Source organism: Sminthopsis crassicaudata, chromosome 1 (assembly GCF_048593235.1).
Source record: "Sminthopsis crassicaudata isolate SCR6 chromosome 1, ASM4859323v1, whole genome shotgun sequence".
Taxonomy (NCBI): domain Eukaryota; kingdom Metazoa; phylum Chordata; class Mammalia; order Dasyuromorphia; family Dasyuridae; genus Sminthopsis; species Sminthopsis crassicaudata.
The window spans coordinates 697,220,317-697,471,018 of NC_133617.1; the positions used below are offsets into that span (position 1 = coordinate 697,220,317).

General features: G+C 37.9%; 1 protein-coding gene across 6 annotated transcripts; it reads left to right on the forward strand.

Annotated features, from left to right (window-relative positions):
- The first annotated feature begins 61,118 nt into the window (after nt 1-61,118).
- MGLL (monoglyceride lipase) lies at nt 61,119-241,009 on the forward strand. 6 transcript variants are annotated; one of them, XM_074283763.1, is made up of 9 exons: nt 61,119-61,322; nt 64,459-64,600; nt 93,826-93,970; nt 142,607-142,713; nt 205,199-205,335; nt 206,794-206,904; nt 220,497-220,586; nt 237,270-237,485; nt 239,924-241,009. In XM_074283763.1, exons 2-9 carry the CDS (start codon nt 64,579-64,581, stop codon nt 240,047-240,049), a joined length of 954 nt encoding a protein of 317 aa, XP_074139864.1. In that variant the 5' UTR covers nt 61,119-61,322; nt 64,459-64,578; the 3' UTR covers nt 240,050-241,009. The 6 variants fall into 6 exon arrangements, with proteins under 6 accessions (XP_074139864.1, XP_074139866.1, XP_074139869.1 ...); XM_074283768.1 differs by lacking the exons at nt 61,119-61,322; nt 64,459-64,600 and adding exons at nt 92,008-92,226; nt 216,783-216,860 and having other exon boundaries at nt 239,924-240,052; XM_074283762.1 differs by lacking the exons at nt 61,119-61,322; nt 64,459-64,600 and adding exons at nt 92,861-93,290; nt 216,783-216,860 and having other exon boundaries at nt 239,924-240,052.
- The last annotated feature ends 9,693 nt before the right edge of the window (nt 241,010-250,702 follow it).

Here is a 250,702-nt window from a genome sequence, read left to right on the forward strand (position 1 = left end):
GGGAGGGGCAGATGCCCTTTGGGTTTGCTTGTGGCTCCAGGGCATAGGTGAGCTTCACAATTGCAGTTTATCCAAAACACTTGAGGATCTTTGCTATGAAGCAATAGTGTGGCAGGCTTGTGACAGATCCAAGTTGTGAGTTTTATTGGAAAAGGCTGTTGGATTTGGTCAAGAGGTATACAGATAGCTAGCTATACAGAGTGATGGTAGCTTCAGTAGCATATTACAGGTATTTTTATGTTAAATTGTTTTTAATTAATAACAAATTATTTTTCTCCTTCATTGGAAAAAAAAAAGAAAACTCTAATAAGTATGTATAGTTAAGCAAAACAAATTCTTGCATTGGCCATGTCCAAAATATGTCTCATTTTGCATCTTGAGACCATTCTTTCTTTTTTTTTTTTTTCAGGAGGTAGGAAATATATTTCATCATCAGTCCCCTGGAAATGTGATTGGTCACTGCATTTATTAGAGTCTTTTAAAATTTTTGTTCTTTATGTGAAGTGATGCAAAGAAAAAGGAGTATAACGAGGAGAACATCGTAAAGAACAGCAGCATTGTGGGATGATCAATTATGATTGACTTAATTCTTCTCAGCAATACAATAATCCAAGAAAATTACAAAACACTCATGATGGAAAATACATGCATCAGTTTATTCAAATCTTCTTAGGTATTTCTGAAATTATCTGTTTTCTCATTTTTTATATCACAGTAGTAATCCATTATATGCATATACCATAAATTGTTGAGCTACTCCCCAGCTGATGAGTACCCCTTTGTTTCCAGTTCTTTGTCATCACAAAAAAGCAGCTATTAATGTTTTTGGTTCATGTGAATTCTTTCCCTCTTTTTTTTATTTTTTTGGGGTAGAATTATGTGAGTATATGGCAGATTGTAGATTAAGCACTGGGTAGACAAGAGATGGGAATTATAGAGACCATAAGATTGAGGAATTTTAATAGTGAAAGAAGGATGCTGGTTAGAAGCAAGGTAGCTGGAAGCACAATGTCTTGTATATAGTAGATTCTCAGCCATAACCTCATAATCATTTTGTTTATTCTATTTGTATTTGCTACACTTGAAAAATTTTGGAAGAAGTTAGGAATTCCATGAAATAGTTGGTAGGAAAGTCCTTTTAAAATTATAAAACACTATGTCAAAGAAGGGTTATTACTATTATTATTTGGGGGCCATATTTGGAATTTTACTGGCATGGGGAATTTTTAGGGAAGAAATTGCAGATCTGTCCCTGCTCTTTATATTCTAATCTGAGAGGACTATTCTCCAAATGTGAAACCCTTGGCTTCCTAAGGACCTTTCATGGGATCCTTAAGGTTAAAACTATTTTCATAATACTGACATATTATTTGCTTTTTAAAATGTCTTCCTTTTCCAGCTACATGTTTGTGTGAAACAAGATTTTCTTCCTATATTTCAACCCAAACACCATCATGACAGAATGAAGGTTGAAGCAGACTTGAAAATTCAGCTGTCTTTGAGAAAGCCTGTTTTCCTGAATCCAACTTACTGGTTGACAAGCCAGACATTAAAGAGATTTGCAAAAATATGTAAAACAACACCATTCTTCTCACTATTTTTTTTGTTTCAAAAAATAGTTATTTTCCTCCAAATTATGTTAACATACAGTAGGCTTAAATTATTTTAAGTGAATTAATTTGTTATAAAATATTTGTTTTAATTTGTTATTGTTGTTTAGTCATTTCAATCATGTCTGATTCTTTGTGATCCTATTTAAGATTTTCTTGTCAAAGATGCTGGAGTGGTTTGCCATTTACTTCTCCAGCTTATCTTACAGAGGAGGAAACTGAAGCAAACAAGGTTAAGTGACCAGGGTCATGCATCTAATAAGTGCTTGAATCAAAATTTGAATCAAAGACTTTATCTATCCATTATTGTGTCACTTAGCTGCCCTAATTTCTATTACAGTAAATATTAATAAATAAATATAATTTATATAAAAAAAAGTTATTTAGGGTCCTCAATTTTTGAGTGGTCCTGAGAGGGGAGATAGGCTACTAGTAAATTATTAGCTGTGTGAGCCTGAACAAGTCACAAGTCCAATTGCTCCCCTCCCCCCAAAATAAGTGATACTGAGATCCACTGTCTTAGAGAGTTGCTTGAACAGGTCACATAACCAGTATTGTTTCAAAAGCAGGACCTAATGCAGGTTTTTCTGACTCCAAAGTGGGCCCTCCATCTATTCTGCCATGTTGTTTTTCCGTTATAATACTCATGAAAAGGAGTATATCAAATAGAAAACTAAAGGTTAATGTCCTTACTATATTTAGCATAGACCAGGCATTTATTATTGTTACCAAAGGGACCTCTCTCCACTCTACTCCCCTTTAACCCACACAGACATTCCTAAAGATTTCTGTAATAGGATAGGAAAGCATCTGTTGCTGCCAGTTGATGCTTTGTCCTTAGTTGAAGCATGAGAATTAATTAGATGTCTTTTGGAAGTTCAGGCCACTGAGATCCTTTGATAGAAAATACAGCAATGAGTTTAAAATGGGGATTCAAACTCACTTTCTCTGAAATTTTAGTTTTCTATCCTTCAAGTCAGCTATGCTTTTTTCACTTTTGTGAAGACAAGTCATGTTAATATATCATAAAGTTATATGGAATATTATATGAAATATAAATACATGATATTAAATTTATGATTTCAGAGGTCACATAGATTTAAATCAGTCAACAAGATTATTAAGTACTTACTATGTTCAAGGCTCTGTGCTAACTTCTGGGATTCAAAGAAAGACAAAATCATGGTTCCTGTCTTCAATGAGCTCCCATTGTAGTATGGGAGGCAATAAGTAAATAAGTTTTATGAGATCCATGCAAAATCTATATAAATAGAAGGGAGGTAATTGTAGAAAGAAGGTGGGGAGAGGGAGACTGGAAAATACCTGCTGCAGAAAATGGGATCTGAAGGAAGCCAGGAGTCAGATGAAGAGGGAAGGTGTTGTAGTCATGGGTGCCAGCCAGACAAAGAAAGACATGGAAATGGGAGTGTTGTGTGTGAGAGAGAGCAAGAAGTCCAGTGCAAATTAATTACAGAATGCATGAAATAGAGCAAAGTATAAGTCAGTTTGTGGAGATTTTTAAAATCCAAACAGAAGATTTCCTATTTGATCCTGGAGATGTAGAGAGCTACTGGAATTCAATAAATAGGCAGGTTAGATCTGTGAGTTAAGAAAATCACTTAGGCTGAGTGGAGAAGGATGGATTGAAGTGGGGAAAGACCTGAGGCAGAGAAAACATCAAAAAGCTTTATCAGCAGTCACTGACTCAAGTCCAAGAGAACTTTCCGTTTATAATCCTTTTGACAGTTTCTGGAGGAGGACTTTTTCATTTATCTCTAGAACATTCAGAAAAACAGCTTCAGAAACACCAGTGTTTCTATTCTCTGTGCCCAATGCTGCTCTCAAAGTAGTGAAAACAGGTGACAGGATAGTTATTTTTTTTCCTGTTTCTTATAGTCAGACACAATAGCAATTCATAAGTGTATGCTTATAGACCATATACATGTGCACATACCATATATAGATGCATTGTTAAATTTAAAATTTGGCAGCCAGCTGAAAATAGCACATTCATAACTTTTGGTTACATTGACCTTATATCTGCAAACTAATAGTTTGTTTATTGAAGAAATATACACTTAGAGCTTATAAGGAGAATGTTCTGTTATTTTTATTGCTATGCTATTTCATGAAATACTTTTGCTTTGAACTGTGTGTTCTTTGACTAAACAGTTAAAATAAACACATCAATGGAGAGAATTCTAAGGAAAAAAAAAGAATATATATGTATGCATTCATGTGGTGATTTGGCCCTCTTTTTTCAAAACATTCTCACCATTAATCTCTTATGACCTTCTTGGCTCATTCCCCAAACTTTTCTTTCTTATATTCTCTATATTGATATTCTCCTTTCCCATCTTTCCATGTCTCCATTTGCAAGTAAAGGATTCAGTATCATATTTGATTAGAAGGATTGAGGCCAGTAACTAAAAAGACTTCCCCCCAGGCTTCCCTTTGTTATTTCGACATAATTTTGTTACTTATTCAATCCTTTCATCCTTTCCTTCAGTCTCAGAGGAAGAGATATCACTGAATCCTAGAATCATAAATTATTGTTGAATAATCTGGGCCAGGGCTTCTTAAACTTTTCCCACTCAGACCCCGTTTCATCTGAGAAATTTTTACACAATCCCAGATATGCAGACATATAAATTAGGTATACCAATCAAACATTTACAGATTATATAAATCATAAAGAAATTTATTTTAAAACAATTCTTTGCTCTCTATATAACTTTACCATTTATTTAACATGAAAGCAAATGTGCATACTAAAGAGATGTATATGCTTGGTTATTTTTACATAAAGAATTAAATCTTGGTGGAATATTTAATACTTTTTATTGGTGTTAAATTTTTTACAACCCTTACTTTGTTACATGACTCCATATAGGACCCTGTGTGGGTCATATGGGACCCATAGTTTAAGAAGTTTTTCATCTAGGCTGGATGAATAAATCCCTTCTATAGTATCCTGGAAAAGTGACCGTCCAATCTTTACTTAACCCATGCAATGATGGGAAACCCACCTCCTTGTTAGGCAAACCAAAGCATTTTTGGATAATAGAAATTGTTATTTTGGAGTGCCTCAGAAGGAGGGAAAAACCTATTTTCTGTCCTTTGGTTATAATTCTCTCCTGTCACCAAGTAGAATATGTTATCCTCTAAGTATCTTCTCTTGACTATACAGCTCTAAAAACTTGAACCAATCTTCTGTAACTGATTTTCTTTTAGCCCTTCCACTATTCTAACCACTGGCAATATCCCAGTTTTTCAGTATCCCTCTGAAAATCTACAATTCAAAACTGGACACAGTACTCCAGAGGAGATGAAAAGAAAATTTCTGAGGATCATGGTTGGATATGGTAAAAAAGAGGCTGCTCATACTTTTAGTAAAAGAGCTTTTTTTTAAAATATAGCATGATAAGATTATAAACTAGATTGTATCAGGTTAATTCAGGAGGGAAAAAACCTTATTGACCTAACCATCTATTTGCAAGACACTGTGTATGGGAATGAATAGATAGCCAATGGACTAATTTAGGAGAAGCCACAGAGTTGACAAGTTAAAAGAATGAGAGAAAGGTTAAAGAAAGAGATGGAAAAAAAGATAGAGGGAGAACAGTGTCAAATGGATGATTAGAAAAAAAAGACATTTGAACATATTTGGAAATGGAAGAGATGGAATTCCTTGGCTATAGAGTCAAAAGAAATTTGAGAGGAAGGAAGGGGTATTTGTGAAATTGAAGCTCTAAATGATTCAACATCTTTCTTATCAACTTCAGGGGTGTCAAGGGTGGGTAAACCAAGGACAGCAAGATTATGGAGGACCCAAACTGAAAGAAGGCAAAAGAAAACTACTCTAATTTTCTTATTTTATAGCTAAAAAAAAAGCTGAAATCCATCAAGAGGCAAATGAGTTGCTCAAGAACACACAGGAAGCTGATCCAGGGTTTAAACTCATGTCCTCTAGTTTCAAATCCAGTGTTCTTTCCACTATGCTGCAGACCTTCTCTATTTGGTCACAGCATTGCATAACCTCAATGGGAAAGGAATTCATTTAGCCTAACCTGTCCCTGACCAAGAATCCCTACACCAGCATCTGATTACTATCGCTGTGATCTTTGCCAACTCACTTAATTTTCAACACCTTCATTTTCCTCATGCAAAATGAGAAGAGGTTGGACTCTATTTGCCTTCCAACTTTACTTTTTAAAATCTGTTCCAACAAGTAATACTCTATAATCCAGGGAAACCGGCTTCTTTGGTGTTCCTCCCACACTACAGTCCATCCCCTTAACCCTAAATGCTTTCCTTCCTCATCTCCAGCCCTAGGCATCCTTCAAGTCGCAGTTTACAGTCACACCTCTGCATGAAACTTTTCAATCCCTCTTAAAACTGGTATTTTTCTTCTGTGATTATCTTCAAATTATTCTCTACATATGTTGTCTAGTCATAGTTGTTTGCATGCTGCTTCCTGCTGTAGACTGTGAGTTCCTTGAGAGCAGGAATTTTTTTGGGGGGGGGGGCGGCAAGGGGAATTTATTTGTTTTTTTGCCCTTCTTTCTAGCCTCAGTGCCTGGCTCACTGTGGGGGCTTAATAAATGCTTAACGACTTGTTTTGACTTGAATAGTTCCAGTGAAGATGAACTCACCTCCTAGGATGGTACATGAAGAGAGCCAACACTTCTAAGGGAAAGGTTTTGCCATCTACTTTCTCATTCTCATCTGGGCAAGTAAGCAATAGCCACAGGAAGTGCCTCCAGACCCAACTCGTCTGGGTTCACCTTTATGCCTGGCCCATTACTCTCCTGGACAGATCAAAATTCAAATCAGCCTTTCACCACCTTCCATTCACTGTGTCTGGTTCAAGTTTCTGCCTGGATACCTTCAGTGATGGGAGTATGTTGTCATGAGATAACTTCTTGCATTATTAAGAGCCTGAGCTCTTTGTTAAAAAGCTTTTCTTTGTATCGAGCCAAAACCAAGCTGGAGTCTTGTGACCTGTCATTATGGCTGTTGAATTTTCAGTAATACAGAACAGTATTAGATGTACAACAGCTAGGTCTCCAAACACTTGCTTTTGAATTAATGGAGGAAGGAAACATTGAAGGCAAGGTCAGACATAGCTAACGCATGCTTGGAGTCCATTCATGTCATGCCAGCTCACGTCTGTATCTGATGAAGGACATCAGTGACCCAAATTGAGCATTCACTGCTCAGTGCCAAGAATAGGGCATATGATCTTCTGGGGCAGAGACTTTAAGCAGATTTTAGTTCTAGGAGACAGAGTTTTCCCAAAATAATGAGTACTGAAGAATGGCTACAATATCTGAACAAAGGTTTCCTTCTTTCTTTCCTTGTTTCTTCCTTTTCCCTTCTTCCCTCTTTGCCTCTCATTTCTTCCTCTCTCCCTCTCTTTTTCTTCCTTCCTTCCTTCCTTCCTTCCTTCCTTCCTTCCTTCCTTCCTTCCTTCCTTCCTTCCTTCCTTCCTTCCTTCCTTCCTTCCTTCCTTCCTTCCTTCCTTCCTTCCTTCCTTCCTTCCTTCCTTCCTTCCTTCCTTTTCTCTTTCTTGTTCTTCTATTCTTTCTTCCTTCCTTCCTTCCCTTCTCTAAGAAAAGTAAAAGATGGAAGGAAGAAAAGGATTCTCATTAATTGAAAACAAAATCTAATTAAAATAAAGGATAGTCACATTGAAATTAATGCTTGGACTGTTTTTATATAGAGAAAGAACTGTTGGCCAAACACTGATCTGTCCACACACCCACATGTTCATTCATAGTCAATGGCCATCATCATTCACATCACCCAGTGCCTCAGCACTGGGCATGGCACAGAGCTGGAAGGGATGAAGGAAGGAAGGAATTATTGAAAATCAGGTCAGCAGCATTCTTCCTACTGAGCTTAGAAAAGGCAGTATGGGATGGAATTGAGAGCTAGTTTTGGAGTCAGGAAGCCCTGGGTAAAAACCCAGGTATGATAAATACCAGCTGTGTATCCTTGAATAAAGCACTTAATCTCTCAATGCCCCAGGCTGTTCTCTAAGACTGCAGGTTGTTGAGCAGTTGTTGATCTGCATTTGGGAGAGGGATTTTCCTTACCATTTCACACTGTAATTGTGAGCTATTGCACCAGTGAAATTACAAGTCCTTTTCAAAAACCACGTGTGTGTGTGTGTGTGTGTGTGTGTGTGTGTGTGTGTGTGTGTGTGTGAGAGAGAGAGAGAGAGAGAGAGAGAGAGAGAGAGAGAGAGAGCAAGACAGATTATTATAGCATAATAGAAAGATTACCATTCTGGGAGCCAGAATACCTGTGTTCAAATCCTAAAATGTGTCACCTTGGACTGATTTCTAGGTGTAACCATTGAACTGTGATCTGGGTTTTACCCCAGGGAGCCAAAATGCAGAGTTGACTGATAGTATTAGTGCTGCTTCTGTGGACATAAACAACTAAGTTTAGGAAAGATATTTTGTTAAAACAGGAAATGAAATTCCATGGAAAAGTGTCATCCTGGTCCTGCTTTTTCTCCACAATTCCTCCCTGTCTCATGGAAACCATAGCCCTGGAGTCTTTGAGTTCTCACCATGGGGCAGTGTCCTGAGGAGAATTCTTCCTGTAAGATCTCATATTTTGAGGTTAAATATATTTCTCAATTCTCAAGTGAATTTCTATTAAAATTCAGGTTGAGGGCTTTTCTCATGGCATTTGCTTCAGGTACTAGAATTTTAAGCCATGGCTTTGTCTTTGAGCCTCAGTTTCCTTACCTATAAAATTAAGAATTGAGCAGTTAAAGCAATTTAAATAAAAGTAAAAGCTGACTTCCCAGGGATTCAGCATGATAACCATACATTACTGAAATTATGGTTATTTACTCAGTCCAGAGGAAAAAATATCCTCAATTCTTTTGATTATAGAGACAAGTTGTCTTGCAGCTAGAACTGTGGCTCAGTATAGACTTTTTCAGTTTTAAATTAACTGGGCCTTCAGGGATAAATTGTCACTCAGGTGGTCTGTTGAGACTAAAAAGATTGCACAAAAATAGCTTCTCACTTGCTTTGGATTTCTTCCTCTTAGAATTTAAAAATTCAAAAACTATCACACTTCCTTATGATATGAATAATTTTTTTTTTGTAGTTAACTCTGGAGGCAGTATGTTGAGGTGGAAAGAGTGCTGGATTTGAAATTAAAGAAAATTGGGTTCAAATCCTTCCTCTGGCAATTTGTGTGGCTTTGGCCAAGTAGCTCAATCTCTTTGGGCCTTGGTTTCCTCATCTGTAAAAATGACAAGGCTCAACAAAATGGCTTTAAATTTCCTTCTAGCTTAAATCTGTGATCCTATGATCTCATTTCCCCATCTAAGTTACAAATTCCTTGAAGAAAGGGACTGTTTCTTACCATTTTAAAAAAATTGCCCACAGGCAATTAACTTCAGTTTCCAGGAAAAGTACATTTAGTAATGACATGCAGCAGGATACTGCTCTTGGAATTGGGAAGATCTGGATTCAAATCTTACCTCAGATATTGACTGTGTGATCCTAGAAAAAGCACTTCATTTTTCTGTGCCTCAGTTTCCTGATCTATAAAGTGAAGGATTGGACTTAGTGGTCTCTAACATCCCACCCAGGTCTAAATTCAGGATCCAATTTCCCCAATGGCTTTCATTATCAGGATATCTGCAAACCAATCTTTTTTCAGACTACTGCCTTATTTACTTAAGTGGATGCTAGGGTTCCAAGTTTATTCCTCATTGTTACATTTAAAATAGTGAATACAGGAAACAAGGAATTATATCAGTGAAGAAATTAGACAAGAGGAAGAGGCTAATTAAACAAAAGGAAGAAAGAAAAATAAATATGGGAGGCAATGTCTGAATGATTAGATTACAGAAAATGTCTTGGTCATTTTCATTGACTTTAGCATATCAAATATATTCTTACAGTACAGTTTCCCATTTGTTATAAGTAATTCTCTGAGTGGTGAAGATGTCATGTTCATATAAACATCTGCCTGAGCCTGAAGCCACAGAGAGGAAGAAGTATAATTTCAATGATAAGTTAGCAAGTATTTAATATGCACTCGATGCCAGACTCTGTCTTAATTGCTGAGGACACAAAGAGAGGAAAAAAATGGTTCCTGGTCTCAGGGAACTCATAAGTTAATGGGAGAGACAGCATGAAAATAATGGTATTATTTTCTTAGCCTGTACCTTGGTTTCATGCATTTATAGACTGCTATAAAGGATTTTAGAGCTCATTGAGATGCCCCCCTTCATGTTATAGAGGAGGAAATGTAGGGTGAAAGGATCAAATGACTAGCATTAAAGTAAGAATTGGAACCCAAATTCTTTAATTAAAAGTCAAGTTTTTACACCCTTTTTACAATACCCTTTAAAGTACCCTTTTTATGATCAAAGAACTGTCTCAATCTATTCTTTTAGTGTGTCTCAGTCACATTTTCCCATAGAAACAAGACTTGGCTGTACTCAAGCTTGTCCACAAAAGCCCATTTAACCCATATAAGGTAGTTGAAATTGTATTAAGATCCTGTTATTACATTGTTGGTGGAGTTGTGAAGTGATCCAACCATTCTAGAAAGCAATTTGGAACTATTCCCAAAGGGCTATCACACTGTGCATCCTCTGTGATCCAGCAGTGTCTCTACTGGGTCTGTAGCCCAAAGAGATCTTAAAGGAGGTAAAGGGACCCACATGTGCAAAAATGTTTGTGGCAGCCCTTTTTTGTAGTGGCAGGAAACAGGAAACTGAGTGGATGCCCATCAATTGGAGAATGGCTGAATAAGTTATGATATTTGAATGTTATGGAATATTATTGTTCTGTAAGAAATGATCAGCAGGATGATTTTAGAAAGGCCTGAGGAGACTTACAAGAACTGATGCTGAGTGAAGTGAGCAGAACCAAGAGAACATTGTACACAGCAACAAGAAGATTATATGATAATCAACTGTGATGGACTTGGCTCGATTTTCAACAATGAAGTAATTCAAGGCAATTCCAATAGACTTTGATAGAAAATGTCAATTACATCCAGAGAGAGAGAACTACGGAGACTGAATGTGGATCAAAGCAGAATATTTTTACTTTTGTTGTTGTTGTTGTTTGTTTGTTTGCTTGCTTGTTTTTTTCTCATGATTTTTTCCCCTTTTGATCTGATTTTTCTTGTACAACATATAAAATAGGGGAATATGTTTAAAAGAATTGCACATATTTAACTATATCATATTGCTTGCTGTTTGGGGGAGGGGAAGAGGTAAGAGAGGAGGGAAAAGAATTTGGAACATAAAATTTTGCAAAAATGAATATTGAAAAAAATAAGATACTATATAAAAAAAGAATCCTGTCATTATTCAGTGCTATTTTTGCAGCGGTACCATTGAGACTTTCAGTATGACAGAGTGGGTAAAGAGCTGGCCTGATTATCACAGATCAGGAAGGCCTGGCTCATACCTTTCTGACATGTACAGGTTATGTGACTTAAGGTCCAACATCTTAGCACCCCAGATAACCCTTTAAAACTGGAAATTGTTGATCTGAATTGGCAAGAGGCATTTTCTATATTCTATTAACAAGTTTTTTTAAGGTATCTACTATATGCCAGGTGCTATGAATATAAAAATGAAATAACCAGTCTCAGGAGACTTAACATCCTCCTGGAGAAGACAACAGGGACAATAAAACTATGTATAGGCTAAGTAGAACAGAGAGAGAGGCACCAGCATTTGGAGGGATCAGGGCAATCTTTGTAATGAAAATGGGCTCCTCTGGATTAAAGTGAGGTGTCCTATGAGGTGAAGGGGAAGGTAAAGTGCATTGTAGATATTTGGGATCAATCAGTGCAAAACTCAGAGATTTATTATGGGAGGAAGAGAGAGAAGGCCAGTTCATCTGGATTGCAGAAGGAGATATAATAAGGCTGGAAAGGTAACCAGTACTGAAAGGTTTCAGCAGTCAAGCAGAAGACTTTGTATTTATCCTAGAGATGACAGAGAGCCCCTTAGAGCTTATTAAGTAGTACAGTAACATGGCAAGGTCTTCACTGAAGAAAAACGGCTTTGACAGGTATATGGAGAACAGATTGGGCAGGAAGATTGAATTAGGCAGTCATTACAGTAATCTGGGTGAGAAGTGATGAAAGCCTAAAGTAAGGTTGTGGCTGGTGAAGATACAGAAGAAGTCAGATGGAGCTGATAGCAGAGCTGTGTTGGAGGCAGAAAATGGTAAGATCAGGTGTTTGATTAAACATATGGGGAAAGAGAGATTGAGGAGTCAGGAATAAAAATTATGAACCTGGGAGACTGGAAGAATGGGGGCATCTTTGATAGAAATAGGAAACTTGGGAGAGATGTGGATTTGTAAGGTGAGGTAAACCAATGAATTTTGTCCTGGGCAAGTGGAGTTTAGATGTCTCTACGGCATCTAGTTTGAAATGTCCAAAAGGCGGTTGATGAAGTGGGGTGGAAAATAAGAATTGGGACTGGGGCTTGATATGGGGATTGTCTAATTAGACTTATGGGAGTGGATGGTTATCAAGAAATTGAAGAGATAGACAGACATAGATACAGAGAGAGAGGCAGAAAGACAGAGACAGAGAGATACAGAGATAGAGAGACTGAGAGAGACAGAGGGAAAGAGACAGAGAGACAGAGATATACAGAGACAGAGAGAAAGCAAGAGACAGTGAGAGAGACACACAAGACAGACACATAGAGAGACAAAGAGAGACAGAGAAAGAGAGAGTGAGAAATAGAGCAAGAGAAGAGAGCCCAGTACAGAGCTTTGGAGAATATTCCTAGTTAAAGGGACAGAACATGGATGATGAGCTAGCAAAAGAAACTAAAAAGGGAGCAGTCAAAAAAACCAGAGAGAGCAACATCATGAAAACCTTAGGAAGCTATGGTATCAAGGAGGAAAAGCAGTCAACTCTGTCACATTCAGTGGAGAAGTCAAGAAAGATGAAGATTGTGTAAACACCAACAGCTATGATAATTAAGAGATCATTGGCAATTTTGGGGAGAAATTTCAGTTGCGTGATGAAGTCGGATACCAGAACGCTAAAGTTTGAAGAGCGAGTGAGAAGAAAGTAAATCGAGACAATGAGCCCAGACAGCTTTTGGTAGTAGTTTAAAGAGAAGAGGAGGAGAGAGATTGGAAGGTATCTTGAGATGAGAGCTCAGTGAGAGTTTCTTATAGTCTAGGTGAGATTGGCACAGAGCCTGAAGATTAGCGAGAGATGGATTGTTGAGGGATGACTGGGGGAGAAGGAGGTGCTTCCTCTCTGACATTGCTCTATCTGCCCGGAATCTGCAATCCCTCCATTTCTCCCTTCCCCCCAACTTTCTTAAACCTCTTCTTCACATTAGTATAATTTCTAAGTCCTTCCTCCCTCATTATCAACCCTCAGTTTTATGTCCTTTGTACTGATTTCCCTTTCCTACCTCTCAACCTCAACTCTATATTAAACCAATTGCTGTCTGCAAGATGAATGCTTACAGTGTGCGGGGCATTGAACTGTAGCAAGCCCTGGGAATACAAATATAAGCCAGGCAATCCCTGCCACCTAGGAGCTTACATTCTAATGGAGAAGACCACGCATAAAGGAAATTGGAATAGAGGAGGAGGGATGGGAACAGACTGTAGGGTCCAGAGATGATGGCTGGGTAGCGAGGTGGAACCCAGATTCCAGATTAAAAAAGGCAAAAGGTCATCTAAATTCTAGGGAAGTTTTAGGGGTGGAGTCTCTGTCTCTCTAGCCTTCTCTCTCTCTCTCTCTCTCTCTCTCTCTCTCTCTCTCTCTCTCTCTCTCTCTCTCTCTCTCTCTCTTCTCTATCTCTTTATTTCTGTCTTTGTGTCTCTGTCTCTCTCTCTTTCTCTCTGTCTCTTCTTGTCTTTCTCTTTCTTTCTGTGTCTTTTTGTCTTTCTCTCCTATTCTGTCTCTGTCTCTTTTTGTGTCTCTCGGGCTCTCTCTCTCTTTCTATTTCTCTGTCTGTCTCTGTCTGTCTCTTTTTTTGTCTTTGTCTCTATTTCTTTCTCTGTCTCTATTTCTCTCCCCCTTTCTCTTTCTGTCTCTTTCTCTTTTCTTTCTGCCTCTATTTTTTTATCCAATTACCACTCATCTCTTACTAACCCTTAAGCCCAGATCTCTTCCTACCATTCGCCTTTTCTGCTCCCACTCACAGGCTATTCAATGGAGCAAGAAGTTATATAACCATGCCGGCTGGGCACACTGCAAATCTGTGTATCTAAACTTACCTCTAGCAAGACAATCCTTTTATTCCTCCCTATCTCTCTCCTATCTTACTGCTTATTGTTATTGCCCATGTTGACTATGACATCTGGTTGGTGATCCATGATATACAAATGAGCTGGATTTGAGGGAGGGAGGGCTGTGCAAAGTCACCAGTTTTACTTTATCCTCCAGAGCCATGTGGGCAAAGTTATAGATCAGGATGACTAGAGATGGCTCTGGAACATTTTCTTTATACTTCCCACACTTCCTCCTATCCCCTTTCTCTCAGCTAAGGCATAATCTCTTACTTCACATAAATAGATGGTGAGTATTTGGTAACCATAGATGAATTGGAATATGCTCAGTCTCTACGGGGTACTGTTGAAGGGCAATAGGCCCATTAAGTCAATCAGCTAACCAAAAAGTATTTCTTAAGCACACCCACTATGAGCCAAGTATTGTTAAGTCCTTGGGATACTAGGAAAGTAAAAAACAATCCCTATCCTCATGGAGTTTACATTCTAATGGGGGAAACTAGGGGAAAAAGCTGATATATATGCAAAGTACAGAGAAAACAAACTCAGGAAAGGCCCAGGCAGTTGGGGAATTGGGAAAGTGTAGAGGTAAGGAGGGGGAAAATTCCAGGCGTGAGGAACAGCCAGTACAAGGGCAGATGGCGTGTGCTGTGTGGGGAGGAGCAAGTGAGCCAACGAATCTGGATTGTAGAATTCCTCATTGGTAAGTATGGAAGGGCAGAAAGGGACCAGACTATGAGAAGTTTCAGATACCAAAATGGATTTTTACATTTGATCCTGGAGGTAATAGGGAGCTACCCCATAGCTCAAGAATGAGGTAATGTGGTCAGATTTTCACTGTAGGAAAATCACTTTGGCATAGATTGGAATGCAGAGATATTCTGTTCCTCCTGGCAATGTTGTGGAATGGAGGCAAGGAGGAGTAGACCCCTGGGTCTGAAAGGGTGGTAGGATTTGATCACATGCTCTTCTGCAGGGAAGTGTTGGGAAATGCTTAAGGTTAGAAATTTAGGCCTATGTGGACATCAAATCTGGTCTCCCCTCCCTTTCTTCCCCCCATTCCCCCCAACTCTAATTACTAGGACTATATTTAAATTATGGGCTAATCTGAGAACCTAAAGTTGGTTCATCAAGGAATGCTTAACCCCCTCTTTAGTCTCCTATTTATCAAACTCCTTTATCTTGAATCAGCTGTCAAGATCACAGGGATGAAGAATCCTCCCCAAAGTATCTCACTAGAAACAAGGAAATGGAATATTTCAATGCCAATTTTTTCCCTTCTAGACTTGGTCTTTTTGAGTATTAGAAAGGGTTCCTCTCTCCTACTTAGCCCTGCTTCACGAGTTCCTCATTGGTTAGTAATCTTTCCCACTTGTACTCAAAATAAGTGGATCTAAGTTCCTGCCTGAGAGGAAATGTGGAGGGGCGGGGGAGTGATTAAGAAGAATATATATAGTGCATACTTTTTGCTAGGTATTTCACCTAATGCTTTTTACAAATAATATATCATTAGATCCTCACCATAACTCTGGGAGGTAGGTTCTATTATTAACTACATTTTACAGTTGAGAAAACTGAGGCAACAAGATTAAGTAACTTGCCACCTGACACACAGCTAGTGTCTGAGACCAGATTTGATTTCACGTCACCATTGTGGAACACAAGCTGCCAGAGAAGATGACACTGTGTAAGTCATTTAAACTGTATGCTCCTCAGTTTCCTTATCTGTAAAAAGAGAATCTTGGACTAAATGATCTCCATTGTTCTTTCCAATTACTTACTTTCCAATAACAACATACCTATAAATCTATGTTCCCATGCCCTCGTCTTGGGAAACTAGGAGCCAAAAGAAGCAGGATGGCCAGGGACACAGGTTAAATACTTTTGCTAACCTTGAGGCCCCTGGGCTTGTGTCTACTTTGCCTCTTGGATAATTTCATATTGTTTTTTAAGAGAAAATAAATTCCAAGCTCCTAACAACTGACAAAGAAATGAATGCTCGGAATGTGACCTTGTTGTCTATAAGCTGGGACTGCCCATGTGGAGAAATTTTCTTCTACAAAATGCATAATGTTAAGAAAAGAATTTATTACATGTTATATAAACTCTCACTGCACCAATGTGTGTGTGTGTGTGTGCGTGTGCATGTGTGTGTGTGTGTGTGTGTGTGTGTGTGTGTGTGTGTGTGTGTGTGTGTTTCATGGCTGGCCCTGCTAAAAATGTCCCTGGAAGCAGCAGCCGGTCTGCTAGCTTTGGCACCTGGTGGCTAGCTCAGTCCCATGCCGGGCTGACTAAAAATAGCAGCTCAAGCAGCAACTGAAGCTCCCATATGATACCTCAGAGGCTTAAAAAAAATAACAACAACACTACAGAGTTCTGGAGCTTACCCAAAGTGAACCGTTACTTGGTATTTTGCAACACCCTGCACTGGACCCCATCTTAACCCCTTTGTCAAAAGCAACTAAGCTCATCATCTCCCTTCACCCCCTTTTGCCAAACCCATCCCCCTGCCTCCTGTCTTCCCCATTCATGTGGATGGCTTCATCACCCTCTCAGTCACCCTTATTAGAAAATGTTGCACCATCTTTGATTTTGTCTCTCCCTCACTGGCACCACATCCAATCAGTTGCCAAAGTTCTATAAATCTTATTTCCATGGCATCTCTTGCCTTCCTTCTTATGTCTCCACTTATTTAGTGGCCATTCTGGTTCTGGCCTCATTAACACTTGTCTAGATTATTGCTAATAACTTTTGATTCAATTTGTTAAACATTTATTAAGTCCCTATAATAGGCCAGGAATAAATGGGGCTAGATATTGAGTATACAAAGACAGAAATGAATCAGCAGTCACTGTTCTCAGAGGCATTTTCATTCTACTAAATTCTACTTCTCACTGGTCTTCCTGACTGACGCTTCTTCCTGTTCTTTATACAGATGACAAAATAATCTTGCTAATTCAGAGTTCTGACATTGTTATTCCCCTGTTCAGTGACTTCCAATTGCCTGTAAAATGAAATAAAAACTCAATTTACTTGACATTTAAAGCTATCCACAATCTGATTCCAACTCACTTTCTAACTCTGTTCTACATTACTCCTGTCCAAAAATACTCAAACTGCATAATCCCTAAGCATGACCTCTATGCATTTGCTCAGATCTCCTTCTCTATGTCTGAAATGAATTCCTTCTTTTCTATCTTACTTTTGAAAAATTTCCTACCTTATTCTTCAAGATCAAGTGGACTTTCATCTCTTCCACATTATGATAACAATAGCTAGTATTTATGTAGTGCTTTTAAGATTTACAAAACACTTTATATATATATAAAATCTCATTGGAGTCTCAAGACAACCCTAGAAGACAGATGTTTCATTTAATAGGTTAAATGGCTTAACCAACTCAAAAAGCTAATAAGAAATGTGTCTAAAGCAACTTTTTGAATTCAACTCTTCTTGACTCTACTGTTCCATCTAGATTTTTTTGAGTCCTGAGCTCCTTGAATATTTCTAGTCTTTTACTAGTCTTTTACCAGATTTCTCATTTCCTTATGTAACATTTTTATTGGTTCCTGCCTAACACATCTCCAGTGTCTTGCATATAATAGCTACATAATAATATTTATTAAATTGAATTGAATTGTATTTAGCAGAATCTTTGTGTCATATGCAATTGATGAGATATAAGAAGTCTCAAAGAAAAAGAATACTTTGGAATGAATTCACAGACTTAAACCATCTCCAAGTCAAAGGGCAAAGCAAAGAAGATATCTTTGAGAAAATGTTGATCTAAGTGATAGTTTTCCTTCTAAAATATAAAATAACATGTATGCAATTTAAATTGACCATATGTGACATTTTGGGGTATAAAAGAAAGGGATTAATTTCCTTGTTTTGCTCTAATTTCTTCAAATCTCTCACCCCCTTAAGTTTTTGGCAAACCCACACTCCTAAAATTACCTTGGACTAGAATATTAGATGTTGTCAATATATTTCTTTTTTATAATAGCTTTTTTATTTTCAAAATACATGCAAAGATAATTTTCAACATTCACCTTCACAAAATCTTATATTCCAGATTTTTCTCTCTCCCTTTCTCCCACCCCTCCTCCAGACAGCAAATAATCCAATATATGTTAAACATGTGCAAATCTTCTATCCTTATTTCTACATTTATCATGCTGGACAAGATAAATTGGATCAAAAAGGGAAAAAATGAGAAAGAAAACAAAAAGCAAGCAAACAAGAAAAAGAAAAGTGAAACTACTATATTGTGATCCACACTCAGTTCCCACAGTTCTCTCTCTGGGTACAGATAGCTCTCTCCATCACAAGTCTATTGGAATTGGCCTGAATCACATGTCCATCAGAGTTGATCATCACATAATCTTCTTGTTATTGTGTCATTTCAAACCTCAAAATATTCCAGGGTCAAAAATAATTTGAGAGATGTCATATTAAAATTGTTGTTTCTGTAAAACTCACTCCTTTTGTAATGTGATTTAGGGAAAAATAGCATTCCACATTAGAAACTTACTTTACATGTAAACTAGATAAGTTTTGAGAATTCAAGGGATAGAAGAATGAAGCTGCAATCAGATTAAGATTTAAGATTATGAGAGGTTTATTGGATTATGGTGTTTCAGTAGTAACAGTTATTCATTACAAATAATATCTCATTTTATTCTTTCAGCAATCCTGGAGGTAGGCGCTATTATTATCTATTTAGCAGATGAGGAAACGGGAATCAGAGAATAATTGTATTTACCCAGCTAGCATGAGATTGGATTTGAACTCAGGTCTGTCTGACTTTGGACCTGGCACTCTATCCATTATGCCACCCAGCTATTCCTGAGAAAACCAGCAAAGGCTACAAAAAGACCATTCCCTTAAAGAGATACTTCAAAATCACTGAGAGACCTGAGAGATTGCTTAGTCATAGTCCCTCATTTTAACAATGACTAAACTGGACCGGACAAATTTAGTGATTTGTCTAAGGTTGTGTATGTAGTCAGTAAGAAGCAGAGCCATCAGGACTAACAGCCAGGTCTTCTCATTTCTTGCCCAGCTCTTTATGGAATTTTGCTTCAAATCAGTAAGGATGAACACTGCTTTCTTGTCTTATCAGAGCTTCCCTGAGAGGTTAAGGATGTATGATTGCCTATACTTAAGCCCCCAGGTTACCTCCTCCACCAGGCAATGTCTTCTCCCTCCACCAACACAGGGTGCCAGTTCTGAGAGCCTGTGAAATTCCATTTAATTTAAGCCTAAAAATAGTGTGAAAATCTACTCTTCCAGTCTGGCAAGCCAGCTATTCCCTCTGCTTGAAATTTTGCCTCAAAACAGAGCCTTTTCTGATTAACCCTCCCCTACTCTGATCACTCATTTCTGCTTTTATACATCCATAGCTTTTTATAGAATTTCAGAGTTGGAAAAGACTTCAGGGATCACCTAGTCCAGGATGAATCATCCAAGAAACTCTTCTCCAACATTCTTAATGAGTGGACAGACACCCTCCTTTGGAAGCCCTGCTAACCCACTTCTTCTCACCGCACTTTTGGAGAGCTCTGATTGCTAGAAAGTCAAGACTAAATTTGTTTCTCTGATTTCCATCCACTGCTCATAGTTCTCTGGGGCTAAGCAAAGCAAGCTTAATCTGTCTTCGCCATGACAGTCTGTCTTAGTCTCTTACAGCTGCCTTGGGGTTTAGAGGATTTCACAAAATAGACAGATCAGCCAGTCATGCTAAAAGCAGGAGCACTTCATTATGGCTGCATTTTAGCTCAAACTAGAGAAGCCACTCGATTTCCTCTCCAAATGGTTCTTTGATTTGTAATGTTTTGGTTTTAATCTTTAAACTTGAAAACAGTACTATGCAAATGAGAAAATGGACCAAACACAATGTCCTTCAGTGTTACCTGTCATTGCTCTGCCTATAAACAGGTCTTCTTGGTACATTTATCTGAGAGGCGGTTCTCTTTTAGGTCCTCAGAACAGTCTGTGTTTCTTCTTAATGTTTGTTGTGTTTCTAAAAATCAGTTTTCTTTATATAAATGTTCTTTCTCTACTCCTTTTAGCAACCAAAATGTCCACATGCTGAGGAAACAGCCATTCCAGTCAAAGCCTGGAGAATTATGCAGGTCTCCCAAAGGGAGAAGAACCCTCAGTTGCCAGAAGGGAGGTCCTGAGCTTCAGGTTCAATGATTTTTTCAGGGCAGAGCAGGAAAAAGGGAACCGGTGATAATCTTGTGAGGAATGTGGCTTTGTGATCTTAGCTTTCTGGGCCTTGGTTTTCTTATCTGTAAAATGAGGTGCTTGTTCACTTGTTTCTGAAATATCAGCTTCTTCATAATCCTATTTGAGGTTTTCTTGGCAAACAGACTGGAACGGTTTGTCATTTCCTTTTCCAGCCCATTTTACAAATGAGAAAATTGAGGCAAACAGGGTTAAGTGACTTGCCCAGGGTCACACAGCCAGTCAGTGTCTGAGGTTTCATCTGAATTTAGGGAGATGACTTCAGGTTTAGCTTTTGACCACTGTTTCACCTAACTGTGCCTGTAAAAGGGGGCCAAATATTATTTGGTAAAATGAGGAATAAAGACTTTAAAATACCTCTAAGGTCCTTTACAGCTTCAACACCAAAAAATTCTGAAATTTTTGTCATTCCTTCTATTCTAACATGGGGATATTTGAGTTCTGTCTTCCCTATTAGGGCAATAGAAGCCTAAGGTTTTTCTAGGGGGTTGGGATTTTAATAGGTGTATCTGAGTAGCTTCACAACTCTGGTACCAAACGTAAGAGGAGAAAATGGGAGGGGAGAAAGGTTGCCAGGAAAAAAGTGACTCACCACTACTAATCTTGGTCTATATAGAAATTTTCAAATATAGAGGGTTCTAGAAGACAGGAAGAAGGAGCAAGGAGAGGACATGCATAGAGCTGAGATATCCTGTGAAAAGCCAATCTTATGGATCTCTAAGAGACTTTAAAAACTCGAGTTTTCTCAGACTCCGAAATAGGCTTTCAATTTTTAAGGTAATTAACACATTCTCCCCCAAATCTTCTTAGTCTTAGCATCCCAAATGTTTATCTTTAACCAATGCTATTCTCAATTTCCTTTTTCATTTTTGTTGTCTTCTCTTGCCACCCTCTAGCTTATCAATATCTTCTTTAAAAATTGGTGCCCAATTTTGAATATAGAACTCCAGATGGAGTCCATGTGGGAACCATTATCTCCATTGTTCTGGGCTCAGTATCTCTTATGATCATACCTATACTTACACATTGCTTTGTTATATTTTTGTTTCTGATAAATTTTGCTTCCCCATCCAGATTATGAAAAAGCTTATTCAACACTTAGACTGTGTCTCTATTTCTCTTCACTCTGAAATGATTCCTTTTATGATGCTCTGCATAGAGGAACTCTTCAATAAATATTTATTGAATGAACAAATGAATTCATTGATTTATTGATATCCTGCCACTTGTGATTTTTTCCTAAAGTCAAGGAGTTTGAAATATTATATAAAGGTTTATGAGAAAATTAATCAAATCTCCTGTATGTGAAGTTTATTTAACAATTTGTTAAAAATGCATTTGGTAGTTTATGTTGTAGGATGATCAGCTATGAATGATTTTGCTATTCTCATCAATAAATTGATCCAAGACTATTCTGAAGGACTTATGTTAAAAAATGCTATCCATAACCAGAGAAAGAACTAATAGTGTCTGAATATATATTGAAATACACTTTAAAAAACTTCTTTTTCTTTAGAAGGGAGATTTATTTTCTTTTACAACATGACTTTTATGGAAATGTTTTGTATGACTTGTGCTTTCTTAATGGGGGAGGTGGAGGTGGGGAAGATGGAAGAGAATCAAAGTTTTTGTTTTTGTTTTTTTAAGAGTGAAAATGCTATATTGTGATCCACATTAAGTTCATACAGTCCTCTCTCTGGGTGTCTGTCTTCTCTGGATAGCTCTCTTCATCACAGGATCATTGGAATTGACCTGAATCATCTCAGTGTTGAAAAGAGCCACATCCATCAGAATTGATCATCATCTAATGTTGCTGTTGCCATGTACAATGATTTTCTGGTTCTGCTCATTTTACTCAGCATCAGTTCATATAAATCTTTCCAGGCCTCTCTGAAATCATCCTCATCATTTCTTGCAGAACAATAATATTTCCTTACATTCATATACCATAACTTATTCAGCCATTCTCCAACTGATGGACATCCACTCAGTTTCCAGTTTCTTGCCAAACATTTTTGCACATGTGAGTCCCTTTCCCTTCTTTAAGATCCACTTTAAGAAACACTGCTGGATCAGAGGGTATGGACAGTTTGATGACTTTTTCAACATAGTTCCAAATTGTTCTCCAGAATGGTGGGATCCGTTTGCAACTCTACCAACAATGTATCAGTGCCCCAGTTTCCCCACATCCCCTTCAACATTTCTCATTATCTTTTCCTGTCATCTTAGCCAGTCTGACAGGTATGTAGTGGCTCAGAGTTGTCTTAATTTGTATTTCTCTGATCAATAGTGATATAGAGCACCTTTTCATATGACTAAAAATGATTTTATTTTCTTCATCTGAAAATTGTCTGTTCATATCCTTTGACCATTTATCAATTGGAGAATGGCTTGGATACTTATAAATTTGAGTTAATTCTCTATATATTTTAGAAATGAGGCCTTTATCAGAATCCTTAAATGTAAAAATGTTTTCCTAATTTATTGCTTCCCTTCTAATTTTATCTGCATTAGTTTTGTATGTACAAAACCTTTTTAATTTAATATAATTAAAATTATCTATTTGGTGTTCAATAATGAGTTCCAGTTCTTCTTGGGTCACAAATTCCTTCCTTCCCCATGGATCTGAAAGGTAAACTATGCTATGTTTCTCTAATTTGCTTATAATATCACCCTAAATCATGAACCTATTTTCACCTTATCTTGGTGTTAGGTGTATGTCAATGCCTAGTTTCTGCCATACTAGTTTCCAATTTTTCCACCAGTTTTTGTCAAGTAGTGAGTAGAACTCAAAGTTTTAAAAACAAATGTAAAAAACTTGTTTTGCATTTAGCTGGAAATACATGTATACATATACATGTATATATGTATATACCTATGCATGTATGTAGGTATGTATATTTATTATATGTTTAATATACATATATTTAATATATATTATGTATGTACATATCTATGTATACACACACACAATTAATGCATTTAATTGGTTAGCTAACAGCTTGTGCTGCACATGTATCCTGGAAAATAAGGAGTTTGATGACCATATCATTTTGTTAATTTCTACAAATCCCAGACTTTACTTTATGTCCTCAAGCCCCAGATCCCAACTATTGGCACCCAGTAATAGAAGACTAGGTAAGAAAATAAATAACACCGAATGCTCCAATAATAATTTCACATTTATGTACCACTTTAACTTTTATAAACTGGTTTGCAAAAATGTTCTTGTTTGTTCCTTATAGTCATTTTTAAGGTGGGTAAGCTCAATTATTATTGTCATATCAAGGCATGCATCAGAAGACCATCGCCCGCCACCCTAACTTTTGTCTTGCACTGGACTCTGATGACTATGAGAAAGAGAGTAAGCGTGAAAACTTTTTGCTGTTCTGCCTCACTTAAATCCAATTCAAGTACATGTCAAGACATGGTCTTTGTGATATCATTGATCCTCTTTGAGAGTAAAGGGTGAACAACAACAATATATCAAGAAATGGGTTTAGAGAGTAGAAATAACCACTTGGTAGTCACCCAGCAGAACTGAGATTAGAAACTAGGTCCTTAGATACCCCTTACCTCAGGCTTTCTCTTTCACCACTTGTCTGCTCTTACCATATAGCTCATCTGGAAAAACAAAACAAAACAAAAAAAAACAAAAAACCAGGTGCAACCCACTCGAATACTGCTACTCTCACTGTGCTATAGAGATTGGCCAAGGTGGGTCCTTACCATGTGTCAAGCACTGTATTAAGTGCTAAGCATTAAAAAAAACCCTAAAAACTAAAACCACAACAGAAATATGTTTCTTGTCCTCAAGGAACTCTCCTTGTAATTGTGCATTTTAGAATTTTACAAACACACGCACATACATATATGTATATATAAATATATAGTCACATATACATATGTTTATATATATAAATAATTAGGTGGCAATCTTGAAAAGGAAGTAAGAGTAGGGGGGACCTGGGAGATGGATTTATCAGTTGGGCAGTGCCCGATGGCAGGTACTATGAAGCCATAAGGAGAAAGCTGTTTTGGGAAGAGCTGTTTGTTTTTACAATGTCACTCTTAGACAATAGTGTGGAAGGAAAACGATTGTCTCAGGGAGGAGAATGCCATTAGAAATATGAGAAGAGGAGTCTGGGGAAGGAAAGAGTGAAAGCAGAAATGTCCATGTACAGGTGTGATGGCATTAGAAAGTTGGGGGATTAGAAAGGCAATGGAAGTGTCCAAGTTAATTCATGATCTTTTTAAAAATCCTTTGGAGGGTGAAAAGATCTCACTTTAACCTGCCCCAGTGACCATTCAAAAACCAAATTTGTTGACACATTCATTCTAAAGGCTAAGTGGTTGGCCAACTTTCCTACTGAGGAAACTTAAGAAACTAACTGTGTAAGCAGGATACCTCCTTAAAGCAGACAGAATATTAAGCACTATCTCAGACACTTTTTAATTATTTAGATTAGTAAATAATTGATTTTATGTTTTCCTCAGTGCCTATCATTTTGTGGCATAATAAAATTTTGTTAGCCAGCATGTTAAGAGGATGGGGACTTCCTGAATTAGTTGAAAACTCTAATTAGGTAAGATAATTCTTCAGGTAGTCTTCTTCTTACAGTTCTCCTTGCTGTTTTTCCTAAGATCTACAAATGACCTTTGTAAGCCCTTAATACTATTGCACATCCACCATCTTTTGAAATTCTCTCTTCTCTTGGCTTAGATGACATTTTATCAGCTCTAATTGTCCTGCTGCACCTTTGTTTCCTGTGCTGACTGTCAGTACCACCAGGCTACGATTGTCAGGTATGTACTACAGTTTGACATATTCATACTTGTTCTCCTTATGCCCCTGACCTTCCAGGCCACTGAGGGAATGATCCATCACCTACGCAGCTGCTGCTGTTGTCATCAAGGATTCTACCCATTGCTGGTTATCACTTGTATGTATCTGGTTACACTGACTGACCTCAATTAGTGTGCTGGTGATGACTTTGGACTGTGTTTGTTGTGCAACTGTCTGGCAATAATAAAGGATCTGAAGAACATTATTCCTTTTTTTAAATACAATTTTTTTGTTTTTATGTTAAAACTAATATATGTATACACATTTATATAATGATTGTGCCACACAAGAAAAAAGAGAAACAAAATAAAATGCAAGCCAACAATAAAAAAGAGTGAAAATGCTATGTTGTGAACCATACTCACTTCCCACAGTCCTCTCTCTGGGTGTAGATGGCTCTCTCCATCACTGAACAAGTGGAACTGGTTTGAATCATCTCATTGTTGAAGAGAACCACATCCATCAGAATTAATCATCATATAGTCTTATTGTTGTCGTGTATAAGCAGCTTCTGGTTCTGCTCATTTCACTCAGCATCAGTTCATATCAGTCTCTCCAGGCTTCTCTGAAATCATCCTGCTGGTCGTTTCTTACAGAATAATAATATTCCATAATGTTCATATACCATAATTTATTCAGCCATTCTTCAACTGATGGGCATCCACTCAGTTTCCAGTTCCTTGCCACCACAAAGAAAGCTGCCACAAACATTTTTGCCTCCTTTAAAATCTCTTTGGGATATAATCCCAATAGAAACACTATTGGATCAAAGGATATGGACAGTTTGATAACTTTTTGAGCATAGTTGCAAATTGCTCTCCAGAAGGGTTGGATCTGGAAGAACATTATTCCGGAAGGGAACCATGTCCTCTTCCCTTCTTTTGCATGTTCCACATACCCTGCTCATGGACAAGGGACCTGAGTCAATGTTTCAGTTCAGTTGTCCTGCCTTTGTGCTCTGTTGTGTGGCTTGCTGCGTTCTATGTACCAGTTGACCATGACAGAAGCTCCTCTTCCTTTTCATGACCCCAAACTATGGATATTTCCCAAGACTTCCTTTATCTCTTTACTAGAGATTGGCTGAATTGAGAAGCCTGAATCAGGCTTAATCCTGGAATTTGTCTGAGAATGAATGAGCATGGTTAAGTAATATACTGGATTATTTTGAAGAAAGAAGCAAGAGAGAGGTATGCTTCACTCTGACTTCAATCTATTTCTCCAGATTGATTTCATATTGTTCCTCTTCATCAACACTCTATTTCAGCTAACTGATCTACTTACTGCTCCCTGTACAAGACATTCCATCTTCCACATTTCTGCCTTTGTACAGGCTGTCCTTTATGCCTGAAATATTTTCCCTCTTCACCTCTACCTCAGGGAATCTCTTAACTCCTTTCAAGGCTCAGATCACTGTTATACAACATATTTTTTGACCTTGATTCCCCAGTTATCATTGTTCTCCTTGCCCCTTGATATTATTCTTTGTTTTCTATATGTTCATATTTATCTATCTCTATGCATGTTATTTCTTTCCATTAGCATATAAGCTCCATGAGGGCAGGGGATGCTTCATTTTTAATCTCTTTTTTTCTTCAGAACCTAGAATAGTATATGGGATGTAGAAAGCACTTAATAAATCCTTGTTGGATTTCATTACCGCAAGGCTATGGCAGACAACCAATCATTAAAGTTGAAGGTTAATTCTAAGGGAATCTTGAGGGAATTAAGGGAGAGATAAAAGAGTGGACCAAGAAAAGTTAGAGCCCAAGCCAAGGAGTATCAGGGAAAAGTTCCTCTACAAAGTGGGGAAGCAATTGAGTGACAGAAGGAACAGGCAGAGATATAATTAATGCCAAGATTAAAAAAAGGAAAGAACTAGCAAGACATGATAAGGTACTGCTACTGTGGTACAGAGTACTAGACTTGAAATCCAAAGATCTGGGTTAAAATTCTACCTCTACTCCTTGTGTGTCCTTGGGAACAACACTTTATTTCTCTGGGTCACAATTACCTCATCTCTAAAATGAGTGGGTTAAGCTAGATGACATTTGAATTTCCTTCTTGCTCTAAATTTGTGATTGTGTAATAGATGGATAAGTGCTAGACCCAGATTGTATACATCAGCCAGGATTTCCTTGAAGAGGGAAAGTTGTATCAAAGTGAATCTCCCCATGAAATATCCTGTCTTATTATAGAGTTTAGACTCCATTTATAAAATGCCTTTAACTTTTTCATTTCTAAAGTCTACTGTGTCAGTTCTGGGCCTTTAGGGCACAAGGTTCTATGGAAGATAAGTTTCCCTTCCCTAAATTCTACATAATCCAGTTTCCTAATGTCTGTTATTACCTCTCTGTGGATGACTTACAAAATTTGTATCTCTAATTCTGATCATCTCTTCCAATCTCCATTTTCAGGAAGTTCTCAGGTCAACTATGCTTACTCCCTGGACCCAGTTCAGTTCAGGACTCTCCAGATTTCTCTGCTGTGCTTCAGCTTTTTTATCCTGGAAGATCCAGTTGTTCACGTGGCCCCATTTTCCCAATGGTGAGTTCTTCCTGGGACTTCTATTTTGAGAGAGTTACCAGGTCATCCATGCTTACATCTTCACTCCTTTCCTGGGTCTACTTCTAACAACGGATTCCCATCCTCTTCTGCTCTCTTAGGGAACTTTTCTTTCCCTTACTTTTCAGTGCCTTTTGTAGCTTGTGTTCTACTATTAGAATGTAAACTCCTTGAGATCAAGCACTGCCTTTTAATTTTGTATTCTCTATACTTTGCATATGCTTTACTATTGAAATCTATGTGGATGATTCTTAAACGTATGTCTGTCTAATCTATTCTTATTCTTGAACTCTTGTTCCCTATTTCTCTTTATTGGATATTTTCTCCTACTTGCTCTGTCATCACCTTAAATACAGTATGTCCCAAACTGAACTTAACATTTCCCTTCTCCATGCTAAATCCTGTTTCCAAAATTTCCTTTGTCCATAGATATGGCCATTCTTCCAGGCACCCACTTGATGAATCATGTTTCCTTTATTCCCTTTGATCCCCCAAAATCATTGGTCATGTATCCTCAAAAATATCTCTTATGGTCACCCTTCCTCCCCATTGCCCTTGCCACAACTCCAGTCCAAAGCCTCATCATCTGGTTACAACAACTTCCTAAATACTTGCATCACTCATTCTCTTTCTACCTACAATTCATTCTGCATATAATTATCAGGTTCATCTCTTAATACTAATGATATCATGCAGGGAGGAGACACAGTGCAATAAAGTGTAATGAGACAAGTATAGTACACAGTAAATGCATAATGAATGCTGATTAAAAGTTTTCCACCTAAGATCTGAGTGTTTATGAAATTTGTGATAGACCTTAGAAAAAGATTAATTTTTCCCTTCCCAAACTGGTAAACACCACCATTCTAGAGACATTAGAAAAGCTCTAATTATTTAAGTTGATTTAATCTAACTTGATTAATGATCTGAAGATGTTTAATGGGGCTCTCAGAAATGCCTAACTGATAGATCTTATGCTGCATTTTTGCTAGACTATTGAAACAAAACAGCTAATAGGATATAAGAGTTAATATACTTTCAGGACATAAGGAGAAAATGACTCATTTATACTAACACCAAATTTAGGCACCCATTATAACTGAGGTCTTAGATAATGTTAACAGTTTATTTGCATCTCTGCTTTTTAATATATACTTTTCTCAAACACTTAGCACTATGGCTAAATTTTTTCATGGGCTTACTTATCTCTACTGGGGATTTTGAAATTATTTATATTTTTAAGCATATAAAAAAATCCGAGGCAAGTAAAACAAACCAACCAGTTTATAGTCTCTGATCAAGAGCAATTTAATTTCCAGTTCTCAAAGCAACTTAAGTTTCTTCAAAGCAATCTTTTAAAGCACTCTTGCAATTTCTTCTTAGAAATCATTAGAACACAAACTCCTATGGCTTGTAAATTTTGCATCATTCATTCCTACATTAATCAAATAAGTGTTCTCAATTCCACTTACAAAGAAAGTCACAGGTTGTACAAAAGAACAACAATCAACAAATTCATGAATCTGTATCTTATTTATCCTTTGATGACAGATCATCAATAGTTAACTTTCAGAACATGAAAGTATTTTCTGAGCCTGGATCCCTATTGTGAAATGCAAGTGTGAAATTCAAACATGCTAGTGGATTCATTTATTATATTCCCTAATGGTCAAATATTTTGCCCAAAGAAATGGTCAACTTTGACCATAGACATTTACAAAGGACATTGATTCATGCATTTTTTAGATAAACAAAAATTTTGGTAACAAATCCTATTATTATTTGAGGATACTCCTTCTTTAATTAAGAAAATATTTACTTGAAGCAAATATATGGAGTTTCCTGCAGACATGGATTCCCATTAAAATAAATGGGAGGGGAAGAGAGAATAGAACTATGAATTTCAAAGGATTTTTAGTCTAAATATGTTTAAGCTGTCCCAGAAAATTTTAATGTCTTATATAAGGGTCTACAGGTAATTGGAGGCAAGGCTAATTAGAAACCAGATCTGATTCTTTGTTCAGGATATTTTCTACCACAATGTAGTTCCTCTTAAGAGAGATTAAGGTTTTGTTTTTTTTTCTCTGTTATCTGCCAAGATTAGTCTAAAATATATTTCATTTTAGGGAATATGCATCAATGTAACACATGCAAAATGATAAAAGTAAAATGTCTAGAATATGATATATCTCTGAGAGGTATCTTATGGAAGTGATTTTATTTAGAATTCATATATATATATATGTATATGTATATGTATATATATATATATATATTTTTTTTTTACAAATAAAAGCTGCCTGCTTCTTGCCTCAGACTTTCCCTCATCATCATGGTATCTCTTTGAAAGAAAAGAAAAATTAAGCAGGTAGCTGGGAGACCTAGGCATTTCCCAGAACTGGTTAGATCTCTCTTCCTTCTGCTTTCACCTAAATAAGGTGAGAAATTTCCTAGAAAAGGTAAATTATTTTTCTTTTCCCAAGTAGTTGTTGCCCCATTGGAAGTGGTCCTTTATTCTACATTGAGGATCAAGAACTTGTTGGCATTGCCAGTTATTGGACTGTTTCTATACTTGGGAAAAGTTGGACCACCAGAGGATATTTATGGGCTGGGATATAAGCCCATTATATTTTCTGTCAAGTTCAATAAAATTCAATGTATTTGCTATCTTGTTAAACTGAGTCCTTATATAAAAGTCAAGAACCCTATTTCCTTCCTAAGTATGAACTAGACATGAGTGGGATTCTAATGTTCCTAGAAAGACCCTGGAGATAGTAGAGAATGGTTCTGGGCCATGGGTTATGAATAATTACACAAAGCTACCAAGCAAAAGATATATTTACTGTGAAAACTGGATATGCCAACAGGATCGTGACTTACCCTAGTCAGAACCAATGGGATGGAATTCAGGACTTGTGGTGGGCACAGTGTAAATGAACTCCACTGGCAAATTTGTAGAACCAAGTTCTCTTTTAACAAAGGAAAAAAAAAAAAGTTGAGGGATATGTATTGCAAATTCTACTCCTGACCTTTGCTTTTTACTATAGGAGGCTAGAGATCAAGCAGATAAACATCAATTGGAACTTGAAAATAGGAGAAACTCAGGTCTTACATAGTATTATATACTATTAACATATTTAGGAAGAGAAAGCAGAGGTTTTATGTAGATGAATGTGATGAACAAGATGAATACATGCATAATGAAAATTTCAGATCAGTTTTATCCAGCCTACTTCTTGTTACCATGCTTATTTCTCTTGAGGGAGCTTCCATAGCTCCAGATTTTACTGCTACAATTGAGTTCCTTCTATTTTTTTCCCCACCATGGTTTCTACTAAACACCATCACCCTCCTTCCCTTTTTTAACCACTGCAGCTGTTTTGCGACCTTGTTTTATGCCTGGGAATGTGTCCAGTCAGCTGTGAAGAAACAAAACCCAAGAAACATAAAATTTAACAATTGTATATATTTATTTTAAAATAAATATGCATGCAGGGTTTCTTATGTTAAAAATCAGCTATACACATGTTATAAGGCCAAAGTACTCCAGCATCCAAAATTATGCTTGAGTCTAATGTGCAAACATTAGTGGGCGTGAGTAGATTGAGTAAACTGATAGTGCAGAAACCACATGTGAAGATAAAAAGCCCAACATAGGAAAATTTAATAGCATTAAATTTAACATATTTTTTAAAAAATAAATAAGAAAGTAATTATGTTATAAAAGGATGCATTATGATGTTTTTAAAATATTTGGTGCTATTTTAATAATTCAATTATTCACAACAATATAATCTTTTTTACTAATCAAAATAATTTATTAAATACCTACTATGTGCTAGATACAAAGAAAAAATGAAACTAAGTGTTTTAAAGAAGCTCATAATGTATCAGGGGATGCAACTTGCATTGAAATATACTAAAATATACAAAAAAGAGAATGATTTTTTTTTCAGAGATAATATATAACTGAAGGGATAGACAAAATTGGGGAGGAGAGAGATTAGGAAAAGCTCAATGTAGAGGATGGTATTTGGCTTGAAGGAAACCAGGAATTCTTAAGAGGTGGAAGTGAGGGAGAAGTATTTTCCAGGTATTTGGGTCAGTCAATGCAAAAGTTCAGAGATAGGAAATAGTGTTTTATATAAGAGAACAACCACAGGTCCAATTTGGCTGGATCAGAAAATGCATAAAGGGGAGTAATGAAACTCAAAAAATAATTTGGGGCCAGATTATGATGGACTTTAGATGTCAAACAACCCTTGAGGCAAGAGGGAATTCTTGGAATTTATTGAATGGGGTGATGAAGTGATCAGACCTGTTCTTTAGAAAAATCACTTTGATAGCTGAATGGAGAATGTTTGGAAAGGGGAAAGGAGTGCTGCAGGGAGACCAATTAAGAGATAATTGCAATAGTTCAGGCAAGAGATAAAAAGGGTGCTCTAAGGTGGTGGTTATGAGGATGGAGAGAAATGGTTGCAAGGAAAGCTCTGATGGGAGAAGCAACAAGATATGGTGACCATTTAGATTTGGTGATACTAAGGTTGCATTTGGATAACTTGGAGAATAACAGTACTTTCAGCAAAAATAAGGAAATTCAGAAAAGTGGAAAGAAGATGAGTTCTGTTTGGGACATATTGAATTTGAAATGCCTATGGGAAACCAGAGAAAACAATGTCATGAAATCCAGAGAGGAAAGATTATATGGTAAGAGAAGTTATGCAACCATGACAAATGCTGAAGAGGGCTGAGAAAAGGCCATCACATTTGGTGATTACATTTATAGATAATCTCCTGAAAAATTTAATCGAATTCCAGACAACTTTGCCAAATCATAATCTACTTCTGGAATGCCTTAACTAGTTGTATCATTTATTTTACAGTGGAAAAAGCTGCTCCCAGGGAGAGGTACTGACAATTGATCCTTCAGAAAAAATCAAATAGACAAAAAACTGGTTTTAACGTTACTATTAACAAACCATAATTAGGAAAGTCAATTTTGAGCACCCTCCCCCCTCTATTATATTGTACATTTCAATTCCAAAAATAAATGAATTTTGTATTTCTGTCTCATTTAGATTATTCAAAGCTTTCTTTTGGGGGTGGATAATTAGGAGCAGCAAGCGATAAAAGTATACAACCTACTCAAAGACTGTTGAATTAAAATTTTATTTTTTGCACTGTATTTTTAGTTAACTAAAGATTTTTTTTTCTAGAAGTCATTATCCTCTCTTTTAAGTGATAGATCACTCTCTTCTACTTGTCTTCTTATGATGCTTTCTTATAGTTTGGAAAAGTTCCTGATTTTCAAAGAGCTTGCTAATGTAACAGAATTTACAGAAGCTAGAAAAGCTTCAAGTGTAGAGGGGAAAACACTATTTGTTTGAAGAAGCTTGTCACTAGAGCCTTGACCACCATGTTATTTTTATTCATTCATTTATTTGCTTCTTTGTTTATTTGTTCATTTATTTGTTTCTCTATCCAATTGATGTCCAGTTGTCCTGATCTATATTGTGCCATAGGATCCAGAAAGTTCTGGAGGAACTTTTCACTTAAATCCTACTCACTTGCAAATCATGATATTATCTCCCTGATGTCCTCTTTAGGAACAAAGAAAAAATAACAACCTCTGTAAGTAGGAGTAGGAGCTGCCCCAGTGGGGACCCAACTGGAACTGACCTGATAACACAACTCCTTTTTTCTTCCCCCTTCCCTCTTCCTTTCTCTTCCCTCTTCTCTTCCCTTTCCTCTTCCCTTCTCCTTTCCTCTTCCCTTCCCTTTCCTTTTCCTTTTCCTTTTCTTTCCCTTCCATTCTTCTGCCCACATATTATACCCTTACTTATGGAATGGAAATTTTGGTCACTGAAACTTCCCAGATATCTTGGGGTTTCTGGGCTTGGACCATGCCTTAAACTCAAATTACTCTGGTTCTATTGGTTGAGCAACAATAGGTCCTAGGCCAAGTCCCACTTGGTCATTGTTTCTGTCCTGATTGCCGTAGAGTGAATGTAAAGGTTTCTCTTTTAACCATAAACTTTGAGGTCTTCCCCTCCCAGATGGATAAACACACACACACACACACACACACACACACACACACACACACATTTTGACTAGATAAAAGAAGTCATTCTCTGCTTCATTTTTTATTTACCCTTAATCACTGAATGGATATTACCTCAGTCAAATTGAGACCTGTTAAAGATCTTAGTTTAAAAAGACTCAGACCTCCCACTGCATTCAGGACCATCTTCAGTCATCCTGATTTAGACTTGGCTACTAAATCCAAGTGCTTCTAGAGGAGAAAGTGAAGAAAGTGACCTTGCATAGTCCACCATCACTTAAATCCAATTCACTTGTATATCATGGCATCACCTCCCTGATATCATGATCCTCTTTGAGAATGAAGGACAAAACAATGAATAATTGACACTTCTAAAAATCACTAAAATAACAAGTTATAGAAGAGTTATAATCAGCATCAGTGGAGGGTTACCTATCTTGAGGAAAAAATGCATTTGAAGTATATACCATTTTAAAGATTTTTGAGAAGGAACCTTGATGTGTATATTGGATTGATAATCTATATTTTCTTTTAAAAATGCAGGGGCATATGCCAAAATTTAAACTAATTTTTTTATTAATTAATAAAAACAAATTAATTATTTAACTTAAACTAATATTTCTTTTAAAGATAAAAAATAAATTTCAGCTTAGTAAATTCCTTTTTTTATTTTTTCTACTACTATCCTCTCCCTATAACAAAGAAAAATGAGAAAGCAAAATTGATAAATAGAATAACGCACACAACATTCCACACTATAATCTCCCACCTTGTGACTAAATAAATTATTTCTTTTTTTTTAAAAATTAATGACATCATTTATTTTTACATTTCACAACATAACTCTCCCAGAGAGGTATTCATTATGACAAAAATTTTAAAAATAAGAGAGAGAGAGAAAACCAGTTCACCAAAACTAAACTAGCAAGCATATGTTATTATATGAAGCATTCTATCCCCTTTGTAAAAAGGGAGGAAGGTGCATCTGCTGTCTCTTTTGGAGCCATGCTTAGTCATTAGAATGACTGAGTGACTAGGTTTTTTTTTGGGGGGGGGGTTTGTTCTCTCCATTTACATTATTATAGTCATTGTGTATATTGTTTTGCAATATGTGTATTTTCATCATCTGTTCTCTCGGACCAAGATTAGTCATTGCAATTCATCTGAGTTGTACTGCCTTTTAGTATTGTTTTCATTTATATTTTTGTTCTCATTGTGCACATTCTGCTTCCTTTTATTTCACTCAGTTTCAGTTCATCCAAGTTTCCTCATTAAATTAATATTGCTTAAACTTTGTAAGAGTCAAGAGGTAAAAGTAAGAAAGAGGGTCAGAGAAACATTCAGAGCTGAAAATAAGCTTAGCAATCATGGAATCCAACCCTTTCATTTTATGAATTGGTAACTTGGAGCTATAGAGAGTAATACATGCCCTAGGGCATGTGACTATTAAATGACAGAGCAAGGATTTAACCTCAAGTCTTTGAAATCCATAGCCAATATACTTTTTACATTTATACTCAAATAGAAGGTAGAGATGATATAGAAGAAAAGAGTTAGATATGAAGGAAAAGGGAAGTTAAGCTAGTATAAGTATGATAATTTATGTGGGACCAGGCTCTTTTTCCTCATTTCCCAGAAATACTAAAGACAGCTATGGGATTCTACAGTAAGAGCTAAAAGGGACCTGAGGCCATCTGGTTGAATCTTCTCATGTTACAGATGAGGAAACTGAGATCCCAGAAAGATAAATGACTTTTCTAATGTCATACAAGTACCAAGAAAGCAGAAGAGGAGAAAAAAAGAATGATTTTTTTAAAGGTTGGAAAAAAGAAATTTATAAGATAACTTTATTAACACATAATTAATATATAGTAGTATATTATTAGTTAATTAAATTATACATTATTAATTACATTATTACTATGTATCATATATTTAAAAGCAATAGCAAGTCAATATATGACAGATTTGCAGTTTCATGTGCAATCATCTTTTTTATTATACTATGTTATGGAAATGCTTATTTTATTGCTAAATTAAAAATAAAATAAATAAATGTAGGAAAAAAGGGAGCTATCAACAATGAAATTTATATGCTGCTTTAAAGTTTATAAAAAGCTCGCTGAACTATCTCATTTGAGCTTTCCAGCAACCCATGGGACCCACATAGCACTACTATTTCCATTGGCTATCATGGCATAGGGAGAAAGAATACTGAGACACAGGAGAGCTGGGTCTATTTTTGGCTGTGTTGGAAATTAGCTTTGCAGGCTGTTGGGCAAATCCCTTTCCCTGCTGGGTTAGATCTGTGCTCTGCAAAAAAAAAAAAAAAAAAAAAAAGAGGAGTTGGTCCTCTAGGGATAGGCTTTTAAGTTTATAAGTATCTGTCCTTTCTGCACACAGCAGAGACAGGTCAAATATTTGGAGGTCATCCTCAGTGAGGTGATCTCTGATAAACTTTTTTGTTTTAGATGCAAAAACATTTCTTTAAAAATTACCGATAGCAACAAAAATATCTAGGATGGACGCTGAAGGATTGATGAAGATTTCGATGAGAAAAGTCTGTGGATGGAAGGTCAATACTCACCAGAGCTGCATCAGCAGATTGGAGCTTTGCAGGAAGAGGGGATTCAGCAAAATGCTTTCCCACAATAATCGTGGACTGAGCCTCGAATGACAAACTCTAAATTGCTATGCTGTGAAGTGCAATGTGTCTAGGAGCTGTCCCTCCTCTTGGGGAGGAGATAATAGCCATTCTTCTCTCTGTTATGTGAATGATTGGCTGACAATGAATGAAAAAACATTTATTAAACCAAACTCTATACTGAACATTTGATATATTATATATATATATATATATATATATATACACACACAAAATATATTACATATATATTTATATATTTTTTTCTCTTTCTTTCTTTCTTCCTTCCTTCCTTCATTTCTTTCTTTTTTTCTTTCTTTCTTTCTTCCTTCCTTCCTTCCTTCCTTTCTTCTTTTCTTCCTTTCTTCCTTTTTCTTTCTTTCTTTCTTTTTCCCCATGTGAAGATGCCTTAGGCTTCACTCTGACTATGAAACATCCAGTCCCATATGCCAGAGGAGGCAAATAGGACTAAGAGCATCTCATGTCCTCTAATCAATTTTCAGGGATCCCTTCCAATGCCATAATGATCCATCACTATAATGATGGATCTGTCAGTGAATCATCATATAAAATATTTTCATTGGAAGGAAAAGAATGCGCATAAAGAAAGGAAAAACAATTTAACATCTGTAGTAACAATGACTATCTGCAAGGCTGAATGATGGAGTGCAGACTGAGAGATCTGAGTTCTAATATGGTCAGCTATTAATGAATGGTGTGACTTGGGATAAGTCCCTTAACTTCTTAGGATTTCTATTATAAAATGAGAGGAATGGACTGGCTGCTCACAAATGGTCCTTTTAAATCTGTGGGTCTTTGTTTTATTATTCAACATCCCAAGGAAGGTTCTAATATGAACACATGCCTATGTTTTTGAGTGGTGGGTCTCATCTTAGAGATTATAGAAAAATCTCTTCCAACTCTATCTCTATTATTTGATGAATCTGCTTCCTTTATTATAGAGATAGAAAAATTGAGATCTGTGAGAGAAATGGACTTTTTCAGGGTCATTCTGAAGGGTTACTAACTTGTCTTGGTCATCATCACTATCAAAATATATTAGTTGTTAGGGCTCACTTCCTCTGCCTTCAGATATTGTGTGTGTTTTTCTTTGTTTATATGGTATATCCCTTCATTATAAGGTAAAGGCAGGGATCACTTCTCATTTTATAATTCTATCCTCAAGACTAGCACAGTGCTTTGCAAGTAGTAGGCAGTAGATAAATGTCTATTGGATTGAATTGGATTAACATGGCGCCGTACAGTATTTGAACCCTACCCTACCTAGGTTCTGGGCACCAAGTTTTCATTGAGAATAATTTGGCTCAACGTACCTAATCCTCTGAATATTGCAAGGCAAGCATAAGTGAATAGAAATAAATAGATGTTAAGAATAAAAATGTTCAGCTCTATTTGACACAAAGACAATTCTCCATTAGCAATTATCAGCCTATAAAAAGAATGAGAGCAGAATTAATCTTCTAAACACAATACCCAAACAAGTTAGCTCAAGTATAAATTATGGCCTAGACAAGCATGAAGTATCATGGATGCCCCCATACAAACTGCAATAGAAGTTTCAGGGTTGAATGCATTTTGGCAGTGAGAAAATTTGTCAAATGGGAGTGTGGAAATTTGAAATTCTAAGACTAAAACAACCACAAATACATTTTATTTTACCCTTATGAGGTTGCATCAAGGTTGTGCTATGCAGCTGTTGTCCTATATGAAAGAAAATACAGGCCCCTGGCTGGAAGAAATGGAACATAATTATGTTATGATGAGCTGGGGGAAAAAAGGCAGAGAAAAATTGAAATGCAAAGCATGATGGATGATGTTTTGTCAATTGGAAATTCAGCAATATAGCAAGTCTGGATAATAACTCTCTCTCTCCCTTCTTCCAATTTGGCAAACTGAAGTGCAGAAGCAAACCATATCTTTTTTGCCTTGTATTTATTCTTGGCATAATTATGTCAGGCTTGTAAAGCAGATAACATCGTCATCAATAATGAAAATTAACCGGATAGGTTGTTTTGAGGTACCAAGCTATAATCTCCCTGAGCAGAAATTTCCTGTTGCCTATTTAGATTAGTTGAAGAACTATATAGAATTCTTTCTTAGGTACTTTATTTGAAAGCAAGCCCTTCATCCTTTAATATACTACTTTCAGGTACTGTTTATTTTATTTTAACCAAGTCAATTTAACTGATAGTCAGGAAGGTTCAGTTTAAATCACTAATCAAGAATTTATTACTTATTTCCTGGAACATGTGAATTCTTGTTTGAGTCAATTAAATTCCCTTCAAAAACATGTATTAATATCTGTTCTTATTCGTGTAGATGCAGGTTTTGTTCCAAGGTACCAATTCCCTCAAGAAACAAAGAAGGGCTAAAGAAACTTGTGATTCTTATCAGGGGAAGCTGCCCTCTTTCATATAACCACCCTAAACTTTGGGAATTTTGGACTGACTCCCAACTTCCCAAGTGATGGTTCCAGCCTGGCTCCCTTATGTCCAGCTGCCTTTTGACTGATCCAATCATCCCATTCCAACCTGGCTCCTGGCTTGGTTTTTGTCTGCTCCCTTGGCTTTGATATCCTGTCACCCTCTCCTTGAACTGGCTTCCTCAGTTGCAAACTCAGTTCATTTTGACCTCAGCCCACTCTCCTTCTTCCCTCTGCCTTTGGCATTTGACCAGTGGCCTCTTCTCTCCCACTGCATGATGGTAGGGCTTGACAGAGCAATAAGCATTTTAATTTAGTGATTTATTTTAATTTCTTTTTAGATTATTTCTATTTTCAGGTTAATTCTATAACTAGTTTTTTTTTAAGTGATGATTTGGTTATTTTATTCACTAAAATTAATTGAAATCTATGCTTTTCTCCCTACTCCCTTCCTCTGGACAATTCAATTCAACATGTTTCCTTTACAAGAATAAGAGAAATATTCCATACCCCTACCTTGATAATTACAGAGGGCCAATTGAATCAATAAATCAGAGTCTTGAAATAGGTATGAATATCTCTATTGAATCAATAAATCAAAGGCATTTAACTAAATAGAAACAATCCAGATAATCAAAGGGAGAGGGGGGTATAGTGCTTCAGACTACCGAATGAAATGAAAGGCCATGCAATAAGTATATTGGGATTAGTTTGCAAGATGCAGTCATGTCCTATGAATTTCCTTCTTTCCTTTTTTCTTCCCTCCCTCCCTCTCTTTCACCCACCCACCTTCCCCTCTCTTCCTCCTTCCCTTTTTTCTCCCTCCCTTCCTCCTTCCTTCTCTTTTGTCCTCCCTTCCTTTTCTTTTGTCCTCCCTTCCTTTCACCTTCCCTCTTTACCCCTTCCTTCCTTCCTTCCTTCCTTCCTTCCTTCCTTCCTTCCTTCCTTCCTTCCTTCCTTCCTTCCTTCCTTCCTTCCTTCCTTCCTTCCTTCCTTCCTTCCTTCCTTCCTTCCTTCCTTCCTTCCTTCCTTCCTTCCTTCCTTCCTTCCTTCCTTCCTCCCTCCCTCCCTCCTATTGGAACTCATGATGAGCATGGTGAACACTAATGAGGACTGGCTGCTCACCCAGTCATCTTGAAGAGCAATGACTACAATTCCTCCGTGTCTCTTTTATCTTTTTGTTGAAGATACAAAGATACTTCAAGCTCAAGATGATAGCAATCATTTTCTGAAAGAAACTGGAAAATGAACATCTACAGAAATGTCATAGGAAACCCTCAGATTTTCAGTATGAATTCCATGAACTTGTAACCTATAAGTAAGCTCATAGTCCTCTGGGAGAGTGACTTTGGCTATCAAAACACAAAACTTTTTTGGAGGACGTCTAAGTAGGTATTTCCTTTTCATCTCTGATTTGCACTGTGTGAGCAACTCCCCAAATGTCCATATTTCCTGCTAAGACAGAACTAGGAGATCCTGACCTCTCAAGTTCAAAAATTCACCATGAATGTTATATATATCCATCTTGGGATCACATTTTCATCATCTAAGGGGATTCTCTCTCTCTTATTCATCTCTTCCCACAATGATGGCTGTTTGAACATGACAGTGGGCACATATCCTTGCCTAAATGAACCCAAGATGAAGTCTTTTCCCACCTTGTATCTTTTGCTTGGTGTGCTGGTGACCAAATATCAATTATAAGCAATTTGTTATGAAATATTATATTAATAATGATGATTATATATCAATTAGTTTGTAATGATTATTAAATATTAATCAATTATAACTTTGATGCCATGGTCAAGAGTTTTCATTGGTCAAAAGCTCCTGTGTCTGAGGACTGATTGTCTTGTAGGAAGTAAACTGCAACAACTTCTTAGAGAAGGAAGGATGACCATCAACAGAAGATTATTACAGATGAAAAGACTAAGAAAGCCTAAGCCATGCCCTAGAATAAATGAAGCAAGCATTTTAAAAAAATCAAGTTATAAATGAAACGTGCTCTTTGGAGGAAAGAATCAATTTATATTACCTTCCTGGATAGAATGCAGACTCCTTGAGAGTAGAGCAATCTTTGCATTTGTATCATCAGTGCTTAGCACACTGCATCATACATAATAAGAACTTAATAGAAGTTTGTTGATTGCTTGATTAATCACTGTATTTTGACATAATGCATCTGATCATGTATATTCCTGATGATGATGACCCTGAGTGAATCCCAAGAAGGGAGGAGAGTATAAAATATATTTAATAAGATTTCTACCAAAAATGGCTAAAATAAAGAGAAAAGATTTGACTCTTAAAGGATGTTGAACTATTCCATTTATATGGAATCTCTTAGTTCCTAACAGTACTAGATAAGTGGTATATTTGTTAGTATATTATGATAATAAATTTTTGAGCTATAGTCTTGACAGGGCAAACAGAGAATGTTCAGGAATGATCTTTTCCTTCTTCAGACTTCAGGGTCTAACTAGCAATTTTGACCCCCTGGGCAGAACATTAAGAAATATACTCAGGGCAACCAGCACTAAATGAGCCTTCAAATCGACTTTGTAATTCATGCTGTGAAAATAATACAAGATGTAATTATGCAAATTTAGTTGAGCTAGAAAAGAAACCCTACAGTATTACCCAGAGAGGAAGAGATCCTGGACAGCAATGCAAGGTAGGGAATCAGAGAGTCCACTGAAGTCACCCTATAAAAGGGAGATCTTGGGATACTATCAGATTTCTACTGGGCCAGGCCTTAGGGGAAAGAAGAACCAATTTTTGGTAGCTTCTTTGTTTAATTTTTTTTTTTTTTGCTAATTAGATGTTAAACTCAGTTATTTTTATATTACCAAAGGAATGCAACTGCTGTGAACATGGAAATTTTTTAAGTGCACAATTTTTAAAAATCTTTATTTAAAATTTTTGCATTCTAAATTGTGATGTCCAGAATAAAGCTCTGGTTGCCATACCCTGGCATAGCACTTTGTACCTTTTAGGCATTTATTATGATCTATTTTGGATTAGGGTTATTTCTTTATGTGTCCAAAACTCCATGAGGGCTAAAGCTATATTTTATTTAATCTTTGACATCTCCTCACACCTCCATCAATTACCTAGCATGGTATAGGCACTTAAGCCTAAGTTGAATTTTCTGAAATTATCAGTTACCATATTTAGGATTGATCTATAAATTTAATACCACATACAAAGAAAAACAAAGTGTTTTTTATAGTGCTTCTAATATGGCCAGAATCAGTCAACTCTTTTGAAAGTTGTTTCCAAACAGATATTTCACAAATGTGAAATATCTAGTTGTTAAGGACCATGTCTAGGTGAAGAGGCAGGTCAATTCTCTGAGAGCCTCCACAAGCTGTGAATCATAACATCTGAAGGAGTTGCAAAGCTTTACTGACACAGGTGTTGCTTGTAGATAGGAGAATGAAATAAATTGGAGACAAGAGGGAAGAGGAGAGAGGTCAGACAACGTAATTGCCTCTCAGTCTCTTTGTATCATAATCATCATCCTTCTCTCACATGAAGAGATCCATTCTATGGGTCTGAGTTAGACCACTGACAGGTGACTCCTGTATCACAACATCAAGATCCTTTGCCTTCCAGAATATGGTATTCTAGCCCCTCCGATACTTTATTGATGCTGCGAGATCCTGGGTAATCCTGACTATTGCTCCTTGATACTTGATGTATCACAACATCTAGTGACCAAGCTAGAATAGAACTATATTATCAGCTATTATAAAAATGACAAAATAACTTCTCATATTACTTTTTGAGAGAAAAATTCTTCTAACCACGGGATTTTGTATAATTTGACAGCAGAGTAGCTATTAATAATTTTTAATTTAAAAATCAATTTATGTTTTTAGAAGTTTTTGGTTTAAATGGATTTTGTATTTGAGTACAAAGGCGATTTTAATTTAAGAACAATTAAAGCTTAAGAACATATTAAAACTCAACATGAAATAGAGACTTTAACTTCTAATTACTGATAGAACAAAAATAAGTTCTATCCTGCAAGGTAGATGCTAGTATTAGCTCCATTTATGAGAAAATTGGGACTGAAAAGTAGTGATTTGTTCAAGTATACACAAGTTCCTGAGGTGGGATTTGAACTCTTATCTTCTTGATTCCAAGGCTAGCCCTGTTGATCTAGCTACCTCAAATGCCTAGAATGTGGAATAAACTTCCCCAATGATGTGATTGCCTTCTCTACAACTTCCCACCTCTCTGTGTTCTTTATGCCTCTTATTCCTAGAATACATTCCCCATTTTCCTCATACTTCTTCCCCACCCCTACCCCCCAAATCCAATTCCATTTCTGGTCTCACCTTTGTACCTCCTTCAGTAAACTTTCCCTGGTATCTTTAGACAGAAGTTGTTCTCTCCTTTGGTATATGCATGTTTCCTTAGAAATGACCATGTTTGGAACTGATGATAATGAAGTGAGTAGAGCCAGGAGATGATTGTTCATGGCAACAGCAAGATTATACAGTGATCAATTCTGACAGATATAGTTTTTTTCAATGAGATGATTCAGGCCAGTTCCAATCATCTTGTGATAGAGAGAGTCAGCTGTACCCAGAGGGAGGACTATGGAGTCTGAGTGTGGATCATAACATATTTTCACTCTTTTTGTTGTTGTTGTTTGCTTTTTGTTTTCCTTCTAGGTTGTTTTTTTTTTTCCTTTTTGATCTGATTTTTCTTGTGCAGCATGATAATTGTAGAAATATATACAGAAGAACTGTACATGTTTAACATATATTGGATTACTCTTCTAGGGGAGGGAGTGGAGGAAAAAATTTGGAACACAAGGCTTTGCAGGTGTGAATATTGAAAATTATTTAGAGACTTCCGGCCAAGATGGCGGCGTGGAGGCAGACAGCTGCTTGAGCTCCTCGTTTTCTCTCAGAACTTACTTCATGACAAGCCTCTGACTTAATGCTTGACCCAGAAAGAAATCCACAAATTATCACCAAGAGAAGACATCCTTGAGAGTCGCCAGAAAAGGTCTGTGTTTGTTCGGGGGAGGGTCAATCAGACTGGGCGCAGACTGAGGGCAGGCAGCCAGAGCAAGACAGGCAGCTCACACAGCTCAGACCGGAGGGGGAGGGGTGTGATCTCTGCCGTTTCTGTGAAAGGGCTTTTGCCCCAGTGTGGATGCTCCGTCTTGGCAGCAAGCCAGGAGCGGTGGAGAGGGTGTAAACACTGGAGGTGAAGATTAAAACCCCAGAAAGCCAGCGTCTCTCAGAGCCCGGCCACCCCCAACCCCCACCTGGACTGACTCGGTGCGTTCTCGGAGCCTCAGAGCGCAGACTCAGTACAGTCATTGCTGTTCTGTTAGTGGCTCTCTGCTGCCCTACCCCCAGTCTGTAGAGGAAGCCCATTAATACCATCCAGCCCTATCCCCCGCAAAACAGACCAATTGTTTCTCTTGTCAGTTTGTTTTTTTTGATTCCTACTCTGACAAAATGAACAAAAAATTCAAAAGGGCTCTAACCATTGACAGCTTCTGTGTGGAGAGGGAGCAGACTTCAAATGCTGAAGAGACTAGGAACAGAATGTCCCCAGATGTATCCCCTGGGAGGGATATAAGCTGCTCCTCAATGCAGAAGAGCCTCATAGAGGAAATCAAAAAGGCTCTCACAGGAGAGCTGGAAGAGAAATGGGAAAAGGGGAGGGAGGCTTGGCAAGAGAGCCTGGAGAAGTCATCCCATGCATTCAAAGACAGAATGGATAAAGAAATCAAATCATTGAGAAACAAGATTAGTGAGCTGGAAAAGGTAAACAACTCCAAGGAAAACAGGATTAGAGAGCTGGAAAAAGAAATCAGCTCTCTAAAAAATACAATGGAAAAAAATTCCATAGAAGATAAAAACTCAATTGGACAATTACAAAGAGATATAAAAAAAGTGAGTGAAGAAAATACATCATTGAAAATTAGACTGGAACAAGTAGAAATGAATGACTCAAGGAGAAACCAAGAGGGAGTCAAGCAAAACCAGAGAAATGAGACAATTGAAAAGACTGTCAAGTACCTTACCAGAAAGACAACAGACCTGGAAAACAGATCCAGGAGAGACAATTTGAGAATAATCGGACTCCCTGAAAAATGGGAGGAAAAAAAGAGCTTGGACACCATTTTCGAGGAAATTATCAAAGAGAACTGCCCAGACGTTTTGGAAACAGAGGGTAAAATAGACATTGAGAAAATTCATCGATCACCTACTGAAAGGGACCCTAAAATCAAAACGCCAAGAAATATAGTGGCCAAGTTCAAGAACCATCAGACAAAGGAAAAGATATTGGAAGCTGCTAGAAAAAAACAATTCAGATATGGAGGATCCACAATAAGGATAACACAGGATCTAGCAGCGTCCACATTAAAAGAACGCAGGGCCTGGAACATGATATTCCGAAAGGCTAAGGAACTTGGTATGCAGCCAAGAGTGACTTACCCAGCAAGAATGAGCATCATTTTCCAGGGAAGAAGATGGACATTTAACGAAATAAATGAATTCCATCTATTTTTGATGAAAAAGCCAGACCTACATAAAAGGTTTGATCTTCAAATACAGAACTCAAGAGACTTCTAAAAAAGGTAAAAAGAAATCTTGAGAACTATACTTCTGTCAAAAAAATATGTAAAGAACATATGTACAATTTGTCTTAGAAACTAGAGGTGGAAAGGAGATTATATCATAAAAAAGTATAAAGTGGTGGTACTACATCTCATGAAGAGGCAAAGGTAACCTATTATATCTGAGAGAAAGAAAGGAGGGAGATGAACATAGCGTGTATCAATAGACATATTCGATTTATGGTGAAACTTCTTCCACTTCATTGAAAAGTGAAAGGGAAGGAGTAAGCTAAGGGGAAGGGAATACAGTAATTTCGAGGAAAAGGGATAAAATAAGGGGAGGATCTTTAAGGTGGGGGAGGGATCCTAAAAAGGGAGGGCTGTGAAAAGCAAGTGGTGTTTACCAGTTTAATACTGGATAGGAGGGTAAAAGGGAAGGAAAGGGGAAAAGCATAAGCAGGGGTTAATAGGATGGCAAGCAATATAGAATTAGTCCTTCTAACCATAAATGTGAATGGGGCAAACTGCCTCATAAAGAGGAAGCAGTTAGCAGACTGGATTAAAAGTCAGAATCCTACTATATGTTGTTTACAGGAAACACACCTGAAACAGGATGAGACATTCAAACTAAAAGTAAAAGGGTGGAGCAGAATCTATTATGCTTCAGGCAAAACCAAAAAAGCAGGAGTAGCCATCCTCATCTCAGATCAAGCAAAAACAAAAATTGATCTAATTAAAAGAGATAAGGAAGGGCATTATATCCTGCTAAAGGGAAGCATCAATAGTGAAGCCATATCAATATTAAACATGTATGCACCAAGTGGTGCAGCATCTAAATTCTTAAAAGAGAAATTAAGAGAGCTGCAAGAGGAAATAGATAGCAAAACTATAATAGCGGGAGATCTCAACCTTGCACTATCAGAATTAGATAAATCAAACCACAAAATAAATAAGAAAGAAGTCAAAGAGGTAAATAGAATACTAGAAAAGTTTGATATGATAGATCTTTGGCGAAAGCTAAATGGAGACAGAAAGGAATATACTTTCTTCTCAGCAGTTCATGGAACCTATACAAAAATTGATCATATACTAGGGCATAAAAACCTCAAAATCAAATGCAGTAAGGCAGAAATAGTAAATGCATCCTTTTCAGACCATAATGCAATCAAAATAACATTTAATAAAAAGCCAGGGGAAAATAGACCAAAAAATAATTGGAAACTAAATAATCTTATACTAAAGAATGATTGGGTAAAACAGCAAATCATAGACATAATTAATAACTTCACCCAAGAAAATGACAATAATGAGACATCATACCAAAATGTGTGGGATACAGCCAAAGCAGTAATTAGGGGAAGTTTTATATCTCTACAGGCCTACTTGCATAAAATAGAGAAAGAGAGGGCCAACGAATTGGGTTTACAACTAAAATTGCTAGAAAAGGAACAAATTAAAAACCCCCAGACAAACACAAAACTTGAAATTCAAAAAATAAAAGGTGAGATTAATAAAATTGAAAGTAAAAAAACTATTGAATTAATTAATAAAACTAAGAGTTGGTTTTATGAAAAAACCAACAAAATAGACAAACCCTTAGTAAACCTGATTAAAAAAAGGAAAGAGAAAAAGCAAATTGATAGTCTTGAAAATGAAAAGGGTGAACTCACCACTAATGAAGAGGAAATTAGAACAATAGTTAGGAGCTACTTTGCTCAACTTTATGCCGATAAATTTGATAACTTAAATGAAATGGAAGAATACCTTCAAAAATATAGCTTGCCCAGATTAACAGAGGAAGAAGTAAGTAGTCTAAATAGTCCCATCTCAGAAAAAGAAATAGACCAAGCTATTAACCAACTTCCTAAGAAAAAGTCCCCAGGACCAGATGGATTTACAGGTGAATTCTACCAAACATTTAAAGAACAACTAACTCCAATGCTATGTAAACTATTTGAAAAAATAGGGATTGAAGGAGTCCTACCAAATTCCTTCTATGACACAGACATGGTACTGATACTTAAACCAGGTAGATCGAAAACTGAGAAAGAAAACTATAGACCAATTTCCTTAATGAATATTGATGCTAAAATCTTAAATAAGATATTAGCAAATAGACTTCAGAAAATCATCCCCAGAATAATACACTATGACCAAGTGGGATTTATACCAGGAATGCAGGGCTGGTTTAATATTAGGAAAACTATTAGTATAATTGACCATATTAATAATCAAATTAATAAAAACCATATGATCATCTCAATAGATGCAGAAAAGGCATTTGATAAAATCCAACATCCATTCCTACTAAAAACGCTTGAGAGTATAGGAATAAATGGACTATTCCTTAAAATAATAAGGAGCATATATTTAAAACCTTCAGTAAACATCATATGTAATGGTGATAAACTAGAACCTTTCCCTGTTAGATCAGGAGTGAAACAAGGTTGCCCACTATCACCATTACTATTCAATATAGTACTAGAAACTCTAGCCTTGGCAATAAGAGCCGAGAAAGAGATCCAAGGAATTAGAGTAGGAAATGAAGAAATCAAATTGTCACTTTTCGCAGATGACATGATGGTATACTTAGAGAACCCCAAAGACTCTGCTAAAAAGCTATTAGAAATAATTCAGAATTTTAGCAAAGTCGCAGGATACAAAATAAATCCACATAAATCCTCAGGATTTTTATACATTACCAACACAATCCAACAGCAAGAGATACAAAGAGAAATTCCATTCAAAATAACAGTCGATAGTATCAAATATTTGGGAATATATCTACCAAAGGAGAGTCAGGAATTATATGAGCAAAATTACAAAACACTTGCCACAAAAATAAAGTCAGATTTAAATAATTGGAAAGACATTCAATGTTCTTGGATAGGCCGAGCGAATATAATAAAGATGACAATACTCCCCAAACTAATCTATTTATTTAGTGCTATACCAATCAGACTCCCAAGAAACTATTTTAATGACCTAGAAAAAATAACAACAAAATTCATATGGAAGAATAAAAGGTCGAGAATTGCAAGGGAACTAATGAAAAAAAAGTCAGAGGAAGGTGGTCTAAGTGTACCTGATTTAAAGCTATATTATAAAGCAACAGTCACCAAAACCATTTGGTATTGGCTAAGAAATAGACTAGTTGATCAGTGGCATAGGTTAGGTTCACAGGACAAGATAGTGAATAAAAATAGCAATCTAATCTTTGACAAACCCAAAGATCCCAAATTTTGGGATAAAAATTCATTATTTGACAAAAACTGCTGGGAAAACTGGAAATTAGTATGGCAGAAACTAGGCATGGACCCACATTTAACACCACATACTAAGATTAGATCAAAATGGGTCCAAGATTTAGGCATAAAGAACGAAATCATAAATAAATTGGAGGAACATGGGATGGTTCACCTCTCAGACTTGTGGAGGAGGAAGGAGTTTGTGTCCAAGGGAGAACTAGAGACCATTATTGATCACAAAATAGAACATTTTGATTACACCAAATTAAAAAGTTTCTGCACAAACAAAACTAATGCAAACAAGATTAGAAGGGAAGTAACAAATTGGGAAAAAATTTTTACAGTTAAAGGTTCTGATAAAGGCCTCATCTCCAAAATATACAGAGAATTGACTTTAATCTATAAGAAATCAAGCCATTCTCCAATTGATAAATGGTCAAAGGATATGAACAGACAATTTTCAGATGATGAAATTAAAACTATTTCCACTCATATGAAAGAGTGTTCCAAATCACTATTGATCAGAGAAATGCAAATTAAGACAACTCTGAGGTATCATTACACACCTGTCAGATTGGCTAAGATGACAGGAACAAATAATGATGAATGTTGGAGGGGCTGTGGGAAAACTGGGACACTGATGCATTGTTGGTGGAGTTGTGAAAGAATCCAACCATTCTGGAGAGCAATCTGGAATTATGCCCAAAAAGTTATCAAAATGTGCATACCCTTTGACCCAGCCATACTACTACTGGGCTTATACCCCAAGGAACTACTAGAGAAGGGAAAGGGTCCTGTATGTGCCAAAATGTTTGTGGCAGCCCTTTTCATAGTGGCTAGAAGCTGGAAGATGAATGGATGTCCATCAATTGGAGAATGGTTGGGTAAACTATGGTATATGAATGTTATGGAATATTATTGTTCTATAAGAAATGACCAACTGGAGGAATACGGAGAGGCTTGGAGAGACTTACATCAACTGATGCTGAGTGAAACGAGCAGAACCAGAAGATCATTATACACTTCAACAATGATACTGTACGAGGATGTATGCTGATGGAAGTGGATTTCTTCAACATAGAGAAGAGCTAATCCAATTCCAATTGATTAATGATGGAAAGAACCAGCTACATCCAGAAAAGGAACAATGGGAAATGAATGTAAACTGTTATTTTTACCTTCTGAATCCAATTCTTCCTGTGCAACAAAAAATTCGGTTCTACACACATATATTGTATCTAAATTATACTGTAATATATTTAACATATATAAGACTGCTTGCCATCTGGGGGAGGGGTTTGGGGGAGGAAGGGAAAAAATCTGAATAGAAGTAAGTGCAAGGGATAATGTTATAAAAAATTACCCATGCATATGTATTGTCAAAAAATGTTATAATTATAAAATAAAATAAAAATAAATTTAAAAAAAAAAAAAAAAAAAAAGAAAATTATTTATGCCTATGTTTTGAAAATAAAAAGCTTTAATAAAGAAAAAGAAAAAAATGACTATGTCCTAGAACATTTGGAGAAATTAAAGACAAACTTTTCTTAACCTTCAATGGACTGTAGGTTCCTTGAAGGCAGAGAAGAAGTCAACTTTATCTAGTAACAATAGCTCTCATTTGCAAAATATTTAAGATTTAAGAATAAGTTTAATTAATCAAGATTTAAGTTTTGTGAAATTCTTCTACAAATATTTCATTTGACTCTCACAGCAACCATGGAGCAATTATTATTCCCCTGTTACAAATGAGAAAACTAGGGTAATTTGAAGCAAATTTGTCACATGTAGTTCATAAGTATCTGAGACCATATTTGAACTCGGGGTATTCCTGTTCCAAGTCTAACACTATCTACCTCACTGCTTCTATTTTCTCTTATTGTGCCTTGCATTGATGTTGTGGATGTTTGATAAATATTTCTTGATTCAAATTGAGTTAAATGAGGGAGGTGAAGCTGTATCTGAGAGACCTTTAACTTAATTCATATGATGAGATTTAATTTTTTTGTTTTAATCCTACCATATACCCCAAATTGTAATACATGTGGAGATTAATATTGAAGAACTATTCACAGGCCTATTTTGGGGAGGTAATATCTGAGCTGGGTTCACGTATGTCTCACTTAAAAAAAAAAAGATATGACATTTAAATATGTAATTTTGGGATTTAGAACTGTTAGAGAACTTAAAAGTCACTGAGGTCAACACCCCCATTTTACATATGGGAAAACCAAGGTTCAGATTCATGCATTCACTCACCCAACATCAAAACTATAGTAAACCACAAAGCCAGGATCTGACTAAACCTGATTTGTTGGACTCTGGACTGACTCTATACTTCTTTGCTGTTAAATCCTGCTAATAGCGTGGGTACTCCAAGATGATATGTGAAAGGGATTAACTCCACAGCTATTGAGTGATAAGATAACTTATCATGCTCTCTAAATTAATGCAAAAGGATGATTACAGGGGCTGAAAATGATTTCCAAAAGGGAATTTGGAGTTGAAATGTCATGTCTTTGTATTTGGAACAGGAAGTATTTAGAGCATCAGTCATTTTAGCTTCAGTCTTTGTTCTTAATTCACATAAAAATTACATGGTTTATAGCTAGAGAGTCTTAATCTCCTCTGTGATCCCGGCTGGTCCCCCCCAGCTGCTTATTAGGAAGTTTGAGCTGGTTTTCCTGTAGGCATGTCAAACCCAGCAAGTCCAATGTAGCAATCATTATCTATCTCCCGAAACCACCTCTTCTTCCTTCTAAACACCCAGTTTTGCAACCTCAGTCATCTTTGAGACATCATCTCTTTCATCCCACACAGCTAATCACTCATCCAATCTTGTTAATTTCACCTCTGCAACCTCTCCCATCTGTCACATTCTCTTCACTAACAGAGGTACCACCTCAATCCAAACCTTTATTATTTTTTGCTGGGGCTGTTACAGTAATGTTCTATCTATTTGCTCTGCCTCAAATCTCTTGTCATTCTCCATACTTCTGACAAAGTGATTTTCTTAGATCACAGATCTGACCATATTAGTCCCTAATCAATAATTTCCAGAAGCTGCCTGTTACCTTGAGAATAAAATGTAAATTCCTCTGTTTGACATTTAAATCTCATCATAACCTGACTCCAACTTATTTTTCCAGGTTTGTTAATCATTTATTCCCTTCATGTATTCTTTGGGTCAATCAACTGTCCTCATAGAGGATATTCATTTTGCACTAGGAATATATTTTTTCCTCACCTTGCCTCTTAGAATCCCTACTTTCCTTCAAAAATTCATTTCCTATACTACTTGTTACGAGGTCTTTCTTGATCTTTCCAGATGCTAATAGCTTGAAAGATCTAGGAACCTATGCCTTCTTTCAAAGGGGCAAACCAGAAAAATCCCAGATTAACCCTCAAATTATCTTGTTAACTATTTTGAATTTAATTCTGAGCTCGTCTATTTGCATAAGATTCTCCTCATTGGCAGAGAATGATTCACTCAACCAAGTCTGCATAAGGGATGAAGTTGTTAAAAGCTGGGAGAAGAGAAATCTGGAATCTTTCTGATTTGCTTCTTTGAGAGAAGACATATATGGCTCCAGATTCTCTTTGTTGACAGGTCTCTAAAAGGAGAAAAAGACTCTGGGGAAAAGCTGACCTTAAGAGGAATTGGTGCTTCCATCATGTCCCTATCCTCAATTTACCATACTAGAGACTTCAGGGAATTTTTTCTTGGGTGGTTTCTAGGACTCTCTTGTTTGAGCTGAGATAGCTTGTTCTCAGTGGGAGAGCAGATTCACTCTGCATTGTCTGGTATATTCCCATCTGCAACTTCTCTAATTTCTGTTGGCTATAGGTTTGGATAAACAAGTTTGTTTGCCTTTGTGTATTGTCTTTGTGTAACCAGCATTTAGTAGGAAAAGGAGTCAAGCCTTCGATATATAGCTTGAGGCACTCCTTTCCTCTTAAGTTCACAGCTTGAACCTTACAATTATTTGCCCTAGACTAAATATTTAGGGAGAATGATACATATAATTCTAGTCTGGTAACCTCTCTCAGAAGAAAGCAGAATAATTATTTTCTTAGAGCTAATCTCTTTCTTATCCTCTTGCCAGAAATTTAAATATCCCTGGAGTTCAGTGGGCAGAAAAGTCTTTGGAGATATCTAGTCATACCTTTTAGAGAACCAGACACATGGGGACACATTACCTACATGGGCAATAGACACACATTACAGCTATATTCTTATGGAGAAAATCTGGTCTTATTTTCCTAGGTTTAGGCTAACAACATCATCTCTTAGGCTTCTAGGGGTACCCCAAAGAAGTCAGTATATTTATTCTATAATATTATTCAATCAAACACTTGTTTTGGTGTGTTTCCTCCACTGTTAGACACTAATAATTAGCACTCCATTCCATTTTACCAATTTACATCTATGATTTGTGAAGCAAGTTTACTTTGAAGTTATAACAAGAACAGAAGTTATAAACATTGTACCTCCAAGTATTGGGGGTGTACTCTCCCAAATATCCCTTGGTTCCTGGAGAAATTGGGTTCAGACTTAAAGTAGCTTCTACATAGCATTGGTCTCACCAAGTTCACTTTCAAATGTTATATTCCCAATGAATAGAAGGATGGATGAACAGACAGAAACATTTCTCTTATTTCTAGAGACTGGATAAAGCAAGTTAGTCAGGATATTGCTTCTCACTGTCTAGCTTCTAGCAAATCCTGGCTTGGACTTCAACTCCCTGACCTCTAGTGGAGAGGCATCTGAGCTTTTGAATCTCTCAAAGTTATAGCCCTCTCCAGCCTCTTTTAGATAAAAAAGAACAGGAAAGAATAGACACAAAAGAGATAGAAGCAATGTCAGAACCATGTGTTAGATCCAAAGACAGGTTCTGAGGCCATCCCTCCATCCAGAAACTCAAAGTGACTCATTCTCCCTTTCCATCTCCAGCTGGGAAGGAAAAGAACCAGATGTAGCGAACCATTTTGTACAGTTAGTATTTTTTCGATGGAAAAAGACCAAAGTCTCCCACTACATCCAGAGCCATCTCCTGTCATCTTGGTTTGTATCTGGCCACTGGACCCAGATGGCTCTGGAGGGGAAAGTAAGACTGGTGATTTTGCACAGCCCTCCCTCATTTAAATCCAATTCACTAGCAAGTCATGACATCACTTTGATAATGTCATGATCCTCTTCAAGAATGAAGAATAAACACCTTTTAGATCATCCAAAGTTTGGCTCCTAAACAAATCAAAAACTCCTTTCTGTCACATGGTTAGAACCAATTAACAGAATGTCTGTGCATGATCTAAACAGCTGTGCTATATATGCTCATTAGTTCTGCCTCCCCTTCCGTTTACATACTTATAGTTTACATGTCTTTCCAGTGAAATGAAACCTCCCTGAGGGCAGAGATGATTTGATTTGAGGGGTAGTCTAGTCCCTGTCATGATACCTAGCATATAGGAAGTGATTAATAAATGCATATTGAGTCAAATTAAATTATACCATGCTGCATGTGAAAGGTCAGAGATATGATAAATGGGTATGTTTGCAGAACATAAGAAATCATGAAATCAGATATTCCAGAAATTAGCTCATGCTTATGAAAAACAGCACTCCACATATAATGAACTAAGATGAGATTATCTTTCTTGAAAAATACTTCTGAGAGGCTATTACAGTCCCTAAATTAGACTAGTCCAGCAGTTTTGAGATCTAATATTCAATAAGCACTCATAGGCTGTAAAATCCAATTAAAACCCAACTTTGCTAATTAAGCATTAAAAGCAAATAGTTCTGGAATAAAAAGGATATAAAATAGGACTCCCCTTCCACAGTCACAAGTGTAGAACTCATGAAAGTATTTTGCAAGCTGTTGGAGCTCCCCAAACCCTGCCATACCACCACCAACCTTTAATACTTCTAAAGCTCAGGAAAAGGCTGAGGGAGGGGGAAGCATAGTTAGACCAACTGCTCTTCTCCAATGGTGGCCAAATTCCTGCCACTGAGGCAATGAGAAAATAGTCCTCACTGATATCAGAAAGAGTATTGTGATGGTGTTATAATGAAGTAGAAATATGAAAATCAGAAAAAAAAAAAGCAGAATAGAAAGTTGGGAAGTAAGGAAGAAGAGATTGTTTGGGTGTTTTAAGCATTGTTTAGGGGAGAAGCCATATTGATCAGAAGACAAGAAGATGCTGTTCCACTTGGGAAATATAGCACTATTGCAGAGAAGGATGTATATTATCTCTTAATACAATTTAATCAACATTGCTCTGAATCATACTCACCAAGAAATATTCATTTCTACAGGTAGGACTTAGAAACAAAGCATTACAATTGTTTGTATATTTCTGACCATCTTGTACTGTGTTTCTATATTATATCACTGACTATAAATTAATAAACTGTTTGCTGGTACAAATCAGCTTTATGTGAATTTAGGAAAATATAGGGTTATTTTCCCAGAGCCTGATTACTTTTGATTAAACTATTAAGTTCAAATTCTGGATCCAAGGTGATGCCATCTAAGTTCTGTCACTCATGAGGCACAATCAACCTGATTTCTACTGACTTTACTCTTTTACTTATGGAATTCTTTTTAAAATTAGAGTTTTTAAATGAACAAACATTTATTCTCCCTTCCTTCTAGTGCCTCTTCTATCATTGAAAAGGAAAAAGAGGAAAACAAAATCTTTGCAACAGAAATGCAGTCAAATAAAATAAATTCCTGTATCAGTCGTGTCCAAAAATGTTATGTTACATTCTGCATTTTTAATCCAGAAGATGTAAAACATTCTTCATGATCAGTTCATTGGAATCTTTGTCAGTCATTGTGCTGATTAGAGTTCTTAAGTCTTTCTTCTTTTTCTAAAAGTGTTGTTATTGTATGTTGTTTATTATTGCATATTGCAATTGTTTATTATATAAATTATTTTCCTGGTTCTTCTCTCATCACTCTGTATCAGCTCATAAAAGTCCAAGTCTTGCAATATGCAATTCTTGATGATCTTTACCTTGAGTATTTTAACCCTTATCCAGAAGCTGTACCAATTTCTTCTTGTACATTTACCTTTGTAGAATTACAGACTTAAGAGCTGGAAGAGTTCCCAAGGATCATGTAGTCTACACACTTCTTTTTACATATAAGGAAACTGAGTCCCAGAAAAGTAATTTGCCCATAGGTGGTAAGTTTTAGAGCTACCACTGACACAGTTTCTCTCTTCTTTCTACTGTGCTATAGCTTCCTCTTCAACAGAAATACTAGCTCAAAAATTGGGCACCTGATTAGGAGGACCTGGGTTCAACTTTCATCTCAGATATCGTGTGTGATGCTGGCAAAGTCAGTTAAGTTCCCTGTGACTCTATTTTCTTATCTGGAAGTTGGATTCCTTCTCCTCTGAGAGTCCTTTTAGTTCTCAAACCTATAATCCTATAAGAGGTTGTCATTCAATTCTTGCCCACTTTGCCAGCATCAACACCAGGATTTTATTGTTAGAGTTGAAGTCTATTTGAAGTCAAAGAGAAGATCAAAGTCATCTGGTGTCAGCTCTTAATTTCATAGCCTTCGTCTGTTTACTCTTCTTTTAATCATTTCCCAATCAAGTTGTGTAGTTAAACTTTCTAAATCTGATACAGTCATTGATCAAGACTAAGCCTTTAAGTTACTTAAATGATTCCATCTGTGGGCTGGATCCCATTCTAGGGCTCCCATTCTGGTCAATCCAGTTCAATGCCATTATTCAGCAGCTGTCATGTAAAATCACTGTGACAAATCTTGAAAACACAAAGATGAACAATAATATAGTTCCTCCCTCAGAGAGCAATCACTCTAAGAGGAGTGGATAAGAAATATATGCAAGGGGCAGTTAGGTGGTGCAGTGGTTAGAGCACCAGCCTTGAAATCAGGAGGACCTGAGTTCAAATCTGGTCTCAGACACTTAACACTTCCTAGCTGTGTGACCCTGGGCAAGTCCCTTAACCCCAATTGCCTCAGCAAAAAAAAAAAAAAAAGAAAAAAAAAGAAAAAAGAAATATATGCAAGTGAGCAAAATTCAATGCAGAATGTGATAAAGACAAAGGAGAAAACCAGGCAGTGTACCCTGAGAAATGTGAGAAGGAAGAGATCACTTTTAGCTAATGTGTTCGCAGAAGGCTTCGTGGAAGAAGTCTCATCTGAGTTGCCTTTGAAAAAAGAGAAAGATTTCCACAATTAAACATATAAAGACAGGCAGGGAAAAGGGAAAACAGAGAGCTCTTCAGTTTGCTTGGAACAAATACACGAAAATGAGTCAAGTGGAATAAAGCTCAAAAAGTAGGTTAGGAGCAAGAAGTAGGGGAGGGGCCTTAAATGCCAGGCTTAGGAGTTGGTATTTTATCTTATGGACATTAAAGAGTAAATGAAGATTTTTTTATTTTATTTTTTTTAGCAAGGGAATGACATGGTCAGACACATCAATTAAGGATATTATTTTAGGAGTTATATTTTAAAATTTGATAAAAGTAGAAACTAGAAGTAAGAAAGACCAACTGGGAGGCTATCATATTTGGTCAGAGGTCATGAAAACTTGAATTAGAATGATTGCAATGTAGTAGAGAAAAGGGGATGAATGTAAGAGATATTGCCAAAACAAAATCAACAAGATTAGGGAAATGATTAGATGGAGGGTGGTGTGGGAGAAGACAGGTATAATAAGCATATACACATATATATATATATATATATATATATGTAATATATGTGCCAATTCAAATATATATTAAGTATTTATATGTATATGTATGTATGTCTTAAAAACAAACTTCATAATATAAATCTAGAGTAAATAAACATAAATCAGCTCCCTTTCTTTTCCTTTACAGATATTAAAACATTTGTATTTATTAATGATTTAGTTCACAATAAAAAAGAAAAAATGCCTAAGGAGGTAGGAAACTCATCTTAGGGGTAGGTAGATGGTTCATTGGATAGAGCACCAGGTCCGGAATTAGAAAGATCAGAATCTAAATGAGACCTCAAATATTCCTTAGTTGTGTAATCTCAGGTAAATCACTTTACCCCTGTTTGTTTCAGGTCCTCATCTGTAAAATGGGGACATACTGGAGAAAGAAAGCTAACCATTCTAGTATATTTGTCAAGAAATCCTCTTGGACCAGTCCATGAAGACATAAAGAATTGGACACAACTGACCAACTGAACAATTTGTCTTAGATTAGTTGTCTTAACCTGTGATCTATTTACTTAAAAATACATTTGGATAACTATAGTTCAACATAATTAGCTTTGGAATCTTTTATGTTTTATTTTGTGCATTTAAAAACATTCTGAGAAGGGTTCATGGACTTCACTAAGTTGCCAAAGGTTTCTACCATACACAAAAAGGTGAAGCTCTCCTGCAGTTTGATTTAAGGGATAGAGAGCTGGCCTAAAGCCAAAAATAGACTCGAGTTCATGATGCCGAACAAAGTGAGCAGAACCAGAACATTGTGCACAGTCACAGCAACACTGTGTAGTGATCAACCATGATAGACTTTGCTCTTCTTAGCAATGCAACGAATCAAAAAAAAAGTCCTAACGACTCATGACGGAAAATGCTATCCACGGCTGAATGCAGATGGAAGCATACTATTTTCACTTTTTAAATTTTTTGTGGTCTTTTCTTTTTATTCTGTTTCTTCTTTCACAACATAACTAATGTAGAAATATGTTTCCCTGATTGCACATAGTATAGCCTATATCAGATTGCTTTCTGTTTTGGAGATGGGGGGATGGGAGAGAGCCAGAAAAAATTTGAATCTCAAAAATCTTATAAAAAAGTGAAGGTTGAAAACTATTTTTACATGTAATTGGAAATACTATTAACAGCAACAACAAAAATCAAAGTTCAAGTTCCAATTTTGACATACTGGCTATGAGTCTAGACACATTACTTAATCTCTCAGTACTCTAGGCCAAATATTCAAACTTTCTGAGTGAGAACCAAACCATATTAAAATGAAATTGGGACATAGTTGACAAAATTTAAAAAATATAATAACAGAGATTACATTAATATGTATTTTTCTAAGGCAAAATGCTACCAAAGATCTTTTTATATGGTTGTATTTGAATTTCCATTGTTCTAGACAATTTTCTAAGATGAGATTTCAGAAAAGGTGCTCACCTGCACTGGGAGAGAGAGACTTCTTTTCACAATGAAATCACAAGTCTAGGCCCTTCATTGAACTCATAGATTTTGATCTTGGAAGCTGGGGAGATCATTGATGCTATGAAAGAATGAAAGATGAGGAAAGGAGAAGCAGATTTTGGGAAAGATGATTTTAGTTTTAGATGTGTTGCATTTGAGGCACTAGTGGGATAACCAGACAGAAATATTTATGAGACAGTTAGAAATGTGGAGCTGGAACTGAAGAAAGAGTTTAAGTCTTTGATATGTAGATTTGGAGCATTAACTTGTATTTACCTACAAGATACTATTTTTGTCCACAAGAAGCCTGTGAAGTAAGTAGTTCAAATATTTTGTCCTCATTTTTCAGGTTAAGAAACTGAGGCACTAGGAGATGGTCATTATTTTGTTCTTGAAGACGACATAGCAATCGAGAGCTGATGCTGTGACATGTAGGTAAATTGGATTTAAGTGAGGGAGGGCTGTACAAAGTCATCAGTCTCATTTTCTTCTCCAGCTCCATCTGGGTCTAATAGCCAGATATAAATTAAGACACCTGGAGATGGCTCTGGATGCAGTGGGAGGCTTTTGTGTTTTTAGGCTAAGGTCTTTAACAGATCTCAGTATGAGTGATTCGAGGCCCAATTAATGATTAAGGTGAGATAAGAAAGAAATGAAGCAAAGACAGGCTATATACATATATATATATATATACATATTTTTAGCCAACTCAAAAAATAAAGTAATAAAACTGGGAGAGGAAGAGCCTCAATATTCCTAGACAAAACAGAATTGTGATTCTCTTTCACTCTGAGGCAATCCAAGTCCAAACAAAAAGCAAGTAGACTTGGTCTGAGACCTTTTGTTGGCCAATCAATGACAGAGTGATTTTAGTTTAAAGCATGGTCCTTAAGAAAGAAATCTAGCTCATGAATCTCAATATATGTAGGAAGTGAGAGAGTGTGGCCGAGAGAGACAGACACAAAAAGAGACAGAGACAGACAGAGACAAAGAGACAGAGAGAGAGAGAAAGAGAGAGGCATAGGGAGGGGGAGAGGGGGAAAGAGAGGGAGAGAGCTATTTGGACTTCAAATCTATGACTTTTTTTAACCACCACATGTTGAAATAATTTCATAATCAAAACCATGGGAGTGAACAAAATTAGCTAAGGGGGAAAAGTAATGAGCATAGAAAAGGTATGAGAATATTGAGGAACATTTATATTTAGGGAGTAAAAGAAGTAAGATGAATCAATGAAGTATACCAAAAAGAACTAGAAGAAAAACAGAAGGGGGCAGGGATGAAGACCAAGCAGGTGGGACTAAAAAAGCTGGATTAGACAGGAAGGAAGCGGTTTCACAAAACCTTTAAGAGAAGAGAGTGTCTAGGAGGAAAAAGTAATCAACAGCGTCAAGAAGAATGAAAACTGGAAAAAGATCATTTTATCTGAAAAATAAGGATAAATAAGTTTCCATTGAATAATGAGATCAGAGGCTGAATTTCAGAGGTTTGAGAAGAGAAGTTCAGGTTCTGAGTATAGATGGATGCCTAGTAGGGATATTACTATAAATAGTAAGTACTAATGAAGGAGCCAGTAGATAGAAAAAGATTTAATATTAGAGTCTAGAATTAGAATGGGAACAATCTGCTGGAGAAGAGGAGAGGTTTCTAATGAAATTCTTTTAGACAGCATTTTTCATGCATCTAAAAAAGGGGAGAGGAAACTTCATTGGAATGCATACTAGCCAAGACAGACTATAACCTGGGAATTGGGTCTGGATTTGAATCCTAGCTCTCATAACATATGAATACATACATATTACTTAAGTCCTGTTCCAGCATTTTACAAATGGAGGTAAGAATAATATTTAAGATTATTTAACTTATGGCCTATTGTAAAGAATGTTTAACAGAATGTTGATGAGGCTGACAATAATAACCTGGAAGAATTAAGGCTCTATTCTTGTGTTACCTTGATTCTATCACTTTTTAGAGAGTTTTTTCACTTTTTGCAATGATGGTCATAATAATTCCCTTATGAGAAAATATTGGAGTATGTGATAAATAAAATGAAGGGTTTGAAATAGATCAGAGGTTTTCAACACCCTTTTACTTTCTTAAAAATTAGAGGATCCCACCCAAGGACTTTGTTTATGTAGGGTATATCTGTTGACATTTATATATCTTACTATTCTTATAAAAATAGTCTTGAATTTACAGACCTGCTAAAATTGTCTCAGGGATCCCAAAGAGTTCCTAGACAACACTTTGAGAACCTCTTCCAGTTTTGACATTCCATACTCTAGGCCCCTCCCACCTTGGCCATTCTAGCTCGGACAATCAGTGTTCTAAGGTCCATTCTAGTTCTAACATTCTGTATTCAGAGGCCCCTCCCAGCTCTGTCACTCTGGTCTAGAAAGGCTGGAAATTTGTTGGAAAGGTGCTGTAGGAACCCAAGGTCATGTCTTTTAAAAGATTCGGATCATCCACTTGAAGTTTCCACCTTCTGCGTTGTGGGTCTGTTCTTAATACTGGTTCCTCACTTCACATTTTTCAGGATATTCCTATTCCTCTTAATCTAAGCACCAGACTGCTCCTAAATACTAGGTAAGACTTGGAACAGAGAAGGTCCCTCGCAGGGTTCTCCTTTTGTGAAGTAATTAGTGTCATTGCTGTATTGAAATAGGACTAGGAGGAGATCTCTGCAGCTACAGGCTTTTATGGACCATTGAATAGAAACTCTCTCAGCTCATAAAGGAAATAATACTTATAAAAATAAAGATAGTCAATGGGGAAGCCATTACCTAAATTCAGTTTGAATTTGAATATGGGGAGTTAATAAGAAGTGACTCAGGATTTCAACTGCCTTGAGAGGGTAGAATGTAGGAGCATATTATTTAAAACTATTAGGAATTTGGAATAGAGGAGTACATAAAAAACACTGGCCTGGGAGACAGAGTGCTAAGTTCTAGTTTAGCTAGCTATGTGTGACCTTGACAGAATGGGCATATCTTTTTGAGCCTCAGTTTCCCCATGTGTAAAATGAGCAATTTGAGGAACACTGGGATTGAATCCTCTGTGACCTTAGACAAGACATTTCATTTCTATGGATTTCTGCTTCCATGGGTTACCCAATCTCACCAGTTTCTAATTTTCTAGCCTTCTTTCAAAGTACTCTACAGTACATTATAGAACTTCATCATCACTCTCATCTCAGCAGGTTCTTCTCCCTCCCCTCTTCCCAATTCAATCACTCCTTAATCCTTAAGATTCTACCTACTCCCCCCCCCCAAAAAAAAATTCTACCTCCTCCTTCAAGGCTCACCTTAGGTACCATACCTCCTCTGGGAAGCTTTCCTAGGTTTCCCTAGCAAAAAATATTCTCTTCATGCTATGGAAAGAGTCAGAGGAACCTGGCATTGAATACTGGCTCTGATACTTGCTACCTAGGAGTCTTTGGACAAGTCACTAAATTTCTCCAAATCTCATTTTCCTCATCCGTAAAATGAAGAAGTTATAGTTGGAGACCTCTAAGTATTCTTTTCATTATAAATCTATGTGTTATTCTAAAAAATTTTCCCCTAAGGCAGTTGGGGTTAAGTGGCTTGCCCAGGGTTACCCAGCTGGAGGGTGTTAAGTGATGGAGGTCAAATTTGAACTCAGGCCATCTTGACTTCAGGGCTGGAGCTCTCTCCATTGTGTCACTGAGCTGCCTTGTTAACCTAAATTTTCTTAAGGATGTCTGGATCTCTCCTTTGCCCCCATCATACTCTTACCCTTGCATATATTGTACACCATATGGTTCCTATTATCCAGGTAGGTTTTATATAAATTTTTTGAGGGCAGAAACTTTGACATTAAAAAAATGAAACAAAACCAAAAAATCCAACAACTTTATTTCACCAGTGCTGAACATGGCACCTTTCAAGTAGAAGGAACTGGAATATTTGAACTTAATGAATAAATAAATCAAGATATTTCATTTGAAGATGATTGGCCAATCATTTAAGTCCCTTTCAATTCTAAAGACTATGACCTACTCTAGGAGGATCTCTAAGAGCCTTTCTAGGTGTTCTAGTTAATGATTACATACAGGGCAGAGTAATTTTGTCACAGAGGCCTTTCGGTACTTGGCTTTGGGGACAAACAGTATCTGCCAGGGAGCCTAAGTGGAGCCATTCAGTTCACGTTCTGTGGCAAGTGAGCTGCTATGTTTTGCAGAAGGCTGTCATTTCTGGATGACTTAAAGTGGTCATCCTTGGCAGAGCTCATGCTGTTGTCTGGTCTTTATGGATTGTGAAAATGTCTAGGTCTGCATGGGATAAAAAATGAGCTGCAGCTGGCTTATTGGAAAGACTGAATTGGAAATCCAAGGACTAGGGTTAAATCCTTGCTTTGTCATTTGCTACCTGTTTCTTCGTTTTCATGATGAAAAAAGAAATGCAGTGACTAAATGAGCTGATGGCAACACCAGAATTGGCCCAGAACTCTGACCTGAGTAGGAATTATGGTGCCTGGGGAATATTCAGTTGAATAAGAAAAAGAGGGCACAGGGGCCAGTACACCTTAGTTGGATGTAGTCATTGCAGGAGCAGAAGTTACTCATTCTCCAGAATCCAGCCCTACCCCCCCACGATAGAGCCAGTAATTCCTGACCTCCCTTCCACTCCCTGGAAAGCATAGAAAGAATAGGAAGTAGAAAGTGTATGAGGGGTGGAATCTCAGGAGTGACTCATTAAGGCAGAGAAATGGAGGGTATACCACTTAGCACTATGTCTGGCATATGATGCATACTTAATAGATATTTATTCATTAATTATGGATTGATTGTTTGGGGAAGAAGCCACTTCTTAGAGAGGTATACTTCCTAGATGTTAACATCCTGGAAGAAAGCTCTAGAGATACTGTCCTAGTTATGGATCTGTTCCTAACTCACAAGCCCTTTTCCTTACCCTTCCTCTGATCACCTTTGTCACCAAGTCTATTTATTGATAAAAGCAATTCCTTGTATTGCATCATTGACTTTCCAAAAAAGATTCACTATTTAAATATCCTCTTTCTTGGAAATTCCATTTATTGTGAGGAAAAGTCAGTTTCTTCATGTAAAAATAAAGAACAATAACATGAAAGGTCAATAATTTTTGTTGATAGTTATGGTACAACTAATCAAGGAGTACACAAAGTATAGGCAATGAAATTCACAGCAATGTGAAAGAGACTAACTAGCTGGCCATCTACAGTGAAATGACAAAGTGGATGAAAAGTGCATTTTGTTGAGATGATGAAATACTAGAAAAGTAGCCCATCGGGGGCAGCTAGGTGGCACAGTGGATAGAGCACCAGCTCTGAAGTCAGGAGGACCTGAGTTCAAATGTGACCTCAGATACTTAACACATCCTAGCTGTGGGACCTGGGCAAGTCACTTTACCCTAATTAGCAATTAAAAAAAAAAAAGGAACCCATCAAACGAATCTATCATTTGGATGCCCTTAGTAACATTCATGGTTAGTATGCAAAGACATTAAGGATGATGCAAGTAGGGAGGAAGGATGACTTTTGCAAAGGCTTATTTTTACAGAGAGAGTACACAACAGCTGTTTGCATGTTAGACAAAAGGGGAATGTCAGGAAAGAAATGAAATTATTTTTTCTGTCTGGCTAGGATGGGTAGAAGTTCTGGGATTTTATATAAAGGTATTGCCCAAGTGGTCCCTTCATGAAAGATCTGTTTCTTTTGCTCTTAGCTAATGTTAAAGGGACTCCTTTGAAAATTTTGCTTTGGGCTCGAGAATTGAAGTTGACATTCCTGGCTTGGACAAGTGAACATTCTGAAAGCATATCTGTCAGAGGCAGAAAATGTCCAGATGTCATTGAATCCCAAAAGAAGTGAGTTGATTTTATTACAACTTGAAGCAATGTTTGTTTAACATTCCACTCTCAAGGGATGTACCAGCTGACTTTTATAAAAGAATTCACTTTTTCTTTCAATGCATCAAACGTTTCAAAGGTTTTACTGTATGCAGAGGTACAACACAGGACACCTTTATCTCAGTTCCAAATATTCAGCATAAATATTTTGAACAGTAGAGGGTAAATCAAATGACCTAATATTATGTAAATTTGTTATATAATGAGGGTTGATCAATTTGATAACTTTTGCTCAAAAAATCACTATAAGATTAGAGAATAAGGATCTTTGCCTAAACAGTACTTCCTATAGCTATTCACTTGCAGTATAACACTTTGCTTAGGGGATTCAGGGAATTTCTATGATCGGTTCTAATTAATGGTGGCTCTTTCCAAGGTGAATCATGACAGAGACTCAGAGGAGACACTCTGTTGGAAGAACCATTCTTCCTCCTTGTTCTGTAAAAGCAAACTGTCTTGTCCCATTCTTTTTAGTTATTTGGACTTCCAGACCTGAGTTCCTCAAGAGTAGAAGGGGAATGCCTTCCTTTCCCTCACTCCCTTCTCTAGATCAAAATGTGACCTTGGAGAAGAAGCACATAGCAAATGGCCTGTGCTTATCTAGGTTGACAAACTGTGGCCTGTGGGTCAGATTCAGTCTTCCACCTGTTTTTGTGGCCAGTGAATTAAAAATGATTCTTATGTGTTAAAATAAAGTTTTATTTTATAATACAAAAACCACTCTTAGCTATAAGGCCACACAAAAATAGGTCATGCTGTATCAGATCCTTGCTATGTAGTTTGCTGAACCTTGATCTAGATAAACCTGAAAGGGGAGATCTTGGTCTTCCAAATCCTAGCTACCCTTGTCTGCCTTACTGTTTCCCTTTCTAAGCACAGGTTAGAGACTAAGAAAGGTTTGGTTTTTTTGGTTTTTTGTTTGTTTGTTTTGTTTTTTGTCTCTTTCTCTTTTTGTCCCCCATGCATATTTGAAAGGTCCTAAAGGTAGTGCAGGGAATAGAGCACTGAACCTGGAGTCAGAAAGATCTGAGTTCAAATGTTACCTTAGATATTTAATGAGCCTTGGGTAGTTCACTTAATCCACTGAAAAGGAAACGACTAATCATTCCAGTATCTTTGCCAAGAAAACTCCATATGGGGTCATGAAGAATCTGATGGGACTGAATAACAACAAAGGATTAAAATTTCCTGAGTTTAATCATTTGGGTACAGACCTCCTGGAGTAGTAGTTTCAAAGTGGAAGCTGAGATTTCCAAGGTGGATTTGGCCTGATCCTTAGGGATAATCAGTGGGAGGGTGGGAAGTTGAATAGCGTCCAGTACATTCTTTTGATAAACAAGTCTTGGGTGTGGTTTCTTATACAATCATATCTACTCTTACTGACCCACTCCCCAACCCTCTCTCTCTCCCTTTATAGAGACAGCTCCGGACCTGACTACTTCTGAGTCAGGTTACCACTAATAGATCTGTGTCCCAAAGAGACAAGAAGAAAAAGAAAAAAGGACCTAAATGTATAAAAATACCTATAGTAACTCTTTTAGTAGTACATTGGAATTTAGTAGTAAATTGGAAATTTTCTTTTTCTTTTTTGTCTCTTTGGGACACAGATCTACTAATGGTAATGTTTAATCAAAGGGATGCCTTTTGGGTATAGTTCCAAATTGCTCTACTAAATGATTGGTGCACTTCACCATTGGTGCATTAGTGTTCTAATATTCCCTTCTAACATTTGTCAATTTTTTTTTCCTGTCATATTAGTCAATCTGATAGGTGTGAGATGGTACCTCAGAATTGTTTTAATCTTTATTTCTCTAATCAATAGTGTTTTGGAGCATTTTTTTATATGACTCAACACATTGATTACTTTGTCTGAAAATTACCTATTCATATCCTTTTACCATTTATTAGTTGAGGAGTGACTTTTATTTCTATAAATTTGACTCAGTTCTCTATATAATTGAGAAATGAGGTCTTTATCAGAGAAACTTGCTGTAAAAATTTTTTTTCTATAGTAAGGATTACTATATAATTTTCTTTATCCTATTTCCCCCCCTCTCCTTCATCCTATTCTCTCTCTCCTCTTTCACCCTATCCATTCTCAAAAGCATTTTTAGGCATTCTATTTTAATATAGTATTCTAAGCTTAGATTATTTTCACCTTATAGTTTCAATTTTCCTTCCTCTAAAGAATTATATTTTGGATCATATGGATAAAGAAGAGAAGGCTGGTATAATGGATAGAGACGCTGGTCTACAAGCCAGGAGGACCTTGCCAAGTCCTACTTGGCTGTATCAACCTGGGCAAGTCCCTTAAACACTCAGTGCTTTATTAAGTCTTTGATGATAAATTGCTGAGAATATGTTGACTTGCATATAGAAGGAGTTCCTTTATTTGGGAGTTATCTATGCGAATAAAATCATGGATCCACTCTATCTTCTGATTATGCAATCTGGATTCTGTACTAATGTATTCAAAGCTTTTAATCTTGTCAAGAACTGCAGTTATATTTTATAAAGTAACTGTAAAATACCTATATCTGTATCATGGATTGATAGAAGAAATCACATAATGACTATTGCAGGAGAAAAGAAATGAATAAATCAGAGAAGGCCTCTTTTTGTCTCTTAGACATCTAAGTCACCTTCTATTGCCTCACAGCATGGTAAAGGACACCTGAATAATAAAAAATGTATCTGATGCTTAGGATCATCTCATGTAACCCTTCACAAAGATCCTATGAAATAAGTGCAATGGTTTTTGGTATTTCCATTTTACAGGTGGGAAAAGTGAGACAGAAGGAGGTTAAGTGCTTTGCCCAGAGTCACAGAGCTAGTAAATATTGGAGACAGTGTGAATCTAGTTTGTTCTGACTTGGAGTCCAGCGCTCTATTCCCGGTTCCACAGGGACTTTCTCAAACACTATGCCAGAAAAACACAAGCTCTGGCAGGCCTTCCCAAGTTGGGCAACACTTCAAGAAGAGGCATGGTGACAGACTGTGTGGTTGTCACCTGAGGAGCAGCTTAGCTAAGTTTGCAGTCACTCATCATCCAAGCTGGTGTTGAGTTTTCTTGGCCACAGCAACTCTAGAATACTGTCTTTTAAGATACAGGGCAGGGCGTCTCCACTAACTAAATCTTGGGCCCTTAAAATATGAAAATAAGTAGAGATCCAGACAATGCAATAGCAGGAAGTGAAATGATACCTTCTCTCTGATATTTAGCAAATGGTGTTTTACTCATAGCATGAAGGTTTGAAAATTGGAAAGGAACTTGGAAATCCAACTCCTTCATTTTTTATAACTGGGGAAACTGAAGCCCAGAAAGCTCAAGTAAGACCAGAACAGAAATTTGAACACACATCCTCTGACTTTGAATTCAGTTGTCTTTTCTTGATGCAACACTGTCATCTCCAATTCCCAGAGTTCCTCTCCAGAAGATTCTGGTGATCTCTAAAGTTTCTTTCTTGTAAACATTTAATTTCTGAGGCTTATTCTTCTTTGAGTTCTATGACAATTAATTAAATTAAGTTAACAACTAACTTCTTTTCTTATAAACATTTAAATTTCTTAAGTTTATTCTACTCTGAGTTCTCTGACAATTAATTAAACAAACACCTGCTGTGTGCAGACCAGTCAGAAAGATCTTCATTAAATTCTGGTCTCAGATGCTTATTAGCTGTGTGACCATGGCCAAATCAATTGATCTCTGTTTACCTCAGTTTCCTCATCTATAAAATGGGGATAATAATAGTTCCTACTTTCCACAGTTGTTGTGAGGATCAAATGGTATAGCAATTGTAAATTATTTAGCATAGTCCCTGGCATGTAGCAAATGTTATATAAATATTAGCTATTATTATCATCATTAATTATTATACTATATTCTGGAAGAAGTAATATAGTTTAAACAAGACATAGCCAATAATTATGGCCTTTGTAGAATTCACAGCCTAACTGGGTTGAAGAGTTATAGGATTATAGTAAATGCTAATATGAAGTCTCATGATTTCAAATTCAATTATTCAGGAAATAAAGGAATTATAGTTATTTCCCATAGTTTGGATATGGTAAATGGGAACAGGGGTCATGCAATAAAGGTCCTGTAATTAATCCCAGAAATAACCACAATGATTTCTATGAACAATGTTGAGAATATGCTCACACAAAATGCATCTACCTACAAGCCCAATCTCCTAACTAATTTTACACAAGATCATATCATTTAGATCTGGAAAAGATTTTAGTTTAGAGCCTAACCCTGACATCTTCTGACATTGAGGCCCATAAAAGTCAAATCATTTGCTCAAAGTCACATGTGTGTAAATTGCATATCTAGTTTATTAGTAAGCAATTGTGTCAAAGTGAAGGAAACAAGAGATTTGAGCTGATTATAAGCAGAGACAAACAAGAACACAATAATAGGAAAAGAGTTACGGAAAAAGACTTGACCAAAATACATTTTCAGTGATGACCTATGTACAAGAAGTTGGTAAAGGATGTCATTCAGGAAATGTAGTATCAGAAAAAGGAGGTGCAGGGGTCATGTAAGAAGATCGGAGAATTCAGAGGAAGGTCTGTACACTGTGTAGATACTTTTTTTTACTTGAACATTTTATTTTTTCAGTTATACATAAAAACAATTTTCCACATTTTTTTCTTTAAAATTTTGAATTCCAAATTCTTTTCCTCCCCTTAAAAAGCCAAATTATTTGATATAGATTATACATGTTATAATCTTGCAAAACATATTTCTACGTTAGCCATGTTGCAAAAGCACAGATGAAAAAAAACCCAAAAACAACTTTTTTTAAAAGTATGCTTTGATTGGTCTACAGACTCCATTAGTTCCTTCTCTGAAAGTGGATAGCATTTTTCATCCTAAATCCTTCAGAGTTGTCTTGAATCTTTGTATTGCTGAGAATAGTTAAATCATTCACAGTTGAATATTACTGTTATTAAGTACAATGTTCTCCTGGGTCCGCTTGCTACATTGTGTAGATGCTCTCTGGGCGGGAGTCTGTGTGGACAAGAATAACACAGTATTAGAAGACCTAGATAGATTATGATCTGTACTGATAGAGGGAATATCTAGAGATGAAATTAAAAATCCATTGAAGCGCTGAAATCTATCCTCAAGCATTGCCAGAAGGCCTGGCCTACTTTCGGTCCCCATAAACTTGAGTTCAGGTTGAGAAGATCAAGTTTCAATGATAGTTTATCTAAATGAAAATTGGGATCATCATAAATTTCTAGATGTAGCAATTCAATTGTTCTCCATCCTAATAGAACAATAGAAACAAAGATAGTCTTGGATAAATAAAACACTTAATTGGGACAGAAATTAACAATAAAGCAACAGGGATCGGCTTCAGGCTTGCTTCCGAATGAAAACACTTTCTTTCCTTCTTCCAACAGGTACAGTTTGGCTAATTTGGTCTTTTGCTCCACATAATCATGAATCCACCTGTGGTGACTTCCATTTTCTTGATTTTGTCCAGTCTTTAGTGTAATCTAAATGTCCTCTTTAGTGTAATCTATCTGTATCATTGACTCTCATATCTCATGAGAATCTCTTTCTCCCAAGATTATATGTGTCACAGGCCCAAGCCTTGGGTATTCTTTCCTTGCCTTGCGCAAGTCTTTTTGTTGATATTGAAATATTGAATTTGGGTATGGAAGAGGAACTCATAAAAAGGTTTATTGAATGAATAATCAGGAAAAGAGGGAACATTTATTTGTGGGCAGAAGAGATTTTAGAAATCTTCTAGTCCAAAACCCTCACTTTACAGATGAGGAAACTGAGGTCTAGAGTTATTCAATGATTTGACCAAGGTTACAAATGACAGAGCTGGTATTCAAACTGGTTAATTTTGTTTAGTATTGTCACTATATTACACTACCTTCAAGTCCTCACATGAACTTAACTAATAACTAAAGCATGTTATCTAAAACAAAAACATCCAGCTTTTCCTATTGACAAATGTTTTCAATTTTTTTCCCCAAAGAAACATTAATTGATTACTCCCAGGAAATTGCTTCTTCTCTCAGGCACCATGACTGACTAGTACTACTTATAAACAGCACAAATAGCCCATACTCTGTGCACGCCAGCCTTTTGTTACTAAAATTGACATTATTTTAAGGATGCCTTTTCCCACTTAGCTTTGAATGTTCATCATTTTTAAAAAGGTCTCTTCTTTCTGTCTTACTGGGAAACATTTGCAACCAATATGGGCATACAGTAATTTAATACCTTGAAATTCACTGTTGTCGAATTTATAAGCCAGGAAATTGATTCAATGTGCATTACTGAAAAAACTCGTCCTTCAGAATATTCTGGTCTTTTTGGCTACTTGCCCCAGTGAACATGTTCCCCAGTTAGTTTGTTTCCTGCTGCATTTTGAATTTCTGTTCTTTGCTGCATTTACAGCTCTTCCTCCCTTCAGCCTGGATCCGTCTGCTTTGTATCTAAAAGCCAGCAATTTTCACAAAGTGCCAGGAAACAATCTTAGCAACCAAAGAGATTTGTGAATTTTCCTGCTGCAGAATCCTGAAGAGAGGGTTTGATAGAAACCAAGTGACTTTTCATTTTACTGTGTTCTCTTTAGCTAAGGTCAAAAGGCAAAATAAAAATGACAACTTTAAGCAATTGTACCGGTATAAAAATAACTCTTGCTCCTTGATGCTTACATTTTGAATATTAGAAATTATGTCCCACTCTGTACTTATGAGCATTGCCATATTTAGAAATAAGAATAGCCATAATATCATCTTTGACTCCTTGCCCTAATTTGCCCTGAATATCCAAACCATTGCCAAAACTTATCTTTTCTACTTTTACATCTTTTGTATACATGGTCGCCTCTCCACTCACACAGAAACTTCCCTAATTTAAGCTTTCTCACTTAAACTATTGAGGTAGATATTGAGTTTTCTCCCTACCTTAAAAGTCTCTCTGTATTCTGATTTCCTGAAATATAGGCCTGTCCATCTCAATTCCTTCTTTAGTAAATTACTTATAACCTCTAGTATAAAATATAAAGTCATTATGTGCTTTTATAGCTCTTTACTATCTGGCTCCTTCTACTTTTTTTGTCTTATACTTCACTCCCCTCTATGTACTCTATATCCAGCCTTATATGTGACTTATGTTTTTGTAACTTACATGTAACACTCCATCTCTGAGTTCTGAGCTGGTTGTTCCCCATGTCTAGAATGCTCTTGTTCCTCATTTTGGCCTGGTATCATAGCTGGCTTTCTTCAGGAATCACCCCAAATTCCATCTTCTGCAAGAGGTCTTTTACAAGGCCCTCATCATTTGAACTTTATCTTATGAGGTTACCTTCTTTCTACTTTTTTTGTATCTTACATGTATATATTTATTTACATATCTTCCCACATTAAAATGTAAGCTCCCTGAGGGCAGGAACTTTTTTTTTTTTGGCCACTTTTTGTATCCCTGGTACCTAGATTAGTACCTAGCATAGATCAGATAGTAAGTGCTTTATTAATGTTTGTTGAGTGAACGAGTGAGTGAGTGATTGGAGAATAGACACAGGATCTTCTCTTTGTCTCCTGCCCAAAAGTGACTCTGGCTTGTCTTACTCCACCCCCTAATCCTTCCCACAATTCTCTGTATACACCAAATGATTGGACCAGCACAGAATAGTGGGAAGGGTGATTTTCCAAGCATATTATAATAGAGTATTGTCCAATAGGTAATTAGCCTTACGTGCTCAGTTGTCTGGCCTCAGTACATCAACTCTGAGTTTCAGCCCTTTACATCTTCTGCTTTCTTTTGTTTTAGAATACAGGTGGTCACACTATCCCTGACTTCTCAGGGAGGTGAAAACCCTAAAAAGGAGATGATCACCCCCCCTCCGACCTCTGAGGAAGGGAGGTGAAAGTACTAAAAAGGAGATGATCACGCCCTCCCTTACTTCTCAGGAAGGGAGATGAAAAGCACCAAAGGGAAGTGGGAATTGCTGGTGGGTTTCTGGGCTGAAGGATCTTATTAGAAACAGGTATGCACAAACCCATCAACATGGGAGGTATTACATAAGCACATAGCAATAACATATAGGCTATTAGTGATGACTCTCCCCACAGCCAGTGCAGGCTTAATGTGATATAACAAACATGAATTGTACATGCAAGTAGTGATATAACAAACAATATCAATCAACATGGTGTTGTAAAAGATTTCCAGAAGACTTAGAAGCAGGGTGTCTAAACAACAGTCACACATACTCCTTCTTCAGCAACCAAGAGATAGTCCAAAACCAATCTATTGTCCATTGCTTCAAATGTCAGGAAATCCAATGATTCCTGAGGGTTTTGAAGTCCTACAACAATCTTATCATGTCTCAGAAAATCCAATGATTCCTGAGGGTTTTGAAGTCCTACAACAGTCTTATGTCTCAGAGAATCCAATTATTCCTGAGGATTTTGAAGTCCTACAACAATCTTTTCTTGCCTCAGGGATTGCAATGATTCCTGAAGGTTTTGAAGTCCAACAATTTTTGATGTCCATGAGTCAAACGTCATAACTGCCAGGTTCTTTCAGTGATGGGCACAGTCAGCAATGGAACCACCCAATGTTCTTGGGTCTTCTCCTTAGTTTCAAGGGTCTGCTCTGTCTCTCCAGTGGATGAAGGTGAATACAGCTCATTGGCACCCATCTGATTCCTTCTCCATCTGTGGAGATACAAGCAAACCCCCTCCCCTAACCAATTAACCTATCTGGTCCCTTCCATTCACTACTTTCTGGATCTCTCCATATCACATGGTAATTATCTAAAGATAGTGGAGCTGCTCGTACTGGACACTGCCCTTCCGGTGGGTTATAAAACTTGTCTGCCAGACCCAATGCATCTTTGTCAAAAATCAAGAAGTTAATAGTATAAAGAGCTAGTTTTAGAAGTTCTCTAGGGTTACCTGTGGCTCCCCCTTTCTTTTGTTTTTGGAGGAGTGTCTTAATGTCTCTGTTTCTCCTCTCTGCTATTGCCTATCCTTGAGGATTAAAAGGTATGCCAGTGGTGTGTAAAATCTTATGCTATACACAAAAGTATGTAAAATGTTAGAAGTATTTGCAGGTCCACTGTCTGTTTTGATTGCTTGTGGCACACCCATAATTGTAAATGCTCATATAAGGAATTTAGTGACCACTCGGGCTGTCTCTTTTGCTACTGGTATTGCAAAAGTGAATTCTGAAAAAGTATCTACCACAATATGGATAAAAGACACACAACCAAAAGATTTATACTGGGTCACATCCATTTGCCAAATTTCATTGGGTCTCAAACCATGAGGGTTCTTCCCTGGAAGGAGTGTAGGAGTGTGGAAAGGAAGGCAAGCTGGACAGGCTTTTACTATGCTCTTAGCTTCCTCTCTTGTTATTCCAAATTGTAAACATAAAGCTCAAGCAGCCTGATGATATTTAAAATGATATTCTTGGGCTTCTTGAAATAAAGGAGTATTGGCCAACATAGTCAGAAGGCTATCTGCCTTTGAGTTACCATCAAAAATAGGACCTGGAAGTCCACTATCAGAGTGGACATGCAAAATATAAATCTTACCTGGATGTTTTCTCACTTGCTCTTGAAGTTCCTTAAAGTGCTGATATATATCAGAGGCTACAAATTTTATTTGGGCTGTGGCAATTCTTTGTACCACACCTACTGAATAGGCCGAATAAGATATTATATTTATATCTCCTTGATAATAAGTAAGAGCTAGAATGATTGCATACAATTCATTCTACTGAGTGGATTGGAAAGGAGTTCTGACTATTCTCTTTATAGTTAAGTCACGAGAGTATACAGCACAAATATCATGTTTGGATACATCTGTAAAGATAGCTGGTCCTTTAAGAAGAACTTTAGAAACGTTTTCTTCAAGAATCCATCACCAATTATGTAATAGTTTGGTCATCTTTAATGGAGACCTATGTGTAAAATTTGGAGTCATGGCTAATAAAATTTGCCACTCTGGGATGGTTTCACAGCATACATTAACTTGTGCATTAGTATAAAAGGTGTATATCTTGTCAGGTCTTATCCCAGATAATTGTACTGCTCGCTTAATGGCCTTTAATAAAATTCTAGCCACAAGCACTGGGTAAGGAATAAAGCTTTGTTCTGGTTGTGCTGGGAGGTTCACCCACTCTATCACACTGTCTCCTTGATGAAGGACTACTGTGGGTGCCTCTTGTGAGGCAAAAACTGATATTTCCAAGGGTTTTTGAGTGACTCTTTCAATCACATTGGATAAATCCAGTTCAACTTCTCTCAAAGTCTCTTGAGCTTCTTTTGTAAGATGGTGTGGTGAGTTTTAAGCACTGCCTCCCCTTAAAATGTCATATAAAGGTTGCAATTGATAAGTAGTCAAGCCTAACACTGGATGCATCTATTGGATATCTCCTATCAATTTCTGAAAGTCATTTAAGGTGTTTAGCTTCTCTGTTCTTAAGGAGAGTTTTTGTACTGTAAGCACCTTAGGGTACACTTCATATCCTAAATATTAAAAAGGAGCATGTCTTTGAATTTTTTCTGGAGCTATGTACAATCTGTAGTTCCTTAATGTTTCCATGGTCTTTTGTAGACATGCTTCTAACATTTGTTCCTCAGGTGCACATCCCAATATATCATCCATGTAATGTAATAACATTACTTTTAGAAATGCTTTTCTTACTGGAGTGGGAGCAGCAGCAACATACATTTGACACATAGTAGAGCTGTTTTTCATTCCATGTGGCAAAACTTTCCATTCATATCTTTTATAAGGCTCAGCTAAGTTAACACTGGGCACTGAAAAGGCAAATCTTTTCATATCCTTCTTATCTAGAGGGATAGAATAGAAACAATCCTTAATGTCTATAACTCAAAGAGGCCATTCTCTAGGCAATTGAGTAGGAGATGGGAGTCCAGGTTGAAGAGTTCCCATAGTTTTCATCTGTTCATTTACCTTTCTTAAATCAGTCAACATCCTCCATTTTCCAGATTCCTTTTTTACAACAAATACTGGGGAATTCCAAGGACTTAGAGAAGGTTGTAGGTGTCCTTGGTCAAGTTGCTATATCTAATATCTATATCTAATAAGGCCTGAATTTTATCGCTACCTAAGGGCTACTGTTCTATTCACACTGGTGTATCAGTTTTCCATTGGATAGGAACAGGTGAAAGTGTTGGCAGGCCTTCAACAGCAGCCCTGCCTAAAAAACCGAAATACTCATTTTTAATCCTAATTGTTGTAAAATGTCTCTTCCCCACATATTGATGGGGATTTTTTCAACTATAAAAGGAGTAAAAACTCCTGTTTCACCTTCAAATTTCCATCTCAAAGGGGTAGTACTAACTTCAGCTGCTATTGATCTTCCTACCCCAGACATGTAGGTGTCTGCCTTAATCTTTGGCCAGTGACTGGGCCAGTTGGCACCTCTAATGACTGTACAATCTGCACCTGTGTCTACCAATCCTTCTAATGGTATACCATTTATATAGATAGTGAGCATAGGTCAGCCAGCTGTCACGTTGCTGTCCAGTATACTCCTGGATTTTCTTGCTTGGAGTCAGAATCTGGGTGACTATCATCAGATTCCTTATTAGGGGTCTGTATCAGTAAACCTGATGCTACTACTTCTCCTGTTTGATATGTCACACATTGTCTACCTGTATTAGTGACTGGGATATTATCTACACATTCCCCAGTTTCCCACATCAGTATATGGAGACACTGTTTTGTAAGTACTCTCAGGAGGTGAAATGGTCAAACCTCTTGTGCCTGGAGGCAAGGGATCCATAGACTGGAGAGGAACAGATTTCACTTCTTCAGGGGGTATTTCAGTTGTCCCAGTTGCATACAACTCTATTCTCCCCAATTGTAATCCATATCTCCCATCAGATTGTTTCCTGGCTGATTGGTCATGTCGGGGTATTGAACTTTTAGGCACTCTCTGGGTGTAGCATCAGCTGCCATCATGCCCCAAGCATTTTTCTCTTGGGCTCAGGATCTGGGCCCCTCCTCCCATTTCCTTGAATCAATCTACATTCTGATGCCCAATGGAAGCCTCGGTTGCATTTTGGACATGGGGTATTGGGTCTTGTTTTCCCACTCTGTTTTCTCACTCTGTCTCTATGCCTACATTGAGCTTTCAGATACCCTACTTTACCACATTGAAAGCATTGATGAGTCTCTCTGGAAGCCTCTTGCCAAAAGGACCCTGTCTTCCCATGTTGGGTTCTTGGGAAGTCTGCATCATAGCCTGGCTATAAAAGGTATTTGTGTCCACTGTGGCACAGCATCTTATGGTCTCCTCTAAAGGAGCATCCTTGCATAATCCTAGTATAATCCTTCTAAAAATCTTATTAGCATTTTCTTTAGCAAGTTGCCTTAACATAATTTCTGTTACTGCATTTTTACCAGTAGTTCATATTACAGCTGTCTGCAAATGTCCCACAAATTCAGCAAAGGGTTCATTTGGCCCTTGTGCAATTTTTGTGAAGGCCTCACCCTTGTCGTGTTTACCAGGGAGAAAAGCCCATTCTTTGATAGCAGCAGGAGCAATTTGTTCATATGCTGCTATGGGGTAATTAATTTGTACTGAAATGTCTGCATAAGAATCTACACCTGTTAGTTTGTCATAGGTAATTGGAGTATTAACTCCACTTTGACTATTTTGTTGGGCTTGTATCCTACAGAGCTCACTATATTCAGAAAGCCACAAGAAGTTTTGTCCAGGTTCTAAGCATGTCCTTGCTATAGATTTCCAGTCTTTGTGAGACTTCATAAGCCAAATTCTGTAATAATATCTTAACATAAGCTGATGTAGCCCCATAAGGAGAGCAAGCCTTTTTCAGGTCTTTTGAGGATTTCTATAAGGAGTGTATCTACTACTTTCTTGACCTGAAGAGTTAAACTGTTGAATCACAGGATACATTCCTATTTTCAAATGAGCTAAATCTTGTCCTTCTTCTGTGGCTTTAAGTATTTTGCCTCTGGCCCAAAAGTGACTCTGGCTCATCTTACTCCACCTTCTAATCCTTCCCACAATTCTCTATATACACCAAATGATTGGGCCAGCACAGAATAGTGGGAAGGGCCATTTTCCAAGCATATTCTAATAGAGTACTGTCCAATCGGTAATTAGCTTTAAGTGGTCGTTGTCTGACCTCAGTGCATCAAATCAGAGGTTTAGCCCTTTACATAGGAGCAGGATTTTTGAGCTGTCTTATATTTTATGAGGGCAGAGAGATGGAATTCCCTTTATATCCCCAGCACCTAGTACAGTGTCAGATACATAGTAAGCATTTAGCCAATGTTTATTTACTTGATTTACTTGGAGCTGCATTATAAAAGGTCTGAGACTTTGGAGAGACAAACTACTTTCTCACCACTTTCTTGGTTTTGCTTCCTGAACTCATAACACTTCCTGGCCTGAACCTCTGCCTAGCAACCAATTTTCCTGCTTATAAGAATATAAAATCATAGAATTTCAGATTTAGAATTAGAAGGAACTTTAGAAGTTATCAAATTGAACCTAATAATTTTACAGATAAAGAAATTAAAGCTAAGTGATTTGCCAGAGTCACAAAGCTAGAAAGTGTCTGAAGGAGGATTCAAATTCAGGTCTTCCTGACTCTATCCATAACCAGTCTCAGTCCCTTAGATTATTCTAGAGGCACTCTGGTACCAATAGGGTCTGGATATTTGTTCTACTTCCAACGTGGACTTCTTCCTTCTCAGATGTAGACTATTCTTCCCCTCTCCCTAAATGCCTGAATATATTTAGTCTTGTCTTTGGATGAAATGGGCAAAGGCAAAGACATCCCAATTGGAGAAGGGGATTACTCCCTAATGGGAGCATTTCCAACATTGTGATACTTGGGTAGAGGGGATTTTAAGGTAGCAGAGTCTTCTCATTTCCCTTAGATGAAATCACACAAGGGACTTCAGTTTTGGCAATAAGCACAATGAAAAGCACAAAGCAAGCTCCCAGTAAACTCTCCAAATCATTTAACATTGGGAACTTTCTATTCTCTTCTTCTTGCTAAGGCACCCTGTTAGGTTAATTATGAACTTTTAAGAAATCTATGATATGATTATCTTGAAGGTTTGTATATTCATAGAGAAAACTTAGATTCAAAGATATTTTCAAAGATTTTGTAATATTAAAACAAAAACTTTCTAAATTAGGTCACTTGCTTTTCAGCAAGTTTCATCATTTACCAATGTGCAAAAATTAGCATTCATCAGTTTCTTCTCTAACACTGGTGTCAGGGGGCAAGAATAACACCAGCCTAATAGGCTGTTTGTATAAGCATGAGAAAGCTACATAACTGAATGTCAAGAGAGAACAAGTCTCTCTACAATGCCTTTATAACAAACTATATTTTGCTTTCTGTTCTCAGCACCTTCATTCATGCCTCTTTTCTCTAAGGCATTTTCTTCCTTGTTGAGGATTGATTTATAAAAAGCAATCCCTGATTGTTGTTTTGGGGATCTCAGCTTTGGTTAGCTGCCACTGGAAAATCTTCTCTTTTGGTGGCCCCACAAGAACAATGCTCTTCAATCTGTACTTCAAAGTAGCCTCCCATATTCTATCCTCATCATCCACTGGGTAGACTAATGAGACATCCCGGCACTTTGAAAGCATCACATATTAGTGAAGCATCTTGGAAAAGAAATTTAAGGCATAGGGGATGTAACCTGCAAAGAATCCATCATGCTGGAGAAGAATGCTTGCTAAAAGGATCACAGGCTTTGGAGCTGGAAGAGACCCAAAGGCTCAACTAATCTAACCCTGTCATTTTGCCATATTGAGAAATTAAGGTACAGAGAGGAAAATGACTTGTTCAAAGTCATAGTAAATAGAAAAAACTGGGATCTGAACTCAGGTCCTTTGATACAATTATTTTCTTCTTATATCATTTTAAGGTTTTACTTTATCACATCTCTGTCTGGAGAATTCTTGTTTCCTAAAAACAGTTCATTTGTCAGTTTTATCTATCTTGGTTCCTGACCATTTTGGGGTGTGTGTGTGTGTGTGTGTGTGTGTGTGTGTGTGTATGTATGTATGTTGGTATAGGGGTGGTAATAGGAAACTCATGTCTAGTTCTTATGGTCTATACCACTCAAGGACAATTGGGATGGATTACTCTCTATCATTAACTTTTCTTATATATGTGTGTACATGCACAGACAAGCAGGTTTACATATAGTAAAAATTCATACATGTTCACACACATGTATCTTTGTATTTATACCTGTATATATATACATGTCTCCCAATAAGACAGCTCCTTAAGGGCAGACCATTAATGATCTTGTGCAATGTTTTAAATGAAGGAGGCATTCTGGGAATATTTCATTATTGATAGCCACTACTCAAGGGTAGTGGCTCATTAGAATGATTCCATCTGTTTATTAGACTTTCTTGTTCCGTTGTGTCTCAACATTTGCTCCTGAGTCTTCCCAGGAACAGAAAATTGACTCTTAGAGGGCATCTTATCCAACTCCACCTTAGCCATCATAGTATCATAGATCTGAAGTTGAGAAGAACCTAGCTCGACCTCTTACTTTTTGTAAATGAGGAAATTAGGATTCATAAATATTAAGTGGCTTGCCCAAGGACACCAAGGTAATAAATAATAGAATTGGCTCTTGAATCCATAACCTCTGTTTCTAAGCAGAAAACTCTAATATAAAATGCTGCTTCTCCATATCTGGATAGAGGAAGGGGATGGGATGGACTTAACAGTGTAAAGAGAGAACTTTTATAGGAGACACTATCTCCTATAAAATGTAAATGATATTTAATATTTAATAATAATATTATTTGTACTATCTCCCAGGCTTATGTAAACATGTTCTTATTTAGCTGACTCCTCATATGAGAGCCCCCAAAGGCTCCTTCAGATATATTTTATGCCTGCACTTAGCAATAGGGGGAAGATGGGTAACTGTAGATCATGATCCAAATTTAAAGGTAGCATCAGGTGTTGGTGCCTTTGTTCTAAATGTCAATGTTTGTATTATTGTCTTCCTTAGGGATTTTTAGCATATTGAGTTGGGGACTATATTAAACAACCCTGCAACTCTGGTAACAACAGGGAACAGCAAGCTCTGTCCAGCTCAGTGCTTTTTTCCTGAACTAAGTGTAAGTAATGGGCAATGCCACAGAGCAACAGGAGATTGAGTGGCCCGGAAATATTCTCTGTGGATATAGGACTGCCCTGTGGGTGGGATCCTGTCCATATTGAGACAGCTTCGTAATGGTGACTCTCTTGCTGGTTGGCTGTGTGTGTGACCTCACAGGCCCTTAATAAGCCGACTGCAGACAGCAGTCGCTCTCTTTAACCTGGCTCCCTATCCTGGGGTAGCCAAGCCAAGCTGATGGATAGCTGAGAGGTAAGGAGTTTGGTAGAGAACACGTGGGTCTTCAGACCAGGTGTTCACTAGGGAGCTGACAAGTCAGGGCATTATGTGAGTAGGTATAATAAAGGCTTTTAAGATTACATGTGGCTGTTCTTGAGCATGCTACTGGTTATTAAACTATAGATTCAAGAGATCGTGACCAGAGACCTTTGAAGGCCTCAGAGTTGACACTGCAAAGGTCAGTGGTCAAAGGTATTCTGTTGGGCCTAGGGCAGACTAGTAATTGTAACTGCCAGGAGGGCATATTACAATTAAGAGCCTGAAAGAGAATAGTTGACATTAGTTAAAATAAACTGTGAGGCTAAGAGTTTCAGTATAGGTACTGACCATGAATGTGTAGAAATCAATCTCCCTACTCTTCAATGATGGGAAGACTTATTTAACACTGTTTATCACTGTGGATGATGGCAGGACTTCCTTGGGATACAGTATTGTGTAGTAGTCTTTTATTTCTAAGGTCCTGGTCAATGCAAGGAAAGGGATTATACCATTGAGGCAAGCAATGAAAACTGTACACACATAACTAGAAAATTACCCTTTTGTATAATACTGTTCACCTGAGACTTGATCTTCTTGTTAGAACATGACAACTTGTGAAATAAATACCTAAATCTTTAGAGTGGAATTTTTAATTTTGTTGTTATTATGTCCAACTCTTTGTGATCCCATTTGGAGTTTTCTTGGCAAAGATACTGCAATGGTTTGCCATTTCCTTCTCCAGTTCCTTTTATTGATGAGGAAGCTTGAAGTAAACAGGATTAGTGACTCGTCCAGAGTCACACAGCTAGTAAGTGTCTGGAGACAGATTAGAACTCAGGAAGAATTCTGTCCTCTATACCACTTAGCTGCCCCTAAAAATAAGCACATTTATTAAAAGTAAATTGTCCGCTCCTGTGCATTGCCACCTTACAAGGCTGGTTATCTTGTCCCTTCATTTTATTCCTGAGACTCAAGTTTGGGCTTATAGAACCTTTATAGAAGGAGAAACTAAAGAACTTGATTTAGGCTTTCCTTCCATGTGCCCTTTCTGCTTTTGACTTTTCTAATCCCTGGTCTTCCATGGTAGCACACTGCACTTTTTCTGTTTATTTCTTTTCCTCTCTTCATGGACAGCTCCAACCCTCTAGGTTCCTGGCTTATGTCAACAAGAAAAAAAAAATTAAGTTCCCTTTTTGTTGCTGCTGACCCTTCTTAATGCTGACTGCTAGCTTTTCCCTAGGTTCATTTATCCTATTGAGTGCTCTTCTCTCCTCCCTAGTCAGCTCTATGGCAGGTCTCCCACTTCTTCCTTATAGAGGAAGCCTCCTTTTGACCAATTAGGAATTTATACAGTTGCTTTGTTTAGTAGTACATACAATCGGGTCCATCATTATTTTAGACTCTCTGCTAATTTAGAATCTTGGGATGACAATGTTAAATGAGATCTCAGAGATCATCCAATCTAGAGATCAAGCAACTATGAAAGAGAAGAATAATTTGTGAAGTTTCTGATAGGAGTTATATTCTCATGAATAGAACTCTCAACATTCAATTCTGATGTTGCCTCATGATATGGCAGTGATTCTGGGTTCCTAAAAGTTATATTAGGGAAGAATTGACTTCTCTAGTGTGATTCTAGAAGTAGACTTTCCATTTTCCAAAGATTGACCTAGCTAAAAAAGGAGAAGCAAACCATCAATTCGCTGGCCACTAGTTGATGAATTCCTTGGTCATGACAACCCATGAAACAAATAAAAATACAAAAGGTCCTCACTTCTGTGCAACCCATTTCTGCTTTTTCAGTGATTATGGTAAAATTACAGAAGGAGGCACAAAGGATACTAAGAATCAAAGTGACTGTTTTTTTTTTAACCAGGAATAATATATTTTATACATGTATAATTATATTAAATATATTTTCACATTAATTGTGTTGTGAAAGAAGAATCAGAACAAAAGGGAAAGACCACAAGAAAGAAAAAAAATGAAAATAGTATGCTTAGATCTGCATTCAGAGTTCATAGTTCTTTCTCTGAATGTGGATAATTTCCATTATGAGTTTTTTTGGAATTGTCTTAGATCATTGTACTGGTGAGAAGAGCAAAATCTGCCAAACTTGATCATTGCACAATGTTGTTGTTATTGTGTATACTGTTTTCTTGATTCTATTCACTTCATGCAGCATTAGTTTATGTAAGTCTTTCCAGTTTTGTCTGTAATCAGCTTGTTCATCATATATGCATGTATATATGTATATATATACATATGTATATGTACATGTATATATGTGTATATATATATATATATATATATATATATATAATTATTATCATATAGAACAACAGCATTCCATTATATTGATATACTACAACTTTTTGACCATTCCCAATTGGTGGGAATCCCTTAATTTCCAATTCTTTGCTATCACAATGAGAGCTACTATAAACATTTTTGTACATGTGGGTCCTTTTCCATCTTTTATGATCTCTTTGAGATACAGACTTAGTAGTGGTATTACTGAATCAAAGAGTATGGGTCACTAATAACATTAACAAAGATATTGTTGCTCCAAATGTGAGATCCTTGCCCAATAACCAAGAGAGGAAATAATCCTTGAGGGACTGAATCATATCAGTCTTGACATTCTCACAATAAATGAAACCAAAAAACAAAAGGAAGCTGTAGCTTAAATCAAAGGATAAATCAGGTTCTTCTCAAAAGGCAAATAAAGGAGTTGATAGAATTGTTTTTTCATTCAAGCAAAGATAACAAAAACATTTCAACAGCCATTGGGTCATCTTCTATTACAGGGCATATGGGAATTATTTGCTAAAATGCCACCATGAAAAGAATTGTAGCTTAAAGAGGGATCAAAATCATTATTTAAGATTGATGAAGAGTTAACAAAAGTCTATGAAGAATATATGTTCTCAATTAAATCAGCAGATATTAGGATGAGAGACATCATGATGGTTAGAGAATTGGTTTTAAAGTCACAAGGTTGTTTCAGGTCCTATCTCTGAAACATACAATCTGTGTGACCATTGGTAAGTTATATAACTCTCAATGTTTTATTTGAATTGCAGAATGGTTTCTGATCTACACTGGTTTAAGGAACTCTCTGGGGCCAATGGGAGTTCAGTACACCAATGAAATGATAGATCCTCAACAAAACAAACAAACAAACAAACAAAAAACACTTTGATATATGGTCAATTGAAAATGGTCATTAAGACATTGAAAAAAAACATGTTGTAAATTATGGTTCTGAACAGAATCATTGTATCTAGAATTAGAAGAGAAAGTGTTAATTGGAGATGGGAAGGAGGGAAATTTGCAGCAAATATCTTTGCTAATGATATATTATTTAGGATATATAGAGAACTGATACAGCTATATAAGAATAGGAAAAATTTTCCATTAAATAAATGATTAAAAAAAGAAATATAAGCTAGTAGTAGCCATATAAAAATGTTGCAATCATTAATAAGAGAAATGCAAATTAGAACAACTGTTAGATTTCACAGCACACCCATCAGATTGGCAAAGATGACAAAACACAAAACTGATAATATTGGTGAGACTGGTATACTAATGCACTGTTGGTGGAGCTGGGAATTGGTCCAACTGTTCTGGAAAACAACCAGAATTGTACTTTAAAAAGTCACTCACCCATACATACCATTTGATTATAGCCATACCATTATGAAGCCACTATGAGGAATATGGGAAAAGGAAGGATAAAGGAAGAGAAGAATGATTAAAAAATTGAAAGAACTTGTGGTTCAGGAGGAAGAAAGGAAAGAGTCCAAAGATTTACAGACTACTCAAAAGCATCATGTCTACACTCATGAATATTTTACTCATGAAAAGAATTTGGAGGCATTAAACAGCATCAGAAAAAGTGAAAATGATTACTTTTAATGGAGAGGAAACAATTTCTAATATGAGAATCATCCCTGAATCAGCATATGGTTGGACCACTGACTCTGAGCAAAGATCTAAATAAATATAGTTGGAAGAAAAAATAAAAATGAGAAAAAGATATGGCATACAATTAAATCAACTCCCTTTTTTTCCAGTTGTTTTTCAATTGTGACGCTATTTGAGTTTTTTGGACAAAGATACTAGAGTCATTGCCATTTTCCTCTCCAACTTAATCTTGTGAAAGCTGAGGCAAGCAGGGTTAAGTGTTTTGCCTGGAATAAGTATCTGAGGTCACATTTGAACTTAGGAAAATGAGTCTCCCTGACTTCAGACCTGGCATTTTATCCATTCTGTCACTTAGCTCCTCTAAATCAACTCTAGTCCCATTTATTAAATAAGCTGTTGATGTTGGAAAATGAGAAATGGATAAAGGAAAAGATACCAATACTAATTATAATAGCATATGGAGATTTAACTGAGGAAAATCAATCGCCAAAATGAGGAGACCAAAATAAGTCCAAAAACTAAATTAAGCAGCAAACATTTGGCTTAGTTGCTAAGCAGAATGGTATGGCTGTCAAGGGCAACACTGATTTAGAGTATAAACCCAATTTCAAACATCAGTTTAGAATAGTATTTGAAGATTATAAGCACTACTGTCTTTTAAAAATATATATTGTCTTATAAATTATCAAAAAATGATCAAAGGAAGAAGTTAAAATTTTGTATAGAGATCCAACTGAGCAAAGCCACCCAAAGTTTACTCAAGAAAAATGAAAAATGGGAAAAAAATTACCAAAAAAAATATAACAAACGGGTTTTGTTATTAAAGATAGTGGACAACCATATTTGCAGGTTAACTTTGAAGTCTCAGATATTACTTCTTTTGAAGAAATGGAAATTGTCCAAAAGAAAACAAAAATGAGAAAAGTAGTGTGAATTAGATTAAAGTTATACACAAGATGTCCAACTTGGTCATGATACATTTGTAAGGGTGAATAGGGATATCTGTTGGAAAGAAAGATATCAAAAGTTATGGGGAAAATTGCAGACTTTATCAGAAAGAAAAGAAAAAAAAAGAAAAATGATGTTTGAAAGAATATAAATAACTACTGACACAAAATACCTTCTTTCCCATTTGTAGGGAATTTTACAAAAAATATTTTACACCTACATGAAGAAATCTTTGATGAGGGTATTTGATGGAATCATGCTAGTTTTCTAAGTTCTAATTCAAATCATGCTCATGGTGTCATTGGTTCTCTTTAAGAATTAAGAACAACAACAACAACAGGTTCTTTATGAATACATTTTGGATGGAAAAAACTTAGAAAAATACAGCTAAGGTCTTACTATGCTTATTCTTTAAGTGAATAAAATATTTGGCTTCAATTTTTTTACATGATTCCTTTAGTCTGGTGAAGCCTATGGACCTCTTCTCAGAATAATCTTTTTAAATATATAATTTCAAAACTAATTATAGTGATTCATTTTATATATATGTATATCTACATCATTTATCATTTTAAAAAATCAAGTTTATAGATCCCTGAGTAAGAATTCCAGTCATGAAGAAAAAAAAAAAACTTCCTTAAATTGCCCTCCAACAAGATACCTCTTACCTATATGTTGCCTATAGATCTACAAGATTCCAAGGCTGTGTAATAGACAATTTTGTTGGACTACCTTGTGATTATTAATCTCAGGCAAAGCATAAAATGGGAAAATTTATGCTCTCCAAAAGTGTTTATCATCGTCATGGAGAATATCTGGATCAAAGTCCAAATGGAAGAGTAATTTCCCACAAATTATGAAGTCCTCCAGATGTTTTTCCTTGTGAATGAAATCTTATTGATTACATCAATCTCTGGAATACTGCAGAATCTCCTAAAAAATTCCAAGTCATTTGAGTTTGTCCTACTGATCCTCAAAGAAAAAAAAAAAAAAACCAAGCAAGCATGACATTGTTGGATATAGTTGATCTAGCAGCACCCATATCTTGGAAAGACACTGGATGGACAATGAATTGGATCTAGAATTCAAAAGGAGGCAATCAGACTGATTGCCTTTGGAAACTCATGTGATGCTTTCAATAACCTCAAGCTTTTCACTGAATTAAAGGTTTCAAAAATTTTGATCTCTTTGCTTCTTCATAAATTCATCCATCTGTTAGTTTATTATATTGAAATATACTATAAAAGGCCCAACTTATAGATAATGTTCTTTTGGTGATATAAAATGTTTATATGTAATGGAACATTACACTCTCCAAGGAATGGAATTGGAGGGTCACCTAAATGGCAAAAGAGATATCCTTGGTAGCTCTACAGTGAGGTTCAACACATTACTAACCAAGGATTGTGCAAGTGAATTGGTATTGGACCCGTGGTATGAGCAACCACTGGCCAGCCCTTCAACTCAACTGCCATCAGTGCAGTGGCAAGAAAATTCACCACAAAGGCTTAGTTTGATGTTTATTCCCAATGAAAAATATATGAGAGGGCATGTATGGATTGTCCTAGGTGATAGGGCATGGATGGGTTGCAACCTACATCACTGGAGGGAGTACTTGCATCACTGAAATTACAAATCCATCCAAATATCAAAGTAAAATGAAGTCAGTCATACCTTGTACTGCCAATCTCACAGTATGGTTGTGAGAAAATTCATTGGAAAGCTTGAAAATGCTAGAGAAATTGGAGTTGTTGCTGTTATTACTAAAGATACATACTGTTTTTTCTTTGCTCAATTATTCAGCCCTTTGTTTTAATTTACCTACATAAGTATAAGCCTTTATTAGTCCTAAAATGGCCCTAATTTGATGCTTAAGTAGTCTGCTCCCAGAGGATTTTTAAAAATTTTAACTCAAAGCAAAATGTGATGATTATAAACCAACAATTTTACCTGCTAACCCAGTGAGCCTGTTGTGGTCCATTTTCATCCCCTATTTAAACAATATTTTCTAAAATGTTGATGTATGTACCGTAACTTACATTTAAGTTCGCTATAGAACACGTTTGTCAGTGAAAGAATCTCTTTCTCACTAGCAGGTAATTATTAGCCTTTCTCTTCCTCATGTAGGATTCGTATTATTGTGATTCATCCTAGTTGCTAATTACCTGACATTTTTGACATGCCAAATTTATCTAAAGAAGGTAAGATTTAGGCTGGAACTCTTCTTAGGTTTTACATTATTTAAAGTGATTTCACAATATGTGCGTGGTTGTCACACACAATGGTAAAAATTTACTTTGAATCATAGAGTGTCAGGTCTGGAATGGATCTAAGAACAAAGAATGTCAGAGCTGGAAGGACCTGAGAACTGGGAGTGTCAGAGTTAGAAGAGATCATAGAACAGAGAATGTCAAAGTTGGAAATGAACTTAGGAAAGAGAATATCAGAGCTTGGAGAGATTAATTTAGAACCTAGAATATAAAGCTGGACAAGACCTTAACAGGTGAATTGTAAGAGCTGGAAGAACTACTAAAATACAGACCATTATAACTGGAAGGAATATTAAAACATGTAATATGAGAACTGGAATGAACCTTAGAACTTTGGATGTGAGAGGTGAAAAAGACATCTCTTAAAAGACTCAATTTCTTCATTGGGAGGTGGAATTATGTGATGGAAGGTGTGTTAAACTTGAGATCTGGAAACTACAGTTAAAATGCTGCCACATGGAGCAGCTAAATGGATAAAGTTTCATTCTTGGAGTCAGGAGGACCTGAATTCAAATTCAGCTTTAGACATTTACTAACTATGTGATCCTGGACAAGTCACTTAAATCTGATTGCCTCCAAAAAAGAAGAGAAAAGAAATCTCGCCTCACATAATTAGAAATTAGACTTTGGATTCATTCCTTAAGCGCTTGGAGTCTCTTCATCTGTTTAAAAAAAAAAAAAAAAAGAAAGAAAGAAAAGAAAAAAGAAAAAAAAAAAGACAAAAGGAATAACAATACTCAAACTAGCTATCACACAGAATGGCTATGAAGAAAGCATTTTGCAAACCTTAAAGGACTATATAAATGTCCATGAATAACAAGAAAGAAAATGAGACCCACACAGAGAACAGACTTCTTGTATTTAATGCAGTTAATCAGTAGTCAAGCTGGATGGCATATTTCCTGCCTCTTAGGCGTCTATACTATTTCTCTGTTTTTTTAAAAGCTTTCTGTTTCTAATAGTCTAATCTCACCAATGTAAGTTCTCCAGGGACTATGTTAATAAAAGATTCATAATTCACAAATAACTACAGAGAACCAATTACTTTCTCCTCATCTTTGGTATATGGGGATTGTCGCTAAAGTACCTTTGGCTATTGTCTAGGCTCTAGAGACTTGTTTATACTGTTCAGTTGGAATTATAGATTCATAGCTCACTAGAATGAGAAAGGACCTTAGAGATCATCTAACCTAATTCTTTTTGGGGGAAGAAATCAAGGCCCACTGAAGGCAAGTGGTTTAAGTCCCATGTTCGAAGAGCAAATCACAGGGACCACATTTAGGTCTTTTTACTTCTAGTCCCAATGCTTTTGTGATAGGAACATTTTGGTACTTTGATATATTGGTGTTTTTTCATAAGCAGAGAAAATCCTAGAGAATTAAGGTCATTATCTAGAAAATTTAGAGAGGAAAACCTGCTTTTTGGAGTTGACACATGTTGATTAATTTATATTCTCATTCTTTGGACAAAGGAGAATACCTTCTACAAAGTGTTCTTACCTCTCAAGGTTATTAAGTACCTTGCAAATTTATTTATTTATTTAGCAAATTTAGTTGCATTTTTGTGTTTTTTTCAGCCCTCACATGTATCTTAAGATCTTAATAATTACACTTTATTTTTCTGAGAACATCACTCTTTTACCTCATTCTAATGAGATTGTGGGACTATAGATTTAGAAGCAGAAAAGACCATAAAAATCATCTTATCTAATCTTTTCCATTTACAAATTAGGCCATTGTGGCCCTTGGAAGTTTCCCTTTACTCAGTCTCAGACTTCCCAATCCAGTGCCTGCACTTTCATGGTGCTGACATTTCTCCCCTTCATTTTATGGGCAGTTTAAAAAAAGAGCAAAACACTAAACATGAGAATGATTCACCTAATTTAATACAGAGTCTTGTTGGGAAACCCAGGAAACTCAATCTCTTGATATTCAAGCTCCTTCTCTGTCTACCAGACTATATTATTGTCTTGTCTACTTTGATTTAAGAATTTTAATCACTCTAGAAAACTTCATCATGTGCTTAATTACTGTCTTTTCTGAGATCCCACTTTTAGATAGATCATTTAGAGTTTCCTTTTGAAAATATCAAGTAAAATCCTGCTAATTAAAAATTGTTAGAGCTAGAAGGGATATTAGAATGTAGCATATCAAGGCTTGACGAGACTTTAGAACCCAAAATGTCAGTTTTGGAAGGGACCTAAGAATCATAGAATGTCAGAGCTGAAAAGGGCCATCGAATATGGAATATAGAACTATGAAGGATCTTAAAACAGGAAGGCTGGGAGAAGCTTTGAAGCATAGCATGTTAGATCTGGATGAGGCTTTAGACCCTAGAATAATCAGAGCTGCAAGACACTCTAGCATATTAGCATTAGGAAGGACCAGGGAACACAGAATATCAGAGCTGGATGGGAGACCAGAACATGGATTGTCAGATTTGAAAGGAACATAGAACACAATATCAGGACTGGAAAAGACCTTAAAAAAGTGGAATGTTTAAAACTACCTTAGAACATAGAATGTCGAGGATGAAAAAGAGTGTGAAATGTCAGAGGTGGAAGGGATTCAAAAACTTGGATCAGATTTGAAAGAGTAGAATATAGAATGTCTTAAGAGACCTTAGAACATAAAATGTTCTAGCTGGGTACGACTTTAGGAAATGGAACATTAACTCTGGAGGGCGCTTTAGAAGATGATAGGTGAAGTTGAGTAGAAAATGCCAGGGCTGTGAGACATCTTAAAACCCGGAATTTGTGGTCACAAGGGTTCTGAGGTCGTTTTCCACTGGGAGTGGTTGGAGCTTCAATCATTTAGACCAACTCCTTCTTTTAACAAAGGAGGAAAATTAGAATTCAAGAGATAAAGGTACTTGCCCGTGGCCGTACAGGAAGCCAGAAGCAGGACTGGGCCCAGACCCTAAGTCTATGCTGAGGTAGAATTGGCTTTTACAGAGCTTAAGTTTTTAAGGGCTTAAAAACCAAATCTCGCTTCTTCTTGTACAGTAGAAAGGGGAAACTGAGAAATGGGGCCATCTTTTCTATGATGTCAGGAGTTTCTTGTTTTAAGTTGTTAATAAGAGTAAACCTCTCACTGTCCTGACCGTACCTCTTGCCCAGTTCCCCGAATTCCTAGCCCCCTGATGCTTTCCTCGGCCTGGGCGGTTGGACTGAGGGCGGGAATCCCCTCCTGTGCTTTCTGCGTCCCCCTCAGCACCAGGAGGGATGCAAGGGGCTGAGGCTTTTGTATCTTTGTAGGGATGGCTCAGCCGCCTCCACCCTTTCTCCCTGGGATTGGTCGGCCCCGGTGCTTATTAAATTATGTTTTAGTTCCATGTATGTGTGTCTTAAGACACCAAGAGGGTCCAAGCTTAATTAAGAGAACCGCGGAATCCTCAGCTATTAATTAGCGAGTGACTCACATGGGCATTGTCCCCAGCCAGCAGGGAGCTTGCTTGAGCCCGGAGGAGCCGGGCACCCGAGCTGGGATGGAGCTGCCGCAGCCCGAGCCCCGGCTTCCCGATCGCGGCGGATCTGAGCAGGCTTGGCTCCCGGACAGAACGTGGGTACGGCGGGCGGAGTGGCCGCCCCTACTCCCGTGGGGAGCCCCGCTTCCCCCGCTTGCCCGCCAGCCGCCCCGGGCCGGCCCCGGCTCGCTACAGGTTCGGAGTCATCCCCACCCACTTCCCCCGGGCCGGCCCCAAAGTGCCTGCCTCCTCCGTCCGCTGCGGGCCAAGCCTGGGCTTCTGGCCGCAGAGCGCCTTGGCCCTGCCCTCGCCCTAGAATAAAGTAGCGGCCGCAGACAGCGCCTCCCCTCAATGCACGCGAGCTAGCGAGCGCAGCAGCCGCCGCCGCAGCAGCAGCCCGGAGGAGCGGCGAGCAGAGCCCAGCCCGCGAGCGCCCCTGCCTCAGCCCGAGCCCAGCCTGCCCGCCCAGCGGAGGAGGAGGAGGCCCCCGGCCCCGGCGGCAGCAGCAGCCGCAGCGTCAGCCCAGCAGCAGCGCGCCCGGCCGCCCAGCCACGGGTAAACTCCCCTCTCCGCGGCTCGGCAGCGCCCGTGCCCGGCACCGGGCGCCTCCTCTCTCCTCCTTCTTCTCCGACACCGCATTGCATTAAACCCTGGCTGCAGCTAAGCGCGGCAGCCTGCTGCATCTGACGCCTTAGTCCCTGTTGCCTGTCGAGCCAAGCAGTAGCTTTCTGTCCTCCTTTCCGCCCTCTCCCCTTGCCCTCTCGCGCTCAGCCGGGTGTCCCTGCGTGCAACCAAATGAACTTGGCCTCTGGACTCCGGGCACGCTCATGTCTCCCCACTGCCGAGAGACTGGGTGAATTCTTGGCTTTGCCCTACTTCATCTCCCCCCCCCCCCTTTTTGAATTTTCGGGATGACAGCCACAGAAGCCACTTTTATTCCCTCTGTATCAGACACAGGAAAGAGCTAAAGTTTGCAGAGCAACCTGCAAAGAGAACTTTCTTCCAGGGGCAAGAAAGCCGTGGTGTGTGTGTGTGTGTGTGTGTGTGTGTGTGTGTGTGTGTGTGTGTGTGTATGTATACACACAAGGCTGGAGCAGGAAAAAAGCTTAGTTCTCCCGAGTGGCTGCTCTCTGCCCCTCCCTTTTCGAACCAGGGAATTTGTTGAGATAAAGTGATGAGATGAACAAGTAGTAGGAGAGGGGATAGAGAGAAGAGAAAGAGTGGGGAAAAAGAAGTGGGGAGCGAGAAGGGGAATAAAGGAAGGGAGAGGGGAAAACGAGAAGAGAGGGAGAGCAGAAAGTGGCAAGGGGAGGGGAGAGAGAGAGAGAGAGAGAGAGAGAGAGAGAGAGAGAGAGAGAGAGAGAGAGAGAGAGAGAGAGAGAGAGAGAGACTGTCACAGGGAGCTGAGCTTGGAGCAGGCTCTAAGGCGTACACTCCAAGAAACAGAAAGGCATGATTTGGGGGTGGGGTGGGGGGAGGGGGGCTGGAGGGAGCGCTAAATATTTGGTTGGGTGTTACCGTGTGACAGCAGTGATGGGGGAAAGCTTTTTCTTTGCTCGGATCTGATTTCCTGGTGCTGTCTTCTCTCTGGAATGCAAAACCTCACACGATGGAAACAGGTTTGTCATCCTAGCTCGTGTGTGTGTCGGATGGTAGAAATGATAATAACAGTATCGTTCACCTCATTATTTTGTCCCTTTGCTGTTCTTTAGATTTTTTTTTTTTTTAAGAGAGATGAATCTTGAGATGCAGCTGGGTCCTTGCATCCATAGCGGTGCCTATAATTGCCACTTGATTACAGCTAAAATACCCTTTAAGATTAAGTTTCCTGAAATGATTTAAAAATAAACACAGATGGGAAGGGGGGGGGGAAGCTGTAATGAAGCCCTTGGACTTTTTTTTGTGGAAAATTTAAATAAAGTGAATATTATCTTTTAAAAAATGTGTCCTCTATCTTAGCAGTTGGAGGGGACCATCATCTCTCCCCCCCACCCCATCTTTGAAATGGAGTGACGTGTTTTTGTTTTTTTAAACTGGTTTCCTTAAAATGCTGCTGACTTTGAATCTCTGTAGACAGGACCCTTTCCCCTTGCTTATGAGCATTTTGGTAATATCTCTTCATTTAGGCGTGCCTTTTTTTCCCCCCCTTTCAAGGTCCTGAAGAGGCTGCCAAAATGCCTGAGGAAAGTTCTCCTAGGCGGACACCCCAGAATGTCCCTTATGAGAGCCTTCCCCATCTGGTCAATGCAGATGGGCAGTATCTCTTCTGCAGATATTGGAAGCCCAAAGAGATGCCAAGGTGAGTGTTTCTAAGTGATATGTTTGGACTGTGTAGAAATAAGAGCCATTGGTCTTCTCCATTTTCACTTCTAGTTCCATTTAATTTTTGGAGACACCCAGAGGCTTAGAGGATAAGGAGTTGTACACATTTGTTTTGGGGTGGTTTAAAGTTATCTGAATTCAGTGATACTTCCTATTCTTAGACATGGAATAAATGTAAAAAGTAATATTTGATGAGGTTTTTTAAATTTATGAAATAAAAGTCTATTTTCACTATAACAACAAGAATACAAATTCTATCATCTGGCAATTAAAAAAAAATATTCCACATGTTCATGAGTTTTTTTTTTTTTGTACTTGAGTGGGTTTCCTGCCACATATTGACATTAATTTAAAATCAAATCCCTTGATTAGATGTAATCACTTAATCAGATAAGGAGATAGGAAGGCTTTCTCCTCTTCTTAATCCTTTTCCTATATTGCTTTCTTTGATTTTGTGGTTGAGGAAGCATAAATATGTTATTTGTGAGGGGAAACTGCCTAGTTTTTATTTCCTCCTTGTTCAAATTAGCTCAACTACTTTTTGCCTTTTCTGTCAAAGATAAATCTTACCATAAGAAATGGGCATTCCTCTCTAGATGAAAAGGCAGCTGGCGTGTTATTTGTCTCTTCTAAAGGCAAACAGGAAAAAACTCTGTTTATGTTGTGCAAGGCAAAAATAATTTATGAGGTTGATTATTTAAAGGACAAGGGGAAAGTGAAAATTTCCTCTCTGATGGACTCATTACCTGTCCTAGTGTTGTCAAACTGCCTCTAAATGTCCCCTTCCCCAATTTCTGTTTCTTGAGTTGACTTCTGCTTATACCCTTCAGCATTACTGATAGCATTGCAATAAATTTTCCTCTGGTTCTTCTCTGTATTTAGGTGTATGTAAACTCAGGTTCAGTGAACAGCATTTATCGTTCTTCTAGAGGTGTGGCCTTTTAAGACAGTTTTTCAGTTTGAGACCACCTGTTCAAGAATGGCTATTTTTGTCTCTATAAATGTCTTCCAAAAATCGAGGAATAGCCTGGCATCCTTTCTACCCCAATCCTGGCACTAGCCTTAAAATTTCACTCGAAAGAAGATTGTGTGTGTGAGTGAGTGTGTGTGTGTGTGTGTGTGTGTGTGTGTGTGTGTGTGTGTGTGTGTATGAAACAAAGTTGTCAGGGATTATAATGCTAATTAATTATTAATTGTTCACTAGATTGTAGTTCCACTAGATTGGAGATTAGAGAATTAAAAGTCCTCGTTTTGGTGTCTGTACAAATTAGTAATACGCCAGTGAGTTCTTTGATCCACAAATGAAAGGATGGTAAAGAAATGAAAGGGAAAGTTTTTCATCTCTTGGTTGCAAACTCTCAGAACTTTGTTGGCTAGGAAGTTAATTGAGAGGGACAGTGCTCTGGTTTGAGGACAATAACATAAACAGGAGCAGCATTATTCAATCATAAGTATGTTGGATTGATGGTATGACAGTAGGTCAAGGGTGGTTAGTAATGGGCACAATTGGTCTTGTTGCAACACAAGGAGTTGTTGGGTTATGTTAAGTTCTTGGAAAATCAGTGAACATAGTTGAGAAATTAATAGGATTTGGAGCAGGAAGGAAAGTTAGAAGCTAGTTTATTCTCCTCATTTAAGAGATAAAGAAATTAAAGCTCAGTGGGGAAAATGATGTGCCTAGAGTAATACAAATAGTAAACAGCAAAGCCAGGAGAATTCAGACCTAGATCACAGGGCCAAAGGACTGAGATGTGGAGAAAATGTTAGAGGTGGTCTAGTCCAACACCTTTATTTTACAGATGAAGAATATGAAAGGAAAAGAGGGATATAATCTGCTGAAGCTCACCCACGTTTGTAAGTGGCAGTTTCACTTACAGATCAAGAGACTCTCTCTTGTTCTCTTCTGATCTGTCCATAGCTCTTTCTACCATTCCTTGCTGAATGCTTTATTTCTTTCTATGTCTCTGGAGAGACTGGTGAAACATATACAAACACCTTCTCAGAATCATGTTTTAAATACATAAAATAGAACATGCAGAATTACAAAGAAAACCAATCATATTGAAAGTAGTTATCAAAAAAATTTTTTTAAGTTCAGAGACTAAAGATTCAAAACTTCTGAGATTTCTAGAGTGTCCAGATGCACTGAATCTTCATTTCTTCCATTCTTCATTTCAGTTCTCCTGTGTGGCTATTGCTTCAGGGGATCAGTCTGGAGTCTGTACTCTTAATAAACTTTCATTATGTTCCTACTATGCACACAGCCTTATGCTGAGAGGGATAGAAAGATCAACAATAAAAAAGATAGTGATGGTGATGGTGATGATAGGGACTGAACTTTTAATTTTAATGGCATAAAAAACTAGCAGTTGAGAAAATTCCCTCTACCAATGGAGGTCAGTATCTTTCAGGTTTAGCTGGTGGGTTGGAGCACTGAGAAACATTTCCCTAGGGTCACATCGTGCCAAAGGTTGAACTCAGGTTTCACTGAATTACTCCTGGATGCTTCTATGATTATGATGGGATGGAGATGATGACATCAGTAACAATAAGAATAGCCAACCCTGATATAGTGCTTTAGAGCATACAAAAAGCTATATGTACATGATCTTACTTCAGTATTAGGCAAACCTGGTAAATAGTAATAAGTATTATTAAACCTGTTTTTACAAATAAGAAAAACAAAGCTCAGAAATAAACACAACTTATAGTAGTGCAGCTAGTATGTTAGGATATTAATTCAGGTCTCTTCTAACTTCAAGTTCAGTGCTTCTTCCGTAATACCATGCTATGAATTATGACAAGATATGGTCTTTGCCCTCAAGTAGTTTACAATCTAGTTTGGGCTCTGAACTTTGTAGAGAAATAAATATAATAACTGACTAGAACATATTAGGTGCCTAACAGAGGAACAAAGTGTTATATATGATGGTCATCAGGGAGAACTGACTTCTAGGTGAAGAAATAAGGGAAAGGCCTCATGGAAATGGAAGTTTTTGTGTCATACCTTAAAAGGATGAGCAGACTCTGAAGAGATAAAGACTGTAAGAAGAAACAGAGGAAAAAATGCTCTCTAGGTAGACAGAAGGGTAGCCAAGCGGTGCAGTGGATAGGGTGTTGTGTTTGGAGTCAGGAAGGCCCAAGTTCAAATTTGAACTCAGACACTAGCTATGTGACCCTGAGCAAGTCACTTATTCCTGTTTGCCTCGGTTTCCCCATTTGTAAATGAGATGGAGAAGGAAATACTATACCACTCCAGGATCTTAAAAACAACAACAACAACAACAACAACAAACAAACAAACCCAAAGGAGGTGGTGAAGAGTTGGACACAACTGAAAAATGACTCAATAGCAACAACCAAAAGGTAGGTAGTACAGCATGAACAAAAGTGTAGAGACTGAAAAACTTTATTGGCTGATTGGTATCCTTCATTCTCTAAGAAGACCAGTCACCATACTGGGTCAACATACAGTGTATCTGACTGACTGATCAGACCCATATAATCTCAGAAGGCTCCATCACAGGTTCAGCACAAATAGGCCACATGAATGCTTCTAAATTTGCACATCTCACATTTCTTTTGCGCTCAGAAGAAAAATTTGCTAATACCTCGAGGGAGGGTGTAAAGCCTAGTTTCACTTTAATACTGGGTGAAGAAATAGTTGAGAAAATTTCTTGTTTATACCAAGAAGATAAATTCTTTGAATATAGTATTTTGGTCAAAGGGACTTAGTTCTTTATTTGTTCAGGAATTCTTCCATACTTGGGGTCCTGTGTATACTTTGCACTGACTAGGGATATAGAAGCACTGACAAAAATGGAGGGAAAAGAGGCATCATGGTAGCAGGCTATTGAATAGTGCTGATTGCATGTATTTTACTCCAAAGAAGACTAGTGGGTAAGCCAAGTGGGTGGGAAGTGGGAAGGATAAACAAGGGGGACTGAAAAAATTTCTCAGCTGAAAAATCTCTTTCCTTCATGTATCACTGAATTGATATGCTTTTGCTTAACAAATTTCTTCCTGGGGGTGCACATCCCTGTCTACTCCCTATCCACCTGGAGAATTGATCCTATCCTTAATCCTCATCACCTACTTGGGACTTAAGTATAGATCTCTAATATAATGGTCCCATGGTGTCCTAGTCTGCCTTTAGTATCAGTAGAGTAGATATCCCCAAATGGGGTATAGATCTGGTTTGTATCCTACAAAATTCAATTTGTCTGGTTCAGTGTAGTTTCCTTAATTCAGGTGAATCCAAGTTCTTTGAATTTAGATCTCCCAGTTTAGTCCAAAACTTTACTAATCAGCCTCTTCTATTCTTCCCACACATTGGGAGAAAGAGGAAGGAGGAAAAAGAGGAATTCTAAAGCTATATGCCATTGGAGGAAAAGTAGGTCAGATAGCATCTCTCATTCTCTCTTCCTTTTGTCTCTCTATTATGGATACTTACAAATTCCTAGAAATCTCTAGAATTTATCTTCCTCAAATATCTATTTTTAAAGTTTTAAAAATCATAAATGTAATAACAAAATAAAATGGAACAAGTAAATAAATCAACAAAAAGATTAAAATTACATTTAAAATGACATTCTAAACCTTTTACATTTTGATAACAGAAAAAAGTATGTTTACCAATGCAGTAATAATTTTATTTGCTTTGCATCTCTTTTTGAATTTTTTTCCCATTTGTATTCTTGAAAAAGCTTCATGTCATTGGTGTGAGATAAAGACCTTTGCATTCAGAGTTAGAAGAAATATTTCAGCTATGAGACTAATTTTGCTCTTTGAGGCTCAATTTTTTCATCTCTAAAATGAGGATAATACTACTTACACTAACTACTTGATAAGGGTGCTCTGAGGAAAATGCCTTGTGAATCTGAAATCAATAAATGTGAGTTACATATAGTGTGGGGGAGGGGGTAAATTTATCAGGACACTATTGATCCATTGATTATCTCCACCCTCCAATGATGTAATTGCAGAAGTAAAGGGGCTAGTCTCAGAAAGAACAAGATGTTAAGGTCTTGAATGAAGTGGAAAGGAGCTTATTATTAATTTAATAGAACAAAGTATGTCTTCTTTGAGCTTGACTGACTGAATTACATTACTGTTGGCTATTGGCTCTAAAATATCAATCACATCTCTGATGACCCTTTGAAACATTAAAGCAAAGGACAGCTTTAAGGAGTGTGACCTCTGGCAGCCATGAAGGAAACCAGTTATGGAAGAAGAACCCAACTCTTGAGAGTGCTGCATACTGTCTTCCTCTTCTCTTGTGCCTTTAGCAGAGAGGAACAGTAGAATTAAAGCCAGGGAGAGCTTGGTAGGGCTGGACCCTAGGTGACAGAGCATAGACAGCTAGAGATTCAAGACACAATTAGCTGTGGAAGTTGTGAATGGATTTATATGGAAAGGAAAAGGTCCAGATGAGCAAAATCCCCAGGAAGGAAATGGCCCACAGGGCCCCACAAGAAAAGACAGGTCATTGGGCTCCATAGATTAGGGATAAGGTACTTGATGTCTCTATCCCTTCATCTTTTTATTTAGTAAGGCAATTGATGTTAAGTGACTTGCCCAGAGTCATACAGCTAGTAAATGCTAAGTGTCTAAGGTTGAATTTGAACTCAGGGCTTCCTGACTCCAGGATTGATGCTCTATCCCCTGAGCCAACTAGCTGCTCCATTGTGTGATTTATATAAGTCTTTCCCAAGTTCAGGGGGGAAATGTTCTGTACCTATTTTTCTTACTAGTCATTTCACTAAATGCCTTTGCTTTGAATTAATTGTGTCCTAACCCCTTACTATTAAAGGTAAGCAGAACAGTATAATTTAGGAGTTCAGACCACAGAGTATCTTTAACATCTCTGGGGGACCTAACCTGCAAGTGCCTATTGGGAGTTCCCTCAATGAGGGTGATACTCATTCATATGCATACATATTACACACACAGACACACATACAAATTATATATATACATATATATATATATACATACATACACATACATGTGTTTATACACATTGATTTGTAGTCATGTTTTGCTAATTTTGTTTTCATTATTATGTTTTTTCCATTTAAAAAATTAATTTTATTTTTAAATTACACAATAATGATCCATTTCATTGATAAACCACAGTTTATTCAGGCATTCTTCAGTCAATGATTATATAATTTCCTCCCAATTGTATGCAATTGTGCTTCATACCCGCTATGAATGTTTTAGCCCAGGATTGATGGGATTTCCCCCCTTTTAATAGCTTCCTTAGGACATCAGTCCTGGTAATAGGATTACTGGGTCAAAGCTCATGATCACAATTGAAACTCCTTTTGCATCTTGCCTGGTCACTCTCCAAAAATATTATATCAATTCATCATTTCATCAACAGCATCACAGCTTGTTTTTGACAGTTTTTCTTTCATCATTTTAAATTATCTGTATCAATTTGGTGAGTTTAAATAAGGCAGTACCTGAGAGTTGTTTCAATGTGCTCTTTTTTGATTATTAGGGAGTGTGAACAATCTTTCAATGACAAATTCCTATGTGATTTTTTTTCTTTGAGAATTGTCTGATCCATTGATATACTTTGATTATTTATCTTCTGGGAAATGGATCTTGTCCATATAAATTTGTATCAGATTCTTAGAGTTGGAATATCAGATTTGTATCCAAAGCATTTACCATAAACTAGTTCCTTAGATTTTTTTTCCTTTTTTTTTTTTTTTTTGGATAGATGACTTTTTTGCTCATTCAATCATTCATTATAAAACATCTATTCAACACTTATTGTATATACTCTATTATGATAAGCCTGAAAGGAATGATGAATTTAAATAAAATATAATCTAGAAACATAGTTTGTGAGAAGACACAAACATATAACTATAAAATACAATATTCAATGATATGTATTTTAGAGGTTCAAAACAGAGATCTGAGAGAACCAATTGTTATTAACTGGAAGAATTAAGGAAGACTTCCTGGAGAAAGTGGCATGTGAATTGAATCTTAAAAAAGGATAAGAACTTTTAATAGGAAAAGGAGTAGAGGTATAGGAGGGCATGGGCTTAGAAGATGAAATTTGATTGTTAGAGAGATGCTGTCTGCATATGTGTATATATAATATGTCTCTGTTGTGTGTGTTGATTCTAGAGAAATGGAAATGGAACCACTAGGACCTGGTAAATGACATGAGAAGTGAGGGAGAGTCAAAAGCAAGTTTCCAAAGATGGGAAACTGGGTAAATAATGGGGGTTGAAGTCAGAAACAGGAGTAAGGAGAAAGACAAAGAGCTCAAATTTGACCATGTTGAATAGAGGTCTCCCTTGAGGACAGAGAGTGTTGTGTTTTTGTCTATGTATCTATAAGGCTCAGCACAATACCTAGCACATAATCAGTACTGGAGAAATGCTTGTTGAATTGGATTGAGTTATTAGTGAGACTTCCAATGGAAGGATTCCAGAATTCCAAGTTGGTCTAGTGAAATTGGTTAGAGTCAGGTCTGAAATTCAAAATATAGCATAAGACTAGAGATATGGGTTCAGGAGACATCTGTATAGAAGTGATAGTGAAAGCTGTGGGAGTAGATGAGATTTCTAGGGAAGGGAATATAGAGAGAAGAAGGTCAAGGACAGACCCTTGGGTAATACACATATGTTCAAAAAATCCTTTATTTTTATATAATCCTATCCATCTGTTTTGTCTCTAGTAATTTCTTCCATTTGTGCAAGGGATAAAAAATTTTCTCTCCTGTTCAATTAAGATTAATGTTTCTCTTTCTCTAAATTTTAGTGGGTTTTTTTTTAAGAAAAAAAATTTAAATCATTGATCCACTTAAATTTAATTCAACAGACATTTACTAAATACATAACACATGCGAGCCGATGTCTTTGATGCTGGTAATTCAAAATTAAAAAATGATATTCTCCTCTCAGAGAACTTACATTCTAATTGGGTAGGATGGTGGCAGAAAAAATATATATACATATACACACATGTATGTCTCTCTCTATATTTATATATAGGTATATATGTAAGTACAAAATAATTTCAAGAGGGAAAGGGCCCTAAACAATTGGGAAAGAGATTAGGGAAGGTTCGTGTAGGAGGTACCTGAATGAACCTTAAAGAAAAATCACTTGAGATACCTGCTTTGGTACCCATTTTATCTGATATTAATTAATTCTCACATAGTGATTAGCCTTTAGAAGGCATCTAGTCTGAGTGGTTTGCTCCCCAACTAGGTGGCAAGCCATATGAACATGGGATCCACATCTTCACGTCGAGTACTCTCCCTTATTAAGCTACCTAGTGTTTTGGCAGATTATCTCACAGTAACAGAGTGTTGCAGGCTGCCCTCAGATATAGCTGTTGGACTTGTTCAACCAGTTTTGTGGAAACCAGCAACTGGCTTTAAAAAACAGACAGCCTGCTCTGGGCCTGGCCCTGGGGAGGAAGGGAGGGCATTTCATGGTCAGGAAAGAACACTCCACTATATGACAGTGAAGTTGTGTCAGTGTGTCAAGCCAGAGGTTACCCTTCTCCCTGCCTTCTCAGCCATTCTGGCCGGCCACATCAAGGCAGGTCTACGCTTGTCCTGTGCTTTCCTTCTCCTGACTGATGTCCTGGTAATGAGCTATCAGTGTCTGTAAACAACAATGACATCAGGGAGAGGACTGAATAGTCAGCTTCAGGTGCAAGATAGATTTGTGCCTGACCCAGTCAGGCAATTATTTTACTAAAACTCTCACACTTTAGAGTAAGGCTCACTTCATCAGAGCAAAGAGCCCTCATCACTCACGTTATACTAAAAGCAGGAAACAAAAAGCACACTTGAAATCAGAAAGATGCTCACATTTTTTTTTTCCTTTCTCCTGAAAGAGGGCAAGCCCAGGATTGGATCAGAATGATGACTGGTCCATTATCAGCTCTCCCGCTCTGCTCAGTGCTTGCAATTTGCTTAATTGCCATGTTTCTCCATTTTGCCATCAGTAGAAGAGGCTTGACATGGTAGCTTAACAGCTTCAGTCTGATCTCTGGCGCTAGAATGGAAATTTAACATTGTATCTCAGGTCACTCAAGTACCATTTAGCGATTTTCAGTTCATTTTACTGAGTAGTAACTTATACTCTGTCCTTCCCTTGCTTTGTGGTGTTAGTCCTCTGACACAGAGTGGGACAAATGAGGCTGGCAGGAGTCAGAAGGGAGGGTAAGAGAGGAGCAAAAAGAGCCAGGGGATGCAGTTAGTGTCTGAATAGGACAAATCAGGAACCCTGAAGACCAGAATGGGACTAGAGAGAGGCAGTGTGGGATTCAAACTTACCCTTCCAGGTAAGAAATGCAAATATTCTTGCTCCCATTTTAAAGATAAGGGAATCTTGATTCATTGGCTTGAAGGATTAATCAGACAGTTACGAAGTGTCAGAGGTGGGGTTTGAGCTCAGGTTTCCTGGTGTTTACTTTTGCTGGAGGAGTGAAAATGTTTTTCTTCAATCAATTGATGTTCTGGTGACAAACTATCAGTGTTTGTAAACAAGAATGATTCAGGGATGGGGAAAAAAAAAAAAAAACTTAAATAGCTGCAGCCAGCTTTCCTCCCTAAGTCCTAAAGAGGAGAAATTCAGCATGGAGATCAGCCGGTCAATTTTTGGAGTTCTATTGAGTAAATGTTCCAGGGCACTAAATTAATTAGCTAATTGATTGATTCTTTCAGCAAATATTTGAGAGGCAGCAATGTGGTGCAATGGGAAGAGTTCTTGAATTTGGGCTCAGGTGACCAAGTCTAACATCTTAGAGCTGTGTGACCTTCACCTTGAGCAAAAGCTTTAAATTCTCTGGGTCTCAGATTCCTTACCTTCCTACTGGGAATTCTGACACATTGGCTGGCTATCTCACAGTGATGTAGAGAGAAGCAAATGGTGTAAAGTGGCTGTGGCTATATGTATAGCAGTGGTTCTTAAACTTTCAATACCTTTATACTATTAAAAATTATTGAGGAATTGTCCAAAGAGTTTTTGTTTATGTATTTATAGATATTTATCATAATAGAAATAAAAACTAATTTTTAATTTTTAGACCCTCTGAAACAGTTTCAGAGATCCTCTGAACCACACTTTGAGAACCACTGTTGCATAGACATGTAAGGGGTAGGGATCGGGCCTGTGATTTCATGAGCAAAGAGAATTTCTATTGAAGAAGCTTCCTCTACCAAGTGCAGATTTCATACCTTATGAGTATGAATTCATACCTCTATCCATTATGACAACCTGCTTCTCTTTAAGCAGTTCTTATCACTAAGTATCTATTATGTGGAGAAGCCTATTCTCAATACTGAGGGAAATACACAGATGAACAAAACAGTCCCTGTACTCTAGAAGAATGCAATTATCCAAATAGGGCATAAATTTAAATTATGCCAAGAAGATTTACTCTTTCCTACTCTTAGATGGACCACAGAAAGAGATGTTCTTTAAGGGCCCAGAAGATAATGGATTTTGCTATACTTGTGTCTTAAAAAGATAAAAATACATTACTGATCCTTAGGCTTATGCAGAAGGAGATTAAGAATTTTATATGTCCACCCTAAATATGTCTTTACTATCCTGTTGAAGGGGCTGACACTAGAGAAACAAGTAATATTTTGCCTTTAAAAAAAAATCTCTAAATCAGTATGTGAAATTATTATTGGGAGCTCATTTATATAAAATTCCAGGTGTAGATATATATCAATTCATTCCAAATGACTCACTTTTCCCAATGGGAGTTTATAATCAAATGTCGTGGTGATTTTCAAAGAAATAGAATCATTTTTTTCTGTTTTGTTTTACCTCTCCCACTAAGAAGTAGTGAATTCTCTCTCCTTTTCCCTTCCCTTTGACTCCAAAGCCTTTGTCACCCACTTAGCATTTAATTTCTTACTACCTGTGACATTTCAGGTATTAGTTAACTTTTCAAGTTTTATTTCTACAGCTAGGCAGTAAGCCCTTTGAGGTCAGCCACTGAGCCCAGAACCTCTACATGTATCTTATGTGGCAGATATTCAAATGGTCATTAACCATGGAAGGAATGAAGAAATGAAATGTATGCAAATGCAAATGGAGAAAGGAAAGGATTCTTTCTTTTTTCTTCCAGGATTAAAGGTAACAATCCTTCTGTCCTTTGCTTAGTCAGAGTTCATTAGGAGGGTTGTTTTGCAGTTTTGGATACTGTAGGGTAAGAAGAATATTGATGACCTGGAGGGCTTCCAGAGAAGAGCAACTAAGGACAGTCAAGGGCCTTGAATTCATGCCATAGGAAGGTTGGTTGAAAGAACTAAGGGTATTTAGCCTTGAGAAGAGAAGACTCAGGAAGTGGAAATGTAACAATAGCTGTCTTCAAGCCTTTGAAGAGCTATCCCATGGTAAAGGGATCACAATTAAAATGATCTCAGAAGGCAGAACCAGGAGCAGTGTGTGGAATCTGCAAAATGACACATTTAGACTTCATGTCAGCGACAATTTTTTAAAAATGACATTCCCAAAATGGAAGGAGCTACTTCAGGAAGTCATAGATACTCCTCATTGGAGGTCTTCAAGAAGAGGCCAGACTTGGGGATGTCATAGTCAGGATTTCTTTTGTGTATGGGTTGGACTCAGACAGTTGAAGTCCTTTCCAACTCTGCCATTCTATCATTCTATGTGACATAAAAACTGTAAAAATAGTTGGTTTATTTTCTCAACTCTGACTCAGAAGAATTATATAGTAACTTTGCCCAATCTCTCTTAGAGATCACAGGGATTCTTGGGTTCTCTCCCCTCAGCCCCTCAGATTCCTCCTTTAGTTGCCAGAAAACCTACATCCCTATCCTCTGGGAATTGTGTTGTCCAGAGAAACAGTCCCATTTCTTTCTGTTCACCATTGGTTAGTGACCATTCCCTTTAGCTGATAACTAACTGGAAGATCCTGAGGACAAAAATACTTCCATTACTTTCTCTCCTTCCCTTTCCAAATGGTAATATTATTTAATACTTAAACCACAATGCTAGAATACTGTGTGTGTATCTGTATGTGTATGTGTGGTGGGGAGTTGGCAGTTGGGCGGTGGGGAACTGGCAGTGTGCTTACAGCACAGCATGACCAGACATAATTTTATTTGAAACAACAAAAACTAGATGCTAGCAAAGTAAACAAGTCATCTTTTTTTCATGAACGTAATACAGAAATCATGTTTAGCATTCAGCCTTGACACTCAGATATTGTCAGAGCATTAAGTACCAGATTTTCCTTAGGACTAAGAGCCCTTGACTTATTCGGCTTCTTAATTGAGATAATAACTTGTAAAACTGGAAGGTTATGCTGACTTAAGAAAGAATGAGAAATGGACATTTATATTAATATGCCAATTACAGAAGTGACACATATCTTTTCATCCGGAGATCAGTGCTGAGCTTTCCTTCTTTGGACCTTATCAGTTTTTGTTTCTCTCTTATAAAATTCTGGCTTTGGGGTATTAATTATTTTGTTCTTAAGGCTATAGAATTTGACCAAAAGGGACTTTGGAGGCAATTGAGTCCAATCTTTCATTTTACAGATGAGCAAACTGAGGTACAACTCCAAATCTCATGCCTTCCTGCCCTAGCTTCTCTTTGTATGGCACATCTCCCCTATTAGAAGAGGGAAAGATGATTTTTTTCATTTTTGTCTTTCCCCAACAATACATGTATACTTCAATTCTCTCCAGGTTCTACAATTTTTTTTTGGCATAGGTGGTACTTCTATGCTTCTTTAGATAACCCCCATGATTCATTGTCCATCCCCTAATGGACTAACACTTGTTGATGAACCTCTCCAAACTTATGCGTTTGTCCTTGGATGTCAGGCCAAGCTGTTCATCTCTGTCCTTGAACTTGAGACCCTTCCTACTTGGTGGCACCTGCCGTCTACTCCCACTAGTTCAACCTTCAAGAGCTCAGCCACTATGAAGTTATTAGGAGAGAACATTATAAGCACCTATTCAAAATGCTTGTTGAGTTGATATCCAAATGTCCCGATTTCTTCTCATGGTATTTCTAAATGTTTCTCTCCCCCACGCACAACTCTTTAGGATGCTTCTGGTGCTAATACTTTCCTTGTAACAGGACAACAGCCTGCTTTTTAAATGGGGGCATGTCTTCACACATTTTTTTTCCTTTTTTTTTTAATAAGAATCATTAAATGACAGAGGCTCTTTGATGGGAGAAGGACTGCTGCCATCACTGCAGTAGATGTTTGCGACAGTTTTATTGGTGTGATAATTTCTTCCAGTTACCATAAGAATGTTCTGCAGATACAAATCTGTCTTTGTTTTGCAATGGAGCCTAAGGGGAAATAATAGCAAAATAAGCCTATTTAGTGAATAGCAACTGTTGTTGCCAATTTTCTGTTTATCAGTTGACTCTTACCTTGTAAGTCTTGATCCTAGTCCCAGATTCACTTTATTTGTGTTCAAAGAACAAGTCTGTGGGTCCATGTCTAAGTGAATGATTCTTAAAGTGACACATGATGAGTAACTGAGATTACAAGTCCTGCTTTTAGTAAACAGCCACCCTTTTTGTATTAATGGTAACAGGCTGGTAAAACTTATAGAGGCTCATATATCCTCCAGAGAACTAGAAGGATCTGAAGGATAAGTTAGTTCCAGTCCTGTTGTATTGCTTCCATATCGTTTGCATGGGACTCCACATTTCATTCATATAGCCTCCACCATAGATGAGGGTACCTTTTGCTTTGCAGTAGCTTCCTAATTGGTCATCCTGTTTCTCAGCTCTTCTTTCTAATCTGTCTTTGACAGAACTATGAAATTGGTATTCTCCAAATACCAATCTGATCATGTCATTCCTTTACTAAAAATCTTTAGTGGCTCTTTATGGCCTCCAGGGTAAATATATATATATATATATATATATATATATATATATATATATATATATATATATATATATATATACACACACATATATACATATATATATACATACACACACATATATACACACACACATATATACACACACACACATATATATATATACATATACACACACACATATATATATATGCTCTTTTATTGGACATTTGGGGATCTCTACAAGTTAACTCCCATCTATCTGGCCAGCCTTATGTCCTAGTCTTTCATTTGATGCCCTCTTTGATTGAGTTAAATTATCCTACTAGCTATTCCTTGTACACGATATTCAATCTTCCGCCTTCCACTTTTGCCCAGGTCCTCTATGCTTAGGGTGTATTTCTTATTTCCCACTTAGAATCTTTGTCTTCTTAGAAGGCTTCCTTCCCCCAGGAAAGGTATCCTTGTTTTTGAGTCATTTAAGTCATGACTTATTCTTTATGTCCTCCTTTGGAATTTTCTTGGCACAGGTACTGGAGTGGTTTATCATTTTCTTCTCCAGTTCATTTTACAGTTGAAGAATTTGAGGCAAGTAGGGTGAAGTGACTTGTTCAGAGTCACATACTAGTAAGTATCTGAAGTCAGATTTGAAGTCTGGTCTTCCTGAACCTCTATCCATTGCCTTACCTAGCTGCCCAGAATAATGGTATCCTATACACCTTGATTCCCCTCATCCCTACTTGTTAATCTTATCTCCTTCTTGAAATTGCTTTGTCATTTTGCAATATGATATACATACATGTGTATATATGTGTTTGTGTATATGTGTACACATGCATATATATGTGTATGTGTGCATATACATTTTACATATATATAATTTGTCCTTACTTTTTTGTATGATCATACAAAGATTTAGAGTTAGAAAATGTTTTAGTGAACAACTACTCTCCAACTTAACTCATGAGAAAACTGAAGGCCAGAAGATATAAATAAATGCTTTGTTTAAGGCCACAGAAGTAGTAAAGGTCCAAGCTGGGATTTGAACCCAGATCCTTCCTCTGCCTCCAAATCCAATGCTCTCTCCATAATTTATAATCCTTACCCCCTCCCAGCTCCTACCTCACCCCCATACCATGTTAGCTGCTTAAGAGCAAGAACTATTTTGTTTTGGTCATTTTCCCCAGTGCTCCTTACACAGCAGGTGTTGAATAATTATATAATCCCATTCAGCTGGGAAAATTTTGGTCTAGTGATACTAGGTCACATTTCTACAGCACTTTCCGGTTTACCCAGTCCTTTCTTTCCACCATCCCCAAGAGGTAGGTGTTACAGGTATCATTATTACAGATGAAGAAATTTCCCCACAGTCTTGACTCCTTTGAAGGAGTGGAATGGTACTGACATTAAAACCCTGTCCTTAGAATCTTATAAACCAGTTCTAGGAAGGGGTGGAGAAGAAGATGGCTACCATAGCTGGTTTGAAGGTCTCTCTGGCAAACCTTCAAGGTTTCCTTGTTTTGTGATTTCCAGTTCTACATTGCGACTATTCTTTCTTTTTAAAAATAAGTTTATATTGATGTCTCTTGATTTGTCCCCCACCCCCTTTTTTAAAAAACATCATCACAATTTCCCCTAGAATTCCATTTCCTTCCCCTCCCAAAGAACCATCCCACAAAACAAAGAATATAAGACAAAATTTTTTTAAAGAAAAAGGAGAGGTAAACAATCAACATAGCTGATCAACCAGGATATGAACAATGTCTGAAAATATATGCAGTGTACAACATTTTTGTCCTCATACCTCTGCCAAGGAATGGGACAGAGTATAGATGTTATCTATTCATGTGTATTAGTCCCAGATCCAAGCTCCTGCTCTTTCTCCTGATTTTTTCTATGTTTCAATCTTAGATTGATCACCGTCCCTGGTGCCTATTTCAATGGACCATCTTGGGTAAGGCGATTAAAAAGCATGCCTTACTTTCTCAGTAGGAATTCAAACAGATTTCCCCATTCTTTTTTTTTCCTCTGGAAATGGGATTTTAATATAAAGCCAATTTTTAAATTTCATAAGTGAGATTGGGAGTGATCATAGGGGAAATGATATAATTTGGGAAACTTTCAGTCTCATTTAGAAGACTCAAACCTATGAGGGATGCTACATCTTTGCTCATTCTACTTTCTGTTTCTAGAGAGGTGGTGTTTGGGGAGAAGTGACCTTTGGATAGGAGTTAAGTAAAAAGTCTGTGCTAATATTTGGATAGTGCTACCCCAGGGAAAGAGAAGCTGCCTCCATATTTTTTTTAATAGGTACATTTAGGCCACAGGAAAATGAATGGATCTGAATCATACTTAAAGACAGCTGTTTTTCTACTTACCAGGAAGTTCAACCTTGAGCACAGAATTATAGGTTATTAGACCTGGAAGACATTTTAAGAAACCCTCTATTCCTCTCATTTTACTGATAAGTAAAATAAGGCCCAGACAAGGGAAAATATTCATCTGAGGTTACATAACTAATTAGGGGCTAGCCTAGTGTTCTTTGCATACATCATGATCCATTTCAGAGCTCTAGGCAAAAGATTTATTAATCTAAATGTTTAAGAATCTCAATTTAGTAAAGTGAAGCAATTTGCAAATGTAAATTAAGCATTTCAGTATATTTATCCTTTGTTGTTGTTGTTGTTTTGATCAATCACACTAAATGCAGGGGAAAAAGGACCCAAAGATCTAACTTGTTTCAGTTATTTAGCAACTTCTCTACAATATAACTCACAGTTATATAAATACAGGTTAACTTTGAGATGATCCTTACAACACCTCTCCCTATCCCCAAACCTATATCACTTTTTGTGATGGCTTTTTCCCAATCTTCATCCCTCTTGACCTTTCTGCAGCCTTTGATACTGCCAAATTACTCTCTTTCCTTGCTATTCTCTTCTCTCTTAAGTTTTCAGGACACTGCTCTCTTCTACCCATCTGACTGTTTTTCTCAGTCTCCTTTGCTGGATTGTCACCTAAATCATGGCTGCTAACATGGTGTTACAGGTGACCTCCAGGGCTCTGTCCTTGATCCTATTCCCTTCATCTGTTATATGAAGACTTTGCATTTGTGACCTCTTTTCCCCAGGGAAATTTTACATGACCTTGGGTAAATATAGACATATAAAAAATGTATACAAATCAAATATTTACTGATGATAAAGCTCCACATTTAATTACAAGACCCCATATACAGTAATAAACCACAGTTAAAGAAGCTGAGTTCTAGATATTTCACTTGGAGATCTCCTTGGCTCCCAAGGGTTCTGTTATCATTTCTGTGAAAATGATTCTCAGATCGATGTATCCAGCTTTAACCTCTGTTGATCTCCAATGTTGTCTTCAGCTGCTTATTAGGATTATAGTCCTATAACGATATTAAATGCAACATGTCCAAAACCAAATTCATATTTTCTGCAAGTTCTCCCTTCTTCTACTGTCAAGCATACCCCTACTCTTCAGGACCCCCCCCCAGCTTGAAACTGAGGTTGTCATCTTCAATTCATCAGCAATTCTCACCCCCATGGTCATTCTATTGCTAAGATCTGTCAACTTCACTTTCACAGCATCTCTCAAATATACTACTTTCTCACTTCTGACACCATCCCTACCCTAATCCCATTCCAGTCCATCCTACATTTAATCACTAAATCAATTTTCCTAAAATTCAGGTTCTATCATGTCACGTCACATGGCCCCTCTACTGTGTCCTCCCCAGTACACACACACACACACACACACACACACACACACACACACACACACTTAATACATTTCAATAGCTCCCTGTCACCTCCAGGATGAAATGGAAAAACCTCCAGCATTCAAAGCCCTTCATGACCTATTCTATCCCTCTCTCCTTTCAAGTTTTCTTTAACCCTCTACCATATATCCTCCACCAGTTGCCGTGTGCTTTCTCACACCAGACACTCCATTTCCTGATTCTTGCATTTTCACTGACTGTCCCTCACTCATTCTATTGCCTCTTCTCTGCTTTATGACTTCTTTCAACCCTCAGCCAAAATCCCATCTTCTATAGAAAGCATTTCCCAATCCCTCTTTATTCTAGGATTTTCCCTCTGTTGATTGCTGACTATTTGCCCTATCTATAGCTTGTTTGTATGTAGTTGTTTGTTAGACTTCAGGCTTTTTGACAGTAGAGAATTTCTTTTATCTTTATTTGTATTTCTACCACTCAGCAAAGTGCCTAGTACATAATAGGTGCTTAATAAATGTTTATTGATTGACTGGCATTAATCCTGGCATGAAATACAGTGAATACAAGAGGGACTATAAAGTCCCTCTTCATGTAACTATAAAGTTACATCATTTTTTGGAATTTGTATACATATCTGTATTTTTAATTCCCTTTAATCTGTGCAAAGTATTGTTATATATATAATCAAATTCTAAGAACTTAAAGTAAGTTTCTTGAAGAGGGGGGAATGGGGGTAGAACAGATCTGTGATTTAATCAATGTGGGGAATTCTCTGATGTGGAAACTCCCTTCAGTGATACAGGTTATTTACTCATCTGTAACTTGTGGTCTTAAACAGTTGCACTGCAAGGTTAAATGAAAAGGAGATAGTAGAGGAAGAGAAAGCAAGTATTTTCCTTTGTGGAATGATAGATAGAAACGCAACTAGGTCAGGGCAAACCTGGGTTCTTTCCCTTTGTCACATGTCTAGAATGATATCAGAGGTGGGATTTTCACCAAAGTTTTCCTGACTCCAAGATGGCCCTCTGTATACTGTATTCTGTTCTCATTTTTTTTAACTTAAAAATTTAACAAAAAAAAAATTTAATTTAAAAACTTTTAAATTTCAGTGAGACCCCAGACTCACCTATCAAATGCCACCAACTTGTACTACTCCATTTTATTAAAAAAAAAAAAAAAAAGAATTGTTATTTTTAAAAATATAATTAAATTGCTGTGAAATTACAGATAGTTGTTAACTCAATGAAAAACATTTCTGGCTTTTTGTTTTATCTGAAAGCTCTTTGATATTATTTGTAGCATTGTTACTGGCTGCAAAATGAGCTTAATAATTTAATATGGCTAGAACTGGGCTGATAAAACCAGTTTGTAAAACATTTATAGATGTGGTGAACAAAGGGAGTCGATTAGGAAAAACAGCATAGTTTAGTGGAGTCAAAAAAACTACCCAGGTTTGACTCATGGTACCCATAATCATCGCCTTGACCTTGATAATGACCAAGACCATCATCACCATCACCACCAATTGAGGGGTGGAAAAAGCCTTACTACTGTGACTTCTCTACCCATAGTCTTTATTTCCTAATCCATAAAACAAACAAACAAAAATTAATAAAACTTGAATTTTGTAATCTACCAACTTGTGGTGAGGGCAGCATTTTTATGAATTAAGTTTTCCATAATTGTTTAATGTATTGTTCCAGTCTTCATCTAAGGTTTCTTGTGCTGTCATGTTTATGTTTTAGCATTATATTGAAATGTTATATTATGAGGTAAGCAGAAGTGTTGTTTCTCCTCTCACTCTAGAGGTTTCCTTTCCCTTATCTCATCTTTTACTCTTCTCAAAATTCTTCCTACCATTGTCCAGAACCTCTCTTCACTCATGGTTATATCTATTTTCTCTGTTACAGTCTCTTTTTCCTGTAAATCGAAGAATTTTCTCTCTCTGTATCCAGCCACCAGTGCTGTCACTTAGAATGCCATCTGGTCATTAAGAAACCCTGTGAGCTAGGAGTATGGTCTAAAGGAGAGAGCTTAGGACAGAGAGTCTGGAGGCCTGACTGTTGGGTTCAACGCTGCTTGCTGGAGCCAGGTCCCTTTACCTAGGCTTTCTCACTTTTGAATGAAGAAAATTGCAGTCCTACTCATCATGTGAAATCATTATACAGGGAAAATAAGGCAATGTTAAACATTTCAGAATCACTTTGTTGTCATATATATATATATGTCTAAAACAGACAGTCCAGATGGACAGCTCACTGGACCCAGAGTTGGACAGCAGAATGGATTGCTTTCAGGAAATTACAAAGCTCTTTTTCTAACCCCAGGCTCTGTATGAAAGCAAAGGCCTATCCTTTCAATACTAACATTTTACCCTCATTGCCATATGGCAGCAAGATGTAGAAGGCTAGTGCCAGAGAAGAGGAGTATTACTGAGGGCAATGGGGAGGCGGGTGATGGGGGAGGGGGAGCATTCTAATCACCAAGGAGAAAGTCGGAATAAAGAATTAGGAATAATAGATATCACCACTGGGAGAAGAGATGGGCTGCTTACATGGAAGGACCAAGAGATGATAGCTGGTTACCCTGAGAATTCCTTTGAAACCCTTTTAATATCATGACATAGCAATGAAGCAGCTGCCCTAGAGAGGCAGGAGGTGGTGATAAGAGAGAGCCAGGAGGGCTGGAGATCAAGTCTGGCCTTACACATTTAGATAGATCAGGTAACCTTTGTCCGAGTGAACTCAACTGAAGGAATAAATGGGGCTAATAATATAACCGAAGAGGGCAAAGTGAGAAAAATATTATAATTAAGAGAGCAAATATTAATAATAATAGCACCTACCTAGAAGACTTATTATAAGGACCAAATGAGATATTTGAAAAAAAAAAAAAAGTACCTGGCACATAGCAGGTACTATATAAATGCTTATTCTCCTATGTATTCCTCCTTTCCCCCTTATTAGTCAATCATGTTGGAAAGTCCCTGCTCAGTTTCTTCATCTGTAAATCGGGGATAATAATAGTGCTTACCTCATAAGATTGTTGTGAAAATAAGATAATATTTATAGTACAGTGCTTATAGTATAGTATAGTACAATACTTGCCCCATAGTAGATATCATATACATGTTAGCTATTGTTCCTCCCCTTTTTCCTCCTCCTCCTCTTCTTCCTCATCCTCCTTCTCTTTCTCCTATATCTGCCCTCCAGAGACATATACTCTAATACAGGAATAAGATACCAACATAATAAGTACAATATATAATACTTTATGACAAGGACATTGGAAAGTTTGAAAACAAAGTACTCTGTAACAGAGGGAAAGATCATTGTTGACTAAGGATCAGGGAAGACTTCCTGAAGAAGGTAGCATTTGAACTAAACTTTAAAGGATAAACTTTTCATCTGATGAAAAGAGGGAGTAAAGATCTTGCAAGCATTAAAGATAATCTGAATAAATTAAGAGGAAAGAAGGTTCCCGTATATTGAGGGAGATAAGGATCTTATGAGATAAAGTCAGAAAGGTAGATTAGGGCCTGAGGCTGGAGAACTCCAGACCTTGAATACCAGGCAGATGACCTTGAAGAATGGATTCTGTGGTATATAGAATACTGGGATTTAGAATCAGGAAGGCCTGTCCTGCCTCTGGCATTTATTAGCTAAATGATCTTAAAAAGGATCTCTTATATCTTTGTTTTTAGGTTTCCTCATCTGTAAAATGGGAGTGTAAATTTTTTCTCACTCTAGGACCATGGGTCCTATAAATAAAACTCAGGAGACAAAAGGGATCCAGTGAAAATTTTGAAAGGAAGACTGACATCAGTGGGCACTGGGGATACTGACAGAAAGTGAGCAGATCCTAGCTCTATGCATGGGGAAAATGTGGATGTAGCTATGGGACCAAGAAGTGTGCTTACCCCTCCAGCTTACCTTGCAGGTAGCAAAAGGCAAGAGCACCAGTGGAGATGATGGCAGGAGGTGAGTACCCTTCAGGAAAGAGCCAGGGAGATAGAAGAAATGTTGTTGAAAAGTCAGGGATTCATGGTAGCTTGTAGAAAATGGGAGTAAGAGTGACTAAGGGCAAACAGAGTTGGTTGGGCAGTGAATTGGTGAGCCAGGTGGGTTGCCTTAGGAGAAGAAGGAGGGTAAATGAAGAAAGATAAGATTTTTCTGGAGGAAATGATACAGGCAGATTGTAATTAGGAGCAGGGAACTAGTACTACAGGAAGTGGATTGGTATGGCTACCATTTCAGTGGATGACAAATAAAATTAACAAACACATCTATGAGGTCACTTTCTTGACTTGGGAACTGGGTTTCCAGGTTGGGGGAAGCTAGAAGGACTGCTGTCTCTATGAGACTCTTCAGGTTTCCTTAGCAATTTAATGGAAGAAACTGAAATTCAGTAATGGGATATTAAATTCCAGCCCAAGGACAGAATTTGCTAGATTGGAGGCAGTTTGGTCTAGTCAACAAATACTTATTAAGCACCTACTATGCTTCAGGCACTATAAGCTCTGGGGCTACAAAGAAAGATGAAATCTTCTATCTTTAGATTTAGTCTAAATAGGGACACAACATGCAAACAACTATATGTATAAACAAAATACATAATAGGATAAACTCACTAGATCAATAATAAGGTTTAAAATAGCAACAATGACCATTTTAGGAAATTGAATCTAGTTTCAGTTTATACAATTGGTGAGGAAAAGGGGTTGGGGAATAGCTAGAAGACAGAATGAAAACAATAAGAACTTGAAAGCCATGGGCAGGAGCACAGGGAGGTAGGATTGTACTCAAGACAAAAACAGTGAAATTTTGTGAAGGACATGGATTCTTCAACATTTTGTCTGCAGGGTTTCTTTTGGAATAGGAGTGCAGACTATACACCTGCCCAAGGCTGGAGTCAGGGAGGCCAGTTGGGAGAGAACTTGGATTGTGTTGATGCCAATAGGAACAAAGAGAGAGGTCATGAAGGAAGAAATCATAGAATTTGATATCTAGTTTAATATGAGATTCTGGAATTGGAGAAGGAACCTGGGAAGGAAAATTATGAATCAAGGTGATCTCAGAGCTTCTGACCCTAAGGGAGATGCTATTGACACTAAAAGGGAAGTCAGGAGGCAGAGAAGTCAGTGGGGAGAATTGGAGAGTAGGTGAAGGTAAATGTTTTATTTTAGACATACAAGATATCCCTATTTAAGCTTAAACTGCACTAAGAATTTAGGGACTTTTATAGTGCTTGAAGTGGATACCACCAAGTGGAGCTGTCCTGAACGCAATGGGAGGTATGAAAGTGAAGCTAGGAAGTAAATCTGAGAGTCATCAGCACAAAGGGGATAGTTGGTAAGACGTGATGACTTTATAGAGGGAATGCTTATAAGAGAACTTAGGATGGAATCCTAAATGAGTAGATGGGGCCATGGGGAAAAGACAGACAAAGAATGAATAAAGAAGTAGGAAGAGAAGAACCAGCCAGCAGGAAGTGCAGAAGAATCCTGTTCTTGATGTCTTATACTATCCCAAGAGGAGGAAAGATGGGAGATGTTCAAAGAGGTAGAAGACTTTTGATGAATTATTCTTCATAATTCATCATCTGTCTCCTTCACCAAAGAAGTATTAGATGAACCAAAGCAATAACGGGGGATAAAGAGACTCACAAGTGGTCACCATCTGGTCAATAAACATTGATTAGGCACCTGTATGGCAGGCACTATGCAAAGAACCTAAAGATGCAAAGAAAGGCAAAAGACAGCTTCTACTCTCAATTGGCTCAGTTGAATGGGGAAAATAGCTTGCAAAACAACTATGTACACCATAAATTAGAAAAAAATAGAGAGAAGGCATTAGAATTAAAAGGGCAGGAAAGATTTTCTGTAGAAAGTGAGACTTTAACTAATACTTTAAGGAAGTCAGGAGACAGAGTTGAGGAGGGTAAGCATTCCAGACAGTGGGGACAGCTAATAAAAATTCCCACAGTGTGTCTTATTCAAGGAACAGCAAGAAGGCCAGTGTCTCTGGATCTCAATATGTGTTCAATATAGAGATGTAAAGTGTAAGAAGACTAGAAAGGTGGCAGGTGGGTCAGATCATGAAGGGTTTTGAATTCCAATCAGTGGACTTTATATTTGGCCCCAGAGATGATAGGGAACCAATACAGTTTTTTAAAGTATGTGTTGAGGATTGTGGTGACATGGTTAGATCTGAACTTTAGGCAGGGTAGTTGAAATATAATTATAACAACTGATATTTATAGAGAGAACTTTAAGATTTGCAAAATACTTGATTCTTACAACAACTCTACTAGATAATATTACAAATAGTATTTCCCTCAGCTTAAAGATGAGAAAACTGATAGATTAATTGATTTGCTTATGGCCACAAAGCAAATAAATGTGGTAGCTAGGTGGTATGGTGTATAAAACTCTGGACCAAATCAGGAAGTACTGAGTTCAAAACTGGATTCAAATGCTTACTAGTTTTGTGAACCTCTCCAAGGGTGTTGTGAAAATAAAATGAATTGTACAAAGTGTTTGTAAATCTTAAAATGATATATAAAGGCTATTGTTGGGACTGCTGCTGCTGCTATTATTTGAAGTCAAGTTCTTTCCATTAAATTACAAGTGTCTTCTCTCTCAAGTCTCTTTCCAAGTTAACATCAATAAATGATTAGTCAAAGGATGATTTCCTTAGCAGGATTCTGAAACTTCTCCGATTCCAAATCTCTAGCCCTAGATTTGCTTCTTTTGACTAGTTTAGGGAACTCCACAAGAATGTGATGTGTCATGTTGATTTAGCCAAAGGATGGAGATGCTGAAAACGATCTTATAGAAATGATCATTCTCTCATTTTACACATGGGAAAACTAAAGCCCAGAGGTTTACCCAAGACTACATAGATATTTTTATTTGGAGTCAATATTTGAGCCCAGATCCATTGAATCCAAATCCAGTATTCTCTTTAACCCACAATCTCTTCTTCCCAAGTGTCTAGCAGTATCACTAAAAAAAGTGGACCCTTCAGATTTCCTTATGGTTAAATCATGCATGGACATCTTGGTTTAGTTATTGTCTAAATGGATATATTATTTCCCCTTTTTATTTAAAATTTTGATGCAACAAATGCATTCCAGATGGTGTTACTTCTGCTGAGATACATTGCAGCTTGCTGCAAAATCTGACTGACAAGCAGAGCTATGACTAGTAATATTATCACTTGGGGCCTGTTAGGCAGAGGCAGAAGGAAAGAGATGACTGTACAGAGCACAGTGCATGTACAAGTGCAGCCCTGCAGGAGAAGAGGCAGTGGGGGATGAAGGGAAGGTGACTACTGTCAGTTAAGTTGGAGATATGACTCGGGGACACTTGCACTGTGAGGTAGCATAGGCTGGCAGAAGCCAATAAAGCATGGTGCAGGGACTTCAGTCACATGGGGAGAAAGCAGTTCTTGCCCGTGCATTTTAGTGCCCCCATATTACTTACATGTTGACAACTACAGCTAGAGGATGCTGTGGTGCACAGAGCACCCAACCTGAAGGCAAGAAGACCTGAGTTCAGATCGAAACACTGGCTCTGTGACTGGACAAGTCACTTAAAATTGTTTATCTGTTTGATCATCTGCAAAGTGGGGAAAATAGCAATACTTACCTCCCAGGGATGAGAATGAAATGAGATAATAATTACAATGCACTCAGCACAGTGTCTGGCACATAGTAATTATTATATAAATATTAGCAATTCTTTTTATTATTATTGTCAGAAAAGCTGCAGGCAGGACAGCAGGAAGCTTTGTCAACTTTTACATTGGCTGGAGGTGCGGACTTCTGAAACCCACATGGAATAGAAGAACAAACAAGTTTCTTATTGCTACCAGGGGATAGTGACTCACTCTTGAAACTCTGCATCCAAGTAATCATTCATATGATGAGATTTAGTCACATTAAACTGCCTGAAACTCTGTTTTCTTTTTCTGGAGTCTATGACAGTTGGAAAATAGTCTCTTCATTGAACCCTCCCACAGGCTTTATTGTATGCTTTATTCAAAACATTAGTAATGTCCCTGGAGACTAGGTCCCAATTTCAGTTTTAACAGTACCCTTTAAAGGATCTCCTTTCTTTAAAGAACAGTTTTGCAACTGGCCAGACCATCATATAGTTTTAGAATATGTTGAAGAAAGGATTACTCATTTTAAATTTATTTATTTATTAATATTTGCAGTCTCATTTCACCATGCATAGGTGCTTTATGATGCAAAAGAAAAGAAAAGAAAAAGCTTTTAAGATTTTATCCCCTATATCCATGGAATTACTTCACTTCCTTTGGATGTTATGGTTAAGAATATTTAATATTTAAATTATATTGTCACATGTGGTTCTAGTTTATTTCATGTAAAGCAAGTTAACCATCTCATTTAGGAGTCACTACCAAAAATTTCCAATAAATATCAGAGATTACAACCTAGTAAAAAGGGAAAAATTGGGGAGGGGATAATTAAGCTTAAGTAGAAAATAGTGGTCCTATTTTTTAACCATTTTGCTATAAGCTAGTCTTAAAAGAAAATAATAATATTTGTAAACTACTGTGTGAACTTTAAAGCATTATATAAACACTATTATTGTTATTATCTATGTTATTGCATTTGTGTTCCATCCAGTCCCCACTGCGGGGGTTGTTTTTTTTTTTTTTTTTTTTTTTTTTTTTTTTAATGCCAATAGGTTTTGCGTTGCTAAAAGAGATACAGCTATCCTTGCCTGAAGTTACTGATTGACTGACTGAGCTCTTTAAAGACACTTCTGAGTCATCCTACCTCAATAATTAACAATCCTGAGTTTTATTAGAAAGGAGGAAATCACTTCTAGGAGAGGGATTTCATAATTTAGCATCTGCTTTTGGTTGCAGTTCTATTCAGAATGGTCTTTCAAGAGCGAGACCCAAATTTCCATTGTTTTCGTGGAACAACTCACTTTACAGAAAAACGTCTTTTAGCTTTCTGTAGCTGATTCAGGAAGCCTTCTAAACTGTTGCATAAAGTTAATATCTTTCCTAAAACACCACCATTTTCTTCTATTCTCCCCGTCTAGTATTGCTTCCCAGAGAGCTCCCTCTTTGTCCCATCCTGTCAATAGTAAATTCCTCCTCTAGCTCATGGCTGGCTCATAAACTCTGAGAGACTCATTGGGTCTGTAGAATATAGACTTTAATTCAACAAGTATTCCTTAATTCCTACTATGTACAAGTACATTGTTTTCTATTTACTGAAAATTCAAATATGAAAACCAGACAGTACCATTCTTCAAGAAGTACTTAAAAATACTATATATGTTATAGAACAGAAACACAAACTGAGGAAGTTATTATGGTATTTTTAAAAATAGTATTTAGGGATAAAAAGGACCTTAGAAGGGGAAGAGAAGCTAATAGACCCAATACTGTGCTAAATGCTTTGCAAATATTATCTCATTTCATCTTCACAATAACCCAGGCAGGTAGGTGCTATTATTATCCACATTTAAAAGATGATAATACATATCAGATAGAGGCTGTCACAGATAGTAAGTGTCTGAGGCTATATTTGACCTCAGGTTTTCCTGACTCCAGACTCTATTCACTGCTCCACTTAGGGAAAAAAAAAGAGGCCCAAAGAACTCAAGTGATATGCCCAGTCACATAGGTGGTAAGTGGCAGAGTGAGATTTGAACTCAGGTCCTGTAAAACATTGTTCTTTCACTGAAATATAGTTTGATACTATTGCCATTTCTTATGAGCAATTTTTGAATTAGTTTGGAACTGAATATAGATGTCTACAATCAACTGAGCAAATAAATCAAATCAGCAAAGCCATAAATGTTAACACAGGGTTATCAACTTGAATTTAGCATGGAATGACATGAAAAAAGGATTGTCTGTGTCTGGGACCATATTCCTATAATAACTGACTTGAATTCATAATATTTGTAGCTTTTTCAGGTTTGAAAAGCTTTTTACATGTACTTTTTCATTTGTTTCACACCTGGGAGATAAGCACTATCATTATCCCCATTTTATAAATGAAGAAACTGAGTCTGAGCAGTTAATTGACTTTTCCAGAATTTCCTAACTACCAATCATCTGAGACAGGATTCAAAACCAGGTCTTTCTGATATCATGTTCAGTGTTCTTATCACTGTGCCACCTAGAATTCTGCTAATGAATCAGCTGATAGGATTGGAGATTTAAAGCAGGGAAGGATCTTAGATGCCATCAAGAACATTTCTGTCTTTTTACAAATGAGGAAACAGAGACCCAAAAAGAGAGACTCACCTAGATATTATATGACCAAGCCAGGATTAAAATCCAGTGCCTCTAACTCCAAGGCAGTATCTTTGCCTCTCTACTATATGGCTATTGCCCATAAGAATAACTATTTTATTTTTACCACTTTACCAGTTATGACTTTGGCCATTGGACCATGACACAGAACATCATGGAAGCAGAACACAGACCTTCCAAACTTTACTAGATTGTCTTTGAAACCTGCTGTGGCTGAAACATTCATTTTACACTTGGTAGTTATATCATTTTGTTATTATACAGTCTAATCCAACCTACTGATCCCTTGAACCATAGTATTCCCAGACTTTCCATAGGGTTTTCTTGGCAAAGATTGGTTTGGAGTGGTTGGAGTGGTTTGCCATCTTCAATTAATCTTGCCATCTTCAATGGATTAAGGCAAAGAGAAATTAAGTGATTTATCTAGCATCCCACAGTAAGTTTCTGAGTCTGCATTTGAACTCAGGTCTTTCTGACTCCAGGCCCAGAACTCTATCAGTACATGTTATCCCTATATTGCTGAAAAATTCCTCAATTGGATTCCCTGCCAATTGCTTCTATTTTCTTTCCTTCAAATATCTTTTACCTACAATGACAGATAAATATTCTTAAAGTATCACTTTCATCTTTTAATTCTTTTGCTAAAAATCTTTCAATTGTCTCCTCTTATCTACAAGCTAAGTAACAAAAGCTTTGGGATAGTATTTTTCATAATTGGGGTCCAATCTCCTTTTTCAGCCATGCCATCCCCTCTTTCTCATCATCATTAGTCTGAATCTCAGAGCTCCTTCAAGGTGTAAAGATAAAGTTTGTTTGCTTCTCATGAGAAGCAGGCAGTCACTCTCACCATAATGGAGTGTGTGTGAAAGTGAGGCACTGAGCACAGATAGTAGGGACAATATATGTTCCCTGATACAATATTAACTACACTCCCCACCCCACCCCTGCCTCTGCTGGCTCATCTTCATTGACTGAAAATGTGACCTTATATTCTAAGCTCGAAAAATACAGTGAATGGGGAAGCAACACATAGATTCAGACATGTCTTTTACTGATCCTGAGACATGTGATGAGCTGGATAGATTAGGGTTGAGTCAGTCTGCTTTACACCCTCCCAGAATTGCTCGATCCACCCATATCCTGGGAACTATTTGCCAATGAGGAAAAGCAGGAGGAAATAGGAACCTGATCTCCTAGCTTGGTTAATTTATAATTTCCCTTTAGAAATTTTCCATTTCACCTCCATTGTCATAGAGAGGGTGGGTATACAATGGGTCACAGAATCAGCAATGGATGCAAAGTTGAGGCAAGGGTATTCAAAGATCAAGGAGGAAGAAGTTCAAAAAACATGAGAACCAATAAATTGGCCAGCAAGAACACACTGATTTAAAAAAAAAAAATCCAGGTCAAAGACAAGTGTAGAAATCTGTTTGACAGACATAACATAGGAGGACATAATTTTCAGAGGGATGCTCAACAAGATAAGTTATTTTCAGAAAGAAAACCTGTCAGTACCAGAAAATATACAGAAGGTAGAGAAGCAGAGGAAGGATTTTATTTTCATTAATGCCTTTTGTTTTTATAGCACATTCATTATTGATTACATCAGTCAGTTCACCCACCTCCATGTTGTGAAATGACTTTTTCAATTACAGTAGATTTCAAAGATCATCTATGAAGGTTTGGAAGTTTCATGATCTGTGTCCATGGTGGGTCCTGTGGCTACACTGACAACATCACATGGCTACAACTGACAATATCATTTCTTGAATTGTTTAAATAACATGGTTAAACTTGTAGACAGACATAATCTAGTGCCAGGCTGCCTCTCTAGCCTCGTCTTCTACTCTCGTTCTCTTTTCTGTTCTGGCCAAACTGAGGAATTCCACCAAGTATCTTTTTTACTTTCCTGCACCCATATTTTTGCTCAAATTATCCCTTCTTCTGGGAATTTTCTCTCTCTTTATCTTTTGAATTTCCCCCCATTCATCCTTTAAAACCCAACGATTTGAACTTGCATGATGATGTTAGGAGTAGAAAGAAAGGATCAACTATGGCAATATGGCAATATAATCTAGAGGAAGAATTGGTAAATGCCCCAGATCCAGGGACAAAGAATAGAAAATAGCATTTGAATAATTACTTTTACAAGTTATAAAGCACTTAGTATATATTGTTGTTCAGTCATTTTTCATGTCCCCATCTGAGGTTTTCTAGGCAAAGATACTGGAGTGGTTTTTGCCATTTCCTTCTTCAGTTCATTTTTTTTACAGGTGAGGAAACTAAGGCAAACAAAGTTAAAACTTTCCCAGAATTACCCAACTGGTAATAGTCTGAGTCCAGATTTGAACTCATGAAGAGGAGGCTTCCTGATTCCCGGTCCATCGTTCTATTCACTGTGTCATTTAGCTGCCTTTAACATACATGCTCTTATTTGAAAGTTATGTATGCATGTACTGTATCTCACTTCATTTCAAGGGAATTTGCAAAGCCACTTTGGAAATACCTAACAGGCTGAGCTGGGAAGCTATCAGATGTTCTTTTCCCATGCTAACCCCCAGAATGGCCTTTTTCTTCTTCCTTCCCTGCTAGGAATAAAGAGCTTATCTCTGAACATATTACAAGAGTAATAGCCCAAGTTGAGGAAGTATTTCCTGCAATTTTTACTAGATAATTGCTTGGGCTTCCAAAATTTTCTAATCTGGAATATAGGTTAAAGTTCTGATATGATACTAGAGAACATTAGTATGAAGACAAGATATTGTTAATAGTTCATAAAGAAATATTTGCTTCTGAAGAATGAGAGAAATGGATGAAGTTGCCATTAGTCTAAGGGAAAGAGTACTGAACATTTTTTTAGGATATATGGTACTGGTACCAGCTTTGCCATCAACTGTCTATCTAATCTGGAGTAGGTCTCTTCCCCTGTCTGGATCCCAATTTCCTCAACTGTAGAAGGGGAGAGGAGACAGACTACATACTGAGAACAGAAATAAAAAGCTGGATTTTTTAGGTAAAGGAGGAGGAGATGGTGAATTTTGCATCATTTATTTGTAAAATTCGAAATCCTGGGATAGCCACATGGAAATGTCAAGTAGATAACTGTAGATGGGCAGTAGGAACTCAAGTGAGTAAGATCAGCAGTAGTCGTTAGTCCTCTCACTGGTAGTAACCAGTAGAGACCTAGAAAATAGATGAGTTTCAAGGAAAAAAGAAAATGCTAATGATGAAAGTTAGGTGGGTGAAAATGGATAGGTAAGGGGCAAGAAAAGGATCTGGCAAAGGAGAGCAAGAGAGACTTGAAAGAGAACCAGAAGAGAGCATGTCACTGAAGCCAAGATAAAGGGTTTCCAGAAGGCAAAGGCAAGCATTAATGTCCAGTATTTCAGGGCATTCAAATAGAATAAGCCTGGAGGAAAGATCAGGTTTTATGCTGCTGGAAATAAGTAGGCTACTATAGAAAATGGACTGCCATGCTGGGGCACTTAGCAGCTCTCTGCTTGTTAATGTTTCACTTTGTAAGTGACTTAATAAATTATGCACAGTATTGTTTAAAAACTGGCTCTGCCACTTTGTTTCATGCTGGTTGATGCTGGGTCTGCCTTTGAAGATTTCTATGAAAATGTATCTTTGCTATGGCTTGCAATTTTCTAGTTGAATAGTTTTCTGGCCTGGCCGGCTTTGGAATTTAATATCCTCACGTTGGAAGGGAATTTGAAAGGTTCGTTGCTCAAGGAAGTTGACAGACAGAGACATGGCTACATTGCTTGTTACTGTACACTCTGTTTCTTCTTCTATAATGTGAGGCAGTTGGGCTAGGTGATCTCAAAGCCCCTTTTAAGTTCTAAAAATGATTAATCAAGATGATACAGCTTTCCTGCTGTGTCCATAGGCAACTTTTGGAATTCTTTTAGGAGTGAGAGCATTTTAATATCTAAATTCCTTACAAAGGGCCTAAATTAATATGTCTCAAACTCACTTCTGCTCAGTGTATAGATAATAGAAGTGGGCTCCTATGTATTTTGTGGTCATTTAATAATTTTTCAATCCAGTTCTCCATTTGGAGCTTTCTTGGCAAAAAATACTAAGTAGTTTGTTCTCCAGCTCATTTTACAGATGAGGAAACTGAGGCACATAGGGTTAAGTGACTTGACCCCGGTCACAAAACTGGTAAATGTCTGGGGCCAAGTTTGAACTAAGGAAGATGAGTCAGTCTCTGACTCCAGGTTTAGCACTCTTATCCACTATGTCCTTTATTACATTTATATTTATATTCAAATACATATTTCTCTGAAGAACATTGGAATTGATTTGAGACAATGGGAGTCTAGCAGACCACCTAGCAAAGCATGTCCATATCAAAGAAGGTACAAAGCAGGATTGTAATAGCTCCAAAAAACAAAACAAAACAAAACACCAAAAAAACCCAAAAACATGAAATATGCAAATCTAGAGACATCTCTGTTCCAGATGGTCATGTGGACTATTTGTGACCAGCCTGTGATAGAGCCTTCTGAGCTCATGTTAATCTGATCAGCCATGGTTCCCAACATAATAATGTCAATTTGGTCTTTTTTCAGCATAAAAGACAAATATATACATAAAGAAAAGTCTTGTGATTTAATTAGTACAGGGAGTACCTAGATGACAAACCTCCCTCTACAAAGGTTGTAACCTCCTTTCCAACTTCCAAAGTTGGAATGTTGCCCAGAGCACTAAGAAGTTAAATGACTTACCCAGAGCCAGCCAGTCATTCTACATCAAAGGCAGGGGTTTTCTGGGCTAAAGGTTGGCTCTTTCTCCACTAAGCTACAGTGACATAAATGTGGCCTGTGTGGCCCAAAACAGTTCTGAGCGCAGCAACCAGATTAAAATGTAATTGGGAAATATTTATCTATTTTAAATAAAACATAACAATACATGTATATCTATATGTACAATATATTACATATGTATAATGTATGTATATAATATATATTTTAAAACTAAATCAATATGTGGTTCACAGAGATCCTTATATTCATGTTATTTCTATTTAAGTTTTCAAATAAGGAAACTGGGGCTCAGACAAGTCAATTGGCATACACAGAGTCCCAGAGGTTATGGAGCCTAAATTCAAATCCCAGTTCCTCTGACTCCATGTCTAGCTCTTTTTCTTTTTTCTTTTTCTTTTTCTTTTTTTCCATTGTGTAATAGATGTATTGACAAACCTAGCCTTTTAACTTCAAGTATTTGTATGCTTGTTCTAAGTTAAATGGGCAGCTCGGTGCCCCACTGGATTAAACACTGAGCTTGGAAATCAGGAAGGCTCACCTTTCTGAATTCAAATTGATATTCAGACACTTATGAGCTGTGTGACCCAGAACAAGTCACATCACCCTGTTTGCCTCAGTTTCCTCATCTGTAAAATGAGCTGGGGAAGGAAATGGCAAACCATTTTAGTACCTTTGCCAAGACAACTGCAGAATGGAGTTCCAAAAAGTCAGACATTACTAAACAACAAAAAGTCAAGTTGAATAGAACAGAAAAGTATAATTTTCAATCCCCAAAGATAAATGAGGAATTAAGCATTTTCATTTGTGTAGTTACAACAACAACAACCCTAGGGCAAGGCATTCTAGAGAACTACATTTAGAGTTGGCCTTTTCAGATCCAGGGCCTAATGTGGCAAAATTGTTTTTGGCAATTCGTTTTTGTTGAGTTGTTTCACTTGTAGAAGTAGCAATAATCAACTCATTATGCATTAACAGAAATAAATTTTTATTAAATAAATATATTTTCTAAAACAAGAAAAATTAGTGAGGAGAAAGACATTGTTTTACATATTTTTTCAATCTTTTTAATGTCTAGCTTAATAGAAAACAGCTGGTTTCTCATATCTGCTTTTGCATTCAGACAGCTGAAATTATTTTGTTTTGTTTGGAAAATATGAACAAAATATGACCTTGCATAATATATAGTTGGAATAGGGGAAAATATTTTAATAGAGAAATGATGTCTTAGTATTGTTATGAAAATAGTTTCGACCCAGTAGTCCCCCTTAAAGGGTTTTAGGGAAGCAAGCCCCCACTCCAAGTCCTTGGACATCACGTGGAGAGCTGCTGCTCTTGGAGAATCATGTTCTAACCACAGCACTACCTCCCATGGGGAAGGAGATCAGCCTCAGGGCTACAACGCAGTCAGTGCTGCCTCTGATTGTCTACTTTGCTCAAATTAGGGATTCTGGGTGGTTGATGACAAAAATCTAGTGTCTACTAAACTGAAGTTTGTAAATAATGCCTTCTTTTTCTAGGACTATTTATTGGTAATTGTCTGCTCTGAAGAGAAGATATAAAAGATTATTAGTAATCAAAGAGCATCTAGAGATTATGCAGTTTTAGAGATGGGGAAACTGAGGCCCAAAAAGGGTAAGGTCATGTAGTAGATAAATAGCAAAACCAGATGTCTTACTTTTCCCTTTAGTGAAGGATTATTTTTTGGAGTGGAGAGAACTTTTGATATGAGAATACCTGACCTCAATTTCCAGCTTAGATATTTCCTAGCAGTGACTCTGCACAAGCCACTTTTTATCTTAGTTTCCTCAACAATAAAACTGGAATGAAAATACTAATAATACTATTTACCCCATAGAGTTGTTATGAGTAAAATGGTTTGTAAGCATTCAGTTAAATTCAGTTCAACAATCCTTATTTCTAAAAATAAATGCTATATATTCAAATAAAATAATTTAAAATGATAGCTGAATATAAATATGAATTATCATCATCATCATCATCATCATTATTTTCTGCCTCTTTAGATTGTCATGATAAAAGCACTTGATAAGCTTGTGTACTCTATAAAATGTGAGTTGTTATTGATGATATCATTTTTGTAATTTTTCATTACTATTTAGGATTATTGGAAGGCTATTTTTTATCATTATTAACTTATGAAAGAATAGTTGTAATTTGTGTTAGTGGAGGAAATTCATATATAAAAATTATAGATCATATTGGAAAACCTTTAACTTTTGGCACCTAATATTTATTTGTTTATTTTATTTTTTTATTATAGTATCTTATTTTTCCAAATATATGCAAAGATAGTTTTCAGCATTCACCTTGGCAAAATCTTATGTTCCAATTTTTTTCCTTCTCCTCCCACCCCTTCCCAAGACAGCAAACAAACTGATACAGGTTAAACTTGGCACCTGATATTTAAAAAAGAGATTGGTCTGAAATGACCATTATTACTCATCTTCAAATGCTCAAACTACTTGATTTGTTCATCCCTGTGATAAGTGCTTTTTCTAATGAGGAAAAAAAAGCCAAATTTTATATAAGCTTACAAGGATAGATTTGTTTTTCCTTCTTCAGAGATTCATGGGGCTTGCAAGAAGGAGCAAAATCTGCCTACCAATAACTACTAACGAAGTGGAGATCACAGGATTGCCAGTGTTTGTCCTGTGGGTCTGGTTCCCCTCTGATTACTTCTTTTCTATTAAGGGACCCTTTGTAATGGCCACTTTTCCATCAGAAAGCGTGTTGTCTGGTTCTTCTATTATGTCACTAAGAATTCCTATGTAGTTAGATCAAGTGGGAATCAAAGTCTTTTCTACTAACAAAAGGATTTCTGATTGCAGACTCTAGTGTATACATTAGTCCAGTCAGTTTCTAGAATAGAAGCAAGACAGATATAGAATAGGCCCAAATAGATAAAGAATGGATTAGAAAATTCCTGTTTACCAATTTTGCCACTTACTGCCTTTTGACCCTGAGCAGGTCACTTCTTTCTGGATCTCAATTTCTTTTAATGTATATGAGGGAGTCATATTATTTTGAAGATCCCTTCCAGCTATAAATCTGTGTTCCTGACATTGTGGAGGGAAAAATTCACCATGAAGTTCCTTTCAGATGAAAAGCTCTCACATGTATTTGTGAAAGTTTGACTTGCACAGAATTTGTGAATTTGTTCATTCAATAGACATTTATTAAGCACTTACTATGCTTTTAATTTGGGGGGCCAGGCACTGGAAGAAATTCAAAAGTCATAGTTCTATTTCTTAAGGAATTTGTCATCTAATAGGGGAGAACAGACTTGCATAACTGTAATAAGATGAGTATAGGGGAAATGTTATTAGATTAGATATGAAAAAAAAATCATCTCAAAGGGATGAGGGAAAGCTTTAAGAAAGGGGCAGCATTTAAGCTGTACCTTAAGAGACAGAGATGGGGGTGGGGGAAGGAGCTAAAAGAATGCATGTTAGCCAAGAATTGTTTGGGACATGTTTGGGGGACAGCTAGTTAGTTATCTATTTGGTTAAGGTATGAAACATATAAAGGTGACTGCTTTGAAAAAAGGCTGGAAAGGTAATTTAGAGTCAGATTGTGGAAGACTTTGGGCACAGGGATAAGGAATCTGGATTTGATTCATTAGGCAATGGGGATACGTTGAAGGCTTTTTGGCAGCAGAGAGATGTGATTAAATTTATTCATGAAGTCAGTTGATCCAGGAGTACTGTGTATGATGAGTTGGGGAGAGGCTGGAGAAAATGAGAATACTTCTGTTAAAATTGTAATTAGGAAGGCGCCAATGAGACCAGGTGAAATATATTACGGACAACTGTATCACTATTCTGTCATCATGTGGAAGTAATATTAGTTGTGGGCACATGCTATTAAGACTAGCCATAGACAAATTTTCTTTAGTTGCATACTTTGTGGTGGTCTGAAACATGGAAATGGACCTCTCAGGCTTAGGGAGAACTACATTGTCAGGGCTACCTGAGAAGTTTTTCTGATATAAGTATCACTGGAATTTTTCCAGTGTGACTAGTCATCTCACTGGAGAGTGTTGGGCCTGGAATTTTGGGGAAACCTGGGACTTGAGTTCAAATCCAGCCTCAAACACTTGCTAGATATATGATCTTGGCTATTTAACCTCTGTTTTCTCAGTTTCCCAAATGTGGATAATAACAGCACAGGGTTGTTGGGAAGATTAAATGAGACATTTCTCTTCTGTTGTCATCATGTGTGTCATGGCCTCACTCTCTGGTTGGGACAATGTCTCTGTTTGGGCTGGCAATCTATGCTGACAAGGCCATTCATATATAATCTGGACTAATTTTCTGATCAAAAGTTTGCTCTGAGAGTCTTACTATTCACCTCTTAAGTGTGTGTCTGAAATGGATGTTAAGCTATGTGTAGAACCCAAAATGCAAGGTATGCCAGTAGTCCCTCTGACATAGTAGGAAGAACCCTAGGATCTAGGAGTCAGAAGATGCAGGTATAAGTCAAATTGCAGCTCTTCTCTATTTGTGTGATGCTGGATAAGAAATTTCTCCTCTCTGTGCCTCAGTTTCCTCCTCCATAAAATGAGAATGTTTAGACAACCTCTAGTCCAACTAGCTCTGAGTCTCTGTTCTAGGTTCTAGGATTTTGCCATAAGAGTTTGTAGATTATGTTAACAAGAAGTGAAAGCACAGGGTTATATAATGGGGGATGGAGGAGCAAAAACAATCTCATCTTTTGGCTCCCCATAGGTTCTGTTCTGTTTTGTTTTGTTTTCAGCAGGAATGGTTAGTATGGACATCTGATCTTGTCTACAGCATTTGGTATTATTTAGACTTGTGTTACAATGGAATCTACCTACCATGTGGCTTACAAAGAGAGCCTTACTGACCCCTGCAAAGGATCAAATTCCTCCAAAGGGTTGCCTTGCCAGCTTATGTAGGATTCCTTCTGTTCTAAGTGAGGGATCTGAGAACAGAATGATAAACCATGTGTTTGGAGGATAGAGTCATATTAGATCAGAGCACACTAACTCCAGGAGGATGCCCAAGGCTAACTGAGAACCAGTCTTCTTATTTTGCCTTTTATTTTGCCCTTTCTAAGGCCAATGATTCAGGAACAGAGGCTTGTTCTGTTTGGTCAATTCATGGGAGAGTAATCTGAGTTAAAACTATAACCTTGACTGTCAGTCTAAGAAATTAGAACTTCTCTTGGGTGGGATAAGAAGCCCAAAAAGGCTTCTAAGCAGAGGAGTGACTTTGCCTGATCTCTAAATGAGAATTGGTCATTCTGACAGCCATGTGAGGGATGGATTGGAGGTGGGAAAGAGCAGAGGGGATGAGGACCTATTAGGAAGCAATAGTGAATAGTCTGTGTAAGTGGTAGTGAAAAACTGAATCAGAATGATGGCTTGAGGGCACCTGGGATAGGACAGGATGTTTGGAGATGGAATTGAAATGACCTAGTGACTGATGGATTATTGGAAATAAGGGACAGGGAAAAAATCAAATATACTCCCCTAAGAGAACTTTGGGAATAGTAAGCTCATAGTGGTTACCAGTTTGAATTTTGAAGCAGTTATTTCTGCCTGTTAGCTGACTCATTGGAGCAGTTAGCACAGGAGAAAAAGTGCTGGGCTGGGCCTAGAGAGAAGACCTGAGTTCAAATTGACTTTACTAGCTGTATGATGTGGGGTAATTCACTTAATCCTGTTTGCCTCAGTTTCTCATCTGTAAAACGAGCTGGAGAAAGAAAAGGCAAACCACCCTAGTATCTTTGCCAAAAAACAAAACAAAACAAAAAAATGGAGTCATAAAGAGTCAAAAATGATTGAAAAAATAACTAAACAACATCTGCCTCACTTCTCCCACATTATCTTTTTGTTGACTTGCCCAAGGCTCTTTATTTTGTCTCTGGGTGTTGAAGTGATGAGATTGAGAGCAACCTGCCACGTTTGAGTTCAGATTGAATGACAGGTAAAGCAGTCCTTCATTTTGGGTCATGTGAAATTTCTAAAAGGTATATTATTTACACAGCCACCTTTCACAAAAATGTTTTAATCTTGAAATCCTCTTCCTAAAAGAGATTATTCTGCTTTTTATGAAACTCTCTGCCATATCATAAGAACAAATAGTCCATTTCCCTTTTTATTCCCTTGTCTCATGTTTCTCTTCTTCTAGATTTGCCCTTTTAACAAGGCCCTCAGAGGCTCAAAAAACTTTGCAATCAATTTCACAAACATTCATTAAGTACTTATTATATAAATGCAAGGCACTATGCTAGGAATATCAAGGTGAAGTAAAATACAAATCCAGCTTTTAACGTTTATAACCTAAGATGAGGGATAAGACATTTACATAAGTAATGTGAAACCAGTGAAATGAGACCTAAGGAACAGATAGCCTTAGAGAAAATACTATGAGAAATTTGAGAAGGGAAAGTTCACATTTGGAGTGATTGGAGGATAGGTAAAAAGTAGGGGATGAGGGAGGAGGCCAAGGAAGTTTTTGTAGGGAGGAGGAAATTTTCATGGCAATGAAATTGAGAGATTGAATGAAGGGTAGAATGTAAACAGGTGAAGATGAGAGAAGGGAGTCATTTTTAGATAAGGGATACAACATGAACAAAGGCAAAGAGAAAGGAAGGGAGAGGGTAGGGATGAAGAATTGTGAGCAGTCCCATTTGGACAGAGGAATAGTATATTAGGCTGGAAAGATAAATTGGGGCTAGATTGCAGAAACCCAGAATGTTAAGGGAGACATATGCCTAGTATGTTAATAATAAAAATCACTATATTCAGTAGACAATGGAGTTCTAATTAAGATTTTTTGAGTAGAGAACTGATATACACAGCTTACTGCATTAAAAACATTAAGTGAACAAGTTCTATGAAAATTGTATTGGAGAAAGTATATATTTGAGGAAGGAAGAACAATTAGGAAGTTATTTGCAATAGTTCCAGCTTGTGATGAAGCCTGAATGAGTATTAATGGTGAAAGTGGCAGTGGAAAGGAATGGGAAGATGCAAGAGACATTATAGAAGTCAGGATTTAGCAACAGATTGGCTATGGGGGTGGTGAGAGGCAGAGATTGAAAGAGTAGAAAACTAGACTCCTCACTGGACTCCATAATCATTAAGATTTCTTCCTATCTAGTTCCAGTGGTCTTCCGATGAAGAGAGCCATTTACACCCAGAGAGAGGACTATGGACTGAGAGTGAATCACAACATAGCATTTTCACTCTTTATGCTATTGTTTGTTTGCATTTTGTTTTCTTTCTCATTTTTAACTCCCTCAAATTCTTTTCTTCTTGTGACTTTCTCCTTCCCGTACTTAGTCAGATTATAGTCAATGATGTTTGATTATAATTCAGTTCGATTCAACAAGTATTGTTTAAGTTCCAATTAAATTATGGGTAAGGGTGAGAAAGAAAGAAAGAGAAAGAAAGAAAGAAAGAAAAGGAAGGAAGGAAGGAAGGAAGGAAGAAGGAAAGGAAGGAAGGAAAGTAAAAAAAGAAAAGCTCCCTAACCTCAAGGAGCTTATACTCAACTAGAGAAAGGCAACAATACAGCTAAGTAAATATAAAATTATTAAAGTCCATATAAAGTAAACAGAGAAATTTTAAGAAGAGAATGCTGAAAAATGAAAGGATTAGAAAAGCTTTTTGTTGGAGGCAATGCTTAAAATGAGCTTTTCTTTGCCTCCTTTCTTACCTATCCTTAATCACTGAAAGGGCATTGCCTCAGACATACTGAAACCTGTTAGCTAAAAAAAACAACAAAAAAAAAAACTCTCCCACTGCATCCAGGGCCATCTCCAGGCATCCTAATCTGTTTCTAGCCACTGGACCCAGATGGTTCCAGCGGAAAGAGTGAGGCTGGTGACTTTGCACAGCTGTCCCTCACTTAAATCCAATTCACTTACAAGTTATGATATCACTTTCCTGATATCATGGTGAAGGACAATCAACAAACAAAGGCCAGTCAGGTGGGAGGGAACACATCTTGCTGAGTTGAGAGGTGAATGTCATATGCAAGGAACAGTCTGTAGACCACTTTGTCTAGCATCTAAAGCAGAGGAGAGAAAATACATGAAATCAATGTGGAAAAATAGGGTGGAACCACATTGTGAGAGGCTTCCAATGCCATACAGAAGAGTTTGTATTTGGCTCTCTCAGGCAGCAGCTTCTAAAGAAGAGAGGGGTTATTCTCATAGGCTGTAAGGAGAGAGAGATTGGAGAGAGGACATGGCTTGAGTGTCACCATGTTAGTAGGGAAGAGAGAATGGATACAAGGGGTATTATGTAGGGGAGAAAAGGAAGCATCAAGTATCAAGAACAAGGCTGAAGTGGGAACCTGGGTGAAGAGAAAGAAGACTGTGCTCTCAAAAAAGAGAACTGAGAGGAGAGCAGACTTTGAACATAGTGAACTTGAGATGCCTGTGGAACATCTAGCAGAGAGTCGATCAATTTCTTTGTCGTCTAATCTATATATTTCTTATCTTCCTAATGAGAATTTAAGTTCTTGGAAATCAGAGACTACATTTTCTATTCTGTCATATCCCCCATGGTGCTCAGCTTAGTATCAAATCAACAACAGCATCTAATCCTGACTCTGACTTCTAACTATAAGCTCCTGGCCAAATCACTTCTCTCCAGAATTTAGGTTTGTCATCTATAAAATGGGAATAAATAATCCTTTTACTCCCTGCTTGTGGAATTATTGTGAGCAAATGCTTTACCTTACAGTAAACAAATAAATAGAACCTTAAAGTTTTCTAGGAAGGTGAGTCTAATATTATTATTATAGAAGGCAGTCAATAAATAATTGTTGAATTGTGAGATTATCAGGGCCTCAGCATATGATGGAACCATGGATACAGAGGAAAGACAATCTGCTTACAAAATTTAAAGTAGAGGAAAAAAGTTAAATTTGGATTTCTACAGAGTCCTACTGCTTCTGTTTCAGTTATGGGAAATGGATCAGGTCCATCCATCACATACCCACAAGCAGAAGCTGGGTGTGAGATTTTGAAAAAATTTTAAACAAAAATTCAATCATGAGAATTTTAGTGTTGGAGTCGTAAAATTAAAGATCCATTGGAATGAGTGGGAAATCATCATAATGTGACACAATGAACATCTTCCTTGAGAAAGGAGGGAAATGCAAATCCTTCCACTCCCTTCTAGATTGTGTCAGTACTGTGTGCAGAGCTGGCCCAAAGGGCTTCAGGAGGTGATACAGAGAGGAATCCTGTGGGAAGGAAGAACTTGATCCAGTGGGAGCTACCAGCTTTCTTACATGAAATGAAATGAAATTATTCTATCTGTGCTAGAACCTCTCTCTCTCTCTCTCTCTCTCTCTCTCTCTCTCTCTCTCTCTCTCTCTCTCTCTCTCTCTCTCTCTCTGTCTCTCTCAATGTTTGCTTATAACATAATACCCATTAACAAGCCATGATCCCTTAGCTGTTTAACAAAATAGAACCAAATGAATGAACAAACAAATTATGTTTCTCTTCCAAATCCAAATCCATATGAAGTTATACTATCTTTGATTAAGACTTGTTTTCTTTCCTTCCTGGGTGTGGAGTCAGGAAGATCTGAGTTCAAATGTGGCCTCAGATACTATCCATGGGACTCTGAGAAATTCACAACCTCTATTTGCCTCAACTTAACCTGTAAAATGGGAATAATATCTCCTAGCTCCCAGGGTAGTTATGAGGAATCAAATTAGATAATGTTTTAAAAGTTTTAAGCACAGTGCCTAGTATACAGTAGGTGATTAATATATTCCACTCTTCTCTCTCCCCTTTCACTTTCTTTCTTTCCTTTCCTTTTTCCTTCTTTTCTTCTTCCTTTTTTCATTTCTTCCCTCTTTTCTGTTTCTTTCTTTCTTTTCCTTTCTCTCTTTTTGACTTAATCTTTCCCTTTTTTCCTTCTTTCTGTTAGCATTTTTAAACATTTATTTAATAGATCAATACTTGCCTTGTGTAAAGCTCAGAGGACAGCTAATAATAACTAATAAAAACAACTCCAAGGTCATAGAGTTTATTCTGAATTGCTAACAGGCCTCAAAGATTACATGTACTTACACCAACTACCATGAAAGAAGGGCAAAAGGGTTGGACTGTGTGCTGGAAAGAAAGTTAGATTGGGACACAGGAGAGATGGGGCTTTGTACTTAGGTGTATCACTTCAGTTCTTTCCAAGTTCTTCATTTTCAAAATGAGATATCGGAACATGATGTATAGTGGGAAAGTAATTAGACTTTGTGTCAGAGGACCTGGCTTAGAAACCCTAACTCTCCTACTAACTGCTTGTATGACCTTGAGAAAAGTACTTCATTCCTCCATGCCTTGTTCTCTCTCATCTATAAGAGCGTTGGAGTAGATAGTCTTTGTGGTCCCTTTCAGCTTTGAGATTCGAAGCTGTTGTATCCTAAGTGTGACAGAGGTTGAAGGAAGATTATTACACACAGATTTTGAGCAAGTCAACCACCCTCCTGGAACCTTAGGTTCCTCATTTGTTGGATAGCATTGTTGTTGAGATCTTTTCTGGCTCCAAAGCTTCGATTTATGAGCCTATGCCAAGAAGGATATCCATGTGATTGAGTGCTTCAAACTCAGTGCACGTGTTGTATGTCCACTGTACCTCCAGCCTCCATAGAACTTTTGGTTCACTTTTATCACTGGCAGCTTATGCATTAACCCAGTGAACTGCCCAGATACAGAGTGCTAAGTACCAGATTTGTTGTTGTTTTGTATCTGATGACTTTCTCCTATGCAATCCTTTTGTTGTTTGCCCTTTCTTCTTGAAGAGGACCATGACATGCAAGTGAATTGGATTTAAGTGAGGGAAGGTTGTGCAAGGTCACTTGCCTCATTTTCCCTTCCAGAGCCATCTAGGTCCAGTGGCAAGATAGAGATCAAGAAGATTGGAGATAGTCCTTGATGAAATGGGAGAACTATACATCCTCATCCATGGGACAACCCTTTAGTTATCTGATTTTACTGGAATTAGTTTGGATGATAGTGATTTCCCCCACCCCCCACCAAGTTAGTTAAGAGGAGAATTAGGGAAAATAGTTAAAGCAAGCATCTCCTACATTGTAGAGTTTTTTGTTTGCTTGTTTTTGTTAGTTTGGGGTGTTTTTGTTTGTTTGTTTTTTCTTTTTGCTGAGTTGGGTATTGTTTGCATAAAGGATTCTAATAACTTTTTAGAATTCATTGCAGAGTCAGCAGAATGACCCATTAGTGTCTGAGTTTTCTAGTCTGTCTCCAAGGACGTTGGTATTTATTTGGTCATATATTTTTAGAGAGCTAAAGTGGATGTTTTTAAATGCAAGGATTTTTATAAAGTTATAAAGCCATGGTTTCCAACCATGAAATCATGACTTACTCATAACTAACATTTATGTAACAATAATAGCTCACACTTCTGGAGCAGTCTGGGGTTCTTAAAGCACTTTCCAGTACCCATGTGATGAGAGAAGTTATATAGGTAAGCCTGTTAGGATTCTTACAAGGTACTAAGACAGTGGAATTGATAGAGACAATAATTATCTAATTTAGCATGGTTCAGTATGATTGATCTGATCCTACAAGGAGAAGTTATGGGCCAGAACTTGAAACAAGGTACTAAGTGGAATTGAGGAAACAGTGATTTAATCTTACAATAAATAATGGTTTCCTAGTGATATGATGATTGGTGTATGCTCAGTAAGGGGCATATAAGGAAGAACTCTCAGGGCCAGAAAGGACAGGCGCACTAAAAGCTCTTCGGAGGTTGAGACAGATTCATTCCATCTTTGTTGTGTCTGGAGGCTGAAGTACAAACCTTTGGATTCAGAGACATTCAAAAGGAGCTAGAGACAGAAGCTGGCAGAGGCAAAGGACTAGCGGCAGGAGCTCTCGGAACCAAGGAGAGAGATAAGCCTCTATTAAAGCTAACTGGGCCCCAGGAAAAGAGACAAGATTTTGAAAGAGACAATAAAGGATTTGAACTTTAATTCCTGGCTGCATTTGAGGTGATTATTGAATATGAACTGAATTATTGAACTGAAAAGAAACCTGCTCCCAGAGAACATTACAATTTAGAGAAGAATATTACATATCCCCATTTTACAGAGGGGGAAACTGAGACCCAAAGACTTGCCCAAGTACTACTGTTAGTATCAGAGCCAGGCTTCCCAACTCCATCCTGTTGAAACCCCACCTTGTAAACTAACAAGTTGACTGCTATGGCTATATCCTTCTTCCTACTGAACAGGTCTTATGAAAAAGGACCCCAGTATGTTGGGTAGAACCCCCGTGAAAAAAATTGGGGGAGGATAGGCAGACACAAATGGGCTATGATTTGCATTATTAAAGAGAACATTCACATTGAGGAATCTACAGATCGTAGAATCATGAAATCTTATAACTAGAAGAGAATGCTGAGACCTTTTATAGACAAGGAGATGAAGATCAGAACAGTTAAGTGTGAAGCCAAACTTCACATAGCTAGTAAGAGTCTGAATCAAGATCCGAACCCAGGTCCTTAACTGGAATCCATCATACCATGGGTAACATCTTTCCACCTCTTAGTACCCATTGGAATATGCATTTTTTTCCTTCATAAGCACTTGTAAGTGATTTTTTTTCTAAAAGCATTGCATCAATAAATTAGTATCTACCATGTTTCTTTCTAGGCACTAAAAGGAAGCTTCAAATGCATCTTTCATGGGTGGATTATTTACTCTAGAGAAGAAGTTCTATACTACTCAGCAATCTCAGTAGCTCCCAACTCTATACTGATGATTTTTAGTTCTACCCATCCTATCCCAACCTCTCTGCAGCTCTCCAGTCTGGCATCTCTAACTACTTTTCAGACATCCCAAATAGAGAAGACATCTTAAACTCAACATGTTTAAAACAGAACTTTTCCTCCCTCCTCACTCCCATCTCCTTTCCTATTAGTATAGAGGTCAACTCCATCTTCCTAAGTTCTCAGGTTTACAACTTAGGTGTCATCCTGTGACATTTAAAAAGTTTATAGAGACAGTTTCTGGGTAATTTAGTCATTTTATCAATAAGACCAAGCAAATTATTAATAATAAAATGATCATTTGGCCATTTCTTTTAGACCAAAGTTCCCTAATGGTGGGATTACAATTAACATTACCCTTTGAAGAATTGCTGTTGCTAAGTGATGGCAATAAACTAGGATAGGTTAATACAACCACAAGTGTGGGCTATATTAAAATAAAGGTCTTGGGGTACATGACTTAGGTCACTCAAATCTTGGTGAAAGAGACATCAGTTTCCTGATGTCTTGGTAATAGGAAGAATGAGCTTCCTGCCTCCCACCTCTCTGAACAAACACAATGAGCAGGGATACACCCAAGAATTTCTTTTGCTGTCTGATTAGATTTTGGTCTGAGTAAGTCTTTAAGAGAAATTTTCACTCTTGTTGATTTCTGGGAAAAAAATACAAAATTAGTCCTAATATAATAACTAGTTATTAGATATGAGAGAAATATTCATTTCTCACAGTCCTCAATTCCTATCTCCTCACCCTTTCACAATATCCAGTCTGCTGGCAAGATCTGTCAAGTTCACCTTTGCCACATTTCTCCAATTCACCCCCTTCTCTTCTGGGACACTGCTTCACTGCAATTCGCACTTTCACCATCTCACACCTGGATTATTGCAATAGCTGGTGGGTCGCCTGCCTCAAAATTTCTCCCTTCCCACTCTAAACCATCTTCCTGATCTGATCTGATAGGTCTGACCATGGCACCCTTCCTCCCTTCTCCAGTCAATAAACTCCAATGGTTCTCTATCACCTTTAGGATCAGATACAAAATGCTCTATTTGGCATTCAAAGCCCTTCATAACTTCCCAGCCTCCCACTTTTCCAGTCTTCTTACACTGCAATTTTTGACATATACTCTTAGATCCAGTGACAATGGCCTTCTGGCTGTTCCATGACCAAGACACTCTATCTCTTAGCTCCTGGAATTACCACTGACTGTCCCCCATGTGTGGAATATTTGCATTCCTTTGATCAATTCACTGACTTTCCTGGCTTCCATTAAGCTCCAAGTAAAACCCCATCTTCTACAGGAAGCTTTCCCCAACCCCTCTTTAATTCTAGTGTCTTCTGACTTTTGATTATTTCTTATTTATCCTGCATAACGCTTGTTTGTACATGTTAATTTGCCTGCTTGCTTCTCTGTTAGACTATAAGCTCCTTGAAGTCAGGCATTTGAGGTCTTTTTCCTCTTTTTATATCCCTAGTACTTAGCACACAGTAGGCACTTAAGAAATGTTTATTGATTAATTGAATTTATTTTTACTTTAAATTTTCATCATAATCATTTATCATTATGTCTGAATTGGGACTATCATCTCTGCAGCAGCTATTGAAGTTTTAACTTTTCTCTTTCCTAGTTCAATGACCATGGGCTTCATCACATTTCCCCAAATTTTAGTTGTGAGAAAAGTGTAATCTTCCACACAGGTGTGAAATTTGTATCTTCTCTGCCCATTGCCCTACCAAACTTAAGTGATCTTCCTTCCTCAGGTTTTCCTAAAGTGTTTTTTATTTTCTCTCATGGACCATAGACTCCTGGAAAATAGAGACTGTATTATATTTCATCTTTTCCTCTTCAATGTCTTGTCCCTAGTAAATACTTAACATTTGTTCAGTTAAATTGAAATCCAATGCTTGTCATCATCTTATTCTCAAAGGACTTAAAAAAATCTTGGTTTGTCATGGCCTCAATAAATTAAAACCAATCTTGGAAATGGAAGATGGTTCCTTTTTATTTTGGACTACTCTCTGCCTCCTGAACACTGTCTCTCTGATGAATGTCTTCACCTGAATGTCTCCTCATTCAGTTAAGTAGTGCAGTGAATAAAGAGGTGGCCCAGAATCAGGAAAGACCTGAATTTAAATCTGGAAATATTAACTAGCTGTATGACCTTGAGCAAGTTATTATATCTATTTGCTTCAATTTCTTCAGCTTAAAATGGGAATAACATCACCATCTATCTCACAGCGTTATTGTGAGAATTAAATCAGATAATATTTGTAAAGTACTTAGCCTGGCATATAATAGGTACTACTTAAATGCTTATTCCCTTCTTTTCCTTTCCTTCTCCCTTTATCAGAATCTCTAACTTAATGTGTCCAAAACAGAACTTGTTATATTTATTAAAAAAAAAAACAAAAAACTTATCCCCCCTTTAAACTTTGCTAATCACCATCTTCCTATTTACTCAGGTCCACAGTCCTATAGTAATCCTCATACTTTCTTCCTCATTTCTATCTCCAATCCAGTCCAATAATTCTTCCTCCATAATCTCTCTCCTACCTGTCTTCTATCTATTCAACAGAACCCCTACTTTAGTTCAGGCCCTGATCACCTTTTGCTTGAACTATAACAATAGCCACCTAGCACCTCTACAAAGCACTATTTCCTCTGAAAATAAGTTAGTTTAATGATTATTAACAGAGAAGAATGATGTCGTCTTTAACTTTGCTAGAATGGTCCTAATGTTGACCATTAAACTTCATCCCTGAATGTTCCTTTTCTTTGATGACTTTTTTTTTACATTGATATAGTAATTTATATAAGATTCTCTTTCTTTTTTGGTCTCTGCTTGCTTTACTATTTGCTTTTTCTTTTAGCCCTTCCCTTGTTTCACTGAATAGTTCATTTGTTATTATAACACAATAATGTTCTATTCCATTTTTCCATCTTGCTGTTTTCTACTTGTCCTAGAGTCATCATTTGCAATCAGGAATCCTCTCTGTTTCCCATCTAAATCTTTTCAGTTGTCCAAATTGTTAGATGTTCTTTGAACTCTACTCCAATCAGCCACAATTCCATCCTCATACTGTGTCTCTTGATCTTGCTTTCAGGGCTCTCGTGTTTATCTGTCATGGTGCTGGTGAACACTGCGGCCGCTACGATGACTTGGCCCAGATGCTGACTGAACTTGACCTGTTGGTGTTTGCTCATGACCATGGTGAGTATCAGAACAATCTCTGGGACAGGGGGGTGACTCCTTGGAGTTAAGCAGTTTTTGGATTTCCCTTTCTAGCATTATTTCATTTCCTCTCTCTTCCTTTTTTGATTTTTTCCCCTTTTTTATTTCCCATTGAAAAACACCAGGACATTTTAGTGTGAAGTTTTCCCTCGGAAAAAAAAAATTAAACGAAAATCTCACTGTCTGCTTACTATGGCACAGATTCCCAAGTGAACCCATAAGGCCGGGCTCAGGCTTGAGTCAGAGGGCCATATGAAACCATCTGCTAGCTTTAACACAAGCCAAATAGTAATCCCTGCTTATGTAATATGATTTTATAACTTTCAGAATACTTGCATATGCACAATAGACCTTGACTTTCTCTTTCTTGGAAATTCAAATTATTATAGTGACAGGTTCAAAAACAGATTAAGGATGTAGCTAAGTTTAAAACACCAGGGACTCAGAAAACATCTAATGCTGCTAAAAACCACACCTGCCAAGGCCACATCACTCCCCAAAGATGAGAAAGCTCTGTTCCTATTAAGTGGGACATACTACTCTCTCATTTCATGCCCTTACACAGAATCACAGAGTTTGAGAATTGGAAAAGATCTCATTGGTCTTGGTCCAATCCATATCAATAAAGAATCTCCATTCTGACCCATCTGATGGATGGTCATCTGGTCTGGGCTTGAAGATCTCCAAGAAGAGGAGTCCATGGCTTCTGAGGTCAGCTCATTCTACTTAATCCTGGTGTGGATTATTAAGGAGTTTGGGTTTTGCTGTTGTCTAGACATCAAGTCTAACTTTGCTTCTTTGTAACTTGTATCCACTGCAAATATACACAAAGAAACTATGGCTAAGTATATAGATACTTCAATGGTTCCATGATCAGGTTCATAGTCTAAGAATCATCCTTGACTCTGATCATTGTCCCTCATCTCCACCCCCACCTCCTATGTCCAGTAAATTGGGAAGTCTTGTCGGTTCTGCCTCCACACATTGTCTGTCCCAGATTTGCCCACTGACTGTCTTCCACTGATATGCTGGGATTGACAGTGGAAGGTCAATTCAGTTTCAACAAAGCTTTCAGAGAAAGAAACCTTGTGTTTGATTTGATTTTAAAATATAGGACTAAGTGGTAATGTGCCCAGGAGCTTTCAGGGGACTAGAGATAAGGGATTTTATGACTGTAAATAGAAGAACAAAAGGTGCATTAGGAGAGATAGATGCTGATCTTGGCAAATAAGAAGCTTGGTCAGGAGAGGATATTCCACATAAAAGACTAGGAATTGGGGTTTTTTCTGCAAAGAGATCTTTTAGTCTGGGTACCAATAAATTTTCTTACAACGGAGAATACAATATTGATTAAATTTATGTTGCTTTTAATACATAAACCAGGACTACTTTTAAAATATCTTATTGATATTTAACTTAGGGTTAGAATGTAATGTAATGATGGGGGGGTAGTTATCTGGCATTAAATACATCAAATACAAGGACTGTACTCATTAAAATGGACACTGATCAATGTGTACAAAGGCTTTCCCATCACTGTTCAGTTCAGTTCCATTCAGTATGAATTATGTACCTACTATGTGCAAAGGGCATCTTGGTGGTGCATTGGAATGAGGACCAAGCCTGGAATCCATAAGATTCATTTTCCTGTATTCAAATCTGGTCTCAGACACTTACCAGCTATGTGACCCTGGTCACTTGACCTTGTTTGCCTCAATTTCCTCAACTGTAAATTAGAAGAAAATGGCAAATCACTCCAGTATCTTTACCAGGAAACCCTACATGAGATGATGAAGAGTTGGACATGACCAAAAAAGACTGAACAAGAACAAACTATGTTGCTGCAAGGCATTGTGGTGGATATTGGAAATACAGTGACAAAATAATAAAGAATAATCCTTGTGGAAAGACTACTAATGGAGTTGATTTATAGGAATTGTCAGTCTTATATTCTCAACTAAAAGGGAGAAGGATAGGAGGAAGCCCTGAAAATAATAATAACACCACCATATCCTTGAGGCAGCTACGTGATGGAGTGCTCACTTGGAGTAGACATAGACTTAAGTTCAAATTTTAACTCAGACACTTATTGTGTGACTTAGGACAAATCTTTGAAATTCCTTCAACCTTAGTTTTCACTGAGATTGAAGATGAAGACAATAATAGTACCTACCTAATAGGGTTATTGTCAGGATCAAAATGGGATTACATATATATATATATATATATATATATATATATATATATATATATATATATATATATATATATATGACTGAATGTGGGGGTTGTGAAATTATGATTTATTTATATAAATAATAATAATATATAAATATAATAAATTGTGATTTATTATCTGTAAATGTTCGATTTGTCTACTTGTTTTATATATCTATATAACCTGGGATCATGTAAAAATTTCTTGGGTGAAAAGGGATCATGAATGGAAAAAGTTTAAGAAGCTCTGCCTTGAAGCCCTATATAAATGCTAGCTATTATTATTAACCCCATGCTACAAATGGGGAGAAAAAAGCTAAAAAAAAGTTAGCAAGTCTTGAGACGGCAGAGAATATTTATCACCCAGTGACTAACTACCCTTTGGTGATTTGTCTTGCGAATTTTGGCTTAGTTGTTCCTCTGATGATGGCTACCCAGTTTATTACTAGGTCTCCCCCAAAACCTTTCTTCCTTGGCTGGAAGGCTCTGGCTCTGCCAAAACTTCCCCTCTGCTGGGCAAAAAGCAAGCCTTAAAAAAATCTGAGATCAATTTGACAACATATCAAATACTGGGAGTATAAAGTTAGGGGAGAAATTCAATTAAATCTCATGTCAAGCTTGCTTTGATATATTATGATAGGTACTCTATGCAGACTTAGCCAACTTCATAATAATCAAGTAAACTTGGCTCTCTGATCTCTTCATCTCCCAACTTAGGGACTCAGTATCTTCATCTGTCATATGAGGAGGCAGAGGTCTGAGCTCTCTCAGACAAACTTATGAAAGTGCCACATTTGTCAGTGGACCTTTGAAATCACAAGTGCCAGGCTCTTCACAGAAAAAAAGAAAAAAACAGCACCTTTTGATATTCCAGAATAACATCCAAAAAGGAGACATTGCTTTGTGTGGCATTCTAAAATATAGTGCCATTCTTTGCTTAATCAAGCCCTTGGTTTACCAAGTTGCTTACGGTGATTCATTGGAATTCTCTTTGCCAACAGCATGAGGATGGGATTTAATTCAAGAAATGAACAAGGGAAGTTTTGGCCCATTTTTTCTCATTTTGTGTGTAGCCTTTTGTTGTAAATAGAAGAGGGATAGTTGTTACTTGCCTAGTGGGCAGGAGAAGAGCATTTCAGTGGGACTTCTGAATGCTTTTGAGCTAGAAAATGTGACCATTGAAGATCAGTGAACTTTGATCTCCTTTTTTTTGCCAAGAAATCTCAGTTATTTGGGGATCCATTGTTTTGTTGTCATCACAGTGCCAAACTTTTTATTTGTCACATGTAGAGTTGGACGAACAAAGTCGCTGGGCAGAAATCCTTTCCCCTTTTTGGAATTTGACACATTTTGTTTGGGTTTTTCTTGATTTTGTGACACAATAAATATGAGAGAGAGAGAGAGAGAGAGAGAGAGAGAGAGAGAGAGAGAGAGAGAGAGAGAGAGAGAGAGAGAGAGAGAGAGAGATGAGATTTGTAAAAAGGTTGTGATATTTTGGGTGGAGTGGTATCATCTGGTCTTTGGTACCAGAGGAATTGTTAGTCTGCATCAGAAGAAGAATACAAATAAGTGTTCTCTAAATCAAGGAATTCCTAGGTTTATAGCACTCTGTTTTACTTAGTGTCCTTCCCCCAATCTGCTCTATGGCTTATGTTTAAAGTGAAATAAAATCAATTGAATTTGAGAATCACAGGTATTACTTATGATGATTGGAGACTCTCAGAGTTGCAAAACCTGAGATAAAAATTATTGAATATCTCGTCTTAAAGACACTCCATCCAATGTCATGTTCTGGAAAATTTTCTATAGATCCAGAAGACCCAACTTCTATCATAAAGCTCTACTCCAGGTTCCATTTATTATTTTTGAGCAACTACCCATGAATGTGGCTCCTTATACTTATCCCTAAAATGCAGCATATGGACTAGTGGATAGATGATCCTTGAAGTTCCTTCTGCTCTGACAGTCTGTGTTTTAAAGTTCTCCCCAATTCTGACATTCCATGTTCTAAGATTTCTCCCAGTTCTGACATTCTGTGCTCTAAGCTTGCTCCCAGCTTTGATACTCTGTGTTTTAAGGTGCTCCCTCCAACTCTGACAATTCTGTGTTTCAAGATCTCTCCTAGTTCTGAAATTCTGTGTTCTAAGATCCCTCCCAGTTCTAGTATTTTGTGTTTTAAGGTCCTTCCCAGCACTGGCATTTTAAACTTTCAGGGTCTTTCCAGCCTTCTTGTTCTGTATGTAAGGCAGGCCTGGAACATGACTGGATCAAATGCTCAAAAGTGGAGCAATGAGTTGCCTCTGCAAGGTTGGCAGGCTTCCTTCCATCACTCTCTTGAAACAAAGCTGGATGACCATTTGTCAGGGAAGCTGTAGAAGAAGGCAAAAAGATCACTAGGTGGCCATTGAGATACTTGCCCCACTCTGTGATTCTGACATCTTGGGATCTGAGGATTTCAGAAAACACCTATATCTTTGATTGAATTGCTTGTTAACCCATCAGGTTGTGTTATAGATGTTAGTCTTTACTGAACAGATTCCCAGGCTTGCAGCTGGAGGAGTCTTTACATTTAAGTTATTTTTATAGATTAGATTAGATAATGGAACAGTTGTAGCTGAGTAAAACCAGCTCATGTGCTTTGTACTGGATGTACACCCAGTATCTCCTTCACAGGGACTGTCACCTCTCGGTTCCTGCTCATCATAATGTAAATAAAACACTCTGACTGGTTTCACTGAAAATGGTGGTTTCAACTCATAGGGTTATCTGGAAGATAAAATGAAATAGAAGCTGTGACTATTTTCTGCAAAGCAAAAAGTATTCAAAAGGGATGGCTGGGTTGTTTTCTAAAATTCGGATAAAACCCATGCTAACACATTTTAATGGTCTGCGTCCTAACACTATTAAATGGCAGGGGCATATTGGTTTGAGGTCAAGAGATCTGAATTCAAATACATGTCAGGTAGTTCCCACCTGTGTCATTTTGGACAAGTTAACTGATTGATCCTGACAGGTCTAAGATCATAGATTTAGAACTGGCAGGGACCGTGGAGGCATTTTACAGATGAGACAGTGAAGGACCACACATCCAGTTAGGAAACTAGCTAAGGCAGAAACTAGCTAAATCTATCTGATGCTTAAGTTCAGCACTTGAATTTTTTTTCAATTTTATTGGTTTTCTGTTTTTAAATCATTATATAAATGATGTAAAATCACTTATAAGTTATTTAAATTTATATAAAGTTGCTTTTATATAAGTATGCCTTTTCTAGAAATAAACTTTATCTTATAACAAGAAAAAAAGTTGGACAACTTATACAATATTCTGTCTCTATACAGAGGGGATAGATAGTTTTCATTATCAGTTCCCTGAGATCATCTTTTTGTTGTTATTGTTGTTGTTATTCTTGTCTTTAATCACTCAGAATTGGGCTTCCTTTAATTGACATTATGTATATTATTCCTTTAGTAGCACTAATGATTCCACTTTGTATTACTGTATATAATTCTTTCCATTCTTCTCTAAATTCCTCGTATTTGTCATTTTCTACTGAATTCTATTACATTTATGAGCCAGTTTGTTAGACTTTTCCACTTCAATTTTATAGTTCTTTATTACTTACAAAAAATGATGATGTGAATATTTTGGCACATGTTACACCTTTGTTTCTATCGTTGACCTCTTTGGATGATTCAGGGACTTCATTGTTGAGTTAGAAATTTCATGGGGATACGGTAAATGATCAATTTATTTTTTATAGGATTGAGCATAGTATTTTGGATAATCACTAATTATGTGACCATGGCCATATGGAATTACATTATTTTTAAGCTGTATAAGGCTCAGTTTCTTTCTCTCCATCATGGGGCTGCCTCACTTGGTTGTTGTGAGATAAATTCTTTTGAGATTTTATAGTCCTGCAGAAATAAGAGTTAATATTATTATGATTATAATTATTTCTTGTTTCCCAAGAAGTCTTGTTTTATCCTTAGGATTTTAAGGAGTGGACATCTGGTCCACCAACATTTCATTACTAAAAGGATGAACCTTTCCCCTGTTGCGTATGCTTGCATTTGTGTGCATTTATGTGAGAAAGATAGAGATAGATATAGACACACACAGAGAAGAACAAAAGAGGAAAAATGAAAGATTTAAGATCTACCAATATATAGCATTTGTTCTCATGATAGATGTTCTAAGATTCTAATGTGAAGGTTAATTCCATTAACCTAGACCAACCTCATCATCATCATCAAAAAGTAGCTCATTCAAATCGCCCATTAAACATTCATTAAGTGTATATTTGTACAATATCCTCCACCAGGCACTGAGGGAGAGATATAAGATGATGTAAAATTCAATGTGTTCAATTCTAATAAAGCTGATTAAAAACTTGTAGAGAAATAAAAGTAAGAAATACTATATAAGCAATATGATTAAAAAAAAAAAACCTCATTAGCCTGTAAGAGAATAAAATGTTTTGAGGTCAAATGTGGGAGAGAGGACTTCCTGCTGGGAGGAGGATATTGGAGAGGCTTCCTAGAGGGAATGGCATTTGAGCTAAGTCTTTTGAGAATATTAGCTAGCAGTATTGATATAGCTACCCATATTATCTCATTTGAGCTTCTCAATAACCCTGTCACATAGGTGCTATTATTATCCATATTTTACAGATTAAAAAAAAACAACAAGATAAATTAAGTGGCGTAACCCAGGATCATACAGCTAGTTAATGTCTATGGGGGTCTAAGTCCAGCTCTCTATCCACTGATAGAGATGGTATGAGGAGAGCCTTCAGGAAATTCTAGTAGCATCGGTGCTAGGTGCCCTACAAAGACAGCAGCTCTTGTTTGAAGAGGGAGAGAAGATTAAACTGACTCAGATAGAAAGGACTTACTAAGGAAAGCTTTGGGGGAGAGGCAGGAGTTGTAGATGGGGCCTTGGAGCACATGCACCTGAGAGAGTTTCAGAGAATTTACAGGAGCAGCTCTAACAAGGTTTGGGGGTTTAGTAACAATCATGGGAGGTAGGTAGTATTACTATCTCTATTTTATAATTGAGGAAACTGAGGCAAACATGGTAAGTGATTCACAAAACTAGTAAGTGATTGAGGCAAATTTCATCTCAAGATTTCCTGACTCTAACAAATATTCTCTTCACTGCACTAGCAACTGCCTCGATTAGGTGCAAGAGAAACAATAACAAAAGCAGAGTTTCTCCCCTCAGGGAACTTACAATCTAGCCTATTATAAGATTTCTTTAAAATAAAAATCAAATTTTACTAAATCAGTACGTGAATTGGAAGTATGGTCTTAGAGGACATGTCTCCCTGATTTCAAATCTGGCCTCACACTTTCGAGCTGTGTGACTCTGGACAAGTCACTTTGTTTGCCTCAGTTTCTTCATCTGTAAAATGAGGTGGAGAAGAAAATTACAAACCACTCTAGTATCTTTGCCAAGAAAACCCAAATGGAAGAGTCAGACACAACTGAAAAACAACTGAACAATCACAACCTTACTTAACAGACCTGGGTCCCAGGTGGCAAACAGACGGGTCCTTTAGCACAAGCCCTAGAAATAAGATGTCACAGTCAGTTAACTCTTCTCCCAGCTGCTCTCTTTCATTCTTAGCAGCTCAGCAGACATCGCATGCTCATTTGCCTAGCACTTGGCAAGGGTCATGACTTTCTACCTCTCATCTATCTGGGGGAATCTCCTACCTAGGATTACCTGGGCTCCTTTCCTGTCACACCAGCCAAGCTGAAGGTGCCTAAGGATACAACTCATTTATTGAGACAAAGGCTTTGAACTTCCAGCTAGAGCTCCAGGGCTTGTCTGCCTTGCACCTGGGGCAGAGAACAGAGAGCAGTCATTTCTCTGCCTACATGCATGAACCACTCACTCTACTCTCCTGTGGAGAGTGTGACCACAATGAAAACTGATTTTTAAATTAGGGAGGGAGGCCTTTTGTATTTGAACAAAATAGCACCCAAACCTTTGTGAAGGATGTCTTTATCTTCAGGTTGGGCACTAATTAATATGCAACTGGATTTCAAAGTCTGTCAGCAAGTACTACAGCCTGCTATATTCTCTAAGCCATATAGGCCCCTCAGAGGATTTCAAAGACTTCTGCCTCCCCAGCCCCACCCCTATCCCCCTTGCAGAGTACAAGGTGAAGTTCTCTATCATTTTGTGGATGAATAATCTCAGCCCAATGAAAGGCAAAAAGCCACTAACCTGGAAGCAGAGACCTGAATCTGATCTGTACTTGTCTCTCCATGTCATTCAGCCCCTAGAACAGAAGTTTCCAACTTTTAAAACGTAGGTTCCTTCCCCAATACCTGCAAATTTAGGGACCTCTTTGGGGTGCTTGACAGTTAAGTCTCTCACAGACTAGAGATAGAGGGAAAAGATGTTGCTGCTTCTGTGCCCTTTGTCTTAGAAATCCTGATGAACCAAGAAGAGGTGGGTTAACCAAGAAATGGTTTAGAAGCACAGCAGCGAACAGATTTGAGTTTTATTGGTGGATTGCAGGCTATTGGTAGGGAGCTCCTAAGGTAAGAATGGACCTGGAATTTGAAGACTTGAGTGAATTTAAATACTGGCTGCCATTTTCACCCATGTGATCTTGGGCAAGTCCTCGGAGTCTGTTTCCTTTTTTGTAAAGTGAAAGGGTTGATCTAGATGGTTTCTGAGGGATTTTTAGCTTTAAATCTATGTGATCCCCTTCCAGCTCCAAACATAGACTTGGACTTATGCTGTGCTGTATGCAGATTTTCCTACTGACAAATAAATCTTATTACAGCTGTGTCTGAGAAGCCAATTTAGATAACATGCCCCAACATGACCTAAGGGAACACAGGGAGAAAAATCTGGAAGTAGGGGCATTTAAAAATAAGGAGCTAGTGTTAGAGGAGCTGGAACAGGGCATTTTCTAGTGTTTTGGTATTCAATGAATAAAACATGAGCAAGATGGCATTACATTTTTGCATCCAGTATTTTGAAACAGACAACTTGGAGAAATTATGGATAAAGATCCCCTATCTGGAGGCAGAGGACATAGATTTGAGTGCCAGTTCTTCTACTTTATTACTGTTATGGCCTGAATTGTTATGTCCTGAATAAAATTATTATGGTCACCCTCCCCCCTTCCTTGCCATTAGGACTAGAAGAATTGAATCAGGAAAATCTTGAAGCTCTGATTACATGCCATTGTGTCATAAATTCCAGGTATATTCTCTTAATCCTTGCTGGGATAATTCCCCCTCTTTTTTAAGTATTACCCTTCCCCTTGCTGTCTCCTGTCCACAACCTTCTAATTTTGACTCCCACCCTGTCAGAATTAAGTTATGATCCTTTCCTGGAATTATGGCAAATCCATCTTCCCAGCATCCTTCTCTCCCCCCCCCCATCTGCCTTTGTTAAACCCTAATTAGCTAAAAACCCTCTATAAGTTCCCTGCTTCAGTTTCTAGGGGCTGAAATGATTTTGGATATGAATCCCATCCAGTCAGCTAGCCTAAAACTCTCCACATTAAAAGATTAAAAAACCAATCTCTGTCTTGCTATCACATTACCAAATGGTGCTAGGCAAATCATGACTTCTCTGAGCCTCGGGTTTACTCATATAAAATAAAAGGGATGGACTACATGACTTCTGGGATCACTTTTATCTCTAAGTTCCTGAAAGGGAACCCATGTAGGATTTTCATTTCCCACATATAAACCAAGGTTAGCTTTAAAAATGTTTACTTTTTATTTTTTGTAGATGTATTATAGATATATGTATTGTTCAGCTTTCAATGGCAACATTAGATGTACCTTATGGTTTTAGCCTGTAGTACAGACTTAACCCGAACTGATTTTATTTTTGAAATCTGGCACCTCAAAAGGACAGTATCTGACAAGACAGCATTAGAATAGGGCAGTTCTTCCACAGGAGTTTTGATATCAATAGAAAATAGACTCAAATTTGCTCCATAAGAACTTAAAATAGACCCTTACAAAGATGTGGCTGGTACACAGTAGGCCCTTTTCAAATATTCTTCAAATTCAATTGCTATGAAATTATATAACATCAATCATGGTACTTGATTGTTTTTGTTGTTGTTGTTGTTCATCTGAATCTCTGAGACCACTCCTAATTTGTTCTGGCTGTACCTTGCTTGTATATGGTTATTTTTCTGTTGTCTTACTCCATTAGTCTGTGAGTTCACAGAAAAGGGGACTGGTTGATTTGTTTTTGGTTGTTATTTTATTTTCTTTGTAAGCTTGGTGCTTAGCACAGTGGCTGGCACTTAGTAGGGCTTAATAAATGTTTGTTTACTGACTAATCCTTAAAATCCTCTTCTCTGGGTTGTTCTTTCTCTTATTCATGACTTTTTTCTCTGGGACCATCTTTTTAGGAAGGACCTCAGTCCTGCTTCTCATTCCATTTTGCTTGTCACATTTCTCCCTCAGGTCTCCTTCTACTTCTTCCCTGCCCCCCACTTTCCATTATGTACTGTCTTCCCCCATTAAAATGTAAGCTCCATGTGGGAAATGATTGTCTTGCTTCTTTGTTCATATATATATATATATATATATATATATATAGATAGATAGATAGATAGATAGATAGATAGATAGATATAGATATATAGATATATAGATATATATATAGATATATATATACATCTCCCCAGGATTTAGCACAGAGCCTAATTTATGGTAATTATTTAATAAATTCTCATTCATTCACTCACTCTATCTACCAATCTGTCTTCCTCTCTAATCTCTCTCTACCTATCTATTCATCTATCCCTCTTTTTTCTCTCTTATTTATCTATTTCTTCTTCTGTCCATATATACATACATGTATTTATCTACCTATTTATCCATCCATCCACCTCTCTCTCCATCTATCCATCTGTCTATCTGTCCATCCATCCATCTATCCATCTGTCTGTCTATCTATCTAATTATTTATCTACTTACCTATTTATCTATCCATCTATTCTAATGATCTATCTTCCTACCTACTTACTTATCTTTCTATACATCCAACTATCTATCTGTCTATCCATTTATCTACATATTCATCCATCTATATCTATCCATCCATCTATCCATCAACCTATCTGTTCACTTAGAGCTACTTCATAGAAAATTGAGCTGCCTAAGGAAGTGGCTAATGGATGTCCCCTCATTAGAGGGTTTTTAAACACGTCTGGGTTATAAGTAGAATATAAGTTCCTTAAGGGCAGGGAAAGTTCCTTTTTGATCATTGCATCCCAGTGGCTAGCATAGGGTCCAGCATTTAATTAAACATATAATTAGTATTTGAATTGAAATACATTGATGTTGTAGAAAAGATACCTATTTAGAGATGGGTTGGCCCAGCTGGTCCCTGCAGTCCCAGTGGCTATACAGATCCTCAGGTTACCCCCAAAAAATAATTTTCCAGGAGCAGTCCTTCTGGGTATTCTGAGATATTCCTTAGCCTGATCTCTGAAATGCTTGCCTCCTTTCTTTCACTCACCGTGGATTTCATAAAAGCACTTGATTGCTTTAGAAGTTACAATATGAACATTGTGTTATTCATTTATGAATCAGGCACATTATTTACTTGGCTTCGTTGAAGTGACAAAAAAACTTGTAGCTCTTTTGAGAACCGTAGTCAAGTTTGCAGGATGAATACTGAGCCAGGAATTAATGATATAAGTTTTGAAAGCAAAATGAAGGCGTATGTAAAGTCAGCCCCATGTTCGCTTTGTTCCCATAATAAGGATGCTTGGCAATTTGTCACCTGGTTAGTTATCAGAAAGATACAGCCCCAGATGAGGAGCGCACAATGATTCAGATGGTCCATAGTACCCAAGTACTTCAGGCTCTTTGGTAGGAAGGAAATCTGGGTCATTTCATATCTCTGGAAGAATCAATTTGTCCTCATTCTGAAATATTTAAATGAGCCACTTATAGAGAAGAATCTGAAATTGCTTACATCTTGGGAAGTGTGTGAAAGGAGGGAATTGGCTAATGCCGAGGATAGCATTTCTTCTTAGTCCTTAGTAGAGAGCTGGGAATACATGGGCACCAGAGAGGCACTGTTGGGGAAGGCAGAGTGCTGGAGTTGGTGTCCTGAGATCCTACCTCTGAAACTCACTGGGTGGTCTTGGGCAATGTGCCTTACCTTATTGAATCCTGATATCCTCCTCTGTTGGAAGAAAGAAAAGAAGGAAGGAAGGAAGGAAGGAAGGAAGGAAGGAAGGAAGGAAGGAAGGAAGGAAGGAAGGAAGGAAGGAAGGAAGGAAGGAAGGAAGGAAGGAAGGAAGGAAGGAAGGAAGGAAGGGAAGGAGGGAGGGAGGGAGGGAAGGAAGGAGGGAGGAAGGGAGGAAGGAAGGAAGGAAGGAAGGAAGGAAGGAAGGAAGGGAGGAAGGAAGGAAGGAAGGAAGGAAGGAAGGAAGGAAGGAAGGAAGGAAGGAAGGAAGGAAGGGAGGGAGGGAGGGAGGGAGGGAGGGAGGGAGGGAGGGAGGGAGGGAGAAAGGAAGGAAGGAAGGAAGAGAGGGAGGGAGGAAGGGAGGGAGAAGGGAGAGAAGGAAGGATGAATAGGTTTATTAAGTGCTTACTATATGTACCAGGAACTGTGCTAAATGCTTTATAAATGTCTCATTTGAGCCCCACAACAATCCTGGAATAAAAGGTTCTATTATTTGTTTTGCATGTGATCAAACTAAGGCAGACAGAGGTTAAGTAACCTGGCCAGGATCACACAGGAATCCTGTGAGTGTCTAAGGCTGGATTTGAACTTTGTGATTCCAAGACCATTGCTTTCTATCCAGTGTGCCATCTCTAATAGTTATTTTACATTGTTACAAGACTCACCTTAAACAAGATCTATGCAACCTCAACAGATTTAGTGTTTAAGTCCAAATAACTTCTCTAAAAACACTTTGTTAAGTGTCAAAGAAATATATAAATATAAGTAGTTATTAACTGATTTAAAAGCAGCATGGCTTGGCACAGAAAAGCAGTTGTGACATATAGTTAGCCTCAAAGCCAAGAAAGATGTGGGTGAAAGTTCTTTCTCAACAATACTACCTAAATGTACTTGGGCAAGTTACTTAATGCCTCAGTGTCCTAGATACTGCTCTAAGACTATAAATTATAGAGAAAGTGCTGACCTGCATTAGTAAGGGGATGTCCTCACATGGGAGTTCTTCATAGCAAAGCATTTAGGTAGCAGTCCCAACTCCTATGACCTGGCAATTGAAAAGTGTGTTTCTATATCCAGGGGTTACCTTTGTTACTATTCTCAGTTGCTAATGGCCAAGAGACTCATACAGGCGCAGAATCTCAAAATTGGAAGGAGCCTTAGAGATTATTTGACTCCACCTTCATAACCTGGCCCCTTCCTACCTTTCCAGTCTTCTTGCACTTGATTTCTCTCTTGGCACAATGTGTTCTGGTGACTGTGGCTTCATTGCTGTTCTTCACATGCAACATTTTATCTCCGACTCTATGCGCTTGCATTGGCTGACCCCTATAACAATCACAATATGCCTCTTTAAGCCTTGGCTTCCAACTAAAATCCATTTTCCTCAATAAGTTTTTCCTGATGCCCCTTAATGCTTGAGCCTTTCTTAGGTCGATTATATCCAATTTATGCTGTCTATATCCTCGTATATCAGCCCCAGCTTTTCTGCAGCTCAGAACTCCTGTGCCCAAGAAATCCCTCAGCTTCAATCTTCTGAACTGGCAAGGATTACAGGCATTCACCACTATGCTTGGCACATTCCATGCTCCCATATTTTGTAATTATTTTTATTTATATATAGTCATAGTTATTTGTATCTTGTGTCCTTCCCTCCCATTCATTGGACTATGAGTTTTTAAGAACTGAGACTGGTTTGGTTTTTCCTTTTCGTTTTATACCCAGCGTATAGCAGGAGCTTAACAAATGCTTGTTGACTTGACTCACCCCTCTACCTGAAACTGGTTCGTTCTCTATAACCCAGAATTTTAAACTGTGGGTCACAACTCCATATGGGGTCTTGTGACTGAATGTGGAGGTCTCAAAATTATGATTCATTAGCAGTAAATGTTTAATTTATCTATTTTATATACATACATCTCTAGGGTCACATAAAAATTTCTCAGGTGAAAAGAAGTTGCAAGTGGAAAGTTTAAGAAGAATCCCTGTACTATATAATATCTCTTAGAGTCATCACGTATCCATTCCTTGACCTCTTTAAGTTTCTAATTAGAAAGTAGTGTCACTTATGAGGAAGGAAAAAAAAAAGATGAACAGTTCTGAACATGTATTTATTTATTATATATAGGCTATCTTGAAATGGAAATTATTTCATATTTTGAATCCTCTCATGTTCTGCTGTGAACATGGCAATTTTTTTCTTTTGTATTTAATTTTGAAATTTATGTTATCTATAATATGTATATATATACATATATACACATATATATGAGTTCTCTGGCCCCACATAGGTATATATGATTTTTTAAAGAAAGAAAGTATTGTGGCATAAATACAGAAAGGTTAGTTACTGGAGTCAGAAAGACTAAGGGTCAAATCCTGATTGGCACATTCTGGGTGAGCAAAGGCAAGTAACTTGACCTCACAGTAGCCTGAGCAACTCTCTTAAGATTAAGTTGCAGATGAGTTAATGATTTGCATAAGTGGAAGGAGCTTTCACACTGAGAGCTCCCATATTAATGAAATCACAGGTCTAGATTTTTTTTTTAAATAGGGAAAGAAAATATTTTCCTACCTTTTTAGTATTCATATACACCTTCAAATTCTGATGCCTTTTATAAATTCTTAGCAGGGAGAAAATAGACCAATGAGTCCTTTTCACCCTTAGAGATCTGTGGGCATCATAGTTAACAGATATATATCCTTTTCTAGAAGAGATATGTGTCTGAGAAGTTGACAATTTGTAAAGAAAATATCCATTAAAACAATTCCAACATGATTTCCAAGGGGGTATTTTTGCATCTCCTGTTCTCTCCTCCTCCTCTCCTTGTCTAATGAGCAGAACAGGGATCAGAGAACTCAGAGCTTTCCTGATTCCAGGGCCAATACTGTAGCCACTGAATCACCTATCTGCCTATTGTTGTTTTGGAAACAATAAATCGAAAAATATTTTTATAGTGCCTGTAGGTGATGCAATAGTAAATGCAGTTACTGGCAAGCAAAATTTGTTTCCAATATAATTTGTCCTTTCTTGGAATCTTTTATTACCTGTTCCAGGGAATGGACCTTTTTTTTTTTTTTCGTTTTGAGGCCTCTGGGTATATAAAAACTTGTTGTCCTTATTGGTTTGTGTTTCTGAATTCGGGAATGTCTTTAGCAATTACTAAGTGACATTAGATAGCTACAAAATACACTTGAATTAACCTGGCACATCTGCTAAGCTCTAGACAGTTTCTAAATTTAAACAATCTGAGAGGCTTTGTTACATAATGATTAACTGACTTTATTTCACAAATTTCCTTCATATAAGCTAGAAAATCCACTGGGGGGGAACCCAATAGCTTTGTCATTAATGGTCTAAAAATCTTCACTGTATCCATGCATGTTGACAAGTGTAGGGAATGGAGGAGGAGGTAGAGGGGGAAGATTTATCACAAATAGAAGCTGGTTTGTTATTTTCCCCTGTAGATTAGAATTAGAGAACCTTGAATGGAAAAGCTCTTAGAGAAAAGGATGTTAAAATGCAGAATATTAGACCCAGAAGGAAGCCTAGAACATGGAACTCAGAGCTCCTTAGAGCACGGAATGTGCTAAACAACAACAAATGCCTGTAATCCCTGCTACCAGAGGAGACTGGGGCTGGTGGATAACCTGGGCTCAGGATTTGTGAGTTGTAGTAAGGCTAGGGCAGCAATATGGTGAGCATAGAAGGTCCACCAGGCTGCACTTAAGAAGGACCCCTGTCAGAAACAGTTTATAATGCAGTTGGGCTTGTTTCACTGCACTTCCAGCCTGAGTTAGCTGGAATATGAAGTCTCAAAAATAAAAGGCTTAAACTTAGGAAATGTGCCCTTTGCCCCACCCATCCCCGAAATAGAAAATCAAAATTATTCTGGCTAAAGACTAAAGATCTTTATCCAAAGCTGATGGAACAGGTAGAGGAGCCTGTGTTTGTAAAATACACACTGATGAAGTTGCCACGGGAAAGGCCACATGGACATATCAGACTTGAAAGCAAATACCAAAAGCCTGACTCATGCTAGAGGAAACCGCCTTTGGGGAAGCATAAGCATGTTTTATATTTTGTGAGTCAAGACCTTTATGAAGTGAGAGATCAAACAGCATGTGACCAGGAAACAGCTAGCCCACAGAGAACTAAAAATAAAAAGTCACCAAGACAGTTCAATGCCATGTCTCCAACCATCACTGAAAACCTCAAACAAGTCTTTCCTGTTTAAATATGCGTGGAGTTGGAATCCTCGGACCCAGGGTTCAAAGCCCATATTTGTCTCATTCTTGCTGTATGACCATGGGCAAGCCATTCAACTTCTTGGGGGCTCCATGTCCTCATCCTTATAAAGAATGAGGGGGTTGGACCAGAAGATCTCAAAGGTCTTTCTGGACGGCTAGTCTGGAAAGTGGCTGGAGTGCTATACTTGGAGCTAGAAAAATGAGTTCAAATCTAGCCTTAGATACTTATCAGTACCATGACTGTGGGCAATTCGCATCTCCCCTATCAGCTAATCAGTCAGCCACCTAATATTTATTAAGCCCCTACCAGGTGCCAGATACTGTGCTTAGTCTGGAGATTAAGGGAAAAACCAGTGTCTGTTCTGGAGGAGATCACAGTCTAAAGGGGAATACGACATGCAGAGGACTAAAGCACAAATAAGATCTATACAGAGTCCTTTTTGCACAACTTCAGTTGGGAAGGAGGTGGAGATAAGAAGGGAGGGTGCTCCAGGCTTCTCTTTTTCTCATGCATAACATGAGGATTATAATAGCACCTACTCTAACAGGGTTGCTACGAGAGTCAAGTGAGATGACATAAGTGAAAAATTTCACAGTCCTTAAAGTGCTATATTAATGTTGGCTATTATTATCAAATCTTGTGATCATAAGTATACCAACTTAGGGAAGGAAGCTCAAGTGAGGGGGATGAACAGAGATGTAAGGTGGAGCTATCTCTAGATAGATTTGGAACACTCCACATCCCGAGAGATTCTGTGGAGTCTGAGTACAATTATTTGGGAAAGTTCAGGAGAAAACTCTCATTCTCTGGTCATTTGTGTGGTAACAGGAAGTAATTTTGCCTCAGATCTCAAGAAAAATAACTTAATCCCAGGCCTTCGGTTTCTCTTTTCTATTATATGCTTATTTTTCAAAAGATAATCCCATATAGCAAGCAAAGATGTTTAGCAAAGTAAATATGTAATACAACAATCAGGGATGCTGGAGATACTAGTTTAGGCAATAGAATATACATGATAAACCCAATGGGGCTCCTCAACCCAAGGGTAAGATCAAATTTTAATTTGCCTGTTTTCTTGCATGTATTTGATCTCCCAGGACTGTCCTTCAGGGGACTGCCAGTCTCTTGGAGGAAGATTGGGGAGGGGGAGAATAACATGGAAATATATCCTAAAATTATACCAAACTAGAGAAAATTCATTGTGGTAGAGAAGGTACCCACCTGGATAGGTAGAGGGAGATTTCTCACTTTGGAATTCCCTGTACCAATGAAACCACAGGTCCAGTTTTATATATCAAATATACATGCATATGTTTGTATGTATATATACAATATATATATACATACACACATGCATGTACATATACATACACACACAATATGGAGCAGGAAATGGTAAACCACTCCAGTATTTTTTGCCAATAAAATCTTATGGATATTGTTTGTGGGGTCATATGGAATCAGACATGATTGAATGACTGAATAATAACATATGTGTGTACATTTGTATATACACATGAATATATGTTTCTTCTACTGAAGTCCTTCTCTGTGGAGATAACATATACTTTAACTATGATATATATAGGCAACATATACTTAGAGAGTTACCTAGACTCCTAAAAAATTCAAGTGACTTGTTCAGGTCACACAGTATGTCAGGTCTTTTTAGCTCCAAGGATAGCTCTCTATCTCCTATACCATGCTGAATTCTCCTATATTTCCTATGCATATGGATAAGCACATATTCTATAGATAATTCACACCTATAGAACACAGGTTTATTCTGATTTATATACAATTCTTAGGTTTAAAATATATTTCTTCTCCTGTGGTTCTGCTCACAATGGTGCAATGCAACAAAGTTTCTTAAAAATGGGTTAAGGTTGGATAACTAAATGTGAGGATCATGAAAATTTTGGCAACAGTGAAAGGCATTGAATATTTCACCAAGACTTAATTCTTTATATAAAAATAAATAAGCACATAAATCCATCATGCTGCAAATTTTCTTTTGTCTTTAATAAATGGTAAAATTATATGAATACTAAAAAATTGTTTTAAAATAAATTTCTGTGTGACTTGTTAATAGTAAACATTTGATTTGAATGCCTGTTTTATATTGCTATGTGCCTGGGATTGTGTAAACATTTAATTGGGGTCCTGAGTGGAAGTTTAAGAAGCTCTGCAGATTTAGAGCCAGGAAGATCTGCATTTTGAGCTTATTAGGTGTTCACATCTAGTCTAGCACCTCTATAGTGAGGTAAGAACAGGGGCTTCATAAAGAGTAGTAAACCAGCCCAAGTTGGAAATGGAATGGGTCCAAGCTTCTGTATCAATTGGCAATAGGGTCAACCTGTGAACAGAGGCTGCACTTCCCACCTGGGCTATGAAAGGAGACCCAGTCTCTAAAAAATCATATGGAAATTTAACCTGTAAAAGAGAAGATTTAAGGGGGATATAGCAGCTGCCTTCAAGTATTTGAAATGATGTTATATAGAAGAGGATTAGATTTTTTTCCCCTGCTTAGCCCCAAAAGGCAGTCCTGGAAGGCATCAGGTAAAAGTTGCAAAGAGACAGATTTAATCTTGGTGTAGGTAAGAAAAAATCTTGCCTCATTTAAAGCTATCAAAAAATTAAATGGGCAATCTTGGGCAACGGTGTATTCTCCTTCATTTGAGGTCTTCTCACAGAAGCTGGAAGACTTCTTGTTGAAAATGGTGTAGAGGGATTTTTTTTTTTTCATGTGTGGGATGAACCAAATGATATCTGAGATCACTTCCAACCCTGAGATTAAGTAATTCTGTAAAGTTGTATTGGAGATAGAGCTACTTAGCTAAATAGTCAAAGGATAATTTCCATTAAGGCTATCTTGTAAACCCAGGTTGATTTAAAATTGTTTTCTTTTGGAAAAACTGCTGCAATACTTTGTAAGTCATAATTAGTTCCTTAGAGGATTTAGCCTAGCTTGGTGGTAAGAGCACAGGATTGGCAGCCAGGAGACCTAGATTCCAGTCGCAGCTCTGCCTTTCACAGTCTCCATTCTTCATCTTTATAATGATATGTTAAAAAAGATGATGCCATTTAACATATATTGGACTATTTGCCATCTAGGGGAGTGCATGGGGGAAGGGGGGAAATTGGAACACAAAGTTTTGCAAGGGCTTATGTTAAAGAATTATCCATTCATATGTTCTAAAAAATAAAGAGCTTTAATAAAGAAAAAAATAAACAGTGAATGTGGAAGGGACACGGAGTAGATAAACATAAACAAACAGAAAAAGATGATGCCTAAGATATCTTCTAACTCTAACATTCTATAATCTAAGATTCTCAGTAGTAAGATCCCTTTGGGTTCAAACATTCTATATTCTACGGCTCCTTCCAACAACTAGCATTCTAGGTTCTAAGGTCTCTTCCAGTTCAAATATTCTATAACAGTATTGGTACTAAGATCTAGCCTATATTTTAAAAATGTGATAGACTCCTATGTTAGCTATTTTTGAAGAGCTTGGTTTTATATTGATTTGCTCTTCAGGTAACTCTTGGTTTCTGAATCAAACAGCCTGGACGAGAACAGCAGCATTGTCATGACTTTCCATATGAACAGATCACAATGTGCAGTCTGGATGAATGGTGCCAGCAGCAGCCTGCTGAAACAGCCTTCCCTCCTTATGCAAAAGTCCCTGGAGTTTCAAGTGGAGATTTTCTGGTTCCCAAAAAGAGAGCTTAAAAAAAAAAAAGCCAGCCAAGACAATTTGACTTTCTTTTTCAGGGACAGATTGAAAGCTCTGCAAAGCAGCACATTCCCCTTAGAAGGCAACTTTCCCCTCCTGAATCCCTAGACAGCTGACACAGTAATAAACCACAATCCTTTGGGGAAAAACATACTTTGTTTAGCAAATTGATAGGACAGTGAACCTCGTGTTGTTGGCTTCAGTTTCCATACCATTCTGTGGGTGTTCTGTTATATAACCATCCCCCAAAGCTTAGAGCTCTCTTAGTTCATCTATCATTTGAAAGATCACACTCCCATTGGTAAAATACAGTTGATGACTCCTTGTCAATGTACATTTTACTTGATTTATTTTTCTCCAAAGGTTGAGGTGTTTAGGGAGTTCACCAATGAGCTAAGACGGTCAGAACTAGAAAGACAAAGCCCAGATGTTTCTTTTCCCAAAACTGAAAATAAAGGAATTTATCCTTCTGCCCTGGTAATAATAATGATAATAATGTATTTCCTTGGTTGTTTCATGCAGATTTTATATCATCAAGGAAATCATTTGGAGGGTTTATTTAGTGTGAATTTTCTCCCTTTCCAAAAAAAAAGAATGGGAACATTGATGATTACTTTTGGGATTCCTGCTTGAGGGTCAAAAGGGTAATATTATAAAATAATGAAATTGGTTTTGTTGACTAAGGTGCTTCTTCCTTTCTCATAGCTTAGATGCAAGGCCACTCTCTTTGCTTGTTCCTTGATAATCCCAGCATAAAGACTATATGGTATGATAGTAATAGTAATAATAATAATCATAATAATAATTCATGTTATAGTACTTTAAGATTTGCAAATTGTTTTTCAAGTAATATCATTCTATTCTCACAGCAGTCCTAGGAGGTAAATGCTATAATTATCCTCATTTTACAGTGGAGGAAACTGAGGCAAACAGATTAAAGTTATTTTCCCAGGATCACACAGCTAATAAATGTTTGGACTAAATTTGAACTCAAATCTTTCTCACTCCAAGTCCTGTTCTCTACTCACTGCATCACCTTGTTGCCTGTATAGTGGAAAGAGAACTTTTTGGAGTCAATTTTGGCACCAGAAGAACTAGAAGAGGAAGGAGGATCAGAGCCTACTCTGTTACTAACTATATCACTTTCACAAGTTATCTCTTTCTAAGTTTCTCTCAGTTTTCCCTCCTGCAAAAAATAAGAAGTAAATTAGGAGGATGGATCTGGAAAAAAAAATCTATGTTTAAAATAGTTAAGGTTAAAAAAAAAAAAAAACAACTGTATGATCTTGGATTTGAATCTGAGCTCTGCTACTTATTAGCTATAGAATCTTAGACAAATCCCTTCACCTCTTCAGTTTTCTGTTTTGTCATCAACAAGGATACTGAATTAGATGGGAAAGAATGCTGTCATTTACTGATGATTAGTTCATTGACATTAGTTCATTGTCAGAAGACGTGAGTAAAAATCTAGATTCTGTTATTTACTAGCTATGTAATCTTGGGTAAATCATTTAAGCTTTTGAAGAATAGAGCTCAGTTTTCCCATTTGTAAAATGAGGTCAGATTAGATGATCTCTAGCATTTCTAGAGCTTATGATCTCGGATATTCTGGAAGCCCCTTCTCTAGCACTAGTCCTATAATCGTATTCTTTGAACAATTCAGTCATAGACGGAAAGGGGGAGAGCATCAATTGATTGAACTGAATTGATGAGCCAGCACAATCCTAATATGATGTCCATTGGCACACAGTCCACAAATACTTCCCATTCAAGAGGGTATAGAACAATCAAAACAGTGGGACTTACTTACCTTCCAAATCTTTTCAGCCTTAATTGAAGGGTCCTTTAATATGAATGCTTAGCTTTCTAAAACAAATGCACTCCCTTAGGAAATACCTTCTGAGCTGGGTAATGCACCCACCTGTGAAGATATGGTTGTATTAGGTAAGAGAATGATCCCATAGTGTTTCTCTTTTCTCAAACATCTCCGATATTGTTTTTAGCAAGGGGACCCAGTATCAGTGAATGAGAATTTGGGACTTGATTTAAAAAAAAATAAAAAAAATCACAAGATCACTATCTTTTGTTAGTTCCCAGTGGGAAGGATTAGAAGCTTACAATGTTTATCTTTGACATTTCCAAGAGTGATCTCCCCTTCCCCCGCCCTTAGCAACAACCTTTCATTACTGTAGTGAAACTGTGGATTGTCTCCGTTATTTTCTTGTCAAATCTGTCTTTTTGTGTTTTTTTAAGAAAGAAAAGAAACTTGTAGCTAGCCCTTCCCCTTCTCTTCATGTTCATGCCCACCATTGAGTTTCATGTTTATTGCCATAGTAAATGGCAAATGATACAAATTTGCTATAAACATAGCTAATGCACATTTTCTGTAAAGAGTTAATAGTTGAATCTGTGAGAATATGTGACCAGTTATTACATGTATAATTATAGACCCAAAAGGAGAGTCAAACCCTAGATCTCAAGATATCAATGCATAAGTGACACAAAACTAATAGTAACTGGGCAAATGAGAACAGCTCCATTTCTTTAGTGTTGCAAAGTTTACAATGCACATTCTATGTGAGACATGTAGAGCTCGTATCATACTTCCATTGTATGGAGGACAAATCTGAACTTGACAATGACTGAATTTTCTACAAAGAGCCCCAAAGTATCAGGACTGAGATTCCAACCCAGTTTCCAGTGCTGCTTCTAGTGCTACAAATGCTGTGGGACTTAGCATATAGAGAGAAAACTTGGTCCCTCTCAACCTCTTGGATATGGGTCAAATGAGGATATAATCAGAACTACAAGTACTCAGTGATTAGTGGAATTCTGGGAAGTCACGTTAGTCTCTCTAGCTTCAGATTCCTAATCTATAAAATGGAGATAATAAGTCTTGCCTTATTTGCCTTGCAAGAATTCTTGTAAGATTGTATGGACACCTTTAGCTATCAGACTAGACTCATGTTTTCTGTAATCTTTGGAAAGATAAATAGGCAGACAGATAGATTAGATAGTAGATATATAGAGAGAAACAGATAGATGACATTAGCTAGAGTGGATGGCAGATAAATAGATTATAAATTAGATTGTAGATAGATGACAAAATAGATAAATATATGACATAAGATTAATAGAAAGATAGATAGTAAATATGCAGATAGAAAACTAGATGGCATATTAGATAGGGAAATGATAGATAATAGATGATAAATTAGATTATAGGTAGATGACATAGAAAAAGTTATATGACATTGGATTAGTAGGTAGAAAGATAAAAGAGATGAAAGGATTTATCAAATGCTTACTATGTACCAGACATTTTATCTGTGGAACTATATAGTCTATAATCCTTTCTCCATTCTGGAACTCCTAGCGACTTTTAGGCTCAGTGTAGAGTATTGTGGGTAATTATTTATACTATTCATGACTTGAATTTCCATCTAGTGCACCTGCTATTCACAGACAGTACAGCTATCACAAATCAAATAATAAAGCATTTGAGACAGAATGGCAAAGCAATTCAAAGAAAATAAATGGGCAACAGAATAATTCTTAGTCCTTTTACTCCCACTTCTCCTCCCCCTCCTTATTTAAAAAGGGTGCAACCTCCTACAGGCTTTGGTGGGGAAATAGCAACATCTAGGGTACTCATGCATGGATGGACAGGGTGAGGAAAGAATTAGTCATTACCCATCTCTTCTCATTTTGGTCTCAGTAATTGCCATGGAGATTTGTAGACCCTTCTCCTGTATAGTCATTTCCCTTCTCTCTGGCTCCATAGTCATCACGGTTATTCAGGGGCTCCTGGGTTCTGGGATATCAGTATCTCTCCTTCCTCTCCTCAATATGACCAAAGACTTCTCTTTTTCTTCAGGATTCTGGGCCTTTGTATGGACTTTGGTGAAGAATTAGCAACTTCTAGGGTACTCATGTAGGGATAAAGAAATATCCCTTCTCTGCATGGATGGACAGAGTGAGGATCCGGGAATCCAAATTTTTTCAGAATAATCTGTGATTCCTCAGAGGATCTCTGTACTTTAGCATAACTTCATGCGATTTTAACATCCTACAACTTTCCCCATTTTAGGCCAGCTAGTACTCTTGTTACCATCATTACTGGCAAAGAGAACAGGTGGGTGGTGTCAGTCATTATTGGCAAATGCCATTCCTTTGAATGAAGGATAGAGACTGGAAACCAAATATATGTAGGGTTTCAAATGCCTCATGCAGGCTAGATGCCCAATCTTTCAGAGCAATATTAACTATCCTTATAGCCATATCTACTTCTACAACTGAATCTCCAGACTTAAGAGACCTTGGAAATAAGAATATGGAAGTCTCTTGGTTTCTGCTCCTAGCTAGTCTCTTTATGGAGACACTGACTGGGTTTCAGTGACTATTGGGATTATATCTACATTGACCTATATTTGAGAACTGTAGCCCTGAACACTGAAAACTTTTTCACTGCGATTTTTCCCTTATATTGTAGGCACTGTGCCAAGCAATAGGGATACAGAGAAAGACAAACTGATCCTGCCTTCAAGAAGCTTAAATTTAGCTTATATTTCTTTAACTGGCTAGGTATGCAAACAGTAAAGTCTAGTCTGCAGAATTCAGTGGAGACTAACCAAAAAAACAGTAATATCAACTCCCATCTCTCTAGCTCTTCAAAGTTTGTAGATAATTTTCCTCACACTGTGAACCCTTATGAGGTAGGTAGTGATTTATCCACAGTCCACTAGTCCTGTGGTTAAGGGATAGCAGATTTGAATTCACCAGGTTTGGGGCCCTAAATCCAAGGCCCTTTTTACCACATCATAATTGAGGGAGTTGATCAAGATAATATCAGCACAGCAAAGTGTTTCTAACCCTGAAGTAGCTTGTGGCCCCAAGCAAATGTTTAGAATGGAATATGACAATACTCCAAAGACTCCTGCCATATAAAGGAAGTCAACTGTACTAACATGGACATATGTTAGAAGGCATTTTATCCAGGACTCACCAAAAAAAGCTTTCCAATTTTATCATCTTTTCTCCCTCCCCTCAGCTGCTAAGTAGGAGGAAATGTGAGGAGAATGGCCAGGAGCACTTGGAGAAAGGGGGTGGGAAACTGGGAGAAAGTGGCAATATAAAAGCTAGTGTGCTTCCACCCTCCACCCTCCCACTTCCCCACTTCTTAGGGAAAAGGCAGGGAATGAATCTAACTCTTAAGAAAGCATCTCCAGGTTTTGTCTCACACTTTGCCAGCCTGTTTTCATTCTGATTTCAGAGCTCTTAATAACAATATTGTTATTAGCTAGGTCGTGCAGTCAATAGTGTTAGACTTAAGAGTATTCCTGAGTTCAGATCTAGCCTTGAACATTTACAAGCTGTTTGAGTTTGGGCAAAATGAACTAGGGGTTGAAATGGCAAATCACTCCAGTATCTTTGCCAAGAAAACTCCAAATGGGATCATGAAGAGTTGAGCATGACTGAAAATCATGGAAAAAAGAACAATATTAGTTTCCTTTTCAATAATAGGACCATAGCCATTCTGGAGAGCATTTGGAACTATACTCAAAAAGTTATCAAACTGTGCATACCCTTTGACCCAGCAGTGTTACTATTGGGCTTATATCCCAAGGAAATACTAAAGAAGGAAAAGGGACCTGTATGTGCAAGAATGTTTGTGGCAGCCCTTTTTGTAGTGGCCAGAAACTGGAAAATGAACAGATGCCCATCAAATTGGAGAACGGCTGAATAAGTTATGGTATATGAATGTTATGGAATATTATTGTTCCATATGAAACAATCAGGAGGATGATTTTAAAGAGGCCTGGAGAGGCTTACAGGATCTGATGCTGAGAGAAATGAGCAGAACCAGGAGATCATTATACCTGGCAACAGCAATATTATACAATGATCAATTCTGATTGAAGTGATTCTTTCTGTGGAAACTGCGTGAGGATCACAACATAGCATTTCCACTCTTTTTGTTGTTCACTTGCATTTTGTTTTCTTTCCAGTTTTTTCCTATTTGATCTGATTTTTCTTATGCAGCAAGATAATTGTATAAATATGTTTACATATATTGGATTTAACCTATATTTTAACATGTATAACATATATTGGATTACTTGCCATCTCGGAGAGGGAGTGAGGGGAAAGAAGGAAAATTTGGAGCACAAGATTTTGCAAGGGTCAATGTTGAAAAATTTAAACAAAGAGAGAGAAAAAAATCATAGAATCAAAGACAGATCTGGAAAAGGCCTTGGAGATTATTGGATTTAATTGTTTTCCAGTTGAAGAAACTGAGGTTCAGAGCATTATGGTGGCTTGCTTTGGGTCACACAAATAGTAAGTATTCAGGTCTTCTGGCTCCAAGTTCATTACTTTTCATATTCACCATAGCCTAATTCAGACCAAATCAAAAGAGTGTTTTTGACTTTTTAGAGTTGTCTTTGGTTGAAGAGAGGTAAATGTCTTGATTTTGCTTTTGAAGATAGTGGGATTAATACCAGGGATAAGATATATTCAAAGATGCTATCTTGTTTATTCTAGCCTCAGGAAGAAATTGGAAAAGTTTGGTTTGTGCTCATTTTAGCTTTGGCTGGGTGTCACAAACCCCTAGCTGATGATTTAAAAAAAAAAAAAAGTCTTCTGGGGATACAGCTTGTTTCTTAGGATTTATGTAACCCTGAAATGAAGAAGCAGCTTGTTGTTTATAAGGGCAGGGATGAATGGGAGCATAGGGTATCACGTGGAAGTTGCTAAATAATTTGAGAGGAAGCACTAATGCCCCAGAGAAAGTGGGTGATAGAAAATGTAATAACACCCTCATTTATCAGGTACCCATATGACTCAAACCTTCAATTATCTGATGACTAATAAAACTTCTGTTTTACTTGTAAAGAAAATAGCTTAGAAAAAGCAAGCCTTGGCATTTCAACAATGGCTTAATCTCAACTAGTGGGCAGGGAAAAGGTTTTTAAAGGGTCAAACTTTCGATTATGTGGAATCTTGGATTTTTCTGGAACATTTCTTTCTCCAGCATGGCTCAGCTGTGTGAAAAAAATAATGACTTTAAAAAAGAAAAAACCTCTGGCCAGATGCCTCTGAAGCACTTAGCTGTTCTTACTATCAATTACTTACTTTCCTTTACCTTTGCTTTCCTTATGAAGAGGCAGAGTTCTTATCAAACTTTGCCTTGGCAAGGAAAGGGAAAAATAAAAAATTAATCTGTTCTGGGAAGCAGCATCTTCTAAAATCCACTTGCTTGAGAATCAGGGAACTTGGATTCGCATTTCACTTTTGTCACTAACTAGGATATGGAAGATATTCTCTCTGGGCCTCAGTTTCCTAATCTGTAAAATTAGATTTTTGAAGACCTTTCCCAAAGGTCTTTTCTAGCTCTGTGATTTTCCAACTCAGTGTTACCCTAATTCAATATATTCACTGAGGGCTGTTTTAATTTTTCTCATAATGGAGGAAGCTTTCCTATAGGAATTAGACTGGGATCTTATTTCACATAGTGCTGGCTGGCTATCAGAGGGAACTGATTTGTTTTTCTCTATCACTTTGCCCTAGATTGTACTTATTTATGACCCCACTGAAAAAGTCCAAGGATATATTAATTAAACTTGAGTTTGACATAAAATATTGAAAATCCTGATTTCTCATCATCAGAGCAGCAAAGAATGATTTCGGGCTGCAGAGGAATGATGAATACACATGGGAAAATTTCAAAGACATGCAAGAAAAATGATGGAAATTTTCCCCTTAAACCTACAGAAATACCAGTGGAATTAGAATTTTTTAGGCTGATAAAAATAACAGTAAAACTTTTATTTCAGTTGGAAAAAGCTCACCATTTTCTTGAGCCCCTGAGTCCTTCAAATTAGAGCTGTTATTAATAGAAACAATAAAGAATAAGAAGAGGAACAATTAAAACATAAAGAAACTTAGACCATAGAATGTCAGAACTGGAAGGGATATAAGAACCTAACATTTTGGAATGGGAAGGAAGCTTAGAGATTATCTCTTCAAAACCGCCCTATTTTAAAGATGAAGAAATAGCTTGAGAGTTTTAAGCTCATAAAGCAAGTTTAAACAACTTGACAAGATAACCTTTTATCTTTGTGACAGTCAATGGCTAGATTTCATCTCCTTTCTCCGGTAATACTAATACTACTATTAATCATAGTCTTGGTACTGGGCTTATTCTTGAGTGACACTAATTTTGACTTGAAATCACAAGAACCAAGATGGGAACTGATTCCATCAGATCACCATACTTCTCTTTTTCTATGAGCTTGACATGGATACATGTATGAATTCTGTACATAGTTTTGTATATTTTAATTCATACCTATGAAGTTGCCTTTCATATAAAAACTGAACAATTCTACTTTTTCCAAGACTTTTAAATGCAGAATTGCCCAGTGGCAAAAGAATCAATAAATTATCTCCTGCTATCCTTTCAGGACCTTCCTGGTCAGAAATAGCAGAAATGAATCTGGACCTGGTTGTCCAACCGCAAGTCTAGCCATTAAACCCCACTCTCTTAACTGATAGTTCTATTATCATATAAATACAGCCTGCATCTACTGTCTCTGTTACTAAATAAAGTTCTCTGCCCACAATGCCTGCAAACATTACCTAACCAGTGACCTATGTGGTAACCAAAGTTTAGGCAGCGCTGATGTCCAGTTCTGTCTGGTAGTTGTCAACACTTTTGTGTTCAGTTAAGGACACTCAACTCCCCAGCAAACTCTGGGTATGGGCTTCAAAATGGAAACCATCCACGTGCCATCCAGTGTCACATGGTAATTAACATCAGCATTCTCTTGTTCTTGGGCGTCATGCTTTGCTTGTCAGTCTACCTGTGGAGACTAATGAGCATTTTGAAATGCCATAGAAATCCACAAAGGCCAAGGTCCTCATTGTACTTGGGAGAACACAGCTAGTTTTGATTTTTCTTTCATTTTTTTTCTGGGCCACCACCAAGTGGAAAGTTATTCTAATTTCCATCTTTTCTCTGGTGAATTAAAGTCACTTTTATAAACCACAGGATACTAAAAATCAGAATTTCTCAGAGTACTTCATAAGAGGTCAGTGAGCTATTCCACCTCCTGCTTCCTTCCCTGTTATGTCCAAGGTGTTTCTTTCTGCCCAAAGTTGTCTGCCCCAGTTAACATGGAAAAACTTCCTTGACAAGAGTCTCTCAGATATAGGGATTTCTTTTTCAGTCATTGGAAGACCCAGTGCAATTTTTAAAAACCCTCTTTAGATCTGGGATAGAAATTCTATGTTGAGACAAATATTATAAATATATGGCCCTTAAAATGAAAATGGGTGTTTGGCCTTTAAGGGTCATTGCTAACTACCGATTCAGAGAACAAAGAATAAGGGTATAAGACTGTGTATGTGTATCTGGTTAAAGATGGCCACATAAATACAACAGTTTAAACATACTCATTTTTCTTCTTTACAGATAGCAGGGTATAGATGAGGGGCCATACTGAGAGGGAATGGGCCCCAGCATTGGAGTGAGGTTCAAACATGGCTTTTGACATTAGTAGATGAGTCATTTCCCCCAACAAACTTCAGTTTTCTCATCTATGAAGTGGGAATCATAATATTTTCCCCATCTACCTCATCAAAGTCACAGAAAAATGGGAAGTTGGATCTGGAAGGGCCTTAGATAAATTTTGAGAGCCAGAAGGAGTCTTATTAGAAGGTAAAAGCTATAAGGGATTATAAAGATGAATTAATCTAATCCCCTTCGTTTTATACATGATGGTTATGAGAAGTCCATTTTACAAAATGTAAAATGCCAACTAAATGCAAATTGCTATTAAGGAACTTAAATGAAAAGGAAATGGAACAATCTGCAGGGTTTTTATTTTTAATAATGTACAAATTCCAGACAGTGTCACATACTTCCTTACTCAGCTTTGATTTCTCTAGCTTCATTAAAGATGAATATAATATCTTAAGTTAAGTTTTACAGTAAACTTGAAAAACTCATACTTGGAGCATGGAACTGGAGGGAACTTTAGAGGATTTCCTTTTACTGATGTGGAAACTGAGGTTCAGAAGGAGTGAGGTGATTTATTCAAGATCCATGCCAGGATCTGAAATCATATTCCATTACTTCCAAATCTAGTGTTCTTCCCAGCTTAATAGAAGACTCATTGTAATACTTCATAATAATTATCTCATTACACACAGTTACATTCTCTCTACCATTTCACCTCACACTTAGTTGCTTCATTCCATTTGTACACCTTTTTATCTTAGATCTAAGATCAGGACCAACCACTTTATGATAGTATAAAGAAAACTGGCTTTTCATTCTGGAGACTTGAGTTTGAGACCTGAATCTGCCATTAGCAAGCACTCTATATACTCCTGACCAAAGTACTTCCCTAATGTGAGTATCACTGGCTTCCTTTGTAAAGGGGAGTTGAAAATGTTGGTTAAAAAGGTACAACTCTCATTTATAAGTACACGGGTTTTTGGTAAAGTCGTAGGATGTGAGCTCCCTGCAAGCTGTTGTAAAAGCCAGGTGGTTGTTCTTTTAAAAGGTAACTAGGTATGAAGAAGCTGGGGTTTGGATGTTTCATGATGACTGGGATCAGAAATAGTGGAACTAGAAGTACCTTCTTAAGAAGTAGCACAGGGCTAGCTGTGTGACCCTGAGCAAGCCACTTAACCCAGATTGCCTTGAAAAAACAAAAGACTGGAAGTAAAACCAAGAAAGAGGATTCCACCAGGCAGTATGTGATGATGAAGGCAAGATTTCAGACCTCTCCTTAGCACTCTGACCCAGACATTTGAGACTGAAGTGCACTCCAAGAGCAGTGATGAAACAACGGGAAGATAATCTCACTGGGAGCCAAGAACTGGAGCTGTGGCACTCTCTGTCACGCTGTTTCCTCATATTTATACAGTAGAAAGTAGGATGTTTTCAAATAAATCGTCTAAATATGAAATCCCGAGAATGCATTACTTTGAAAACGTTGCACGCACCGTTAACAGCCTTTTAGTTGGTTATATTATAAAGCATGTTGTAACAGCTTTAAAAAAAAATTTCAAGCTGAAATGTGTTTCCCTAGCCCATATGCTGAATTCTGGCATCCTCATACCTTTTTCAAGCTGCTGTCAATTAGTAACAAAATTAATTTGTCTTTTATCCCCTTTGTAAAGTAATGCTCGTGCATAAATAGGCACAGAGCAAAAAGACTTTTTCAGAGATCGAAGGTAGACCATTAACTTGTAACTGTGGAAAATGAAATATGGTATACAGAATGTCCACGGATGGCAAATTGAACCTTCAGTAAGCAAACAGAGGAAAAGGAAATGGCTTTTGTTGAGGAAAACAAAGCACTTTCCAGGCCAACAGTATGGCCTTTTTGCCATATGCGGGTGCTGCTTGTGTGTGTGTGTGTATATGTTTTTGAGAAAGAAGAAAAGGCAAGAACTCAGAGGTCACTCGTTGCCGATTGCACATTAGCCTGACATGAGTGGGAAAAGAACACAGTTCTTTAACACCAGTGAAATTGACTTTTAGGGAAAGTATACCCTGTTTTCTCAAGTCATTCTCTGTTATTTCTGTACCACATAAAGTCAGAATTTGATAACAGCACGGGGAGTGGATTTGTGGGCTTGTAAAAGAATGCTTTGACTGCCTTTGTGGCAATAAAGGAATTTGTTTTCCCAGTTTTATGGGTTGATATCACCAAGGAATGTGTTACCAAATGGCCAACTTACAGGTAATGATTTTCTCTATTTATTTAGGTTTGTGCTTGGGAAAAAAGTCATAGTTTATGACCAGGGTCTGCCAGAAGTTTTGTTCTACTGGCATAACCTTTGAGAACTCGTTTGCCGTGCATTTATATTTTTATTGCCTGTTGAGGTATTAAAGAAGGAGTAATAAATATTAAAATATTATTTAGAGGAAAAATTTTCCTTTAATATTAAAGAAAAATCATTGTATTTCAAGTTCATAAGCAGATATAGAGGTGAAAGAAATCTTTGAGGTCATGTAGTCCAGAAGCCTAATTTTATAGGTGAGGAAACCGAGACATGAATAAGATAAGTGATTTTCCCAAGAACTCATAAGTATTAAATGGCAGATCATATAATTTTAAAGCCACTACTCTTTCCCTTAAACCACAAGGGCTTTAGAAATTATCTGTTCTAGTAGTTTTTGGCCAGAAGTCAATGGACTTAAATCTATACTTTGATCATTTTATTTCCATATACTTGATTTTTTGGTACTCTCTGCATTTTATTTTATGCATTTAAAAGCATTTTTTTGGGAAGAGGCATGTAGGCTCCATGAAACATCCAAAAGATTCCATGACACCTCTTCATCTGATAAATGAAGAAACTGAAGTCTGTATAAGGGAAAATATATAGGCTTAAGGTCTTGCAGTTGATGTGTATCATAGGTAGAATTCTTGACTCTGTTCAGTATTCCTTCCATTAAACATTGTGGTGAGATAGGATAACCCTTGCTTTCCTCTTCCCACTCTGGCAGATAAAGCACATATTAATGCTATGGGAATTTCTGTCTGAGCTAATGGAAGAATTAGAGAAAATTAGCCTTCTGTCTCCTACCATGAATCAAATTTCACCTTCACTGAAAATCTTTGATTTGAAACTTTGACAATTAAGTTTTATTTATACATATATGCATGTATGTACATGTAATGCACTTGGAGCTAATAGCTTAAATCCAAATCACTTGCATGTCATGGAATCACCTCCCTGATGTCATGTTTCTCTTTCAGAATGAGGGCAAAGAACAGTATAGTAGAGAGGAAAATTTGGAGACAATCCCTCTTATTCAAATAAGGAAATAAATTCAGGAAACAATCATTAAAAACCCTGCCGAAACTTGGTCAGACTCTCCTGTAAGTGGTTACTGAATCAACTCATTTTTTGACCAAATCTTTTCCCCTCCAACCATATAAAAGGGTATAATCAATAATAGACTCTTGTTACCAGCACTAATACAGGAAGGAATTTCAGGATGCAATTGACTCCTCTTTCCAACCAGAATTCTAGCAGTCTTTCAGCAAATGATTAATACAGTCCTGTGGTAGGCTGAATCTCACTCAAAAAACCAAACACACAAGACTTTCAAAGTTAGAGTAGATTATTTAATGAGAACTTTCTAGCATGGGATAGACATTCAGGAAAATTCCTAGCTCAATATAAATATCTAGATCTATTAAAAATGACTTCTATAATTTGAAGATATAATTCTTAATAATAACTCTTAACGACAAAGATACATGGACATTTTTGAAAATAGGTTGAAATTAGATTATTTCTCTTAGTGCCAGCTGCTGCTCTACCCACCAAAAAAGAAAAAGAAAATAGATCTCTAGCCTCTCTGGCACAGAGCCAGAAAAAGGGGACAGAGAGCAGAAAAGGTACATTTGGGCTCTACCATACCCAAAAAAGAAGAAAGAAAAAGAGTTGAAGGGAGTAGAAGTTCTTATATGGCTTCTTTGCATCCTTTCTATTATTTCCAGCCAATTCAGAGCATGGGTAATTATCTTCCTTCTAGCCTGCTCCTGAGGATTGACAGCAAAAATGATACTGTCTGCATTTCAAACATTAGGTCATATCTGACAGTCAATTTGGGGGGATGTGGTCCCTTTTAAAGGAATATGTCAAGTCTTCAATCAAGATATTATTGCCCTGGTACCAGAAAGAACACCATCTTCTTAATCCTTTTATTTGGTCCATTACTGCCCCTTTTCTAAGGACCCCTGATCTGACAGGAGTCAGGTTAGGGTGTACGTATACATAATGAAGTGTCACATGACTGTGGCTGTATTTCTGAGATCCAGAGCATTTTCTAGGAAAAACACTGTTGTTTGCTACTCATATTGTGATAGCATTTGCTTTTTTAGAAATTAAAAGAAACATGGTCAGCAAATATAAGAAAAGAATACACACCAGATATATATGTGGACCATGTCAACTTGTCATTCAGTTATATTCTGATGTCCATTTGCTCTGGTTTCCTTGATTTCCTGGACTGGTGGTCTTTTGCTGTATCATTGTCCTTGACTTGACTTCTTCTCATGACTTCCATTAGTTAATCAATAAGAATTTATTAATTCTACTTTTCTGCCAAATACCCTGCAAACCGTGGGGATACAAAGATATAAATGAAACCATCTCTAACTTCAAGGAGCTTATTTTATGTCAGAGAAAACAACATGTAAATACAAATAAGTATATAGAAACCATACAAAGTAGGCCCAAGGTAATTTGGGGGTGGTATGGGAGAAGAAGTGCCCACATCTTGAGTCTTGCCCTATTTCTGATTCTCTCGTTTTGCTCCTTTCTGTGATATGATGACTCTTATTCTAAGCTAGATCCTCCCAGTTGTTGACTCTTGGCCACCGCTTTGCTTCCTCTGTTAATTGATTTAGACATATCCCATCTCTGTGCAAGAAATTTGTTATCCAAACTGATAGAACTTATCTATCTAGGAGAAAGATTGGAGAAATCACTTATGATCAGAATTGATTGCTATATCATTAGACAAAGCAAACAAACAAACCTCCTGGGCTAGATCATTGCTTGTGTATAAAATAAGCTAAAATCTGCTTCTGTATGAGAGAGAGAGAAATGAATTATCCTAAAACTAATATTTCTTGAACTTTGAGTTAGTCTATATCATATTTCATAAAATGCAATTAGTTTGTATAACATCTTGACTTATTAAGGCCTTCTTGGAAAAGTTAATTCTCAAATGGCAAAGTGTATGTTTTTTAAGACATCTGTTCAATTGCAACTGAAAGTTTGTGATGGTTCACTGGAGTTATGGCAGATTCACCTTTTGACATATGTGGACCTGACCACTTATTAGCTGTGTGACCTCAGCTAAGTCTTTTAACTTCTCAGGTTCTTAATTCTTTTAACTTTATTTGGGAAAAAATTAGACAAAATTTAGTGTTAGTTCTATCATTAACTATTTGTGGGACTTATCACTCAAACTTACTGGGTCTCAGTTTCCATGTATGGAAAATAAGGGTGTTGAACTTGTTAACCTTCAAGGTCCCTTTAAGTCCTAACAGTCTGGGATTCTACTCCCTCCTCTCTTTATTTAACAGAATCTTAGCAGACTTGATCAGAGAAGAAATGTCAGTCTTACTTATGATGGTAAGCCTACTTGACCACCAGATGTATTCAGTCTTCTTGGAATGGAATAGGGAGACAAGGAAAGAAAAGAGAGAAATTATACCAGAAATTATACATAATTAAAATCTTTTCCTGACATTGTGTCTGGTGACTGTGGTTGGAGGAGGATGGAATATAAGTTTTCATGAGTGCTAACATCTGAACAGCAAAACCTGATTCCCAGACATTACCAGCCAGTACAGTTGAGATTAGCAGCTATAAATAAATTCCTTGGGACACAATAACTCAGTTCTACTTATCACCAAAATATGTTTTGGGTTATATAAATATTGGCCTTAAAAAGATGCATCTGACCAAGACAATTTTATTAGTGCGACATTGATATGAGATCCTGTACTGTTCTCCATTGATCATTAAGGGTATCAAAGATAGAGAGTTTATTTTCCCATAGAGCACAGGGTTTCAAAGTACATTCTGTTCTTTCTTGTCATTGTGCAAAAGGTAAATAATGAAGAATCACAGCCCTTGTCCCCATGTGATCTTTAACAAAGAGGGACAATAGGCATTGGTGGAACAGCCACATTAATTATGCTCATTGATGTTCTTGTAAAAAGTAGATCGATAGATTTTTCTGCAACATTGACTCTCTTTACATTTCCAATAACCACCCAGATTACATACAAGTTTCTCAAAATTAACATGGTATCTGACAAAGTGAATTCACCAGAAACATTGCCTTCCATATATTACTGGCAGGATCTAAAAAATTCATTCTGCCTGGGAAGGTGGTGGTCTGTATTTCAACTAATCACAGGATTATTATTTCTGAGGAGCCAAAAAGACAAAATGGTGTCAGGAAAAGAGTACTAAAAATAAAGGCAGAAGATTTGGCTTTAAATTTTGGTTCTACTACTTACCAGGAAAGACTTCTCTTCCATTGGTCTCAGTTTATATTTCTGTAAAATGAGAGTTGGAATAGATGATTTCTAATATCCTCTCCAATTCTAAATCTATTAACATATGATCCCAGGAAGATCAGTTTGGCTCAAGAAGAGTCTAGATTGATTAATTATTCTTCTTATTGGTCAGATTTCTGGGTGATACAGGAGATTGAGTGCTGGACCTAAAATTAGGAAATAAAACTTCAGACACTGGCTGGGTAATCCACTTGACCTTGGTCTGACTCAGTTTTCTCACTTACAAATTGGGCATACTAGTAACACCTATTTCCAAGGGTTTTTGTTAAGAGTCAAATGAGATATTTACAAAGCACTTTGTAAATTTTAAAATGCTATATAAGTGCTAAGCTTGAGTTTTTCCTAGGGCCCCAAATCAAGCCCCTGTCTCCAAGTAAAGAGAAAGAAAAGGGCCCCAGAAGATAAACTATAGGAGGAAGAAGAGAAGAGCCCACCTACCTTGACCAGTCTGTCAAACTCACGAGTGCATAATTATCCCATATAGCATCTCAAATTAGGCCTAAGAGCTCCATAACTTCCAGCCCTTTTGGAATTGGGACATACTGTTGCTTTATTCAGTAACACCATCTGCCCCATCACCTAAAAGTGCTGGAGGGAGTCTGTTTGTTCAACTGAAATGAATTTAAATGAGTTTTGTTTTGTTTCAAGACATTTGAGAAGATTCCACCATGTCCTTAAACTAACTAAGACAACTCTTGTCAGCCCTTCCCAATTCACCAGAATTGGAATTGACTCTATTCTCATCTCCATGACACAGTGAGGTCCAAGTGTGGATGAGGGAGGCTGAAGTGTCCCTCATGAAATCAAGAGGAGCCTTCTCATGCATGAGTCTGCTCTGTGAGCAGATCTATTTGCTGCCTTCCTTCCAGAAAATGCTGACTGATCTCTTGTCTTTTCAAAAAGCTGTTTTCCTTACTTCAGCATCTGCCAGTTGCTTACATCTGTAAGATTTACTGAATGTTCCATTCGTTTAAATAATTAAACACACAATCCTTCATATCCTAGAGGAGGAAGTATTTGCATTCCCCCCCACAGCTCCTAGACTTACAACTTGTATATCTCCTTGATTAAAAACTGTTGCTTGACACCATTTCAACAAAATGTAAATTTTTGTTGACTTGGTTTTCTCTTTTGATTTCTATATTGTATAACTCCTAAAGCACTGTGCAATCAATTCCCATGTTACTTACTGGGTAGATTAGGCAATTGTGATGTAAAGTCAGCTGAAGAATAATGGCAAAAAGTCTTAACAATGAAGGCTGGAGAACACTGACATGAGCAACCAAGAAAGGACGTGAAGCACCCTGTAAAAACCAGGGTAGATTAATTTCATTTGTTCAATAAATATTATTTGTCTAGGAAGGGGGTTAAGTATGGTCCTGCCTGGAGGAGAAGGAATTTGAGCACTCATCAACATCCAGAACAAAATCACAAAACATAAGCTCCTTGAGGGCAGGGCATCTTTTCTTTGTATCTTTAGGAGTTGCTACAATCCCTGGAACATAGCAAGCACATAATAAATATTTGTTGATTGATTGTTCAAAAGGACTTCAGAGACCACTGAGTACAACCCATCCCTGAACAAAAATTATATAACATTCGCAACATGTGATCATCCATTCTCTTCTTGAAGACATCCAAAGTGCTAGAACTCAACATTTCTTGGGGGGCTGCCATTCCATTTTAGGTAAAAATTTTATTAGTAATATTGTTAGAAAATTTCTTCTTACATCAAACTTAAAACTCTTCTTTGCAACTTTTGCTCATTTTTTCTACTTTGGGCATTTACATTCCTTAAACGTTCTCTTATTTGACTAAACATTCCCAGTTCCTTCAGCTAAGCTTCATATGGCATGTTCTTTAGGCCTTATTCCGTTCTGATTCTTTTCCTAAAAATGAAAATAAAAGTATAGATCTGACTATGCCAGCCTCTTATTAAATAAATGTCAGTGGTTTTTATTAGATTATAGAAATAAATTTATTAAATATAAAGTCCCCTGGCATTTAGCCGTTGTTCAGAAGTTTCAATAGTGTCTAACTCTTTGTGACCCCATTTAGAGTTTACTTGGCAAAGATACTAAATGCTTTGTCATTTCCTTCTTCAGCTCATTTTACATATACAAGGTTAAGTGACTTGCCCAGGGTCACATAGCTAATAAGTGTTTGAAGTTAGATTTGAACTCAGGAAGATGAGTCTGCTTGATTCAAAATCCTGCGCTCTGTGCGTTATGTCACCACCTATCTTTCCCTTCTGGGAATTAAAGCTTTTCATAACTTAGATTTTTCCTGTCTTCCCAGTCTTCTGATACTTTATTTTCCTCTCTAGAGTGGTCAACCCAGTTCACTTTGGTCACAGGATTGACAGATCTTTGGATCATAGATCTAGATATAAAAGGGAACTTAGAAGTCATCTAATTCAACCACAGATGAGATTAAGTGACTTTCCTAAAACCACGCAGATAATAGGGTCCTCTGGTTCCAAATCCAGTACTCTTTGTCTATACCGACTCCCAAAGTAAGGAGAAGTTTATTTTTAATAAACTGGGCTCAAGTTGCTAGTGAAACATTTAGGGGAAAATATCTGGTAGGCAGTTGTTTGTGTGGAGCTTGATGGAGGGATCAGGATGGGAGACACCAATTTGCCTAAATGCGATCATTAAAGACTTGAAAAAAAATAAAGTTCATCAAAGAAGATGGTGCAGAGGAGGAAGAGAAAAAGAAAAGAAGGGAGCTAAGGAAGGAGAAGGATAAAGAGGGACTAACAAAAGAGATCAAAGACCCAGTGGTCCAAGAGGTAGGGGGAGAACCAGGAGTTGGTTCCATGAAAAGTAAAGAAATAGAAGATAATAAAGATATGTGGATCCTCAAAGTCAAGGTCAAGGAAAGAAAATGGGAAAAGGGAATTCAGCTTCTATTAGCAAGTCACAGGTGATCTTCAAAAGAGCCATTTTCTTAGAATGAATGAAATAGAAGGCAAATCATATAAGGTATCACTAGTGGAACATCAAAAGTCAGACAATTACAATATGAGATATTGGCTTGCTCTTTCTGAAATACTTTGCTGATTAAAAAAAGAAAAGCTCTCAGCACTTCCTATTTGACAAATCTTCAAAATCGTGATTAGTAATTCTTTAACAATATTTCACTAAAGAAATCAAGGTGAGGAAGTTAAAAAAAAAAAAAAGTGACTTAGGATAACAGGAAAAGGAAAAAGAGGGGTGGAGCCAAGATGGTGGAGAGCAGACATGACTCTGTAACCTCCTCTAACCTGCCAGCAGATTAAGCCTCTAAACTGGTTTTGAAATCAAAGAATCCACAAATATTTGGAGTACAACATATTTCTAGAAGAAGATACCTTGGAAAAACTTCAGAATAGGTCTGTTTCAATTGGGTAGGAGGACAGTCTGCTGAACCCAGAACGAAGCATAGGAAGACAAAGGCTTGCAAGAAGCTAGAGTGGAGAGTCAGAGCGTTGTAGCTTCTATAGACCTGGGAATCTTTTGTGAGCCTCTTAGGCCACTCTGTCCTGGTTGCAAGCAGGTGGTTTGGCAGATTTGTCTTTTGTAAAAGACAATTTGTAAACTATTGAGCCCTGACTAGCTGTCATTGCCCAGCACTGGAAAGCAATCAGCAGAATTGCCCCCAGGGCAAATTAAAGCCGCTGTCACTCTTTTGCATTGAACAGATCTCAAGCCTTAAAAAAATGAATAAAAAACCAAAAAGAACTCTCACCATAGGCAGCTTTTATGGAGAGAGAAAAGGACAGACCTCAAATCCTGAGGTTCTTAAAGGCAAAGTAACTCCAGAAGAAGCCTCCAAAAAAGACATGAACTGGTTGCCATTTCACAAGACTTTCTTAGAAGATTTCATAAAGGATTTTAAAAGAGAGTTACAAGAAAAATGGAGAAATGAAATGAGATCATTGCAAGAAGGAATGTAAAAAATGGAAAAAGAATGCAATGAACAAAAAAATTTAATTGGTCAATTGCAAAGGGAGCTAAAAAAGGTAACTGAAGAAAATAATGCACTAAAAATTAGAATTGAACAAATGGAAGTGAATGACTCAATAAGACTTCAAGAATCAGTCAAATGAAAACAAAAAAGATGAAAAAATAGAAGAAAATATGAAATATCTCCTAGGGAAAAAAATCTGATCTGGCAAATAGATCTAGGAGAAACAATCTAAGGGCTATTGGGCTTCCTGAAAGCCATGAAGAAAAAAAGAACATAGACATTATCTTACAGGAAATCATAAAAAACAAAACAAAACAAAACAAAAAACTGCCTGATATTTTAGAATGAGAAGATAGCCATTGAAAGAATCCACCAATCATCTCCTGAAGGAGACCCTAAAATTATATCCCCAAAGAATATCAAGGCTAAATTTCAGAACTATAGTGCCAAGGAAAAGATATTGTAAGCAACCAGAAAGAAACAATTTAAATACAGAGGAGCCACAATTAGGATTACTCAAGACCTAGCAGCTTCTACCTTAAAGGATCAAAAGGCCTAGAATCAGATATTCCAAAGGGCAAAGGAAATTGGATTACAGCTAAGAATAAACTATCCAGCTAAAATGCACATTATCTTTCAGGGAAGAAGATGGACATTTAATGATGTAGGTGAATTTCACCTATTTCTAATGAAAAGACCAGAACTGGACAAAAAATTTGGCCTCCAAACACAAAACTCAAGAGAAGCATAAAAATGTAAAGAGGACAGAACTCTTGAGAATTATATTTCTGTTGTGGGTATACTTAGAGAATACAGGTATAATTTGATTTTATTATGATAATATGAAAAAAATGGAAATAAGAATAATATGAAAAGAGATGCAAAGGGGATCATACTGGAAGAAAAGGAAAAAATGAGGTAAAATAAGGGAAATGACATCTCACAGAGGCAAAGAAAACATATTATAATTGAGGAAAAGAAGGGATGAGCATTGTGTGAATCTTATTCTCATCAGATTTGGCTTTGAGAGAATATCAAATATATTTGGTATCACAAAGAAACTTATCTTATAGGGAAGTAGGAGGAAAAGGGGAAAAGAAAGGGAAAGACTAATAAAAGGGAAAACAGAAGAATTGGGAGAAAGGTGTAAAAAAGGGGGGGCTTTAAAGGGGGAGGACTGTTTGAGGGAGGTGATCATCAAAAGCAAAATAGTGGGGAAGAGGGAAGGGGAATGGGAAAGAGAAAAGCATAACATAGGGTAAATAGGATGGCAGGAAATACAGAATTAGTTATTTTAACTGTGAATGTGAATGGGAGGAATTCTCCCATAAAATGGAAGCAGATAGCAGACTAGATTAAAAGCCAGAATCCTACAATATGTTGTTTACAAGAAACACATTTAAAGCATAGTGATACCTACAGAGTGGAGCTGGAGCAGAATATTATAATGCTTCAGGTAAAGAAAAAAAAAAAAGCAGGAGTAGCAATACTGATCTCAGATCATGTAAAAGCAAAGATAAAGCTAATTAAAAGAGATAAGGATAGTATATCTTACTAAAGGATACCACAGATAACGAAGCAGTATCAATATTAACATATATGCACCAAATGGTATAGCACAGAAATTCCTAGAGAAGTTAAGAGAGATGCAAGAAGAAATAGACAGCAAAACTATACTAGTGGGGGATCTCAACCTTGCTCTCTCAGAACTAGATATATTGAACCACAAAATAAATAAGAAAGAAGTTAAGGAGGTAAACAAAATGTTAGAAAAGGAAAAGGAAGAAGAGAAGCAGGATGAGAGTTTAAGGAGGCGAGCAGAGTGAAAGGATGGTCACTGGATTTTTTTTTTTAAAGGAGGATATTTGACCATTTGTACATTTGCCATCCTATTTACCCTATGTTATGCTTTTCTCTTTCCCATTCCCCTTCCCTCCTCCCCACTATTTTGCTTTTGATGATCACCTCCCTCAAACAGTCCTCCCCCTTTAAAGCCCCCCCTTTTTTACACCTTTCTCCCAATTCCTCTGTTTTCCCTTTTATTAGTCTTTCCCTTTCTTTTCCCCTTTTCCTCCTACTTCCCTATAAGATAAGTTTCTTTGTGATACCAAATATATTTGATAGGGATCAGGCTTAGAGATGTAAGAAAGAGAAAGAATGACTGAGGGAGCAAGGTCCAAGGGGAGAGGAAAGGGAAGTATTTCAAGAACTCAAATGAAGGGATTTGCTTTGGACAGTGGGAAAGAAAGTAACCTTCTTCAGCGAGAGGAGGAAAGAGACAGATGCTGAAGACCCAGAGGTAAGGAAGAGAGGAATTGAAGAGTCTCTGGTCAGATGGTCTTGACTTCTGTAAAATAGAAAGAGCTCATCTAGTCTGAATATCAGGATTGGGAGAGAAGTTGGGGTTTAAAAAGTAAAAAGAAGGTTTAGAATGGAGATTGAAATGAGACAGGGAGGTAGTAATAAGGTTTTTTTTTAATGATAAATATATATATATATATAATCTACCAATTAATAAGCATTTACCAAATGCCTATCATAACTCATACTATATAAGAATTTAAGTTTACAAAGTACTGTATTAGCTGTCAAGTAGTACATTATTAAATACCTACTATAATAATTCATAATAACTCACAGTATATAGAAATTTAAGTTTACAAGTAATAGAATAGCTAGCAAATAGTGCATCATTAAGTTCCTAAAATAATAACTCACATTATATAGGAATTCAAATTTACAAAGTACTGTAATAGCTGGCAAGTATGCATTATTGTTCCTATTTTGCAAATAAATTCAGAATAGTCATAGATTCATAGATATGGAATTGGAAGGGACCATAGAGAACATCTAGTCCAATCCCTTCCTTTTATAGCTGAGGAAACTGAGTCCCAGAGAAATGAAGAGATTTATAAAAGGTCAAACAAGGGACAGAGCTAGACTTGAACCCGGGTCCTCTGACTCCAAAGCTTTTCCCAAGATCACCCAACTAGTAAATGTTGATGCTGGAGTTGGAACCCAAGCCTCCTCACTCTCCTAGACTGTCTTCTCCAAGTGATGAAGAAACTGAGGATGGTCAGCAGAGCTGGGATGATAGAAATCATCTAAGGCTGGTCTAGAAAAGTGAAACTTGCGATTGGAGATTTAGATGTGGAAGGAACCAGAGAGACCATCTAATTCAATCCCTTCATTCCACCAAGAAAGAAACCAAAGCTCAGCCAGAGGAAGTGCTTGTCCAAGGCCTCACACATAGCAAACAGTAAAATGACTCATCTGACTCTAACTTTTCAAATCAACTACCCTCTGGACCAAGAAAAGAGATATTTCAAGGAAGCTGATTAGGGCTTGGATAGTGTCCTGACCTTGTGAGATCAGCAAGTTGTTTGCAAAAAAAAAAAATAGCAAGAAAGTTCACTTCTCCAAAACAGAGAACATTTCTTTTGGATAACATGAGGAATCTGTGAAAGGAGATATGTTGTGACAGCAAATCAAGTGCCTCACCCTTTTTGGTTACTATTTAAATAATTAGGGTTTGACTTTGTCTTTGACTTTTGTCTATTCCTTTCTTCCTTTTCTTCTCCTTTTAAGTCATGAAATAAGGATTTGGAATTAATTCTTAAACTTTGTTGTGTCATAGCTTCCTTTGGCGATATGGTTAAGCTTATAGCTTAATGCTGCTATAGCTGTTTTTAAGTGCAAAAAATAAAACATAAAATTACAAAGGAAACTTATTATATTGAAATAGTTATCCTTCAAAAAAAAGTTATCCTTATAAAAAAAAAAATTCCAGCCACAAACCCCTCACTTTACAGAAAAGGAAATTGAGACCTTAGAGAGTCAAAGAAAAATGCATAAGATTTTGTGGCAGAGCTGGAACTAAAATCAGGTTTCTAAACTACAAATCTTCTTATTCACTCTGCTCTTTGAGGCAGATAATTATTTAGCCACAAATCTTTCCCTCCCCCCTATTCTTTGCCAAACCAGCAAAGGAAGAATGCCTTGATGGGGTGAGATCCCCCTGACATTGCTTCAACAGGAAAGAGGAAATGCTGAAGCCCCCCCCCCCCACTCCATACTGGGTACCTATCTGCTTCCTTCCTCCAGTCCTAACAAATCTTAGGCACAAGGTGCAGAACCAGGGCCAGAGGGGTACCTAAACTTGACAATCAGAAGGAATAGACAATAGGAGAAAACTATCCAATTTCACCTTCTCATATTTCCCTTGGATCCCTTCCTCCTCCCCAATAATATCTTCCCAAGCAAGCTCCCCTCAAGGCCTCCTGGGGGTAAAGAAATAAGTATAGGGCAGAGCACCAGGACTTGTCCCAAATAACCATGCATATCTATCTATCCACTACATGCCCACTGTGCCTCCACATAGATGAGCCCAAGAAGAAATACAGGAGTCTGTCCAGAGCTTTTTTCACATAAGGATTGGGGTTTTCTGGAAATGGATGTCAGTATAATTAAAGCTGAGGGCCCCAGAACAGGTTTTTCCGATTTGGATTTTTGCCTGGGCTAACTCTGCTTCCTCTTCAGAGGAGGTTTATTTTTAAATTGTAATAATAATTCATGCTAATACTGCTCTTTACAATTTACAAATCACTTTTTGTATTAGCCACCCTGTAACTAGCATCAATGTTATCCCCATTTTATTTCTAGCCTTTTACCCTTTGTATACCATATTACCTCTATGTTGTTGGCAAATGAGCTACTTTTTTTTAGCTTAAGTTGACAAAAGTAAGAAGAAAAATCTGCTTTTCAGCCAAGATCTACCCTCCAGGTTGAGGCCAAAAGACTTTTGAAACATAACAAGTTAACCCAGGGACAATAAGTTAAGCAATGAAACTGCAGAGTTTTTTTGAAATGAAAATTTTGAAATTTGAAATGAAATCCTAAGAGCTGAGAACTGGAAGACACCAGAAGTCAGCCAGCCAGCCAACTCCCTCCTATTTTTAGAGGAGGGGACCTAGAAAGGTTAAATTCATGGGCTATTAAGAATTTAGATTTAGAGCCTAGAGCCTACAGGGACTTGAGATGTCATTTAGGCCAACCCACTCTTGTTAGAGATGAGGAAAATTGAACCCAAGAGAGGTTAAGTGAATTGCCAAAAGATACACAAAAATGGTAAGAAAGCTCAGATTCCAGCTTAAATGATCTCATTCCAAACTCAGGGCTCAAAAGCTCACTGACTCTAAGCAAGGAAAGTCAGTTTTTACCAATCAATAAACCCCTACTGGGTGCCATGGGCATGACATCAGTGCCTGCCCTCCAGAAGTTTGTATTTTGTTGCCAAGAAGTAAATGCAGGCTATAGATTAAATAAACATGAAGAAGAATTGGGTGGAGTGCTTTCCCAAATCCAAAGATTTCATTTTTCCCAGAAGGAATTCATGTACCAGAAAGAGAGCTCAGTTTGCTATGATGTCATTACCTAATGAAGAAAAATGTGAAACATCCATCTAAATGGATGTTCAGAAAAGACAGGACTCTGGACATGAAACATCCCCACAAATCCATGTCACCCACCTTTTGCAGATACAGTTCCAAAGTAAACTTTACTATTTGATCTACTCTTTCCAACTAGTACTTCTACTCCAAATAACTAAATAAGAGTAGACCAGCAACATATCGCCATATGTCTTAGATCTGCTTTTTTTTAGTTGGGAAATAATATTTTTCTCACTAAAAACTCACTTTATAAGCAGCTCTATGCTTTGTCTTATATCTTGCACTTCTAGTGAAGAAGGCAATTGTATTATCTTAAGAGGTCCCTGAATCCTGGAGTCTTCAAGCATAATTACCTAATTCCTGCTTGCTTCACAGTTTCTTCCTGGTCCCTTTCTGTTTTTACCGTTGGTCCAAGCTGAGCTACTTGGCTGAGTCTCTTCTGTCCCCCACCCCCAAGAAGCTGCTCTCTTTTGCACCCAAGTTCCTTCTCAAATAACTCCCTTCTCCTGGAATTCACCTTTTATTCATATCTGAAAGAACCTCTTTATCACTCCCTATTGCCTTCTAAGTAAAATTCATACTCCTTTTGACATCTAATCTTCCTAGTCTTATCTCTTAGTACTCTTCGTCACACATACATTCTATACCGCAGTCACTGTGAGCCCCAAACACCCCACAGTTTCCCAATCTGTACATTTAATCTAATTATTAGAAACTTAACAAGCTGAAGTTTCTCTTTTTACAATGCCATCCTAGTTTCATACTCTTGAGTCTTAGTGAAAAAAACCCACACATTTATTAAGTGCCTTCTATATACTAGTACTTTTTACCAATATTATCTTATTTGATCCTTCTAACATCCCTCTGAGGTAGGAGCTGTTAATATTTCCTTTTTACAGTTGAAGAAACTGAGGCAGAAATAAATTAAATGATTTACAGTAACATAGTTAGTATCTGAGGGTTGATTTGAATTCAGATCTTCTGACTCCAGAGATAGGACTTTGCTAGTTCTGCTAGGTAGGAGCTATTATGATTTCCTTTTTACAGTTGAAAAAATTGCAGGAGAGATAAATTAAATGATGTGTAGTCACACCCATGGTTAGTGTCTGAGACTGGATTTGAACTCAGATCTTCTATTCTTTGGGCTAAACATCCTTAGTCCCTTTCCTAGTTTTCATATGGCATACTCTTCAGTCCCTTTATCCTGACTGTCTTGAGTTTAAATGGATATTGTTCCTAAAAGATGACTACTAGAATGGACAGCGATGCTCCAGACCCTTTCCTTACTTCTCTTGATACACCCTAAGTTTTCGTGAGCTTTCTTGAAAACCGTATCACACTGTTGATCTGTATTGAGCATGCAGTCTACTAAAACAACACACACACACACACACACACACACACACACACACACACACACACACATCTTCCCAAATATTTCCCCAGAAATGAGTTGTCATTGCTGCCTTCATCCTGAATCTTGAGAACCCAAGTGTAAACCTTCCATCCCACACTCCCTAAACTTTCCCGCCTCTGCTACCCTTCTTATTCTATTAGAAACAATGATGGGGAAGTTGAAAAATAAGAGATATTGTCATGAAAAATCTAGTCCCTGGTTTCTAGATTTTATTTTGTTTTGAATAATTATGGTTTATCCAAGTTGTGGTCTCTTATAGAAAGTTAGAGAACGTGAGAGAGGTGGATTCCAGTGTGGTTCACAGCACTCACCAGCTTCATGTGAGCAGATCTAACCTCCCACCCCCAGGAGAGTGAGCACTTCCCCTCTGGGCCCGTGTCCCAGTCAGTCTTGTTCTCCTGTTTTCTTAGCCCCTTATCCCTTTGCCCAAAGACACTGGCTTTCCCTGCCAAAAATCTGGGGATAAAAGGTAGCTTCATTCAAACACATTTCAAAATGAAGCAATCTTAATGAAAGACTAATTCCAACAAACCTACTCCATCCTTGTCACTGGAAATGCAAAAACCCAGAATGAAGTGGTCTCCTCAGGAATGGGAGGCAGAAACACAGGCGCTCACTTCAGAATTAGATCTACGCCAGTGGAGGTGAAAGGTCCTGGCGAAGCAAACCAATGTGTTCATTAGTGGGCTCAGAGACAAGCCTTCCCAACAAAGACAGCAACTGAGAGCGAGTTGAATCCTGCAAGCAGGTGGCCCTAAACTCTCCCCCAGAAGGAGTCGGTTGGCACTGAATGAAAAGAAGTGCTCATGGACCAGCTAGGATTTGATGATTTGCAAAGCATTTCCCTTTAAATGAAATTAGTGGTGTGTCGGTATATCCATTTTACAGATGAGGAAACTGAGGATCTGAGAAGTGGTTTGTCTAGGGTCACCTAAATAGTAAGTGTGGGAGCCAGGGTGTTTTGACTCCAAATCTGACATTATTTCCTTGCTACTGTGTTGCTTCTTCCAGAGAGTTGGACCAAGCCTGGACTGCTTCCAGTTCTTTGAGAGGGTTAAGTGTACCATTATCAATCAATCAATAAGCATGTCTACTGCAGGCCAAGCAAGGAAGGTACAAAGATAAAAATGGAACAAGCCCTGCCTTCAGGAAACTTGCTTTTTTAGAGAGAGACACAATATGTATAACATGTATACAGATAAAGATTTGCAAAATAAATGTATACAAAATATAGTATACAAAGTAACTTAAGGGGAGATACTAGCATCTGGAGGAATTGGTTGAGGCCCTTAGTTGGAAATTTGAAGGAAACTAGAGATTCTAAGGGCCAAGATGAAGAAGCCATGCGTTGTAGGCATGGGACACAGCTCCAAGAGGGAAGATGGAGGGTCATTCAAAGGGGATAGCCATGACAACCAATGGAGTGTTAGGAGATTTTCTGTCTGTAATTTATGTCTAGTAGAAGCTCTTCCCTCAGCTTTCTTTCCTCTCCCACTTTAGTATTTCACTGTTAGCTCCTATTATTTTTTTATGATTTAATATTTTTTTCCTTCCTATTACATGCAAAAACAATCTTTAAGATCCATTGGCTCCTATGATTTCAATGATCATCTCTAAGCTGATGGTTCTCAAATCTGACTATTCAATTCTAACTGCCAGATGCACATCTCCAATCACCTATTTAATATCTCAAACTGGATTTCCTCTGGTTTTTTTTTTTTTTTTAGTCCAAATCTTCATGATCCTATTTGGAATTTTTTGGGCAAAGATACTGGAGTGCTTTGCTATTTCCTTCTCCAGCTCATTTACAGATGGGGAAACTGAGGCAAACCGGGATAAATGATTTGCCCAGGGTTATACAGCTACAAAAGTGTCTGAGGCTGGATTTGAACTCAGATTTTCCTAACTTCAGTCTCAGTACTTTATCTATCATGCCAGTTAACTGTCCAGGATGTTCTGTAAATATCTTAAATTCAGTAAATTATCACCAAACTGAATTCATTTTCTTTCTCTTTAAATTTTCCCTGCTTTCATATATCTCAATTATGTAGAAAGAACCCATGTTCTCCCAGTCACCCAGGCTTGAAATTCAAGACTTGTTCTTGACTTTACCTCCTTGATGTCTCTGGTATACCACCATCACCTTTTCTATCTCAGGCTTGAATTGTTGTAATAATCTGCTTGTTAGTCTCCCTGCCTGAAGTGTCTCCCCACTCCAGTCCATCTTTCACCCAACAGACAAGTTAATATTCCTAAATCTGACCGTATCAGTCTCCAACTTACCTCCAGAATCAAATATAAAATTTTCTGCTGGACAAAGTCCTTCTCTACCTGCCCCTCCAACCTTGTTGGACTTACTGTTCCTCATTCAAGACGCTCCATCCCCAGATTCTGTGCAATTTCACTGGCTGTCCTCCATGTCTGGAATACTCTTCCTCCTCATCTCTGACTCCTGGCTTTCTTCAAGTCCCAGATAAAGTCCCATGTTCCCTAAGAAGTCTTTTCTGATCCCACTTAATGCTAGTGCCTCCTCTTTATTAATTATCTTGAGCTTAGCTGGTACATATTTTGCTTGTATTTAGTAGTTTATGTATCATCTTCACTGTTGGACTGTGAATTTATCTTTTGATTTTTGGGGGATATTCTCAATGCTTAAAACAGATCCTGGCATACAGTAGGGACCTAATAAATGTTTGTTGATAATTCTGTCCCAGGATTACATGTTCTTCAACCCCAAAATATTTTCTCTCCAATGTTTATTTATTTAAGGAGACCAAAGGGGAAATTAATAAAATAAAGGACAGGATAAGATGATAATCTGGCTACTATAGGTTGCTTTTGTTTTGAAAATTCTAAGAAGAGAACACTGACAAAAGTATATGAAAAAGAAAGAAATCATTTAGAATCCAAGGAAAGCTTTCTTGAAAGTTGTTTTGTCATTTCAGTCATGTCCAACTCTTCCAAGATCCCATTTTGAGTTTAGCAAAGATTCTGGAATGGTAGGTCATATCCTTCAGCTCATTTTATAGATAAGGAAATTGATGCAAACAGGGTTGAATGACTTGCCCATAGTCACACAATTAATGTCTGTCTGGATTTGAACTGAGACCTTCCTGACTTCACACAGGGCAATATATCTATTGTGCCATCTTGCTATCTCTTCTTGAAAGTAGGGACTGGCAAAATGCTTTCAGAGATGTTTTTACAGATACTTCAATTTTTTTATAAAGCTGTTTATTTAATAGAGAGTTTTCAACATTCACCCTTGCAAAAGAGTGTATCCCATTTTTTTCCTCTTTCTCGTTCCCATATTCCCTCCCCTAATGACAAGTAATCCAAAATATATTAAAAAAAAAAAAACGTGCAATTTTTCTATATAAATTTCCACAATTATCATGCTGCACAAGAAAAAAATAAGATCAAAAAGGGAAAAAAAGAGAAAGTAAACAAAATATAAGCAAACAACAACACTACCAAAAAGTGAAAATTCTATGTGGTGATCCACATTCAGTTCCCATGATTCTCTGGATTTAGATGGCTCTCTTCATCACAAGATCATTGGAACTGGTTGGAATCATCTCATTGTTGAAAACAGACATGTCTATCAGAATTGATCATCATATAATGTTGTTGCTGAAATACTTCAATTATTAAAAATATATGCTTGTTAAATACTTACTGTATACATAGTCTTTCATTTCCCCTTGTCTGTCTTCTTCTGATGCCCCATTGTGCCATGAACATGATAGTGGCTTCTAAAATGCAAAGCTAGTGGAATCTAAGCTGTGGTAGGCCCTACCCACCTTTGGGTCTGTCTGGTAATAGACTGTGTGGTTGTTGTTTGTGATTCAGCCTAGCTAAATTTATTTTTTATTTTTTTCTGCTGAGGTTTAGGGATAAGTGACTTGCTCAGGGTCACACAGCCAGGGAGTGTTAAGTGTCTCAGGTCTTGACTTCAAGGCTGGTGCTCTATCCACTATGCCACCTAGCTGCCCCAACAGCCTAGCTAAATATAAAGAGGATTATCACCTGAATGGTCCCAAGGGTAAAATAGATTTTAGCTAAAATACCTCTTCAAGATCATTTGTTAAGATGTAGAGAGATTGGTGCCTTCATTAGTACAGAGAATACACATTGCTTAAATGATAGATTCTCTATTATTGTTTCTTTGAGAAATTACCAGCAGGATGATTTCAGAGATGCCTGGAGGGATTTACATGAACTGATGCTAAGTGAAATGAGCAGAACTAGGAGATCATTGTACACGATAACAAGATTATACAATGATCAATTCAGATGAACATGGCTCTTTTCAATAGTGAGATGATTGAGGTCAGTTCCAATGGTCTTGTGATGAAGAGCCATCTGCACCCAGAGAGAAAACTGTGGGGAATGAGTGTGGATCACAACATAGCATTTTTACTCTTTTTGTAACTGTTTGCTTGTGTTTTATTTTGTTTCTCATTTTTTCCCTTTTTGATCTGATTTTTCTTGTGCAGCAAGATAATTGCATAAATATGTATACATATATTGTATTTAACATATTTTAACATGTTTAACATATATTGGGTTATTTGCCATCTAGGGGAAGAAGTGGAAATTTGGAACACAAAGTTTTACAAGGGTCACTGATAAAAAATTATCTGTGCACGTGTTTTGAAAATAAAAAGCTTTAATAAAAAGAATAAAAACTAACATTATTTCAAGAAACTCCAAAAAAATTACAGATTCTCCATTGTTGAATTGTTGTGAGATTGTTGTAATAGGTCTTGGGGAAGATACAAAATTCAGAAAATATATAGTATCTACCTCTCCTTAAAGATGTTGTCATCTGATTTCTTTTTTCTCCACTCCTTGAAATCATCATTGGACCTCCTGAGCTATCTGTGGTCTGGTACACTGACAACAATGCATTGAGAGGCCTTGAGTTCAAATCCCAACTTAGCTACTTTCAGCTGCTTTCTTACTATATGATCTTGAGTCATTTACTTCCTGTTTCTGGCCCTCCATTTCAGCCTCTGGGAAATAAAGAGATTGAACTAAAGTCTCTTCCATCTGGAACCTTCTGTGATTCTAGGAGCACCTGCTATAAGAGTGAAACTCAATGCCTCTGATTCTCCCAAAGACCCTGAAGGGAATAAAAAATGAGCTTTCTATCTTTCTCTTTGGCTTATTAAATCAGTCACCGCGGCATTGTGTGTGATTCCCATCTTGCTGAAAGCCTCTTCTAATATAATTAATAAGTGTCCCTAAAGTGGGCTTTGTTTTAGAGCATTTACTATTTAGTCATGTGAGTTAATTAAGCAGTTGGTAAGGATGGAGAATTTCCCCCCTATAATCCCCATTTTAAATGTAAGGTTGGAACCTCTCATTTCTTGTTATGAATTTTGTCTAAAATGACACTGAAATTGGCTTGTACCCTGTGACCCTATAGGGATCATGGCCTCAAGACCCCGTGAAGACTTGTGAGTACTTTCACTTTCAATTTCAGAGATTACATTTCCTTTTTTTGTCCAGATTCTGTTCCTTCATTGTCTAACCTCAAAGTTCTGGAGGTCAAGTAGTACAGAACTCTCATTTGAGTTTAGATCCCCCTTTGATATTGCACAAGATGCTCATATGAGCATACAGTGAGCATAGAGAATCAATAATCTGAATATGCCTAAAGAGAAAGTTCTACCTTCGTAAAACAGTGAAATTTGAAAACTAACCGGTTCCAGTGATCTTGTGATGAAGAGAGGCATCTGCACCCAGAGAGAAGACTATGGGAACTGAGTGTGGACCACAACACAACATTTTCACTCTTTTTGTTGCTGTTTGCTTACATTTTGTTTTCTTTCTCATTTTTCCCTATTTGATCTGATTTTTCATTGTGCGGCATGATAATTGTGGAAATGTGTATAGAAGAATTGCACATGTTTAACTTATATTGAATTATTTGCTATGTAGGAGAGGGGGCGAAGGAAGGCAGGAAGAAAAAATTGGAATACAGGGTTTTGCAAGGATGAATGTTGAAAATTATCTATGCATATGTTTTGAAAATAAAAAACTTTAATAATAAAAAAAAATAAGTGAAAAGAAATTTGAGCTGCAAGTTCTAGTCAGTTCTGATTTCATCTCTGTAGCTTTGCTTTCTTCCATGGCACTTCACCCTGAAGGAAAAATCCCTTTTGAAACAAAGAGGAAAAGAAATATCCATTCAACTGAAATGAACAAACAGCCTTCTAAGAAGCTGATAATTGTGCCATTGATTTTTTTCTGGTGTGGAGTGTTTGAACAAAATTCAAAGAGCAGAGCCTTTAAAACTATTAGTGAATTTTTTCTTATCTTGCAAAAGATCAAAAACCTAAGTTGTGATTTAAAGGGGTGAGAATTGAAATGACCTCCCAAGTAGGTAAGATACATCTGATTTCCTAGGTACCATTGACACTTGAGAGGAAAGAATTTGTGCCTGGAGGGGTATTCTTTGTTCCTTGGAAACAGATCTAATGGAATGAGAGATGGCAGAGAACCATTTGGAAATCTGAGAGTCTGACTGATTGCAAAAAGAGTTTGAGTTTGGGTTAAAGGAGAAAAAAACAGAATATTGCCAGAGATGTATGAATACAGACCAACTGGCCAGATGGATGATTCTTATATAATACAGTTCACAAAATAGGCACAGGGGATCATAGAGTAGTGATGGGAGATTCCAACACTTCTAACTCTATTAGAAGCATCAGTTGTTCAAAGCACATGATATTTTCCTTGCCCACAATTTTATCTTTCATTAGGTAGTGGAATCCAGCTGATTGCCATAGAGAAAAGAGCCTTCTGAGACCCTGGGAAAGTCACTTAACCCCAATTGCTTCAGCAAAAAAAAAAAAAAAAAAAAAAAAAAAAAAAAAAGAGGGAGGAGGAGGAGGAAAAAGAGGAGGAGGAAGAGAAGTAGGAGGAGGAGGAGGAGGAAGAGGAGGAGGAGGAGGAAAGAGGCCTGCTTTGGGAATTAAAAAAATAAATAAAGCCCTTGTTAACATCTAGGCTCTCTTCTTTGCATCTTTGTGAATGTGGGCTAGGTATAACATCTTTGTATATCTCACTTGCCTCTTCTGTGAAATGAGAAGATGGCACTAAATGAATCTTATTCGGGAAATGATGCTGTTCAAAAACTGTGACTCAACTTACTTCTGACCAGTCAGGATGAATGAATTAGGGATATGGAAGTGACAGCCATCTTGAGAGAATATGACCATATTGTTTTAGAATCAGTTGATCAATAAGCATTTATTGAAGAACGTACTATGGGTAAGGTCCTGTGTTTTCTTAGGGTAGCAGACACCAAGAATGGCAAATAAAACAACCACAGTCTCACTCTTAAGTTCTTCACTTTCATGTGAGAGGACAACCTATAAATAATTGGGCATATTGGCAAGATAATCGTACAAATATGTTTACATATATATTGGAGCTAACATATATTTTAACATGTATAACATACTTGCCATCTAGTGGAAGGGGTAAAGGGAAGGAGGGGAAAATTTGGAACATAAGGCTATGAAAGGATCAATGTTGAAAAATTATCTGTGTATTTGTTTTGAAAATAAAAAGCTTTAATAGTTTAAAAAAAAAGAAAAAATAATTGGGCATATATAAACTAAAGTAGTTAGAAAATAACTTGGCTAGTGAAAAGATATGTTTTATATGACTTCATATTTATAATTGTAATGCTGGAGAAACTAAGGCAAGATCAAGATTAGAGAGTATTTAATAATTTATTTAAAAAGGAGAGATTTTGGATCCATGGTTTAGTCCCAGGGCTGAATGAGATCATCGTCTCCAAGAATGCAGCAAACAATGTGAGTTCTCAATGGCATACATACATGTGGCTCACATTCAGAGGGTAGAGCAAGGCAAGGGTGGAGTTAGGATGCTGAAAGTGGGAATTCTGACAATCTGGTTCTGACAGTGAGGGAAGGCATGGGGGATATCTTATAATTGGGATTACAGAATGGGGAGAGGCACCCAACATTCTGGTGATGCCTAAGATAGAAGGTCTTTCTCCTTATCTGGATCACCATGATTAGGAGGGAGGGATGGTTGAGCAGAACAATTAAGGAAATTGAGGCTGGACTGGGTCAGGATATTAGGGAAACTGAGTCAGGACAATAAAAAAGAACTGTGACATAGCATAATAGGTATTGTATTTCTTGCCTTTTTCCTGTGCGCAGGAGAAGTAGAGGGAACAAAAGAATTTAAAACTGAAAATAAAATTTAAATTTTTAAAAAATTGAAGATTTGGCACTTAGAGAATTGGAAGGACTTCCTACAGAAGGTGGCATGTGAGCCGAGTTATGAAAAAAGCAAAGGATTCCACTAAAAATGCTAGGAATAGTTCAGGGTATAGCTTTGATTTTAAGAAGACATATTTCCAAAAGGTCAAAAAAATAAGTGTATAATCCTCTACCTGGAGAGTCTCAGTTGCTCATTGTGGTCAGAGAGGCAGGGAGAAGCATCTAAAGAAAAGAGTGTAGCTACACAGAGGTGTGTCAGAGGTTAGGTTTAAAACAAATTATAACTATGAGAAAGGGATTATGTATATCAAAGAATAAATATAAGACCAACATTAACCTGAAAGAATGTCAGAAATCCATAATAAGCTGAAGCTTCCTAATAGTTCTAAATATCTAAATAAAATTTTAAAAACAGTTCTAAAAACAAACAAAAAGGGGCAGTTTTCTTTTTAACCATGTTTGTAGCTAAAAGGATGATAAAGGGGTAGGACTATTCCTCTGGGAAGGTGTTACTAGCAGGTGACAGAAGTATGAACAACTCATCTATTTTGCTTTTAACTCCCTAGCAAGGAGAAAAACCTAGAAACTAGAAAGTTTGTTGAGCAAATAAAGGAGAAAATTGGTCAAGATAAGTCGAAAGAAAGAACAGGAAATTTAAGTGCTTGCTATGTGCTATTGTGCTATTTACTGAAGATGAAAAGAAAGATAAAACATAGCCCTTGACATGGAGGAACTCAAATTCTAATCAGAGAAAGAACATGATGTATACAGTATAAGTGTGAGGTAATGTCAGAAGGAAAAAGTAACTAGGAGATTTGTGGGAATTGGGAGGGGGATACCTGGAAAATTCTCTTAGAAAAGGTGAGATTTAAACTTAGTCTTGAAGGAGGCCAGCAAAGCCAGGAGGGAAGACTAAAATGTTTCTTTGCTGAGGCTTCTTTGTTTCTGATGTTGGCTAATTGAAATATCCAGAACTAGAGAATGTTCAGAGAAGTCAGTATCATTCTTGATTATCCTTGTCTTTAGAGTCTTCCCTTCCTCCCCATCTTTCCCTCATCCACCTTCTCTTTGGGAGCACCCAGTTAGGACTTCTCTTCCTCAAGAGATTGATTAATAAGAACCCACCAAGAAATGGGAGCTGCTCTGCTGCCCTACATCCTTTGGTCCAGATTATCAAGCGTTATGTCTATGAACTTCAATTTGATGCTAAAGGAAGCCCAAATAATGATCTGGGGGGAGAAGAAAGGAAAAAAAGGAGATGTTTCTTTCTGAAGCACATCTGTATTTGTTTCTTGTACTTTCATTCAGTGAATCCATCGATCAAGAAATATTTATTGAGTACCTACTGTGTGCTAGACATTTTACTTAAAATTTATGTGGTTCTATTTTCATTAAATATGTATTAAAACTACAAAATGGTACCACCAATTGTCATATCAGCAGACCTGCCAAAAGTGTAAAACCATATGATGAATGCAAATTAGTCTCAGTGTGAAATGCCTAGTTGAATTCATCAAGAATTCCACTTCAGGCATGAGACAGCTTTAAGTGGAAAGTAGCACGGGGAGAAATAAAACATGGGAGTTATATTTTCCCTTCACTGCCATCCTTTTTGAAAGGCAAGGAGGTGTAATGGATAGAGTCTCTGGATACAAGGATTATCTGTATAATGGTGGAAAAATCACATTGTCTCTTAGTGCCCCAGACTCTAAATGAAGATGAGTTGCCAATCCATATTAATAGAAGGAGTTTACTTATCATGAATTGTCCATACCATTGTAATCACAATTACAGATATAAAATCCTTTTTAAAAACAGATTCCCCTTTCTCTCTTAAATATCCCAAACATCTTTCCTTCTTTCTATCTTTTATTTTCTCACAATTTTTTTTTTCTTTTTGCTGAGGCAATTGGGGTTAAATAACTTGTCCAAGGACACACAGCTAGGAAGGGTTAAGTGTCTGAGATCAAATTTGAATTCAAGTCCTCCTGACTTCAGGGCTGGTGTGCTATCCACTGCACCACCTAACTGCCCTTCACAATTTCCTCATTCTTTATAGCATCTTCTATTTACCATCATTTTCATCTTTGAAAGAATCCCCACGATTTTGGATCCCTATCACTGAGAATGGTTCTTTCTTACCACGTTTCTCTTTGTAAGGCATGAAGCAAATAGAGAAAAAATGTGAGAAAATACATAATCATCACGATCATGAATGTGAATGGAATGAACTCACCCATATAACAAAAGAGGATTATGTTTATATGAAAGATACTTGAAATGTAAAGAGTCACAGAGTTAAAATAAATGGTTGGAGCAAAATCTAATTAGGTTTTAGCCGAACTAAAAAAGGATAGCAATCATGTACTCACACACAGTAATAGCAGAAATAGACTTGATATAAAAAGATAAACTACATTATGCTTAAAAGTGCCACAGACAATGAAATAAGATTAGAACTTAACGTATATGAACCATATAGCATCTCTTGCATTAACTGATGCAGAGTAAATTGAATCAGGAGAACAGCTCATACAACAACAGCTTTGTAAAGACAAACAACTTTGGAAGACCCAAGAATGTTGATCAGTAAAGAGGACAACTTTGATTCTACTTGAAGCATGCTATATTTTCTATTAGAGTAGTAATAGATTTAAGATGCAGAATGAAATGTATATTTTTGAACATGGCTAATATGGGAATTTATTTTATTTGACTAAGAAATTTTATTGCAAATGTTTAATGTTAATTTTTAATGAAGGTTGGAATGATAGAGAGAGGCAAGGAATAGCATTCTCCTTACCCTCATTTCCACCCCCTCCCAAAAAAAGAGAAGAGAATGGGAGGAAGGAATCACAGAAAAGCAGGACAGCTTTGCAAAATTACATATTGAATTAATCATGTATTTAAAAAGAAAAGCAAGCTCTCTATAATAGAGATTCACGGTTTCGTGTGCAATCTTCTCCTTCTGTTCTACAACATATATGGAAATGCTTAAGTTCAGAATAAAAATAAATAATTTTCAAAAGAAAGTTTTTTGTTGCACTCAGACTTTGAGGCTGGCTGAGAAGGTAGGACCTACAAAATTTGGTCTAGATCCTATAGTGCTAAATTAGTAGTCATTTAAAACAATGTGCAGAAGGTGTTCTATTGCTTATGTTGAATTAATGTTGCTTTAGTGGGAAGAACATTGGATCTGGGGTCAGAGACCTGGGTTCAAATCATGATTTAATCATTTACCAACCATGTACCCTTGTGTACTATTCCTTCTCTAGATCTTAGTCTCCTCATCCATAAAATAAAGATGTTTGACTACATCATCTCTAAGGTTCTCTCTAGTTTTTTATCCTATAATCTTAAATTCTGTCTCTACTTTGGTCCATTATACTTGTGACTTTCAGCAAAACACTTCTTTCTAAGTTTCAGTTTCTTTATTTGTGAAATAGTGAAATTGGACTAAATTATCTGTAAAACATCTTCTTGTTCTTAATATTTTTGAGTGATATTTAGTTTACATAATTAAAAAAAAAAAAAGGACAGTGACATAGCCATTGTAGTAACTAGAATTACAATGTTTCTTCTCCCATCTCCTAACTCATTATTCCAGGCAGGGGTTCTTAACTTAGCTTGTGTCATGGATCTATCAGGCAGTGCGGGGAGCATTTTTAAAGGCATAAACTAAAATACATAGCATTACTGTGGAAACAGACTATATTGGGGGGGGGGTGTTTGTGTGTGTCCAAGCACATACAAGAGAGACAGAGACAGAAACACAGACAGACAGAGAGAGACAGACAGAGAGAGAAGGTAAGAGGAAGGAAGGAAGGAGAGAGGGAGAGAGGAAGGGAGGAAGGGAGAAAAAACAGAGAGAAAGAGAGAGGAAGGGAAGAAGGGAGGGAGAGAAAGAGAGGGACAGAGAGAAAGGGAGAGAAAAAGAGGGAGATAGAGAGAGAAGGAGAAGAAGAGGCAGAGGGAAAGGGAGAGGAAAGGGAAGGAGAGAGAAAAGGATAGGGAGGAGAAGGAGAGGAAGAGGGAGAGGAAAGGGAAGGAGAGAGAGAAGGAGAGGAAGAGGAGAAGGAGAGGGAGAGGGAGAGGGAGAGGTTTATGTAGACTCCTTATTGAGAACCTCTGGGCTAGAAATATCTTTTAACCCTTCGTGTGCTTTATTTGTTTTTCTACAAATAGAAATGATAAGAGTGATTCTTTCCTCCAGGGATGTCATGTGGCTTAGTTAATAACTCTCTAAGATCTCTGAATGAATGAATTTGAAAAAAGAGATGATTTCTCTCAGATGTTGCCCCTGCTCACCAAAACCTCTCTCTCCATTCCCACATTTCAGTTTTTGAACCATCCTATCAACTGGCTTTTTCCAGTGGCACTGGGAGGCCGCTGCAGCCTTATTGTTTCTATAGCAACTAATGTACTTCAAAGAGGGGAGAATAGAGGGAAAAGAGGGAGATGACAAAGAAGAAAAGAAACAGCAAAATATGTAACATAAAAGAATAACTATAAAACTCTGAGTAAGCCAGAGGGTAGCCTGGTTTTACGGCCAGTTTTTTGAGAAGACTTTCTCTTAAACACACTTGCCTTTAAAAAAAAAAAAAAAAAAAAAGCATCTGTGTATTTATGTATGTATGTCTAGATCTCTATGTGTGCATATACACACACATATATGCATATACATTATATAAAAGTATATATGTGTGTGTGCGCACATGCATATATTGGTGTCATCTGAGGCTGCCTGGTGAGCAGGCAGAACTGAGTTTTCTCCTGGTGAGAGGTTAATGTCCTAAAAGGACTATTGGGAATAGGAAAGGACTCAGGGTAATTCTAAGTATTATTGTTATTATTTTATCATCATTAATATCATCCGTTTATACGTCAGAGTAATCATTTCATCCCTCTAAGTACTTTATGATTGGCCGTGTCTGGATACTTCACCCCTTAGTTAGCCATCCCTTTGACAATGAACTTCCTTGAGCTGGTTCCTGAATATTATTCTGATCCTTCAATCACATACCCACCATTTATCACTCAGCCATTATTCAAACCTTTTACATCTTTCTATTAGGACCTGTCAGAGTTAATGATTCTTTGGCAGAATTTTTCAGGTCACCTGGGGCTATAACCATGCCACAATATGGTAGAAAACTGGAACTTTAGTTGGAGATCTTGATATTATTGTTATATTGTACTGTGTTTGTGATTTCACTGGGATTAAGGACACCCAAGGAGATCTTCTTTCTACAAATGCAGACTGACACTCTCTCTACAATTTCTAGTCTTGGTGAGTTATCCAGGACACTAAAGTCATAAAACCAGTAGCTGTTTGAACTGGGATTTGAAAACAGGCATTTGAACTCTTTATCTTCTATGCTATGCTTATTATTATAATAATTAACACCAATAATAATAATAACAGCAGCAGCAGCAACAACAACAACCCAAACTATTCTAGTAGCTCACTTTGGTATGAAGGTAACTTTAAGTTGATGAAGGTTATGTCACTCTGAAAAGACATTGAGTGTGGGCCTGATAATAAACTTGATGGCCATCTCCTGGAGACCATATTAGTTATGCTCAGATAAGTCTAACACAGAATGATGAACTTTTTAGCTACAACTCTTCAAGATCAGAAGGTTTGAGAGGCAGCTTGAGATTGTTCAGAGAGCACTAGTTGGAGCACTGTGCATCACTAAGTGATGCACTAAATAGAGACCAGGCCTGGAGTTAGAAGAACCTGAGTTTAAATTCAGCTTTAGACATGTATGAGTTGTATGCCCAGGGCAAGTCACTTAACCCTGATTGCCTTCAAGGAACAAAAAAGGAAGGAAAAGAAGGAAAGAAAAGAAAGCATGCATGAGAGAAAGAAAACAAAGAAAGAAAGAGAGAGAAAAAATGGAAAAGGAAGGAAGGAAGGAAGGAAGGAAGGAAGGAAGGAAGGAAGGAAGGAAGGAAGAAAGGAAGGAAGGAAGGAAGGAAGGAAGGAAGGAAGGAAGGAAGGAAGGAAGGAAGGAAGGAAGGAAGGAAGGAAGGAAGGAAGGAAGGAAAAGAAAAGGAAATAAGAGGAGGAGAGGAAAGTAGGAGAAAGAAAAAGAGCACTGGTTTGAGAATCAGAGGTCCAGGGTTCAAATCCCATCTCTTTCACTTGCTTTCACTTGATATTGAGCAAGTTACCCCACCTTTCTAGACTTCATTTCTTCATCTGCTTAAATGAGAGCACTGCAGCCTAGTAGGATTTGTCAGAATTTGTATTTCTTTGTTAGAACTTTTCAGGTCACTTTAGATGATTTCAAAGACTCCTAGGACAGAGTGCTAAGCCTGGAGATAAGAATACCTGAGTTCAAGTTGACCTGCAGACATTAACTAGCTTTGTGTTCCTGGGCAAGTCACTTAATCTATCCCATTTCATCAAATGTAAAATGGGCATCATAATAGCATCTACCTCCCTGTTATCAATATTAAATGAGATAATACTTGTACAGTGTCCGGCACATAGTCAGGCACTTAATTTGCTATTTGCTTCCTTCCTTCCTTTAATCTAAAATCCTATTTTTTTACTCATGTTGGTAGAGGGGGTACCATAAATTCTGAATGTTTTAAGATAGTCACTCTTTGTTCACTGTTATCCATTTTTCTCTTTACATTGTATTAGCATGCAGAAATAAAGTATTTTCAAGAAACTCTTGAACCTCTTCTTTGCTTCTTTGTTGATTATTATTCAATGAGGAAAAACCATCGTAGAAGTAAATTCCCACCATAGTCAACATAAGTGCTGCTATTTTTCCCACAGTTTTGTGAGACTCAGTTGTGTTCCATTTTATTCTGTTTCCTTGTAGTTGGCCATGGACAGAGTGAAGGTGAAAGGATGATCGTGTCTGATTTCCATGTTTTCGTCAGGGACGTGTTCCAGCATGTAGAGCTCATGCAAAAAGATCATCCTGGGCTTCCTATCTTTCTTCTGGGGCATTCCATGGTAAGCAGACTCTGATATGGGGATGATGGTGGTGATGGTAATGAAGATGATGTTGATGGAGAGATAGATAGAGTAGTAAAAAGCCCTTTAGGGTTCACAAAGTACTTTAAAGCTGTTATTTTACCATTTGTAATAGCTGTCCTTTTCTTCAGCAGAACATAAGGATTAAGGAAAGATTGAGTTTTGAGATTAAGAGTGCTGATTTTCCAGTCAGAGGACTTGAGTCCAAATCCTTCATGACTAGAAGAAAGTTAATTAATCTCCCTAGATGCCAGTTCCCTTATCTACAGAATAAGGGACTAGACTCTCTGCCGCCTCTCAGCTCTGAATCCATGATTCTGTGCTCCTCAGAGCATCTAGACACCAATAGCCTTGTAAGGGAAAACAGAATGGATGAGGGAGTGGAGTAGAAAAGGAGGGGCCTTGCCTCCTTGCCCAAAATTCTCTCCTCCTGGCTTGTACAGCTCTCTTTGTATCCTGACCATTTTGTGTTCCCAGTGAGTTTAATGCTTGTAAGTCAATGCCAGATTCACAGCCCTGGAGACCAAAGCCCTGGCTTTGGAGGAGGAGAGGATTTTAATGTCTGGCTTATTTATTTGGAGTTCAGAAACTGCAGATGAGGTTGCCAGCAAATATTCTTTAGTTGTTTGGGGATAATCAGATCATTTCTATAAAAAAAAAAAAAGTTTTGGTTCTACAAGTTATCAAAGTTCTCAAGTAGTAATCAGATAATACTTTCTGATCATTACAGACCAGAATGGAAAAGTATCTTGATTATAAACAACTTGGCAGTTGTTTTTAATCTGGCCATTGTAGTGTAAGTGGGAACTAGAAATAAAAGGACCATTTGTAGGAACTTTTCAGATTTGATCCAAGGAGACCTTTGGACCAGTGGCAAGCCCTTGACACGTTATAAATGTACGTTACACTTTAAAATCCAGTGCCAAGTACCAAGTGCCTGTCCCTTGGATCCTCTTTCCATTTCATCAGACAAACTGGGCATCGGTCCTTTAGTAGCAGAAAATTCACCAAGTGTTTTTCTTGGGAACTTAGCTACTGTGATCTTTACTAAGCGAGCCATGTAAGTACCACCCTTTTCTGATCTGATTACTAAAAATCTCACACCGCCCTGACTGGGTCCCTGCCAGCTTTGGGCTAGAAATGAAGTGTAAATGTGTTATTGTTTAACTTGCAGCCCACAAGCAAGAACTTTATTTATATCTTTCTGAAATGTTTGCTCTTGGAAAACCCAGAGAGAAACGTTTGTAATAAAATAATTGCAGTCCTAGTTTACCCAACAATCCACTGCTTCCACTAGAAGGTAATGTCCTCCGTTCATTGCTCTTGGCAAACACTATAATTTAGGTTAGAGGTGTTGTGAATGTCCCCCCTTCGAAAAATTCCCTGTTGCCTAAAACAGATGAGCAACTTATCATGTCTGTTAACTTCTCATTGCAGGGAGGAGCCATTTCCATCCTAACTGCTTCCGAGAAACCAAATACTTTTTCTGGCATGGTGTTAATTTCACCTTTGGTGGTTGCCAGCCCAGAATCAGCAACAACTTTCAAGGTAAAAAGAGCATTTGGTTCAGTAAAACATTATTTTATTGCAGATTCACGAAGTAATCAAAAATATCTTTGTCGTTCAAATTTGCTTTGATTTTTACATGTAGTTACAAATTTATACAATTTCAATTGCTCCTACAGTGATCCTGGGATATCTAAAGCAAAAAGGTTTTCAAAGACTAAAAAAAATATATTTTCTGAAGTCTTTTAAAAATTTTTTTTCATTTTTAAAAATTCTGGACCTTGAGGTCTGGAACATCTGGCTTCAAGATAGGAGATAACTAGCTATATGATTATGGAAAAGTCATTACTTAATTTTATAGCATCCTGGCACACAGTAAGCACTTAACAAATACTTTATTTATGTATCTAAAACTGTAGGTTCTGGAGCAATTGCCAATATGTCCCAATAAACGTTTTCTTGCCAAGATTTCTTAAACAAATGAAATAACAGAGCTAATATGCTCCTGTTTACATGTACATAGAAATATACATATATCTGTGCTAAGGTTGAAGTAAAGGTTTTCTATAAAGAACTGAATGAGACTTTCCCAATTAAATCAATCTGGATTGTGGTACTCCATAACTTCAAGGCAAGTAGGAAAGTGTGAAGACATCAAGAATTAAGTGAGAAAGCATGATTTAGGGGAAAAAGAATTAGAGTAACTCAAAGCATATAGGCCACATAGAAGTTTCATTCCTTATATTTTGAACCCACTACAGTTCATCTCCCACTCAATCCTGCTTTTCATCTTCATTTTATATGTTAGACCATTTGACAGGAGGGATTGCCTTTTGCCTTTCTTTTCTCCCCAAATGCTTAGCACTACACCTGGCTGTGTTGCCCAACTGATTGGTTCTAGTTGGGTCCCCAGTGCGGCAGTTCTACTCACAAAGGTGGTTGTTTGACCTTTGTGACCATGACGTCAGGGAGGTGATCCCATGACATGCAAGTAAATTAAATTTGAGGGAGGGAGGGCTGGGCTAGGTCATCAGCCTCACTTTCCCTGAGGCCATCTGGGTCCAGCAACAAAATAGAGATCTAGATGACTAAATATGCCCCCTTGCAGTGGGAGACTTTGACCTTTTTAAGCTAAGGTCTTTAACAGGTTTCAATTTGACTGAAGCAAAGCCCATCTAGTGATTAAGGGTAGATTATACTTGCTGCAAAAAATGGCCTCTCTTACCTAGTTAAAAAAAAAAAAATCAGTCTGAGAGGGGAAGACAGAAAGGTCTTCCAAAACAGAAACAAGTCTGATAAAACAGAAACAAGTGCTATTTACATTCACTCTGAGACAATCCTTCTTCAGTGGATTAAGGCAAATAGAGGTTAAGGGACTTATGTGCCAGGAGAAGGTAACAAAAGACACACACACAAGCATGCACAAAGTTTTTAATCTTTATTAATACCAAAAAAAAAAAAAAAAAAAAAAAAGATAATAAAGAAAATATCAACAACTACCCAACCAATATACCTATAGAAATCATTAAAAAAAAAAACCTTTTTCTGACCATCCACAAAGGGAACTCCAAGTGGAAGAAGACTGTCTACTGCCCACATGTGGGAGAAATAATCTGCCATTATTCTGAAGACTGCATGGCATAGTGTATTTCATTTATTAATTACATTTAGCTTTATCAGAGAATCCCATGAAGACTTCAAGTCTTGTCTAGACAACAAGAATTGCTAAATAGGTAAAGCAAAACAAGCTTTTTAAATCTTGGGATGAGGAGTATCAGGGAAAGGGAGACACAAAATCAAGTGATGGGAAATGTGCTATAGGGTGATTATACCAAGAAGTTAGGGAGGTTAATTAATCTATAAAATTGTTCACAAAATTAATTGATACATTTAAAGACGAATCCCAGAGAATTAGCAAGTTCCTCCAGAGTATTCCAAGAAAGGTAAAAAAAGAACAAAAATTACAGATAATGGAGAATCAAAAATTACACTAGCAAATTATTTTACCTAGAGGCATCAAGAGTTCACTTAGTTCCTTCAGATTAGATAGGCTTCACATTCTGATTTCACACAGTAGGCCAATAAATATTTATTAACTGTCTACTATGTGTCAAGCACTGGGAATGTGAGACAACCTTTGAATAACTATGTACAGGATAAATTGTAGGTAATTAACAGAAGGATTCATTAGAATTAAGTGAGACTGGAAAGCCATGATTTTGTTGGAACAGACGGCAATGATCCAGAACTAAACTGAAGGAGGAGACCAGACTAGATCACCTTTGGGAAGTATCAGAGCTTTTTTTAATGACTCCAAGCTTCCCATGGAATCAAAGGTCCATCAGCATTCCACCACTTCTAGTGTAAGGCAACAAGACATGGAAGTAACTCCAAAGAATGAAATATTATTGAATGGTGGAGATTGTCCTTCATTCTCAAAGAGGACCAAAATGACATCACTTTGTTAGAGTCAAATTACAGTGGCTGATCAGATTGCTTGAAATATTCTCCACAATTTGGGCACAAAAAGTCCACATGAACATTTGGGCTGGATTCTTTAACTATTTACCTTGCATTTATTTTGAGATTTTTCAATTCTTCTTTGTTCGTGCTGAATAGTCTGGTGTTTCCCATGTCACACAATCAATTCTAAAGTTCTCAGGAGATATTGCATTATATAAAGAAGTTTATGGGAGTGTGAGGAGGAGGAGTCATATAACCAGTGAACAATATCAATGTAGAAGATAACTAAAGAATGGTAACATCATGATATAAAATGGAAACAAATATTAGGGTGGGTCTTGTGGACAAGGCAAGAGATGATAAAAACACAGCTTTTTGTAATAATGGCATTCTCATAATATCAGAAAAAAGCAAGGAAGGCTTTAGCACATTGGGTAGACCCCTGACAAACTTGTGGGATGACGCGGCCAAGAGTCACACCCAAAATGGGAAGTTTTGGATAGCATATTATTGGAGTAACTCTTAAACTAATATGATCAGCAATCCTTTGGAATATTACAATTTACTTTGGGAGCTATGTGTCTAGGTAGATACCTTCAGCATAGCTGCGGCAAACATAACTGATTTTCTGTAGAAGGTTATTCATCTGAACCCCCAAATTAGAACTATAGGATGCAACAATGGGATCCTGTTGCAATCATGAAAGAACAAATGAAAACTCCAAAGGAGATAAGAAGCACAAAGTTGGGGAAGACAGAGTCGAAAAGCAGGCATCAACTGCCACTAGTCACTTTGCAGAAATGGCACAGGTCTTCTTGTTTTTGAGTGTGTCAATGGATTTATGACCTTCTCAGTGTTGGTATTCCCTTGAGTGTTTTAAATTGCAACACTTGGTTGCTCATGGGCACACTAAGAATTCATGATTGAGACATTTTAGAAGATGTGTTAACACTTTCAAAAGACTAAGTGCCCTGGAACCTCAGGGCCCATGCAGTGGGATCTAACCATACATGAAAGAAGGTTATAACAAGGTCATAAGGCTTGCAATCATCAGCAAGGACCAAATCTGCCTTATATTGAATTCTGTGCTAAAGTAATTACTGTTAGAATGAGATCCTGGCATTTTGGGTATCAATTATATGCTGTAAAATCTTGATTTTCCAGTTCAAATGAAAGGGGCTGGAAGAAAAAAATGGACACGGTCCAGATTATCTGACACTTTTTTTAAAGAATAGAAAAATAGTTCATGTTATCTGAAAGAATATTTCCTTTTAATTTTGTGACATTTTAAAAGAAACACTAATGACTTATAACAATGGTATTTTGTATAAGTACCAAATTTTAAAATGTTAATACATTGAGCATTGATGGGACTTATGTGATTGAGGGAAGTCCATTTCTCCTCTCAGTTTAATATATATATATACAAAAATGAGAGTGATCCAATGGTCTCTGAAGTCCCTTCCAGCTCAAATCTGTTGTGGTCTATCAAGTCCTTTCTCAGTTTTCTATAGATGCTGTTATCTTTTATACTTGTAGAGAATGTAATTTGAAGACAGTGTGGTATAGTGGATAAAGTGCTTGAAGTACTCTTGAAATCAAGGAGATCTGGATTCAGGTCCTTTTTCAGATACTACTCAGCTGTATGATCCTTGACAAGGCACTTAAACCTAAGACTTTATTTCTTCCCCTGTAAAATGGAGATAATGATAGCGCCTATCTCACAGAGTTTTGTGGAAATCAATTGAAATAATATTTGTAAGTCTCTTCCCTGTATTGATTAAAGGAATCTATCACTGGGAGTTTCCTATACTGATAAATTTATGTGAATTGCAAAAGTGTTAACAACAACAATAATAAAATATTTATAAATAGTGTTTTTGTCAAAATGAAAATTTGTATATGCCTAAAGAAAATCCCAGAGATCTAAAAGACATCATTGTTCTCACCCTAAAAATTTAGTGGTTCTTGTAGATACTATTCATTTCTTAAATGTCAATGTTTGTCAGAATTAACCCTCTACTCAGCGCCTGCAACAGCACCCCTTGCATACTGAATAAGTCCCAGAATCCTTAGCTAGGAATTCAGGGCTTTTTGTAATCCAGACCCAATCTAGTTTTATTTTCCACAGCTGTATGTAGTCGACCCTTTTGTAAGAATAGGGTGGTTGAAAACCACCTCATCCCATTTTAACCTTAATGCCTTAACTAGATAAGAACATATCTGTTAATCAATTAGTCTTTAACCTAAAGACAAAAATGTCCTTTAAACAAAAAACATGTTTTGTATAGTCCAAGGAAACTTGACCATCCCCCAGGAGTCATATATAAATTACAAAACTAGCTGGAACTGGATTCATTCAAATGTTAGAATAAGCATGGGGTTCAAGCCAAACCCCATGAGAAAGAAGTGCCTTGGAGGTGGGGAAGGAGAGCCTTCAAGAGAATTTTGAACTTTCCCTCAAGTTTCCTCACCATATCTCACATCAACTAACTACAGTGTCTACATCAGGATCCAAGGAAGATGAGGCAGATTTGCCACGCTTAACCAAAACTTTTGAGCATCCCACAAATAAGAGACAGTGGTTCTAACATTCCAGAACTGTGTTACCCCTTGCCACATCTGCTCACTTTCCTCTGGCCTCAGTGCTTTTTGGAAATTGTGATAGACTTTGACAGATGTTTTATACTCATTGTTCTTATTATACTTCCTTCATAAATACTTCTTTCTAAAACCTACTTAAATCAGGCTGACAAAATTGATTTTCAATTGAAATCCTAGGAGGGGGCTCCCTGGTGAGAACTAGAGTCATTACATTAGAGAATCATCTCCTGATATTTGAGGGTATCCCCAGGACCCTGGAGGGGAGGTAATACCCAAGTTGTAAGGACCTAGCTAGTTAATAGTGAAATATGGATCCTTGGGGTTTATTTTGGCTACTAACTATAGCCAAATTGGACCAAGGACCTTCCCTTGCTTTTTTGTCTCTGTTCACACAGGCCCTTCTACTGTAGATAGAATCCTTTAGTTGTTATCTTAGCCAATTCTAATCCTCCCTGTGTTTATGTGAAACCTTCCCTGATCGCCTCCAATCAAATGTAATTCCTCCCTCCTTACTATTCTCATTGTGCTTTGTTTTTACCTATTTTGTAAGCTCCATTAGATCTTTAGTTCTTCAAGGGTAGGGGTTATTTTTTGCCTCTTTTTGTATCCCCAGCACTTAGCATAGTGCCTGATACATAGTTGGTGCTTAATAAGTGTTTATTGAATTGTATTGAATTATATTAAAAAGTAGACTGTGGATGTCTTGAGGACCAAGGACAATGACCTAATCATTCTTATTTGTATCCAAAGGTACACTGAAGCCAGTTCATATCAATTGGACTTGAGATCCAATTATTACATTTCACTTCAGATGTCACCTAACCTTACATACAAATAAGGGTTTGATTTATTGTTTTGTTGATTATTTAGATTTAGATTCAAGAAGATGATGGAGAAAAAGTTAATGCAAATTGAATTTAACATACTATCTCCCCCTTCCCCCAGAGAATTGATTGTTGAATATTTACTAGAATGCTCTTATTTATGTCCCTTGTGGCTCTATGAACAGGGTCTGGCAAATATAGGCATTTGTTAAGGGTTTATTGATAGAATAAATCCATTTCGATACATTAATTGTGATAATATCCATAATGAAATAGTAAAATCTCTGTGGGATCTAGTCTTAGCTCTGACTCACTTGGGGATTAAATTTAGTGACCTCTGAGGTCTCTTCCAGTTTAGGGATTTTATTATTCATTCATTTGTTTTACTTATAGATTATATGTAATCTTATAGATATTTGTTAGTATGATTGCTGAGTCCTTCTTTATTAAAATATTTCATAGGATAGAGGTTAGAGTTTCCAAGGATCTTGAACCCCCTCCTTTAGCCAAAGCAAAAATAAAAAAATGCTGCTTATTGCCACATGGTTGGTTAATAGAAGAGCTAGAACTAGGACTGTTGGGCCACTTAACTTATACAACATTCCTGAGTGCTGCTCAAACCAGATTAAAATGGAATTGAGAAATATTTAACAAAATAAATAAAAATACAATAGAACACAGACAACATTTATGTGGTTTTCTAAGATAATATATGATCTGCAGAAATCTTTGTGTAGTAGCCCCCTTTTCTCTATGAGTTTGATAATAAGTGCATTAGAGCATTAAGCAGAGTAAAGCAATGGTGGCTTTATAGTGCTTTGAGCACAAACCAAGTAGGTTCTTCCAGAGTTCAAAATCCTGCTTCAGATCTTTAGTGGCCGTGTGACCCTGAGTAAGTCACTTAACCCTGTTTGTCTCAGTTTCCTCATCTGTAAAATGAGCTGGAGAAGGAAATAACAAACCCCTCCACTATCTTTACCAAGAAAATCCCAAATAAGACCTCAAAGAGGGGGACACAATTGGACAAAAACAACAAAAAGCAATTCTTTGCCAATCCACTCTCCAGTTACACTTATCAAGCATAGGCTGAATTCAATCCCTTCTGTATACATTCATGTTTAGTCTAGAAGGCCAACATATTTTATGCAACTCTGAGAAAACTTATCTTACTGATTCTTCTAAATTATAAAATCTTAAGTTTTATTTATTTTTGTGGATTGTCATAGATTTTAAAAAGTGATGGAAAAATATTAATAACAGATTACACTTAAAATGTGTCATGTATGCAGTGTTAAATATTTACTAACATGCCCCTGGATGCCCCTTTTACTCTTGGAGTCTTTAAGCAGAAGAAAAGTTCAGGATTGAAAGAGTCCTCACAGAACCTGATTCCTTGCCTAATTCATGAGTCCCTTCTACAAAATCCTCCAGTGTGATAGAAGAATTAACATCTCCTGAGGAAGCCCATTTCATTTTCAGACAGTTCCAATAATTCTTCATCTTGATCTGCCTTACAATGATTTCTATTCATTGTCTCTATCTCTGTTCCTCTGAAATTTTTGGTTTTCTGTTCTCCAGTCTAAACATCTGAAGTTCCTTCAACTGATTGCCATATAATATGGCTTTTAGTCTTCTCATCATTTATATGAAAAGTCTCTCCCTTATCTCTGTGTCATCTTTCCCATTGGGCCAGAGCAGTCTAGGTATTCTCTGTGAAAGCTGGAAAATAGACTTCCAAAATTTGTTCCTTTATACCTTGCATGACCTCAACTAGCACTCTACTGATAGATTGAACCAAAGGCTTATTTGATAAAGCAAGTTCTCCTGAAGGTCCCCATAAAAACAGCATCCATGTATCATCCATGTGGCAGATCCCACACATCTCATTTTACCCCATTTTGCTCATGTTTATCCCATCCATTTTCTTTCATCTCTGGTTAGTCTCCCTTTCACTCCATCTAGAACAGTTAGTTTCTCTACTGAGATCTGTGCCTCTGATTGGCCTTCACCCAAGAGCCTTGCCAATCTCTGGTGCTCTTCCAGTGAATTTGGACATAGTAATCTTGGAAGGCCCGCTATGACCATGACCTTTCATCTTTGGCAGCCTCTTTGTGCCACTGATTGAGACATATGAAATTTAATTTTACTTTTAACCTTCATGAGTCTGTTTTATAACTTAGAATCCATTTTTCCAGACTTTGAGGGTCATTTGAATATGATTTTGCTAAGAATATATCCTTCTCAGTCAAGATTTGGATATAGTTTTCACAGTTCTTCTCTATGAATATTGTTCTTTTCTTCAACTTGGTTCTCCAGGAAATTTAGCTGGATACTTTTTCTAGAATAAGCCTGTCCTGAGGTCTTACATATTTGATGGATAAATGTTATTTTTGAGTACAGGGTATACTTTTACTTCTCATGTAACTTGACTATCTGGTGATCCATTCCATTCGAGAAGAATACCAATGAAAAGGTCACTGGACTCAGGAGATGTGTATTCTAATAATGACCCTGCCATTGATTGGTTATATGATCCTAAGAAAATCTCTGAGCCTCAATTTCCTCATCTATTAAATGAGGGGGTATGGCCAGATGATTCTGAAGGAGTTCTGACATTCTCCATTCAAAGGTCTCCTTCTACCACTAACTCTGCATATTCTGAAATCCTTCCCACTCAGGTACTCTGTTCTGTAATCTCATTCAATCTCTTTATGGTCTAAAATGTATGATCTTCCAACTGTCTTGTATTCTAAAATTCTGTGTTAATATTCCTTTCAGCTCTGACATTCTATCATAGAATCACAAAGTTGTAAGAAATCCCCTAGGTGACCTCACCCAATCTGCATCTCTATTCTGTCCTGCATGAAGACTCTAATTAGGGAGAACCCTCTACTTCCCCCAAGGTAGTCTGATCTACTTTGGAATGTTTCTAATTGTTAGGAGATTTTTTGCTTTTCCTTTCATCTAGACTAAATTTACCTCTTTACAACTTTCTATCCTCTGGGACCAAGCAGAGAACAGATTTCATTTCTTATTTATAGGGCGGCTCTTCAAATATTTGAAAGGCATCTACCATGTCCTATGTCTCTCCCATGTGTTCTCAAGACTTTCTGGGTCTGAAAGGTCAATTCTTTGAATATCTAGAATTCAATCTCTCTCCCTGGGACTGTTTCCTTGATGGAATAAAATCATCTGTAAGGCCTCTTCCAATTCTGAAATATGGTGACTGTTATCTAATAAAGCAGGTTACATGCTACTATGACTGTTGAAGACTACCAGATCCTCTGAGATTTCTAAATTCTGAAATTCCTATAATTACTTTTGTTGCTTGTCCATTTATTCCTATCCAATCCATTTAGAATTATTGTTATTGTAATTACCTTTCCTCGTGTCAAGCCTTTTGCCATCAGAGATTTTAAAATGATCTTAGGGAGCTATTAAAATTTTGGATCAATAGGCTTTTTGAATGACTACAGTGCCTGGAGTGGCAGGAGCTTCACTGATATCAGGAACAAGTTAGAATGCCACTGAATCATTATTCCAGTACTCATTTTCTAAAACATGTATAAGGGCTCCCTGCAATGCTGGAGTTTTTCACTAATCAGAAGGCTGAATTAGTTTATTCAGTCACAAGTTCTCTGGTTTGTGGAAATTTGTTTCTTCTTTCATGGATGACGGTCCTTTTATGAACAAATTGGAAGGAAAAAACATTTATATTCTTCTGGATATGACCTCATTGGGCATAATGATATAAGTCCAGCTTTTCCCCACGAAGCTGCTGCTTTAAATACTCTCAGCATTTTCATTATCATTTCTGATATCATCTACATTATTAATAGGCAGAGAAAATCAATGCTAGAAATGAACAGATATAATCAAGAAGATTTGTAGCCTGCCTTGTTATTTCTCTGTATTAGACACTTACTGGCTTTTTGGATAGATTCTCTTCTCAAGGAGATAGTTACCTATCCATGGTGCTGGCCACTTGCTGAACTTAGCTTTTTTGGGATTTTTCCACTACTATTCCAGGAATCATTGTACGACTTGAAAGGAATATTGCACTCAGCCACAGCCAAAGCAGCTCATTGGAGTCCATTCATTATTTGGGTGAGCTTCACCACCACAACCAACGTTCTACCATCCTCTTCTCTTTCTCTCTTCCTTCTTCTTTAAATCTGCTGCTGAGACTCTGGGGGAACAGCTGTTGAATTGGGAACTAATGATTTGAGAGAAGCAGCAGCAAAGGCCACTGAGATCACTGCAGCTGCATCTGATTACAATTCACTTCATTGTTGAAGGTGTCCATTTCTTCTCCTACCTCTTGGTATCCTGTCTCACTGCTCTCCTCGGCTCTCGGGACCTTTAGCCCCTTCCTTGGTGTCTTTTCTCATTTTGTAGCTCCTAGCATCTTCTACTCTTTCTGCTTAAATGTCCCTTCCCTTTACTTGCAGCCATTTTCTTTCAATCCAAAATGTGATGATAATGAAACAGATAAAACATGATGAGAATAAAAATCTTAAATAGTGAGAAAAAGTAGCGGAGGGGGGTGCTGTTTGCATTTGACAAAAACATTGTTGCTCTAAGGTTAAGTTCTCCCTCTGAAAACTTGAGTTCTTTTGAGAGTAAGTACTATCTCTTATTATCATGCAGGAGCAGGCGACACAGTTGATAGAATTGGAGTTAGGAAGATCTGAGTTCAAATCCAGCCTGAGAGACTTAATAGCTATGTGACACTGTCCAAGTCTGTCTACCTCAGTTTCCTCACTTGTAAAATGGGGGTCATAATAGCTTATCTCCCAAATGAGAAAATATTTGTATAGCATGATTCCTGACACAGAGTAGGAACTTAATAAATGCTTTTCTCCTTCCTTCTCCCTTATTTCATATGGAATGTGAAATGTGCAGTCCAGTGCCCTTCCTGGAGAGACCCATAAAAAATACTGTAACTTCTTCATTCACATTGCAGTCTGGAGGGATGCTAGCTCTCATATACATATATAATTGTGTGTGCAGTTCTTGTTGCTATGACACCAGCATTTCCACCAGCCTTTACCTCTAAAAGCTGTGGTTGTAAGTTCCACTCCTATGACCTCATTCTTGAGGAAGCAGCCCCGAATCCTTTCAGCAGCTCCCTCACCCCCAGGAATTAGCTCACACCAGCCACTTTAGGAGGAGAGAAAATGACTTACTTTATGTGTCTTTTTCAAAAGATATAGTACTTAAATGGATTCAGTGACCCATCCACCCTCTTCCTGCAGTACTACGAGTGATGCATTATCATAATTATCCCTTCTGTTTGTGCTCAAGAAAGTAATGGACCATTGAAAGCAGATCTAGTCAGAGCATTCACAAGGAGCTTGAAATGTCCCACCTAGCAGTGGGGTTGTTCAGTACCTAATAAATCTTGTGTTGATGAGGATTCATACATCCTTATCATAAGAGATGGATTATTAAATTTGCTATAATAAAGAATTAAGGTAGTAGTTTTCTTAAAGAAATTAGCTTCTTTTTTCCTATTCTATAAAGATCTCTTCTTAAAAAAAAATCCTGTGGTTAAGAGACTTTGCTGTTTTCAATTTTCCCTTCACATACAATAAGAGAAAGACAAGGGAGTAAGTCATTTTCATGAGAATGGAAATGTTTTTCTAGCCATCATCCACCTATCCCTGCCCTTTTTTTCCATTTACTCTCACAAACCAGCTGGAGTTTGGTGTGGGCAATTTTGCTTCTGAACCTTAGCAGAAACCAATCATCGCTTTAAGATTTGTTTTCATTATCATCTTTGTCCTCTCGTGTATATTTACTATCCTTTGGGAAGAAGACATTGTACTTTGGCACTTTGCTTTACTAAATGTTTTGGTTTTAAAAAAGGAACAGTTGGAAATCTTTCACGTTTAGGTACAAGGATATAGGTAAGTATGTATTTCCATAAAAATATTACCCAGTGTCTGTGTGCTCAGAATCCAAAGGAAATCAGGTGGTGGTAAAAAAAAAAAAATGTCACATCATAAAGTCTTAATTCTACTTTCTTTTATTGGTTGATGGGGACTGATGGCTTGAGGCATAAGTGGGGTGTGAGATGCAGGAGTAAGGATGAGAGAGATCTCCAATTCCAGCCACCAAGCTGACGTTCCAACAAGAAACAGAGCTGGGCAGAGACCCGTGTGTCCTGCTTCCAAGGCCAGTGTGTTGTCCCGTAAATCACAATGTCTTTCATGAATAAATATACAGGCCCATTTCAAGCAGAAAATATTGGAAATAGATTCAAATTCCGTCCATGAATAATTTTTTGATTTCTCCCTAGGTGCCTCCAGGGATTCCTGATTGGGGAAAGGTTCCCTTGCTTAGTAAGGACAGAGGGTTGCCTCCAGGAAGGGGAGTGGGGGTGCAATGACATTTGCAAAGGATTTCATTGCTCACCCTTCATTCCCCTCCTTTAGAGCTGTTCTAATTTCAGCAAAGCAGCTTCTTCTCCAGCTCACTTTTGAAATAGCACCTTTTATACCCAAGAGACTAGAGAGCTAAACACAATCTCTGTCAGAAATTTTGAACAAAATTGATCTAGAGATAGGGTGCTTTTTCACCCTCCTAAAATGAGGTGATGAAAAAGGAAAAAAAACAACAGTGAGGTGTTTATCTTCTCTAAGTGGGATCATAGTGCATAGAGACTCCTCATCCTGAGTTCAAATCTGACCTCAGACACATACTAGCTGTGTGACCCTGAACAAGTCACTTAACCTTGTTTGCCTCAGTTTCCTCATCTGTAAATAAGTTGGAGAAGGAAACTGCAAACTAATGTCTTTGCTGAGAAAACCTCAAATGGGGTCACAAAGAGTCAGAAATGACTGAAGAATAACATCATTACCATCTGATTAAAAGAACACTGTTCTAAGATCAGAGATGCTCAGACCAGATGTAATTTAGATGAAGGACTTGGCAGAAAGAGCATGGGACTGAATGGAAATTCAACGTGTGCTAAGGGCTTCTTTATTGTGAGCCCCAGTTTCTCATGAGTAAAATGAAGATAATTATTGGAGGCATCCAGGGAGTGATGAGAAAAGTATAGGACTTCTCTCTCTCTCTCTCTCTCTCTCTCTCTCTCTCTCTCTCTCTCTCTCTCTCTCTCTCTCTCTCTCTCTCTCTAAAGCTTGGTTTCTTCATTTATAAAATGAGGTGGTGATTCGATTAGGTGATTTTTGCAGTCCCTTTCAAAAGGTTCTAATAGTTTTTGGGGTATCTGATTCTAAGTGGTCTTGGATGACCGTTAGCCAATCAATTCCTCAAATCAAGGTCAAATACCTTCTGCTATTTGCGGCCAGGCCTGGGAATTGATTCTCATAAAGAATACAGTCAAAGTCAAAGGAACCAGGCCTGGTTGTAGAATCACTGAATGACTGTGGGAAGGGCAACCACGGAAAATAAATTTAGCAAGGAGCTGGTGTGTGTGTGTGTGTGTGTGTGTGTGTGTGTGTGTGTGTGTGACTGCAGCAAGTCAGGCAAAAACTTCTCCTCAGCTCACCCACAATGGCCAAGAGCCAAAGCTGGTTCGCAGCTGTGTGAATTAGAACGCGCCAAGCCCTCGAGAACATTGCTTGCAGAGTGCTCAATCTCAGGACGTGAACCTGGCAGATGTTCAGCTTTGGTGGCATTTTCCACAATTTACTGTAAACTGTCATTCTGGAGATGTTTGTTCCTGCCACAATCCCACCATTTCCTCACCCCAATTTATTTCTTCCTGCCTAGGTCCTCGCTGCGAAAGTTCTCAACCTTGTTCTCCCCAACCTGTCCCTGGGGTCCATCGACTCCAATGTGATTTCCCGAAATAAGACCGAGGTGAGTTTCTTTGGGAATTTTTAATGAGGATGTCTTGTTGGTTATTAATAATGATAATAGATTAGGGTGGACTATCACTCATCTACCCCTGACTTGTTAATTGACTCTATGAATCAATCTTTATTTGTTTATTGCTTGCCATGTGCCAGGAACATTGCAAAGTGCTGAGTACGAAGAAAAAGGAAAAATGCTCTCAAAGAGCTTATCTAGGTAGCTATGAGATGCCTAATGTCAGAAAGACTCAAGTTCAAATTCAGTCTCCAGCACATTCTAGTTTTATGACTTTCAATTTCCTCATCTATTTCAGTTATTTCTTTACCAGCCTGGGGCTGTTCATAATAATAGCCCTTCCTTGGATGAAAAAAATCTCTATTAAAGTCAATTAGTTTAGGAGTAGCACTGATAGTGCCACAAAGACAAAAGCTCTTACCTTTGGGGAGGAAGCATCCAGGTGTAGACTACAGAGTGTTTATTTTTGCACCTTTAAAAAATTGGCTAAGATAGAAAGAAGAAAATGAAAGAGCTGTAGTAGTTTTACCTTAAGAGGCTTGATATCTGAATTTTACCTCCCTGTAATAATTATGTTAAATGACACTAGGTGGCACCATATTGCACAGATTGCTGGACCTGAATTCAGGAAGATTCATCTTCCTGAGTTCAAATCTGGCCTCAGACACTTACTAGCTGTGTGACTCTGGGCAAGTCCCTTAATCCTATTTATTCAGTTTTCCCATCTGTAAAATGAGCTGGAAAAGGAAATGATGGGCCACTCCAGGATTATTGCCAAAAAATCCCCAAATGGGATCATGAAGAGAAGGGACACAACTGAAAAATGACTGAACAGCAACAACAATATCAAGTGAAATGAAATCCAGAGCCTCATGAGGCAAGCTAGAGTGGCAATGTGGTATAGTGGGAAGACTATCATCATATATAGAAGATTAGTCACCTAATAATCTCTTCATTTGAAAGATGAGGAAACTGAGTCCCAGAGGGAGGAAAATTCATGAAGATTCAAGTTTAAGTGCATGAATTCTTAGCTCCTTGGGATTTTAAGTTGAAGGGGCCTTCAGTTACTAGAAGATTATGGATGTAGAAGGGGAAGTTCACCTGGGACAGAATTAAAACTGACTTTCTCTCCAAATTCAGCAATCCTTCACCAATTCTAACTCACAAGATTGCTTCAGGCAAAGAACTTTGTAAAGCTTCAAAAAGCACTTTCAAAATCTGGATGATGATGAGGAGGAGGAGGAGGAGGATGATAAAAGTAAAATTACAGTATTAGTGTGATAGGCAGGTCCTGCCATCCCTCCATCCATCCCTCTTTCTCTCCTTGCTACTGCTTCCTACTCCATTGGCCAGTTAAGTGATATCATTAGTTCAGAGGATCTAATGAATCCCCCAGTTGTGAATGTACATGAAAGCCATGCCTGAGTAAGATTAGAAGCAAGCCTGACCCAGAGCTCTCTTTGTTTAGTATATTCTTCTTCATTGCCTTAGATGTGAACCAGTAGGCTGTAAAGTTTGTGTCTCCCTTGAACACTCTCCCATTAACTTTGAAGTAAACAAAGCCAGAAAAAAGGAATATATTCCAGGAAAAGTCTTACCATCAGGGCTTTTAGTCTAAATACCAGGTCACGTTATGGCTCATTCAAGTAAGATCTTTAAGATCTCATTATTATTTCCATGAACAAACTTCTCAACTATAGACAGGCATTTCCCAGACCATAGAAATAGCAAGTGGAAGACATGTTTCTCCAACTCACCTGCTGCAACAAAGCAAGAGTCTCAAGCAGGATATGAGGACATTTCAAAGAGGAGAAAGATGTTTAGAAATCTGTCTGTTTGTAACCAGATTTTGCTTTGTCATTTGAATGTCAGAAGGGGGATCTTTTGGGAAGTCTGTGGCAAGCTACCTTGCAACAGACCCAAGGAGTCCAACCAAGTGGGGTGATCTTTCTTGCTCTCGTAGCTGCCAACTCAAAGAGGTTGCCTTGCATGGAGCTCAGCGAAAACCTTGGCAGGGGTATTTGTGGGTCTCCAGAACTGTTGAAGGGGCAGTTTGGAGATGCAGTGAATAGATTGTATAGCCGGAGTCAGGAAGAGTTATCTTCTGGAGTTCAAATCTGGTTTCAGATACTTACTAGCTGTGTGACCTTGCACAAATCACTTTAACCTCTTTGCCTCAGTTTTCTCATCTGTAAAAATGAGCTGGAGAAGGAAATGACAAAACATTCAAGTATCTTTTTCAAGAAAGCCCCAAATGGAGTCACAAAGAATTAGATGTGAGTCAGCATCAATAATAAGCATTAAAAGTGGGTGAGAATCAAAATAGTGGTCCAGAGAATAACCTAGTCTGTCTGTTTATACCATTTGTCTACATGATCATTTAAAAATCAGACTCTATATTTAAGGTGTGAGATATGACCCTAAGTAAGCATTCACCTCTATGGGCTTCAGTTTCCTGATCTATAAAATGTAAAGTTTGGACCAGATGAACTGTCAAGTCCCTTCTAACATTCTGTGTTCTAAGATCCTTTATAGCTCTAATGTTCTGTGTTCCAAAGTTCCTTCAAGCCTGATAACATTTTATGTCCTAAAGTTCCCTTTTGTACAGGTATTTGTACTCCCAGCTTTGACATTTCATAAAATGCAGGAAAGATAGATTAGAATATTGGATTGTGGGGCAGCTAGGTGGCGCAGTGGATAGAGCGCCAGCCTTGAATTCAGGAGGACCCGAGTTCAAATCTGGTCTCAGACGCTTCCTAGCTGTGTGACCCTGGGCAAGTCACTTAACCCCAGCCTCAGGAAAATAAATAAATAAATAAATTTAAGAAAAAAAAAAAAAGAATATTGGATTGAGCATTCTGTTTGCAGAGATATTCTTCAGAATTCACCTTATTTCTCATCATAAATCTCATAAACACCCATCATGTACAAGGCTATTGATCTGGGTGTATATATATATATATATATATATATATATATATATATATATATATATATATATATATGTAAATACAATTATATATATAAATACCCATCAGTTCCTGCTCTCAGGAAGCTTACAGACTACTGAATGGAATGAATGGAATAACCCAATGGATGACCCAATTCTTCCCTCTGGGAACCCATGAGATTGTATGGGTGCCCTTGGTCAACTTTATTGGAGGAGGAGTGCTTTTGAACGAGACTGCCTCTTCCCTCCCCTCCCCCCAAGCAATCAATATATGTCCAAGTGCTGTAAGTCAGATCCACTGACTTTATTTTGGTTTGTTTCAATGTTGAAATATTTTTAGCTGAGACTTTCAACTCTCTGGTGGCAGTTATGATAAGACAGTTTCTGAGTGCATAGTGTCCTAGGGACATCCATTATTTACATGTCAAATATATTCCTTTTCCAGAACCAACTTTCTGCCCTCTATAAATATCTTTGGGATGCCCTCCAAGAGCATTCTTGCTAGTTTATAATCATGACAGGCAGGCCATATGGTGAGTTATATGCATACAAGCCGCAGTTATAAGTTAATAACTTTTGCTTACTTTGTTTTCCATCTAGAATTTTCCCCTCCCTCCTTCTGGCCCCAGTAAAAAAGAACAAGTATCCCCATCACCTTAACATGATCTGGAACCAGTTTCCAGCCATACATAACAGGTCTTTCTCCATTATTCCCCAAAGACAATCCACAAGGTGCTTCCCAAAGACCCAGGTTCAGGCCCTCTTGGTCACTGGCCAGTGTCTTCAGAAAGACTTTGGCTGTGGATACGAAAGATGGGAAATAATGAAAACCTCTAATTAAGCCATCCAGCAGCTAATGCTAACCCCTTTCCTCCTACACAGCCTTCTGCAGAGACTCCCTCCTTGCAAGGATCATTACTTTTCTAATAAAAACTGTTTTCTTAGCTGTTTTGAGCTTATGAACATCCATCATTCATATTTTATAATCCACACAAAAGACTTTTCTGTTTGCTGCAGCTAAAAATTCCTTGTTGCTTAAAAAAAAAAATAAAAACCACAACCCGAAGCCTATTAGAACATCTCTCCTCATGTGCTGCATTGTACGGAGGTGGCTGAATGGGGGCTGGGGGGGGGGGGGAAAAGAGGAAGGCAGCTCATGTGAATTGAGTTCCTTTATATTACTCCACGGGAATAGAGTGTCTGCCTGTGGAATCACCTGCCCCGTTTTGATGTTTTTCCCCCCACTGCTCTTCCCTTATTGACTTTAACAAAAATTGATAGAACCCATTCTTGAGTTCGGCTGCTCCCTGAACCCCACAAACTGATGTGCTCCTAAGCAAGGGATAGATCAGGCTGGATAATAGTGATAGCTTCCATTTATTCAGTGCCTTATGGTTTGAAAAGCTCTTTGCATACATAACCTAATAATAACAGCTAGCATTTACATAGCTCTTTAAAGTTTATAAAGCATTTTTACAAATATTATCTCATTTGATCCTCACAATAACTTGGGGAGGTAGGTGCTATAATAATAGGGAGCTATTATTTTCAGCCCCATTTCACAGATGAGGAAATAAAGTCAGGCAAAGCTTGACCTTAGCCCCAAAGGAAATACATTGAAAATAAAGAATGGCATCCTGGGGGGTGGGGGTAGCTAGGTGGTGCAGTGTTTAGAGCACCAGCCCTGAAGTCAGGAAGACCTGAGTTCAAATCTGGCCTCGGATATCTAGAACACTTCCAGCTGCTTGATCCTGGGCTAGTCACTTAACTCCAATTGCATCAGCCAAAAAAAAAAAAATGGCATCCTGGCAATCATAAGCTATAGATTTGGCATCCTGGGATTTAGAAACGACCAGTTGAGTATTTGACATAGTTTTAAAATGTGTTTGACTCTAGAAGAATGGGTTGGTTTAGAATATTAAACTGGAAGGAATCTGTGTCCTGAGATGGTCACATGGAACATGGAATGCCATCTCCAATGCCTGAAATGCATTCTTTCCTAACTTATACTTCATAGAATCCCTAGCTTCCCTCAATCAGTTCCAATACAACCACTAAAAAAAGCCTGTCCTGATGGGTTCCTAATACTCTTCCCCTCAAAATTAATTTGTATTTTATATTTAATTTCTTAAATTACATGATATTCCCCAGCATCATGGATGAAAACTCTCTAAAGGAACTGAATATTAAATTTTTGCTTTTGTAGCTACAGTATGTGCCTAATAAATGCTCATTGGATGGAATGGAATAACAGATTTGGAAGGAGCCTTAGAACATAAAATGCAAGAACTGGAAAGGACCCTAGAACACAGAATTTTAGGGCTAAAAAAGACTACAGAGGTCATTTAAATTAACCTTCTCATTTTAGAGATAAGGAAACTGATTTCTAAAAGGGGGAAATGGTTTATGGTGTTTGGCCAGGAACAAAGACTTAGGGGACTGCATGATAGCTGTCTTAAAAGAATTAGAGAACAATGTAAAAGGTCAGAACTAGAATTAATCAGTAGCTCTTACAGATCAAATTTTGACTCAGTGTAAGACAGTTCTCTTTAACAATTTTTGTTGTTTAATTGCTTCAGTCATGTCTCTCTGTGACCCAATTTGGGGTTTTCTTGGCAAAGATATTGGAATGGTTTGCCATTTCCTTCTCATTTTATGGATGAGGAAACTAAGTCAAACAGGGTTAAGTGATTTGCCCAGGGTCACACAGCTAGTCTGAGATCAGCTTTGGACTTAGAAAGCTTCCTTACTCCAGGCCCAGAACTCTATCCACTGAACCAGCTAGCCATCCATAATGATTACAGTGACCCAATAATGAAAAAGGCTACCTTATGAATAATGACCTCCCCATCACTAGAAATATTCAAGCCCAGACCAGATTCTGTCAGGAATGTTGCAGAGTGGAATTGTGTGGGAAGGGAGTTTGGATTTGATAATCTTTAGGATTCTTCTGAGAAAAAGTGAAAAGACACAATGATGTCATAGAGGCTGACTTCTAAGTTAGAATGACCCCAGTTCAAGATCTGTCTCCAAAACATGCTGTCTGTGTGACCCTGGGCAAGCCATTTAATTTATCAATTTCCCAGATATCTCTTTAAGATGATAAATTGTACAATGGATGTTCTGCATTAGTAAAGGAAATTTCCTCACTGAGAACTCTGTATGAAAGCATAGGTTTGGGGGGAGGGGAGAAGGGATGACAGTGTGAGGAAAAACATTGGCTTTTCAGTTAGAGAACCTGGGTTCAAATCCTAAATCTTGGGGAAAATCATTTAACCCTTCCAAGGATCTTCTTTTAAATGATAGGGGAATAGGGGCAGCTAGGTGGCACAGTGGATAGAGCACCAGCCCTGAATTCAGGAAGACCCAAGTTCAAATCTGATCTCAGACACTTAACACTTCCTAGCTGTGTGACCCTGGGCAAGTCACTTAACCCCAGCCTCAGAAAAAGGAAAAAAAAAGACTATATAATAAAATAATCATTCCTAATATCTCTTCCAAATCTAAATCTACATCCTTCCAACTATAAGATCTGTGTCTATGGGCCAGACAAATCTCAACAGTCCCTTTCTAGCAGAATATTTTGAGAATATTTTGCTAAATCTTGATGCCTTCTAGTAAATGTAAGATTATCTAGTAGTTTTAACCTTGATCTTCAAAAAATGATGTTTTGCAATAATAAATGATGATAATTTTTATTATATTATTGTAAATAATATAATATTATATCATATTATGTATATATTGATATGATAAATGATATATGTTATATCATATTATAAGTGTTTGATTAGTTTTTCTTTAAGATCAAGCCCTCAGTTTAGGTTAGTCCTGTCTAATTTTCTACCAACAATTATAATATTTCATCAACAGCTATCCTTCCCTCAAATTGTAGCATTCTTTAGGACAGAATCCCTTGTTCATAATGAATGTTTCTTTCACCAAAGATCATGGAATGAAGTGGTAAAAACCTTGTTTGGAATCCCCAATCTGCTGCTTTCTGCCTGTGTGACCCTGAGCCATTCACTTAACCCTGCCAGGTCTCAGTTTCCTTACATATACAAATAGAAGATTGGACTAGATGGCTCTAGCTCTAAATTCTATGATCCAATGTCCAAAGATTATGGTCACTAGCTGCCACTGGCATTGGGATGTTCTGATTTGACTAAGAGAGTGGAGTAGGAAGTTACCTTATTCCATATCTGGCTGGGGATTGGACTCTGTCTGGAAGCCATTCCCTTGTGCAGAGATCTTTCTTTACTATAATGTTTTCTTTGCAGACAAAGTAGAGGGGACTTTCTTAAGTATTAAGACAGTTCCTCAGGCAATAAGCAAGCTCAGCCCCCGAGAATACTCTCATCCAGCACTCCCAGAAACAACCAAGACTCTTTTGACATGAATATGGAGAGGTAATTTTCTGCAAAACCCATGTCATTATTATATTTCACAAAATTTGCCTGGGTACAATGTTTAATTTTTTTTTTAGTTCTTGTCTCTTGTACACCAGAGAGGGAAGACAGACTCACCAACATGAAAAATGTAAAGCAACCTTTAATAAGACTGGGCTGTCTGCCAATATACCACCTAGAGCTGAGTACTCCAGAGAATACAGAATACAGAGAGTTCTGCTGATACCCATGTGGGCTTGTCAAGCCAGCTTCATCAAGTAGAAGCATAGAATGTTAGGGCTTAGAAGGACTCTAGAACATGAAAAGTTAGAGCTGGGAGAAGACCTTAGAACATTGCGTGTTGGAATTGGGAGGGGCCTTGAACATGGGATGTCAGAGTCAGAAGAAATCTTAGAACTGAGATTATAAGTAGAAGAAAACTTTGAAAATAGGTCAGAGCTAGAAGAAATGTAAGATATGGTAGGGGCCTTAAAATACGGAATGCCTCAGATGAAGGAGAATCTTTATTATTATTATTATAACTTTTTATTAACAGAACATATGCATGGGTAATTTTTCAACATTGGCCCTTGTAAAAACTTCTATTCCAAATTTTCCCCTCCTTCCTCCTCTCCCCTCCCCTAGATGGCAGGCAGTCCAATATATGTTAAATATGTTAAAATACATGATAAATCCAATATATGTATACATATTTATACAGTTAGATGAAGGAGAGTCTTAAAACATAAAATGTTATAATAGTAAATGAACTTAGATCATAGACTGTAAGAACTGGCAAGGACCTTAGAGAATTTCAAGATTAGAAGACTGTCACATGAACTGGAAGAATTGGGAAGATCCTAAAAACATAAAATCTTATAGGTGGACTTGAAGATCTTTTAGTCCAACCCCATCATTTAGAACAGAATGTCGTAACCGAGATCCAAAAAGGGACAGTGGATTGGCCATTATTGCCCAAATGGGTAACTCAGGGCAACCCAAACTTCATTGGATTGAGTTTTCATTCAGTGCTTTCTCCATTATACCAGGGGACCTCATGCTCCACAAATCTTTCATATAGTTATTTATGCAATACTACCCATCAACACCCTACTGCAAACAAGTTTTATATTTTTATTTCCCATTCAATGAAAAATCATAAGATCATAGACTAGAGAACCTAAAAGATCATTGGCAGTTGGTGAAGCTGTGAATAGAGTCCTGGATCTGAAGTCAGAAGGGTCTGATTTCAAATCCAGTCTCAGACTCTTGCTAGCTATGTGACCCCTAGACATGGCTAACAAGTGTCTGAGAGTAGATGTGACTAAATCACTTAATCACATCCTGCCTCAGTTTCCTCCTGTGTAAAATGTAGATAATACCACCTCCTTCCTAAGGTAGTTATAAAAATCAAATGAGATGACAATATATAGTGCTTTGCAAACCTTGCAGACTCAAAATAAGTTATGTATATTCTAATTACGATTATGGTCTCCCACCCCGATATTTCAGAAGAGGAAACAGGTTCAGTGAAAGGAACTGAAAATTCACACTGCAACACACTATTACTATTCTTACCTATCCTGTAGGTGGGTGCTCTATTTCTCTCAGACCATTAAAATCTAAGGAAAATGGATCTCAGTTTTCTCTTTTAATTTAATTAATTTAATTTAATTTTCTCTTTAATTTAAATTAAATTTAATTTTCTCTCCTAATTTAAAAATCTAATTTTTAGTTTTTGGATCAGAGCTACAATTTCACAGGTGTTGGGTGATCCCAATGAGTACTTCCCTCTATTGTCACTTCCTCTGCATCTTATGCTTTTGGAGTTGTCGTGGGACATTGACTTATCCAGGATCACCCAGTCAGTGTGTATGTCAGAGATGGAATTTGGACTCAGGTGTTTCTGGCTTAAGCTGTTAAGTTTTGGGGATAAGCCTTTATAGAATCACAAGTTACAAAACAAGCCTTGATTTATTGTTCTGCTGATCCTGATGGGAAAAAATGTTAATGATGCAGATTACATTTAAAAGTGTGTCCCTTACTTTTCAGAGAGCTGGTTATTAAACATTTACCAACATGCTCTGGTCTAAGGCCAGCTCTCTTATTCACTATACTATACCTTATTGTAAAATTAAGATGGGGAAAGTAAAGTTCTAAGGTTTGACAGCAGGGACAATGCTTTATTCAGTCAAGACCTTACTAAAAAATTCTAGGGTATTGACTGAAACTGTATTATTCATTTGTATTTTCTTGTTGTTCCAAGATTTCAGTCTTGTCTAATTCTCCACGACCCCATTTTGGGGTTTTCTTGGCAAACATACTAGAGGGGTTTGCCATTTCCTTCTCCAGCTCATTTTACAGATGAGTAAACTGCCCAGACTAGTGACTTCACCCAGCTAGTAAGTGTCTGAGGCCAGGTGACACTCAGAAAGATGAGTCTTCCTGACTCCAGGCCTGGAGCTCCCAATAGGCCACCAAATTGCCCTTATCATTGGTTCCTATTTAATTTATTCAAAAGTTGTTTCTCCAAAGAGATTTTATTTTTAAAATTCTCAAAACTCAGACACTGCCCACTGGCCATCTTTGAGTTCTAATTTGCCCCGACACTCCTTGCAAAAATAAAGGTTTGTTGTACTGAAAATCCCTGGGAAATAAGATCAATTCCCTGTGGTCCTTTCAGGGGCACAAAGGATTCTTTGCATCACCATATGTGATAGACAGGTCAAGCCAGCCAAGAATTGAAAGACACTTGATCTTGTTGGGGTTCAAAGAGACCCCAAAGAGGTTGGGATTCCCCCAGTGTCACACAGCATCTCAAAAGCATCTTTAGGCTCAGACCCATCTCCAAGTCAAGAGATAAAGTTTATTATAATTGTAACACCAATTACAGTGAACTAACTTTCAAAATGGAGTTAGCAAAGACCCAGGAGCAAGAAGATGAACTGAGAGGAAAAAGTTAGAGACACCCATAAACCCATTTTCTAGTTTACAGGTGGATTTGAGGAGTGGTCTGATATGCATCTCATTATAATCTCAGAAACTTTGTTATTGCTGAGCCACAGATTGTTATCTGACAATCAGCAATGTCTGTGGATTGACCAATGATTGTTATTTGACAGCCAACAATGTTTGTAGATTGACAATCAGCAATATTTGTGAAACTAGAGCATTCTCAAGGCCAGCAAACCTTAGGGTTATCATGACATTTCCCCTAGAAGCTGCACCCCATCACTGGGGCATGGCAAGAGCTCCTAACCCTTTTTACTTTCTTCCAAGCAACAGACTCTTGGGCAATGTACCCTTCTCCTCTCCTTTCACCCACAGTAGTTAAGTCCGCCTCCCATCTTCTCTTTCCTGCCCTTTCCCCCACATCTGCTGACTTCACTGCTGGCTTGGCAGGAACTCAGGCTCAAAATAGGCCATTGTCTGAAGTGGCCAGTGTGGGCTAGGACCAGAAACGGTCTGAACTGTGTCTCAGGAAGACCATAAAGCTGTTGGAACCATTAACTTAGGGAGAAGCCCTCAGCATCTTCAAGGGGATATTAAAAGCCAATCTGGTCAAAGCTCCTGAGGATATTTTAAGGAGTAGCCCTGGGACTTAGGAACTTGACCTTGGAGGGCCATCCAACCTCAAGCTCTGTAACAGGAGAACCAAATAACCTCCCATCCCAAGCCGCCCAAGCTGGGCTCAGCACTGGAGGGCCCCCAGGTGGGTAACTCGGCTCCACTCAGCTGGGACGGGGATGGCTGCCATTCTCAGTGGTGACACATTGTTTAGTTGCCCCCCAGAGCCCCTCCCCTCGGCAATTCACAAATAGCCTGGTTATTCTTGACCACCTCGCATGGAAACGAATGTGAGCTAAATCTGCTGCCCAGATTGTGACCCTGGGAGGGCCAGAGATTTCAGGCTGGAGGGGACCTTAGACGCCATCTGGTCTATCTCTTCCCCAACATGTGACCAGAGATCTAGTCTCCGCTCAGAATAGCTTCAGAAATCGGGGCCTGAATACCTCCCAAAATGCCCCATCCACTTTGGGTCAGAGGCAGCTCTGTGGCCCAGGGGACGGACCTCAGTCCCCTTCCAGCTATGTGACCTTCACTGTATTTGCCTCAGTTTCCTTCTCACTAAAATAATAGCACTTACCTCCTAGGATTCGGAAAATCAAGCCTTTCACAAACCTTAAAGTTCTCTATTATTATTGACTATTATTATTATTATGAATTCTAACAATCAGATCCAGTTGTCAGGAAGCTTATCAAGTTCAAATTTACTTCTCAACAACCTCACTCATGGTACCTGATTCTGCCCTCTGGAGCCAAGAATCAATCAGTAAACCTTTATTAAGAGCCTACTATGTGTCCTGCACTATGCTAAACACTGGGGATACAAAAAAAAAAAAAAAAAAAAAAAAAAGCTTAGTTTCTATTCTCAAAGAGCTTACAACCTAATAGGAGAGACAATATACATATATACAAAATAAGCTATACACAGGAGAAAAATGAAATAATTAAAGAGGAAAAGTACTGGATTAAGAGGAGCTGGGGAAGGCTTCCTGCAGAATGCAGGATTTTACTTGGGACTTAAAGTCCCAGAATTGGGAGATTAGTAGTTGACAGCCTTTTGGGTACCTGAAAATGGTTTTCATGCCCCTGCTAAGTCTTATTTCTTCCAGGCCAACCTCCACATGATTGCCTCCATCTACCTCTTGCCATTCTGATCCTCCTTTTCTGGATGTCCTCCAGCTCATGAAAGTCTTTCCTCCAATACAGCTCCCCAATCAATCAATAAGCATTTATTAAACTCTCCTATGGAACCATGCTAGGCACTGAAAAATTGGCCAAATTGTACATAAATGTATTCTGGTGAAACACTATGGTCAGAAGTCCTTGGTTCAAGTTCTCCTTCTGACACTAAGTATGTAGCCCCTGACAAAGCATTTAATTTCTGAGTACCCTTTATCTGTAAAAGGGGGAAAAGACTTGTACCACCTCCCTTAAGGGGCTGTGAAGAGGGTGCTTTGTGAAGTCTGAAGTGAGCTGTAATGACTGTGAACGGACAAACGGACCATCGTCTCCTTTGTTTTGGGCACGGGACTTCTGTGGATACTGCCTGAAATCCCCTTAGCTTTTGTGCCTGTTCCGTCATGCTCTTGATGTGGGTAGGACTGAGCTTGCCAACCACCGAAGCACATGCAAACCAGCTCCAGGGCAACGAGTCAGGTTCATTGTCCTTAGAATCAAGAGCTGGAAGGACTTTAGAACTGGCTCCATTTTGAAGAAATTAAAGATTAGATTTTGCTTAGGTCACACAACTAGTTAGTATCAAAATGGAGAGTGGAATCCAGGTCTCCTGCTCCCCACAACAGACTCCCTGATTCCATGCTGCCTCTAAACAGGAAGCAGGACTTTAGAATACAGCAGAGAGCTGGAAGTTATCTCAGAAGCATCTGGGCCAACCTTTTCATTTTGCAAATGAAGAAATAGAAGCTCAGGGAGCTTAAGTGATTCCCCCATGATCACACAAGTAGCAAGCTAGGAAGGGATTTTGTTTGCTCATTTGCTAAATGGCTTTTTGCTAATTGCTAATGAGAACCAAAACCTAGAGCTGGATATGAGCAGGAGTGACCTGAAAGCTTCTCCCACTGCCACCAACAAAGTCCTGCCCCTTATATCACTCCCATTCTAGTGTACTAGCTCACAGAGAGTTCCTCCTCTAGGGTCTCTTACAATTACCCTGTCCATCTTCATCTTCCCTTATGTTTATCTTGGGTAGCTAGGTGTGCCATGGTGTACAGAGCCCTAGATTTGGACACAGGAGGATTTTTCTTAATTTAAATCTAGCCTCAGACATTAAATAGCTGGGCAAGACACTTCATTATATTTGTCTCAGTTTCCTCATCTGTAAAATAGCTGGAGAGGAAAATGGCAAACCACTCCATCATCTTTGCCAAAAAAAAAAAAAAAAAAAAAAGTAAAGTCACAAAGGTCACAAAGATTCAAATACACACTAAACCACAAATATTTATTTCCCTCCATTTTCATTGTTCATAAACCTTCAGTGATTCTCTGTTGCTTATCCAAAAGTAAAACCAAAAAAGACCCCAACTATTTAGTCTGACCTTCAAGGCCTCCTATAAACCAGCTATTTTTTCTAGCCTTTTCCCCTGTCTTATTTCATATACAAATATGTAGAACCTAACCAACATGGTAGAATGGAATGAGTCAGGGGCTTTCAAGAGAGGAAATATGGATCTAAATTCTAACTCTGATTCTTCTTACCTGTATGACCTTGGACAATCACATCACTTTTCTGCAATTCAATTTCCTCATCTTTAAAATGAAGATAATATTCTACGTAGCAAGTTTTGTGCTGTTACAATGAGACTTATTGTCTCTGTTTTCTGAGCATATCTTGTATTTTCATTCCTTGTGCTTTGACTCATTCTACCTAGAGTACCTCTGACTACCCCATCTCTATCAATCAAGGTTCATGTGACTCAACTCTATTGTCACAAGTCTTCCTGTGGTTGTCCCATCCTTTCCCACCTCCACCACCACCACTAGGGATGAATTCTCCCTCCCTTGTATACTGTGATATTGTTTGTCTCCTTCCTATGGTACCTAAAACCTCCTACCTGGGTTATCCATTTTGTGTGTGTGTGTGTATTTCTTCAATACCTACCCCCAAAAGAGCCAAGATTTTATCCAAGTGGCTGCTCCCTTCTTTGATGCAGAATGTGCTTTTACACATTTGTCAAATCAAGTCAACAATCATTGATTTAGCACCTACTATGTATCAGGTACTCTGCTAAGTGCCAGGGTACAAAGAAAAGCAAAAAACCAAACAGTCCTTACTCTGGAAGGGCTCACAGTCTAGTGGAAGACATAGCATGCTAACAGTTAGGTACAAACAGGTATATATAGGATAAAAGGAGAGGTCATTTCAAAGGGAAGACCTTAAGATGAAGGGAAGGGGGAAGGCTTCTTGCAGGAAGTAGGGCTTTAGCTGAGGCTTGAGGGAAGCCAGGAAGCAGAAATAAGGATGGAGAATATTCAAGCCATGGGAGATAGATAGTGAAAATGTTTGGAGCTAGTAAACAGTGTTTTATGAAAGGATCAATAAGGTCCATGTCACTGATTTCAGGATACATGGAAGGGTGCAAGAAGAATGGAAAGATAGGAAAAGGGCAGGTAATGAAGGGCTTTAAAAGCCAAACAAAAGACTTTCTATTTGATCCAGGAAGAAAGAAGGGAACTATTGGAGTTTAGTAAATAGGGGAAAGGATGGTGGGGTGAAATGGTCAGGATGGAGTGCTTTAGGAAAATCAATTTAACAATTGAGAAGAAAAAGCACTAGAGTAAGGAGAGATCTTTGATGAAGCTTCCTGAGTTGTTGAGACAAAAAGTTTCCCATTCAGGGGCCACAGTCAATCGGGTTGGTCTTTGTACATCCAAACACACACACACACACACACACACGCAGAATTTTCTGGAAGCCTTTGGAGCTTGCTGGGACATGTCATAGTGTGTGCCCCAATGGCAAAGTCTTCAGAAACTAAGAGTCATCTCCATGTAGCACATGGCTTTTGCATAGGGAACATTACTCCCCTCCACTGCCGGATTTATGTTTGCGAGGAAGGAGGTATTTCTTATTCATTTCTGTAACCTGTAGTGCCTAACATGGAAACCTTACTAATCACAGGTAATTAATAGACATAAGTTGAAGCTGGGTCCAGTCTATTCCAATAACCATTTGTTAAATGGTTGTGAGCGAGCAAAGCACTGTGCTACAAAGGTGCAACAGAAAAGTCCCTTCCCTCAAGAAACTTCCATTCTACTGAAGGGATACAATATGAATCATATGTAAGATTTTATATATTTTCATAAGTGTGTGCATGCAAGCTGATTCTTTCTGAACTGAGCCTTGAAAGTAACCAGAGGATATAAAAGTTAGAGATGAAGGAATACATTCTAACAAAATACTAGCTAGAATTGATATAGCACCTTAAGATTTTTGCTAAGCACTTTACATAATATCTCATCAATCCCCGAAACAACCTTAGGAGGTAGGTGCTATAATTATTCCCATTTTACAGATGAGCAAATTGAGGCTGAAAGAAGCAACTTGCCCAGTGTCATATAACTAGTAAGTATCTGAGGCTGGATTTTAGCTCAGGTCCACCGAACCACTTAGTTGACCCATGGTAGATAGCTGGCCTTTCTAGCTCCAGCTTTAGATTACACATGTCTGGCAGCTAAGGGAGAAGTTTCTGTGTCAATAATCTGATAAGATACTTTCTGCCACCCCTAGATCAAAGTAGCATGTGGGATCTTCCACTCTCCCCTAAAAAACTCTTTATGGGATTCTTTTTGTAAACTATGCTCAGTGGAAACATCTTAGAATACTAACTTAAACTCATAATGCCAAAGAACATTTTAACTGGCAAGGACCTTGGAGAGATCATCCTGCTAAACCTCACAGGCTCCAGGTGCTAGAAAGGAGGACCAAACAGCAGGATCCCAGAGCAAGTTAGTGCCCAAGCTGGAACCAGCAGCCATCTCTCCTTATTTCCAGTCCTGAATGCTTTCCATAACATCACCTTGTCCTGATGGTTGGACAGATGGTTGTTTGATGCCATGGAACTGCCCACTCTGTAGCTTCCCTGGGTTCAAGCAAGAGTGTCAATATGGTTATTATTTCACAGGTATCGGCAACAACCTGGAGTTCTCTGAAAGGCTGTAGTGGAGGGATGGGGCAGAGGGAGTGAACACAGAAGGTGTGGAGATTAAAGGGGGAAAAAAGAAGAGAGAGACAGAGACAGAGACAGACAGACACAGAGACAGAGACAGACAGAAAAGAAGGGAAAGAAGGAGGAAGAGAGGGAGGGAAAGAGGGAAGGAGCAAGAAAGAAAGAAGAGAAAGAATGATTGGAAGAAAAAGGAAGAAAGAGGGGAGAAGGAATGAAAGAGAGAGGGGAAAGAAAGGAATAAAAAAGAGGGAGAAAATAAAATGAGAAAGAAAGAGAAGAGAAGAAAAAACATAAGGAGAAAGGAAGAAAGAATATATGTTGGGTGAAGATTAGAAATTTTCTTGATTGAGATGCCAGAAAGAAGATTAGTATTTATTAAGCACCTATTTTGTACCTAGCACTGCACTAAACACTTTTCAAATATTATTTCAGGGTCAAGAAGACAAAAAGTTTAGTTTGCACTGTTCGTTTTCCACCAAATCCAAGTTGCCTGCAAAGCAGGAGTTGAAGGCCATAGAAATGAAACTTATTCCAGGTGCCCCCATCAAGGGAATTCTCTCATCTTAAGCCTTTCCTCCTGCAGGTCGATTCCTACAACTCAGATCCCCTGATCTGCCGGACAGGATTAAAGGTCTGCTTTGGCATCCAGCTGCTGAACGCCGTGTCCCGGGTGGAGAGGGCCCTGCCCAGACTGACACTGCCAATTCTGCTGCTGCAGGGATCCGCCGACAAGCTGTGTGACAGCAAGGGGGCCTACGTACTAATGGAAGCTGCCAAAAGTCAGGACAAGACCCTGAAGGTAAAGCTCATCCCGGCGTCTGCGCCAGGCAGGCTCACGGACCAGCCGTGACGCTGGGTGTGAGCCCGAGGTCCCAGGCTTAAAGGGGGAAGATCTTGGAGGTCATCGAGTCCAGCTCCGGTCATTCTGTAGGGAAGTGACTTTTCTAATGTCATGGAGGCCCATGGAAGCCAAGACTTGAGCCTAGGTCCTGTGGCTCCTGTTCCAGCTTTCTCTCTAGTATAGTATATACTACATGGACCCTGGCTCAGGTCTGAGAAGATGCACAGCCCAGTGTTAGCTGAACCATAGCAGGGACGTAGTCTGAAACATGGATGCCATTGATAAAAGTGGCCAAGCTGGGGGTGGGGGCAGGCTTGGGGTGCAGGAAGTAGGGTAGGTGGATATGGAGGTAGCTGAGAGAATAAATAAACAGAGATATATGTGTATATAAATATTGTGTGTGTGTGTGTGTGTGTGTGTGTGTGTGTGTGTGTGTGTGTGTGTGTGTGTGGAAGGGAAGGAGGGAGTAAATGTATGTGTGTGTTTGTATAGAAGAGAAGGAGGGAATAAATATAGATAGATAAATATAATTATGTGTGTATAGGAGGGAAGGAGGAAATAAGTATATACTTTATAGCTACATATATGTATGTCTGTGTATGTGTGTGTGTATAGGGAAAGGAGAGGATAAATATATGTATGTATAGGGGGAAGGAGGAATATGTATAAAAATATATTCATGTGTGTGTGTGTGTGTGTGTGTGTGTGTGTGTGTGTGTGTGTGTGTATTCTTGAGGCCTCTGTTGGAGTTGCTGACAAACAAGATATTCCAAGAGCCTTGGTCTTTTGCTCATTATCTTTTCCTCTCTCTCTCTTCTATCTATCTCTGTCTCTGTATCTCTGATTCTGTCTCTTTCTCTGTCTCTCTCTCTCTACTTCTCTGTTTCTGTCTCTGTCTCTGTCTCTCTCTCTCTCTCTTTCTCCCTCCCTCTCCCTTCTTTTTCCCCTATCTCTCTCTCTCCCGGTCTTCCTTTCTCTTCCTTTCATCTCTACACCTTCTCTTTTCTTCCCTCCCCCACCACTAGTGCAGTTTTAATCCTTAACAGTTTAATAATGCACCGAGACTTTTGGAACATGCTATGTTTGGGGCAGACTTGGTTGAGGAGAGTGCAGTGTGTGGAAGGACATGGATTGGTTATGACTAAGCAAAGGACTCTAAGCTTAAGCTGAGGAGGCTGGAAGAAGCTGTTACCACATTTTTTAATCTCCAAGTTGGCTTTGGGATCCTTGTGTGTGAGCAAAAAGTCTTGGCCCACACGGCTCCCTCAGTGCCTGAAAGGAGAAATGCCCATGGGTGCCTGACACCCAGAGGAGGGTGCTGCTGGGGTCCATGCAGGGACATCCCTTTAGTGCTGCTGGTCTCCCCTGTCTCTCCCCCACTAGGTAGTTATGCATCTCTGACAGCAGTAATGTTATATTCTTCTTAAGCTGCAAACATTATTAAGATACTATGAGGCGGGCCCGTGGGAACCGTGAAGAACTTATTACTTACCCTAGAGAGGCAGAATTGCAAAGACCCCAGCAGCCCAGAGAGGCTGAGCACAAGAGCTGTAGCTGGCTGATGGGCAGTCATGGGGGTCCCAGGCTGGGAGGGGAAGGGGGCGAGGGCTTCTCCATCTTTTGGAGAAACTGGACCAAAAATTAAAACCTTGATGAACTCTGTACAAGGCAATGAGAGCCCCTACCCCAAAAAGGACCATCTAAAAGGAGAGGCTATGGAATAATAGCCTACATCTTTAGAGAAGTATACGGTAAAAACACACACACACACACACACACACACACACACACACACATATATACATGCACACACATATACAGATACATTATACATTGTGTTATATGCACATATACATATAGGTGCACTATGTGCATATGTATATGTGTCTGCATATGGATAGATTTAAAATATGATATAGAATACATGTTCACCTATAGAAACATACATATATGTATATGTACACATGTTATATGTACAGACATGTGTGTGGGTACATAGCTATTTCTAATTAATGGCCATTTTTTAGGCAATGGAGCAGAGTCTCAGAGCAGTGAGGTGGTCACACGATTTATTCTGGCTCACCAGTTCTTAAGCTTCCAAGCTGGGTGGGAGTTCAGGTGTCCTGATGGCCAGCCTGGAGCCATCTGTCCTATGCCAGGCTGCCACCTGCTAATGGTTGCCCCTTTGGTACTGCCTTTAGGAGGATCTGCTCATCTTTGTAGATTCAGGTCTCGAGGGAGCCGACTTTGTCTGCGGCGGGATGGCCCGTCACAGTTAGGGTCCTCATTGTGGTCCCCAGAATCTGTGTTGTAAACTTCATCTCAGGTGCCTCTGTGCGTCTTCTCTCTGCTCCAGCCCTGCCGGCTCTGACTATGTGTTTTTCCCTTGGTTGTAGATATATGAAGGTGCCTACCACGTCCTCCACAGAGAACTCCCCGAAGTGACGAGCTCTGTCTTCCATGAAATAAAAATGTGGTTCTCTCAAAGGATAGCTAAAGGAGGAGCCACTACCAATCCCTAAGCATTTCAGCCTGATTACCGATCACGGTCTGTGGGAAATAGGCAGAGAAAGGGGTGGAAGCTGGTTTCTTGGCTTCATCTTACCAAAATCTCAAATTGGAGGGATTCCTAGCACAATTTCCTTAAAAAAAAAAAAAAAAAAAAAAAAAAAAAAAAAAAAAGTAGACATTCCTATTATGGAATAACCCCCCTGTCAGCTATTTGAACAATTTCCCTTAAGGGGAGGGGGTGGGAAGGGAGAAACCCTTTATGGGAAAAGGGTACGGGGTGGGGAAAGAGCTATAGGCAAATCTCAAGATAGGGTCTATATGCCAATGATTATAGAAAGGAGCCCCTGTGCACCAACTCTCCTACCCACCATGTGGTTTCTCTTGGAAGCCTGGTAGTACACACAGGGAGGTGGGAGGATCCTCTCTACCTATACTGCAATAATATTTGCAGTGATTTTATAACTGACAGTTGTAGAGTTTCTCCTCCTAATACGATGTGAAGGACTCCTGTTCCTCCATGTCCCACCTCCCATTTGATGTTCAAATCGAAAATGAGTCCTTTAACCCAAGGATCCAGGTAGGAGATTTATTTGGTCATAGGATCAATATAAATCATTCCATGATCTAATTCATGGCTAATTCAGCTGGCTGGGATTTGTAGAGCCTCCTGGGTGAGGCTGATGTCCCACAGGGAAAAAAAAAACTGAACATGGGAGCACAGTAAGCTCCTTCTCAATATAATCAGGTTTTCAGGGGAAAATCAGTATGAAATATTTAAAAGGAACACAAATAATAACAGCACAAATCAATATAAGAGGAGAGAATTTTCTATCTTCCCCAAATAGACCCTTCCCCTTTCAAAGGACAGAAGCCCTGTAGTTAACAGATCTGCTATATACCTTCAAAGAGTCTGTTTAATCACTGACATTATGAAAGAAAAAAATCATATTTAATATAAAATGTTTAATATATGATTGCATATCATAAGATATATAGTATTTTGGTGGTTGGGAGAAAGCTAATTATCAGAAATCAAGGGGGTTTGAGATTACATTGCTAAAAAAAAAAAAAAGTCCATGGTGGTGATGAGTACAACCATCAAAGCCCATGACAGTTGGCCAGCAAAGCTCTTCATGGCTCTATCTTCCTTAAAGGGTGCCATTGGAATCACTTCCATCTCCTAACATGGCCCTAGCCGTCTGTGTTTGCCCCCAGCTTTGCCCCCTATCAGCCTTGGGGGAAGACAAGAGTGGGCTTTGCTGGCAGGGACTCAGAAGTGTTCTGTTGCTCTTTGGAAGATGTTCATCACTCTGAAGAAGAACAGGACCTAAGGCTCCTTTCCAGGGTCCCTCCCCCACCCATATTCCCCACCCTGGCTCTCTGGAAGAGAGCAGCTCTGTCCACAGCCATCTTCAGGTTAAGGCCCAACTGTCTCGGAGTTAGAACCAGCCTGACTTGTGGAAGATAATCATTGAAAATGGGACAGTTTAGGCGGAGAGCTGGGGATAGCAAGAGTGCTGCTTGGGTAGTCTGCCTTCAAGGAAACTAAAGCAAGTCTGAATTGTCCAGGAGATAAAATGAGAGGAAACAGGCCCTTCAGAGGCGATGTTGGTGTGCGTGATGAGCAAACCCTGAAGACAGTCTTCCTTCCTTCATCAGTTCTGCATGGAGGACACTTCTTACCCCAGGGTTTCCCATCAAGCCCTTGGTGTGCAGGGCCTTGTCCAGATCATCTCCAGTCGCTGAAAGCTGTGGGAACGTAGAAGAAAACCTGACGCAGCAGGGTTGCTGCCTGGGGAACTGCTCCCTAAATTCTATTTGGTGCCTTCAGAACACAAGGAGGGTCACCAAACATTTCCTGGAGAAGTCACCAGTACTGAGGACACAGCTACCTCTGGTGGAAAGATCGGGTGCTCCCAAACTGCCAGCACATTCTCCCCGGTCTAGTCTGGCTCAATGGCAATGGACCTTGGAGAAGAGATGGGGGAATCATTTGCCTGTTTTCCAAGTCTCCCCAGCACAGCCAGAAGAATTTAATAACCCTAAAAATATAAATGTGGGGAAGCCAGAAGCAGATTGGGATTTTGCATAATTAATAAACAGAATTCAAGGGGGAGTCACTTCCTTGAGCCAAAGAGGGAAACTTGTCATCTCTCTCTCAGGCCCTGACAGCAGAGTAAAAAGAGGCGGAGGGAGGATACTTCGGGCCCTGATTCCGATCCAGTGGTCCGTTTCTTCTCAGGTGTGTGTCCATCTGCCTCCCTGCCCCTTTCCTCTCTCTTTTCCTCTTCCCCTCGGTGAATGCCAGCAATAACAAGGGGTCACGTGGCTAAGACACTCTTTTCCAAAAATGGACTAAAAAAAAAAACAAACTCTACATGGTTCATCAGATACAAATTCCATAGCTGTTGTGAAGCTCCCAGAGGAACAATTCAAGAAGCAAACCTCCACCACCAGGGTCCCTCCCACCCATCAGCCTGCAGGACTCATTTCTGTTTCCAAAACTGCACCCTCTGAAATGCCAACACCAGTTTCCCAACAGAGAGGGGAAAAGTACATCTTTCAACCTGCTGAGAAGTCAGATTTTGGCCAAATGCCTTCTTCCTTCCTTTAAAGGCCTCAAACCCAGCTGTGGATGAAAAGGTGAGGCAGAACCTTGGAAAAGTCATTGCTGAAATCTCCCTGCCTCATCTCCCAGGAGCTAAAAAGGTGCTTCTTGCTCTCGTTCCAGCCCTTTTGTGAGGCACCGGTTTATATGCCTAGGTTATGGGAACTGACAGTAAGGACTACTACTGGTACAGCCTCACCCATGCCTACCAGCTCCAGGAGCCTGCTTCGGCCAGGAGAGCCAGGGGATGAGACGAGCCACCTCAGAGGGATGGAAACCTTTCCCCCCAAATCCCACCGGACAAGGTTACCTCTGTCACCTAGCTCAATGGCTGCCACTATAACCTGGAGGAGGGTCTTCCTCCTGAGCTCAGTTCCAATGAGATCCAGAGAATGACAAATGGCGCCTGGTGAAACCATGAGCAATTTCATACCCATTTTAGCCAGGGCATTACCAAAGGCGGGAGACAGACAGGCACCTGTGGGTTCATTGGCAAGAGATGCTTTAGTCTATTTGGTTTCAGATGTCTGTCCAGATGATGTGATTTCCTCTCCTTTAGAGTAAGTCACCCGGGGAGGGGAAAATAATGCAGAGATTGTATTCTGGACAAAAGATTAACCCACATCTGCTTAGCAGGACCAAAGAATCCATCAAAAAAGCCCCCTTTTTTAGCTGAGGAAAAAAAGCAAAAAATCTTGAATAGGGCCCTTTGCCTTCTAAGCAGTGAATGCTTTAGGATGGGAGAGCTGATCACATTTATCACCCTCCCTCTTCCCCCCACAATTCCTCAAAAAAGCACCCACTCCTCTATCATCCAGCCCTCCCGTCCATTGAGTGCTGGGAGGCAGGACCCAGTCTTCCACTGGGTGGGCACTTTGAGGCACAGTTACCTTAGCTGTGTACTAGGAAGTAAGAAGTAAGGTATGAAGAGGGACCCGGGTACTAGGGCTATTTCACCCAAATGCCAGTGGAGGGATTGTCCCTCTCGGACTGAGATCACACAGAGGCTTCTTTTAAGGAGCAAATAACACAAATGGGAGCAAATTGATGCAGCCATTGATGTCTGGCATCCCAGAAAGTGAGGTGAAAATAGAGGGAGAGAGAGACAGAAAGAGATAGGGAGGAGAGAATGAGAATCAGATATTTCTGGCTAATGTAACTGCGTCTTAAGGATACCACCATTAGGGACTGACAAGCCAGTGTACGGACCTATCTGTGAAGAATGGGATCCACCTAGTCGAATGGAAGACTGTGTCTGTCTCACATTTGTATCCCAGCACTGAATAAATGCTTGTTGATTGAGTCCTGCCCCCCCCCCCCAACCAGTTAGTCTTAAGGGTTTTTAAACTCTGAGCACGGAATGCCCAGCACCTTATGCATGTTAAGAGCTTGATAAACACTTGATTGGATGGCACTGGCTAGGAATGGATTCGATTGACCTGGATGTGCATGCAAAGCTTTTCTATAGGGATGGAAACCAGCTGTTGCTGGTGAGGGTCCATGTCCCCTCTCACCACGCCCCTTATCCCAAATGGTGATGGGGAGGTGGCAGGTGACACGCTCAGGGCTTGATTCCAAACCGTGTGGACTTCCACCCATCAATGGCACTGCCTTTCTTGTGCACTATTTGAGGGAACTGGGTTTTCCTTTAAAAGAAGAACACAGCCCAATAGCGATTGAGCAATAGTACTCTGTGCCTGCTTCCTTTCTCCTTCCTGCCCCCGTCACTCTAGCATCCAAAGGTCCTACACGACAAAAGGCCAGAAGCATCTTCTGGCCAATGCTATTTTTCCCACCAGGCCCCAAGCCCTGCACTTTAACCTCTTGCTAACACAAACCTATCGAGACTCCCAAGTAATTCCTAGCCCATTCCTCTTGCCATGTTCCATTGCAGTTCAATAACATATACTTATATAGACTTTTAGTGGGGCAAGTGTGTACAAGTTTAGAACTATTACAGGAACACAATGTATGATTACTGCTAATCAATAATTAAAAAAACATATGTTTTCTGAATGGTGTTGGATCTGTGTGTTTTTCTTCAGTGGAACTCAGATGTTGGTCTGAGCAGCTCTTGAACGCTTTTCTCCAAGACTGGAAAATTACAATCTGCTTTGCCAAGATGGAGACAGTTTTCAGCTGTTCCCCCACTCCCTCATCACAGTTCCTTCACTTGCTAAATCCTCAATCTGTTGTCCTGGGGCTTGGTGAGAACTGGGTTAGAAGTGGGCACATCTCAACTCATATGAGAAATAGGGGAACCCCTGCGCCATTGGCCTAATTTCACCTGATCCATGAAATTTTAAAAGTCATTATTAGCAACAAAATGTATATGTTCTCAGATTTATATGTGTTCTTGTCTGCCAATCACCACTATTAGATCTGTTACCATCAGGGACAACCAAAATAATTGTGAGCCCAAAGGAAGAGTTGGGGTGATAAGACCCCAACTTATTTTTTTTGCAGCAAAGTGTAAAGAATGCTGGATGTGGTATTTGGTTAGAGCTCTGTTACTTATTACTCATATGACTTTAGACCAGTCACTTGCTTCCTCAACTATGGGATAATAAGAGTTAGAAGAGATGACTCCCTCCTGGAGGGAGTCCTGGAATTTATGCATGATGTTTACTGATTTTAACTGTTCACTTCTTCCTTTCTTGCTTCCCTCCCTCTCCTTTTCCCCTTTTCATTCTTTTTTTTTTTTAACTGTTTCTTCCACAACTCACCATCACGTGAAACTTTAAAAGAATATCGAAATTTGTTAATGTATTGCCTCAGCTGTCATGCATGTTCCCCATTTTTAATGAAAAGGATCTGTGAGCCTAACCGATTCATGTTTCTTTCCCCCTCCTGCCTCAGACCATTAGCTCACATTTATGTAAGCAGTTCCCTGTGCAGAGAACCCAAATCTCAGAAACCAATAGCTCTGTCTTACACCTCTGGAGTCCTGCTTCCAATCTGGGGACCCATTCTGTCTCCACTGAACCAGGAGAATAAGGGGGGGAGGAGGAGGAAGGGGATGGAAAAGCCAGCTTAGTCAGGAAAGTGATGGAATATGGAATTTAACTAGGATGTTTCTTCCTCGTGGAATGCCTCTGGCTACATCGCATTTTGCAGCTGACTACAATGAGATCCTGGCTCCTCTATCTGACATTCATAGTCCTGCATGAACTGGCTCAACCTGGTGCTTTCTGACAACAAAATTCTGTGACCACCAGATAAAGATCAGCACCCTAGATTTTGTTCCTTTCTACTCCATAGCCTTCATGGGGTTTAACCTAATTAGCTAGGGGTCACCTTGTCCAACTGTTTCATTTTACGGATGAGAAAACTGAGGCTTAGGGAGAGGAAATGAGCCATTCTATTTTTGAAAAAAAGAAGCTCATAAAAAGTGACTGCACCAATGTTAAACTCCAAGCAAATGGCAAATCAGAGGGCCACATTTAGGCTCATCCTTAATGAAAAGGATCTGTGAGCCTAACCGATTCATGTTTCTTTCCCCCTCCTGCCTCAGACCATTAGCTCACATTTATGTAAGCAGTTCCCTGTGCAGAGAACCCAAATCTCAGAAACCAATAGCTCTGTCTTACACCTCTGGAGTCCTGCTTCCAATCTGGGGACCCATTCTGTCTCCATTGAACCAGGAGAATAAGGGGAGGAGGGGGAAGGGGATGGAAAAGCCAGCTTAGTCAGGAAAGTGATGGAATATGGAATTAAACAATCTATATGAAACCAGGTATATCTACAGAGTGGCAGCTAGGTGGCTCCATAGTGTACAGAATGCTGGGCTTGGAGTCAGGTTTTAACTCATCTTCATGAGTTCAAATCTGGCTTCAGACACTTATAAACTCTGCCATTGGAAATTATTTAACTCTAGTAAAATGAGCTCTAGTAGCCTTGCCAAGAAAGCCCCAAATGGGATCATGAAGAATCAGGTACAATTAAATAAAAACAACCAAACTTGTTGATTGAGTCCTGCCCCCCCCCCCAATCAGTTAGTCTTAAGGGTTTTTAAACTCTGAGCACGGAATGCCCAGCACCTTATGCATGTTAAGAGCTTGATAAACACTTGATTGGATGGCACTGGCTAGGAATGGATTCGATTGACCTGGATGTGCATGCAAAGCTTTTCTATAGGGATGGAAGCCAGCTGTTGCTGGTGAGGGTCCATGTCCCCTCTCACCACGCCCCTTGTCCCAAATGGTGATGGGGAGGTGGCAGGTGACACGCTCAGGGCTTGATTCCAAACCGTGTGGACTTCCACCCATCAATGGCACTGCCTTTCTTGTGCATGGTTACATCAGATCAAATTTTAGACGTTTTTCTCCATTTCATGAATGGAAAAACTAAGTGATAGAGTATCAAAATCACACAGAAAATAAGTAGCAGAGTTAGGGCAGAACCAGGATTCCTAATGCATCGGCTTCTAGGGAGACCCAAAAAAGCATGGCAAAAACCAGGGGATGGTGAAAGGTCCTGAGATCAGGAAGAACATGATACTAAGGAATACTTTATGTGATTTTAAGTAAGTCATTTCACTCCTCTGAGACTCAGTTTCCTCATTTGGAAAAGGAAGGCGTTGTAGCAGATGCTCAATAAGCTGTCTTGCAGCTCTAAAGCCTATGCTCCTAACATCCAGGAAGGAATTTACTTTTAATTGAAGACAGTCATGTATTCAGTCAAGGAATATTTATTATGCACCATTAAAGTATTATGGATACTCTGGGGAAAAGAAAGTGTATACTCAGCCTCCCATAGAGTCGGGCTAAAATCCCCACAATGACTGTCCTTATTACTGCCAGTGTTGGGGGTGGGGAAGGAAGGCTAGAGGGAGACAACCATTCAAAGGAACAAGGATCCATAAGGAAGAGCAAAAGGCAGAGTCACTGGGGGAAAAAAAAAGTAAGGATAATTGTCACTTCTTCATATGGTTTAAGATGGTGACCCACCAAAAAGGACCATGTATTTATATCATTTTCTCCCCTGGATAATTGCACCCTCTCCCAGTTCTGAGAAGAAAATACAGTGGTTTTTCCTCTTCAAGTGATGTTCCATTTTTTTCTAAAGAAAACTATACTAGTCCCAGCTCTTCCACAAATCACTTTTGTTATTGAGGCCTCATTTTCTCCAATTATTGCTTCATAAACTGGAAGATTTTCAAAGGTCATCTAGTCCAACCCCCTTTTTTTTATTTATAAGTAAGAAAAGGCTCAGGGAGGTCACACAGACAGCATCAGTGGTGAGACTGGAACCCAGGGCTTTTGATTGTAGGTTGTGGATAAGATGAGTTCTAAAGTCCCTTCTAGATAGGATATGGTTCTGTGCTTCTAAGAACAATTGTGTCCCTAGACATCTGGAGACATCAAACCTTCAAGGTATAAGAATTCCAGACTTTGGCATTTAAGCAAAGCTAAATGGAGATGAGGCTCCGGAGGGAATATCAGAAAGAAAAGCTTCTTTATTATTTTTGTCCAAATATTTTCCCATGAACACCTGGAAAATTTAGGAAAAAATCCTGATCATTAAAATATTTAGGGAGATAAAAGCTATGTAAGATGTATATTTATTTCCAGATAACTAATAGGGAAGAATGCTGCCTATCCCCAACATAAAAAATGAACTAAACAAGCAAAAAGGAGACGAATTTATTAGCTATGACCAATATGAGAATCTGTTTTGCTTCACAATAGAGTTGTCAAGGTCTTTTTCTTTTGGGGGGAGGGAGCAGAGGGAGAATTTTTAAAATAAATTGTAAAGAAAAAGATGTATATCTCTTGATGGCCAGCTTTTATTTCCCAAATGTTTGAAAGACTATACACTAAGGAGATTTTGACAGGAATTTTTTCAGACCCTCTAAAACACTCCCCTCCCCAACCTAGTACTTAAGAGACTTTTTCTTCTTGAATTGTCCAAAATATCAGAGTGGGGTGATTTTAGGATGCTGTAAACAAGCAAAACTATGGAATTTGACATTGGTCAGAGCTGGAAACAACTTAGTCCAACCTCTTTATTTTGTAAATGAGGAAAACCAGAACCCAGAGAGATTAAATCCCTTAGGAATTCTTTACTGCTCTACCTCAATTGTCAATAACTTGTCCAAGTTTACATAAGAGAAAAAGAAAAACTGACTCAAACCCCAGAGATCTTTCCACTTTTTCCATTGGGGAACATTACAAGAATAATAGATAATAGAAAGCTACATGGATAGAATATTTAGGTAGATAGAGCATTTATTAAGGGTTTACTGTGTGCCAGATTCTGTGCTAAGTTCTGGATACATAAATACAATCAAACAAAATGGTCTCTACTCTCAGAAAACTTACTTTTGAATAAAAGAAGCTGGAAAGGTAGGGGATTGGGGATGGAGAATATACCCATTTAGGAAGTAAGGTTACTGATGAAGTAGAAAAATCCAGGGATTTTGAGTGAAAGGCAGCTAGGTGGAGCACTGGTAGAGCACTGGACCAGGAGTCAGGAAGACCTGAATTCAAATCCAGAGTCAGAAATTTGCTAGCTGTGTGATCCTCAGTAAATCACTTAATTCTGTTTGACTCAGTTTCCCCATCTGGGAAATAAGTTGGAGAATGAATTTTTGCCAAGAAAATCTCTACTGGGGTCACAATGAATCAGATACGATTGAACAGCAACAGCAACATCTAGGAGTGAGGTCAATCTGGACTTCAGGGAAGGGAGTTCTGAGCCAGGGAGTCATGAATCCAGAGAGAAGCCACCCAGATGGAGGCACCAAAGCAGCCACTTGATGCGAGATGTTGCAGATGTTAGTAGCTGAGAGTCCCTTTAACAAAATCTGTTCATGGGGTGATAGTGGATTTACTTTCAACTAGCCATTAATCTACATCTTTTTGCTTTTGTTTTTTTCTCCTGCATCTGTTAGGGCCTTGAATATAGTAGCTGCTAGAGAGCTCTGCTCTCTAACAGCTCATTGTCCAGGAAGGGAGAAAAGAAATAGGGAGAGGAACTTTCATTGCTATAAAGAATTCCCAAGTGAGCTAACTTTCTCTTCTAATACACATTGGTGCTTGCTCTGAAATGTATAATTTTAAAGATTTTTTAGAACCCAAGTGTCAAGGCAGCTAAGTGGTGCAGTGGATAGAGCACCAGCCCTGAAGTCATGAGTTCATATCTTAACACTTAATACTTCCTAGCTGTGTGACCCTGGGCAAGTCACTTATTGCCTCAGGAAAAAAAAAAAAAAAAAAAAGAACAGAAGTGTCAAAACACCCAATTGCCAGCATAGCCTGAACCAGATTAAAATATAATTGGGAAATATTTAACAAAAATAAATAAAAATGTGATAATACATAAGTGATATTAATATGTGATATTCTAAGTTACTATGAAGCCACAGGAATCTTAAATATAATTAAGTGGCCTCCATTGCTGTAGGGAAAGGGCAACACCAGGGGAGGTATGTGATCAGGGTTCTTCTTAGGAAGGTTTTTTTATTTGTTTGAGAAGTTAGGGAGATTGAGAGTTGAGGAGGAAGAGACACTAAGGGCCAGGGTATGTTAGGAGGTGATTGCAACAATCCAGGTGATGGGTGAGCAGGACCTGGCCTAGAAGAGTGGGACTGGAAACAGGAAGGCTCATTCAGAGGCTGCAAAGGTGGACACCAGAGGACTGGAGGATTGGATGCAGAAGCTGAGCAAGACCTTAATCACAGAAGATATGGCCTTGAGACTGTAGGAAGATGGTAGAGCACAGTGACTACCATATAATCGGTGGAAATAGGAGCAGTGTTACCAAAAACTCCACCTCCCTCTCTCCCTTCCTTGCAGAGGCAAGAGACCATAGATGTGCAACATTGCTTAAATGGACAGACTTGGTCATTCAGTTCATCAGTTGTGCTGAAGCACCCCCCCCCATCCTTTTTTGTTTCTTGCTATCAAGATGGCTTGCTGAATAGGGGAAGGAGGTGAGATATATTCAGAAATAAAGGTAATGATTTTTTAATTCTTAAAGAGGAAAAAAGCAAATTGGAGAAAAGTAGGTGCAGCTGGTTTACAAGAGAGACTGAATTCAGCATCAGACACGA

Coding starts and splice junctions, on each gene's coding strand:
- MGLL (XM_074283762.1), top strand. Junction 142,714..205,198: donor GGTGTTTGCTCATGACCATG/GTGAGTATCAGA, acceptor GTTTCCTTGTAG/TTGGCCATGGACAGAGTGAA. Junction 205,336..206,793: donor TTCTTCTGGGGCATTCCATG/GTAAGCAGACTC, acceptor TTCTCATTGCAG/GGAGGAGCCATTTCCATCCT.